The following is a 276,948-nucleotide window of genomic DNA, read 5'->3' as shown; positions in this document are numbered from 1 at the left end:
TTCTAGGCTGTGTTCACAGTCTGCTCATCTCATGAGTGACAGTCCACTGCAGGGAAGCAAAGGCTATCTGGGTTGTGAGAAAGACCCAGAGAAACCCAGGCAGAAAACCTGGGAGTTCATGAAACCTGTGATGGCAAGGTCTAGGATGTGATTAAAAGACCAAGGCTTGGGCTTCCCTGGTGTTGCAGTGGTTGGGAGTCCGCCTGCCGAAGCAGGGGATGCGGGTTCGTGCCCCGGTCCAGGAAGATCCCACCGGCCCGTGGGCCATGGCCGCTGGACCTGCGCGTCCGGAGCGTGTGCTCCGCAACGGGGGAGGCCACAGCAGTGAGAGGCCCGCGTACCGCAAAAAAAGACCAAGGCTTAATAGGGCAGTGAAGTTTCAAGGAGTACGTTTATTCCCCGTAAATCTTTGCTAATTTTGAGGTTCAGATATGGAAGGAGTGGGCTCCAAGAACCTGGGGTGGGAAATTGGGAATGTGTTAGATGCCCTTAAATCCCACAGTGACTCAAATTTCTGGGCCAGCAGCAGTTGCTTTGGTGCCTCTTATTAGAAGAAAGACTTATCCAGAGGCATCACCTGAGGTATGTGGTTGATCAGATAATATCTGCTCTCCAAGTCTGCTGGAAGAATGAGCTGGCAAACTGCTGGTAAGCCAAATCCAGCCTGCCATATGGTTTAGTATATAGTATAACTCGTGAGCTAAGAATGGTTTCCAGTTGAGTCAATTTGGTGGCAGGAAACCCCGATTAATTAGAATCTCTCCCAAAAGAATACCATTCTTATTAGCAGACCTGTAGTACAAAATACTGCTCTTAGTGTTTTAGTTTTATCCAAAAAAAAATTTGTGAAAACTTCAAATTTCCCTTGGCCTGCAGAATTTTTACTATTTCTAGCCCCTTAAAGGAAATGACTGACTCCTGTTTCAGAAAACTAGTCTCAGGACTGAGTGTGGCACAGAAGGAAACTGCAGGGCCTGATTAGTATGTATGAACAGGAGCCGTAGCACACAAGGGGATCTTGAGGATGCTGGGCCAGAGGGTTGAGTATAAAACGATTGATGTGGGGCATCTCTTGTGACTCAGGATATAAATTCTAAGCATTCTTGGAGCCCATCCTAATCTAGAGTTGACCCTTGAAGCTTGGAGACGATGGCCTATAGGAGGAAGAGATGCTGGGTGTTGAGAAAGGGGGTTGGGGGACTCAGGTGGGCATGCTAGAGAAGATTAGTATTTAAGGCCAGAAAAAACACCAGCTAAAAGATGTTCTGGAAGGATCCAAGGACATTCCACTAAATTCGATAACGTGCTGGTGAGGTGCACCAGCATTTTGAGACATTAATGGAAGCTCTTGGCCAGGATTGGCAGTAGGAGAAAATAGGGGTAAAAGGATTCCAGAAGAGCGGAGATCAGGTGGTGGCAATCATCAGATGGTGAGGTAAGCATAATTGTCATGATGGGCACCAAAACCCAAAAGGCAGGAGGAGCCTTTACCCGGCCAGATCTGTGGTGAAGGCTGTCAGACCTCTGTGTGTCCAGGGGTCATACAGGCACAGCTCTGAGGTCTGTTATATTTATTTCCAGAACAGAGCCAGGTCTCAGTCCCAGAGACCATCAACTGGAGTGGAGGAAGGGCCTGACAGCATTGCAACAACTATGTAATAAAGATTCTATACATCTTCCTCTCTGCGGCCAGGGGTAGGAAATGACCCGAGTCTCTTATATATGCTGTTGGATAGGGGGTCTGAGTTGATACTGATACCAGGGGATCCAAAGTGCGATCATGGTCCTTCTGTTAAGATTGGGAGCATAGGAAGTCCAGGTGACATGTTCATTTCATTGTGGGTTAAACAGGTTTGCAGACCCCTTAGGTTATCTCCCTGAGTGAGTGGGAAGGGGTACCCTAGGCAGTTGACAGATACCTCACACTGGGTCCCTGGCTTGTGAAGAGTCATCATGGTAGGAAAGGCCAAGAGGAACCTCTCAGAAGGCATTCCCCATCCAAGACAGTGAACAAAGATTCTGTGATGTGTGTGCAATGTCTGGGGTTAGGGCCATGCTGAAACATAGCCCTTTTTATTTGCCTGCCTGTTCCCCAGAAAGAGCAGATGGATTCCAGCAGATAGCGAAAGACCAGGAACTTAACCGTGTAGTTGCCCCAGTCACAGCTCAGTGCTTAATGTGGCGTGTTTGCCCGGATAGATCAACAAGCCTCTGGAGCTTGGGAAGCCCCTGACCTAGCGAATATGTTCTTTTCAAACAGAGAGTCAAGCAAAAGATTTTTTTTAAATGACCTTATAACATGGACATCAGAACACATTCCCTGTCTTTTTCCAAGTGTGTATAACTCCTGTTCTCTGTTACAATACAGTCTGGAGAGACATTGATCACCTTGCCATGATCCACTATATTGATGACATGCTCATTGGTCTTGGTGAGGAGGAAGCAGTGAGTACTTGGGATGCCTTAGGAAGACACCTACCTGTGTGCTCGAGGGTGGAAGAATTCAGGGCTCTGCCATGTCAGGGACATTTTCAGGGTCTAATGGTCTTGGGCAGGGATTGGCTAACTAGGGTCCATGGGCCAAATCTGGCCTGCTGCCTGTTTTTATAATTAATGTTTTATTGGTACACAGCCATGTGCATTCATTTATTTTGTCTAGCCTGCTCTTGAGCTACACCGGCAGATAGATGAGTAGTTTCATCAGAGACCATGTGGCCCACAAAGCCTAGCAGACACTTACTCTCTGAGCCTTTATAGGAAATGTTTGCTGACCTCTGGACCTGGGCAGAACTGGAACATTTCCTCCAATGGAAAGGTCAAGATACTGCATCACCAAGAAAGAGGCATAACTGTTGGTAGGACCTTTTGGATTTGGAGAAACCTTATTTTACACTTGAAAATAGTGCTCATACCCAATTACCAGGTGACTAGAAGGCTGCCTGGATTCTGCAAGCTGCTCTGCCATCTGCTGTGAAGGACAGAGTAGGCTCCATCATCCAGGTATCTGTTCTAAATGGTTTTGTGTGGTGTCTCTGATGTCTCACTACACAGTGGCAGCTCAGCCCCTGAGTGGTAGGAATCAACACGACGTTCTCTGCAGCAGGGAGCCGTTTACTATTCAAAGCAGCTCCTGGAGGTACTGTGTTCACCCTGCACTGAGTGTTAGCAGTTGCATCAAGTCCTGAAGCTCTTCTACGGTATCTGAGTTTTGATTTTAGTTTTTGTGTAAAAATTCTTGGACATTTTGTTAGACTTGTTTCTAGGTATTTTATTATATTTTAAATGGTGTCTTTTAAATTTCTCTTGCTGAGAGTTTGTTCCTGGGACTAGAAATACAAGGATTAAAAAAAACAAAACAAAACTGGATTTTTATATTGGCCTTTGTGGTCTTGCTAAAGTCTTTTGCCTATGCTGATTTAAATGTAGATTCTTTGGATTTTCTACAAAGTCATGCCATTTGCAAATAATGACATTTTGATTAATTTCTTTCTAATCCTTATGCACTTTTTTCTTTGCCTTGTTGCAAAGAAAGGTAAGTTTATTTTTTATCATTAGGAAATGTGATGCTGAACATTTGGGGTCAGAGGGCATCTTATTGAAAGCTTTCAATAATATTCCTCCATTAAAATACTGGTTTTTGGTTGCATACCCTTTATTTAGGAGATTTCCATTTACTTAAGGTTTAGTATAAATTTATTTTTTAATCGCTAGTAAATGTTGGATTTTATTTAATACTTTTTCCTTCTTGTGTGTCTTTATTCCTTTTATCTATCTTCCAATCACCCATTCTCTTCAGCTAAGTCTAATTGGTTGTTAAACATCTGTTATGTTTAAGAACTGATGAACTTTTAGTTGTAAAATTTTCTTAATTTTTTTACATAATGTAGAAAAATTAATTTTTTCACAATTCTGGTGGCAAGAAGCCAAAATTAAGGTGCACGCAAGGCCATTCTCCCTCTGAAGTCCCTGAGGAAGAATCCTTGCCTCTTCTAGCCTCGGTGCCTGCCGGCAGTCTTGGTGTTCTTTAGCTTGCAGCTGCATTCTTCCCTCTCTGCCTGGGGTGGCACACGGCCTTCTCCCTGTGTCCAAATTGTCCTCCTTTTAGGGGGACACCAGTCATTGGATTAGGGTCCATCCTAATCCAGTATGACCTCTTTTTAAAATGATTATATCTGCAAAGATTCTATTTCCAAATAAGGTCACAGTCTCAAGTACTGGGGATTAGGAATTGAACATACCTTTTTGGAGGACACAATTTAACCAAAAACACAGGTTTAATTTTCTTCTGAAAATCTCCATATAGCTCATTCCTTGAACACATTACTGACAGTTTTTAAAGTCTGATCGTTCCAACATCTGCATTTCTGTGTTTATGTTGTCTGTCTGGCTTAAGTTTGTCTTTTATGCATGGATATTTTTGGTAGGGTACCGGATATTGTGTACTTAAGTTGTAGGCATAGGATGACTATAAGACCTATGTGTTGTTATTATCTGTGAGGGGATTGGTGGAAGGAATTCAACCAGATTTCTTAAAATTACCCTGAGAACATGAGAAGCCTAAAATGACCAATATGCATTCGGTGGGAATCATAAAACAACAATCTGAAAACAAGTAAACCTGTGAGCCCAAACTCAGAAAATTCTTCAGGTGCCAATTTGAATTTACATTATTGTAGGGGTAGGAGACCATATCAAATAAATCAGTAAAATATAAGTAGTATGTGAATTAGGGCCGAGTACAAAGAGAAGAAGCAGTGAACAGTGATGAGAGCTCACATGTTGGTGGTACAGCTATAGAGTGGCCCGGCAAAGGGCAGGGCCTAAAGGAGGAAGGGAATTGGTGATGCAGGGATGCTGGGGAATTGGGACAATGTCCAGCAGAGGGAGGGAAGCACAGTGCCCTGAGGTAAGGCTGCAACCCAAGCTGTGTTCATTAATACAACACTGCCTGGGACTACTACTCAGCAAAACAAAGTAATAAACTATTGGTTCATGTAACAATCTGGAGCTCCAGAGAATTACAGAATACTCTGATTGTATAACAGACTTTTATCCTTGATTATTTCTGAGTGCTGGGTTAGAATTTGGTTTATCTTCTAAGTGAGCTATCTCTGTAATGTTCCAGTTTTCTGTAATAAGCATGAAAGATGCTTGCATTCGGAAAAAAATAAGATAGTTTAAATAAAAAGTGGGGAGGGATACATAGTCCCCAAGAAGGTACAGTCCTTGGGGTCTCTCTCAGATAGTGATAAATACCAGAAAAGGCAGTGTAGCCTAGTCGTTCAGAAGTGGCTCAGGAGTAAGATGACCTGTGAGAACCTAGGTCTCTTATGCACGGTGGGCATAATATGAATCCACATCACATAGGCTGCTGGGAAAATCAACACGTGTGAAGTGTTTGTAACAGTGCCCATAAAGTACTAAGTGTTCAATTACCCTTTGCTTTCTCTGGTTCTTTCCTGGTCAGCCCCTCATCTAGGAGATGACAAGAGGTGGGAATTGAGACAAAGCCAGCCTCCCTACACTCCCAACCCCCTGTTCCCCAGGGAAAACAGGCCCAAGGAAGGGGTCTCTGAGGCACAGCAAGTAATTCCACACGGTGAAGCCTGGGCAGAGGCTCCTCCCGTCCTATGACTGACTACCTTTCCCACTCCCTACTCCTGGGAGGGAAGAGAGGAGAGCTTATTTCCCTTGGGAATCAGCAGCCCAACTCCAGGGCCCATGTGCCAGACTCACAGGCTAACACTGACTCCATCCTGCATGGCTCTCTCCTGCCACCTTCCCATCACAGTCCGTGACTTTTCCCAACCATGATTAACCCAGGCTCCCAGATGCCCTCCATGAGCCCCTTGCCCCAGCCTTGGTTGGACAGGTAGAATCAGCCTAAACCAACAGGCAGGAGCCTGTACTGTAGAAAGCCAGGCTCACTGACTTGACAATGACGGAGCTGCACACGTTGGGGGTATGGGGGTCGTAGGGCCCTTCGGTTGCTTATGGGACGTGAGGAAACTGGCGTTTGTTCAGGCGAAATTGGACAGGCTGTTTGGCAGGCTGAAAGTAGATCATGACTGTGTGTAGCTGGTCTCCACCGCAAAGCGGAGCTGGGAAACCAAACCGTTAAGATGGATGTGGAATATTGCGCCAGAAACCCCTCTTCCGGGGCTGGTCGCCCGGGTAGGAACTGAAGCTGAATCTCGCGTCAACGTGATTTAGGTTACCCTGGCAGCATGGGGTTTTCTTCTTACTGATTGGATTTCAAACAGCAGAGCATCTCACCGTTTGTGATGGTAGGAACCCGAGTTTCTAAAAGAAAGCAGTTGTCGGTCACTCAGAAGGGGGCGTTCTGCCAATATCGCTTCCGCGTCTGCCACTCTAGCCCCACGTAAGGCCACAGACTTTGCTTTCTTAGGCGGAGCTCATTTTTACATTCTCCAATGCAACCCATTCACACCAGCATCCTCCTGTGTCCAAGGAGGAGAGGGACATGCACCCCACTCCCCAGGACGAAAAGGCGGGGTCGGAGGCTGCCTTTGGGCGGATGACACTGCGGCGCGTCCGGGCTACGCCATTCCTTGGGATCTGCGCGCCTGCGCTCCTGCCTTCTTCCTGCCGCCGCATGCGCAGATCCGGGTCCCCCGATTGATTCCCAGCTCAGGATGGGGCAAAATTCTCCCTGCAGTGGCCGCACCGGCTTCCTCGTTGATCTCATCACTTACGTGCCAGTCACACCGACGTTCCTCTGGTCCTCAAAAGGCAAGAAACCATTGTTCCCTCTACCAGGAAAGAAGTTTGCGCAGCTGGCCCCTCCCACCATTCACCTTAGAGGATTCAGCTCAGATGTCACTTCTTGACCTGACCACATCACCCACTGCTGCCCATGCACCCAGCCGCTGCAGCACGCTTGTTTTACTTTCTTCATAGCATGTATCTGGTTCAGAATGCTGGGATCTTAAAGGCCTAAGAGGCCCCCCATAGCTCCCTGCCACACTTCCCTCACCTACCTTGGACCGTGAGTGGATGCAATTTCAGCCAGGTATCCTGAGTCCCACTCAGGTTCTTGGAGTTCCTGCTGTAGCTCTGGGCCAGCCTTGGAACTGTCCCCTCATCCTGCTTATGTGACCTATTCAAGGGCCCTAAACAGGTCTGTGATCCTCATTTTTATTTATTTAGGCCACACTGGGTCTTAGTTGCAGCACACGAGATCTTTGTTGCGGCATGCGTGTGGGATATAGTTCCCCGACCAGGGATTGAACCCGGGCCCCCTGCATTGGGAGTGCGCAGTCTTACCCACTGGACCACCAGGGAAGTTCCTGTGACCCTCGTTTTTAGATCTCAGGGCCTGGGAGGGCTGCAGACCAGGAAGTGGGGTCCTCAGCATCTAGAATCCCTTGTGCTGGCCTCCTGATTACAGCCAACAAGTCTTGGATCCACTATACTTTCCAGAGGATCTAGTACCACGCTGGGAAATGGATGGAAGGTTTGGAGCAGGGCACCATTAGAGAGCTGGCTTGAAGCAACACCAAGACAGGTGGCTGCCCCATCAGCCCAGTCCCAGACTGTGAGCCACTGCCTGGCAGGGACAGGGCAGACGTCTGCTGCCCCAGCCTGTCTCCACCCCAGGGTCTCTGCCAGTATGCCTCAGCTCCTCCCACCTTAGGATATGGAGGTTGGCAAGCGGGGTGAGGCTGCAGGATGAACAGGCTGCCCAGGTGGGAGAGCCGTTTCCCCAGCCTCACCCCGTGCATGCTGGGGCCTTTCAAGTGAGGTATTCCAGAAATGGACTTTGGACATACTGAGACCCAGATTGGCATGGATGGGTTTTGTTTCTAAAATGCACTATGCAGGGCTTGCTGGGATGTTGCTTATAGTGGGGGTCTCACGGGACATTACCTAGAGTGGGGGAAGGGTTCATGGGTTGGTCTGAGAATTTCATAGGGTTTTACTGGGGTGAGTTAGTGAAGAAATTGCTCCATTTCCTGGGCTGTGTGAGCACTCACTGAGTGAGGTGGGGTCTTAGCAGAGGGCAAACGACTGGGGATCATTCTAGGTTACAGGATGTCATGGGTATCTGGGTCATCGGGACTTACAAGGTCTCCAGGCAAGGTGTGGAAATTGTAAGGTTCTTTGATAGAACATTGAGATGTCTTGCATCATGCATGGGTGAGGCAGGAGATCAATTATCAGGAGGTCCTCAAAGTGGGGGGCATGCTGGGAATGGCTTCAGGACAGATATGTGGCCACAGGATGCATCAGCAATCTATGGGACACCCCCCCCCCCCCTGAGGGGCCTGGACTTTCCTGAGCAAGATTTCCTTGTCCCTTTCCAGCCTGCCTGTCCCTAACCAGACACACAGAAGGTCATAAGACCACAGGAGGGAGGAGAAAAGTTTAATTTAGAAATAAGCTCTGGACAGCCTCCTGAGCATAAGGGAGCCTAAGGGCCCACCCTCAGAGAGAAAGGCCATCATGAAGGGTAAAGTCCCCCAAGGGGGAGGGGACAGTATGGGAGCTGGTGCAGGAAGTGCCGTGAAGCCGGTCCTGTGCTCAGCAGGTACTGGCAGAGCCTGTGGAGAGAATGGAGGTCAGGTCTTCACAAACTGGGTCACTCCACGGACACCCCACTCAGCCTCAGGTGACCCCAAGGCAGGCTGGCTCAGGCAGTCTCAAATTATATGGCTATCCTGCCTGAGTGCCTGGAAGCCTCTCGAAGCCTGTCTCACCTGGAGTGATGAGTGGAACAGCTTTCTCGGGTAAGGAGCTGAGAAAGGAACATGTCAGATTAGCATCCTCAAGCCTCTGTCCTTTTCCCCCGCCAAGATTCCTGGTGCCACTTTACACAATACGAAGGGTCAGAGCTTTCCCTGATTTGGGGCCCTTCAGGGTTGATGATCTGTGAATGACAAATCCCACTGCAAGCCCAAGGACAGCCCGGGGGCTGTCCTCTTTCTCCAAATTGTAGGGCTTTACCGCCAAATAGCTCTGCTCTGCTCAAGGTGCACACAACAGGGCCCTGTCTCACCTGTGCTTATGATCTTGCTTGCATTTGCATTTGCCACCTGTGAAGGAAGAGACAGCCAGTTCAAAGAGCCTGGGGAGCCTGAGCCACCCCCTTCCCACCCGCTCCCCACCCCCACCCCGGCCCCGCCAGTCCCACTGCTCACTCAGGGCGAACAAGATTCCAGCGATGCACAGGAGCGCCGCACAGATCACCCCGCCCAGCTGCAGGCCTTCCCAGTCTAGAGGAGCATAGAGAGTGAGCTGGCACCAGCCTGGCTCCAGCCCAGTCGTTCAACAGATAGTTATGACCACCTGCTTGTACAGATGCACTTACATTCCAGGCAACAAGAAAGACAAGCCAGTAAGTACATCATCTAATATGTGATAGGAACAAGTGATAGGAAGAAAAAACAAGCAGAAGAGCACAGAAAAAGAATGGGCTTTGAAGAATGATCCAGGAAGGCTTTTCTGAAAGGTGGCATTTGAGCTGAGACCTGGAGCACATGAGGACTGTGTTGGGGGACAGTGCCAGGCAGAGGGAGCGGAAACCTGCTTGGGGCGTTGTCAGGCAGCAAGGAGCTGGTCCTGGGGAAGGCAAGAGAGAGTGAGTTGAAGAAAGGAGATTAGCCAGGTGCCTCTAGCCCCTTTCCCCGGAAGTCTTCCTAAACATCCTGTGGGCACCTTACCTCCTTGCTGGAATGAAGTTCTCCCAAAGACCATGTTATGAGTCGGCCTGTCACTCTTCTGGTCGATGACGACGATGACGACGACTCTGGTTCTTTAATCCCCAGTCTCAGCCCCATCCTGCCCCTCCTTCCCTGTTCCCTCAAGCCCCTTTCTGTCTACACTGGGCTCCACATCACCCCTCACCAACCCCTAGCAAAGAGGTCCAGGATAGGCAAGGGTAGGGGTGGGGGGCAAGGGATATCAGCTCTTACCATAGTAGAAGGGACTGCCTTTATCTGCAGGAAAGAAAACATGAAAAAAATAAATAAGGACCAGAGCCAGGAGGCAGGATGTGGGGTCTTAGGGCCAGCTAAGGCAGGGCCAGCAGGGCAGTTTGGGGCCTTACTCACCAACCAGGTCATTGGCTTCCAGGACGGGCAGGCCTGGGTGAGAGAAGCAGAGGGACTGGCTGTTAATTCATGGCACTGGTCTCAAAATGAATCAGCAGCCAGGACCCCAGCCTAGAGGCGCAAGGACAGCCAGCTTCGTTGGGACTCTGGGGAGGTGGGATGAAGGGGCCCTGAGGTCACCGGTTCCTTTCCTCACACCTTCCCCACCCCCAAACAGACCTGGGATTTTGTCTCCTACTTCCTGGTCTTTGTGCCTGCCCCCACCCCCACCCCCGCCCTCCGTCCCCACCCCCCAGCCCTTCCAGCAATTTCTCAGGCTTCCTGCTATTCTTTCTTACACTCAAAATGGGATGGTGTGTTGGTATCTTTTTACCCTCTCCTGAAAAGCTTTCTACACAGGGCCTGGCTAATGCTCTGCCTCCTAAAGAAGTAGGGAATGCTGTTCTCTTCACACCAACAGATGGTTAGCTCCCAACGTTCCATTAACCTGGGTAACTTTTGCAATAGCTACTTCCTACCTGTACCGTTACTTCCTTTGTGTTTCTCTTTAAGTTGACAGTTGAAATGAAAACACATTCATTCAACATCAGGCCCCCTTTGTGAGATGCTGTCCTGGTTTTCACAGCCTTGGTGGGTGGGTGGGTGAGTGACAGCAGGGTCACCTCTGGGAGGACTCACCTGCCAGCAGGAGGAGAAGGCCCCGGACCACTCCCTCCATGACACAGCGGCAGGACTAGGCTGCAGGGGAAGGGGGCAGGCTGGGGTCAGACAGCCCCGACCGGCCCCAGGCTCACGGCACTTGGTGGCACAAATCTCAAGGCTGCCCTTGCTTATGGGGTCGACTTGGAAAAGTTACTAATTTGTTTCCTTGTCTAGAGATGATAATAGTAATGCCTTGTGGAGTTAAGTGCTTAGAGCAGTGCCTGTGCATAGTAAGTGCCATATGAGGTTTTGTTAAAATCTGGTAATCAGATGCCTGACACACCATCAGGAGAGCAGGGCTGCTGTTCTAACTCAGGCTTTGGTGCCTGCCTTCCTGACCCCTGGCTTAAAGGGCTAAGGTTGTCAGGCCTCGGGCTATCCAAAGGTCTGGGCCTGGGGCACTACCAGGCTGAATTCCAAGATAGCCTCCACCTAGGGCATGCCCAGGACTCCTCTGAGTGAACAGCTGGGCAGGGGAAGCGGAGGCATTAGGGGCAGGTGCCAGGGACAGGTGCCAGAGACAGGCAAGAGCCTCCCACCTCAGCCCTGGCCAAGCCCTGCTCCAGGTAGCCCCAAATTCCACTCTCAGAGTACAGACTGCTGTTGGCAGGAAACTGCCTGTTGGGTGGGACATGGCTCCTTCTTTCTCCTTAGGGTGGGAACTATCCATATCTTCATTTACTAGTCCCTAGGGTGGCTGTGTCCCTGAGATAAGACCGCTACCAGCTTTCTGCCTATTGTTAGCCTCAGGCAGGCATAGGGGTCGTCAGTGTTCCAGACTGCAACCCCAGTTATTACGTGCCAGAGAATTCCTCTCTCAGCCACTTAACAGCTGTGTGACTCAGCTGGGTTACTTAACCTCTCTGTGCTTCAGTGCCCTGTAAAAATGAGGATAATTATAATAGCAACCTCATAAGGTTATAACTGAATTACATGAGTTACTACATGTTAAGCCTAAGAATAGCGCGTAGCACATAGTTAAGTACTGAAACGTGTTACAATAAGTAGATGTACAAGTACACGGGTCCTTTTGCCATAGGAAGGAGGAACTATTAACACGCTCCTTGGGAACATGGGGGTCTGCTGGCTCTGAGCAATTTCCAAACCTGGCCCTCCTTTGGCCAATCTGTCTCTCCCTGCCCCTTCCACCACCCTGGAATTCCTGGATCGTGAGGGTCACAACTCCACTTTACATATTCTTTGGCCAAAGACTGGCTCCTGTTTCCTCTAGCCTCCACCCCACCTTCTGTGGGCACAGACAGGCAGCCTCCAGTCCTTCAGTCCCCCAAACACACGCGCGTTACTGAGAATACTCAGGCAGCTACCACCCCTTCCTCAGACTGATACCCCCTCTGCCCCCACCCCTTTTCCTAGGAGCCCTGAAGTCCTGGTGGAAACTTGCTCACCTGAGAGCTGAGTGCAGAGAGCTGGTCTGAGGAGGCTCCTGGAGCTGCGTCCAGCCCAGGTGGGTTCCAGCTTTTTAAGCCCACAGCCCCGCCCAGGGCAACAATACTCTTGGGCCTAAGGAACTGGTCGGATTCCTTAAGATTCCTGCGGCTCCCTCTCCCCAGTGCACTCTTAAAGGAGACGGCTCACCTGCCACACCCGCCGAGCAGAGGGAGGGCCTCAGGCCTTCTCAGAGGCTAAGCAGAGGGAGGGGAGGGATGGGCCTCAGACCCGTCCTGTGAGAAGGGGGCTTTCAGTTTCTTTAGCTCACCTAGATCCTAAACGAGGGGCCCAGAAATGTGTGGAAGGGGACAAGATATTTCTGGGTACTTGGGCCAGAAGTGCGGGTTCCAGGACTTCTGGGGGGCGGGCGTTCCGGGAACATCGTGTCAGCGAGGCGGTGGGGCTGGCCTTGAGGCTCCATTCGCTTGGCCGTCGCATCGCTTTTCCTTGGACTGGGTTTCATTGGGGGGAGATCTGGGGCTGATGGGCACCCCACAGGATCGCCCACCCTCTGACCACATCCTGACAACCACTTAGCCCCTGGGGACCGGAAGCTGTAGTTAGAAGCCCCCCGCCCTGTCCTCGCTTCCTGCCTGCTGTGGGGGAGGGGGGGCGAGGGGAGGACCACTGGCCTGGGATGAAGAGTGGGCCGCCTCCCTCGGCAGACCCCCGCGCCTGCCTTGTGCACCGCTGGCCAAGCTCTTCCTGTCCCTCACCCCACCATGTGCCTTCGACCTGTGCCCTTGACGCTGGACAACCACGGGCCCCTCTATTCTGCTGTCCCGCCTCCCTGATTCCTCTCTTTTCACCCTCTTCTCCCACTGCGCAGTGACCAACTGAAGCAAGACTGTTGCCGCCCTTATTCCCAATACTGATAAATAGATTTTGATTGAATTGTTGAGTCACTGAGGATAGGAAGCCACCAGCAGCTCCCAGTGCTGGGGGTCAGAGGGCAGGACAGAGCCCTGAAAGACAGGGTGGGAAGGATTCAGGTGAGTAGGAAGCCGGAGGGCCTTCCTAGTGCAAACATGTTGCACCTCCTCACGAAAACCTTCCATGGTGCTTCCTATTTTCAAGATTCGGTTCTTGCACAGAGCTTAAGACCAGGGCTCCCGGACCAGAAAGAGCTGGGTGTGAAGCCCAGCTTGCCACTTGCTCACTGGGAGATCTCTGGCAGCTCCTTCATTATGAGCCTCAGTTCTCTCTCCTCTAAGATGGAGTAACGGGACTTCCCTGGTGGCGCAGTGGTTAAGAATCCGCCTGCCAAAGCAGGGGACACAGGTTCGAGCCCTGGTCCAGGAAGATCCCACATGCTGCGGAGCAAGCCAATGCGCCACAACTACTGAGCCTGTGCTCTAGAGCCCGTGAGCCACAACTACTGAGCCTCCGTGCCACAGCTAGTGAGCCTGCACGCCTAGAGCCCGTGCTCTGCAGCAAGAGTAGCCACCGCCATGAGAAGCCCGCGCACCGCAAAGAAGAGTAGCCCCCGCTCGCCGCAACTAGAGAAAGCCCGCGTGCAGCAACGAAGACCCAATGCAGCCAAAAATAAATAAATAAATTTATTTATTTTAAAAAATAATAAAATGGAATAACAACAGGACATACCTTTGAGGTTTGGGGTGGAGGGGCTGCAGTGGCACGGGGCCAACCCATGACCAGCCCTCAATTTGTATGTGTGGAATGAATGCTTTCCAGGCCCTGTGTGAGGAGAATTTGTGAACCTCGAGAGTCAGAAGAACCAATAATAGCACATACTTTGGAGACAAATCCAGGCTCTGTTATTTACTTGCTATGTGCACTTGAGCAACTGACTTACCCTATTCCTGCCTATTTGCTCATCCATGAAGTGGGAACGATGACTGAGCCGACTTTGAATGTTTGTTGTGATGATGACATCTGATTATGCTGCTCAGTTCACAGGGGCTGTTCTTGTAGCTGCGAATGGCCCTGATATACACACAGTAAGATCTGCAGCATGAGAGAAAGGGGGTCATCATTAGAGAGACCCCCATGGGGTAACGGTGCTCCAGAGAAGATAATGGTCTTGCTTAAGGTCACACTGTGCCATGGTAGCAGAATGGAGACTCAGCTCAAGTTTCCAGACTCCTCCGGTGGGGAATAAGCAGCAAGAAAGCAGGCATTTGAGGAAGCGGACCCTTTAAGTCCCAGGTGCTTTGGAAGGTCTCCAGGAAGTATGAAAAGGACCTCAGATACACTTCTCCAGAAGGTTCTAGCACTTTTGCCCCATCCTGAAGCTTCTGCCCTCTTTAGGGATCCTCCACTCCCACCCCTATCACCATGAGGTATTTCACCTTTAACAGGTAGAAAGAAAACTTCACCTGAGCCAGGTGGTATTGACACTGGCTCAAGATAGAGGACAGGTTGAGCCTAGGGCAGAACCAGGGAGAGAGAGCCCAGCTACCTGTGTGTGGCTTCTGCAAGCACACAACAGTAAGTCACCACCTCATCTCCCCGTTTTGCCAAAGTTCAGTATAGGTGCATCAGGGCTGAGTATTGCATCTGTCCCCTCTAAGAGGCCCCAAAGGCCAGACACACACTCAGCAGTGGGCAACAATGCCTTCCACACTGGAAGTGGCACAAGTCAGGTCCCAAGCTAATGAATTTAGCTTCTTAGATGTTAAACCCAGCACTTATAAATAGTCATGAAACTGGGTGTAGAAAATTTTAAAAGCTTTGTGTATTAAGAAGTGTCTCATTTGTTAGGAGTATTTAGGATGAACAACTGTGTTCTCAAGGTGTGATTCCTGAGGGGCTAGACTGGCAGTGAAGGCTGTTTTCAGGAAGTCACTTTCGAGGAGGGCTGGCCACTTGCCCTGCTTCTTGGGCATGCATTCCTTATCAGAATTTCTGGAGCCATCCCTTTGGGTCTGATTTCTTTTCTTTTTTGGGGGGGCTCGCCAGACAGCCTGCAGGATCTTAGTTCCCCCACCCGGGGGAAATGCCCTCGGCATTGGGAGCACGGAGTCTTAACCCCTAGATGGCCAGGGAAGCCCCTGGGTCTGATTTCTTACCTACTAGTTGGGAAAGTTGGGTGAGAGGCACTGAGACCTACAGGGAAATCAAAACTCCAATGATGAAAGGCTGGGAGGAGTGGGTGATGGAGAGCCAGCCTGAGTTGGGTGGGTGCAGATGAGAACCTAGAGGTATCAAAAAGAGAGAAAGCTGCAAGATCCAGCTCTGAACTCTCTCTTCCCCTTCTGGACTCAGTGCTGCAAATGATACAAAAGACCTTGTGTGGAAGGAGGGAAGTCTGTTGCCAGGAGTGGCCGCCTGAAAATCGGCACTCACACCCAGGACTCTCTTCTGCTCACGTCAATCACTGCCGCAGCCCCTCACACTCCCAAACGGTGCTTTTCCCCTTCTCTAAGCACTACCGATTGCTCTGCGAAGAACATAGATGCATCCTCAAAGTCATTAATTTCCCTGAGGAAAGGTAATAAAACAGGAATTATCTAAGATTGACCAGAGATAAAGGGAAGTGGATAGCATCAAGCCTGGCACATAATAGGAACATGACGTGTTTTCTTCCTAACTTACAAGATGAACTGAATGTCACAGGCATCAGTAGGAAGCTGAGATTGTCTATTTTGAAGGGTCTGGTAGAATAGGGAAAAGACCCCATTCATGAGAGAACAAGAATAGAGGGAATCTCTGCCCTCTGAGGCTTCTGCCAGTTTCTGAGACATACTGAACTCCCACCTGGACCACTTCCTGTGCTGTCTCCCTCAGGAGCCCCCTGTTCTTCTTTCCCCTCTCTCTAACATGTCCTGCAGGTCCCCCGCTGTGTGCTCAGGGTGCTGGGCTCCTTGCCCACAGGTCTGGGTCTCACTCCGTTTGAGGACCGTGGGGAAGGAGGCAGCCTAACTCTGCTCACCTGCCTACCAGTGTTAGAGCAGGAGGTGAGTGGGTGTAAGACAGGGTGCAAGGAGGGCCATCTGAAGGGTAGCGACAGTTTGAGGGATGACGGACTTTTGCCGGATCTCGGCCTTGGCTGACTCCGGCGCCCTGGGGAGGCGGCGGAAGGGGCCCTTCACGCTGCAAAGATCTAAGAGGCCTTCTAGACGAGGGGATACAGAAACGGTGTGGGGGAGTGTCTCAAGAACGGAGATATGGAGGTCTCTGCGGCAGCCACGCCCCCTCGGAGTCTGGAGTGAAGGTCTGGATCACTTTGGCCGACTCCGGCCAGAAAAGACCTCATAGGCTTCTAGGAGGCCCCTTCCAAGAAGCCATCCGTACCCACTCGCTCTCGTGCAGGCAGTGTGGGCAGGGCTTTCCTGTCGCGAAGCGGTCCCGCCCCTCTTCGTGCGGATTGGCTGCTCCAGTTCACCCGAGTACCTGTCAAGCAGCCGCCCTATTACGCCTGCGCAGCTCTTCTTCCCCCCCCCCCCCCCAACGCTGTATCCTCTTGTAATGGTTGGGGCTCTGGTTGAGTCACTTCTGGAGCCTTTGTCCACCCATTTATCCATTCGCGCTCCGTGATGGCCGCGATCTTCCGGAGGTCGTGGGCTTCAGGACCTGGGACTTTAGAGGCTGTGAGGGATAGCTGAGGTGAAGGGACAGAGCATCGGGTGAGCTCAGGAGGCCAGGGAGGAGGGGGACGAGCGGAGGAGGCGGGCCGCGTGGAGTAAGGCCAGAAAGTCGGCAGTGGACCTTGGAGGGAGGGCTTCAAGCCGGGGAGAGACATTGTTAGATTTGTATTTGAGAAAGTCCTTCGAAGAGTGAGGGTGGGAACCTGTGCATAGAGGAGAGAAGCGCAAGGGTTCACAAAACTGAGATGCCAGGCGACGTCATTTCTCTTCGACCTTTCATTCCGCTTCTGTTAGAGCTCAGAGATGCTTTCCTCCTGCCCCAAGAGTGTCTTAGCTCCCTTGTCCAACTACTGCTCATGTCTCTCAACCAGACTACTCAGCCCTCCATCTTATAATTGAAGTACCTCTTGGGCACACCTCCCAGTCAACAACTTCTGAAATAAAGCTTCCCATTGTGTCACCTCCCCTATACCCACCCTTCTCTATTTCAGTGTTCTCTATCTCAGGTCACTCCCGTATCCACTTGGTCACACAGGCCACCACCGAGCACATCATATGGGGATTATCACTGACGTGTGTCACTCCCTCAGACTATGACCCCCTTAGGGGACTAGCACCCCGAACTCTGGGTGCATCCACAATGGCAGCCTTGGTGAGAGCTTGCTACCTGGCAGGCTGCTTTCCAGCGCTGACTTTCCATGTGTTAACTCATGTCATCCTCACAACAACCTTTCCAGGGAGGACTCTCACCCCATTTCAGGATGAGGAAATGAGGCAAAGAGAGATTAAGAGAAGCACCCGGCCTCATAGCTGGAAGTGGTGGCCCCAGAACCAGCTCTTAATCACCACTCTCCACGTTAAATTGTGCATGTGATTTATTTTGAATGTGATTTAAAAACAGCTTTGTTGAGGTATGAATTCACGTACCAACCAATTCTCCCACTTAAATTGTACAATTTCAATGTTTTTTAGGATGTTTACAGGGTATATATATATACATATAATATATATATTATATTATATATATATATTTCTCTTTGGTGTGCATGCATGTGTGTGAATTTTAAGCTGATGGCTATTTAGACATTTTGTGTCAATAAATGTACATTTTATTTTCACTAAGGTGCCAATTGTGGAAAAGTTTGTATCACTATGCATGGACTATGTGTACCATGCTTTTTTCTTTTTCTTTTTGGCCTGTGCCACGTGACCTGTGGGATCTGAGTTCCCCGACCAGGGATCAAACCCGTGCCCCCTGCAGTGGAAGCTCGAAGTCTTAACTACTGGATGGAGAGGGAAGTCTCCTGTACCGTGCTTTTTAAATTTAATACATTATAATTTGATTTTACAACTTTCAAAGTATTTTCATTTTAGTATAATTACTTGATATTTATTTACTGATTCAACATATATTTTGAATTTTACTACTGTTCTGGCACTTCTCCAGGAACTGAAGGTTCCAACCGGGTAATGCAAAGTTCCTGCCTTGAATGGCTGATATTATGATGGGGACAAGTAAGAAAGAGAAATAGATGGTATAATATTTCAAGTATTGATTGACAAATGTAGTGAAGACACATAAAGTGGCTGAGATGTAGAATGATGGGGTAGAGAGACTGCTTTCTTAGATTGGGAGGTTAGAGTTGGTCAGTGTTAGAAACATAGGTTTAAAATATTTGCATGACATAGTGATAAATTTCCCTTTGCCCTTTTTCCCTCGTTAAACTGAGCCAATGAAGTCAAATACATCCCCAGGTTTCAGATTAGAGCATAATTTATGAAGAGTGTCTCTTATCTAGAACCAGTTGCTCTCGTTCCAAGAAATGTGTCTCCTCTACATCTTTGTATAAGTTAGTTATAGTAAGATTAAGTGTCTGATTAGGAGAATTACTTATCCGGCAATAATAGGATAAAAGAATGTTTTTACTGCCACTGAATGTTAGGGTTGAAAAACTGAAAACAGTGGCTGAACAGACGAAAGGCACTATGATTGGAAAGGGTCTTAATTCTGTGTTTGTTAGCATTGAACATAACTGTGAATGTCAGTAGTTTCTAGAACCTAAATAATGCATTGAATTTGTGGCCACCTGAAATCTGGATTCAACTGCAATCAAAGCTTAACAAAGTCTTTGTTGTCTCCACTGCAGTAGCTCTTCTAAAAGCCCTGCAACGTTCTGCAGTTATTTGTTATGCAGTTTTACCAATAAACAAAGGGAGCTAGTGTTCTGCTCTACTCCAATCAGACTACAAAAGAGAATAACAAGTACCTCCAAGCAATGTTTACCAAATTAAAATGAACCACTGAAGTTGAAGTTTAGTAAACAATGGGAAATAAACAAATCATATTTTAAAAATTGAGTAGCAGTTTTAACTTTTTTCCTGTCATGTAGAACGTCTTGTAGTTTCATGGATAAAGTCTTGAGAGCGATTACTTGCCTTCAAGTTCTTAATAAACTAGTAAAATATTAATATATTAACTTCTAATGATCAACATGGGAATTTTCCGCAGTGAGGGTCTGAAGCCATCCCCCTTCCACCACAGCGCGCTTGGAGAACCAGTTTTGCCGCTAGAGCTGGGTGGAGTTTGCTGTATTCTATTTTTTCATCCATGGTGACTAAGACCTTCTAGGCTCCTAGGCTTGGGCAGAGTGGGATGCACCGCATCTCACTTCCATATCTAAATTGGCGCACCTGCCTTGGGAAAGAGGCACTGCTTCTAAAAACTGAAATAGTGCAAACATGGTGCCCAGCAGCGATGTAATGACCCAGGTGTGGCGCTCAGAGCACATACACACCTGTCCCAGAAGAGGGGCGAGGGCAGATCCCGGAAGCAGGAGCTGAAGCCGGCCCAGAGCCGGAAGAAAAGAACACAAAGTTATGAACATAATATGTTTGTGTGAAAGTTTATATTTCTTTAGAATGACAAAGCAAAATAATTGCAAAATTTTAAAAGCTGACAACAAAATTTCAAGGATAACAAATATAAAATTAATTGCCTTTTAAAATATCAATCTTAGTGGTAACATTAACTGCATAATCATAGCCACTGCTTCCTATGATAGTGATTTAGAATATTTTATTTTATTTTATTTCTTTTGGCCGCACCTCCTCAGCTTGTAAGATCTTAGCTCCCCGACCAGGAACTGAACCCGTGCCCTTGGTAGTGAAAGCACAGAGTCTTAACCACTGGACCACCAGGGAATTCCCTGGAATATTTAAAATCAGAATATGTAAAATTAGAATCATTTCTATGAGAAAGAATGTTAGATAACTGAGTCTTCTAGCATGACTGACCCACTCTTTACAAATTTTTTTTTACTAATAGTTTAGAAAACTCGCTTTCAGCTTCACAATGTATTACCGCTAATGTCCTGTAAAATTCTGGGGTGTTGTCAAATTCGGGAAAACGTCTATTGAGGGTTTTTCACGTAGGAGCAGCAAGATTTCAGAGTGTTTCACGTTTTGCTTCACGGCGCCCAAATACTCTTTGAATCGACGATGCTCTTTGACCACATTGCTGCCACCAAGCCTCCAGAGGCCTTGGATGGGGCCCTGGGACCAGGTGTGGGGAGGGGGGAGGTGTGGAGCCTGGATAGAGCATGTGTGTAGCTCTGGCCGTGGCAGGCGCGGGCGGGGGGCCCTGAGGAAGGGACCCGGGTGTGACGGAACAGATGTCGGGGAGGCCCCCAAGTGTGGGGAGGGGCCGGACCTTGAGGCGGGGGGCTGGGACGTGTGGGTGGGCCGCCAGGGCTTGGGCGGGGCAGGGGTGTGGACTGCGGAGATCGGGATAATGCAGAGGCACTGAAGAGGGTCTCAGGTGTGGGTGGAGGCCCAGGTGTGGGCGGGCTGGGCTCGTGAGGGAGCTCGGGCGGTGAGGTGGGAGCTGGCCTTGGGCGGAGGGCCGGGTCGTGGGGCCGGAAGCCCCTCAGAGCGTGGGGAGTGGCTAGAGTAGGGAGGGGGGACTTTGAGGCGTTGTGACGGTGGGAGATGGCAGGAAATGAGGGAGTCTGGGCGCAGATGGGGAACTCAGCTTGGGGGGCTGGCGGGGAAGGGGCATCTGGCAGTGGATGGAGGCCTGGGCAGGTGAGGCTGGAGCGTGGGACCCTAAGCTTCAGCTTCAGCAGCTTCTGTAGTGCAGAAATGTTCCCACCGGGACTGTTTTTAATAGAAAAACACTAGAAACAACGTTAATCTCCACTGACCACTGACGGGAGATAGAAAGTACACATTTTTGTGGGTTAGAACTTTATTCCACAGTGAAGCGGGTGAACTAGTACGTATATGTACATGGGTTAAGGTGAATACCAGCGAATCAAATGAAACAAAGTTGTAGAGGAAAAACATTTATATATAGCCCAAGTCTGTACTGCCTAGTAAAACTATAAATGAAACTACTAGAATAGATAACAATTTAAAAAGTAAGCGCTCGGGCTTCCCTGGCGGCGCAGTGGTTAAGAATCCGCCTGCAAATGCAGGGGACACGGGTTCGTGCCCCGGTCTGGGAAGACTCCACATGCCGCGGAGCGGCTAGGCCCATGAGCCACAACTACTGAACCTGCACTCTGGAGCCTGTGCTCCGCAACGGGAGAGGCCGCAACAGTGAGAGGCCTGCGCACCGCGATGAAGAGTGGCCCCCGCTCGCCGCCTGCCGATGCAGGGGACACGGGTTCGTGCCCCGGTCCGGGAAGATCCCACATGCCGCGGAGCGGCTGGGCCCGTGAGCCATGGCCGCTGAGCCTGCGCGTCCGGAGCCTGTGCTCCGCAATGGGAGAGGCCACAACAGTGAGAGGCCCGCGTACCGCAAAAAAAAAAAAAAAAGTAAGCGCTCAATTCAGCCTGGAAGACTTTCTTACCTACCTCTGGAGGCAAGAAAGGGAGGCTCCACCTATCCCAGTAACAATGGGTCTGTTAAAATGGGTGCCGCCTGTTCACTGTTCACTTTTTCTTCCTTTATATTGTGCAAGAAAAACAGCCTAAGCTCTGTTGTCATAGTTAAGACTCTTCTGGAATGCTGGGTAGGAGGAAGCTCTGAGGGAGCAAAGGGACTTTGAATTTGAGGAAAGTGTTTTATGGGAAAGGTAGCTCTGGTTTCTGAAATGGGAATAGAGGCATAGTTCTGAGGAGCTGCAGCCACAGGCTAGGCGGGCTGGGGTTTATGGGGAGGGGTGAAGAGGAAGAGGTAGGGACTAAGTGGTGGAGGGGTAAAGAAGCACAGCTGCAGGGACAGGACATTTGAAAGCCACAGTGGCCCCGTCTCACATCTCAGGCCCTTCAGGGGCCTCTCACAACATTTAATTAGATACTCCCAACCTTGTGAATTTAAGTCACTGTGTCCATTTTACAGAGGAGAAACGGAAATTTGGAGGGATTAAGTGAATTCCCCAAGGCCAGTCTGACTCCAAAATCCTTGATTTTAACTCGGTTCAGTGCCACACTTTGCAATATTAACTCATTGCATCCTCGCAACAGCACTATGAAGTTGACCCTATCAATATTCTATTTTATACTTGGGGAAGTGGAGGCAAGGAGAGCCAGATGGTAAGTGGTGAGATCAGAATTAGAATCCAGAAGGTCAGGGTCCATAATCTAGGCCTTTGGGCCGTAGACATTGGCAGTGTTTGTGGGAGAAACCTGAATGTGGCCTCAGCGTGAGGCTGGGTGGCGGTAAGAGGAGAATGCAGGAGAACGGTGGATTGAATTTGGGAGTTGAAGTTTCCTACCTTCCCAAGTCCCTCTGCTGTTAACTGACCCCACATTCTCCAGGAGCTTGCTAAGTGCCAGCAGGGAGGTGGTCCCGGAATACAGGAGTGAATTTAGCAGATTGCATGGGGCAGATGAGGCCACGAGCTGGCCACAGTGTGTTAGAACAGGTCCCGTTGTTCATCAGCCACGCAGGGGTCTTCAGCAAGCCAGGAAAGGTCATTGGGCCCTCCAAATTCACAGCTCTTTATTAGCCTACTCAGGACAGAGCCAGATGGGAGGAAACCCACAGTCAGTTTTGTTTTCTCCAGGCAAGTGCTATAGAAGTTCTTATGCATAGGAAGATATGCCTAATGTATATGAAGGAGGACTGGGAAATACACACACCAGGAGAAAGAGAAGGACAAAGAGAGAATGGCAGCTTGGTTTTAGAAGCTGTAAAGCTGGACCTACCACAGCAGAAGTAGCAACCCAGCCTGTCCTGGAGAAAACTCTGAAATAAAGCTAATCTGTACCGGTGAATCCCAGAAAGGACTAAGAATTAGAGTGCCCAGGACCTCCTGAAGAGGATGTTCGGATGGGGCTGGAGGACTGCCTGGACATCCATGGGAACAGCAGGGGTAAGGGCTCTTCCTGTTGGAGATCCCCCACCCACCACCCACCCCCACCCCTGCCCTCAGCCTTCTGTGTCTGTGTCTCTGAATCCTTTGGTATTGCTTTCTGGGTCTGTCTGGGACTCTCTCTCTTTCTGTTTCTTTCTCTCATCCCTCCGGGTCTCTGCGTTGTTGGCATCTTTATTTCTGTATCTTTGCTATACCCACATGTCTCTCAATGCCTCCCTGCCTTTGCTTCTCTGTGACATTACTGTAGCTCCAGGTGTCTCTGTATCTCCCTCCAAGCCAGGCCCAGAAACTACCCCCCTCAGCCCACAGCCCCACCAGGCGTGAAGCCAGTGGTTAGCTCATCATTTTACCCACCCCAGGGTCTTTTTGGTGGCCTCACCTCTGAGTCAGACAAGAAAGGGTGTGGGATCCCAAGGCGGTTTTCATTTGTGGGAGACAGGCTGGAGTCCACCCCCAGTAGCCACTAGGTGGCAGTCAAGGACTGTTTCAGCCTTGGTCCTTCACCTCTGCAGCTCTCACTGAGCCGACACCCACGTTAGCGGGGAGTAGATTTTGGGTGCAGCAAATTTATTCTAACCTGAAACTTCCTTTAAAAATAAAGAGTAGGGACTTCCCTGGTGGTCCAGTGGGTAAGACTCCGCGCTCCCAGTGCAGGGAACCTGGGTTCGATCCCTGGTCGGGGAAACTAGATCCCGCATGCATGCCCAAACTAAGAGTCTGCATGCTGCAACTAAAAATCCCGTATGCTGCAACTAAGACCCGGCACAGCCTAAATTAATTAATTTTTAAAAATCAGGAGTAAAGAATTCCCTGGCTGTCCAGTGGTTAGGGCTCCTTTCACTGCTGAGGCACTGGTTCAATCCCTGGTTGGGGAACTAAGATTCTGCAACCCGCACGGTGCAGCAAAAAAAAAAAAAAAAAAAAAACTTAAGTATCCCATTAGTTCTCATGACAATTAAAAGGTTTATAAAGTTACCAGTGTGCCACATGTTCCTTTGTTGGGCCTCAGTTTCCTCTACTCTAACTTGGGGTTAATGGAATAATCCACCTGGGGTGGTAATTTGAGATCATCTGGTCCATACTTAGTGCCCAGTGCCTATGGAATACCATTACCATTACATTCTCATATTTCTCATCAATTCTCACCACTGGCTGGTGCTACCCCCTTGGATCAATGTTCCCACTGGTACCCTCAGCACAGGACTGGACAGGACCGTCCTTGGCTTGACCTGGCTGGAGATTTTGGTGGGAAAAACTTGTCTTCACAACGTACAGGTGCCTTAATAAATACACTTAACTAACCATTAAGTATCTGATTATATATTTATCGAATCACTGTATGTATATTATCTATTGAGAAATGTAAAAAAAGTTATTTTCCTATGTATATAGTGTCCATTTAAACATTATATTTATCTAACCACTATATATGCAAATGGCTATCTTTACCAATCTACAGAGATAAATGGGTACATATTTGCATATATATACCATTTCTCCACTTAGAATTAATTTAAGCACTATTCTACACTTTTTATTCATTTTTTCAATATTTATATAACCACATAGTTTTTATTAAACCAGTAGACATTTTATATTTGTCTAACCACATAATTTTTATTAAACCCATCTACATTTCTGTCTCTAGGGAGGTAAGACGTGTAATACATTTCTTGCATAGCTGGCAGTCAGAATCCTTCTGTTTTCATAAAATGTTTTATACTGCGTGCTTCACATCGCTGACGTGTGCACCTTTCCAATGCTCTTCGTGAGGACCTATTCCACACAGGCTGCTGCTTTTGGCCATTATGAGCAGTTGTCTTCTGCAGGACCTGGTGGCCACTATGATCCAAACAGTTTGTGGTCAGAGGGTCCCAGCCTAGGGAAGTATGGGGAACCATGGTTTTCTCATCTGTGAAATGAACATGAGAGTTAGGATTCTGATCATCATTTGACACATAGGGGTTAGTATCTATAGATGTCTATGTCACTCCAAATTCATCTGTTGAAACCTAATTCTCAGTGTGATGGTATTTGGAGGTGGGCCTTTGGAAGGTGACTAGTTCATGACGATGAACCCCTCATGATTGTCATTAGAGCCTTTATAAAAGAGACCCCAGAGAGCTCCCTCACCCCTTCCACCATGTGAGGACCAGTGAACAGACAGCTGTCTGTGAACCAGGAAGCAGGCTCTCACCAGACAATGAACCTGCCAGCCCCTTAGTCTTGGCCTTGCCAGCCTACAAAACTGTGAGAAATAAATTTGGCAGTCCCTAGGGTAAAAATCCTTCTGTTAATGAATTTGTGACTTTAAAAATGATTACTTAAATGAAATTTCTAATTGAAGTATAATATACCCATAGAAAAGTGCACCTAAGTGTCCAGCTTGATGAATCTTTATAAAGTGAGCACGCCTAGGTATCCAGCACCCAGCTTAAGAACCAAAATTACCGGTACCCAAAGGCCCCTCCTGTCCCCTTTGATTCAGCCCCAGTAACCACTCTCTCAACTTCTATCCAATAGTTCCGTTTTGCTGGCTTTTGAACTTCATATAAATGGGATCACACAGGATGTAGTGTTTTAGGCATTTGTGAGCTTTTCCCATGCAATCGAGGCCTTTTTATTCTCCTTACTGTTTGGAATTGTATTGGTGTATATACTTCAATTTATCTGTTTTCCTGTTGATGAACATTTAGGCAGTTCCCAGATTTGGGCTCTTGAGAATAGTGCTGTTAAGTGAACCTCTGCCCACCTTTCCCTTGGGTATGTTCCTGCCAGTGAAATGTCAGTCATAGGACCACAGGATTTGCATGGATTCTGCCAAACAGGTTCCAAGTTGTTCCAATTCACACTCCCCTGGAGAGTTCTGGCTGCTCCCCACCACGGGCGTGGCATTTTCCAACATTTTCTAAGCTCTTTGGTAGGCATTGCTTGTGCTTTTAATCTGCATTTCCCTCATGACTAATGCAGTGGAGCTGCTTCTTTGTCATTTGCCTCTCCTCTTAGGAACAGTCTGAGTCTTCTGCCCCTTCTCCTAGATGGTCTGTCTTTCCCTTTGATTTGTAGCAATTCTGTAGGTATATTCCAGATACAGGTCCTATGGGTTGCCTTCTCACTCTCTTAATGGTATGTTTTTTTAATAAATTTATTTATTTTATTTATATATTTTTGGCTGCGTTGGGTCTTCGTATCTGTGCGTGGGCTTTCTCTAGTTGCTGCGAGCAGGGGCTACTCTCATTGTGGTGCGCAGGCTTCTCATTGTGGTGGCTTCTCTTGTTGCGGAGCTTGGGCTCTAGGCACGTGGGCTTCAGTAGTTGTGGCTCGCAGGCTCTAGAACGCAGGCTCAGTAGTTGTGGCGCACCGACTTAGTTGCTCTGCGGCATGTGGAATCTTCCCAGACCAGGGCTCTAACGCGTGTCCCCTGCATTGGCAGGCGGATTCTTAACCACTGCGCCACCAGGGAAGCCCCTAATGGTATTTTTTGAGGAAGAGAAATTCCTAAGTTGAAAATATTCAGTTTGTCAATTTTTTCTTTTATGATCAGTATTTATTTATCACCTGCCATTTAAGAAATCTTTGCTTGGACTTCACTGGTGGCACAGTGGTTAAGAATCCGCCTGCCAGTGCAGGGAACACTGGTTCGATCCCTGGTCTGGGAAGATTCCCACATGCCGCGGAGCAACTAAGCCCGCGTGCCACAACTACTGAGCCTGTGCTCCGCTCTAGAGCCCGTGAGCCACAACTACTGAGCCCGTGAGCCACAACTACTGAAGCCCGCGAGCCTAGAGCCCGAGCTCCGCAACAAGAGAAGCCACCGCAATGAGAATCCTGCGCCCCACAATGAAGAGTAGCCCCCACTCCCTGCCACTAGAGAAAGCCCGTGTGCAGCAGCGAAGACCCAACGCAGCCAAAAAATAAATTAAAAAAAAAAAGAAATGTGTTTATTTTAAGGTCCTGAAGATGTTCTCCTCTGTTTTTCTCTTAAAGGTTTTTTCTTTCTTTCTTTTTTTTTTTTAAACCTTCACGTTTAGGCCTGTTCTCCATCTGGAATCTATTTTGCATGGTGTCAGGAGTCAAGGTACATTTTTTTCCCATATGGAAATCCAGTTGGCTCACTATTGTTCATTGAAAGGTAAATCTACACATATTTTCCCCTTTAACAGATTTACGATGCTCCCTTCTTTTTCTGTTAAGCTAAGTGTTTTATGTATCGTAAGTGGATATTTTAATTTTGTAAAATACTTTTTCCTGCCTCTGTCTGTTATTGTGGTGAATTGCATTTATTGATAGTCAAATGAATCCATTTTTGTACACCTGTAATAAACCCCACTTTTTATTTTTTAAAATTTTTTATTGTTTACATTTTTAAAATTGAAGTATAGTTGATTTACAATGTGTTAGTTTCAGGTGTCCAGCAAAGCGATTCAGTTATACATATGTATATATCTATTTTTTTCAGATCCTTTTCCTTTATAGGTTATTACAAAATATTGAATATAGTTCCCTGTGCTATACAGTAGGGTCTTGTTGGTTATCTATTTTATATATAGTGTAAACCCCACTTTTAAATTTCATTTATTTATTTATTTTTTTGGCCACCACTGGGCGGCTTGCAGAATCTTAGTTCCCTGGCCAGGGATTGAACCTGTGCCCTCTGCAGTGGAAGCGCAGAGTCCTAACCACTGGACTGCCAGGGAATTCCCAGGTTGTTTGTTTATTTGATGTTGAGTTGTATGAGCTGTTCATATATGTTGGATATTAACCCCTTATTGGTCATATCATTTGCAAATATTTTCTCCCATTCTGTAGGTTGTCTTTTCATATTGTCCATGATTTCCTGTACTGTTCAAAAGCTTTTAAGTTTAATTAGATCTCACTTTTTTGCTTTTATTTCCTTTGCTTTAGGAGACATATCCAAACAAATATTGCTACGATTTATGTCAAAGAGTGTTCTGTCTATGTTTCCCTCTAGGAGTTTTATGGTTTCCGGTCTTACATGCAGGGGCTGCTCTTGGAAGAGCAGGGGCTGCTCTTCGTGGCGGTGCACGGGCTTCTCATTGTGGTGGCTTCTCTTGTTGTGGAGCATGGGCTCTAGGGCGCGCGGGCTTCAGCAGTTGTGGCACGTGGGCTCAGTAGTTATGGCTCGCGGGCTCTAGAGTTCAGGCTCAGTAGTTGTGGCACACGGGCTTAGTTGCTCTGCGGCACGTGGTATCTTCCCGGACCAGTGCTCAAACCTGTGTCCCCTGCATTGGCAGGCAGATTCTTAACCACTGTGCCACCAGGGAAGCCCCCCTCCCCCGCCTTTCTTTGTGACTCTCCTCGATGCACACACAGCCCTTTGCGAAGCTCATTGCCCCCTCCCCCACTCCCCCCACCTCCACTGGCCTCTTCATTGTGGCCTCTCTCCCAGCTCCTGTAACAGACTCTATTAGACACTGCCAGGCTCTCAAGCTGCCACGGGGAATCTTCTTCCCTTTCTGGAAATGTCCTTCTAGGAGTGTCTATTTCCACCACACCACTCTCTTTCTGCCCTCCCCCAGCCCCAGCATTGCTGGGGGCCACTTTGTCAAGGCTGTTCCTTGGCTCTCTTTGTTCGTTTTTTTTTTCTGGCTGCACCACACGGCATGCAGAATTAGTTCCCTGACCAGGGATTGAACCTGGGCCCTCTGCAGTGGAAGCGCGGAGTCCTAACCACTGGACTGCCTGGGAAGTCCCGGCACTCTTTGTTCTTGACCTCCTGCAGCCTCACCATGGGCAGCGGGGCCTGGCGTTTAGGGATATGTTTTCTGGCGCCAGCTTGGGTTCAGGTCCTGACCAGCCACTTCTTGGCTGCGTTGTTTTGGGCCCATCACTTCCTTTGGGAGGAGGCTCCTTTCCTGACAGTGGGAGATGAGTGCACACCTCCCCGCAGGATGGCCCCGAGGATGAGTTGAGGCGGAGGTGCCCGGCTGCTGGCACTCAACACATGGGTGTTTTACCGGGAGGACTTTGTCTCCTGCCTGACACGCTCGCTGCTGGCTCTCTGATGGACTGACTTTGGGCTAGTCCCAGCCTCTCTGACTGCCCCTTCCCTCAGAGAACACTCAGACAGCAGGACCTATTTTTATACCGTTGTACTGATCAGTGGAGGCACCGAGAGACCTGGACCACAGCCAGGGCCACACAGCTGATAGCGGTAGATCCTACATCAAAAACTGGCCCCTTGGTTCCAGGGCACCTCTTCTCTCCTGTGCTCCAGGCTCACCCCAGGTGCACGGCCCTCTCTTCAGGCCTCACTCCACCATTTAGTAAGGCCTCTGTGTAGACATAGCCAAGGCTCCACCCCAGCCCTTGGATCTGGGCCTCCTGGATACACTCATCCAAAGCCCTGTGGGTGCCCTCCACGGGCCCTGCCTCAGCCTCCCCAGCTGCTGCTCTGGCCTCTCACATTCCTTTCTACCTCTTGCATTCCTGCTTCCTCATCCTGAAGCTCCTGCAGGTCCTGAAACCTGTGCTCTGGGCCGCTTGCACAGCCCCAGGAAATGCATGCTTGTACCCACTCTGATCTGCCTCTTGCTGTTGCTCTTCTGGTCTTTCTGGCTGAACTGGGTTCAAAGCTGAACTGCCTCAAGCCCACCCTGCAGCCAGTTTCTCTGCCAGCTGCCGCTAGCTGTCTCTCAGATCCCTCTTTCCCCTTATTTCCCGGGGGACTCACCCTCCTCCCACACCTTATCCCTTCACATGTGGACAGTTGCAAAAACTTCCTTGGCCACTCCTCCCCTCCAGGTCAGATGGAGTTTTCTCAAGCATTGCTCTAACCATGTCTGGTCCCTGCTGGAAACCTCCCGTGGCTTCCCCCTTCCTCCCCAGTCACGGGCAGTTCCTCAGCTCAGCTCCCTGCCCATTGACCACACCCTGCCTATTCCACCCCATCTCCAGCTTCTCCCCAACACCCAGCATCAGCTCCAGGCAGCCAGATGCCCGTACAACAGTTCAAACTCACCATGTGCTCCGTCCGACTGTCTGTTCCCTTCTCTTCTCCACATCACAAGTGCTGCGAGTCAGCCTTGGCCCTCATGGCATTTGGAATTGGAGGTGTGTCCACAGCATTGTGCAGTCCAGGATGGAATGCGCTGGACGAGATATCCAGGGGCAACTGGGGTGCTGGACACTGGGGGATTACAGGGCAGGACTGAGGCAGGAGATAGATGGGCTCCAGGCTAGGCATTAACAACTGGCCTCCTGTTCACATTTCTTGGGGCAGGAAAACGATGGGCTCCAGGCTGCACATTTACAACCAGACTCCTGGTTACATTTCCTGGGGCAGGAGGCAGGTGGGCTCCAGGAGAGATATTTCTGACCAGCCTCCTCTCTCCACTTTGAGATAGAAATGACAGGAGCAGGGTAAATAGCTGGACTTTGTTTCCTGTGGACACTTTAAGATAACAGTTATGTCAGGGACAGAGAGGGGCTGAACCCTATTTGAGTAAAAGATCAAGAAGTCATATATTTCCCATCCTTGGGGCAAGGGAGACATTACACATGCTCAGAAAGGCTCCTCACGGGTCAAAAGGCAGGGGGAGCCAGACCATAATAAGTCATGTCACACACACCCCCCCCACCCCGGCCCTTCCGCTAAAATCCATCTTGCTGAGGGGTGCATGCACACACAGCGGAGGGTCGAGAGGCAAATCAGCCACGCGGTCAAAGCAAGCTAATTGGCCAGAGGGAAAACAAAGACCCGGAAGACTGCCCCCTCATGAAGGATTGAAACTTCCCAGAGGCATGACTCTCTTGCTGAGCTTGGCCACGCACCTGTCCACATGTACTCTGCTTTTCTGATAAAGGCTTTACTTTCCTCTCTGCCTTCCATCTCCTTGTCAGAATTTTTTCTTTTCAAGGCAGACAAGGACCCAGGACCCACATTCTAGCCACTGGTCCCTGTGGTCCAGTGGTTAGGATTTGGCGCTCTCACCACCGCAACCAGGGTTTGATCCCCTGTCAGGGAACTAAGGTCTCGCTTCAAGTTGCTGCTCACTGTAAGCTACCACTCACTGTCGTGTGTGTCCGAAATCAGGACTGGCAGTAGGGGCTGGGATGCACGGTTAGATCCCCTCAGACAGAGGCACTCATGGCCTCAGCTACTGGGAATAGTGACTGCTGCTGACTCTCAGCTGAGTCCCCCTCCGGGAACTGCCTTTGGCCAAAGCCACGTCCCCTCCCTTGGGGCAGCCCACCTCCAGTGACTTGGCAATGCGGGAGAGTAAAGGCTCCCTTGCCTTAAGGCAGGACATCCCTGACCAGCCAGCCCAGCTCCAGAGTTCTGTGGGCTTGAACAAGGCCACTGGTGCAAAGGCGTCCTGGGCCACACCTCCTCTGCCCATCCTGCTTTCATCCCTGTCCCACAGGTACTGTTCCCAAGAACACTTGCCAATAAACTTCCTGCATGCACGTGGACAGTTCAGTCTTTTCCCCAGGGATCCTGACCTAAGGCAGTTGGCTCCAGGGTGGGTCAAGGAAGCTGACACTACATGGAATTCTGGAGCTTCATTGCCAACTGGCCGCCTGGTGACCACCTCCCCACCACCAATCACTGGTGCTGGGGGTGTATTGATGCCCCTGGCATGCTGGGAAGAGGTGAACTTGTTAACACTTTCACAGGGGGTGAATTGGAATGGGAAAAAAATGCACTGGGGACACAATATCTCAGGCTTCTGAGAGGTTCTGGGGAAGGACTAATTATAAGGTCTGAAACCGGGTGACTGCTGTTGAGACCATTGACTGGGAAAAGACAATGAAAAGCTAAGCATGACTCATCACCAACGAACGGATAGTGAAGTGTCAAAGTCAGAGGGCCTTCCAGGCTGTGTTGAAAGAGACTCTATTTCCTGCTGCTAGAGGGCTGAAAATGCTGAGAATCGGGCCCAGGGCTTAATTAGAGCTGGAGCAGACACAGAACTCTCAGCCTTGGCAAGTTTCCCTCCCTGTGTTGGGACAGAAGTTCCCTGAGGCTTAGCATGGGGACATCTGAGCAGACAGTTGTATTCAGATTTCCACGAACCCTCTGCACCTGCAGAAGTGCCTCCCCTCCCCTCAGGCTCCATCCCTCCCCCCTCCTGGCAACAACACCAAGAACTTGAATTGAGACTCAACTAAACTTGGCTGAAGAAGAGTTGGGCTTGGTAAGAAAGGAAAAGGACCAAGCTCTGGAGAGCTTACAGGACTTGGCCAAGGTGACTGGGAGAGTATGTGGTGGAGTCCGGAGGGTGCTGGGTCCAGATGGGGAGGGGGCAGAACCTAAAGTTGTATCAGGCAGAGTTTGTTAATGTGAGAGCACTCTTCCATGATAGAGGATGTAATATCCCGGGAGGACCCAGGAGATGGTGCCAACACGCTCCTTGGAGCTCCTGGAAGCTTGGAGGAAGCAGTGGAGATGCCAGAGTGCTGTGGAAGACAGTGGAAGAAGTGAAGTGGCCGTGCTAGAGTGGTTCTTTCTACTCACCAGCAGGAGGGCTCGAAGCCATAGAAACCAGGGGGCTGTGCTCAAACTTCAGAGGAAAGGTGGGCTCAATTATGAGAATCAGTGTGGCAGCCGGGGAGACCCGAACTGCAGAGAGTGATGCAGGTGATTGACCAGCAAGTTATCCCCAGGGCCAACACAGATGGGCAGCCAGTGAAGTTACTGCTTAATCTACACAATCAACAGAAATCAGAGATGAATAAGCATGAGGCTGAGGGGAGCCAACTCAATAAGTCTCCTTCCTGGACCCCAGTGCCCAAAGGAGAGGCTGGGTCTCCAGTAGGAAGGACCCTGTGACCCCACAGCGGGGTGTGTAGTAATGATTCCCCTGTTCTTCCCCAAAACACCTATGGTTGTTTACTTGAGTTACCATCCACTGCGTGAAAGGGAATCTAAACATTTCAAGGACTGTTGGACACAGAGTCCAAGTTAACATTGATACCTGGGGACCCAAAACATCACTGTGCCCCCTGTTTTTGTTGGGGGCATTTGAGAGCTAGGTGATAAATAGGGTCCTGGCCCAAGTCTGGCTTCCAGTAGGTCCACTGTGTCCAAGGACCCGCCAGAGATCATTCTCCCAGGTGCCGAATGCATGATTGGAATAGACATATCTGATACTCGGAGAACAATCACATTGGTCCCTTGGCCCACTGTGGGTTATGTGCTATCATAGTTGGGGGGAGTCCAAGTGAAAATCTCTGAAATCTGCTTCCCCCAACCCCAAACCTGACCAGAAGACCAAAAAGATGGAGGTTGGTGCTTCCCATCTAATTCCCATTTAATGACCGCTACAAAAACCAGCTAGATCTTGGAGGATGACAGTGGACCACCACTACTCAACCAGGTAGTGGCCCAATTGTAGCTTTTGTGCCAGATGTATTATATTTGCTGGAGCAGATTACTGTTTTCTTAGTCACACAGTTCACAGCACTTTTGGCAAAATCCACTCCTTACCATCCGTATCTGGAAGGAAGGCCAGGAACAGTAGACAGTCGCTAGTAGTGGACGGTACCATACATGTAAAGTGTTGCCCCAGAGATATGTTAATTCTCCCTCTATCAAGCTATAGAGCCAAAGGACCTGGAATATCTGGGCACTCCATAGCCCACCGCATTCATCCACTGTTTGACAGCATCAGTGTCATCAGTTGACTGGCCTAGAAGACCAAGAAGTGTGGAAGGATGTTGGAAGCCTTGTATTCCAGAAGGGTGGAGATGAATTCTACAAAGATTCAGGGGGTCTCACATCAGTGAAGTCTTTTATTCTTATAACTTCATTCAGGTATAGTTGACAGACAATAAACTACCCAAATTTAAAGTGTAAAATTTGAAGAGTTTTGTCATGTGTATATATCCATGAAATCAAGATAATGAACATATCCATCACCTCAAAAGTTTCCTTGGTCTCTCTTATAATCCATCCCTCCCTTTTCACCTACCTCTCAATGCTAGTCCCCAGGCAACCTCTGGTGTGCTTTCTGCCACTATAGATTAGTTTGCATTTTCTAGAATTTTATTTAGATGGAATCATATAATATATACTCTTTTGTTCGGCTTCTTTCCATCAGCATAATTACTTTGAGATTCATCCATGTTACTGTATCAATAGTTCACTCTTTATTGCTGAATAAGATTCCATTGCATGGATAGGCCATACTTTATTTATCCGTTCTTCCATTGATGGACATTTGAGTTGTTTCTAGGTTTTGGCTATTACAAATAAAGCTGCTATCAATATTAGTGTATAAATCTAGTGTGGATGTATGTTTTCATTAAAGTTGAGTAAATATTAAGGGGTGGAATGACTGAGGCATATAGTATGTGTATGATTTGTTTTAATACAGCAGGTTCTTATTAATCATCCATTTTATACACATCAGTGTATACATGTCAATCCCAGCCTCCCAATTCATCACACCACCACACCACCCCCTGCCACTTTCCCCGCTTGGTGTCCATACGTTTGTTCTCTACATCTGTGTCTCAATTTCTGCCCTGCAAACTGGTTCATCTGTACCATTTTCCTAGGCTCCACATATATGCATTAATATGCGATATTTATTTTTCTCTTTCTGACTTACTTTACTCTGTATGACAGTCTCTAGATTCATCTGTGTTTCTACAAATGACCCAATTTCGTTCCATTTTATGGCTGAGTAATATTCCATTGTATAGATGTACCACATCTTCTTTATCCATTCGTCTGTTGATGGGCATTTAGGTTGCTTCCATGACCTGGCTATTGTAAATAGTGCTGCAATGAACATTGGGGTGCATGTGTCTTTTCGAATTATGGTTTTGTCTGGGTATATGCCCAGTAGTGGGATTGCTGGGTCATTTGGTAATTCTATTTTTAGTTTTTTAAGGAACCTCCATACTGTTCTCCATAGTGGCTGTATCAATTTACATTCCCACCAACAGTGCAACAGGGTTCCCTTTTCTCCACACCCTCCCCAGCAATCGTTGTTTGTAGATTTTCTGATGATGCCCATTCTAACTGGTGTGAGGTGATACCTCATTGTAGTTTTGATTTGCATTTCTCTAATAATTAGTGATGTTGAGCAGTTTTCATGTGCTTCTCGGCCATCCACATGTCCTCTTTGGAGAAATGTCTATTTAGGTCTTCTGCCCAATTTTTTTTTTTTTTTTTTTTTTTTTTTTTTTTTCGGTATGCGGACCTCTCACTGTTGTGGCCTCTCCCGTTGTGGAGCACAGGCTCCGGACGCGCAGGCTCAGCGGCCATGGCTCACGGGCCCAGCCGCTCCATGGCATGTGGGATCTTCCTGGACCGGGGCACAAACCCATGTCCCCTGCATCGGCAGGCGGACTCTCAACCACTGCACCACCGGGAAGCCCCGGGTTGTTTGTTTTTTTAATATTGAGCTGCATGAGCTGTTTATATATTTTGGAAATTAACCCTTTGTCCGTTGATTCGTTTGCAAATATTTTTTTCCCATTCTGAGGGTTGTCTTTTCATCTTGTTTGTAGTTTCCTTTGCTTTGCAAAAGCTTTTAAGTTTCATTAGGTCCCATTTGTTTATTTTTGTTTTTATTACCATTATTCTAGGAGGTGGATCAAAAAAGATCTTGCTATGATTTATGTCAAAGAGTGTTCTTCCTATGTTTTCCTCTAAGAGTTTTATAGTGTCCAGTCTTACATTTAGGTCTCTAATCCATTTTGAGTTTATTTTTGTGTATGGTATTAGGGAGTGTTCTAATTTCATTCTTTCATGTGTAGCTGTCCAGTTTTCCCAGCACCACTTATTGAAGAGACTGCCTTTTCTCCATTGTATATCCTTGCCTCCTTTGTCATAGATTAGTTGACCATAGGTGCATGGGTTTATCTCTGGGCTTTCTATCCTGTTCCATTGTTCTATATTTCTGTTTTGTGCCAGTACCATATTGTCTTGATTACTGTAGCTTTGTAGTATAGTCTGAAGTCAGGGAGTCTGAGTTCTCCAGCTCCACTTTTTTCCCTCAAGACTGCTTTGGCTATTTGGGGTCTTTTGTGTCTCCATATAAATTTTAAGATTTTTTGTTCTAGTTCTGTAAAAAATGCCATTGGTAATTTAATAGGGATTGCATTGAATCTATAGATTGCTTAGGGTAGCATAGTCATTTTCACAATATTGATTCTTCCAATCCAAGAACATGGTATTTCTTTCCCTCTGTTGGTATCATCTTTAATTTCTTTCCTCAGTGTCTTATAGTTTTCTGCATACAGGTCTTTTGTCTCCCTAGGTAGGTTTATTCCTAGGTATTTTATTCTTTTTGTTGCAATGGTAAATGGGAGTGTTTCCTTAGTTTCTCTTTCAGATTTTTCATCATTAGTGTATAGGAATGCAAGAGATTTCTGTGCATTAATTTTGTGTCCTACTACTCTACCAAATTCATTGATTAGCTCTAGTAGTTTTCTGGTGGCATTTTTAGGATTCTCTATGTATAGTATCATGTCATCTGCAAACAGTGACAGTTTTACTTCTTCTTTTCCAATCTGTATTCCTTTTATTTCTTTTTCTTCTCTGACCGCCATGGCTAAGACTTCCAAAACTATGTTGAATAATAGTGGAAGTTTTTGACTGTAATCTCTTCAAATATTTTCTCAGGTCCTTTCTCTCTCTCTTCTCCTTCTGGGACCCCTATAATGCGAATGTTGTTGAGTTTAATGTTGTCCCAGCGGTCTCTTAGGATGTCTTCATTTCTTTTCATTCTTTTTTCTTTATTCTGTTCTGCAGCAGTGAATTCCACCGTTCTGTCTTCCAGGTCACTTATCCATTCTTCTGCCTCAGTTATTCTGGTGTTGATTCCTTCTACTGTATTTTTCACTTCAGTTAGTGTGTTGTTCATCTCTGTTTGTTTGTTCTTTAATTCTTCTGGATCTTCTCGATCTTTGCCTCCATTCTTTTTCCGAGGTCCTGGATCATCTTCACTATCATTATTCTGAATTCTTTTTCTGGAAAGTTTCCTATCTCCACTTCATTTAGTTGTTTTCCTGGGGTTTTATCTTGTTCCTTCATCTGGTACATAGCCCTCTGCCTTTTCATCTTGTCTTTCTGTGAATGTGGTTTTTGTTCCTCAGGCTGCAGGATTGTAGTTCTTCTTGCTTCTGCTGTCTGGCCTCTGAGTATGTGTATGATTAACTTCATAAAAACCCACCAAGTTGTTTTCTAAAGTGGTTGCATCATTTTACCTTCCACCAGTAGCATATAACATTCCAATTTCTCCACATCCTTGCCAAGACTGGCATGGTCAGTCTTTTGACTTTTTTTTTTTGGCCACGCTGTGTGGCATGAGGGATCTTAGTTCCCTGACTAGGGATCGAACCCTCACCCTCTGCAGTGGAAGCGTGGAGTCTTTTTTTTTTTTTAAGATGTACTTATTTTTATATTTACTTTTGTCTGCGTTGGGTCTTTGTTGCTGTGCGTGGGCTTTCTCTAGTTGTGGTGAGTGGAGGCTACTCTTTGTTGCGGTGCACGGGCTTCTCATTGTGGTGGTGTCTCTTGTTGCAGAGTATGGGCTCTAGGAACGCAGGCTTCAGTAGTCGTGGCACGCAGGCTTCAGTAGTTGTGGCTCGCGGGCTCTAGAGCGCAGGCTCAGTAGTTGTGGCACACAAGCTTAGTTGCTCCATGGCATGTGGGATCTTCCTGGACCAGGGCTCGAACCCATGTCCCCTGCATTAGCAAGTGACTCTTAAGCACTGTGCCACCAGGGAAGTCCAATTTCTGTTCTTTTAAGTCAGTAAGTTTGTGGTAATTTTTTCTGGCATCTCTAGGAAAGTGACAGACAAGATGAGGCAAAGTGAAGACCTGCTGCAGCCGGTGTGTGAAGGTCCGAGTGTCACATTCCCATGGAGGAAGCTTTAGGAGCCATGTAGACAGCAGGCTCATGCACCGGCATCAGCCAGCACTGGCACAATGTGCATGTGAGCAAGGCAGCCATGGTGGCAGGGGTGAGGTGTACATGGACCCAACAGCACAGGCTCCCAGTCACCAAGGCTGGCCTGGATGCCACCATGGCCCACTGTCCAGCCTGCCAGCAACAGAGGATAACACTGAGCCTGCAATATTGCCCTGGTCCTCGAGGAGATGAACCAGCTACTTGGTGGCAGGTTGATTACTCTGGATCCCTTCACTCTGGAGGACAGTGACCATATTGACTGGAGCTGACACATATTGAGTGTGAGTTTGCCTTCTCCACTCTCCAAGGACATAGAGAGTATTTAAACCGTCAAGTTATGTGGGATTCTGCATAACTAAGGAATTGGACTAAGGAACCTACTTTACAGCAAAAAGGGTGTGGCAGTGAGCAAGTCCCCATGTACTGGTTCCATCATCTACCATACCCAGCAAGTGCCAGCCCAACGGTAGGCTGGAACCTTTTCATAGGGTGGTTAAGGCATCAGCTAAGAGACTAATCCTGCAAGGGTGGTGTGCCATCCTCCTTAGTCACTCCCATTATATGAGGCTGTGTCACCTCCCAATGTGTAGAGGACCAAGGGGTAAAAGGAGGTGTGGCCCTTGCTCTCAGTGACACACTTAGGGGATTTAGAGTTTCTGTCTCAGTTTTAGTCCCCAAAAGCCTAGAGATCCTGGCTCCAGAGAAAGATGACTTCATCAGCAAATGTGAAGCCATGACTGTCCCTTATTGACTTTTTAAAAAAAATTTATTTTTGGCTGCATTGGGTCTTCGTTGTTGGGTCTTCGTTGCTGCACGTGGGCTTTCTCTAGTTGTGGTGAGTGGGGTCTACTCTTCGTTGCAGTGTGCGGGCTTCTCATTGTGGTGGCTTCTCTTGTCGTGGAGCACGGGCTCTAGGTGCACGGGCTTCAGTAGTTGTGGCACACGGGCTCAGTAGTTGTGGCTCATGGGCTCTAGAGCGCAGGCTCAGTAGTTGTGGCACATGGGCTTTGTTGCTCTGCGGCATGTGAGATCTTCCCGGACCAGGGATCGAACCCGTGTCCCCTGCATTAGCAGGTGGACTCTCAACCACTGTGCCACCAGGGAAGTCCCCCCTATTGACTTTGGATTCTTTATGCCAAGAGGCCAACAGGCAGAGAGAGGGGTCACCATCTGAGGAGCCTGAGTGCCCAGAGGGGCTGGGGCCAACCTGAGCCCAAGGAATGCCAGCTCACTATGCTTGCTGTCCCTGAGTCAGGGCCTTTTCTCTCTTCCTGCATCCCTCTGCTAGCCACATAGCCCTTCCTTCCTCCTGGGCCTCCGTACTCTGTTCAGTCTGATCACAAATTGGTTGTCCTTCCTCTGTCTCTTCCTATTCTATGCTAACCCTTCCCTTGCTAGATTCTCCCACTTTCTCCAGCCAGCCTTTCCATCTGTTTATGAGCATCTTTTCTCTCCATTCTGTGTCAACCCACCTGATTCCTTCCCATCCCGCCCAGTCCCTTCCTTTTCAGGCCTCATCCCCAGCTAAAGCTGGTGAAGCCTGAAGGGTGAGAGGGGGCACTCTGGAGACAGATTGTCTGTTGGGTTTGAATTCTGGTTCAATCAATACCTGTGTCCTTGCATAAATTAATGTTTCTGGGCCTCGTTTTCCCCATCTGCTCACAATGCTACTCACATCACAGTGTTTGGAGGAAGGTTTAAAGAACTTGTGATGGGTGGGAGGTGGTAATCAGTGTCAGCTATTTTTATGTGAGCTCTTTGAGGGGACAAACCTTCTCTTTCATCTGTGTTTCCAGCCATGAACGAGGACAAAGGAAGACTCTGTTCCTATCGCAGGCCCTCTGCCCATGAGCTGAGTTCTCTCTCTGCCAGCCCAGCACCATGGAAAATGCAGCCCCATCTCCAACTCTGCTGCCAGTGGTGAACATAGAATCTGTTTGTTTTGGTTACCCATAGTGGCATCTTTGATTATCAGGTGGCCACTTCTCTCTCTCTCTCTCTCTCTCTCTTTTTTTGGCCATGACGTACAGCTTGCGGAATCTTACTTCCCTGACCAGGATCAGACCTGGGCTTCGTGAGTGAAAGGGCCAAGTCCTAACCACTGGAGCGCCAGGGAAGTCCCAGCGTGGCCACTTCTCTTGCTCCGTGAGGGTGCATTGGGGTTACTCAGTTTTCAGCTCGTGGCTGGGGTGGTCTGGAGGGCCCATGATGGCTTCATTCACATGCCTGGTGCTTTGGTGGAGAAGGCCAGAAGCTGGTCTCAGTGAGTTCCCTCTCTATGAGGTTTCAGGGCCTCTCAACATGGTCTCTCCAGAAGGGTAGTAAGAATTCTTACCTGGCAGCTGAGAATCCCAAGGCTGAGTGTTCTGAGAGACATAAAGTGGAAGCTTATAAAACCCTGAGACCCAAGGTGGCCTAGCATCACTTCCTCTGTATTCTATTAGTCAAAACAGTTAAAGAGCCTGTCCAGATCTAAGGGCAGGGCACACAGACCCCACTTCAGTATGGGAGAAGTTCCGAAGAATTCATGGCCATCTTTCAACTGCCACAGTGGAACAGCTAGAACCCTCTTTGGAAAGGAGAGTCCATATCCAGATGAAGTGTCTATTCCAGTAAAATCAAAGTGCTATTCCTTCCATGATGGAAGCTGTCCAACATAATCAACTTGGGGAATGGTGTCATACTGGGGAATCAGTATTGGTCTCTGCTGCTGGCAAGTTGGGTGCTCACCAGTGGCCGTAGCCAGGTTGGCCTTGGTGAGTGGACGTCTACGATGCTCAGCCCATACATAACCTCCATCCCTACCACTGTGGCCACTTTGCTTATGAGCCTATTGGGTGATGACAGGGGTGGCTGAGGAAAGAGGCTGAATGGTAACCACAGAATGGATCATCCTATCCCCTTGATTATTAAAATTCTCCTCTGCTGAGGTCACCCTTTGGTGAGCATTCACACAGGACACAAATGTGGGTTTTTTTGCCTGTTCAGAAAAGTCTATCCACATACCTCCTCCCCAAACTTCACTGTCACCAATATTCCAATTGTGTTCCTTCTAAATCCTTGAGCATTCAGTCAAACATTGGCCATGGCCCATGAATCAGCAGACTCGTACCTCTGGCCTTTTCTCCCTCCAGGAAAAAATGAACAACCAAGTTCACTATCATTCTCCAGGGTCCACCTGTCTTTTGCATAGGCCAAATGAGTGAGTTGAATGGGTCTGTAGGTGGGAATCATCACTCCAGCATCCTTCAAGTCCGTCCTTCCAGGAACACAGTATTTTTGGTTTACTGTTTTCCTAGGTAGAGGCAGTTCTAGTAGCTTCCACTTGGCCTTTCCTACCATAACAGTCCTCACTCCACAGATCAGAGAACCAATGTGAGGATTCTGTCAGTTGCTGCGTATGTCTACTCCAATTCTGAAACTGGGCAAATAACCATAGGGTGGCATCAGGGACCCTCTGTGAGTGGACCTGAGCTAAATCTTCATGGATCACCTGTGCTCCATTAGCCCCTACTCTCTGAATGGTGAGTCTTCAGAAATTAGTTCAGAGCCAGTGTCCAGTAATCCCTGAAAAGTATGATTATCTCTCTCTAATGCACAGTACTGACGCTGGCAAACAGCTGTTGGTCCTTTTGGGGAAGGCTGAGAGAAAGATGAACAATATCCGTGGTTGTCTTTGGCTCTCTGCTTCTCGCTGTTTCATGGGTTCTATAGAAAAAGCTTCTTTGCGGAGTGTGGGCGGATCGGGAGTGGGCAGCAGGAGGGTATTTTTGTTCAGTCCTTGTGCAGCCCCCATAAAGTGGCAAGAAGGGACATACATCTTCCTCTATCTTTTTTTTTTTTTTGGCTGCGTTGGGTCTTCTTTGGTGCACGCGGGCTTTCTCTAGTTGCGGAGAGCGGGGGCTACGCTTCGTTGTGGTGCGCGGGCTTCTCATAGCGGTGGCTTCTCTTGTTGCGGAGCACGGGCTCCAGGCACGGGGGCTTAGAGGCCTGTAGGGTCTTCCCGGACCAGGGCTTGAACCACTGTGCCACCAGGGAAGTCTCATCTTCCTCTATCTTTGCTAGGCCCCAGCAATGAGGTTTTTACCTGAGCCTTAGATCCACAGGTCTCTTCCCGGCCACCGCCCACCTGGCACCTCCAGGCCTCTCAGCCCCACCCCTCCCAGCTGGCCCCGCCCCCCGCCATACCAGCCAATCGGAGGCTCCGATACTGGAGCGTCACAATAACCGCTTCTCAGCCCCGCCCACGGTGTTCCCATGATGACATTAAGCAGCCTGGGTGGAGAGAGCCGGACTTTCCTGGCCACCTCACGCGGGGAGACCGGCACAGGTACACTAGGAACAGGTGAGGGGCTGAGATTGCGGGAAGACAGATTCTTCAAAGCGCCCCGTCCCTCCCCCGCACCCCTCCTTGTTGGTTTGTGAAAATTTGGGCTCCGCCTCATGTGTCTTCTGGTTCAGTCAGCTTCTCATAGGTACCCTGGCCTCTCCTTGTTCCCCAAAACAAAGCTGTAATAACATTGGTTGGGCTCTCTGAGCAAAGTGCACGGAGAACGGAGCCTCCTGAGGGCCTTTCCCTTTGTCAGGGACAGAGGCAGCCTGGCCCAGTTCTGACCATAGGACCAGAGATTTGGGACTGGGGTGTGTGTGGTCTGGGAGAGTTTTGTCCTCGTTAAATGATGTGAGGCGCTGTGGCGCCATCCATGACCATGCGGGGAAGGAAGAGCCTCTTGGAGAAGCGGACTCGGAGCCTTGCTTACAGCCGTTAAGAGGCTAAACTAGCCAAGCCCAGCACCAGAAATCCCCGTTTCAGCCCTCTCCCTCTCACGACATCTCCAAGCTTTCCAGTTTACCTCACCTTCCCTCTTCCTTGAAGCCCTTGTCGACTAAAAAATTATTCACCACCTAAAAGTTGAGAGTTATGTTTTATTCAGCGGGAAGTTTTAGGACTTCAAGCCGGGGAGGCAGCATCTCAAGTAACCCTGGGAGAACTGCTCCGAGGAGGCGGGGGCAGGTTATATATGAGTTTTGCAAGAAAGGCAGGTAGTCTGCACGTCAGAAGAGGACTGTTAATTAAAGAAACCCAGATATGTCAAGTTGAGGAATTTCGTGCTTTTCTAGGTATGGGAAGATGCGAGAGTCTGGGCTCACTGCTGTCATATCTTTGATATGCACCTCAGCTATCTGGGGCCAGGATCCTGTGTTTTCATATCCTGAGTTTCCTCAGGGCTCAGTCTAGGGAGTGGCTGCAGTCTGATGGCTGCCAGGTGGTAGATATTCTTTCCTTCCCGAGTTTCCTCAGGGCTCACAAGCTCACGCTGGAGGGCTGCAATCGCTGATGACTGTGACATCCTTTGTTTACTGATGTGGCAGGCAATATTCCATTTATCACCCTTTCCTCACTTGTATTGAGGTGGCATTCCTTGGTCCTTTTTTTTTGGTACGCGGGCCTCTCACTGTTGTGGCCTCTCCCGTTGCGGAGCACAGGCTCTGGACGCGCAGGCTCAGTGGCCATGGCTCACGGGCCCAGCCGCTCCGCGGCATGTGGGATCTTCCCGGACCGGGGCACGAACCCGCGTCCCCCGCATCGGCAGGCGGACTGTCAACCACTGCACCACCAGGGAAGCCCTCCTTGGTCCTTTCTCAAGAGGCCCCACTCCCGAATCTCACTGCCACCTGGGGTGATGGCAGTGCCATTGGCTCAGCCCTTGGACTCTTCCTCTTTTTCTCTTTATCCCTGTAAGTGAAGTTATGGCTTTAAATTCTGTGTGCTGACTCTCCAAACCACTGTCTCCAGTCCGTTTTTCTGGACACAAGGCTAAGCAGCCGACTACCTCATAAACATCCACGCTTGGATGTCTAATAACTATCTCAAATTGAGCACATTCAAAATAGAACTACTGATCACCACGCCTCAAAAAACATTATCATTCATCAGTATTCCCCATTTCAGCAAAGGAGGTACCCTGCCCTGGAGGCCCAGGCCTGACGCCCATTTCTTTCTACCTAGTCTACATTTAAATCCCATCACTACCCTCCGCCTCCACTGCTCCTGCTCTGAACTACTGCAAGAGCCTAAGAAGGGATCCCCCTGTTGCTGCTCTGGATCCCAATCAACTCTCCCCACATTTTGGCGCAAGTCTCTATGAACTGCCCACACCCTACCCGACCCCACGCTTCCTTGTTCCTGCTCACACTGGCCTCTTGAAGTTCTCCTAGCTTTACAAGCTCATTTTTGCTGCATGACTTACCTTCCCTGATGATTATATCTAAACCTGACCCCTGGTCCAAGGCACTCCCAAATAGGTAATACTCTGAAGGAAGCAATACCACAAATAAGCATGTAAGGTAGTGTTCAGCTTCACAGCTGTGGTGGAATTACTGGTCTGGATGCTTCACTTTACTGCAGTAGTGGCCTCCAGCCAAGATGACATCATGGTGAGTAGCATGGACTTTCTGTCCCTTGACATTGGGCTTGGTAGGTGACTTGTTTTGAAACTCCTGTGGCTGTGATGTGAGCAGAAGCTTGTTCTCATGTGTTTCTGCCATCGCCAGCAGTAGAATGTACGCAGATTGCCCATTGGTCCCAGGATAATTGAGACCCAGGGAGCAGACCTGAGCACACCCTATTGGCTGAGGTCCGGCCACCCCAGGGTGCATGAATGTGGAACAAAGTCTTATATGCCGTGGAGACTTTGTGGCTGTTTGTTACACAGCATTCTGGCAATAGCCAACCAATTTACAACATTGTGTTAGTTTCAAGTGTACAGCAAAGTGTATCAGTTATACATGTACATATATCCACTCTTTTTTTAGATTCTTTTCCCATATAGGCCATTACAGAGTATTGAGTAGGGTTCACTGTGCTATACAGTAGGTCTTTATCAGTTATCTGTTTTATATATAGTAATGTGTATATGTCAAACCTAATCTCTCAATTTATCCTTCCCTCCTCTTACCCCCGAGTAATCATTACTTTGTTTTCTACATCTGTGACTCTATTTCTGTTTGTTTATTTATTTATTTATTTATTTATTGGCTGTGTTGGTTCTTCCATGCTGCGTGTGGGCTTTTCTCTAGTTGCAGTGAGCAGGGGCTACTCTCTGTTGCGGTGCGCGGACTTCTCACTGTGGTAGCCTCTCTTGTTGCAGAGCATGGACTCTAGGTGCACAGGCTTCAGCAGTTGCGGCACGTGGGCTCAGTAGTTGTGGCTCACGGGCTTTGTTGCTCCGTGGCATGTGGGATCTTCCCGGACCAGGGCTCGAACCCGTGTCCCCTGTATTGGCAGGCGGATTCCCAACCACTGCGCCACCAAGGAAGCCCCTCTATTTCTGTTTTGTAGATAAGTTCATTTGTACCCTTTTTTTAGATTCCACACAGAAGTGATATCATATAATATTTGTCTTTCTCTGTCTGACTTATTTCACTCAGTATGACAATCTCTAGGTCCATCCATGTTGCTGCAAATGGCATTATTTTGTTCTTTTTTATGGCTGAGTAATAGTCCATTGTATATATGTATCAATCTTTTTCCATTCCTCTGTTGATGGACATTTAGGTTACTTCCATGTCCTGGCTATTGTAGATAGTGCTGCAGTGAACATTGGGGTGCATGATCTTTTCAAATTATGTTTTTCTCCAGATATATTTCCAGGAGTGGGATTGCTGGATCATTAAAAGTAGAGCTACTGGACTTCCCTGGTGGCACAGTGGTTAAGAATCCGCCTGCCAATTTAGGGGACATGGGTTCGAGCCCTGGTCCGGGAAGATCCCACATACCGCTGAGCAACTAAGCCCGTGTGCCACAACTACTGAGCCTGTGCTCTAGAGCCTGCGAGCCACAACTACTGAGCCCGCGGGCCTAGAGCCCATGCTCCGCAACAAGAGAAGCCACTGCAATCAGAAGCCCACGCACCACAATGAAGAGTAGCCCCCACTTGCCGCAACTAGAGAAAGCCTGCGCACAGCAACGAAGACCCAACGCAGCCAAAAATAATAAATAAATAAATAAATTTTAAAAAGAAAAAAGATAGAGCTACCGTATTTTTATAGGAACTTTTATACTTCACAGAGATAATTTTTCATCTATGAAACTGGCAATGATATATAGAGAGATAGAGACTATGAAATATGCGTTTGGTAAGGGCTCAGGAAACAGGGATGTTAATTTGCTGCTGGTAAGAGGGTAAATTGGTAGCAACCTGTTTGGAAGTCTTATTTGGCTATAAGTATTAAAATTATTACATTAGCTCAATACTTCTATTACTAAAAATTTATTCTAAGAAACAAAGACATGCACAGAGAATTATTGACAAGGATATTCACTAAAATGTTATTTCACAGTGTAGTAAAATGTAAATGTTAGTAGAGGACATTGTTGTTTTATAATTCCCAAATGATAGACACTAGAGCACTTCTAATACAGGCATCAGTTATGAGGAATGCTTAGCAATGTGCCAGGCAAATAGCTCTCTGAGCAAGGACTGGGACCCACTTCCATCCCATTGCCCAGACTTTACCCTCAGGGCTAACAACATGGAGTGAAACTCACCCACGGCTGTCTGCTCGCCCCCCCTGCTCCTAGGGGAGCAGAAATTCTGCCCTGAAGAACTGGAGGCAAAAACTGAGACAGGAACATCAGGTCCTGCAGCAGGGAGGGGCCCAAGGAGGCTCTGGCAGGAGCGAAGCGCTGCGGGGGAAGGGAACGCCATTGTTCTAGGGAAGCTACAGAAACGTACCATAATGACTTCACGAGCCTACTCCGGTATGGTCAAGTGGCCCTTGACGAAGCTCTTACCTATGATCTCATTTGATCTTCAGGTCAGGGCTGAGATGGACAGCGGTCACCAAAGCTCAAAGGAACGAGCTTCCCCGAGGTCTCCGAGTGAAAATGAGAGCTAACACCATGGGCACTCACGAAGCTGTGCTCTTCTAAGTTCTTTGAACATATAAATTCATTTAAGGTTCATAACAAGCCAAGGGAGGAGGCTCTCTCATCATTATTCTATAGATAGGAAGCAGAGAAACGCAGCGAGGCCACAGCCAGCTTGTAGCAGAGCAGGGGCATGAACTCAGGGGTCCTCACTCAGGGTCCACACACTCGGCCTGGATCCCAGCAGGCTCCTAGGTCCACCTCACTGGTTTTTTGGCTCTCAAACGTCTTCTCTGCCTCACTGTCTGGCCCTGGGAAAAGGGCAGGCTGAGGGCCAGGAGTAAGTGAATTGTCCTGGCTGGCCACAGTAGGGACTGCTTCAAAACGTACGGTTTCTTCTTCTTCTTTTTTTTTAATTTTATAAATTTATTTTTATTTTTGGCTGCGTTGAGTCTTCACTGCTGTACATGGGCTTTCTCTAGTTGCGGGAGCAGGGGCTACTCTTTGTTGTGGTGCGCGGGCTTCTCATTGTGGTGGCTTCTCTTGTTGCAGAGCATGGGCTCTAGGTGCACGGACTTCAGTAGTTGTGGCTCGCGAGCTCTAGAGCGCAGGCTCAGTAGTTGTGGCGCACGGGCTTAGTTGCTCCGCGGCATGTGGGCTCTTCCTGGACCAGGGCTCGAACCCGTGTCCCCTGCATTGGCAGGTGGATTCTTAACCACTGTGCCACCAGGGAAGCCCGTACGGTTTCTTCTTGATGAGAAGACCCCCTTTTAGGCAGGACAGAAGCACAGGAACGGGAGCGGCAGACCTCTCCCAGGCACGAGCCCGGCATCCGTTGTCTCACCGTGTGGGTGGGAGCTGGGAGGCAGGCACTCTAGGCTCTCACTCTCTTTGTTTCCTTCCCTCCAGAGCACAGACACGCCGCTGTGTACTGATGGAGTTCATCAGTCAGTGTGAGGGCGCGTTGCCGGAAGATGTGACTCTGTTCCCCCTCACCCTGAGGACAAGGCAGGGCCACCGCACGATACAACAACATGCCGATCTCCATGGATTCCCGAAACACAGGTCAGTGCCCCAGACACACAGTCGTGGTGATTTGCTTGCTTCTGTTCTGAACTCAGAGTCCTAGAAGCCCTCACTCGGTTCCCTGGGACAGTCTTACAGGTGATGTTAGCTGATGCTAAGAATCCTGTACCCATGAGTCTTTTTTGTAGTGTCATTTGCTGAGTATGCAATCCAGTCCTTCCCACCCTGGCTTTGAGACGGTCCTTTGTTGGACATGCAACTTCTGGCTTTTAACTTAAAATGGTTCTTCAGGCAAGCGTGGCAGGAAAGCAGAAGCCATCTGCTGAAGACAAGACTGAATGGCCTGGTTAAATTATTATAGTAACCAACAATATCAGGATAAAGAGAAGAAATAACTTTTCATGAGGTTTGATACAGAACTACTTCTCAGGGTTACCCCAGGGGCATGAGCACCGTGACATAGCCAACCTTCCGACTCACCCTGTAAAGCACACAGACTCTAAATGTTTTTTTAATGTAACATTTTTTCATACTCTGCATGTTCTGCATATACAAAATTAACCTCCTAAAGGTTGAACTTCACTTTTAGATTTTAGAGCTTTGCCTGCCCTGTGGGCTGGATAAGTAGGTCAGCCGGTCAGCTCTTCAATGTTGCATTAATAAAAAATGTGGAGCTAATTAAATGTAAAGGATAGCACTGTGCCTCTTATTCCTAGGGTCTCTTGCACGCGACTGCTGTGTCAGGTGACAGGTGAAGGAGCAAAAACCTCTGGGGCATTTGTTTCTTCAGGAAGCATCAAGATGGTGTGGGTGTAAAACCCCGTTGACAGCCTTGGTTTTTTCTGAGTTTAGTGTTTGCTCATAAGAAAGACAATACCAGATAGGCTTGTCTGAAGAGACTGGCCCCTGGCTGAGGCTGAATCCTAATTTCCTGGGAGTAAGACACAGGCACAAGGCTGTGGACAGAGAGTGGACAGGGCATGTGAAGCCAGGCCTTTTAGGATGTGGCACGAAGGGAGTAAGACTAGGAAGAAAAGCAAGAAAATCATTAAAACTGAGGATCAAAGTGAACACCCGGGTGGGTCAGGGGGATATGGCCACATCCGGGGCCAATGGTTTGCCCCCTTGAGTTACAGACTTAGGCTTAGGCACACACAGAAGATGTCTGAACATGATGGTGTGTCTACTTCATCCACTGAGACATAGTAGTACACTGGCCCTACTTCCTAGTGCTGTTTATGCCCTGCCTTTATAACCTCTCATACACATAATGATATTTATTCTTTTTTTTTTTTGCTGTACGTGGGCCTCTCACTGTTGTGGCCTCTCCCATTGTGGAGCACAGGCTCTGGACGCGCAGGCTCAGCGGCCATGGCTCATGGGCGCAGCCGCTCCGCGGCATGTAGGATCTTCCTGGACCAGGGCACGAACCCGTGTCCCCTGCATTGGCAGGCGGACTCTCGACCACTGTGCCACCAGGAAAGCCCAACATTTATTCTTTTAAGGTGCAAAACATGTTTACATACAAAAACTTGAATCCCCACAAAATCTATGCAAGCCTAAGACACAGCCCTGACACTCACAGCCCTGATTCTCCCTGACACAAATGTCCTATGCAAATCTGGTCTAGGAAAAACTCACCTTTAAGATGAGATGAGGAAAAGAATCTAGCGAAGGATCACTTTGGAGATCACTACATGAGAAAAGTCAAGGCAACACAAACGGTTGAGGAAGGACTGTTGCCACGAGGCCCATGAAAAGCACGACCAAACATCTTGTGTCAAGTGACACCAGATGATAGAGTCTCCTCTGCAAACAGGGGATACATGTGGAGACACAGAGATGAGGGGAAGAGGGCAGGACCTCAGAGATGAACCGTGACCTGGCAGAGCTCAGGGATGGAAAAGCCCTGCTCGGAAGTGATTTCCTCTGGGAGCAGGCAGTGGGGAAAAGAGGAGGGAGTCGCTACAAAGAGCCTCTTTCTCACCCTACTCAGTGTCTGAGCCCTCTGGACTGATTCCCTTGCAGGAGTGCTCAGGAGTTTGCGCATACATCTCCAGTGGCTGGGAGGCCTGTTCTAGGACTGCTCTATGATGAAGAAGGCCTTCCTTAGGACAGGCTGTTCTCTCTCCAACCTTGACTCCCCACTAGCTCGTCCTAGATCTCTTCTTTTTAGGGCTTCATGAACCTCTGGGCTCCCTCTCATGGGTCTCCCACCCATGTTCCCAAGTCTAAGCTCCTTAAATCCCAAATCCTTGATCTCTCAGTTGCTACAGCCTTGATCCATAGGCTCATGGTCCCTGAGCTCAGAGCCCTCTGCCTCCTGTCAAAAGTACCCTGGCCACCCCTTCTCCAGGACCCTTGAAACCCCACTTCTTTGTGTTCTGCCTCATTGCATCTGGACACCTGAGCATTGAATTAGGGATGGGGTGTGGGGACCTGGAAGTGATGCAGAAACAAGAGTTTAATGTTGTATGTCATCACCATGGAAACACCTGGTCCTGTGATCTGGGTGCAGCTTCAGGGATGTGGGACCAGAGTCAGACCAGCAGGGGCGCCAGTCTTCACTCCACAAGTGTTTCTGAGTGGCTGTTCTGCTAGGCCTCTTCTCTCCCCTGATCTCCTCGGAGCATTGGGTCCTTGGGAAGCATCGGGTTCCTGGGGCTCATTGAGGAACTGGGGAGCTCCAGGATTGAGGGGCTGCTCCACTGCAGGCTCAATGTGTGGCGGACACAGAACAAGTATCAGATAACGAGCTCATCACAGGGCACCCACAACTGACAAGGGCAGAATAAATGCCAGCTAAAGGAGACCATCAGGGGACCCTCAGAATTAAAGACAGGAGTAACTGAGTTGAGGCCGTTCACTACTCATCAGAGAGGACCAGAGAGTGGAGAAGCAAGTCTTGGAATAGAAATGCAAGAGGACTGGGCGTACCGGAAGACCCACATGGCCTGAGAACTCAGCACCTCTGACTCTGGCTTAGAAGAGGCCTAAGGCTTCAGAGCTGTGGCGAGGGCGGGGCTTTTAATGAAATAACATCTGTTAAGAAGGACTGGGTGACTTAAAGGCTGTACTGCCTGAGGAGCCATGGCCTGGGCCAGTTTCTTGATGTGCGCAGGCAGCCAGTGCTTACTACCATTTTTTTTTTTTTTTCGGTACACGGGCCTCTCACTGTTGTGGCCTCTCCTGTTGCGGAGCACAGGCTCCGGACGCGCAGGCTCAGTAGCCATGGCTCACGGGCCCAGCCGCTCCACGGCATGTGGGATCTTCCCGGACCGGGGCACGAACCCGTGTCCCCTGCATCGGCAGGCTGACTCTCAACCACTGCGCCACCAGGGAAGCCCCATACTACCATTTTATTCTTGGAGCTCCACTCTCCTTAAGACATTGAGTGAATCAACAATGAACTGAGCCAAAGTTTAAAAATATACGTACAGAAATGCAACAAGTGCTGGGACTTCCCTGGTGGTCCAGTGGCTAAGGCTCTGTGCTCCCAATGCAGGGGGCCCAGTTTCGATCCCTGGTCAGGGAAGTAGATCCCACATGCCGCAAATAGAAGATCCCTCCTGCTGCAACTAAGACCCAGCACAGCCAAATAAATAAATAAATATTAAAAAGAAAAGAAATGCAACAGGTGTTTTGAAAATGGCCAGATTGTGAAGAGAGGGCCAGAGCAACAGAGTTACCTTTTTTTAAACAAAATAAATTTATTTATTTTTGGCTGCATTGGGTCTTCGTTGCTGCGCACAGGCTTTCTCTAGTTGCGGCGAGCGGGGGCTACTCTTTGTCGCGGTGTGTGGGCTTCTCATTGTGGTGGCTTCTCTTTGTTACAGAGCACGGGTTCTAGGCATGTGGGCTTCAGTAGTTGTGGCTCACGGGCTCTAGAGCTTAGGCTCAGTAGTTGTGGCGCACAGGCTTAGTTGCTCCGAAGCATGTGGGATCTTCCCGGACCAGGGCTCAAACCCATGTCCCCTGCATTGGCAGGCGGATTCATAACCGCTGTGCCACCAGGGAAGCCCCAGAGTTGCCTTTTTAAAAACCCACATGGCTGGCATCCAAAAGCCAACTCCTGGAAGGTATTCATAAAAATCTTTCCAGAAAAATCACATCTGAGTCAAGGAGGCTCTTTTGGCCCGCCTCCTGGAATTGGAGAAGTCCTTCACAACCTATCAGTGGTGTACCAAACTGGTTCTCTAGTTTCTGAATATGCCGAGAATGGGCCTTTGCCTCAGCTAGGGAATCACCCACGAGGCCTCAAATAAAGTCAAGCCACGTGCAGAAGGCACAAGGCTGCACTCGCTGGGCCTGCAGAGGCGCACGGGGTAGGGGCAGCGGGAAGCACAGTGCTGGGATGTGCAGCAGCCAAGGCCTGAGATATGCAGAAAGGAAGAGGGAAATGAAAGGCACAAGAAAGTGCAGAGATAGAAAGGAACAAGCAAGAAACATCTGAGCAAGTAAAAACATGCAAGGAGAGCAGTCAAGAACTGCAGGAAAAATGACAGAAAGCCATGGACCCGCCTGGAACACACGTAGGCGTCCTTGGTACCCAAGAGCCCCCGAACGCCTCACCCCCGCCCCCTAGTGGCTGCAGGGTAAGCTCTGGTCAAGGACAAGACATAAGTGCCAACTCCAGGTGACTTTGCACAGAAGCACATCTTAAACTGAAGAGTTTCAAAGATCAAGCAGTTTAAAATCATTTCCAGGAAGACCAGGGAAGTGGGGTCTCAAGGCAACACCTCCTCTTTGTTTCATGGAATAGAATTTGGGCTTGAAGAGGGGCTTCCCGCAGGCCTCCACTTAGGGATTGAGAACTTTAGTGTAAATGTAATTATTTTCAAGCATTTTTTTTCTAGAATTTATTGTGAAGTGAAAGTTTTATGAATCTCTGCCAGATATATCTTATGTTTAAAGTTCTTCCTATTTGTGTATCTGTGGCTTCGTGTGAAAGAAAATTTTCAAAATTAAGGTTCATTAAAAAGTAAGAATAGGGCTTCCCTGGTGGCGCAGTGGTTGAGAGTCCGCCTGCCGATGCAGGGGACGCGAGTTCGTGCCCCGGTCCAGGAAGATCCCACATGCCGCGGAGCAGCTGGGCCCGTGAGCCATGGCCGCTGAGCCTGCGCGTCCAGAGCCTGTGCTCCGCAACGGGAGAGGCCACAACAGTGAGAGGCCCGCGTACCGCAAAAAAAAAAAAAAAAAAAAGTTAGAATAGGGAATTCCCTGGAGGTCTAGTGGTCAGAACTCTGTGCTTCCACTGCAGGAGGCACGGGTTCAATCCCTGGTTGGGGAACTAAGATCCTGAAAGCTGCGTGGCAGGGCTAAATAAATAAATGGCTGTTGTTTTTTTTAAAAAAAGAATACTTTTGTTTCTTATTTATTTTTTAATTAAAGTATAGTTGATTTACAATGTTGTGTTAGTTTCTGGTGTACAGCAGAATGATTCAGTTTTATATGTATGTATTACTTCAATTAGTATGTATATATATATATGTATTCTTTTTCATGTTCTTTTTCATTATGGTTTATTACAGGGTATTGAATATAGTTCCCTGTGCTATACAGTAGGACTTTGTTGTTTATCTATTTTATACATAGTAGTTTGTATCTGCTAATCCCAAACTCCTAATTTATCCCTCCCCAACCCCTTTCCCCTTTGGTAACCTTAATGAGTTTGTTTTCTATGTTTGTGAGCCCGTTTCTGTTTTGTAAATAAGTTCATCTGTATCATACTTTATTTTATTTGGCCGCACCTGGCAGCTGTGGGATCTTATTTCCCCAACCAGGGATCAAACTCTTGCCCTCTGCAGTGGAAGGCTCGGAGTCTCAACCACTGGACCGCCAGGGAAGTCCCTCAGTAAACACTTTTAGTCAACACGCTGCCATAAACTTGTGGTGTCCTGTAGTAGAATTCAGTTAGCAATGTTCTCAGAGTGTGTGGGAAGAAAGGTGAGTGGAAGCTGCTTCCATCAGGCTGAGTGGAGAAGCATGGGGCGGGGGTGGAGGGCTTGAGACCTGATCGCCCTCCCCAGGCAGCGGCCGGGGGTCACTTCCCCAGCCCCTCCCTCTGGCGCATGACCAGAAGCCTGTGGCGGCTGCCTAGACTCAGCCACCCAAGCCAGGTCCCATGTGCCACGGTGGTGCCCGATATCACCACCAGAGGGTGAGTGGGATTCAGCATTGTTTGGCCTTGCTCTCTGGACAACAGAATAAACAACCTGGCTTCTGTTTCAGGACACCAATCTGTTTAGCTGAGCTGATTGCCGTGCGGGTGAACCCCCATTTACTAGAGTTAGGTTTTCAAGAAAATTCCCTCTGCTCTTCAGGGTTATAATAAGGGGGTATTTCGTCCTGGTGTGACTTTGCAGTGTGTGTTTGTGAGGAGGGCATGTGCCCTCTCCCTGTACACCCCCCCCTCACCCCAGCTTCCCGACCCTGAGCCTCTCTGGCACTCCTGATAGTGTAAGTGCAAGACCTGCACACTGACAACCACGACGCTGCCAAGGGAAACCAGCAAGGACCTGAGCAAATGGAGAGAGAGTTCGTGTTCATGGGCTGGAAGATGCAATATGATTAAGACAGCAATTCTCTCCGAAGTATCTATAGAGTCACTGCAGTCTTTTAAAAAAATCCCAGAAGCTTTTTACAGAAATTGGCAAGCTTATCCCCTAGGGCAAAAACAGCCAAAAGAATTTTGAAAAAGAACAAAGTTGGAGGATTTATGTTTCCCGACTTCAAAACTTACTATAAAGCTTCAGTAAAAAAGAAACAAACAAAAAACAGTATGGTGCTGGCATATGGATAGGCATAGATATCAGTGGCACAGACTAGAGAGTCTGTTGCAGCAAAAATAGAAATGAAGTTTTCCCTCTCCTGAGAACAAGGAAAATAAAGGGAACAGGGAACAGGCTAGAGAAGAGACATAACCTGGCCTGAAAGAATTAATCACCCCTAGTTTTTTTTTTTTTTAACTGTTACTAATCTGTAGTGTCTGTAAATAGATTTTACTCCACAAAACTAACCTATTACTCTTTAACACTATGTGAATTACATCCTGCACTCCCTTGTAACATTTGCATTTCAGAAAAAAGTTGCAGGCTGATAACCAGAGACAAACGGACCCAGTAACAGGGCTGCCTGACGCCAGCACTGACTGTTTTGAAATAATGCAGGAAGAAGAAGAATGCAGGACCTTCACTACTTTGATCCTTATCATATACCCTGGACTGCTAGCCCCACATATAAAATCTTCTCCCATTCCCGAAGGGGGTGTGGGCACAGTTCTTGAGGCGCTAGACTTCTGTCTTCCCTTCTGCCTGGCAGAAAAATAAAGCCATCTCTCTCTTCCTCCAAAATCTCTGTCTCCGTATTTCTGTATTTCTGTCCGGCATTGGTGCACAGGGAAGCCAATATTTCGGCAACAAGTCTAGAAATAAACCCTTACATTTATGGTTCATTGACTTTCAACAAAAATGTCAATGCAATTCAATGGAGTGAAAGGATAGTCATTTCAGCAAATGGTGCTGGGACAAAGGAATTAATGGTTGCCTGGGGTTGGGGTAGGAATGGGGAAGGACTGCCCACGGGGTGATAGAAATGCCCTAAAACTGAATTGTGGTGATAGTTGCTCAACAGTACAAATTAACTAAAGATCATTGAATTTACACCTGAAATGGGTATATTCTATGGGGGAGGGAGAGGTAGACACCTCAGCCTGGAAGCAGGTCAGGCACTGGTGTGCTGAGGTGGGAGGGTCTGTAGTGGACAGGCTGGGTCTCTACCTTCTTCCCCACACCCTTGCTGAGCCTTTCGGAGCCTCTGCCCCTTCATTTTCGTAAACTAGGATAATGACACTTGTAGGCGGTTGGGGAGGGTGGAAGGAAGGCACCATAGGGCCAGCTGTGCCCTCCCTGTTGGGGTCCCACTCAGCTCCCAGAGCTGGGGGCAGCAATCCCTGACCGGGAGCCTCCCACTCTGGCTTCAGAGCACCCAGGGGCCGAGAGGGTCTGGCCAGCACCGTCCTGAAGGAGTAGCATGCTGCCCCCATGTACACTTTTCTAGTGGCTGCATTTAAAAAGTAAAAAGAAACAGGTGCAATTCATTTAAATAGTACATCTTATTTAACCTAATTCACTCTACATATTATCACTGACATGTGATCATTTTATTAATTATCAATAATACATTTTACATTCTGTTTTTCTTACAAAGTCTTCCAAATGTGATGTGTATTTTTCACTCATAGCGCGTTTCAGTTTGGACCAGCCATATTTCAAATGTCCAGATAGCCTCCGCTCATTTTTTGATTGGATTGGTTTTTTTGTGGTTGTTATTGAGTTGTATGAGCTGTTTGTATATTATGGAAATTAAGCCCTTGTCGGTTGCATCATTTGCAAATATTTTCTCCCAAACAATTAGCACAGGTGCTAAGACCACTGGATACCCACATGCAAAAGAATGAAGTTGGATTCTTACCTCACTCCATATACAAAATTAACTCAAAATGGATCAAAGACCTACATATAAGAACCAAAATTATATAACTTGTATTGATAGAGGAAAACATGAGAGTAAACCTTCATGACCTTGGATTCAATGATTTCTTAGATCTGATACCAAAAGCACAAGCAAGAAAAGCCAAAAGAGATGAATTGGACTTCTTACAACGAAAAAGTGTTGTGCATAAAGGAGAAAGGGAAAAGATAATCCACCCTCCAAAATGGTACAAGGTGTTTGGCAATCACGTATCTGATAAAGATCTGTAGCCCACCAGCCAAGACTGAGAGAGATGTACCCAACTCTGCAGGACACTTCATTGGGCTTAGAGGGTGACTAGGAAAGAAATCAGTCTGGCAGGTGCCCAAGGCCAGTGCGGACCCCAGGGCTGGGGAGGGAGAGGAGGAAGGGCTGAGAGTTGGCGTTAGAACGGATGGCCACTAGAGGACGCCAGAGCACCAGCGGGTGTTGGCGGAACTCCACGGATGTAACCAGAGAGGAGGTGCTGGTTATCGGGCGGCTCTGACTCTCCCACCCAAACTGCCTCGTCTCACAGAGGGGCACAGAGGTCTGCCTTCAGCATTTGATGGGGGCACTTCTAGCCTGGTCGGGTGGCCTAGTGGTTGGGACAGCCTAACAGGCTGTCTGCGGACTGACTGCCCTTTGTTTCTCCAGAGGCAGGACTCTGGAACCCAGAAATACCTGGCTTGACTCATGGGATTGCAGCTGTCAAGCTGCAGGCCTGCGTGGGTGTTGGCATCTAGAAAACAAGGCTGTTAATCCTGAAAGTGGAGCCTGTAAAAGCCCTGGTATTTTGGTGGGTGGACTGTGCTCATCCCTGTTTGCTTTCTTCCTTTGCAGAGTTCTCCCCTAACTTCCTTCTTCCCTTTTCATCTGAGCCTCTTCTGTCCCCACACCCCTGCCGGGTGGACCTTAGCAAATCTCAAGTATAATATCCCGTATAATTAACTGTTTCAGCAGGCTGTATTTAGATCCCCAGAGCTTATTCATCCTGCATAACGTAATTTTTGTAATCGTGTCACCGACATCTCCTGTCTTCCCACGCAAGTTCCCGACAATCAAGATTCTGCTGTGTTTTGTGAGTTGGACTTTAGTAGATACCAGATGTAATTGAGATAAAAGTGTTTTCTTTTTGTGGTTGCTTTTTCCACTTAGCATAATGTCTTTCAGGTTCATTCATGTTTTCCCAAATGTAAGAGGTCATTTTTTTTAAGGCTGAACAATATTCATTCTTATATATCACATTTTCTTTATCTATTTCTGCTAGAGACCAGGGAAACAATAATAGGATGGCACCTCTAATTTCTAGATGCCTAAATTAAATAGATAAATAAAATAAAAATTGATAACATCAAATTTTAGTGAGAACTGAGAGGAGTAAAAATTACCCTGTATAGAGCTCATGGGCACATAAAAAATACATCCAGGGATTCCCTGGTGGCTCAGTGGTTGAGAGTCCGCCTGCCGATGCAGGGGACACGGGTTCGTGCCCCGGTCCGGGAAGATCCCACATGCCGCGGAGCGGCTAGGCCCGTGAGCCATGGCCGCTGAGCCTGCGCGTCCAGAGCCTGTGCTCCGTAACGGGAGAGGCCACAGCAGTGAGAGGCCCGCGTACCGAAAAAAAAAAAAATCCAGTTGGGAAAACTGATTGGTTTTTACTTATAAACTTAAAACTTTATTGGGAGCTCCCTGGCGGTCCAGCACTTAGGACTCCGTGATTTCACTGCCAAGGGCACGGGTTCAGTCCCCCATCGGGGAACTAAGATCCTGCAAACCAGGTAGCGTCGCCAAAAAACAAACAAAAACCTTTATCTATGCTATTAGAAAAAAGAGTAAAAGTAAATACAAAACAATGAAAACTCTCTGAAGTTCTTTTTTTTAAAGTTTTAAAAAATATATTATTTGTTTAATATTTATTTATTTGGCTGAGCCGGGTTTTAGTTATGGCATGTAGGATCTTTAGTTGCGGCCTGCAAACTCTTGGTTGCGGCATGTGGGATCTAGTTCCCTGACCATGGATCAAACCCGGGCCCCCTACATTGGGAGCACAGAGTCTTAGCTACTGGACCACCAGGGAAGTCTCTCTCTGAAGTTCTAAGACACCCTTACTTTCTGTATTCCTCCAGCCATCTATAATCAGCTTCTATTTTGTGCAAACGTTTACAAAAAAATCAAGAGTAGGGAAACAGAAACAAAGTTGAGTCCCAGTATCTACATCCTCATGGTTGTTATGGGACTCCTAATGCCAAAATCCCAGGGTATTATGAAGATTAACTCCAATAATATCCATGAGGTTTCCAAAACAGTGCATTGTAACCTACTTGTAAACACATAACAGATGTGTTGTGTTCAGTAACACATGTTCAGTGATTGTTGCACTAATGACTATATATATGTTGTTTTCCAAATAGAGACATACTCAGATGTTACAGCCTTTATTAGCCTTCTGTAAACTTTGATGTGCCAGCCAAACATGTGATCCTTCAAAATTGTGATGGTGGCCTTTAATGGTCTTTAATAGTTGTTTTGAGATAAAGTGGTTGATGTAAGGGGCTGAGTTGTGATGTGCCTACTTTCTCTAGTGCTACTAATAACGGGTCTGGGGGAGCAGCATCGGCACAAGGAAGAAAGTTGTTAAAGATGCCAGTTCATGCCGTTCCAAACCTGCAGAATCGCAATTTCTTCCATGGGTGCTGGAATGCTTTGTATGCATATTAAAGTTTGAGAGGCAAGATTTACATAAGTGCTTACAATAAAGATGATATGGCTAGTTTTTTTGTGTGTGTGTGTGTGTTACGCGGGCCTCTCACTGTTGTGGCCTTTCCCGTCGCGGAGCACAGGCTCCGGACGCGCAGGCTCAGCGGCCATGGCTCACGGGCCCAGCTGCTCCGCGGCATGTGGGATCTTCCCGGACCGGGGCACGAACCTGTGTCCCCTGCATCAGCAGGCGGACTCTCAACCACTGCACCACCAGGGAAGCCCTACATGGCTCGTTTTAATAACTACTATCAACTATGACCTCCTTCGCAGATTCTGCCTGAGAGCACTTTTTTTTTTTTTTTTTTTTTGGCTGTACTGCACAGCATGTGGGATCTTCATTCACTGACCAGGGGCCGAACCTGCGCCTCACGTATTGAAGGCTGATTCTTAACCACTGGACCACCAGGGAAGTCCCACATTTTAATAAATATGAAATGTAGTTAACTTCAATATTATATTTGATTCAAGTGTACAACATAGTTTCAAGTGAGCAACATAATTTATATAGATGACAAATAAATTTGCTTTAATTACGTTCTCCAGGCAATTCCAGGGAGAAACCAGGGTTATGCAACAGGTCTCGCAGGTATTTTTGTGGTGTGAGAGTTGAGTCCAGCCTTTGGTTCAAGGAAATGTAATAATAGAGTCTGTGTGAGTGGGTCAGGTCAGTGCACCCCACATTCCCCATTCCTGTAGCACCAGTAGTAGCTGAGTGTGAGACAGAAGGGCCTATGGAAACAGGGAAGGAGAATATCACGTTTTGGTCTCCGTGTAGGAGCTCATTTTCTTCTGAATCTGTCATGTGTCAAAGGATAGGGGAGCGTGGCCTTTCTGCATATGAAGGGCCTTCTGCCTCTGAGTGTGCAGGTAGCAGGTGAAAGTGCTGTGCCGATGTCTTCAAGGGTGTACAGGTGTGATTTCTCTACACAATATCGCCTGCGAAAGAAACCTGGAAATGGAAGAGGAAGAGGAAGAAATGGTAGGTTCTCAGGTAAAATTTGTGATCCAGATCAGCAGCCGTGTCACCTTTTCTTGCTGAAACCCCATGTATTTAGAACTTGCAAACATTTACTTCGGTACCTCTGGTAGTCCTGCCTAAAAAATTTGTTTTCAATACTTTTCCTTTTTTCCTAATGATAGCCAAGGTTAGATCTCTAGGCTATTCCTCTCTTATATCCCATTGCCTTTTCTCCATTTTCTCCATCCAGGTTCCCTTTACAGCATAAAGAATTTCTACCATGAATTACTGATGTGCAAATATTGAAAATGTTCCCTTTTTGTCATATCAACTTGAGGATGTGTTGATATACAGGATTCTCACTGAATATGAGGTTGGGTCCTGGGATATCAGTGAAGACAGAGAATATGTAATATTTAGGTCCTGTCTGGATGCAGGATCAGTCTAGGAAGACAAGGATAATGAAAATGTACCAATTAAGCTGATTGCTGTAGGGCCTAGAATAACCCAGAGTTCTGAAAAATAGAGCTCTCAATTGCCTCAAGGAAAGACTTCCTATTTAAAATACACAAGAGTACAGGACATGAGAGTTATATGTGGTTTTAAATGTGCTTAACACTGTTCTCATGATTAGATAAATGTTTTTTGGTTTGCTTTTTTCTTTGCTTTCTTGCAAAACTGTTCCAGCAATGATGAGGCCTGTGTGCATGGGTCAGATGATATCAATTTGTCCCATTACAGCTGACGTTAATTTTGTTCACTTGATTCAGGGGCTATCTGCCAGATTCCTCAACTGAAAAGCTAATAATTTTCCAATTATTGTTAATAGGGTCTTGGAGGGATTTACTAAGAGATGTTCATAAACCATCACATTTCATGTGAATACTACTGTCGTCTTCATTTCCCTTTACTTGTAGATTGCTTTGGAAAATGAAGGCTTTCACCTTTGTTCAGGTTTTGTTAGTAAGAGTTCTGTAAATGGTCTTTTAAATTCCATTGTCATTTCAGTTATTTTCTTGTTTATTACTTTTTGTATCTCCAGGAAAAGAAAACAAGAGTCCTATAGTATATGTTCAAGTATCTTAAAATGCTATAATATAATCAGCACAAATGAGAAATGAAATAATTTCATGGAAATAGGGATTTGTTGATGCAAAGAAAATCTTCATGATATTTCATCTTGTCCTACTCATTTCTTGAGTTGATCTGCATCTTTCACTCTAGATCAGTGACAATTCTAGATACTTATAAAATTAAATAAGATATTGTTGTTCACATCTTAAAATCAGATATCCATCCTTATTTTTTTTTTTTGGCCACACAGCACGGCTTGTGGAATCTTAGTTGCCCCACCAGGGATCGAACCTGTGCCCTTGGCAATGAAAGCACGGAGTCTTAACTAGGGAATTTCCTCCATTCCTTTTTTTTTTTTTTTTTCCAGTACACGGGCCTCTCACTGTTGTGGCCTCTCCCGTTGCGGAGCACAGGCTCCGGACGCGCAGACTCAGCGGCCATGGCTCACGGGCCCAGCCGCTCCACAGCGTGTGGGATCTTCCCGGACCAGGGCACGAACCCGTGTCCCCTGCATCAGCAGGTGGACTCTCAACCACTGTGCCACCAGGGAAGCCCCCATTCCTTATTTTTGATTGAGTAGTACTTGGAAGTAGAGTTATGGATCTGCAAATTAGAAATACTTCCTAAGTGTTTTAAAGGGTCTGTCAGGAAGTACTATTTGGTAAAGTAATTTTCTATAACTTACAGAATCCTCTCTACTCTACTGAACATAGTACTGGATTGGAAATTATAGAATCCCCAGGATGAGTCATCTTCCTTTTTTTAAATAAACAGGTCTTTTCTGTCTCTAAGCTGAACCTGTCACCTTTTTTGAGCAAAGGAAGGAACCCTGGGATGTGAAGAAAAGGAGACAACAGTCATACACCCAGATAGGTGGGAATGAATAAAGCAGATAGCACAGGTGTGATGTCCAAAGGTGAAGGAGGAAGCTAGGCTTTAAAATGTTGTTTGGGAAGCTCTGCTTTGATGGAAATTATGTTGAGAAGCCTAGGTTTGTCTCTTGCTCTCACAGAGACACATCTGCTCCACTCATATCATGCTCCTAAATTCTCTAAGGATTTTCCTTTTGCTCCAGTGATCTTCCCTGGCAATCAGAGTGAGAGCCAAAGTCTTCCCAATGGCCAGTGAGGGTCTGTATGTTCTGACTCTTCTTCCATTCTTTATGGGGGCCTGGGAAAATCTGTGCACATACAGAGTTCTTTCATGGAGTTTATGTGAGTTTCTCCTCCCTTATCTTTGGGGGCACTTGTTTCCTAGAGACACCTACACATTCCACTTCAACACTGGGAATGTGAGATAGACTGACTGTCCCCCATTCCAGTCTACATAGAGCATGCTTCCCCATGAACCAGGCCCTGTACTAGGTCCTCAGAAATGAACCTGGGAGCCTCACAGTGTTTACTCTGGCCTCACGATAGAATAACCTGGGCCACTTCATTAAGATATCATTGATCCTGGGCCCTGCCAAAGACTAACTGACAGAATCTATCGAGGTGGGACACAGGGGATGGTAGTTCTGAAAAACACACAAATGATCCCAATGGGGAGTCAAGGCTGAAAATGACTTTGGTGAATGTTGCTCATCAGAATTTCATGGCTATACAAATCACTTATGGATCCCATTAAAAACAGATACTGGGGCCCCATGCTCTGATGTTATGACTCTCCAAGTCTGGGATGAAGGTCATTAATCTGCACTTTGAGCAACCACTGCTTCCCCCAGACCTCATTTCCAGCAGCGTTGATCTAGAGAAATCGAGAACGGCGCCTGAGTGCCTTACATACAACCACCCTATCTGAACACAAATACTGCTTATTCCCAGGGAAGACCACTAACAACTTCTGAAAAGATGACATTCTCTGCTCACCACTTTCAAATTGAGTGGGGACGAGAGAAAGCAGTGGGGTCTGAGCAAGACTCTTATGGAGAAACAACATTTATTCATTCAGGAAAGGAATGTTTCATGAGGACCTACTGTATGCTCACAGGTATGTGAGGATGCACTATGTTCAAGACACTGTGCTAAGATCCTCACATTATGAGAGTTAATTATCGTCATCTGCTGGGAACTGGGTATTCTATGTTCATCTTTCCCAAGAGGATTTAGATGTTAGGCTTACCTTCCTGGGAGTAGAGATTATCTTTGTCTCTTCTCTTTCATTATCACTGATGATAGAAATAAAACCCATCCACCAAACTTCAAGTCCTTTGCTCTCCTTTATCTGAGTCTGAGCATCAAAAATTGTGAATGCCAGGTCCATTCACAAAGGTGACAGAGTTTCCAGAAACTCTGGTCTTTGAGCTGCTCTGAAAAGGGTGACCAAGGAATGGGGGCAGAGCCATGGCAGGACATTTTTTTTGGTTGTTTAAGTGGTCATTTTAAATGGAATCTGAACTGATGTTCACTTTTAGGCTCTGCAAGTCTGATTTTGGAAGAGGGGCTATATTCTGGGTGGAAATTCTGGAGCAGCAGAGCTGTGCCCGCAATGTTAAGCCTGAAGTATGAAACAGGAATCTGATGGGCTGCCCTAGAGGTGGGACTGATGGGTGCCTTATGTGTTTATATTACTCAGGGTGATTCTGGGTGGCCAGTCCCTGATTCTGATCTTGGGGAGAGAGCAGTGAGTGGTGACTTGAAGTGGGATCTTAGTTCCCCGCCCAGTAATTGAACCTGAGTAGCCTGGGTGCAAAAACCAGGAATCCTAACGGCTAGAGGCTAGAGGCAAAGTTGCCCTGGCTCTTGCCCTGTTTGATAAATGAATTTCTCAAGGAGGCAAAAACTGCAAAAACAGGTATTAAGTTTATTATCAGAGACACAGCACAACATGTGGGAGAGCACACAGAGAAACAGTTTAAGACAGAAGCAAATATTTATAAATAAATAAATAAATAAATAAATATTTTTTAAAAGGTGGTTAGGAGCACTTTAGCTGCAGGAAATAGGGGAGAGGTTTTTCTAGAGAAGACACCAAATCAAAGCAAGGATAATATTTGATTGTATCTTAGCCAGTCACTATTTTGGAAAGCCTAGTTGGCTGTGTATGATTGGTTATTTTTTTTAAAATTTTTTTATAGTTAACTTTTATAAATTTATTTATTTATTTTTGGCTGCGTTGGGTCTTTGTTGCTGCGCGCGGACTTTTCTCTAGTTGTGGCAAGTGGGGGCGACTCTTCGTTGCAGTGCGCGGGCTTCTCATTGCGGTGGCTTCTCTTGTTGCGAAGCACGGGCTCTAGGTGCGTGGGCTTCAGTAGTTGTGGCTCGTGAGCTCTAGAGTGCAGGCTCAGTAGTTGTGGCACATGGGCTTAGTTGCTCCATGGCACGTGGGATCTTCCTTAACCAGGGCCTGAACCCATGTCCCCTCCATTGGCAGGTGGATTCTCAACCACTGCGCCACCATGGAAGCCCCTGATTGGTTGTTCTTAATTTATTTTCTTAGATTAAGGTGCCTTGACTCTGTATTAAATTTTGTTTGCTTAAATAGGCTACCAAAGCATTAGACTCACCTCAGCCTAATGGTCTCCTTGTTTAATTGCTTTAACACTAGATATGCAGTAGGTGAGAAATTATACTTTTCATCCATTTGCATGGTAATTTAGCAATTGTCTACCTAATGTAGGAATGCACAGTCATGTTGGTGCAACAATTTCATGTCCCAGAACCACCCAGATAAGCCACATATGTAGAAATCGAAGATCCACATTCTGTGATAACAGGAGAAAAACACATGCAGCTATGTAAATGCGTAATTAGGGGAGTATTTTAGTAAAGTCATTCTATTCATAATTACCATGGAATATGATGTTGTGTCTCTGGGAATGCAGGAAATCCATTTCTACTGGTGTGAAAATATCACCTTCATATATGATTGGTTAAGGAAAGCAATTTGATTGACAGAAAGTTTGATTTGACAATATCTATGTAAATATTGAACTATGTACATAATATTTTAGCATTTGTCTATGTGTGGATATTTTTGTTACACATGGAAATTGTATATTAAGGAGGATATACTTGGAACTGATGATATTACCTCTGGAGATAAAACTTTTATTGCTTCTGGGGGTGCTTAATTATTGGGCATTTTTACTTATTTTATTGTTTGAATATTTTATAATTTTATATTTTATAATGTTTATTATTTTATAATTAAATTTGTCCCTGTGCGAAGTAGTTTTCTATCACTGCAATAACATATGACCACACATTTAGCAGTTTAAAAAACATTCTATAGGGACTTCCCTGGTGGTCCAGTGGTTAAGACTCTGTGCTCCTAATGCAGGGGGCCCAGTTTCCATCCCTGGTCAGGTAACTAGATCCCACATGCTGCAACTAAGACCCGGTGCAGCCAAATAAATAAATATTTTTTAAAAATAAAAAAAATAGAAAACATCCTACAGTGCATAAGTTAGAAATCCAGTAGTCTTAGCTGGGATTTCTGTTTAGGTTCTTACAAGGTCAGAAATCAGGGTTTCATGAGGCATTCGTTCTTATCTGCAGCTTCCAGGGGAGAATCCACTTTTAGGACCATTCAGGTGCCAGGCGGAATCCATTTCATTCTGGTAGTTTCCATGGTCACACCTTGCATCCGGTGTCCCTAAAGGAGAGAAGAAATAATGTGTCATTGTTTACTTATTTTTTTCTCTAATCCTTTACTGTGTATTCAGTTGAAGGAATCATCACAAATATTTTATGTAAGTAAGGTTATTATCTCGAGATCCCAAATTAGAAACTATTCACGATTAGGTTATGATTTGAATGCAAATCATGGAATTAGTGAATAGGAGAAAAAATTAGTGACCCTCAATCCACCCGCTGCAGCTACCATCACCCCACCTCCATCCCTCTACTCCATCATTCTCTATTCCTCACTGTGACCTCAATCTCTCCATCTCTGTGACCTTTAGATATCTCTAGAACTAATTATTTGCCTTCTAGGCTTCTTTATTTCTCTCCCATGTCCATCCTGTGCATTTTAGACCTCCATCCCCATGAAACCTCTATTCCCCAGATTCCAGAGCTCTCAGCCCAACCCTCCTCCCCTTCTGTTGTTCCCAAGCCTTTTATCCTTTGTATCCTCCTTCTCCCTTGCCCTTTATCCTCCCCTCATTCCAATGACTTCAGCCCATTTCTCATGTCCTGTATGTCTAATGCCTCAAATGTTCCAGTCATCAGTTATCAAATGTCCTTAATGTCCTCATGACCCTGCACCCATTTCCCCCAACCCTGTAATTCCTGACTCTGCAATTTCCTCTGCAATTTTTTTGGAATAGTTTGAGAAGAATAGGTGTTAACTCTTCTCTGAAGTTTGGTAGAATTCACTTGTGAAGCCATTTGCTCCTGGACTTTCAGTGGCTGGAAGTTTTTGTTTTTGTTTTATAACATTCAATTTCATTACTGGTAATTTGTCTGATTATAGTTTCTATTTCTTCCTCATTCAGTCTTGAGAGATTGTACATTTCTAAGAATTTGTCCATTTCTTCTAGGTTGTCCATTTTATTAGCATATAATTGTTCATAGTAGTCTCAGGCTCTTTGGTATTTCTGTGGTGTCAGTTGTACCTTCCCCTTTTTCATATCTGATTTTATTGATTTGGGCCTTCCCTCTCTTTTTTTTTCTTGATGAGTCTGGCTAAATTTTGTTTTATCTTTTCAAAGAACCAGCTGTTAGTTTCATTGATCTTTTCTATTGATTTTTATTCTCTATTTCTTCTCTAATCTTTATGATTTTTTTTTTTTATTTTACTAACTTTGAGCTTTGTTCTTTTTCTAGCTCCTTTGGGTGTAAGGTTAGGTTGTTCATTTGAGATTTTTCTTGTTTCCTATGGTAAGCTTGTATCACTGTAAACTTCCCTTTTAGAACTGCTTTTGCTGTGTCCAATAGATTTGGATCGTTGTGTTTTCATTTTCATTTGTCTCTAGCTGTTTTTAAATTTCCTCTTTGATTTCTTCAGTGATCCATTCGTTGTTTAGCAGCATATTGTTTAGCCTCCACGTGTTTGTGTTTTTTGCAGTTATTTTCTTGTAGTTGATTTGTAGTCTCCTAGCATTGTGTTTAGATACTTGATATGATTTCAATTTACTTAAATTTACTGAGGGTTGTTTTGAGGCCTAGCATGTGATCTATCCTGGAGAAATTTCCATGTGCACTTGAAAAGGAAGTGTATAAGTGTATTCTGTTGCTTTTGGATGGAATGTGCCATATATATATCGTCTCCATCTGGTCTAATGTGTTACTTAAGGCCAGTCTGGACGACCTGTCCATTGTTATAAGTGGGGTTTTAAAATTCCCTGCTTTTATTGTGTTACTGTCAATTTCTCCCTTTATGTCAGTTAATATTTGCTTTATGTATTTAGGTGCTCCTATGTTAAGTGCATAAATACTTACAATTGTTATAACTTCTTCTTGGATTGATCCCTTGATCATTATGTAGTGTCTTTCTTTGTTTGTTTTAACAATCTTTATTTTAAAGGATAATTTGTCTGATATAAGTATTGCTACTGTGGCTTTCTTTTTTTTTTTTTCCCTGTGGTACGTGGGCCTCTCGCCGCTGCAGCCCCTCCCATTGCGGAGCACAGGCTCCAGGTGCGCAGGCTCAGCAGCCATGGTTCACGGGCCCAGCCGCTCCATGGCACGTGGGATCCTCCCAGACCGGGGCACGAACCTGTGTCCCCTGCATCGGCAGGCGGACTCTTAACCACTGCACCACCAGGGAAGCCCTGTGGCTTTCTTTTGATTTCCATTTGTATGGAATACCTTTTCCATCCCTCCACTTTCAGTCAGTGTTATGTCTTTAGATCTGAAGTGTGTCTCTTGCAGCCAGCATACATACAGGTATTATTTTTGTATCCATTCAGCCACTCTGTGTCTTTTGATTGGAACATTTAGTCCATCAATGGACTATGTATGTTCTTATTGCCATTTTGTTAATTGTTTGGGGATTGTTTTCTAGGTCTTTTTTGTTCCTTCTTTTTGTTCTCTTCTCCTGTGATTTAATGGCTATCTTTAGTGTTATGTTTGGATTCCTTTTACTTTTGTGTGTGTGTGTCTATTATAGATTTTTGGTTTGTGGTTATCATAAGGCTTATATATAGCAATCTATATATCTGTATCTATGATTATTTTACATTGCTGATCTCGTAATTTCAAATGCATTTTCACAAGCCTGCCTTTGTTCTAGCCTCTCATGATTACTGTCTTGATACCACATTTTACATCTAATTGTTCTGTGTATCCCTTAACTGTTTATTGTCAATATAGATGATTTCACTACATTTGAAAATGTAACTTTCCTACTAGATTTGTGCATGGATGATTTTCTACCTTTACTATATGTTTTCCTTTAACAATGAGCTTTTTTCTTCTCATAATTTTCATGTTTCTAGTTGTGGCCTTTTCGTTTTTGCTTAGATAATTTCCTTTAGCATTTCTTATAAAGGAGGTTTGGTGGTTCTGAACTCTTTGAGTTTCTACTTGTCTGTGAAGCTTTTGATCTATCAATCTGATCAAGAACCTTGCTGGTTAAAGTATACTTGGTTGTAGGTTTTTTTTTCCCTTTCATCACTTTGAATATGTTGTGCCACTCCCTTCTTTTTTTTTTTTTCCTTTTCTATTTATTTATTTTTGGCTGGGCTGGGTCTTCATTGCTGCATGAGGGCTTTCTCTAGTTGTGACAAGCAGGGGCCACTACTCTTTGTTGCAGTGCATGGGCTTCTCATTGCCATGGCTTCTCTTGTTGCAGAGCACAGGCTCTAGGCACATCTTCAGTAGTTGTGGCACATGGGCTTCAGTAGTTGTGGCTCGTGGGCTCTAGAGCACAGGCTCAGTAGTTGTGGTGCATGGACTTAGTTGCTCCTCAGCATGTGGGATCTTCCTGGACCAGGGCTTGAACCTGTGACCCCTGCACTGGCAGGTGGATTCTTAACCACTGTGCCACCAGGGAAGCCCATGCCTCTCCCTTCTGACCTGCAGAGTTTATGCTGAAAAGTCAGCTGAGAGCCTTAATGGGAGTTCCCTTGTAAGTACTGTGTTACTTTTCCCTTGCTACTTTTAACATTCTCTCTTTAATTTTTGCCATTTTTATATACAATGTGGGGACTTCGCTGGTGGTCCAGTGGTTAAGAATCCATCTTCCAATGCAAGGGACGTGGGTTTGATCCCTGGTCGGGGAACTAAGATCCCACATGCCACAGGGCAACTAAGCCTGTGCACCACAACTACTGAGCCTGTGCACTCTGGAGCCTGTGTGCCACAACTAGAGAGAAGCCCACACACTGCAATGAAGACCCTGTGGGCCGCAACTAAGACCTGATGCAGCCAAATAAATAAATATTAAAAAAAATAATATACAATGTGTCTTCATGTCTTCCTCTGTGGGTAATCCTGTATGGGACATTCTGCACTTCCTGAACTTGGATGTCTGTTTCCTATCCCAGGTTAGGGAAGTCTTCATGTATTATGTCTTCAGTTATGTTCTCAGCCTCCTTTTCTCTCTCTTCTTCTTCTGCATCCCCTATAATGCAAATATTAGTGTGCTTGATGTTCTTACAGAGGTCTCTTAAACTGTTCTCATTTCTTTTCCTTCCTTTTTTCTTTTCAGTATGAGTGGTTTCAATTACTCTGTCTTTCAGCTCACTGATACATTCCTTTGTATCATTTAGTCTACAGTTGATTCCTTCTAGGGTGTTTTTCATTTCAGTTATCTTATTGTTCACCTCTGATTGTTCTTTATATTTTCTAAATTTTTGTTAAAAATGTCTGACTCATCTGTGCATCCATTCCTCCCCCGAGTTCTTTGGTCATCTTTATCATCACTACCCTGAACTCTTTCTTGGGTAGATTACTTATTTCCACTTTACTTAGTTCTCCTTTTGGGGTTTTATTTTGTTCCTTTGTTTGGAGCAGCTTCCTCTGTCGCCTCATTTTGCCTCATTTGCTGTTTATATTTTTATGTATCTTATAGATTGGTTATGTTTGTTTCCTAACATTGGAGAAGTGGCCTTTTGCAGGAGACATCCTGTGTGTCCCAGTAGTGCACTCCCCTCTCATCACCAGAGCTTTATGCTCTAGAGGATTCCCCTGTGAGGGCTGCGTGGGTCTTCCTGTCATGGTAGGCTCATCATATGGGTGGTCTGGTAGGCTTGCTTTGCCCCTGGACTTGTTGGTTGCTGAGTCCTGCCTTGTGCAGAGGCTTCTGGCTAGCTATGGGTTGTTAACTGTGTCAGGCGGTGGCTTACTGCAGAAACCCGGGGTGGGGGGACTAGTGCTGCCTTACTGGTGGGTGGAGTCAGCGTCCAGGAAATCTCAGGGCTGTTGCCCAACCACTGTGGGTGAAGCCAGGTCCTGGAGTCTGGTTGCAGGTCCCAGGGGTCCCAGAACTTGTGTTTTATCATTGGTGGGTGAGGCTGCTTTCTCACACAGTTGGCTGCAGGGCCCAGGGTGTCTCGATCCTTCTGTTGGACTGCTAATGGTTGGGGCCAGGGCCCAGCTGGTCTCCAGGGAAGGATCTGGCCTGCTAGTGGGCAGGCTGCGTCTGTAGGCCGTGGGGCTATAGTTTTCTTGCAGCTGGTGTCTGCCCACTGGTGGGTGAAGCTGGGCCTGAGGCTAGAGCAGGCTTGCTGGTGGCTGGCGCTGGGGCCCAGCCAGTCCCAGGGCATGATCTGGCCTCCTGGTGGGTGGGCCAGATCCATAGACGGCAGGGCTGTGGTTTTCTTATGGCTGGTGTCCATCCACTAGGGAAGCTGGTCCTGAGGCTAGAGCAGGTTCCCTAGAGTGTGTGGCTCAAGCCCGTGGATTCTGGGGATGGTGCCTGCCCACTGTTGGTTGGAGCTGGGTCCCAGGTTCTCTGGCTAGAGGGCCCCGAGGGTCTCGAGTTGGATTTAGTGCCTGTGCACTGGAGTATGGGGCCGGGTCCTGGGCCCTCTGTTGGACAGGATCATGTCCAGGGATGGTTGTGGACTCCCAGGGTCATAAGGCAGTCTTCCTGCCAGTGTGTGAGGCTGTGTCCATGCCGTGTTAGTTGCCTGTCCTGAGGCGTCCCAGCACTGGCACCTATATGCTGTTTGGTCTGGGCAGGGCTGGGTATTGGGGCTATAAGCTAGAAGGAGGATTCCAAAGTGGCATTTGTCAGCACCAGTGTCCATGTGGTAGAACAAGCTCCCTAAAATTGCTGTAGTCAGTGTCTGTGTCCCCAGGGTGAGCTGTAGTTGCCTCCTGCCTCTCTGGGAGACTCTCCAAGATCAGCAAGTAGGTCTGACCCATGTTCCTATCATATTACTGCTTCTTCCCTCCATCCCAGAGCCTGTGAGATTTTTGTGTGTGCCCATTGAGAGGGAAGTCTGTTTCCCCCAACCCTCTGGGACTCCTGAAATTAAGCCTCACTGGCCTTCAAAGCCAAATTCTCTGGGAGCTCTTTTTCTGGGTCGTCACCCCTTTTTCCACAAGACTGTGAAATGGACATTGACAGTGGGGAATTGTAACAGGAAAGAGCCAAATCTGACTACATGTTGGATCTGTTTCTTTTACTTTAACCTTTGCTTTGCGCTGCTTTTGTTCAGTAAAAGGATACTGTGTACACATAATGGCCTGCCTCGGGGAACCCTGCCCCTCTGCCTGAATGTTAAACCAAAGTACCTTTGTTCAGGGAAACATCCGGACCCTGTTCCACCTGCGGATGGCTGCAAGGAACGAGAAATTAACACATCAAGAAATTAACACATCACCTCCCCCAGGCTGGCCATTCCAGGTGATATTTACAAATCTTATGGCCTTTTTACTTTACTTCCTCATTGCCTCCCCCTCTCTGTGCTATAAAAGAAACTGACATCCAAACCCGGAGAAGATGGTAATTTTGAAACTTTAGTCTGTCATCTACAAGGCCTGCTGGCTTTCCAAATAAAGTATTCCCTACCTCAACACCTACTCTTTGATTTATTGGCCTGTCATGTGGCGAGCAGGGGAGCTTGGACTCGGTAACAGTTACAAAATGATGACACTCTAACTTATCATTTACCTTCATTTATGAGCTGAAATATTTCCATAAAGGGAGTATTTAGTTATATTACAGTTCATATAGGTAATGTAGACTAAATGCTGAATTTTTGCCTTCATTTACTGGTATTCAAAATAATGTGTTAGTTGCCTAGCATCTTACGAAGTTAAACATTTCTTTTATTTTCAGTGAACTCATAGAATTAAATATCCTTGATGTATTTTTTTTTTCTTTCGGTACGCAGGCCTCTCACTGTTGTGGCCTCTCCCGTTGCGGAGCACAGGCTCCGGACACACAGGCTCAGTGGCCATGGCTCATGGGCCCAGCCGCTCTGTGGCATGTGGGTCTTCCCGGACCGGGGCACGAACCCGGGTCCCCTGCATTGGCAGGCGGACTCTTAACCACTGCGCCACCAGGGAAGCCCTCCTTGATGTATTTTAATTCATTACAGGAAATTCTGATTGATGTTAATTAAAATCATCCTTCTTTGGCCCTGGGGGTTTTGGAACAGCCTTCTGTCTCCAGTAGTTTATTTGTTTCTGATGTGACAATATGTTTCAGGCTCCTCTTATCCCTTTCCAGCCCTGGAATCAACCATTTCTCCAGGAACCTAGTTTTCTCTTAAAGGGAAATGGTATGGAGTGATAACAATCTGGTGCCAGAGGTTGGTCCTTGTTTGGGGACTTTTTCAGTGGACAGAGCTAGGACCTATATCTGTATTTTTATTTTTATTTTATTTTATTTTTGCGGTATGCGGGCCTGTCACTATTGTGGCCTCTCCCATTGCAGAGCACAGGTTCCGGACACGCAGGCTCAGTGGCCATGGCTCACAGGCCCAGCCGCTCTGCGGCATGTGGGATCTTTCCGGATTGGGGCACGAACCCGTGTCCCCTGCATCGGCAGGCGGACTCTCAACCACTGCACCACCAGGGAAGCCCTATATCTGTATTTTTAAAAGATAACATCATCAAGCGTTTACAGTGATACTTCTAATTCAAATGCAGAACTATGTAGGATTTTAATTCGACCTCATCAGTCTTATATCTGCTTCTTTTCACACATTGAAATTTTCAGGGTCCAAAACACCAAGATAATTATCTGCATCATCCCACATGTGTAGAACATTTCAATAACAGAGCATGCAGTGTCTAATTTTATCTGAAAGGTCAGGGTGAAAAGAACAGTTGTTGACAAGGTGAGGATGCATATTCCGGTTAGAGCAAAGAGCATGTACAAAGATCCAGAGGCTGGAGAGCACATAGTTCATTTAGGAAGGAGCAGGTCCTGTTCTACGGGAGGGGTGAGGGGTTCCAGCGTCGGAAGGCATTGCAACACAATGGGCCTCACATTCAATGCTGTGGATGTTAGAGCATCCGCCAGATCTTGTGTTTGTTTTTAATAAACAATATGACTTTTCTACTTTGTCTATATAAACAGAACTTCGGTGTGAGAAAACGGTAGGGGTTACTTGAAGAGTTACTGTCCTTAACTATTCTACAGCAGTTCAGGGAAAACACCAGTGAAAGTGTAGCTCACTTATTTTCTGACATTTGAAGATGCAGTTGCATACTAATGACCCATCGTCGCGGCATTTTTCTCCCCACAGAGGACAAAGTATGGACCATCGTGTCTTACGATTTGCAGACACAGACGGTGGTGGTGTGCTACAACCCAGAAAGATACTCAGCTCATTTTCAGCACCTCCATGTGGGCAGGATGTCACCTGTTTCTGCAAGATGTCGAGGTTGTGGAACCCCCCAGGTAGGCTGAGCACGGCAGGGTTACTGTTCATTGCTATCTCAGCTGGTGGTTGGAATGATGGAAACAATCCAGCAGGTGTGACTTATTCTCTTAATAGGCCAGTCTTCAAAGTGCTGGTAGCTGTGAAAGTGAAGTACAACCCCTTGGTCTGTTTTCTGGGGAAGGAAGCTAAGAACTTACCATTGGAAAAAAAATTTCCATTGTTTTTATAGATTTTTTTCAATTTTCTATGCATATATGTGTGTGTGTGTGCTTCTAGTGTTTAATTATCAGTAGTAGCTTTGGGCAAAAGTTTATCAGAGCTCCTTGTGAGCTTTCAAGTAGTTCCCTTTGAGTTCTTCAGTTGTCTTCAATGTAAAGATGAAAGAATTCCAAAGTCTGTCCGCTGGTAAATAGCATATAGAATAGCGACGGAATTGAGAGCTCTTTGTTGTCTGTAGTCATTTAACAGTATCTGTTGGTCAAGAAGTCCTCCCCCAATTTTTTTTTCATGATGGCTTACTTTTAGCAGTGCTTCAGGATGTGTGTTTGTGTGTGTGTATGCTACGAATGTAGAAAATAGAGAGTTTACAAAGGGTATCCTGGAATTATCTTTAATACAAGACCTATACCTCTGGGGTTCTTGGCAGTAAATTCAATGCGATGACAGAAAACTAAATCTCTCTGTCTCTAGTATAACACAGTGGAAATAATGCATATGCTCTGAGTCAGAGAAACATAGGTTCACATTTTTCAGCCTTGCTGCTCCTTGGGTATGTGACTTTGGGGGAGTTGCTTGAACTCTCTGCCTCAGTTTCCAGTGTCTTTTTCAGTCAGATAAGGATCATAATGCCTATTTCAGGGTGATTGTGAGAATTGAATGAGGTACTGTACTAAGTGCTTATTATAGGGCTTGATGCACTTAAGGACTTAATAAATAGCAAATAATATATTGATTACTTTTTAATAGTAAGCAACTTCGGAAGTAGCATTATGTCAGAGACCAATGGGCTGTTTGATGCCCCAAATCAGTGTTGTATTGGAGCCAGTGTTGTAGGGAGTCGCTTACAGAGAAGAGTTATAAGCGGGACAGTCTATAATATTTTGAAGATTTAAGTACTTTTTTTTTGCGGTACGCGGGCCTCTCACTGTTGTGGTCTCTCCCGTTGCGGAGCACAGGCTCTGGACGCGCAGGCTCAGCGGCCATGGCTCACGGGCCCAGCCGCTCCGCGGCATGTGGGATCTTCCTGGACCGGGGCACGAACCCACGTCCCCTGCATCAGCAGGCGGACTCTCAACCACTGCGCCACCAGGGAAGCCCTTAAGTACTTTTTATGTGCAAAGCCTTGTGCTAAAATTACAAACAAGTGTAACCTATGAACTCTAAGAAAGTAAAATCTGTAAAATAGGAAAATGATTGGTTCAGACAAGTGGTGCTTATGCTATCTGGAGAAAGAAGACATGACTGTGGCCGGGATGTTAAAGAGGTGCTTCGTTAAAGAGGTCGAAAGACAATTCAAGGTCATGGAAAGAGGAAACAAGAGTCTGAAAGGCAGAATACGAATGATCCTTCAGGCCACAGTGAGAAGGAGTTTAGCAGAAGCAGAGTTCATGTCAAAGAGCAGTAAGAAATAAGGTTGAAAAGTAAAAATGAGAGAAACTCTGGAGGAAACGAAATGAGATGCTGGAATTTTCCCAGAAGGCCCATGCTTCTCAGGCTTTAGTGTGCATGCGAATAACTTGGAGAGATTAATAAGACACAAACTGCAGGGCTCCATTTCCTGAATTTCAGATTCAGTAGGTCTGAGGCAGGGCTCCAGAGTTTTCATGTGTTACACATGCTATGGACTGAATTCTGGCCCCACAATTCATATGTTCTCCTCCCCAGTGTGACCCTATTTGAAATAGGGCTTTTAGGAGATAATGAAGGTTAAATGAGGTCATAAGGCTGGGTTCCTAATCTGATTGGATGGGTGGCTTATAAAAAGAGGAAGAGCCAGGAAGAGAGCTCTCACCAGAAACCAAACAGGCCAGCACCTGGATCTTGGACTTCCAGCCTCCAGCTCTGTTAAGGAAACAAACATGTTATTTTATCCACCCAACCAGTGGTCTTTTGTAATAGTAGCCAGAGCAGACTAGTACAATGAGTCCCCAGGTAGTGATGAAATAGCTGGTCTAGAGACCACTCTGAGAACCATGGCTATGTACAATGAAAATCCGTTGAGGTCCCTGCAACCATTTTTCTGTCCGCCTTCACTTATCACAATCTTTTTTTTTTTTAAATTGGATCCTGTTTTCACTGCCAGGAAAAATCAACCAAGGTTTATAGAAAATCTAGGCACAGTTAATGAATCCCAGCAGCTTGCCTGCACTCAGTTTCATGAGTGAGTACTTCCTGTCCAAGCTCACTCTAAAGATTTCAGTCAATCAGTCTCCACTCCTGGAGGGGATGGGGTGAGGTAAAATTGCTGACCAGAAAAATAACTTGGCACCATCAGCTTTATTTTCTTCCATTCTCCTATTAAACTTCAAAGTCATCTTTTACTGTTTGAATTTTGCTCTGGTGGTTAAAAAAATACAATGTAGCTTCCAAATATTGATAAGTTTAACTCACAGTTCAGGCACCAGGAGAATTTGGTTGGAGGTAAGAGAAACCGTTTGCCTTTAGTGCCTCTGGTCTTGTAGTTCATTTTTTCCCTTCCCTCATTGGTACCTTCTGTACCTTCCCCCAGCCACCAAGAAACCTCACACACTTATTAGCCTCCTCTTGAAAACACAGGATGTCCAAACCATGAGAAAACATAGGGTAAATTTGATTTTAACCAATACTTCTGTTACATTTTCTAATAAGCTAAACACACTTCAACCTCCAGACACCTTTTCAGAGGATGAACTACTAGACTGAAATCAAGAGTGAACTGTTAGGGTTCCTTAAAAAACTACAAATAGAACTACCGTATGACCCAGCAATCCCACTACTGGGCATATACCCTGAGAAAACCGTAATTCAAAATGAGTCATATACCAAAATGTTTATTGCAGCTCTATTTACAATAGCTAGGAAATGGAAGCAACCTAAGTGTCCATCAACAGATGAATGGATAAAGAAGATGTGGCACATATATACCATGGAATATTACTCAGCCATAAAAAGGAACGAAATTGAGCTATTTGTAATGAGGTGGATGGACCTAGAGTCTGTCATACAGAGTGAAGTAAGTCAGAAAGAGAAAGACAAATACCATATGCTAACACATATATATGGAATTTAAGAAAAAAAATGTCATGAAGAACCTAGGGGTAAGACAGGAATAAAGACACAGACCTACTAGAGAATGGACTCGAGGATATGGGGAGGCAGAAGGGTAAGCTGTGACAAAGTGAGAGAGTGGCATGGACATATATACACTACCAAACGTAAAATAGATAGCTAGTGGGGAGCAGCTGCATAGCACAGGGAGATCAGCTCAGAGCTTTGTGACCACCTAGAGGGGTGGGATAGGGAGAGTGGGAGGGAGGGAGACGCAAGAGGGAAGAGATATGGGAACATATGTATATGTATAACTGATTCACTTTGTTATAAAGCAGAAACTAACACATCACTGTAAAGCAATTATACTCCAATAAAGCTGTAAAAAAATAAAGAGTGAACTGTTAGGGCTTCCCTGGTGGCACAATCGTTAAGAATCCTCCTGCCAATGCAGGGGACACTGGTTCGAGCCCTGGTCCAGGAAGATCCCACATGCCACAGAGCAACAAAGCCCACGCGCCACAACTACTGAGCCTGCACTCTAGAGCCCACAAGCCACGACTACTAAGCCCGCGAACCACAACTACTGAGCCCGTGTGCCACAACTACTGAAGCCCGTGCACCTAGAGCCCGTGCTCCACAACAAGAGAAGCCACTGCAATGAGAAGCCCATTCACTGCAACGAAGAGTAGCTCCCGCTTGCCGCAACTAGAGAAAGACGGCGCGCAGCAACCAAGACCCCACACAGCCAAAAATAAATAAATAAAATAAATCAAAAAAAGAAAAGAGTGAACTGTTAATCTGCACAATAAGCACACTTTTTTGTGTTTCCAGACATTTGCAGATTATCATTGTACTTAATAAACTGTACCTTGAAAATAAGTTTATCATATGCTTCTTGCCTTTTGGGACACCCTCCATGTATCAAATTTTCACTCACATAGGATCCGTACTTAATAAATGTTTGCTGACTGGAATGAAATGAAAAATATATAGCTTTAAATATTACCTCATCCAAACTTCAGACAGTTGTTTTTTTTAATTTATTTATTTGGCTGCACTGGGTCTTAGTTGCAGCACACAAGATCTTTGTTGTGGCATGCGGGATCTAGTTCCCTGACCAAGATGGAACCCAGGCCCCCTGCATTGGGAGTGTGGAGTCTTAACCACTGGATTACCAAGCAAGTCCCAGGCAGTTGTTTTTAAACAAGTGTATATGTCAGAATTTTCAGGTTGCTCGTCGCAATGCTGATTCCCGTGATTTTGACTTGGTAGAACTTGGTTGAGGCACGGAAATGTTTGCTTTTTTTTTTTTTTTGGCGATGCTGCGTGGCTTGTGGGATCTTATTTCTCCAACCAGGGATTGAACCCGGGCCCTCGGCAGTGAGAGCGCAGAGTCCTAACCACTGGACCTCCAGGGAATTCCCAGGAATATTTGCTTTTAACAAACATCCAGGCGTCATTCTGTGACCCATACATTGAAAAATACCATCTTGAATTTATGGCATGAGGTCTCTCATGTTGGATTTTCAGGTGTCAGTCCTCCATGTGGGAGAGGATTAAAGGGAACATTAGAACTTGTCTGACCAATTGCCGTAAAATGGCATATATAACTACCTGTTCCTTCAGCTAAAATATATTGGCGTGGTGGTATTTTAAAAATCCTTTTCATAGACTAAATATTGTAAAGTGAATTTCAGCCTCCCCTTCTGAGTCATTTTTCGCATCCCAATTTCTATTTTGCAGGCTAATTAATCAGTAGCACAGCTGAGGCAAGGAAAAGGAGTGGTTGATATAGCAAGTTTTCCTGTATTATTGTATTCTGTACATGTCTAAGTGAGAAAACATGATTTAATATAAATCTTTAATTTGCTGTTTCAAGGAGCTGATGTTTGCTCTAATTAGTTTTTTCCCTCCTTCCTGGTAAAATGGAAATTTTTTCTTTTTTTAAATTTTTGGTCGTGTTGGGTCTTTCTTGCTGCACGTGGGCTTTTCTCTGGTTGCGGCGAATGGGGGTCATTCCTCGCAGCGGCACCCAGGCTTCTCATTGCAGTGGCCTCTCCCATTGCGGAGCATGGGCTCCAGGCACATGGGCTTCAGTAGTTGTGGTTCGTGGGCTCCAGAGCACAGGCCCAGCAGTTGTGGTGCATGGGCCTAGCTGCTCTGCAGCATGTGGGATTCCCCCAGACCGGGGATCAAACCCGTGTCCCCTGCATTGGCACATGGACTCCCAACCACTGCGCCACCAGGGAAGCCCTGCAATTTTAATACTCGTTCTTAACTAAGGCTGAATTATATTGGAACTGCTGTAGTAGAACTTGAGACATCAGTTTGAATACAGAGTATATTCATTAGCGTCATGGCAATTAAAATGAGTATCAAATGGGTTTGTAATAGCTAGGCACTTAAAATGTTGTTTAAAGAGCCTTACTACCCTCAAGAGTTCATGTGGGGCTCTATAGTTTCTAGTGATACTTATGATAAAGAGTTGACTTTGTATGTATATGGACCTCATTTTTATTTTGATAAGTGGTTGTACCATACCATTAGCTAATAAATGTAGAATTACTCATTCATGGTTTCTCACAACTTTTACAAGGATAGTAATATATGACCTGCAACGTTATCTCTTCTTTTTTATCACTACAAAATTCTTAAAAAGAATCAATTTAATTTTATAATTATTTTAATAAATTTATTTATTTATTTTTGGCCGCACCGTGTCTTTGTTGCTGCGCGCGGGATTTCTCTAGTTGCAGCGATCAGGGGCTACTCTTTGTTGCGGCACGTGGGCTTCTCATTGCGGTGGCTTCTCTTGTCATGGAGCACAGGCTCTAGGCACGCGGGCTTCAGTAGTTGTGGCATGTGGACTCAGTAGTTGTGGCTCATGGGCTCTAGAACGCAGGCTCAGTAGTTGTGGCGCATGGGCTTAGTTGCTCCGCGGCATGTGGGATCTTCCTGGAACAGGGCTTGAACCCATGTCCCCAGTGTTGGCAGGTGGATTCTTAACCCCTGCGCCACCAGTGAAGTCCAAAAGAATCAATTTTAAAGTAATGCTTTTGCCATTCTTTATGGTCATATATATTCTTGCAATTTAACTATTAGTTTAATTGTCCTTAATCAACTTTATAAAAGACATAGAAACAAGACAAAGTTATTTGATTTCATGCCAAGTTGAAAATAAACAAATTAATTCTAACCAAACAGAAAAAACATTAATAGCTATCCAAAACCACAGGGATGTCAATATGTTTTATATTTATATCCCTGAGACTGCAAGTAGACTGATATCTGAAGTTAATGAAGGGCAGAAATCTTTAAAGTAGGATGAAATCTACTTCTGAAATAAATACCTTAAGAACTTGAATTTGATAAATTAGACACCAGGAGAAAGTTTCACTTAGATCCCACTTGAGTGAAGTCTTAGGCAACAATCCTAATGCTTTTAGATGTCAAAAATATTTCTCTATATTTGGACAAGACTTACTAGCCTGATTTAAAATGTTTATTTGTGTATCTAAGATGAACCATCATCATGTATTTATTTTACAAAACATTGTGCTTTCTAATTAAGAATTTTCTGCTGAAGTGTTTTTTCCCTACTATATAAATATTTATTTAATTACAGAGGTATAAATTTGATATGTTTTCTATTTTTCTGACTATATTTAGTGTTGTTTTCATTGGTTCCCAGTGTTTCATTTATTTTAATTTCTCAATGTAGTCTTGTTCTCATAAGTCATAGTTTTATTGTTTCTTTTGTTGAAAGAAGCAATATAAATTATCCATCCTTTTGGGTAGTTTGCTATTAGATTTTGTATCCATTGAAAAGGAGCTAAGTTCACAATTTTTGCCTGTAAAGTAAGTTGCGTAAAATTCAATATACTTTTTTTTTTAAAACATCTTTATTGGTGTATAATTGCTTTACAATGGTGTGTTAGATTCTGCTGTATAACAAAGTGAAACAGCTATACATAAACCTATATCCCCATATCTCCTCCCTCTTGCATCTCCTCCCACCCTCCCTATCCCACCCCTCTAGGTGGTCACAAAGCACCGAGCTGATCTCCCTGTGCTATGCGGCTGCTTCTCACTAGCTATCTATTTTACATTTGGTAGTGTATATATGTCCATGCCACTCTCTCACTTCGTCCCACAGTTTAATGACACTAAACTGTGATTTGGTCGCATCCAGAAGACAAGAAAACATCACTCTGATGTTGTAACTTATAACCTATTTTTAGCAAAAAAACCTAAACTTTGGTGAAGCTATCAAGAAAGTGAATTTTCCAAGTTTGTGATATGCATTATAAGAAACTATGATGTTTAACTATTGAAACAATATCTTGATAAAACACTCCTCAACTGCAACTGAAGATTGGCATTTTCAGTAAATGAGATCTATGGTGATTAGTCAGTATATTAATCAAAAGCTTAATGATTTATCTAATTATTGTGTTAAATAATGTGCTGAAATCAGAGGATACAATTAAATGGGACAAGCAAGAAAGAGAGTAATAACTAAACGGTAAAATTAGAAAATCAAATCTAGTAATGTTCCACACCCAGGCAACTAGCATCTTCATAGAGGACGCTGTAGTTAAAAGGTACAGAGTGGTACAGAGGAGAGTAGAGGCTATTTCAGCAATGTGGATAGGAGCTGATGAAAGTCTTAGCTGGAATAATGGATGAGAGAATCAATCCATAAATATTTTTGTTTTTTGTATGATGTCTAGACTGAGATGTGAAGGATTCATGCAATTCAACTAAGAAAAAAATGTCAGGGGCACTTCTGGGTCTGAGATGTCAGAATGGGTAGTATTCTGAGATGAAGGTCAAGGAACACAGAACTTTGAAGGAAATGAGAGAGGTTAGAGTGGCTGCAGCAGAGAACTTGAGTGTGGGAGAGAGGAAAGCAGACTGAGGGGATCAGTCCAGAGCCTCTGCGTGATGTTAAGGATTTCACTCGAAGGGCAAAAGGAATTGTTGTAAGTACGGGAATTCTGGCTGTGAAGTGGAGAATAGAATCCAGGAAGGGCACAGTTTGTATAAAGAGACCATCTGGCACAGTGTCACAGGAGTATAGATGAGACAGGATGACTGGTAGGTTCACTGGGAATTCAAAGGAAAAAAATTTTTTTTTAGTTTAGATAGTAGAATATATAGGATGTGTGATTGCTTCTATGTGGAATAACTTTAGGGGCAGTGAAAATGCAATCTTCCCATGTACCCACGGGTAAGGATAAAATGAATGACTACGAACAGTTGTAAAACCTTCATAAGATGACTCAAAAAGGTCACAGGAGGAGCAAGAAAAGAACAGGGCTTCCCTGGTGGAGCAGTGGTTGAGAGTCCGCCTGCCGATGCAGGGCACACGGGTTCGTGCCCTGGTCCGGGAGGATCCCACATGCAGCGGAGCGGCTGGGCCCGTGAGCCATGGCCGCTGAGCCTGCGCGTCCGGAGCCTGTGCTCCGCAATGGGAGAGGCCACAACAGTGAGAGGCCCGCGTACCGCAAAAAAAAAAAAAAAGAAAGAAAGAAAAGAACAGAAGGAAGAAGGGACTTCTGTGGTTGTCTAGTGGCTAAGACTCTGTGCTCTCAATGCAGGGGGCCCAGGTTCTATCCCTGGTCAGGGAACTAGGTCCCACATGCTGCAACTAAGAATTCCCATGCCGCAGCTAAAAAAAAAAAAAAAAAGATCCCGCGTGCTGCAACGAAGATCCCGTGTGCTGCAACTGAGACCCGGCGCCGCCAAATAAATAAATATTAAAAAAAAAAGAGAATATAAGTAAGAAAACACTAGTTTGAAAAAAATGATTTAAGGAGAGGATACTTTTAATTAAAGGGACTCCAAAGTAATGATCAGGGCTTCCCTGGTGGCCTAGTGGTTAAGACTCCGCTTGCCAATGCAGGGGACACGGGTTTGAGCCCTGGTCCAGGAAGATCCCGCATGCCGCGTAGCAACTAAGCCTGTGTGCAACAACTACTGAGCCCACGCGCCTAGAGCCTGTGCTCCACAATAAGAGAAGCCACTGCAATGAGAAGCCCACGCACTGCAACGAAGAGTAGCCCCTGTTCGCCGCAACTAGAGAAAAGCCCACGCACAGCAACGAAGACCCAAGGCAGCCAAAAATAAATAAATAAATTTATTAAAAACAAAAAAGGGGGCTTCCCTGGTGGCGCAGTGGTTGAGAGTCCGCCTGCCGATTCAGGGGACACGGGTTTATGCCCCGGTCTGGGAAGATCCCACATGCCGCGGAGAGGCTGGGCCCGTGAGCCCTGGCCACTGAGCCTGTGCGTCCGGAGCCTGTGCTCCACAGCGGGAGAGGCCACAGCAGTTAGAGGCCCGCGTACCGTAAAAACAAAAAAAGAATGATTAAAGCAGTAGGAGAATCAAATTAGATTTGATGCCTTGCAGTGGGGAAGCTAAGGAAAATGAGTGTTTAACAATCAACAACTAAAAAGTAAACAAAATCAGGAAAACTGAGAAGTAGTCAGTCTCGAGAATTCAAAGAAGGAAGCCAGCTCCTGGCTTTGGGTGTTCGGAGGCCACTGGAGTTTCTTGTCTGGGGGGTCTGGTGGGTAGAGTCACTGAAGAATGAATGGGAAAAGGAAACAACAAGTAAAGTTTTTGAAAACGTTCCATGTAAAAGGGATGGTTAATACAGAACTGCAGCTTAATCAGAAGGGACAGCCAAAGAAAGGGTTTCAGATTTTTCAAATAACTAACAAAAATTAAAAATAATTAACAAAAATTTAAAATAATAATAAAAATTTAAAATAATGATATTTAAATAACAAATTAAATATTAATCATTAAATATTAATTATCTGTTAAATATTAAATTAAATATTAAATACATAAATATTTACATTTATTGAAATTGAAATATTAAAACTTCAATTCATTAAATATTAATCAATTAGCTAATATTATTTATAAAATATAAAGTTAAATATTAAATTAAAATAAATATTTAATATTAAATATTTCAAAATAATATTTCAAAATAATAATAAAATTTAAAAAATATTTAAGGATGAGAGAATTATGAGTATGTTTATAAATGTAGAACATAGTGCAAGTGATGAGGATAAAGATATTTCTACAGCTTTTAAGCTGTGGGCCTCTGTGGGTGTTGGCATCTGGAAAACGTGGTAGGTCTTCCTGAACCTGGAGCCTGTAAAAGCCTGAATATAGGCTGGGCGGGCTTTGCTCATCCCTGTGCCCTCTCTTTCTCTGGAAAGTTATCCGAAAACGTTTGTCTTCCCTTTCTATCTGATCCTCTTCCTTCTGTTTACACAACCCTGCGTGGGAAAAACTGACCTAAAGCCAGGTCAGCTGAATTAAAAGGGAGGTGATTGAGTTCAAGGCCAGTACATCAGTGACTTCAGGGGGCTATTTATTTATTTATTCTTTTTTGGCCACGACGTGTGGCAGGTAGGATCTTAGTTCCATGACGAGGGATGAAACCCGTGCCACCTGCAGTGGAAGCGGGGAGTCTTAGCCACTTGACCTCCTGGGAGGTCCCGGGCTATTTAATTTAAAGCAGTGGGGTGCGGTAGGGTGGGATAGTACCCTGGGAAACTTGGAGAGAGAAAATATCCCCATCGGTAGGGCACTTCATTGTGCTAAGAGAGAGAAAGGGAAGGAAATCAGGCTGCCAGGTGCCCAAGGCCAGTGCAGCCCCCGGGGCTCCGCAGGGAAGAAGGGCTGAGAGTTGCCATTAGAGCCGACGTCCACAAGAGGGCGCCGGAGCACAAGCGGTACCCTCGTGTGCATCCCTGGCCAAGCCTCCAGGTTCAGACATGGGGTTTGCGGAAACTCAAGGACGTGCCCAGAGGAAAGGGGTTATTGATGGACACCTCTGATTCACTTGCTGAAATTGCCTCCTCTCACAGAGCGGGCTGAATTCTGCCTTCAGCTTGTCATGGAGGCGTTTTCAGCCGGGTCGGGTGGCCCAGTGACCCGACAGCCAGAGAGGCTGTCTGCAGACTGACTGCCCTTTGTTTCTCCAGAGTCAGGACTCTGGACCCAGAAACACCTGGCTTGACTTGGGCTTCCAGCTTTTAAGCTGCTGGCCTCTGTGGGTGTTGGCATCTGGAAAACGTGGCTGGTTTTCCTGCACCTGGAGCCTGTAAAAGCCTGGATATTTGCTGGGCGGGCTTTGCTCATCCCTGTGCCCTCTCTTTCTCTGGAGAGTTCTCCGCAAACGTTTGTCTTCCCTTTCTATCTGATCTTCTTCCTTCTGTTTCCACAACCCTGCGTGGGGAAAAGTGACCTAAAGCCAGGTCAGCTGAAATAAAAGGGAGGTGATTGAGTTTAGGCCCGGTACCTCAGTGACTACAGGGGACTATTTATTTATTTATTTATTTTTGGCCACGCCGTGTGGCATGTAGGATCTTAATCTTAGTTCGATGACGAGGGATGAAACCCGTGCCACCTGCAGTGGAAGTTTGGAGTCTTAACTGCTCGACCTCCTGGGAAGTCCCAGGCTATTTAAGTTAAATCAGCGGGGTGGTGTCGGGAAGGGTGAGTACTTTGGGAGTGTTGGAGAGATAAAATGTCCCCATTCTTAGCGCACTTCATTTTGCTTAGAGGGAGAGGGGAAAGGAAATTAGGGGGGCACTTGCCGTTGGCCTTTGCAGCCCTTGTAGCTGGCGAGGGAGGCAGGAGGAAGGTCTATGAGTTGCTATTAGAGACGACGGCCACAAGAGGACGCCAAAGCACCAACATAGCCCAAGTGTGGCGGCTCCCTGGCGAAACCAACAGGCTCTGAGATGTAGTTGGAGTTGGGGTGGGCAGAATCTCAAGGACATGCCCAGAGCAAAGGGGTTGGTTACCGGGTCCCTCTGATTCAATCAGTCAAATGCCTCACCTCACAGAGGGGGACTGAGTTTGCCTTCAGTTTGCGATGGGGGCATCCAGCCTGGTCTTGTGGCCCAGTGGCTGGACGGCCAAACAGGCTGTCTGCAGAGTACTGTCCTTTGTTTCTCCAGCGGCAGGAACCTGGACCCGGAAATACCTGCCTTGAGTCGGGCTTGCAGCTTTTAAGCTGCAGGCCTCTGTGGGTGTTGGCACCTGGGAAACGCGGCTAGTTGTCCTGAACCTGGAGCCTGTAAAAGCCCTGGTATTGCTGGGTGAGCTGTCCTCATCCCTGTGCCCTTTGTTTCTCTTGAGCTCTCCCCAAACTTCCTTCTTCCCTTTCCACCTGATCCACTTCCTCCTTTCCCCCCACCGTTGCCTGGATGTCCTGACTTAAATGCAGGTGAAGTCAGTTATGGATGTTGTTTGATTTAAAGCCAGCTGACCTGATGTAGATGGCCGGGCCGCTGGCTGATTTAAAGTAGTGGGCTAGGGTTGGGAGGTGAGAGTGTCCTGGGAGAGTTTGAGAGAGAAATACCCTCCTCTGTAGAGCACTCATGGCGCTTAGGGGGAGAGAAGGAAGGCAATCATGGTGGCACGTTTCCAAGCCAGTGCAGCCTCTGGGGCTGCGGGGGCGGGGCGGGCGGGGTGGGGTGGGGGAAGCAGCAGGAAGTGTCGAGAGTTGGCATTACAGCAGACGGCCTCTAGAGGGCTTCGGAGCACTGTGCAGCCCACCTGAGGCTCCCCAGCTGGACCTCTAGGTTTGGAATTGGGGTTGGTTATGGCGTTGATGGAACCCCAAGGATGTGCCAGTTTGTTTTTCACAGCAGCTGTACCATTTTACATTCCTGTCAATAGTTCATAACGATTTCGATTTCTCCACATTCTCACCAACACTTATTTTCCATTTTTAAAAATTATAGCCCTTGTAGTAGGTGTGATGTGGTATCTCATTTTGGTTTTGATTTGCATTTCTCATGATTAATGATGTTGAGCATCTTTTATGTGCTTCTTGACCATTTGTGATTTTCTTTGGAGAAATGTCTTTTCAATTTCTTTGCCCATTTTTTTTCTTTTTTTTTTTTGTGGTACGTGGGCCTCTCACTGTTGTGGCCTCTCCCGTTGTGGAGCACAGGCTCCGGACGCCTAGGCTCAGTGGCCATGGTTCACGGGCCCAGCCGCTCCGCGGCACATGGGATCCTCCCGGACCGGGGCACGAACCCATGTCCCCTGCATCGGCAGGCGGACTCCCAACCACTGTGCCACCAGGAAAGCCCCCAGCTGACCTTTTAGTAGGGTCATTCTAGTGCTTTTTGAAGCATAGATGGTAGGACTACAGAAGGCAGACCAGAGACACCCTGTAGGAGTTTGCTCTAATAATCCTTTGATAGATGCTGGGGGTTTGGACCAGGGTGGTGGCCATGGAGGAGATGCAGAGTATAGCTGCACAGTCAAGCCAAAAGGATTTGCTGATGCATTGGGAGTTGGGTTTGAGAAAAATAGAATAGTCCAGTTTAACTCCATAATTTTTGGCCAGAGGATCCAGAAGAATGGATGGCCTTTAACTGAGCAGCTGGGGAGGAGCACTTCGGGGGGAGAACATGAGAAATTTGGACGTGGGCGTGTCAAGGTTGAGATGTCTCTCAGACTTCCTATAAAGGGATCAGGCAGGCGTTAGCCATAGGAGGCTGGGATTCTGATTCCAGATGGCAATGCCCAGGCTGGACAGGGAGATTCAAGACCTGTCAGCATCCACGTGGTGTTTGTAATGCTAGAAAAGAGAGGAGAGATTGGAGCCCAGGCACTGAGCCACGGGTTCACCAGTACAGAAGTTGGAGGGATGAGAGGGGACCAGAAAAGGGGGCTGAGGAGAAGAGGAAACCAGGGGGTGTGTCCTGGGACAGGCGAAGCAGGCGGGTCCAGATGGAGGGCGACAGCCCATGCAAACGCCAATGACAGCTAAGTCCTCTGGGAACCAAGGCTTAGTCCTTGGATCTGGCCACTGGGGGACAGGTTCAGTCACTGAGTCCTTACAAGACCAGTTTTGCTGGATGAAACGAATTGGAACCGGTTCAAGAGTGATAGGCTGGGAGTGAATACAGAATGTGAACATAGACGCACTTCTGAGAATGTTTTGCTAAAAATGGGAGCAAAAAAGAGACACGAGAAACAATAGAGTCAAGAGAGTATTTTTTTAAGGGTAAGGTTAATAAAAATGTGTTTGAGATTGATATTAATGATCCATTTGAGATGGAAAGTGATGCTGTAGGGGTGAGAAGGCATCCTTGCTGAAGCACTGGCCACAGGGCAGTGGGCTTACCCATTGTTTCAGAGGGGCAGAGTAGCACAGTATCATTGCAGACAGGTAGGGGGGTGCCGTGCTAAATCCAGTGGCCCAGGGGTCCCACTGAGGCTGGGACTTTTCAGACAGCAGCACTAGTGGGCAGAGCATAGCAGGACATGAAGAACTACACCGTCCACACCCCCTTTACCTGCTTCCAGGCCACCACTTCCACCGAGAGCATGAGAACCCGCAGCGATGTTTATATGGCTCACAAAGCTGCAATTTGGGCAGGTTTGGTGGCGACTTCTCGTCTCTCTCCACTCTGCATCAGCCGGGGTAGCTTAAAGGCCAAGGCTGGACTCACCTGCTGGTTTCGTCCCTCCCTCACATCTATGTCTGGCAGTTGATGGCGGGGAGAGGCAGACAGCCGGGGGTTGGGACACTGGGCGTTCTCGGGCATCTCTGTCTCCTGATGGCCTCTCCATGTGGCCTCCCCAGCATGCGGGGGCCAGACTTCTCACCTGTCAGCTCAGATATCCAAGGCTCACGTCCCAAGAGAGGTCCAGGACAAGGCTGTGTTGATGTGTGTGACTGAGCTTGGAAATCACATGCTTTTGGTTGAGGCAGTTACTGAGGTCTGCCCAGGTTCAGGGGGAGGGGACTCGAGCCCCACCTTTTGATAGAGGCAAGTCCATGTAACACTGTAAAAAGAGCATATGTGGCCACCTTTGGAAAATACTGCTGCAAGAGTTCCCACATTAATGTGCAACCTAGATAACAATCCATTAAAATATGTAGTCCATCCTGTTGATAAGTTCCTCCTGTATCTTTCTAAAATGGCTTTTCTCTAACACCACTCCTGTGTCTATCTTGACCATTGAGAAGAGGCTGAATGGTCCATACCCACCGAAGGCAGATTGAAACCTTTTGGGTCCCAGAGATCTGAGTTCCGGTTCTGCCACCTACGAGCCATGTGGGTTTGGGCAAGTCTCTTAATCTCCTCAGCCTCCGTTATGTTATTTTTATTTATTTATTTATGGCTGTGTTGGGTCTTCATTGCTGTGCACGGTCTTTCTCTAGTTGCGGTGAGCGGGGGCTACTCTTCATTGTGGTGTGGGGGCTTCTCATTGCAGTGGCTTCTCTTGTTGTGGAGCATGGGCTCTAGGCACGTGGGCTTCAGTAGTTGTGGCGCATGGGCTCAGTAGTTGTGGCTTGCAGGCTCAGTAGTTGTGGCACACGGGCTTAGTTGCTCCGCGGCATGTGGGATCTTCCCAGACCAGGGATCGAACCTGTGTCCCCTGCACTGGCAGGCAGATTCTTAACCACTGCACCACCAGGGAAGTCCCCATTATATTATTTATTTTATTTTTTTTTTTGCGGTGCGCGGGCCTCTCACTGTTGTGGCCTCTCCCGCTGCGGAGCACAGGCTCCGGACGCGCAGGCTCAGTGGCCATGGCTCACGGGCCTAGCCGCTCCGCTGCATGTGAGATCTTCCCGGACAGGGGCACGAACCCATGTCCCCTGCATCGGCAGGCGGACTCTCAACCACAGCGCCACCAGGGAAGCCCTCCATTGTGTTATTTTTAAGATGTGGATGATCATGATATCCCTTTTTAAAAAAACAAATATTTATTGAGCTCCTATTATGTGCCAGACCTCCTTAAGATGATTGGATGCAGTGATAAAATAAGCCCCATGGGGCTCATACTCCAGTGGCCGTGCTGCCTCGTGAGCTGTTGAGAAAATTCAAAGAAACGATGCATGGGACACAGGTATGCAGCCCAGCCTGGCCATAAGAACTGCTTGGGAATGAGGGTCTGCATCGTCTTCATCCTCCCCCTCTCTTCAGTGTTCTTCCTCCTACGACAGGCAAAATAAATATGTTCCCACAAACAACGGTGCCCAGGAAACCTTAAGACAACGAAGTTGCACTTCAAATCGAGAGTCTGAATCTTTTGGGACAAAGAAAGAGAACTGGCTGGGAAAAAAAAGTAAAAGCATTTCAAGCCCATCATCACCAGCGCTATAATCGCTTAAGAACAGTTAAGTCAACCATGAAATTAACAAGGAGCAGAAATCTGTGCTCCTTCCACTGAGATCTCTGTGGCTGGGCTTCATATTTCCGAGATGAACGTCTCCCACGGTCACCCCGCGCCTCCAAGGAGAGCGACCCTTCTAGGAGATAGTATTCTCATTAGTGCTAGACAAGCAGAAGCAGGCTTTGACAGCAGTCTCAGTCCTGACAGTCTCTGACCATGCGACAGTCTCCGCCCTGTGGAGAACCCTGGGCTGCGGACAAGGACAGAGGTCGTCTACATATGGCTCTGCCCTATATCCAGGCGACCCCACGCACTCCAACCAGTGCACCTGCGCTTTGCCTCCAGTCTCTGATCTCCTGGGTCTGTGCCATCCCGCCTATGCTACCTGGCCCGGGGACCTGTCTTAAGCCTTCGGCCTGTGCTAACACCCTGGGACACCTGGCTTGGCTTCTACCCAAACATCTAAAATGGATATGTGACACCCTATCCCAAATAAGGCACTCACGAAATTTCATTATTACTGAAAGACTTGGAAGATAAGTAATAATACTATTTTTTGCATTGAAACACAGCGAAGGTTGCAACATCACCTGGTCCCTCTAGGTCTTCAACCCATAACATACAAGGGCCTCCACCTGTCCACCTCCTTCCCCTACTCCATCACTCCTAGCCAGGCCACTCCCAGCCACTGTCCTTGCCCCCCTGCTATGCCTCTGAAACTTGGAGCATTTTTCTTCCTAATTCATTATACTAAGCATGATGGATGCCTCATCCTTAAAGGGGAGATGGTAAGGAACCAACATATACCACTGGTCCTCCGTGCTTGTATCAGTCAGCGTGGGCTAAGAGGTGTTGCTGAAACAAATGATCCCAAATCTCAGTGCTGTATGACAGCAAATGATTATTTCTTACCCACCTCTATAGTCCAATGTAAGCTGGCCTCGGCTCTGCTCAGTTAGGGCCTCAGGATTCAGAAGCAGTCGGTACCTGGGACCTACTAGTCTCCCAGATGAGAGAGAAGAGCAATGGGAGAACAACACGATGGCCCCTGGATGTTCCGCTTGGAAAAGGCACACGGTACTTCCGCTCAGATTTCTTGGGCCAAAACATGTCAGTTACCAAGCCTGCTGTCACTGGATGGGAAGCATGATCCTAACAGGGAGGGGCTGTACGAGGGCCATCAGACATTTAGAACAAATCGTGCCCAACACAACGGACCCACTCACTGGGCTGATGCTTCTCTGATGATAACGCCTTTAGTTCCTTCCATGGAACCCTGTGAATAAGGTAGAAGTGACTTGTTTTACAGATAGAAATGGAGGCTCTGGGGCCAGGTAAGCAGCGACTCAGGGGAGGTCTGGAATTCTCTGTGAGCCCTGGGGTGCTGTGTTCCAGTACCAGTTTGGAGGCAGAGTGACCTGGGGAATTCCATAGGGAATCCCAACTCTAACCCAGGTGGGTGGAGGGACACACGGTATTTAGGGAGAGGCAGGTGGAGTTCTCCTAGAGTCCAGTCAGACTGGTCGGGAGGGGGCAGGGTTGCCCTTAGGAGGTGGGCAGGACTGCCTCTAGGTGGGAATGGGTGGGGACTGGGGTGATTCACAGGTAGATCAGCCTTGCCCGCTGGGAGCAACCCCTCTGCTCAGCAGAATTCCATCCGAATTTCCCTTCTGCGACTCTCTCCAGAATCAAGGGAGGACTTGCCGGTCCTGGTTGACAAGGACCCTGCTTTCCCCATTCCTAGTTTTTCCCTCCATGATCCTGGGCTCTCAGAAGTTTGGCTTAGCAATCCACGGCCAAAGGCTTTTGCTCACAGGTATTCCCTGGACCCAGAGGACTGTGGAACCTCTTTCCCTGATAGGCAGAGTCCAGTTCAGTAAACTTCGGCAACGCAGTCTTTCACTGCCCACCAAGTCTGAGTCCTCGGGCAGGACGAGGCCCAGAGTTCTTGGTCCAGACACTACCGCTAGGCTCCTTGAGCCTATCTGCAAAGAAAAGAGGCTTCACAGTCTCACACAGTTTTCTTTCTGGAGATCATCCAGTTGTAGAGCTCCAGAGCTGGAGGGCTTTTGGAGATCCTAGAGTCCAACATGCTCTTTCCAGAACTCTTGCCCAAGGAGAGGAAGGTCAAGAGCAAGGTCACCAGCTGTTCAGTGCTGAAACAGAAACCAAGCATATCACGGCCAACCCCCTCCTGGCACCAGCAGTGTCTGATCCTGTGAACAACGAGAGCCATGCTGGACTTCCTCAGGTGTTCACAGGGGCCAGAACATGCCGCATGGTCAAGGACCAGCCCAAGCCAAGCCCCCTCCTCCAGAAGGCTCCCGTGGACATGTAGCAGAATAGAGTAAGCAGTGGATTCAGAGCCACAGGCAATGAGTTCAAGTCCTGACTGCCATTTATTGACTATGTGACCCCGAAGAATTGACTTAAACTCTCTGAGCATCTGTGAACTTGGACTGGAGCTCCATTGACCTTGTTGGACGGGTGTCGGACGACAAGAAGACTGACCTGCCCTTTCCCACCTCCCCTAGATTTCCTACCGACTAATGACTTCACTGGGTGTATGGAGTTGATGGGAGAGAAATAGTGCATTTAATCAGTTCAGAAATGTATACTTGTACACCTCAACTTTTCAGAAATCAGGTCGTATCTCTCCATCAAGAGTTTTAACTTTATGTTAGCTAGGTGGCAGCCCTGAGGTTAATATCACTTCCTGCACATGTCCGTCCTGGTAGCTTGACTGGATGACCTCACCCCCTCAATGTTTCTGTCAACAAATCATTGAAGCACCCTTGGGTGGAAGGAACGAGAGTCCTGGATGGTGTCTGAAATGTTCTGCTGACGCCTTCTGGTAAGATCTAGAAAGCGCCAGCAGCAAACCTTGTAGAATAGTGATCAGTGGCATATCCAGAAAAAGCTAATGGGGTGTTGTGTTCAGAAATGCACATCACGCAGGCTCCTGCTGGCACAGAGGACAGCATCGTGTGGAAAAACCTGGACATTGATGTCGCAGAGTCAGAACGCTACCATCAACAGCTCTCTCTCACACACACGCTCACTCATCCTCTACCTCGGGGACAAGGTATCTCCCACGACTGGGCAGAGACTTGAGTTCTTTTCTCTTCATTCTGCCCCCGGGAGGTTTTGTGACTGGGAAAGCAGCCCAGGAGTCCATGTTATGCCTCACCAAGACTTGGCAGGTGCTTTCACATGTTCTTTGCCTCCAACCCAAACAAATCTTTTATGTTTATATTTAATTATATTCTAATTGCACAAATAATACAAGTGCATGTTCTGTTATTTAGAAAAGTGAAACTTACAGATGCATCAGAAATCCTCCCACATGGCCACCTGCTCCCTGCCACCATGCCCAAGGCCCTCCCCAAAGATGACATCATAACTGGTGTAGGGACTTCCCTGCCTGTCCAGTGGTTAAGACTCTGCGCTTCCACTGCAGGGGGCATGGGTTAGATCCCTGGTCGGGGAACTAGGATCATGCATGCTGCGTGGCACGGCCAAGAAAAAAAAAGAAAAATTAATTTGCTTAATTTGCTTTTGCATAATTTGGGTTTCATCAGTGAGTTAACACAAATAGTTAACATAAACAATATTCCATGTATTCATGCTTTTGCAGTTTGCTGTCTCCACTTAACAAGAAATCTTGTGAGAACTTCCCATATTAAATGAATATAGGATGACCTCATCTATAAACTGCTGAATAGTGATAATTTATTTACCCTTTTCCATGTCGATAGACATTTGGTTGTTTATTTTATATATTTGTGTAGCTACTATAAACAAGGCTAAATAAACATCCTTGTTTAGCCAACTTATGCATATGTGTAGGAAGTGAAATTGTTTTGGTCTAAGGGATTGCACCCTTTAATTTTAGTAGATATGGTTAAATTGTCCTCAAAAATGCTGTTCCTATTTACACTCCCATCAGTTCTAAATAGTATCTGGTTTTCCAAACTGTTGAGTGAAAAATGTATCTCGTATCTTGAGGTTGCACAGTATACTATTATTAATGTAAATTTATTTTATAGATATTGTCATTTGTGTCTTAAGAATGACTTTCCTAATTCCACATATATTCTTTCATATTTTTTTCACTTATAAATATATTTTAAAATATTTTCTTCAAATGATTTTTATAATTTTGTAGGGATAAATCATCTGTATTTGTTTTAGTATTGTGAGGTACCTGTGTACCTTCATTATATTACAAATGTATAGTTAGTCAATTCAGCACCATTTTTTGAATAATCTCTTATTCAAAATCTATATTTTACACTCTTTTAGTTTATATAGTAAATTCCTCAATGTGTAGGCCAGTTTCAGGAAACTATCCTCTTTCAAAGTGAGTATCTGATATTCTATATGTTTATTCTTACATATTCCTTCAATTATAATGGTTTATTATATATTTTCATGTGTCACAGAGAATTTCTACTTCACCACTTTCCTTTTTCCTAACAGTCTTGACTATTCTTACACATTTTCTTCAGTTTATCTCTTTATTCATGCAAATTTTAATTTAAAAATTATAGACATGACACTTTATCATTTTCTCATATGGGTCCTGCACGGTTTTTTTGGTTTACCCCTGGCTGTGTTGTAACAGTGTTGCTATTATGAACGACATTTTTCTTTATATTTCTTTATATATAACTTGCCAACACCTTTGTCTTAGACTTCTAGCCTCCAGAACTGTGAGACAAAAAAATTTCCATTTAAGCCACCTATTTTGTGGCATGTTGTTATGACAGCTCTAGCAAACTAACACAAAATTGTTTTGTTTTTTTTTAAAATAAATTTATTTATTTTATTATTTATTTTTGTCCGTATTGGGTCCTCGTTGCTGCACATGGGCTTTCTCTAGTTGCACCGTGTGGGGGCTATTCTACGTTGTGGTACTCAGGCTTCTCACTGCGGTGGCTTCTCTTGTTGCGGAGCACGGGCTCTAGGCTTGTGGGCTTCAGTAGTTGTGGCACATGGGCTCAGTAGTTGTGGCTCACAGGCTTAGTCGCTCCACGGCGTGTGGGATCTTCCCGGACCAGGGGTCAAACCCGTGTCCTCTGCATTGGCAGGCAGATTCTTAACCACTGCACCACCAGGGAAGCCCCCAGAATTGTTTTCTTAATTCTATTTTCAGATTGTTTAATGCTGATATATAAAGATACGACTGATTATTTATTGATCTTGTATACCCTGCAACCTTGCTGAACTCATTTATTAGCTCTAACAGCTGTGTGCATGTGTGTTCGTGTGTGTATGTGTAAGTGTGTATTCCTTCAAAGTTTTCTACGTCCTAGAGTGTGTTATCTGCAAATAGAGATAGTTTTACTTCTTCCTTTCCAATCTGGATGCCTTCAAATTTGTCACTGAATATTTTTCTGGCTTCCTATTCAGTCATATCTGTCTGTGGATATTAATTATACTTTTTCTAAAGTCTTCTCTCTTTACTCAATTAACTCTAAGTCCTTGAATGTTGATTTCCACAGGATGCATTGGTTTCCTCTTTTTTTTTAATTTAAAAATTAAAACAGTTTTTTTGGTTTCTTTGGGTCTTTGTTGCTGTGTGTGGGCTTTCTCTAGTTGTGGAGGACGGGGGCTGCTCTTCATTGTGGTGTTTGGGCTTCTCAATGCATTAGCTTCTCTTGCTGCAGAGCACAGGCTCTAGGTGCACGGGCTTCAGTAGTTGTTGCACTCAGGCTCAGTAGTTGTGGCTTGCGGGCTCTAGAGTGCAGGCTCAGTAGTTGTGGCACATGGGCTTAGTTGCTCTGCGGCACGTGGGATCTTCCCGGGCGGCATGTGGGATCTTCCCAGGCCAGGGATTGAACCCGTGTCCCCTGCATTGGCAGGTGGATTCTTAACCACTGCGCCACCAGGGAAGTCCCTGGTTTCCTCTTTTGTGGTGTTTGTTTTCCTTTGGTGTGTGTTAAATCACAGGAACATATGACTGTGCATCCTTGCCTTGCCATTTCCTTTTTACCCCGTATGAATGTTCTAGTTCTTCCTACAGCCTGCCCAAGGAACATGAGTGGAAGGGACAAGCCTTGTGGTCAGTCATGAGTCCCAGTGATGGAGGTTTCTAGACTGGGGCTACTTGACTTCCTGGGAGTTGCCCCAGGCTCTGTCTGTCCTCTGAAGCCCAAGTGCCCACACCTACTGCCCCTGTCCTGGAGCAAGTGAAGGAGGACACCTCACCCCCTACTTACTGCCCCCAGTGTCCCAAATCGTCACCCCTCAGGAGCCCAGGCTCCCTCTGCTCTGTGTCTCTTTCCTCTCAGAACCTCCAACACAACCCGCCTTTCACAGTGGTCCTCTCCTGATGTGTTTTTTTAAAAATTTTTATTGGGGTATAGTTAATTTACAGTGTTGTGTTAGTTTCAGGTGTACAGCAAAGTGAATCAGTTATACATGTACATATATCCACTCTTTTTTAGATTCTTTCCCCATATAGGCCATTACAGAGTATTGAGTAGAGTTCCCTGTGCTATACAGTAGGTCCTTATTAGTTATCTATTTTATATATAGTAGTGTGTATATGTCAATCCCAATCTTCTAATTTATCCCCCCCTTACCACCCCCCATAACCATAGGTTTATTTTCTACCTCTGTAACTCTGTTTCTGTTTTGTAGATAAGTTCATTTGTAGCCTTTTTTTAGATTCCACATATAAGTGATATCGTATGATATTTCTCTGTCTGACTTACTTCATTCGGTATGACGGTCTCTAGGTCCATCCACTGATGTGGTTTTTTAACAGAGATATTTTTTTATTCCATAAATTTGTGGCCACAAGGGACTAAAAGACTGACCTCATAGGTTTCATCCTCTCATCTGTAAAATTGGTATACTATTCCTTTCTCAAAATGTCAACATGGAAATGAACATGGGGCAAATTACAGACAGCACCTGTGCATTAAAGTGCATTTAAATGTCCAAGACTGTCCTCATTGCCTCACTGCAAGCAAGTTTGGAATGTGCCTGCACCACACTGGCTTGTCTGTAGCCCCCAGACCCTGACAGGTGGGTGGCTGGAGTCTGTGGGAACTCAGGGGAGCAGGAAAGGCCAAGCACCATCCCACCCTGGCTCCAACCCCTCAAAATTTCTAGAGATTTCAACAAGCTTCACTTCCTTACTGGCAGTGCCCACGTGACGGATGCCCAAGCCCATGATGGCGGCCATTGGACTGATGCTCCCACGCAGTGGCAAGGCTTAGGGCTGCATCTGTGAAAGTGCACTATTCCCACACATGCCCCCTACACCTGGCTCGTGTGTGTGCGCCAGCAGACATGCACACACACCACACGTGCACGCACACATGCTCACACACATGGGCACACGCTGTCCTCTTCAGGAGTCAGTTTTATTCTTTCTTTCCCCATGTTTATAACTGTTTATTCTTTTTTTTTTTTCAGCCGCACTGTGAGGCATGCGGGATCTTAGTTCCCCAACCAGGGATCGAACCTGTGCCCCCTGCAATGGAAGGGCAGGGTCCCAACCACTGGACCGCCAGGGAAGTCCCCTATCTCTGTTTATTCTTTATCTTTTCCTGTCCCTTTCCCTCTCTTTCTCAAGGAATCACCTCTTCCTCCATCTGTCTGTCTCCCTTTCTGTTTTCTCTGCCTCAGTTTTGGTTTTCTGTGTTTTGTTTTGTTTTTACCAGCCATCAGCTGTGCTGCATGCAGAGCTGGGGTGGTCAATTCAACGCCAGTCACAACGGCCCCCGAGCATAGGAGGCAAGGCTGAAGCTGCCCCACTGCTCTGACTGAGGAGGGCTGGTCGCGGTGTGAAAATCAGGACCAGGGACCCGCTGCAGTGAGTCCATGGAGCGCAGACCCTGCTGCCCTGGAATGAGGCCCAGGGCATCTCCCAGAATACCTCATCTCTCAGCCCTCATCTGCTGGGCAGGGGTTCGTGGGCCACCCCTACAGGGACAGCTGTGGGTCCAGTCCTGAGGTCACCAGAGGAGGCCCCACTGGTCCAACCTGGAAGAATGGCTGGGGTCTGGCTGTGAGCAACTCAAGCCCAGGTAAGCGGCTGTGTGAGGGGCAGGGGTGGGCCTGTTGCTGGGGGGTCTGGGCTGTGCCCAGTCCCTCCCATTTTCTCGGAGCAAGTCCCCCAGCCCCTCAGCTCAGTCTCATCCTCTGTAAGACAGCTGCCTGTTTTCCCTGTGGGATGTGAGCATTAGGGGACCTGAGTGGTCATCTTACCCAGCTAAGAAAACACAAGTTCTTTCCTGAATTTCCCACTTCTGCGCCTGTTTTCTCCATCCATTCATTCACTCATTCATTCATTCAGCCTGCCATGTGATGGACATGCTCAGTGCTTTGGGGGTGCAGAAACATGATCAAGCCCTGGCGCTTTGAAAACCCTGTTTCCTCTTTCACGCATCCCCCCTCTGCTTCTCTCCTTTAGCTTATGGGCCCCCCAACCCGGAGCCCATTGTCTGCTTCCTTGAAGCTGGCATGTAAAAGCAGATAAATCAGAAGAGTGGAGAAAATTTTCTAACCGGTTATGATCTGTTTAGATTAAAGACAAATATTGTTCACAGAAACACCCATGTAGGAACTTTTTATCTAAATTAGAGCTTTTTATCCAAATGAGAAATGAGTCATTTAATCTGTGAGGAGGGGCAGAAGCTGGATTTTGACAAACACATCAACCTTGAAAGACAAGAGTACTCAACTCTCTCTCCCTCAATTAGCAGAACACGACACTTCCGTGTGTGGCTCTCTGTTTTCTAGTGGAGAGCGGAGTGGGGAAGGGGGAAGGGGGAAGAGGAAGGGGCATCCACAGACCACCAGTGTCCTGACTGGTGCCAGGTCAGGAGGCTGTGAGGTGAGGGAAGTAGAGGTGCGGCCCACAGGCTCCATGTCTTTCCTCTTCAGGGACCAGCCACACACTCTCCCAGGGGGCACCCAACACACCATTGGGGCAGGGCACCAACTACACTTCCTGAGAAATACTGATGGCCTGCAGGCATTTATCACTCTCAAAATGTTTTCATTATTCAAAACCCAGTCTTGGAGAGCTTGCTCTGATGGACTAGTTAAGCAGGCTTTGGGAGGTGTGTGTGTGTGTGTGTGTGTGTGTGTGCGCGTGCGCGCGCGCACTGTCAACCTCTGTTGATCAGTGCCACTCTGGCGAACTGTTCTGGTGTCTTCCACATGTTACCTCTTCTTTTATCTGGAGAGGGAGCTTCAGTTTACTCACTTGACTGATGTAGAAACTGCTGCTTGCGGGTACCAAGTCCAAACAGCCAGTACGTGGCAGAGCTGGAACAGAAATCAGCCGTGACCACCCTCAAGCCCTCTGGGGCCACAGCTTTCTCCATGTCTAGTGCAGGTGCACCTAGTGGCTTCCCTCACCTGTCAGTTTGGGACACAGCCCCTCCCTCCAAACTCCCATGCTTTGTGGGTTCAAGCAATCTCCTTTCTGAGAAGCACCTTGGGCTTCCAAAGAAGAGAATCATGTGGCCAGGGAGGGCCCCATGCTGACCTTCAGCAGCATAAGAGTGAAGGAAAGGAAAGTGACCAGGAAGTGGTCTGGGGGAAGATCCCAGCCCCCACCCCCAGGACAGCAGATCCACCACGATGCAGGGACTGGTCAACCTTCACGACCCCTGGCAGGAGACCTGCTGCCGGTGACTCAGAGGAAGAGGCTCAGTTCACAGGTCCCCCACATGCAGCTCAGAAGGAAGCCATGTCTACTGAACCTGTACCCTGGACCAGACACCTTTTAGTCCAATTTCTTCCTGGGCAGTGTGTGAGAGAGACGTGATTGTCATGTCTCTCATCGAACAGGCAAATAGGGGAGGCTGGGAGGTTAACACTGTATGACTATTTGTGCATTAAGGCTGGCCTTCCTGTTGGACTCTTGACTTCAGAAGCAGAGACCTTGTAAGCCCAGCACAGAGCAATGCCATGTGTTGTCTGACCCCCAAATCTAAATGGCCTCTGACCTAGAGAAGGAAGGTTATGGGGCTTGGCTGTGGTGTGTCCTTTACCCCAGCATCCTTGCCCCAGGAGTCCTCTGCCCTTGGAGTCATACACTACAGGGACACCGGTTGGAGGCAGATCTGAGTGACAGTCCTGGCTACAGTTACTGGCCATGATTTAGCCTCTCTGAGTCTCAGTTTCTTGTCTGCAGAATGGGAGAAGCAGCAATACCCACCCACAGCGTTGCTGTGATGATCAGAGGAGAGGACATAGGTAAAGAGATTAGTGTTTGCAGGACATAGGAAGTGGTCAGTAGAAGGTAGCTCCTCGGAAGGCAAAGAAGGAACAGTGTCGTACCACTCAGTGATCTGGGAATGGAGCTCTGCCCCGACCCAGAAGCCACGTTGGAACCTGCATCAGGAACATGGGGCAGCCTCATCCCATTGAGGCCTCCAGCTTGCGGTGGAGCTCAGCATCGCAGGTCAACAGCATGAGCACACGAACTAGAGAGAAAGTGTGCTCTGAGCCAGGAGGGAGCCACGAGGCCAGTCTGTTGGTCAGGCAGAGCTTGCCCTTTTGGGGGACGCATCGCGTATCTCTCTCCAGGGAAGCTGTCCAGCCCCCAGTCTTCTCGTGGCATCCACTTGTGCCAAATGTGTGGCCTCCCAGCTCCTAAGTGAGTCAGTGCCCCCTACTTTAGAAGGTGTAACTAGATGCCTCTGGCTGTGATGGCAAGAAGGGGGATGTCAATTGCTTGTGGCATTTGCAGGGCACCTGAGCACACCCCTACCCTCAGTCTGACCCTTCCCGGTATCTGTAAGGAGGCCCTTCTTTCCCAGACTTGACATCCAGTAATTCTATTAAGCGCCGATTCAGGCGCTGTCCTTTGTGCTGATCAACAGCACACCTCCTTATGGCCAGATGCCAAGGATCTCTACCACAGCGAGTGGGCTTTTAATTTTTTTTTAAATAAATAAATAAATATATTTGTTTATTTATTTTTGGCTGTGTTGGGTCTTCGTTGTTGCGCGTGGGCTTTCTCTAGTTGTGGCGAGTGGGGGCTACTCTTCGTAGCGGCGCGCAGGCTTGTGCTTGCGGTGGCTTCTCTTGTTGCGGAGCACGGGCTCTAGGCATGCAGGTTCAGTAGTTGTGGCTCACGGGCCTAGTTGCTCCGCAGTATGTGGGATCTTCCCGGACCAGGGCTCGAACCGTGTCCCCTGCGTTGGCAGGCAGATTCTTAACCACTGCACCACCAGGGAAGTCCGGGCTTTTAAATATTTGTATAAAGCTGCATTTGGCTTCAGAGTTGCAAGTTTCCAAGGCTTCATGCTACCTGAAGCCTAACACCTCCTGGCTTCTCAGACTCAAAAGGTGCTGAGGCTCCGTTTAGCCTCAGGAGTAGCACGGCACGCACAGCCTGCTGCTTGTAGAGCAGGGACCAACAGGTCACAGTGTCTAGAGCAGAAGCAGCTGCAGTGGACGTACTTCCCCATCAGAGGCAGAAGCTCTCCAGGGCAGAGAGATACCAGTCTTGGCCATCGTCCTAAATATGTGTTTATTTGATGTTGTAGGCTTTCCCTTTTCACGTAGTTACAAAAAGTCCCCATTCTTTTGTGAAATGAGAGAAATTGGACATCTTTAAGGGGACAAATTGAATCCCAGCCTTGGGTACAGATGGGACTGGACTCCCCACCATTGCCGGGGGCAGGGTCCTTCTGGTTCTGCCACAGGACTTCCTGGCTCAGGATGAGGACTGAACCTCAGAAGCCCCCATGCCCTCTCACAAAGATACACCTGGCTCAGTCTACTTACATCATCCATAAATGTCTGACAAGGACTCAGACCAAGTTTCTAGCATAGATACATGCAGAGCTGCTTGAATGAAGTGGGAATAGGGGGTTCTGGGGTCTCATACTCAGCTTCTTTCCCACTCACCAGGGACCCACAGAATTCATACTGAAAACCATGACTCTAAATAGAGCCTTGTAAACAGTGGCCTTTGAATGGGTCCAGGTGGGGTGAACAGAAAATTTCAGCATAGGGTCATCTGAAGGACCCACCCTCCCTCTACCTTCCAGCTTCTCCTGGCCCTGCTCATTTGTATGTACTGTGGAATATCTTAAGGTATGAGCTCTTAGCCCAGATGAGAGAGAGAAAGAATGTCTCAGTTCAGAGAACTTGCCCATAATCATGCTCTAGAGGCAAGAAAAATGTTTAGCTTTTGTACTTGATAGAATAGACTTCCAGATAGGATGGCTACATTTGTATGCAACTCTAACTTCTTTCCAAATTTCCATTGAAATGACCATCAACAGACTATAGAAATAGGAAAAGCATGTGTAAATGCTAAAAGGTGGAGAAGTGTGGCATTGCCAAATCATAAATTCAGATGTTCAAGATATTCCAGGAAAAAATGGGACAAGACCAGATAGAAATAAGGACCAAAGCAACCCCTGGTAGAGAACCAGGAACATCACCCATGGATATCCAGGGATTAGAGGCAAGGGCAGCTGAGGACACATATAGATTTCATCCTCCCCCTGAGCCGGGACTAGAACCTTGGATCATAGCAAAGGTGTAGCATAAGGTTGCACTTGATTTGTGTCCAATAAAAAGAATGACTGCACTAAGCAAAGAATGGGGATATTGCCCCAGCTGTAGTTGCCATTACAAATATGGTTAAAGCAATCTCTCTGATCAGAGTCAGAGATATCTGGATTTTCATCAATAGCTGAGTGACCTTGGGAAAGTGACTTCGTTATCTCTGCTTCATTTTCTTCCACCAATGAGGGTTATCTTAGGATCAACTTCATAGAGCTGTGAGAATTAAATACAATAATCTATATTATAGACTCAGCAAAGGGATGGTACTTAGTAGGTAAATATTACTTCCTGAATTGGTTCCAGTGTTAGATGAGCAAGATGATTCATTTATATCTATTTATTTAAAACAGAGAAGTCCAGCTTTACTAATAGCTAATATGCAGGCTGACTCTGGCGCCTGCCTTGACCAAATGTCAGGTGGATTTTGGTCATGTCTGGTAAAGGCCACATGCTAGGGCAGAGCAGGAACTCCCACTGCAGAGGATGGACAGTAGTTCCCCCACATGTTTCCTACTTTCAGAATTTTGCACCTGTTGTAGCTTCCATGCACCCAGCTACAAATACATGTAGACTATATTTTCTTAAGTAGTTGAATCTTTGCTTGTACTGTCTTTGTCTGGTCCTGCTTTTAGGGTAATACTAGTCTTATAGAATGATTTAGGAAGCCATTCCTCTACTTCTGTCTTCTGGAAGACATTGTAGAAAATTGGTATACTTTCTTAAGTGTTTGGTAGAACTCATCAGTGAACCCATATGGGCCTGGTGTTTTCTGTTTTGTTAGGTTATAAATTATTGTTTCAATTTCTTTAATAGATGTGGGCCTATTCAGATTGTCTATTTCTTCTCAAGTGACTTTTGGCAGATTGTCTTTCAAGGAATTGGTCCATTTCATCTAGGTTATCAAATTTGTGGGTATAGAGTTGTTCATAATCTTCATTTTCTATAAATTTATTTTTATTTATTATTTTTGGCTGCATTGGGTCTTCATTGCTGCACACAGGCTTTCTCTAGTTGCAGTGAGCGGGGGCTACTGTTTGTTGCAGTGTGCAGGCTTCTCATTGCGGTGGCTTCTCTTGTTGTGGATCCTGGGCTCTAGGCGTGCGGGCTTCAGTAGTTGTGGCACGCAGGCTCAGTAGTTGTGGCTTGTGGGCTCTAGAGCGCAGGCTCAGTAGTTGTGGCGCACGGGCTTAGTTGCTCCGTGGCATGTGGGATCTTCTCGGACCAGGGATTGAACCCGTGTCCCCTGCATTGGCAGGCAGATTCTTTTTTTTTTTTTTTTTCTTGCAGTACGCGGGCCTCTAACTGTTGTGGCCTCTCCCGTTGCGGAGCACAGGCTCCGGACGCGCAGACTCAGCGGCCATGGCTCACGGGCCCAGCCGCTCCACGGCACGTGGGATCTTCCCGGACCTGGGCACGAACCCGTGTCCCCTGCATCGGCAGGCGGACTCTCAACCACTGCGCCTCCAGGGACGCCCCTGTTCTAATGTTTAAATTACTTTTCTTCTGCTTACTTTGGATTTAACTTGTGCTTCTTTTTCTAGTTTCCCAAGGGGGAAGCTTAGATGGTTAGTTTTAGGTCTTTCTTCTTTTCAAATATAGGTATTCAATGCTATAACATTCCTTTCAAGCATTGCTTTTGTTGCATTCCACAAATTTTGATAAGTTGTATTTTCATTTCATTTACTTAAAAATACTTCTTAATTTATTTTGAGATTTCTTCTTTGAACCATATCTCACTTAGAAGTGTGTTGTTTAATCTCCAAGTATTTTGGGATTTCCTAGCTATTTTTCTATTATTTATTTCTAGTTTAATTCCATTGTGATCTGAGAGCAGATATTGTATTTTATATTTTTAAAAATTTGTTAATATGTGTTTTATGGCCCAGAATGTGGTCTATCTTGGTAAATGTGCCACGTGAGTTTAAGAATGTATATTTTGCTGTTGAATGAAGTAGTTGATAGATGTCAATTATACCCAGTTGATCTATGGTGCTGTTGAGTTTGCTATATCCTTACTGATTTTCTGTCTGCTGTGTTTGTCCATTTCTGACAGAGGAGAGTTTATGTCTCCAACTATAATAGTGGATTCATCTATTTCTCCTTACAGTTTTATCAATTTTTGTGTCATGTACTTTGATGCTCTGTTGTTAGGTCCATACATGTTCATGTTTATTATGTGTTCCTGGAGAACTGACCCCTTTATCATCATGTAATCCTCCTCTTTATCACTGATAATTTTCCTTGCTCTGAAGTTGGTTCTGTCTGAAATTAATACAGCTACCCTACTTTCTTTTGACAAGTGTTTAGCACAGAATATCTTTCTTCATCCTATTCCTTTTAATCTATATAGGTCTCTATTTAAAGTGGGTTTATGTAGACAACATATAGTTGGGGTCTTGTTTTTTGATCCACACTGACAATCTCTATTTTTAAATTGGTATATTTAGATAATTGACATTTAAAGTGATTATTGATATAATTGGATTAATATCTACCATATTGTTACTCTTTTCTATTTGTTGCTCTTGTTTTCTGTTTCTATTTTTGTCTTTTTACACTTTCTTCTGCCTTTTGTAGTTTTTTTAAAGGTTTTAAATTTTTTATTTTTATACACTTTTAAAAGGTTACATTCTATTTACAGTTATTGCAAATATTGGCTATATTCCCCATGTTGTACAATACATCCTTAAGACTATCTTATACCCAATAGTTTATACCTCCCACTCCCCCATCCCTATATTGCCCCTCCCCCCTCCCCTCTCCCCACTGGTAACCACTAGTTCGTTCTCTATATCTGTGAGTCTGTTTCTTTTTTGTTATCTTCACTAGTTTGATGTATTTTTTAGATTCCACAGATAAGTGATATCCTACAGTATTTGTCTTCCTCTGTGTGACTTATTTCACTTAGCATAAAGGCCTCAAAGTCCATACATGTTGCTGCAAATGGCAAAATTTCATCCTTTTTTATGCCTCAGTAATATTCAATTGTGTGTATGTATGTATGTTTGTATATGTATATATATATACACCACAACTTCATTTATCTGTTGATGGACACTTAGGTTGTTTCCATGGCTTGACAATTGTAAATAATGCTGCTGTGAACATTGAGGTGCATGTATCTTTTTTTTTAAAACATCTTTATTGGAGTATAATTGCTTTACAGTGTTGTGTTACTTTCTGCTGTATAACAAACTGAATCAGCTATATGCATACATATATCCCCATATCCCCATATTCGCTCCCTCTTGCATCTCCCTCCCACCCCGCCCATCCCACCCCTCTAGTTGGTCGCAAAGCACTGAGCTGATCTCCCTGTGCCATGCAGCTGCTTCCCACTAGCTATCTATGTTACATTTGGTAGTGTATATATGTCAATGCTACTCTCTCACTTCGTCCCAGCTTACCCTTCCCCTCCCATGTCCTCAAGTCCATTCTCTACGTCTGCATCTTTATTCCTGTCCTGCCCCTAGGTTCATGAGAATGATTTTTTTTTTTAGGTTCCATATATATGTGTTAGCATATAGTATTTGTTTTTCTCTTTTGGACTTACTTCACTCTGTATGACAGACTCTAGATCCATTCACCTCACTACAAATAACTCAATTTCGTTTCTTTTTATGGTTGAGTAATATTCCATTGTATATATGTGCCACATCTTTTTTTTTTTTTTTTTTTTTTTTGGCGGCACGCAGGCCTCTCACTGCTGTGTCCTCTCCCATTACGGAGCACAGGTTCCGGACATGCAGGCTCAGCAGCCATGGCTCACGGGCCCAGCCGCTCCACAGCATGTGGGATCTTCCCGGACCAGGGCACGAACCCGTGTGCCCTGCATCGGCAGGCGGACTCTCAACCACTGCGCCACCAGGGAAGCCCCTATGTGCCACATCTTTATCCATTCATCTGTTGAGGGACACTTAGGTTGCTTCCATGTCCTGGCTATTGTAAATAGAGCTGCAATGAACATTGTGGTACGTGACTCTTTTTTTTTTTGCGGTACGCAGGCCTCTCACTGTTGTGGCCTCTTCCGTTGCGGAGCACAGTCTCCAGACGCGCAGGCTCAGCGACCATGGCTCACGGGCCTAGCCGCTCCACGGCATGTGGTATCTTCCCGGACCGGGGCACGAACCCGTGTTCCCTGCATCGGCAGGCGGACTCTCAACCACCGCGCCAACAGGGAAGCCCCCATGACTCTTTTTGAATTATGGTTTTCTCAGTGTATATGCTCAGTAGTGGGATTGCTGGGTTGTATGCTGGTTCTATTTTTAGTTTTTTAAGGAACCTCCCCTCATTGTAGTTTTGATTTGCATTTCTCTAATGATTAGTGATGTTGAGCATCTTTTCATGTGTTTGTTGGCAATCTGTATATCTTCTTTGGAGAAATGTCTCTTTTTGCCCATTTTTGGATTGGGTTTTTTTTTTGATATTGAACTGCATGAGCTGCTTGTATATTTTGGAGATTAATCCTTTTTCAGTTGTTTCGTTTGCAAATATTTTCTCCCATTCTGAGGGTTGTCTTTTCGTCTTTTTATGGTTTCCTTTGCTGTGCAAAAGCTTTTAAGTTTAATTAGGTCCCATTTGTTTATTTTTGTTTTTATTTCCATATCTCTAGGAGGTGGGTCAAAAAGGATCTTGCTGTGATTTAGGTCATAAAGTGTTCTGCCTATGTTTTCCTCTGAGAGTTTTATAGTTTTATCTGGCCTTACATTTAGGTCTTTAATCCATTTTGAGTTTATTTTTGTGTATGGTGTTAGGAAGTGTTCTAATTTCATTCTTTTACATGTAGCTGTCCACTTTTCCCAACACCACTTATTGAAGAGGCTGTCTTTTCTTCATTGTATATTGTAGTTTTTTTTTTCTAACATCTTTATTGGGGTATAATTGCTTTACAATGGTGTGTTAGTTTCTGCCCCATAACAAAGTGAATCAGTTATACATATACATATGTTCCCATATCTCTTCCCTCTTGCGTCTCCCACCCTCCTACCCTCCCTATCCCACCCCTCCAGGTGGTCACAAAGCACCGAGCCGATATCCCTGTGCCATGCGGCTGCTTCCCACTAGCTATCTACCTTACGTTTGTTAGTGTGTATATGTCCATGACTCTCTCTCGCTCTGTCACAGCTCACCCTTCCCCCTCCCCATATCCTCAAGTCCGTTCTCCAGTAAGTCTGTGTCTTTATTCCTGTCTTACCCCTAGGTTCTTCATGACATTTTTTTTCTTCTTAAATTCCATATATATGTGTTAGCATACGGTATTTGTCTTTTTCTTTCTGACTTACTTCACTCTGTATGACAGACTCTAGGTCTATCCACCTCATTACAAATAGCTCAATTTCGTTTCTTTTTATGGCTGAGTAATATTCCATTGTATATATGTGCCACATCTTCTTTATCCATTCATCCGATGATGGGCACTTAGGTTGTTTCCATCTCCGGGCTATTGTAAATAGAGCTGCAATGAACATTTTGGTACATGACTCTTTTTGAATTTTGGTTTTCTCAGGGTATATGCCCAGTAGTGGGATTGCTGGGTCATATGGTAGTTCTATTTGTAGTTTTTAAGGAACCTCCATACTGTTCTCCATAGTGGCTGTACCAATTCACATTCCCACCAGCAGTGCAAGAGTGTTCCCTTTTCTCCACACCCTCTCCAGCATTTATTGTTTCTAGATTTTTTGATGATGGCCATTCTGACTGGTGTGAGATATCTCATTGTCGTTTTGATTTGCATTTCTCTAATGATTAATGATGTTGAGCATTCTTTCATGTGTTTGTTGGCAGTCTGTATATCTTCTTTGGAGAAATGTCTATTTAGGTCTTCTGCCCATTTTTGGATTGGGTTGTTTGTTTTTTTTGTTATTGAGCTGCATGAGCTGCTTGTAAATTTTAGAGATTAATCCTTTGTCAGTTGTTTCATTTGCAAATATTTTCTCCCATTCTGAGGGTTGTCTTTTGGTCTTGTTTATGGTTTCCTTTGCTGTGCAAAAGCTTTTAAGTTTAATTAGGTCCCATTTGTTTATTTTTGTTTTTATTTCCATTTCTCTAGGAGGTGGGTCAAAAAGGATCTTGCTGTGATTTAGGTCATAAAGTGTTCTGCCTATGTTTTCCTCTGAGAGTTTTATAGTTTTATCTGGCCTTACATTTAGGTCTTTAATCCATTTTGAGTTTATTTTTGTGTATGGTGTTAGGAAGTGTTCTAATTTCATTCTTTTACATGTAGCTGTCCACTTTTCGCAGCACCACTTATTGAAGAGGCTGTCTTTTCTTCATTGTATATTGTAGTTTTAATTGAGCATTTTATGATTCCATTTTCTCTCCTTGTTTAGCATATTTGTTGTACTATTTTTTAACTTTTTTTTTGTACTAGAATTTTTACTATACATTTACAACTAATCCAAAAGCACTTTCACGTAACACTATGGGGCTTCCCTGGTGGTGCAGTGGTTAAGAGCCTGCCTGCCAATGCAAGGGACACGGGTTCGAGCCCTGGTCCGGGAAGATCCCACATACCGTGGAGCAACTAAGACTGTGAGCCACAGCTACTGAGCCTGCGCTCTAGAGCCCACGAGCCACAACTACTGAGCCCATGTGCCACAACTACTGAAGCCTGAGCGCCTAGAGCCTGTGCTGTACAACAAGAGAAGCTACCACAGTGAGAAGCCCCCACTTGCCACAGCTAGAGAAAGCCCGTGCACAGCAACAAAGACCCCAAAATAAAAATATATATAAATAAAATTAATAAATTAAAAAACAAGTAACACCATGGATTCATGAGTAGTGAAAGTACCTTATAATAATAAAATATTTCTAATTCCTCCCTCCCACCCATTGTATCATTACTGTCATTAATTTCACTTATATATAAGTATATATATGCTTATATTTGTAATTATTTTGAACAGTTATCTGTTAGATCAATTAAGAATAAGAAACTAAAAGTTTTTATTTTACCTTCACTTATTCATTTTCCAGTGATTTTCCTTTCTTTATAGATCAGACTTTCTGACCTATATCATTTTCCTTCTCTCTGAAGAATTTCTTTTAACATTTCTTGCAAGCCCAGTCTACTGGAAAAAAATTCTCTCAATTTTTGTTTGAGAAATTCTTTTTCCTCCTTCTCTTTTGAAGGAGATTTTCACAGGGTACAGAGTCTAGGTTAGTTCTAGACACTTTAAATATTTCCCTCCATTCTCATCTTGCTTGCATGGTTTCTGAGGAGAAGTCAAATGTTGGTCTTAAGTTTGCTACTCTATAGGTAAGTTTTTTTTTTTCCTTCTGGCTTCTCTCAAGATTTTTTCTTCGGGCTTCCCTGGTGGCACAGTGGTTGAGAGTCCGCCTGCCGATGCAGGGGACACGGGTTTGTGCCCCGGTCCGGGAAGATCCCACATGCTGCGGAGCAGCGGGGCCCGTGAGCCATGGCTGCTGAGCCTGTGCGTCCGGAGCCTGTGCTCTGCAATGGAAGAGGCCACAGCAGTGAGAGGCCCGTGTACAGCAAAAAATAAAAAAAAAAAAAAGAAAAGAGAAAAAGATTTTTTCTTCATCTTTAATTTTCTGAAGTTTGAACACAATATGCCTAATTATAGGTTGTTATTATTATTGTTTTGGTGTTTATCTTCCTTGGTGTTCTCTGAGCTTCCCAGATCTGTGGTTTAGTGTCTGACATTAATTTGGGGGAAATTATCAGTCATTATTCCTTCAAATATTGCTTCTGGTTTTTTTTTCTCTCTTTCTTCTTCTGATAATCTCATTATACATATGTTACACTTTTTGTAGTTGTCCCAGTTTTTGGATGTTCTGTTCTGTGTTTTTTTTTTTTTCTCTTTGATTTTCAGTTTTGGAAGTTTCTATTGTCATATCGTCAAGCTCAGAGATTTTTTTCCTCAGCCATGTTCTGTCGACTAATGAGCCCATAAAAGGCACTCTTCATTTTTGTTATAGTGTTTGTGATCCTGTGATCTCTAGCATTTCTTTTTGATTCTTTCTTAGAATTTCTATCTATCTGCTTCTATTAATGATGTGTTCTTGCATGTTGTCTACTTTTTCCATTAGAGCACGCACTTAGCACATTAATTATACTTGTTTTAAATTTCCAGTCTGATAATTCCAACATCCCTGCCATATCTGACTCTTATTCTCATACTTGTTCAGTCTCTTCAAACCATGTCTTTTGCCTTTTAGTATGCCTTGTAATTTTTTGTTGAAATCTGCAGATGATGTACTGAGTGAAAGGAACTCTGGTAAATAGGCCTTTAGTAACGTGGTGTGGTAAGGTGTGGGGGAAGGGGAAGCATTCTATAGTCCTATGATTAGATCTCAGCCTTTGATGAACCTGTACCTTGGTCCTTGGTCTGTGAACTTCACCAGTACTTCTCAGTTGTTTTCCCCCCTTAGGTGGGACAGGATGGCTAGAAGGGACTGGAGTTGAGTATTTCCCTTTCCTTGGGTAGGTTAGGCTCTGATAAAATCCCAGTAGGTTTTGGTAAAACAGTTTTTCATGAGGGCAGCCATTGTCAAGAAGAACAGAATGCGCTGGTATAGTTCAAAATGGCTCCTTTCCCCCTTTCTCTGCCAGAAGCTTGAGGGGATTTTTCTGTGATATTCACTGTGAGGACTTGGTAGAGCTCTTAGAGGTAAAACCCAAAAGGTGTGGGGTCCCCCCCTGATGACTAGGTCCCCCTGGAGTTTTTAACTCTCAGACTTGTCCATATTGGGCCTCCAGAAATTAATCAGTTACAGTTTACGTTGCCTGGCACTGGTTCCTGTGGAGGTTTCTGCTCCATTGACTTGTGATTCTCCACATCTGCCTATCTCTCTGATTTGGGGAATAGCATTTTGTTCTGTGATTTCACTTCTCTGAAGAATCTAAGAAGTGGTGGTGATTTTTCAGCTTGTTCAGTTTTTTACTTGTTAGGACAGAGTGGCAACTTCTAAACTCCTTACATGTTGGACTAGAATACCAAATAGTTGAATCTTAATGTGCTCTATGAGGAGACAGAGAACAACCATGAAAGTCCTCTGTTTCATAGAGAGGTGTGCTCGTTACCACATGCACATCACTAAAAGGAGTTACTAGAATTCATGATGTTACACATTTTCCTTAGACAAAAAGACAAGTGTTCTAAATTGTTAACATTAATGACTCTGTCCTAAATGTGATGGAAAATGAGTGTTACCTCTCAAGGAAGGGAGAGACCTGGTCAGATTTGAGTGTTTGAAAGATCACTCTGGCTGCATCAGGCAAAAGAGGTCTCAGGCAACTTCAGCAAGAATTTTTTTTTTTTTTTTTTTTGGCGGTACACAGGCCTCTCACTGTTGTGGCCTCTCCCATTGCGGAGCACAGGGTCCGGACGCACAGGCTCAGCAGCCATGGCTCATGGGCCCAGCCGCTCCGCGGCATGTGGGATCTTCCCGGACCGGGGCACGAACCCGTGTCCCCTGCATCAGCAGGCGGACTCTCAACCACTGAGCCACCAGGGAAGCCCCCAAGAATGTTTTTTTTAAAAAAGACTCAGTCCCATAAGACTGCCCTCACTTCAGACACTGGTCACAAATGTCAGGTCCCCAGGTTACCCACGCTACTGTCTAACTTGGATTCCCATGACCCTCCCAAGTTTCAGTTCACAGAAGTCAGGAAAACAGTTTACTTACACTTACTGGTTTATTATAGAGGCTATAGCTCAGGAACACCCAAATGGAAGAGACATGTAGGGCATGAAAGGAGGGCATGACTTCTCCAGGCTCACCACCCTCCCAGTACCTCAATGTGTTCACCAACCTGGAAAACTCTCTGAATTACATTGTGTAGGGGTTTTTATGGAGGTTTAATCATGTCAGCAAGATCGATTATTAAATCAATCTTCAGTCCCTCCACCTTCTGGAGCTTGGGGAATGGGGCTGAAAGTTCCAGGATTCGAATCAAGGTTTGGTCTTTCTGGTGACTAGCCCCCATCCTGAAGCTAGGGCATTTGCCAAGAGTCATCTTATTAGAAGAAAAGACACTCCTCTCGCACAGGAAATTCCAAGACATTTAGGAGCTCCATGTCAGGAACTGGGAACAAAGACCAAATAGGTATTTCTTATGCCACAGAGGTTCAGGCAGATTGGAGGGAGACCATTAATTCTTTTAAGAAGCATGTCTCTGAATGGGAAAAGAAGGCAGGATGGAATCTACAAGGCATGGGTGTTCCAGGGATTTTTTGAAAATGAGAAAGGTTAGATGTTTAAATGGAAGACATTAAAGAGAGAGAAGAGAGGGTATATTTAAATGCACAATATTGAAGAGGAGGTATGTGGAATGGCATCCAGGGCAGAGGAGGAGAGAATGACCTGTGAGAGAAAACGGATGGTGTCCTCCATTATGACAGGAGGGAAGGATGCAGACAAATGTGTAAATTTGGGGGTAAGAGTTGAGACAGTTCCTGATGATGGTTTTGAATTTCCCTATGAGGTAAAAGAGGGAGGGTCACCATCTGACAGGGGGAGAAAGAGAGGGCAGTCTGGGGTTTGGTAAATGCCCAGAGGATTTGAAATTCTTGGGAATGTTTGGGGAATTTAGAGAGGAGTACAGTGAAAAACTCAAACCATGAAAAAAGAAAGCCATACAAGGATATACAATGGAGAAAAGACAGTCTCTTCAATAAGTGGTGCTGGGAAAACTGGACAGCTACATGTAAAAGAATGAAATTAGAACACTCCCTAACACCATACACAAAAATAAACTCAAAATGGGTTAGAGACCTAAATGTAAGACCAGACACTGTAAAACTCTTAGAGGAAAACATTGGAAGAACACTCTGACATAAATCACAGCAAGATCTTTTTTGATCCACCTCCTAGAGTAATGGAAATAAAAACAAAAATAAACAAATGGGACCTAATTAAACTTAAAAGCTTTTGCAAAGCAAAGGAAACTACAAACAAGACAAAAAGACAACCCTCAGAATGGGAGAAAATATTTGCAAACGAATCAACAGACAAAAGATTAATCTCCAAAATATATAAACAGCTCATGCAGCTCAATATTAAAAAAAAAACAACCCAGTCCAAAAATGGGCAGAAGACCTAAATAGACATTTCTCCAAAGAAGACATACAGATGACCAAGAAGCACAAGAAAATATGCTCAACATCACTAATTATTAGAGAAATGCAAATCAAAACTACAATGAGGTATCACCTCACACCAGTTAGAATGGGCATCATCAGAAAATCTAGAAACAACAAATGCTGGAGAGGGTGTGAAGAAAAGGGAACCCTCTTGCACTGTTGGTGGGAATGTAAATTGACACAGCCACTATGGAGAACAGTATGGAGGTTCCTTAAAAATCTAAAAATAGAATTATCATATGATCCAGCAATCCCACTACTGGGCATATAGCCAGAGAAAACCATAATTCAAAGAGACACATGCACCCCAATGTTCATTGCAGCACTATTTACGATAGCCAGCATACGGAAGCAACCTAAATGCCCATCGACAGACGAATGGATAAAGAAGTTATGGTACATATATACAATGGAATATTACTCAGCCATAAAAAGGAATGAAATTGAGTCATTTGTAGAGATGTGGATGGATCTAGAGACTGTCATACAGACTGAAGTAAGTCAGAAAGAGAAAAACAAATATTGTATATTAACGCATGTATGTGGAACCTAGAAAAATGGTACAGTTAAACCGGTTTGCAGGGCAGAAATTGAGACACAGATGTAGAGAACAAATATATGGACACCAAGGGGGGAAAGTGGCAGGGGTGGTGGTGGTGGTGGGATGAATTGGGAGATTGGGATGGACATATATACACTAATATGTACAAAATAGATAACTAATAAGAACCTGCTGTATAAAAAAATAAAGTATAATTAAAAAGAAAAAAGAAAGCCATAAATGAAACTCTATTATACAGATTAAGACATTGTCTCCATCAAAAGATAACACAGGGACTTCCCTGATGGCACAGCGGTTAAGAATCCACCTGCCAATGCAGGGGACACGGGTTCAAGCCCTTGCCCAGGAAGATCCCACATGCCCTGGAGAACTAAGCCTCACAACTACTGAGCCTGAGCTCCACAACTACTGAAGCCCTCGTGCCTAGAGCGCGTGCTCCGCAACAAGAGAAGCCGCCGCAATGAGAAACCCATGCACCACAACGAAGAGTAGCCCCCGCTCGCTGCAACTAGACAAAGCCCACGTGCAGCAACAAAGACCCAATGCAGCCAAAAATAAATAATAAATAAATTTATATTAAAAAGAAACACAAAGGGGGTGATAATACAAGCTACGACAATCTTGGGAGAAGATTGTCCAAACAATTGGACATTTACCAATTTGTAACACATTTAACTCTCATTGCACTAATTTCTAGAGTATACAGAAAGCTTCTATATCAATAAGAAAAAAGAATAATCAGTAGAAAACTGAGCAAAAATGTTGAACAGGCATTTTACTAAAGAGTAAACTCAAATGACTCATAGACAGATGAAAAGATGTTTGATATTATTCGTCATCAGGAAAATAACAATTAAATCTACAATGAGACAATACTGTACAACAAACAGATTGGCAAAAATTGAGAAATCAACACTTAGAAAGTATTGGCAAGGATTACATATTAGTTTCCGAATGCTGCTGGAATAAACTACCACAATCTCAGTGGCTTAAAACAACACAGTTTCTGGAGGTCAGTCTCATTGGGATAAATTCAAGATGTTGGCAGGACTAGTTCCTTCTGGAGGCTGTAGGAGAGAATCTGTTTTCCCGACTTTTACAGCTTCTACAGGCTATCTATCAATACTTTCCTTGGCTTGTAGTCCTGAAACTGTACACCTCAGGTTGGGACTTGAACCCACAACCTGGGACACGAACCCAGCCAAAACCCAGATTGGAACTTGAACTCATGGTCTTTTAATCAGAATCATTCACCTGGTGCCAGGACTTAGTGAGGCTCAGGTTCTTTGTGTCTCAGCATAGAAGGAATTCAGCGAGAAGCAAAGCAATAGGCAAGAAGTAGATTTATTAATATATGTGTGAGGGATACAAGTGGGCAGGCAAGGGAGCTCTGCCCTGAGAATTAAGTGGGCTACATTTTTTTTGTATACAGCAGGTTCTTATTAGTCATCCATTATATACATTGTTAGTGTATATATGTCAATCCCAATCTCCCAATTCATCCCACCACCATCACCCCTCACCTGCTTTTGATTTTTATAATCAAAAGAAAGTGGGGAGGAGGAAAAGACCACCTTCTTCCTCATTCTTTGAGTAGACGTCAGGCTTACATCACTAGCTGCTCCTTCACATTGGGCAGGAGAATGTTTGACCCTATAAGGTCAAACTAGGACTGTCGTGGTGCTTATTCAAATCAGCAGAAGGGGGGTAACATATACTAGAAAAAAAAATTTTTTTAGAGTGGCTTTCTATTTATTTATTTTTTGGCCACTCTGTATGGCTTGCCGGATCTTAGTTCCCTGATCAGGGACTGAACCCGCACCCTCGGCAGTGAAAGTGCTGAATCCTAACCCCTGGACCGCCAGGGAATTCCTTATACTAAAATATTTTAAATCATCTCAGGTTTCAGTATAATGAGGGTCTCCTGCTTTGGAATGTCACCTTTCCCTTATATTCCTGTCCTTGGTTCTAAGGATGATTATCTTGCTGGACTTGACCAGCAGGCTGAAGGTCTCATTTTTTCACTTAATGGCCTGGGGCATATCTCATGCTTTTATTGATGGCTTTATAGTTAAGCAAGCCTGCTTTGTTCCATGATGTTCCGATAGCTTTCTCGAGTGATCATTAACTTACAGTGGTCTCCCAAAATTCCCTATGTTTCCCTCTCTATCTATAATCCCCTAGTGGGATTTCTAAAACTACTTGTGTAACTATCCTACTGTGTCCCTATCAGTCCCTTCTTCCATCTTCAAAGCCAGCAGTGTAGCATCTTCAAATCTCTCTCACTCCTTCTGACCTCTGCTTTTCTCATCATGAAACAGGAGGGAAGGGGGCAGGGCACAACCTTTAGAAGAATGACATAGGACATGACAAAAACTGGTTAGAACCGACTAGGTCCAAGATGACAGAATATTTGACTTCCAGTGGACCTTGAGCCCAATCATATGCCCATTGTAATACATTAGCATAAGCTAAGTGACATGCCTGCCAGCGCCATGACAGTTCTGAGGCCAACCATAAAAGGCCAAAGAGTGGGTGGTGGCCCAAGTCCTGGAAATCTCCGCCCCTTCCCCGAAATAATTGGAATAATCCTCCCACTCCTTAGCCTATGAAATTACCCAGCCCATAAAAACTAACCACGCCATATTTCGGGGCTTCTAGCCTTCTGAGATGGCCCATGCTCTGTCTTTGGAGTGTGTTTCTCTCTAAATAAATCCACTTCTTATCTATCACTTTGTCTCTCACTGGATTCTTTTGTGATGAGGCAAGAACTTTAAATTCATCAGGAACAATCACATCTCCTTCTGTGACTCTGAACCTTAGCGTCCCTCTTGTATGTCCTTGTGAGTACAGTGCCCACCCTCCCAATCTCCTCAAGTTGAGATCCTTAACTAATCACATCTGCAAAGTTTTTTTATAATGTAAGGAAAGGAAACATATTAACAGCTTCTGGGGATTAGGAGATGGACTTCTTGGGGGCCATTACTCTGCCTACCACAGATTGAAACAATGGGAACACCATACTCTGCTGGTAAGCATGTATATTGGTATAACTATTTTAGAAAACAATTGGATATTTCCCAACAGAGTTGAACACATCCACTTCCTGTGACCCAGAAGTTGCACTTCCAGTCTACACTTGAGAAAACCCTTCCACCCAGGCACCAGGAAACAGGCACTAGAATAACCAAAGGGATCTAGTCCTAGTATCTCTCTGATCTCATCTCCTTTTTCTTTTTTAAAATTTATTTATTTATTTTTGGCTGTGTTGAGTCTTTGTTGCTGCGCGTGGGCTTTCTCTAGTTGTGGCGAGGGAGGGTACTCTTCGTTGCAGTGTGAGGACTTCTCATTGTGGTGGCTTCTTTTGTTGTGGAGCACAGGCTCTAGCCATGTGGGCTTCAGTAGTTGTGGCTCGCAGGCTCAGTAGTTGTGGCTCGTGGGCTCTAGAGCACAGGCTCAGTAGTTGTGGCGTATGGGCTTAGTTGCTCCGCGGCATATGGGATCTTCCCGGACCAGGGATTGAAGCCGCATCCCCTGCATTGGCAGGCGGATTCTTAACCACTGCACCACCAGGGAAGTCCCTCATCTCCTTTTATTTTTGGCCATGCTTACTCTTCTCCAGACACATGGGATGTTGTATGATGAAATTGGCTGGAGTTTGTCCCCTGCTTCCTGGGAGGGAGCTCCTAATCCTTGGAATTTCCTGAGTGTTAGAAGCGTCTTTGTTGTTCCTGGTGGGCCCTCAGACCACACCTGAGTTTATGCTAATGAGATGACTCAGGATGGGGGTTGGTCATGCCTGAAAGACCATGTGATAAGAGGGGTGGGGCTTTGAGTCATGTGACATCAGCCCATCTTCTGGGGGAAGGGGAAGGGGCTGGAGATTGAACTGCATGGGCAATGGATGATTTAATCATGCCTACATAATGAAACCCTAGACACAGAAATAAAACTCTGGACACAAAAGCTCAGGGTAACTTCCTTGGTTAACAATACTGTATGCCAGGAGGGTGACACATCCTGACTGTGGGGAAGAGACATGGAAGCTTTGTGTTCGGGATCCTCCCAAATCTTGCCCTATGAGACTCTTTTTCCTGATTTGAATCCTTTTTGTTATGGTAAGATTGTAAGCCTAAGTACAGTGCTTACCTGAGTTCTGTGAGTTCTTTTAGTGAATTCCGGAACTTGAGGGAGTAGGGGAAACCTCCATACGTGTAACCAGTTGGTCAGAAGCATGGGTGGCCTGGGGACCCCTGAGCTTGGTGTGGGTGTCTGAAGTGAGGGCAGTCTTGTGGGGCATATGCCCTTAACTTGTGAAGTTTGGCCTAACTCAAGGCAGTTAGTGACAGAGTGGCATTGCACAGACCCTTCTGTATCGTCCTGTCTTGAGAATGCTGCGCTGCTTCTCCCTCTGCTGGAACACCTCACCTTAGATGGCCACACGTCAGGCTTAGATGTCAACTCAGTGGCGAATACCGTAGAAGCTCCATTGCAGCCTCCCACCCTGGTACTTTCCATCTCTTTCCCTGCTTTTGGTCCTAATTAGGACTTCTCCTCTTTTAACATACAACATAACTTACCTATTTTTTTCTATTTATTGTAGTTTTCCACACCTAGAATACCCACGGGGGAAGGGATTTTATCAGTTTTGATCACTGTTCTATCCCAAGGCCTAAAGTAGTACCTGGCACGCAGTAGGTGCTCAAGAAATATTTGTCCAGTGAACGAGTGAATAATAGCAAAAATGTCAGCTCCCCAAATGTCTACTAATAGTAGACCACATAAATGTAACAGAATGCCAAACAACAGTAAACATGAATAAACTATACTCATCAACATGGGTGAATCTCCCAAACATCATATTGATGATGCAAGCAAGTAACAGTAGAAAATATACAGTATGATTCCATTCACAAAAGTTCAAAGACAGGCATACATATCTAGGAGTGAAAGTTTAAATAAAAGCATGGGAATAAATATCAGGATAACAGTTACCTCTGGGAGGGAGGTGGTAGGGAGAGGGGATGAGGGAAAACTGGGGAGGACACAAAGGCGACGGCTTCTCATGTACTGGCAATGTCCTATTTCTTAGCCTAAGTCCTGATCCCATGGGTATTCTTTTCTTTTTCTTTTTTTTTAAAGAAGGACCTGCAACAGATTAAGAGAAGCAGTCAGAAAAGTAGGCAGAACAGCAGTCAGGTGTGGTGTCTTAGAAGCTCAGAAGTGTTTGAAAGAAGATATAGTGATTGATTGCCAAATGCTGATAGATCAAGTGGTTCACGGACTGAAAAATGACTATAGGAATGTGATGGTCACTTGTGACCTTGTGTCTTAGTGGAATTATGAGGGTTAATCGGAATGGGTTTAAGAGAGAATGAGAGAAATGAGAGATAGCACATATACACAATTCTTCTTTTATTTTTCTATTTATTTATTTTTGTACTTTTGTATTTTGGCTGCACTGCATGGCATGCAGGATGGTTCCCCAACCAGGGATTGAACCGGGGCCTCTGCAGTGAAAATGCCGAATCCTAACCACTAGGCCACCAGGGAACTCTACCCTGTGGGTTTTCTCATTGTGATTATTCTTGAAACTATACATGTACATTTCATACACTCTTCTGTATGTCTGACATATTTCACAGTTAAGAAGAGGAGAAAAAGAACCATAGGAGAATGACTGAGTAGTCTTGAGTCCTCAGTTCCACTGATGAATTTATTGTGAATTTAGAGTGATAGCAGGGCTGTATGATTGCGTCTGGCAGCACTTAGATACCTGAGGGTACATCTGGAGAAGGCAGATTTGGATTCATCTCTCAATGGAGTTTGGCCAGGTGGGAGACATGAAGGTAAAACGAGCAAGGAAATCTATCATTTTGGCAAGGGAACAATTGAAAACCTGTTCTATGGAAACAAGGCTGAAACGGGAGGCAAGTGAAGTCAGGAGGGAGAAAGCGGAAATCCTGGGAAAATCTGGTCTGGGTGGGGAATGACAGATCCAGAGCACCCCATGTAGTCAATGAACTGGACTCCATGGAAGTAAAATGTTGTAAGCCAGTGCAGTCATGGTGATGAGAGGTATTAAAGGGGCATGTTTGAGGCAAGACAATGTCTGGGTGCAACAGTGGCTGAATTGTCATAGACATATATCTTTTAGTTCCCACAACCTGCAGAAATCCCTCTATCCCAAAGCCAGCCCAAATAAAGCAACATTCAAAGCACTGCCAGTGTCCCGCTATGCAGAGGCACCTCAGGACATGCTCCCCAGCATGGGCAAGGGGCGCAGCAGGAGTGACTGGGGCAAAAGGATTTCTGGCTCCTCCCTTTTCTCCGACCCAGGCACTTTTGTCTCCATCTGCAGTACATGTCCAGTTGCAAACGCTTAGCACTTTTAGCACTATTAGCTCCATTAGACTCTCCTGGTCTGTCACCATCATCCATCATCTAAATATTGCAACAGCCTTTTAACCTTTCCCTTGACTTCTCCTGTGCATCCTGCAGACTTCATCTTTGTGGCAACAGTGGCAAGGCTATGTTCATTGGCAGTAATGGATCATCCTGATTTCCCCCATAATAATGGATATAGCAAAAAGGAAGGGAAAATCAGAAACTTGTGGACAACATCGCAACAAAAAGAGATGACAGGGTAGTCACAGAAGCCTGTAATTATATTGGAGATTGAAAACTATTTTTAAATTTACATATAGTAAAATTCACTCTTTTTGGTGTGCAGTTACTTTAAGTCTTGACAAATGCATAGAGTCATGTGATCACTGCCACAAATCAAGATACACGTACACTTCATGGCTCCTAAAATTTTCCCCATGCTGTAGTCAACCCTCCCCTCCCCTCCACCCCACCAACCCCTGGGGACCACTGATCTGTTCTCCATCTCTGCAGTTTTGCCTTTTCTAGAATGTCATATAAATGTCATATACATGGAATCATGCAGTTTGAATCTCTTTGAGCATGTTGTTGCTGAGTAGTATCCCACTAAGTGGACGTATCACAGTTTATCTGTTCACTCATTGAAGAACTTTTGGGTTATTTCCAGTTTGCCTCAGGAACTGACAGAATACAAGATACAATTCATTAGCAATATAGATTTGGACTTGACTAACCAACCTGACCTAACTAATACATACAGAATTTTCATTCTTTTCAAGGGCATATGGGACACTTACCAAAACAGAACATATTGTGGGTCATAAAGAATGTATAGCAGATTTTATATAATTGAAATAATTCAGAGTATATCCTTTTGTATAATTAAATTGGAACTCAGTAAGAAGATAACTAGAACATCCCCTAATATTTGGAAACTAAGTAACACCCTTCTACATAACTTACGGGCCAAAAGAGAAATCAAAATGGAAATTTAAATATCGTGAGCTAAATGATAATTAAAAAAACACGTAAAACTTGTGGGAGACGGTAAAGCAGTGCTTAAAAGGAAATTTATAGCTTTAAATGAATATAGTCAAAAATCAAGAAGCCTAGCTTCCAACTTAAGAAACAAACAAAAAGGACAATAAATATCTCTCCAAAAGTAGAAATATAGACACAATAAAACTAAGAGCAGAGATCAATGAAATACAGGGCACAATAGAGAAAACTCAACAAAGCTGAAAGTTGCTCTTTGGAAAAAAATTATAAAATTGACAAAACACCAGCAAGACTGGTCAAGGAAAGAAAGAGAAAACACAAAGAGCCCCAATATCAGAATGAAAAGTGGGACAGCACTACAGATTTTACGGACATCTGAGGGATAATATGAGGATGTTATGAATAACATGTCAATAAATCTGAAAATTTAGACAAAATGGAAAAATATTTCAAAAATGCAATTTACCAAAGTGACATAGGAAGAAGTGGATAATCTGCATGGTCCTCTATCTATTAAAGAAAATGATTCTGTAATTTAAAACCTTCCCACAATAAAAATCAAGGTACAGATGGTTATTAGTATTCTCATTGAAAATCTATCAAGCACTAATTTATGATTTGTGTACTATCATCTATGTATAAATATATTTATGTGTTATATAAAAAGCTGTCAGTGTTCACTTAAATTATATAGGGAGTGGTGGGTGAGGGTACAGGTGCAATACAGGTACAGTATTGATAATTGTTGGAGCCCAACATTGGGTTTATTATACCTTAGGGCCTACTTTTGTAAATGTTTGCAATTTTCCATAATGAAATGTTTTTGTAAAAAAAAAAGTCAGACCATAACATTACTGTGCAAAAGCCTCCACAAGCTTTTGTTGCTCCCTCTGAGTCAAAGTCACAATGGGCCGATGGCCAACCCGGCTCTTCCTGATCTGGTCACCCTGGCACCCCCTGGAATCTCACTCTCCACCACACTCTCACTCATTTTCATACCACTCTGACCTCCTCCTTATTGCTTGCCCATGACCAAGGTATACTCCCATTTCAGGGCCTTTGCACTTCCTGTTCCCTTTGCATCAAATGTTCATCTATCAGATTCAGCATGGCTTGCGTCGGTTAGGTCTTTGCGCAAATGTCACCCTTTCAGGGAAGACTTCCCTGACCAAAGTCAAAATAAAATAACTCCATAAGTTGCACTTCTGTGCCCTCTCCCTGCCATGCTTTTCTCCAGAGCATCTGCATCATCTGACATATGAAATATTTACTTGTGTTTTTATTTACTGCCTGCTTCCCTCAAAATGCAAACTTCAGGGGACTTTCCTAGGGGTCCCGTGGTTAAGACTCTGTGCTCCCAATGTAGGGGGCCTGGGTTCGATCCCTGGTCAGGGAACTAGATCCTGCATGCATGCCACAACTAAGAGCCTGCATGCCGCAACGAAGATCCCCTGTGCCCCAACTAAGACCCGGAAAAGCCAAAATAAATAAATAAATAAATATTAAAAAAAACAACCCGCCAACCCCCACCCCCATGTTTTGACTGCATGAACATGTACCCCTCCCCCTCAAAAAAGTGCAAATTTCAACCAGACACGGACATTCACACCTGTACCCCAGTGCCCAGAATGGCACAGTAGGTGCTCAATAAACATGTACTGAATGAATGAATACAAAAGGTCCTCAGCTTCTCCAAGCCGTGTTAAGGGGCACCTTCCCGTTCCTTCACCCAGACCCCTCCACCCCTTCCTGGCCCCAGACCTCTTCCATATTCACCTGAGTCTGAGTCCCTCCTGACCCCCCTCCTCCCCCACACCCTGGTTGTTGCCAGAGAACAGGGATATCCCTTCAGAGAGACAGGAGGCTTCTCTGGGAGCCAGAAAACCTGGATCATCATCCTCTCAGTGGTTTTGGAAAAATGGGGACTATGGAATCTCTCAAGATGGTTTTGGACTCTCGCTCTGCCACTTACCAGCTCTGAGATTCTGCAGGGTCACTTCGCTTCCCTGACCATGTATATGTTTACTCATCTGACCAGTGGCGACAAAACCAACACCAACCATATAGCGTGGTTGTGACCGTTGAAGGGAATAGCCGAAGAGACCAGGTTTGCCCACGGAAGCGCTTTCACTGTCAGATGCGGATGATAAAAATTTGGGCAGCTCTCTGAGAATCCTCAAACGGTCTTTCACAAGAGGAGGCCACGTCACCTTTGGGGGTGTTTGTTGCCTTATCCTTTTTAAAATGAAAGGCTGGCCCCGTCTCTCCCCGCGCCCTCCCTCTTCGCCCCCAACCCCTGCCCCCGCCCGGCGCCCTGCGCCCTGGACACGCGTTCTACCTGTTCTTGCACCTTGGTCCTGCACTTTCTCTCTCCACGCGCCCGCCCTGCGCCCTTCCTCACCCCGCGCCCTCCCTCTCCCGGCGCCCGCCCCGCACCCTCGCCCCGCGCCCGCCCGCTCCACGCGCTCTCGCGCCCGCCCGCTTCGTGCCCGATCCGTGCCCGTTCCGTGCTCGCTCCGCGTTCGCTCGCTCCGCGTTCGCTCGCTCGCGCTCCCCGGCGCCGGCTGCGGAGGGAGCCGCTCTGCCCGCAGCTGGCGCAGCGCGGCGGCGGCCGCGGGTGGGCGGGTGCCGCGGGCCCGGGTGCAGAGCATGAGCCGCCGCCGGCGCCGGCCGCGCGCTGCTGTGGGCCAGACTGCGGCGCAAGGGCTGCGCGGGAGCTACGCTGGCCCGGACCGAGGTAGGCAGCGGCCGCCGGTCCTCAGTCCCTCTGTCCGTCCCTCCCTCCCTCCCTCTTGCGGGCCGTCCCCTCCGCTCGCCTGCGCGGGCAGGGCGGGGCGTACGCGGGCCTAGGGTCCCGCCTGGCGCGGCCGTCGTGGGGCCGGGGCGCGGGCTCCCGGCGCGGGTCGCGGGGCGCGCGTGTAAGAGGGCGTGCGGGAGCCCAGTGCGGAGTTGCCCAGAACTCCGCCTCGGGCTGGACAGTGTCAGGACCTCCCAGTCCCCAGGCCCTGCGGGGCAGCGGGTGGTCTCAGCCTGGGCGTGGCGGGAGCGCACTCGGCGGGCTGGCGTGGACACCCGCCGGCGGGTCCCCTGCCCCGGGTCTGGTGTGGAGGAGGGAGGCTGGGAAATCTGAGGAGCTAGGGCTGCGCAGTTGGAAGTTTCCGTTTGCTTGTCTGCATTCTGGGCCCCGCGGTGGCATCTCACGCCCTTGCTGTGTGGCGAGGAATTGGGGCGTGAGCTCAGCATTTGAGGGGAGCCGGCCAGGGCCAGGGCGAGATGCCCCTGTCTGCACCGTGGGCAAGGGTCATTTGAAGGACCGTGCTCTCTCTGCCCCGGGCCCTCCCTGCTGGAAACAGAGCCTGGGGCAGGTGCAGCTAGTTCTGGTCTGCGCATGTGAGGGGGGAGACAGACGAGCAGCAGGCCACTTGTGCCCTGCATCTCTAGCTGCTTCTGAGCGCTGGAGCTGGTGGATGTTTACAGGGAGGCCACCTGCCTCTTAGATGTGGTAGTGGATGGAGCACCCTTCTCCCCTGCTTGGAAACGGGAGCCCTGTCAGGTTCACCCTCCCCACTGCTGTCATGCTTCTCCCACCCTCCTGAGCAATGGAAGGGCCCAGATGGCCACCTGACCTGGGAGCCCAGGATGTGCAGAGTCCGGCTGGCATATGCAGGGGTAATTCGCAGAGGCAGTGGTCGGGCCTGCCCCTCAGGGGTCTCCCACCTCCCTCTGGACAGTCTGGCCCAGCCCAGCCTCGCCTGGGTCCAGGCCCTTCCCTGCCCAGATAGGAGGGCAGAGAGCAAAGCAGCAGCTCCTGTTGTGAGCAGAAAACTAGGGAGTAGGGAGGCCACAGGTCTTGACTTTTGAGCTGTGGGCAGGCTGCAGCCTCCTCTGAGACTCGGTTTCCCTGTAGAGTGACACCATGGTTTCAGTGACTTGTGAGGGCATTTCCGCTGACATCCAGGGACACCTTGCAATGGAACCTCAGGACCCCAACCCAGAATAGGAGGAGGGGATTCAGAGTGGGGGGAGGTGGAGGGCTTCGCTTGGGGCACAGGGGTAGGTTTTCTGCCCCTCCAGCCTTTCTTTGTTCTTAAGGACATGTGTCAGAGTGACCAGCAGCCCTCTGGGGTCATGGGCCTGGGTGGGGTTAGCAGCAGAATCTGCAAGCCCTACCCCTGAGAAGAGCGAGCAGTGTGGGCCCACATGCTGACACCCTCCCAGGGAGGCTGTGTGCTCCAGCACACAGGAGCACAGCAGGTGTCCCTGTCCCCAGGTATGCCGTGGGGGCCAGAGAGCCAGCCAACAAGTTTGTTTTTCTCTGGGAGGCATCCTTGAACTGCCAGCCTGATGGCTTCCTTCCACCTGGCAAATCGTGGAAATGGAACAGTTCACACAGAGCAGAGGGGTTTTTTGGTGTAACTTAGCAACCGCAGGGGGAGGGGGAGGGGGAGGGGGAGGAGGGAGAAATACCGGCACCACCAGCGTTTGTGCTGGGTCGACCCGAGTGAGGCCAGGGGCTGGTGGGCCCAGGCTGAGGGGGAAGGGCATCCCCAGCACAAGTGGCCCCCCTGCAGCTGGCCAGACGAGGGACAGAGCCATTAGTCCGTCTCCTGGGTCCTCCAGAGGAGAGCAGTTAGAGGCTGGGATGCTCAGGTGTAGCCTGAGGGCCCCTGAGCCCACCTGTTTCCTCATCTGTGAATAATGGGCCAAACTGGCAGGACGGGAATAGCTTTGGTTGATATTTGGTTTTTAACCACAGAACCCTGTTCTCAAGCCACATGTTTCAAAGCCAGATTTGTCAAATAGGCCAAGTGAAGGTGCAGGGCTAGGAGCGCGGCTGTGAGGTCCACACGCTGCCTTCAGGAGCTGGGGTTGGGGCTGGGGCGGGTGGGTGTAGGCTACACTTCGCTGCATGGCCCTACCCCAGAAGAGGGCCCCCCCGGGCGTCCCTACAGGACCTGCTGGGGGTGGGTGCCAGGGCCACAGAGATGCCCGGCAGGGCCTGTCCAGGTGGTCTTGACTTAGTGCCAGCCGGCCCTCCTACTGCCCCCTGCTGGGACGTCTCCTCCCTCCCTGTTCCCTCCCGAGGCCCATCTGCTTCAGCCCTGGTCCGCTCTGGCTGTTTTTACTCTCAGAGCTTCCAAATGCTGAGCAGAGATCTGCTTCCTGTAGCTCCCACCCACTGCAGGCTGCCTCTCATCCCTTTGCCCTCGCCTGCCCACCTTCCTCCTGAGATGAGTGTTTACTTAGCAACACGTCTTCCAGGCGTAATCTGAGGAGGGAAGCAGGGAGGACGGGAGGGAGGCCCGGCATCACAGGGTGGCATCGGTGGGGAAGCTGCCAGGCCCTTGGCCATGGGAGACGAGGCGGACCTCTGACACCCACTGGCCACATGTCAGGGCGCCCTGATCTGTTGGGGTCTGGGGAGGACACTCTGCCCTCTTTTAAGACTGTGTGCCTTTCTCACCTCTTTCTGGGCACAGAGCCTGGGGCTGTGTTTGTGTGAGAGGGAGAGTGAACACAAGGGTGCCCTGGGCTGGCACAGAGTGAGCTGGCTGTTACTGGTCCATTCAGAATGTCCCTGCGGTGGGGACACCGGGAAGTCCTGGTCTCACAACTCCAGCGTGGGGTTTGGGAAGGTCAGCAGACATCAGCATGGCTGTGGCGTGGCGGGAACCGTGGAAGGGAAAGTCGAAAGCCTCGCCATGTCCAGGCCTGTGCCAAGTATGGGAGGGACAGAGGCCAGGTGCTGGAGGCAGGGAGGGCCTTGGGGATTCGCCTTTTGGGACGGGTCTCAGGCCCTGGAAGGAGGCTGGTGAGAGGTGTCTGGTCAAGAGTATGAAATCATCAGGGTCCACACCGATGCCTGCCAGGGCCGGGGAGGGGCAGGGGTGTGAGTGCTGCCTGTCGCTGACCCTGCCTCAGGGTGGATAGTCAGGTGGCTTCAGGTGTCTGAACGCTCTTGTCTGCAAAAGCATGTCCTTAGAGCCCCACAGGTGCCTTGAGTAGGATTCAGGGCAACACCCAGTGGTCCTGCCCTGGAAGCTTCTCCCATCTCACTTATGTAAGAGGGAAGCTCTTCAGGGTCAGTGCACTGGTGCCGGGATGTGGACGTAGCATGGGAGAAAAGAGCCTCTTGTCCCCCTGGCCGCCGCGAGTCCCTGCACTGGGCGGGGATGGTTGGGGGCAGGCTGCGGCCTGTGCCGCCCGGGGTAGTGGCAGGAGCTCGGGCTGTGCTGTGGTCCTTCTGAGCGGGCTCTGGGGTCCTCCGCGGAGGGGGGTGAGTTTGGGAAGCGATGGGCGAGCACCAGCTTAGGAAGGAGGGGCCTGGGCCTTGGTGAGGGTCCCAGCTCTTCAGAGGAGAGCACCCCATTTCTCCTGGGGGACACACGCGCTGATCCCCCAGGCAGGGAGCCTGCGCCGTAGGTGCGGCGTCGAGAACTCAGGCCGTCGTTCCCACTCCTCCAACTCCTCCCAGGTGCGGTGCTGTCGCCCTAGTTGACAGCTGATGGCCTCAGAGGTGAAGCCACTTGCCGACAGCTTCTCCCAGCTCGAGCACGACGACAAACCTTCCTCAGCCGTCTCCCCCTCCAGCTCTTTTGCACCCTGCTCTCCTCCCCTGCGCGGGCCGACTGTAAAGGGTGTTCTCTGCTTGCCCACTGCACACCAGCACTTCCCACTCAGCCCAGCCCACTCCCATCTGTACGCCCCTCTCTCCAGGCAAACAGGCTTCAGAGGCCCTTGGGTGTCTCTGGCACTGCTCCCTGGCCGTGGTCCCCCGGGCTCTGCGGGCCCCCCCGCGCTTCCGTGTCCTCCGGCCCCCCTGCAGACCTTCCTGCGGGCACCCCCTCCTCTCCCGGGGCACTCAGTGTTCCCCTTCCTTTCCTTAAGACCTGGGCCTCCATCCTCTCCTCCCCAGACGTGGCTGCCGTTCCCTCCTTGGTGTTGATCCCACCCCAGCTTGTCCCAGCAGCATTTGAGCCCAGGCCTGCTGGCTGCCTCCCAGATGACCACGGGCAGCCTGTCCACTGTCATCGAACCCCTGAGACTCCCCTGCCCAGCCCCCGCTCTGAGCAGGTGGGACAGCCAGGGCCTCCCTCTTACTCTGCCAGGTCAGCCCTTGACTGAGCCTTCAGCTCCTCTGACCCCACCCCTCCCCCTCCCCCTCCCCCTGCCCGCTGCCACCTCTGCGGCCGGGCTGCCCTCCCCTGGCCTGGACCATGGCAGCGGCCTGCTTCCCCGCAGTGCCTGCCCCACAGCACAGCCCAGTGACCTTTAACCTTCTCTTTGTAAAAATGCTTGGAGCCTCCTGCTCCCAAGCAGGACGGCGTCTCCCCACCTGGTTGGCTCCTAGCCTTCCTTAGGGCGCAGGTGTGCTCTGCGGGGTGCCCTGGGCATACTGTGTAATTGTCTGTTTGTGATCCCTCGGGCTCAGGTCTATACCTGGCCTGTCGGCCCCAGATGGACTGCCAGCTCTGCGATGCTGGCTGTGCTGGGGGACTCAGCAATGTTTGTGGGATGTGTGTGAAAGTCTGTGCGCGGCGGGCGGAGAGCGCAGGTCTGTGTCTGGGAACCTGCATGTCGGTGGGTGGGAGCCTCCTGGCCTCAGCCACGTTGCCGTCCCCTTTTGGGGAGAGGAGAGGGGAGCAGACCCACAAGCTCTGGGACAGGCAAGGGGGGGTGGGGCCGGGAGGACAGGCCCTTGCCTGTTGTCACCACCACTTCCGTTTCTCCAAGTGTCACCCTCAGACTCTACCTTGAAGAGAGAGTTCTCCCTGGATCTGGTTGTCATGGCAACACTGTTAACAAAGAGTAGCTTCCGTGGAGGAGGCTGGCTCACCCAGAAACCGAGGGGGCTGGGCGAGGGTGTGCGTTCTGATGGGTTTATGAGCAGAGCCTGTTTCCACACCCGCACCGAGGCTGCCCAGGTTGTGTGGACCCCTCTGCCCCCGGGGCTCTCTGGGCCTCTGGTACCCAGACCCCTGCCATGTGAGTGTCACAGAACCTCGATTCCATCTGCGTGTGGCCTGGATCCCAGCCGCAGCTGGCTCATGGGGGTGTGTCCAGCCCTGGCACCAGGCCCTTTCCAGGGTGAGGAGCCCCGTTTTGTCACTGCAGAAACCCAGGCTCAGAGGCCCAGGCTTCTCTTGCCTATGACTTCCCCGGAGACTGGTTTGGTGCCCAAGCCCGTTTCGGTTGTGGACTCTGAACAAGCCCTGTCTGGGTTCCGTTCCTCCTCTGAGGTTAGGGCTTCGGTTGAATGCGGTAATGACACGCAGCCCGGGCCGTGCCGACTGGGGACGGGCGGTTGGCCCTGGGATCCAGGTCTCTGCCCTCAGAGCTGGGGGAGGGTGAAGGAGGGCGAGAGCTGGCCATGTGCACCAGCTCGGGGATGAGGCTGGAGGGATTAGGGTCGGATGGGGTTAGAGGCTCATAGAGAAGGAGCTCGTGGACTTCTGAGGGGAGCCTCCGCAGCTTTCCTGAGTCGATCCCTTGGAGCAGGCGGAGGCTGCGTCAGTTATTGGTTTTATTGCGGTTATTAGCGGTGGGTGGCCCCTGCTGGGCGGATGAGGCCAGGAACAGGAGAGCATCAGGGCTGCCCCTGGAAGAGCCCACGTCCTGTCCACACTGCCCATGGCAGGCCAGGTGCTCAGCCCTACCGTGGGAAGAGTCCTCCATGCCCTGAGGCCCTCCGTCCTCGGGCCTGGGAGGGTAGCCCACCCCCACCAGCGTGAGCAGTCTGCCAGTCTCTGGGGTGACCTGTGAGCACCTGGGCCCTGGTCCCTCGCTGCTGGGTCAGGGGGCTCTCCAGGACTACGGAGGGAGGCTTGACGGTGAGCAGGGCTGACAAGGGTCAGAGCTATTCCTCTGGGAAAGGCCAGAATCGCTTCCAAGAGTGGGTGTCTCGCGTGGGGCAGAGCCTCCCGCAGTACCTGGTCCGCCCCAGGATGGAGGGCTCGTGAGCTCCAGGGTGCTTGCAGGACCATGCCGTTAATGATGGGAACATTCATGAAAATTGCCTGCAAACTGACCGTCAAAACGCCTCAAGGAATATCAAAGGCACCGTGTGATTCAGACTGTGTTTTCTGCCTACAACGCAGTTCTGATAGAAATAATAACAAAACATAACTCTAGTATTTGGAAAATTTAAAACACGTTTATAAATACTTAGTGAATCCAAGAAGAAATCATAATGGAAATGAGATGATACTGAAATGAAATGATAGAAACATACTGAGGGACACTTGTGGGACACAGCCTTCGTGTGCACAGCACCGCAGATGTGTCACCAGCTGACCTTGTCTGGGTATTCCACATTCTTTGAGGCGTCCGTGTCCAGGTACCTCCTCCTCGGCCCCAGCTGGTGGGAAAGGGGCCGGGCAGTGGGTGCCTTGGAAGGGGGTTAGAGGCAGGGAGCGGTGGCCAGGCCTCCCGTGACTGCAGGGGTGCCTGGGGGAGATGCAGGATCCCCTGGCTTTTCCTTGCAGTCAGGCCAGGCTGGGTCTGGGGGAGCTGCCCTGCCCCCAGTGCAGAGACCAGGACTTTTTTTTTTTAATTTTGTATGAATTTTATTTATTTAGTTAGTTTTGGCTGCGTTGGGTCTTCGTTGCCGTGCAACTCTAGTTGCAGTGGGTCTTTGTTGCTGTGCGTGGGCTTTTCTCTAGTTGCGGCGAGCGGGGGGTTCTCTTCGTTGCGGTGCGCAGGCTTCTCATTGCGGTGGCTTCTCTTGCTGCAGAGCACAGGCTCTAGGCGAGCAGGCTCCAGTAGTTGTGGCTCGCGGGCTCTAGAGTGCAGGCTCAGTAGTTGTGGCTCGTGGGCTGTAGAGCGCAGGCTCAGTAGTTGTGGCGCACGGGCTTAGTTGCTCCGCGGCATGTGGGGTCTTCCGGGATCAGGGCCCGAACCCGTGTCCCCTGCATTGGCAGGCGGATTCTTAACCACTGCGCCGCCAGGGAAGCCCTGAGACCAGGACTTTTAAAGCACACTCTCTGGTCACAGCCACCATTCACAGGTGATAGCCATTCCCAGCCCTGGAGGGGAGGACACCAGGCGTGTCTGAGTTTGGGCTGAGACTCTGAAGAGCTGTTGTTCTATGAGGTTATTGGGGTGCTGTTAGGGGAAAAAAAGGAAGGGCCAGTGCAGGGAAAGGCCCAAGGTTGCAGAGCGGAGAGAGGATGGAACAGCAGGCAGCGTGGCGGAGGCCAGAGCCCTGGACCACCCTGTCCATGCTCAGGATCTTGACACGCTGCGTGTGCGTGTGGACTCCGTATGTGTGTGTGTATGTGTGTGCGTGTGTACGTGCACATTCACATGCAGGGAGGGGGCCCTGACCAGCCCTCTGTCCCAAGGACTCTGCCGTGCATTTCACTAACACCTGACTTAATTTAACGCTGTAAACTTTTGTTGTTTTTGGATGCTGGCTTCATTATACCCATTTTGCTCACGAGCCTCTTGGGTCTGGAGAGAGAGGCAAAGGCAGAACTTGAACCCAGGTCTTTCCTCCGTGCCAAGGAGCACTTTGGAGAGAAGGTGACGTGCTTCTTTTGTGCCTCCCTTCATCTTCCTGTGCCCTTCCTGCTGCCCTCGCCCTGTGTGCAGGCCCTGAGCTGGCTCTCGCTCCCTTTCCTGACTTTGACTGTGACCTCCCCTCATCCCCTGGGCTTCCCTGATCTCACACTCACACCTCAGGTCTCAGCTTGGACAGGGCTCCCAGCAGGAGCTTCTCCACCTCCTGGGCGGTTGAGATGCCTCTTCCTCTGGGCTGTAGAACTCCAGGGACTTGTAGTGGGCGTAACTAGCTCCCTGTGTGCCAGCCGCTCTTCTAAGTACTTTGCCCAAGTCCACTCATCTCACACACACTTAAAAAAAAAAATTTATTTATTTAGGCTGCGCCGGGTCTTAGTTGCGGCACGTGGGGTCTAGTTCCCCAACCAGGGATCGAACCCAGGCCCCCTGCATTGGGAGCACGGAGTCTTACCCACTGGACCACGAGGAAAGTCCCTCACACACACTTTTTTTTTGTTAATAGATCTTTACTGGAGTATAATTGCTTCGCAATACCGTGTTAGTTTCTGTTGCACAGCAAAGCGAATCAGCCATATGCGTACACGTGTCCCCACATGCCCTCCCTCTTGAGCCTCCCTCCCACCCTCCCTATCCCACCCCTCTAGGTCATCGCACACATGCTTTTGAAAGACGTGGCTTAGGTCGGGTTCCCCAAACGCAGAGCCTGAAATGGGGATTCTGATGCATGGGGTGTCGAGGGTGTGCCCTCAGGAGTGTAAGCAGGTGAGCAAGCAGGTAGGAAAGGGGAGAGGCAGTTTCACCAGAGTGCGGTTTCTTTCTTTTTTATTTTAATTTTTAAAAATTATTATTTTTTGTATTTTAATTTTATTGGAGTACAGTTGATTTACAATGTTGTGTTAGTCTCAGGTGTACAGCAAAGTGATTCAGTTATACATGTACATATATTCATTCTTTTTTAGATTCTTTTCTCATGTAGGTTATTAGAGAGTATTGAGTAGAGTTCCCTGTGCTATACAGTAGGTCCTTGTTGGTTATCTATCTTATATATAGTGGTGTGTATATGTTTATCCCAAGCTCCTGATTTATCCCTCCCTGCCACGTTTCCCCTTTGGTAACCACAAGTTTGTTTTCGATATCTGTAAGTCTGTTTCTGTTTTGTAAATAAGTTCATTTGTATTTTTAAAAAATTAGATTCCACATATGTGTGATATCATAGGATATTTGTCTTTGACTTACTTAGTATGGTAATCTCTAGGTCCATCCATGTTTCTGCAAATGGCAGTATTTTTTTTATGGCTGAGTAATATTCTATTGTATATATGTGCCACATCTTCTTTATCCATTCATCTGTCGATGGACACTTAGGTTGCTTCCATGTCTTGCCTCTTGTAAATAGTGCTGCAGTGAACAGTGGGGTGCATGTATCTTTTCGAATTATGATTTTCTCCACATATATGCTGGATCACATGGTAGTTTTATTTTCAGTTTTTTTAAGGAAACTCCGTACTCTTCTCCATAGTGGCTGTACCAGTTTACACTTCCACCAACAGTGTAAGAAGGTTCCCTTTTCTCCACACCCTCTCCAGCATTTATTGTTTGTAGATTTTTTGATGATGGCCGTTCTGACCCGTACGACAGAAGTGTAATTTCAAGCAGTCTCATCTCAGCCTAACCACATGGGGGACTCTGGAGTGTAGACTGCATCACAGGCTTGTCTCACTGGGAGGCAGGGAGTGGGCTCTGCCCTTGACTCCTCCAGTGCCCTGGAGAAGGTTGCAGGTGCGAACGGCCCAGTGCTGGCCGCCCTAGGGGAAGGTGCCCCAGGCTGGTAGGAGGTCCTAGCAGTCTGGGTGGGCCCAGCAGCAGCCCCCTCCTCGGTGTCACTGTTGCTGCCCACAGGCAGGAAGCCGCCTGCTTCTCCCAGCCTCTCCCAGTAGTCCTTGGGAGGCTTGGGATGCAGCCTCAGGTCCAGCCTGCTTCTGCCCATGCGTCCTGTGGCCTGGCTCATGGATCACTGGCCTCCTTGCCGTGGTACCTCATCTTCCTGGGGTGCATCTGCCTGCATCCGAGTCTCCTGCCCTGTGCTGCGGGGCCCAGGACTGAGGGCTGTGCTGGCACGTGGAGGGTCTCTGTCAGCTTGTCCAGAGAAGAACTGAATCATGGTCGTCAGCCTGGGCTCAATGGCAGGATGCTGGGCAGGCCAGGGGTGGGAGAACCCTAGACCGAGGGCTGTCCAGAGCCCACTAGCCTCGAGAGAGGGTCCTGGTGCCAGGCCAGTGGGGGCAGTGCGGGGTGAAGAGCCCTGGCCTGGGGTCTGGGGCCTGCACCCCAGCCCCATCCATTGTCTCATCACCCACCCGCAACTGTCCGCCCCGGGCTGGTTGGCTCCCTGGGGTCTGCCCTCGGGTATGGCCTGCAGCAGGAGGGCCCATGAGCTCCTCTTGGCTTCCTGTAGCCCAGCTCAGGGGTGGCAGCACACGGGACTGACCTGAGGAGGTGAGAGATGCTGAGCCGAGCGGGCAGACGTGAGGGTCGAGTGGGGGCGTGGCTGGCACACAGGTGGACTGTGGGCCTGGCCTCTGCCTGGTAGCCCGCCCACCCCTGCTGGGCCCCTCCGGGGCTCCCTGCCGTCTGCCCCGCTGGCCTGCCCAGCCGTGCCGTTCTCCTCTTCCCTGAACTTCTCTGAACTTTTCATCCCGTGTGCTCCGAATGGCGCTCCTTGCTCTCAGGAATGGTCCAGGGAGGGCCCTAAACCCCCTCAGGGGCTGCCTGCCTCGGTTTGCTTGGCTGCGGTAAAACATGCCTCTAAGAGTGCCCCAGCACCAGGCTGGGAGCAGCCTCGGGGAAGGCCCTCCTGGCAGCACCCAGCCACCTGGCCTGGGAGGGTGGGACGCCTGAGCACAGCCTGACGGTGCGTGGACCTGGGTGCGCTAACTAGGCTCCAGAGCACTCCCCGTGCTCCCCGTGATGCCAGGAAGGGCCACTCCAGTTTTCACAGACTGGCAGCGTCAGCAGCATTTTGCACAGAAGGGTGCAGGGCGTGTGATGCCACGTCAGTCTCCAAGGTTCTAGATGGTGGAGGGGCCAGGACCCCCTCTGAGGGCAGGGGGCAGGGCCGGGAGGACAGAGATGGATCCACTGGGGGTGACAGACAGGGTCACTTCTTTTTTATTCAAGGTCACTGGCTAAGAGGTTGCAGACGGAGACATGGAGCCCAGGCCTGTCTGAAGCCAGGCCCAGGGCTCTGCCTCTCAGCACAGCACATAATTAGATCGAGGGCGGGGGCTCCGAGCCCCTTCCCACCGAAGCATCTGTGGCCCCATGAGGTGGAGGCAGAGCGGGGTTGCAGGGATGCGGTGGCGGTGGCCCGCGTGCCCAAAGTGGCCCGTGCTCACTCCCCCCGGCCGCCTTCTCCAGCCTGGACTCAGCCCAGGCCTCCCTCTGCAGCCTGCCTCTGGCACCGGGTGTGGCCAGAGCCTCGCCCCAGGACATGCACACGCACCTGTGGCATCAGACATGGTGTGGCAGGTGGCTTCCTGGGTGGGCTGTCCCCCCGTGGAGCTGAGGGTAACGGGCACCAGGCTGGCCAGGAGTATGAGGGCAGGGCAAGGGCAGGGAGAGCCCCGACTGAGCCTGACCTCAGCCCTCAGGCTGCCCCAGCAGGAGGGTGTCCCTTTTTTAAAATTAATTTTTACTGGAGTAGAGCTGATTTACCATGTTGTGTTAATTTCTGCTGTACAGCAAAGTGAATCACTTACACATATACATATATCCACTCTTTTCTAGATTCCTTTTCCATATAGGTCATTACAGAGTATTGAGTAGAGCTCCCTGTGCCGTACAGTAGGTCCTTATTAGTATCTGTTTTATATATAATAGTGTGTATATGTCAATCCCAGTCTCCCAATTTATCCCTCCCCCCCATGTCCCCCTTGGTAACCGTAAGTTTCTTCTCTACATCTGTGACTCGATTTCTGTTTTGTAAATAGGTTCACTTGTACCATTTTTTTTAGATTCCACATACAAGCGATATCATATGATATTTGTCTCTGTCTGACTTACTTCGCTCAGTATGACAGTCTCTGGGTCCATCCATGTTGCTGCAGATGGCATGATTTCGTTCTTTTTAGGAGGGTGTCTCTACCTGCCCCTGCCCTTCACCTCGGGCCTCCTGACAGGGCAGGCTCGTTTGGCAGTGCCAGCAGTGGGCATCTCCCCCCATGAGTCCTCCCGCTCAGGGCATCCCCCATCTGAGTAGACACCACCACCTACTCAGATGATCCTGAGTTGAATTGAGCTAAACTGCTGCTCTGTTTCCCCATCTTTCAGTAACAGGTTGACTGGAGCAGGGTGTCCAGACTCAGGTCCCTAGGTGGCTCAGGGGCGGACAGGCCTCTGTGCGCCAGGCCTGGCCCAGGTTTGGGGAGTGAAGAAAAATCTGAAAATAGGAAGAGAAAGGCAGAACAGGGAATTAGAGGTCGATTGGGGGAGGCGGAAGAAGCGCCGGGGTCTTCCATTCAGAGTAGAGTGACTAGGGCAGCCTAACTGGGAAGGCCTCGAAGGGAGGAGGGAGAAGGAAGCCGCGTGGACGTCTGGAGGCCGGGGGCTCCCTGCAGAGGGAACAGCTAGTCCCAGACCCTGAGATGGACATGCACCGGCATGCCCAGGAATGCCAAGAAAGCGGGGCGGGGCTGGTCGGGGGGGCACAGTCCAGGGCGGACAGTGACTGTGGGCCACTGATGACGTGTCACCCTGGGGTGAGCCAGGGGACTTGTGGCTTTGACTGGGGCCTCATGCCACCTCACGTGTCCACATGTGGATGGCTCAGGCAGAGGGGCAGCTGACCCGCCACACCAGCCGTGTCCCAGCCGCAGCGTGACAGCCCTGCGCCACCTCCAGGAGAGAGCCTGGCTTGGGGGCTTGCTCGGGGTGCCTGCCTGGGGGAAGGAGCTGAGATCGGTGGAGTCCTGTTGAGTGTGGAGCTCTGGGAAGCCAAGAGAGGCATGGCCTATGCGTGGCCATGTGGGTGGGGACTCTCTCGGCTCTTCTTTCCCTAGGATTCCCTTCTCCCTCCTCAATTTACAAATGCTGGTATTGTAATAGCATTCAAAAAGTAAAACGGTTGGGGGAGGAGTTGGGGTGGGTGTGTAGGTGTGTAGGGGGGACTTCCTGGCGGCCCAGTGGTTAGGACTCCACGCTTCCCCTGCAGGGGTCGCGGGTTCGATCCCTGCTCAGGGAACTAAGATCCCGCATGTCTCACGACAAAAAAAAAAAAAAAAAAAAAAAAAGGAAAAAGGGTCCACGTGGAGCGTGTCTTCTCCCAACCCTGGCCAGCTCTGGCTGCTCCCAGCTGAGGCCCTGTTGTTATCTGTTTCCTCAGGATCCGCCCACATTTCTGGTCCCTGTACACCAGCAGTGCATTAGTTCTTGTCATGCACTTGGCGGCCACGGGCCTGCGCCTAGCTTGGCTTCTCTTCCCGGTGCATCTTGGAGCTCCTGTCTCAGTGTGTGTAGAGTGGCCTTGCTGCTTTTAACGCCTGTGCGGTCTTCCCCCAATGGATGTGTGTATGATAACTCATTCATCCAGGTGCTGCAAGGTGGCTGTTCAGACTGTGTCCACTCTCCTTTTCTACCCAGTGCTGCTGTGAGGACCCTTGCACACATATCCTTTTGCTCAAGTGTGAGCATATTTGTAAGATAAATCCCTAGAAATAAAATAGGGTGAAATGAAGGTGCATTTACAATTTTGATAGATTTTGCCAAACTGTCCTCCACAGCCATACCTATTTATACTTCTGTTGGCGATGTATGTGAGCACCTGTCTTTTCACCCCCTTAACTTTGCCGATCTGATAGGTGAGAAATGGCATCTCGTTGCAATTTTAGTTAGCATTTCTCTTACTGTGAATGAGATTGAGCATATTTTCGTATATATAAAGCCACCTGTATTCTCTTTTTTGGCGAATTGGTGTTTGAATTATTAACATAGTATATCTGTTGGGTTGATGACATTTTTCTTACTGATTCATAGAAGTTATATATTGAGAAAACGGATACTTTGGAGTATGAGTTGCAAATCTTTTCCCCAATTTATTGTGTTTTCATTTTGTTTGTTACGATTTTGCCATGCAAAATTTTAAAAATGTATGCAGCCAGAACCATCATTTTAAAAATGTGTTTGGGGTTTTGTAACATACATGAAATTATGTGAAATTACTATTTCTGTCGGCAAAAATGGTTGCCTACTGGTACTTTCATGGGATTCAAAGTAACAGAAAGGCCTTCTCTTCTGTGAAAGTATAAAGAAATTCTCATATGTTCTCATAGGCTTACGGTTTCATTTTTTTTCAAATGTGAATATTTGATCCATCTGCTGGACTCCAGCTTAATTTTTTTCCAGATGGCCACCCATTTGTCCAAAGCCACTTAAAATTACCTTTTTTTCACTGATTTGAAATATCACCTTTATCATATACTGAGCTGCCATATGTGTTTGGGGTTATTTCTAGACTTTCTTGTTGGCTTCATTGCTCTGATTGTATATTCATGTGGTGATACCGTGTTTTAAATTTAACTGTTATTATGCAAATTTTCAAACGCACTGGAAGGTAAAGAGAATAGAATCATGAATCTCATATTCTCATTACCCAGATTCAGCAGTTAAGATTTTACCAGCTTGCTTCACTACTCATTTTTCTTTCTTCCTCCCTCCCTCTTTCTTTTCTTTTCTTTTTTTCCCCTGTTATTCTTTTTCCTTTTGACTGAAGTATTTACATCAAATCCTGACCTCAGTAATTTGCTCCTATATACTCCACTGTGGATCTCTAAAACAAACAAGGCCATTTTCAAACAAAACCATATGGTTATTAGCACACTTAACAAGATAACAGCAATTCCTTGCTATCACTTAACACCCAGTACACAGGTCGTTTTCCTTAATTGTCTTGAAAATGCCTTTTTGCAGTTGGTTTGTAAAATTGGTAACCAAATTAAATCCACATGTGGCATTTAGTGTGTATCCTTCTTAAAGCCTCTTTAATCTAAAGCAGAGCCTCTTTCCCCCCACCTTTTTAAAAAGCCATTGGCTTGTTGCAGAATCTTGGTGAGCTGTTTGTAGAATGCCTTATTTTCAAGACTTGCCTGTTTGCTTCCTCTTGGTGTCATTTAACTGGTTCCTCAACTCCTAGTATTTCCTCTAAACTGGAATTTAGCTCAGACAACTTCATGGGAGTTCATGTTATCTGGGCAAGAATGCTATGTGGTGTTGCCCTTTGCATGGCATTGTGGCAGGAGTCTTATCATGTCGTCTCGTTGCAGTGGGCATCAACGTGGGGGAGATAGACCCTCATGCCCTGGCATCCGTTTGTCCATCCTTCTGACCATTTGAACCATTGATGACCACCGTCTGAGTCAAGTATGACATCCAGAGTTGTAACATGGTACCTTTCTAATTGTTCCTTCTGAATGCACTTGTGGAATTCTTCTATAAAAAACGTTCCCTCACCAACCAGGGCTATTTGGGTACCCTGAAATCATTTCAGTAAAAAAAAAAGGCAGATAAGTACTAAATTCTTTCCTTGCCAACACGTGGTTCCTCTGATCTTTGCAGTTTGCTCTTGTTTCCAAAACTCAGCAGCTTCACCTGACCACATTCCTTTTCAAGCTGCCTTTACTTTTTTTTTTTTTTTTTTGCAGGTATAGCCCTGTGTTTACTGCAGTATTCCTTTATCTGGTAGGACTTAGCCTTGTTAACTGTGCTGATATTTACTCTGGTTGTCAGTGTGACTGACTGTTTCCTGGTGTGACATCAGACCCACGGGGTGTTTGGCCCAACCTGGTTCTCCCATCAGTCCTGATATGTTGAGGGGCAGTCTTACAGCAGGTGAGGTTGGTTTGTTTGTTTTTTTCTCCCTGAATGCTAGATCTCGTTGGAGCAGAAATGCTTGCACATTTGGGAGGCTGGTGAAGAGGATGCGTGGCGGGAGACCTGCCTGGGACGTGGGGAGAAATGCATCCCAGCTGTCTTGTCTTCTCTCGGTCTGTGGATGTGAGCCATCTGTACGTTAGGAAAGAGGGTGGGAGGGCAAGCTGAAGGCCCCAGTGGGCCCAGCATCTCTGGAAACCAAAGAGCCTCCTTTGCATGGTAGAGAACACTAGGGAACATCAGACGGTGGCAGCCTCATGACACGGCAGGGTTCCCAGCTGGGAAAACCTAGAGCGCTGGGGGAGGTGGGGCACACAGGTGGTACCTGCAGAAACTCGGCTTTCCAGTGAAGGGTTTAAGGAGGTGGGGACCTGTGATGAGGAAGGGCCCCTGGAGGCACAGACCGGGGTCTTATGGGAAGGCAGGGTCTGCGGGGGCAGGGCCTGTGGGAGGGGCCCGCACAGTGGTCCCTGGGTTCCAGACCCCAGCTCAACGCCCTGCTCCATCCATGCTGACTTGTGCGGATCTGAGCTCTGCCCCTGTCCTGCTATGCCTGAGCTCTGCTGAGGCCCCATATGGATGGGTTGGTGCTGGTGTGGATCACGGGCAGTGAGCAGAGGGTCTCTGACATCATTGGTCAGAAGAACCCACCAGGAGCAGAACCCACACCCAGGAGCCCGCTTCTTTCTTTCTTGCCAGGATGCCTTTCACAGCCTGGCCTTGCGCCAGCACCTGCCTGGCTCGGAGTGGGGACTCCGACAGTGAGGGTTCATGGTGCCTGAACAAAGGGTCTCGAGGGTTTAGGCGGCCTCCTCTCCCCTTCCCGCCCCCCCCCCCGGGCACCCAGCCCCCGATGTCTGTTGAACGAGTGAACAGGCAGAAGCTGCCTCCCCGCCAACGCAGTGCTGGGGCCACAAGGGCAGCCACACCTGTGGGCCACCTGGCCTGCTATACATTGGATTCTACACTGTGGTGGGGCATCCAGAGGTGTGTGACCAATCACAGGGCTCTGCTTGGTTGGGGGTCAAGAGCCTCTCCCGAGGTGAAGTGTTGAGGGGGATTGGTGGGCAATGGACAAGGGCCCAGAGGCAGGAACAAGCACAATGGGAGGAAGCAGGTTTCTTGAAGCTCCCAGGACCACCTGTCCAGTGAGGGGGGTGGGTCGTGCTGGGCAAGGGTGCTGAAGCCCGGGGCTTCTTTCCTCGCAGGCTGGGGTGTTCTTCCCACCCGGCGTGGCCTTCATCTCGAGCCACCTGCATCCTAGCCCTGCCCAGCCTGGCCTGGGCCCCTGCTGACCCAAGGCTGCCTCTGGCCGGGCTCTGAGCACAGTGCCTCCTTCCTTCCACTTCCCAGGCCCTCTCCCAACTATGATTTTAGATCAGCAGCTCTCAAAGAGGGATCCCAGCGACCTCAGCCTCCCCTGGGACCATGTTAGAACTGCAGAGTCTCAGGCCCGACCCCAGACCTCCTGAATCATACTCTGGGGGAGAGGGCTGCCCTCCAGGGGATTCTGACACCTTCTAAAGTCTGAGAACCACTTCTCAAGGGCAAACAGACCAGCCCAGGGGTTCAGGCCTGGACAAGAGTAAGGCTCTTCCTCTTGGTTCTGGAATCTTCCCAGACCACAGTCTGCAGTTCTGAGCCCACCGGACCCTACTGAGTGCCAAGCCTGCTCCCAGATGCTGACCCACCAGGGTCAGCCCAGAATGTCAAGTTGAGTTGGGACCTGGACGCTTACCACACTGGGGGGCCTAAAGGCCTCAGGGCAGGGAACTTTGAGTACACAGAAAACGGGGAACTTTCCTTTTCATTGTATTTGCTTTGGTCTCTGGCGAGCTGCCCAGTGGCATTCGGCCAACTCTTGGCATCAGTCACAGAATCATGGGGCAGATCAGGTTGACTGCACCCTTGGGAGGGCCCTCAGGGGCTGTGGTCCATGCCTGTACCTAAAACCTCTGGGAGAGGTTAGTGGCTGCCCTGGACCAGGACGCGGGGTCACTCACTTCCCAGGCCACCCCTGCCTGTCACCCCCCAACACACTCAGCTCAGACAATAATAACTCGGGTGTCAGTGGACCCAGCTACTCAGAGCACAGATGAATCAGACTTCCCGTAATTGGCATTCAGAAGCTTGGAAGGGTTTCCGGGACACTCAGGGGCCTGATGTCTCTTGTTGGCATCTCTCTCCCTGCCTGGGGCAAAACAACATCTGGGTCAAGGAGCCGCTGCATTACTGGGAGATTGTACCTGGCAGAGACCTTCTCTAAGTCGACCATTTGACAAAGGATCCCTGACTTTGGGTAAGGGAGGGGGTGGGATGAGAGGAAAGGGGGCTCTTGGGCTCTTTCAGTTGAGATCTTTTCATTCTCACAGATCCCCTAGGATAGCGGCCTTTTCCAGTCCTACAGAAGCACAAAGTAGGCTCAGAGAGGCTGGGAAACCCAGTAAAAGTCACTCAGCACTATGGGTCAGAACCGGGACTCAGACCCTGTCTGGCTGCCCCCAGAGACCCAGACCCTCTCATCAGGCAAAAGACACGCCTCAGCCTCTAGGAGCAAGTGCATAACCTGGGGGTTTCTCCCCTCCCCCAGAAATATAGGGAGGACTATTTAGTCGTTAAATGACAAGTTAAATTGATGTCTTTATCATGGGATTTGCTGGGGCCATAGTGTGTTCATTTGGTTTCTGAAGCTTTGGGAGGGGAACAGAGTGAACAGAATCTCCACAGGCTCTGGGGAGGAGGGACTGGGGGCCCCAGACCCTGTGTGAGGGGCCCGTGAGCTGGGAGGCTGCACAGGCGGCTGTGGCCCGAGGCCCTGTCAGCGCCCTGTCAGCGAGGCTGCAGCCCCTGGTCTGGTAAGCAGGGCCTCCTGGTCTGACTGCCGCCCGGGCAGCCCAGGGCACGTGGTGCTGGACGTGCCTCGGTGAGAAAGGCAGGTCCCATGGTGTGGCCACGCAGACCGCAGCCTGGCTGCCCGCCTACCGCCAGGCGGCAGGCCAAGGCTGGGTCAGACCTGGCGGGTGGGCAGGTCTTTGTCAGGAGTAGGCAGGGAAACTGCACATCCGGAGCCTCTGTCCACCCACGGGGCCCAGGCTGCAGCCCCTGCCCTTCCAGCTTCAGGCCTGGGGAGAGCAGGGGGCCCTTCATTAAGTACAAGGGGTAAGTGAGTGGAAGAAATGTCCCCAGGACAGGCGTTCCCTGAGAGCTCAGAGGTGGATCTCACCCGCCTGGTGGGTCTTCCAAGCTCTCATCCTCCCCAGGTCCTGGGCAGATGTGGGCAGAGACTCAGCCCAGGGAGAGTGGGGGACAGGAGCCCCTGACCCTTCATAGCCCAGGGGAAGCCCCAGGTCGGGGAGGTACACCTGATGCTGTGAGACCGCACTTCATTCACTCACCCCCTGTGGCCGTGCTCACTGTCTAGGGAGCCCCCAGCCGCCTGCCCACCAAGACTTTACTCTTCACCCCTCCCTCCTGTCACCCATGGTGCCCCCTCCAGGGGTTTCTACTTCACCAAGGATGCTGTCCCCCCTCCCTGCCCCGCCCCCAGCGAGACCATCGCCCTCTCCCGGCCCTCTGTTCCGCTCCTCAGGCCTGATCCCTGGGAGCCTGTGGACCGCTTGAGGTCCCACAGGAGCTGAAGCCTGGAGCTGAAGTCCTGGTCAGGCCCCATGGCCCTGGGCGGAGGCCTGCCTGGATCTTTTTTTTTTTTAATTAATTTTTTTAACATCTTTTTAAAATTAATTTTTATTGGAGTATAGTAGCTTTACAATGTTGCGTGAGTTTCTGCTGTACAGCAAAGTGAATCAGTTATACGTATACATATATCCCCTCCTTTTTGGATTTCCTTCCCATTTAGTCACCACAGAGCACTGAGTAGAGTTCGCAGTGCTCTGCAGTAGGCTCTCATTAGTTATCTGTTTTATACATAGTAGTGTATATGTGCCAATCCCAGTCTCCCAGTTCATCCCACCCCTGCCTGCCTCTTTTTTTTTTTGGCGGTACGCGGGCCTCTCACTGTTGTGGCCTCTCCCATTGCGGAGCACAGGCTCTGGACGCACAGGCTCAGCGGCCATGGCTCACGGGCCCAGCCACTCTGCGGCATGTGGGATCTTCCCGGACTGGGGCATGAACCCGTGTCCCCTGCATCGGCAGGCAGACTCTCAACCACTGCACCACCAGGGAAGCCCCCTGCCTGCCTCTTAATGAGCCCTGGCTCAGGCTGTGTCCTAAGACCAGTCCCTGTCCCCACACTGCCTGCTGCCCACCACCAGTCCCCACGTCCCGCCAGTTACCACATCCTGGACTGCACCCCTCCTGACTTCCACCTTCCTCCCCGCAGCCAAGCTCCCTGCCCCTCCCCTGCCCCTACTGCGGGGGAACCGGATGCCACAGAGCTGAAGTCTGAGGAAGCCCGACCCCAGACCAATGACCACTGGAGCCTTTTCCGTGGAAAAGAAGTGTCTGTCCACAGGGCCCCTGCAGCCGTCCTCCTTCCCTCAGCCCTGTCTGTGGTGCGGGGACCTCAGGGACAAGCCTGCCTCCCCACTCCAGAGGTGCAGACCTGGGCTGTGGGCACGGGGGCCTCAGTGCCAGAGCACCGGTATGCTCCGTGGGGTCCTGGTGTGGGCGTGTGGGCAGAGGACGTTACAGTGATGATGCCTGTGTTGACATGGGGTGCTTTGTGAACATCTCACACGTGGTAACTCATCGAGTCCTGAGACACAGGGCCGTTCCCACCCCCATCTTATAGGTGAGGGAACTAAGAGGTTAAGGACTGGCCAGGAGGTGCAGGCTGGTTCCAGGCTGCGCTGTTGACCATAGAGGAGAAAGGGATGCTGCAGGGGTACCGCTGGCAAAGGCCTGGGCTCTGTGGGCACCCTGCTGGGGCTCAGAGGCCCCACAACTACGCACCTGGAAGGTCTGGCTTCTGATTTCACCCGCAGCACCCTGATAGAGCTGGCCCGTGAAGCGGTACCCCAGGCGGTTTCTCTGGCTGCCTTTGCTGGGCGGGGTAAGGTGGCCAGACTCGCCTTCCCCCTTGTTGCTCCCCAAAAAAATGCAGTGGGAGCCATGCTCTGGGCCACCAGGGTCAGCCCAGAACCAAGGCCCATCACCTGGCCGGGCCCAGGATAAGCAGTGTGGCACCCTAGCCTCAGTTTCCCCATGTGTGAGGCAGACAGCCGGGCCGAGGCTGCCCCAGTGCTCCCCAGGGTCAGCGCACACTGGCCTGTTGACCCCGTCCCCCAGTCCCCCAGGCGGGTTGATGGGCCGACTCTCCTTGCTGTGCTTCTCACGTGAGGCCAGGAGGCATCCATCACCCCCTTGCGAGGCCTGAGTCCCTGTCGCCTCTTGCTGACAAGGGGCCCTCTGCAGGGCAGGAGTGGTGGGAAGTGCCAGGGATGCCAGATGGAGGCACTGGTCAGAGATGCCCCAAAGTGTCACGGCCCGGGGCTGCCAGACTGCAGCTCTGGTCCGTGCTTCACGTCTCCCCCAGAGGCCTGCACCCCTAGACCCTGACTCCCCGGCACTGAGCACTTGCTCAGGCCTGGGCCTCTTCCCTCTCCCTTATGTCCGAAGCGGGCGGGGGGAGCACGTTCCCACATGACCCCCTCCAGCAGAGAGCCTAGAAGGCACACGGCTGCCAGGGTGCAGCCCTGCGTAGGAAGGTGGCTCTGCTCCCTCCTGCGTGGCACAAGTGGCTGCCCCCTCTGGGTTTCAGACGCCTCTTCTGTAGAAGGAGGTGATCTGTGAACTGTGCTCCAGGGCGATGTGGCTGCGCATCCCGGGGGCCCTGGGCTGTCTCTGCCCTGCCCCCTCCCCAGCTCTCCCACCTGGCACAGGGCTCCCAGCGTTCCCGGCGCCAGGCCCACGTGGGCTCCACCCAGCTCGGTCTCTCAGGGCCCAGGTCCCGACCCTGGTGGGTGAGCCCTGGCCCACCCGGCCGAGTGCTGGAGAGACTGCACAGCAGGCGCAGCTCGGCGTGGCCTGGGTGTCAGCGGGTGCGGGCTCCCTGCGGTCAGGTCGGGGGGCCTGTTCCCCCAGAGCCTTCCCCCAGGCAGGGGACACAGTGCACAGCCTCTCCTGTAAGCAGTCTGACTGAGGTGGCAGGGGGTGAGGAAGGGGAGGGGTGGGGAAGGCTAGGAGCGCCTTCCGAATTCACAGGCATTCCGGAGCTTTTAGTGTTGCTTGGCAACCAGAGGAGCAAGGAGGGTGTCAGAGAGGAGTACTGATGCCTCAACCCCGTGCCGGGTAAGCATCCTTGGGGAGGGGGGTGTCAGTGGGCAGACAGCTAGGAACCAGTTCCCTGGTGGCCTCAGGCTCTCTCTCCAGAGCTGTCTTCCCAGAGGAGCCAAGGGTGATGGGGCTCCCAGGAATGGCCACACACCTACCACGTGGTGGTCCTGAGGCTGAGCGCCCCCCTCTGCCCTCCAGCACCGGCATCCAGGGTGCCCCTGATACGGAGTCTGGACTTTGGTTTAGACTTTGAACCTGACCAGTGCCCTGTGTCCTTGGATGGACGGCTTCACATCTCTGACCTCAGTTTGCACTCCTGTAAAGTGGGCCAGTAGCACTCCTCAGAGGAGTTACTGTGAGGCGTAAATGACAAAGCTGTGATGGTTCGATCCTGGGGCCAGTCCGTCCTCAAGGGCACGCTGAGCACCTACAAGTGAGGCTGCGGGACACAGGAGGCTTCATGAGGAGTGGCCCCTGCCCTCAGGAGTTGACAGTCTAAGAGAAGATGAGGGTGACAGCCTATCCAGGGCCTTTGCACAGACTGGTCGAAGGCCCAGCCCTGAGGCTGGATCAGGACTGGGGCCAGCTCTGTACACCCCCACCCGCATGACTGTCCGGGTCATCCCTGGAGGGGTCCAGACCCAGAGTGATGAGTGAGGCGAGGGTGGTGGCAGTGGGTGGAGCCGGAAGGAGTGGCACTGAGCAGGTGACCAGAGAGGGAGTGAGGACGGCACCGTCAGCCAAAGCCGGGGGTGGAGAGGGTGCCTGGGTGTTGGCTCCTGGGAGGGCCTGTCGCAGGACAGTGACATTGGGAGGGTTTTCCTGTGTCCCCATGTGGCATTTCCGCCTCAGCCAACCAGAGGGCCTGGACTCTGCCGGGCAGTGACCAGGTGGTGGCTGAGGGGGCTTCCCAGGAGGGTGCTGGAAACCCCAGTGCTGCCCGGTTTCCTCTCCAGATTCCTGGGAATGCCATGGCCTCTGTCCAGGAGGAAAGTCCCCAACTTTCCCTGCTGTGCACTGTGGCCAGGGCTGCGGTCCAGGAGCCTCCAGTGGGTGTGGCTACCAGCCATACCAGGGGCACCTGTGTGGTCAGACCCGCCATGGGGACATACAGACCAAGTGTCACTCCTGTCATTGCTCACATGCCATGCAGAGGTGCCTCCTTTGATTTTTTATTTGGGGGGGCCGCACCTCGAGTCATGTGAGATCTTAGTTCTGTGACCAGGGGGCAAACCCGCACCCCCTGCACTGGAACATCAGAAGCGCGGAGTCTTAACCACCAGACCACCAGGGAAGTTCTGAGGCTGCCCCCTCTGCTCCCTCCCTTTAGCCGCAGTTTCGGGGACTCCAGGGAGAACCCCTGCTTGAAGCTCATCCCGCAGTGCCCTTGAGCTAGAGCCACGGTTCCAGTCTTGGTCTAGCAGTAGACACTCTGCTCAGGAAGCACAGCCTTAAGGAGGGCAGCACCAGAGTGACCGCCGGGCGGCGTGCCCTACCATCCCCTCAGCCCTTCCTGCAGCACAGGGCCCGGGAGGCCTGGTGTCGCAGGGCTGTGACCTGGGTGTGACGGTGTCAGTTCCAGGCCCTCCAAGAAGCAGACACGGGTGGGATTAGACTAGAAGTATGAGAGAGGGCGAGAGCTGGAGGGGGCGGCCAGCAGTGCCTCTGTGAGGCCCAAATGGAGAGATTAGGGTAGGAAAGACCAGGCAGGAAGAGCTGCAGACCACAAAGCACAGCCTGGTCTGGGTCAGGCCGAGGGAGCCTGCAGGAAACGCGCCTGTCAGCGGAGGCCTGCCCTGAGCAGAAGTGGTTTGCGGGTAGGGACAGCCCCAGTGCCCCGTGGTGGCAGCAGCCCGGGGAAGTGTGGCTTCAGCGGGCACCACGACAGATGCGAAGAGGCTGCACTGGGGCTGTCAGCGTGCGGGGGTGGCGGTCGATGGCCCCTCATGGCTATCTCTGTGCCACTGTCGCAGTGCAGGTGCCTGAGGGGGCCCTGAGGGCCACCCGCCTGCCCTCGTTGCATCCCCTCTGACTCCTGGGCTTCCCACCTTCGGTATTTTTGTCCAGCTCACTTCTTCCTTGGACAGCTGGGCTCATGGGACGCATTTCTGGAGGCACCAGCTCCGGGTGCCGATGCCGACACGTGTTCGGGCCTGGCACGCGGGTCCTGCTCAGCGCTCACGGCAGCCTTGCGGGGTGCGGAGGCTGGTCGCAGACCCAGGCCCCGCTCCTGCGCAGAGCAGGGACAGGCAAGCGGACTGTCAGCTCTGGGTGTGTGGCCACGCTGTGGCTGCTGGTCGTGGGCGGCCTCCGGAGCCCACGTCCACATGGCCTTGTGCCATGGAGCCCAGGAGGGATGTGAGGCCCCTTTCCTGGTTCCCACGAGGCCACACCCTGGTGCCTCGAAGCAGAGCTTGTTGCTGTGGCCCCGGGGATGTGCACGGGGTGGCTGCCCTAACTGCCACAAAATGATCAATAACACACTTAATCACTTTATGGTGCTGGGTCTCAGGGCCCAGCGAAGTCTCAGTGGGCTAAGGCCAAGGTGTCGGCTGGCCCTCCTCTCTGCAGGTTCTGGGGTAGAGCCTTTTCCCGCTCATCCAGGTGTCCATTCCATGTGCTGTGGGGCTGAGATCCCCATTCTCTGCTGCTGTCGCCTGGGACCCCTCACCCCCCCAGGCCTCTCGCATGACTCCCTACACCTCAGAGCCTGCAGCGGGGGCTCAGATCCATCTCTCTGACCCTACCCTGTCATCACATCTCTTTCTCTGGTCACAGACAGGAAGGCTCCCCAATTTTAGGAACTCATGTGATTAGATTAGGCCCGCCCGGATGATCCAGGATAATAATCTCATCTCAAGAGCCTTAATTTAATCACATCTGCGAAGTCCTTTTTGCAGTGTAGTCTTTTTGTCAAAAGTCTGTTTTCTGACATTCACAGTCATTGGATCAGGATTTGGGCATCTCTGGGGCCCATACCTGCTGCTGAGAGCCTAGTCCCTTCTCTGGGGCATCAGAGGGGCCTCTGTCAGAGGGCCTTGGGCAATCACAGCCTGGGGCAGGCTGGGTTGGGGCTCCCCTACAGCCCAGCCTCCCTGGTGTGCGGGGGGCCTCACACCGCAGCATCCCCGCTGTGCCACACCATCCCCTGTGGGGGTCTTGGGAGCAGCCAGGCCCCACCGTGGGCCTTTCCAGGGCTGGGTGTGCAGCCCCCCTGTTTGGAGGATGGACACCAGAGGGGACACGGTGGTCTCCCCATGACGTGGCTCCCTGTGAACTTGGCTGGCCCTGCAGGGAGGGGGCAAGCATGTGCTCTGAGAGGAGAGTTTGGGGAAAGGGAGGGGCATTTGTGGCACGTTGTGGAGTTCTGGTGGGGTTGGGGCACAGGGGGAGCATCTGCGCGGAGCAGGGAGCCTGTGATGGGGGCGTGGAGGGTCCCCAGGGCTGCTCTCAGGATGCTGGCAGCCAGAGAACCCCAACCCTGCCCCACCCGCCGCGGGGCAGGAAGGGCGGAGTTCCTGCCTCCGCTGTCGTGGCCAGCCCTTCCTGCAGGAGGTTTTCCTTCCGTGCAGCAAACACGCTGCATAGTTGCTCGCTCAGCTATCTGCCCCAGTCAGGCAGTGCTTGTAGCCCAGGCCCAGAATGCACCTCCTCTAGCGCTGCCGAAAGGCCTGAAGTTTGGGGCCGGAGAGGGGAGTACGGAGGGCTGTGGACGCTTAGTGTGTGCCGTGTGGGATCTGCGTTCAGCACCGTACCCAGGTCAAGCCACTGTATCTGACACAGGATTTGAAACCCTGCCAGGGGGTCTGACCACGGCCTCCCTTCCTCCCTTAATCCGTCTGTCCATCTGTCCCTCCATCCTTGTGCACACATGGATGTTCTGTTGAGCCCAGCCTCCCCGCCTGGCAGCCCTCTAGCCACAGCTCACGTACCTCTCTCTCCCTCCCCTCCTAGAAACGGCTTCCGGATGTTGAGCCTTGGCCCGTCTTGAGACCACCCACTCTCCACTCCACTCCACCCCACCCCATGCCACTGTCAGAGCCCTCAGCTCATGGCTCATGGATCAGATCCCTCTGCCTTTGCCAGGCCGGGCCTGGGGAGTGTTGCGTCTGCTCTGCCTGCTGACAGCTTTTGACCCGGAGGCGTGTCCCCTGACGTGCAGAGTGTGTGTATTTGGTTGGGACACCAAACACGCATGGGAGGGATGTCCTGTTCGGCCCACCAGGGCCTCCAAGCCCCGTCTGCTTCTGGGGACCTGACCTGGGCAAGTCTCCATCCTGGGTCCCTCCAGCATCACTGGGGACAGGTAACCCCCATGTCCTCGTCCAGAATCTGACACCACGTGTCAGGGCCAGGGCCGGGCAGGAGCTTGGTGACACCCCCATGTGTCCTCGTGGCTGCTGCCACCATCCAGCCAGGGACTCCTGCCCCTGCCGCCTGTTCCCACGTTGTCAGCGATCAGGCTGTCGTGGGGACTCGGGAGGTACCTTCACCCATTTTCCTCTGAACCCAAGGACAAGAGGAAACTGATACTCCTGGGGGTTGGGGGGCCAGTGCAGGCCACCCGCAGGCCACCCCACTGGAGGCAGAGCTGGGCTGGAGCACGGCTTCTGTCCTTGTCAGGCAGCACCCATCCCCCCTCGGGGTCCAGGCCTGGAGGAACAGGCTGTGGTCAGGGGCAGAAGCACAGGTGCCTGTCAGCGGAGCCGGGAGTGTAGAGGCAACGACCCAGATTTCTGACAGTCCTGATGGGCCTGAGGCTCTGCAGCCACCGCATTGAGGGTATTTCACAGTCGGCTGCGGGTTCGCACAGTGAACGGGACTGTGCCACACGTCCCCGGCCGCATCTGGAGGTGAGGGGACGCGGCTGGGGGCTTGGGGCTGACATCTCAATTTTCACAGCTGCCTGCATCCATCACACACCCGGGCGCCTCCTGCCCCGCTGCACATGAGGAACAGCAAATCAATCTGTGTGGCTTTCCCTTTTCTTTCCAGTACGTGTGTGGGTGCGTTCCTGCTCCTGGGTTTGTGCCTCCCGGGGAGCGCCGGATAAAGCCGCAAATCACAGGATGGCGAGGGGGCGGCCCACCCCGGGCAGACAGGGGGACCTGCTGCCGAGCCCACAGGGCCACTGCGCTCCAGGGCTCCAGGTGGCTGCCACCGGCTCATCAGCACCGCATGCCAGGACTGGGGCGGGAGGGGAAACTGAGTCTCGGAAGTGGGGTCACAGTGCAACTGGAGCCAGGCCCCAACCTCAGAGCTGCCTCTTCCCACAGCCTTTCCTGTTGGATTTCTGGTGCCTCCCCAGGTTTCCCTCATGCCCTGGCTCCATCAGAGGGACGACCGGTGCCTCTGTGCCCTGCAGCTATGGGGGTGCCCCCAGAATGCCTGGGTTTGCAGTGCAGTTTGCACTGCCCTGTGTGATGCCCGGGCCCCACTGACTCTTAGTTTGCTCCTTGGGGCAGAGGCCCCTGCTGACATCCATCCTTCTAGAGGTTCAGCGGGCTGCAGGAGCCTCTGCCTGGCCCGGGGTGGGTCCTCCCTGCAGGGCCCCCTGCATTGGTCGAGCCTTGTCTCTTGAGGGCTGCCCAGCCCAGCCTCTGGCCCCCTTTCTCCCTTGCCCTATGGGAAGCTGTCCTTGGCCAGGTGGCAGGTGGGGAGACAGCTGAGCCATGATGCCCCTTGGGTACCTTTGACGACTTTTAGCCTGACCTTGGGGCTGGGTAAGGGGCTCCACCTGGGGTACCTCGTCCACCTTCCCCTGCTGCGTGCATACCCCACACCCAGGGGCTATCAGGCCTGACTGCGCGTTAGAAGTCCCCTCAAGCTGGTGGGAAGTGTAAATTCCCAAGCCACATCTCCGGAGACTCCGGTTTAAATGGTCTGGTGGGGTGGAGCCCAGAAATCTATTTTTAGCACCTTGTTGGGTCGGGGGAGCAGTTTCTGAGAGTGAATTATGCCAGACAGCAGGCAGAAACTGGACTGTCCTCCATCCACCGGGACGGCTGTCTCCCTATGGGTGGTGGCAGGTGCTCGCCGAACTGGGAGCTCGTCTCGGCATCACCCCAGCTGGGGATCGTCAGAGCTGCCCAGCGCATCCTGCGGTGGGGACGCCCTCCCACCTTCCCTCCCTCCAGGGTTGCTCTCCTAGACCTGAGGCCTCAGGAGGTGAGGAGGTGAGCTGCCTCACCCTTCTGGGTGTACGTGACACACTGTGTTTTCTAGAAGAGGAAACTGAGGTTCAGAGAGGTCAAAGGCTTGTGCCAACTCCCTCGGGGGACGCAGAGGTGGCGACCTCGCCGGGCTGCCGGGCACTGCTGCGAGCACAGTGCTGCCTCACTCAGGGGGCCTTACCTAAAGAGGGCGTGGAACAATCCTGTTTTAAAAAAAAACGGTAAACACCTGAATTGAAACACCTGCAGGAGTATTTTCTCTGAATAAGGAACTGTCAGAGCCTGGAGCCAGATGCCTCAGTTAGCACCACCTGCCTCAAACAAGGCCCCCCGCCATCTCGGGACGTGGTCTCCGGCCCCAAAAACCTCCACCCCAAGTCCCTCGGCCTCAGACCCTTGGGGCAGAGGTGCTCGCTGAGCCCTGATTCCTGAGAGTGAGTTGTTAATGCGCCTTCTCATTCTAAAGAAGGGTCCTCCCAGAGTTCTGGGAGTGTCTGAAGGAAGGCTGAGTCCGTCCTGAGAGCCTGATGGCAGAGAAGGTAGAGCTCCACCCACCTCTATGACCTATGCTCAGGTCCCGGGTCTCCTCCCCCATCCCCCTGCTCAGCAAGACAGCAAGACACCAAGAATGGGACTCAGGCCAGACTGCAAGGGGCACGGCACGCAAGCCCCGTACTCCGAGTGTCTCTTCCAAATCGGAGGCGACATGGTGTGTGGCAGCCGTTCTCAAACTTTCTGTAGCAGTGAAGGGAAAGAAACCCCAGGGCAACACGAAATTCATGAAAGAGAATCAGCTCGGCTTGAAAGGAGGGGCAGAAGGTGGCTGAGAGTCTGGTAGGGGAGACAGTCACAGGATGACCCCGGGAATAACGCGGCTGCGACGCGGGAAGCGCTGGAGAGAAGGCTCCTGGTCCCTGGCAGGGAGGGGAGGCCAGGGGAGGCCGGGCAGGAAGAGTGTTCTGAGCAGAGGGAACAGCCCGTGCAGGGCCCGGTGTGGGTACAGGAGCAGAGCCACCTGACAGCAATGGGTATGGGGTCAAGGTGAGTCTGGGCCTAGCCAGCCAAGCCAACAGATTTTGTCCTCTTTGGGGCTGGGGGAGGGGCAGGTGCTGCTGAAGTGTTTTAAGTTGGGGCACGCAGAAGCCACACGCATGATCCCATCTGTAGAGGGAATAGCAGGTGGGGACGGGCTGGGATGGGACGGTAGTGAAGCAGCCGCTGGGAGGTCAGTGCCATTCCGGGGGGGAGGGGGATGGCTGTCTGGACTAGGGTGTGCCAGCGGCGTGGACAGACACATGCGGTCAGATGTGAGAGATACAGAGCAGGCAAACTGCCGGCATCGGGCGATGTGTTGGCCACGGGGCAGGGGCCAGGGAGAGATCTGAGCCGTTCTTGGGCCTCGCTGTTGCGTCCTACTCACTATAGGGACGCAGCTTCTCAAGTCTTTCTCTCTTTTACAATTGTTTCTTCTTTTAAGATTTCTTTTGTTGCTTAAAGTATCTGTTTTCTCTGGGTTCGGTTCTTCCCTTGGCCATTTGGCCTTTTGCTTTCATGCCGTCCATTCTTCTCTCCTACCTCCTGAACTTGGGGGCCATCTGTCCATTTTGAGGAGGGGTTCTGTGGGTCGGCTGAGCGCTCCCCCTCTGTTGTATTGGGGTCTGCCTACCCCACAGCATCTTTCCCCTGCGTGGAGTTCCCAGGCAGACACGGTGAGGTGAGGTGGGACGTGCCAGCTCTCAGGGGGCTTCCCACTGGGCTCCTGGCTCCACATTGGAAGCCCACTTAGGTGACAGCTCTCCACGTGGGGTCTGCCCCTGCCTGCCAGCTCGGTAATGACCTGTCTGTGTCCTGTGTCTGGAGGGTGGGAGTGACACTCCCCCGCCCCTGGGCAGCCCTCTGCCTGGTCTTTGTCTGTGTGCCCACCTGGAAGGTGGGGTTTCCTGCTTGGGCCCCTCTGTGTCTCCTTCCTTCCACCCGCCCCTTCTGCCTTCCGTTTTCCAGAAGCATGAGTCACTCTTGTCCACCAGCGACCCACCCTCTTCCACCACTGTTCCCCTGTTCTCTTTTATTTCATGGAGGTTGGGAAGGCTGTAAAGCAAACGCATGTGCTCGGTTCTCCATCTTGAACCAGAAGTCGGAAGTGCTACATAAAATGCTCTTACAAATCCATAGATTCTGTCTCCTCTTCTCAGGCTTAAAGCTACAGTGGCAGCCTTGATTTCTCTTTCTCTCAAAACCTACATCTGATCAGTGAGCAAATCCTATGTCTCTGCAATAAAGTCGAGAACCTGCCATTTCTCACTCCCTGCGCACCCTCCTGAGAACGTAGATTTTTGCAGGAGCTTCTCACTGGTCTCCTGCTTCGACTTTGCCTCCTGTGGTTTGGGCTCCATAACTGAGCCGGAGTGGTTTAAATTTGACTATGTCAAACTCCACTCAAACCCTCCAGTGGGAAGTGAAAAGAGTGTGTGGAGGCGTGAAAGAGGCAGCGAACACCACACACAGACATAGACTCCGAGGGTCTGAAGAGGAGCCCTGTACTGGGGTGAGTGGTGTCTCCCCAAATTTATGTCCACTTAGAAACAGTGATGTGACCTTATTTGGAAATAGGGTCTTTGTAATCAAGTGAAAACGAGGCCCTACTGGATTGAGGTGGTCCTTAAATCCAATGACTGGTGTCCTTATTAGGAGAGGGAATGTAGAGGCCCGGAGGGAGGAAGACCACGTGACCACGAAGGCAGACATTGAAGCAACGCACGTACAAGCTGAGGAGTGCTGAGCATTGCTCGCAGCCCCCAGAAGCTGGCAAGAGGCAAGGAAGGACTCTTCCCTAGGACCTCAGAGGGAACATGGCCCCGCGGACACCTTGATTCCGGACTTCTAACTCCCCAAACTGTGAGAGAATACATTTCTGTTGTTTCAGGACACCTGTTTTGTGGTAATTTGTAGAGCAACCCTAGGAAACAAGCCCTTATCCGGGTGTACAAGGCCTAGCAGGGTCTGTTCTCACCTCTTTCCACCCTCACTTTGCCTCAGCACTACTGGCCTTGAGCAGGCCTGTTCTTTGGACAGGCCACGTATGCTCCTGCCCCAGGACCTTTGCACTTGCTTTTCCCTCAGATCCACATGGATTACTTTATTCAGGGCTTGCTAAGTCACCTCATCAGAAGGGCCTTCCCTGACTGCCTGATTTAAATGACAAAGCCCCCACCTCCCCTATCAATTCCTGGTCCACGCTGCCTCCTTTGGTACTCTGCACAGCACTTCCTGACAGCTGGGGTCCATTCACTCGTGTAGTATTTGTGTCTTCCCTCTAGCACGTGAGCCTCATGGGGCCCTGGACTTTGTTGATTGTATTTATGGTTGTATCGCTAGTGCCTAGAACAGTGCAAGTCACATGCTCAGTATGTGATTACTGAATGAATGAATAAGAAAAATCCACAAGCCAGTTGAATAAAGGGGGAAAACCCCAAAGCAGGCAATTCCAGGAAAAAAAATGCCTTTTTTACCTCAGTCTCACTCATAATTAAAGAAATACAAATTAAGTCTGCGATGAGACCATTGTCACCTATTAGATTGTAGTGAATGTGAGGGGAATTGGGTCCTGTCCTGGGAGTATAAATTGGGCTATCTCTTTTTTAAAAAAAAATTGGAATATATAATTCATATAATATAAAATCCACCTTTTTAAAGTGACTAATTCAGTTGTTTTTAGTATATTCTTGGGGTTGTAGAAGCATCATCACTGTCTAATTCCAGTACACTTTCATTACCCCCAAAAGAAACCCCCATACCCATTAATACCCACTTCCCCTCCCCCCGCTCACCAGCCCTGGCAACCACGATCTATTTTGTGACTCTAGGGATTTGCCTATTCTGGACATTTTATGTAAGGGAGTCATACAATATGCAGCCTTTTGTGTCTGGTGTCTTTCACTTGGCATGATATTCTCAAGGTTCATCCATGTTGTAGTATGTACTTCATTCCTTTTTATTGCCATGTCATATTCCATTGTATGGATATCCCACATTTTGTTTATTTATCAGTTGATAAATATTGGGGTATTTCCACTTTGTGGCTAAAATGAATAATGCTGCTATGAACATTTGTGTACAATTTTTATGTGGGTATAAGCTCCCAAATATCTTGACTATGTTCCTAGGACTGTAAATGTTGGTAACTCTATGTTTAAAATCTTAAGAAACTGACAGACTGTTTTCTAAAGTGACTGCACAATCTCTCTCTCTATTTTTTTTTTTTTTTTTTGGCAATGACTTCTTTTTTTATTGAAGTATAGTTGATTTACAGTGTTGTGTTAGTTTCTGGTGCATAGCAAAGTGAATCAGTTATATATATATGTGTGTGTGTGTGTGTGTGTGTGTGTGTGTGTATATATATATATTCTTTTTCATATTCTTCTCCATTATGGTTTATTACAGGATATTGAATATAGTTCCCTGTGCTATACAGTAGGACCCTGTTGTTTATCTATTTTATTTATAGTGTTTTTTATTTGCTAATCCCAAACTGCTAATTTATCCCTCCCCTACCCGCTTTCCCCTTTGGCAACCATAAGTTTGTTTTCTGTTTGTGAGTCTGTTTCTGTTTTGTAAATAAGTTCATTTGTGTAATATTTTAGATTCCACATATAAGTGATATCATATGGTATTTGTCTTTCTGACTTATTTCACTTATTTCCTGGCTATTGTAAATAGTGCTGCAGTGAACATTGCAGTGCATGTATCTTTTCGAGTTACGTTTTTTTCTGGGTATATGCCCAGGAGTGGGATTGCTGGATCATATGGTAGTTCTATTTTTAGCTTTTTAAGGAACCTCCATACTGTTCTCCATAGTGGCTGTATCAATTTACAGTCCCACAAATAGTGTAGGAGGGTTCCCTTTTCTCCACACCCTTTCCAGCATTTATTGTTCGTAGATTTTTTTGTTTTTGTTTTTCAGCTGCCTGACTGACTATTCGTGAAAGGGAACCTTACTTCAGGAATAAGGACTGAGCTTTCATTTTTCTCTTAAGCTGCATTTTCCAGGATCCAATTCCATTGTCAGTGACCAAATGACCTATTATGTCTAGAGCCGGAGTCATCCAAGGTGTGACATTTATAGAAAAGTCATACTATTTCCTCAAATTTTAGGGTCTGCCTGGCTTCCCATCCCAGTCTCACCTAATGTACTGAGGCATGGGTACTCACACCTACCTGTGCTTTCTGTCCTTATTTTATTTTATTTTTAACATCTTTATTGGAGTATTTACAATGGTGTGTATTTACAAGCTTTTATTTACAAATATTTACAAGCTTTATTGGAGCTTTACAATGGTGTGTTAGTTTCTGCTTTATAACAAAGTGAATCAGTTATACATATGTCCCCATATCCCGTCCCTCTTGCATCTCCCTCCCTCCCTCCCACCCTCCCTATCCCACTGCTCTACGTGGTCACAAAGCACAGAGCTCTTCCATTCATCTATATTTCTGTTTTTGTGCCAGTACCATACTGTCTTGATTACTGTAGCTTTGTAGTATAGTCTGAAATCAGGGAGCCTGATTCCTCCAGCTCCGTTTTTCTTTCTCAAGATTGCTTTGCCTATTCGGGGTCTTTTGTGTTTCCATACAAATTGTGAAATTTTTTGTTCTAGTTCTGTGAAAAATGCCAATGGTAGTTTGATAGGGATTGCATTGAATCTGTAGATTGCTTTGGGTAGTGGAGTCATTTTCACAATGTTGATTCTTCCAATCCAAGAACGTGGTATACCTCTCCATCTATTTGTATCATCTTTAATTTCTTTCATCAGTGTCTTATAATTTTCTGCATACAGGTCTTTTGTCTCCTTAGGTAGGTTTATTCCTAGATATTTTATTCTTTTTGTTGCAATGGTAAATGGGAGTGTTTTCTTAATTTCACTTTCAGATTTTTCATCATTAGTGTATAGGAATGCAAGAGATTTCTGTGCATTAATTTTGTGTCCTGCTACTTTACCAGATTCATTGATTAGCTCTAGTAGTTTTCTGGTAGCATGTTTAGGATTCTCTATGTATAGTATCATGTCATCTGCAAACAGTGACAGCTTTACTTCTTCTTTTCCGATTTGGATGCTTTTTATTTCTTTTTCTTCTCTGATTGCTGTGGCTAAAACTTCCAAAACTATGTTGAATAATAGTGGTGAGAGTGGGCAACCTTATCTTGTTCCTGATCTTAGTGGAAATGGTTTCAGTTCTTCACCATTGAGGACGATGTTGGCAGTGGTTTTGTCATATATGGTCTAGTCCCCTCTATGCCTACTTTCTGGAGGGTTTTCATCATAAATGGGTGTTGAATTTTGTTGAAAGCTTTCTCTGCATCTATTGAGATGATCATATGGTTTTTATCCTTCAGTTTGTTAATATGGTGTATCACGTTGATTGATTTGCCTATATTGAAGAATCCTTGCATTCCTGGGATAAACCCCACTTGATCATAGTGTATGATCCGTTTAATGTGCTGTTGGATTCTGTTTGCTAGTATTTTGTTGAGGATTTCTGCATCTATGTTCATCAGTGATATTGGCCTGTAGTTTTCTTTCTTTGTGACATCTTTATCGGGTTTTGGTATCAGAGTGATGGTGGCCTCATAGAATGAATTTGGGAGTGTTCCTCCCTCTGCTATATTTTGGAAGAGTTTGAGAAGGATAGGCGTTAGCTCTTCTGTAAATGTTTGATAGAATTCGCCTGTGAAGCCATCTGGTCCTGGGCTTTTGTTTGTTGGAAGATTTTTAATCACAGTTTCAATTTCAGTGCTTGTGATTGGTCTGTTCATATTTTCTATTTCTTCCTGGTTCAGTCTTGGAAGATGGTGCATTTCTAAGAATTTGTCCATCTCTTCCAGATTGTCCATTTTATTGGCATAGAGTTGCTTGTAGTAATCTCTCATGATCCTTTGTATTTCTGCAGTGTCAGTTGTTACTTCTCCTTTTTTGTTTCTAATTCTATTGATTTGATTCTTCTCCCTTTTTTTCTTGATAAGTCTGGTTAATGGTTTATCAATTTTGCTTATCTTCTCAAAGAAGCAGCTTTTAGTTTTATTGATCTTTGCTATCGTTTCCTTCATTTCTTTTTCATTTATTTCTGATCTGATCTTTATGCTTTCTTTCCTTCTGCTAACTTTGGGGTTTTTTTGTTCTTCTTTTTCTAATTGCTTTAGGTGCAAGGTTAGGTTGTTTATTCGAGATGTTTCCTGTTTCTTAAGGTAGGATTGTATTGCTATAAACTTCCCTCTTAGAACTCCTTTTGCTGCATCCCATAGGTTTTGGGTCGTTGTGTTTTCATTGTCATTTGTTTCTAGGTATTTTTTGATTTCCTCTTTGATTTCTTCAGTGATCTCTTGGTTATTAAGTAGTGTGTTGTTTATCCTCCATGTGTTTGTATTTCTTACAGATTTTTTCCTGTAATTGATATCTAGCCTCATCGTGTTGTGGTCGGAAAATATACTTGATATGATTTCAATTTTCTTAAATTTACCAGGGCTTGATTTGTGACCCAAGATATGATCTATCCTGGAGAATGTGCCATGAGCACTTGAGAAGAATGTGTATTCTGTTGTTTTTGGATGGAATGTCCTATAAATATCAGTTAAGTCCATCTTGTTTAATGTATCATTTAAAGCTTGTGTTTCCTTATTTATTTTCATTTTGGATGATCTGTCCATTGGTGAAAGTGGGGTGTTAAAGTCCCCTACTATGATTGTGTTACTGTCGATTTCCCCTTTTATGGCTGTTAGTATTTGCCTTATGTATTGAGGTGCTGCTATGTTGGGTGCATAAATATTTACAATTGTTATATCTTCTTCTTGGATTGATCCCTTGATCATTGTGTAGTGTCCTTCTTTGTCTTTTGTAATAGTCTTTGTTTTAAAGTCTATTTTGTCTGATATGAGAATTGCTACTCCAGCTTTCTTTTGATTTCCATTTGCATGGAATATCTTTATCCATCCCCTCACTTTCAGTCTGTATGTGTCCCTAGGTCTGAAGTGGGTCTCTTGTAGACAGCATATATACAGGTCTTGTTTTTGTATCCATTCAGCCAGTCTATGTCTTTTGGTTGGAGCATTTAATCCATTTACATTTAAGGTAATTATCGATATGTATGTTCCTATTCCCATTTTCTTAATTGTTCTGGGTTTATTATTGTAGGTCTTTTCCTTCTCTTGTGTTTCCTGCCTAGAGAAGTTCCTTTAGCATTTGTTTTAAAGCTGGATTGGTGGTGCTGAATTCTCTTAGCTTTTGCTTGTCTGTAAACCTTTTAATTTCTCCATCAAATCTGAATGAGATCCTTGCTGCGTAGAGTAATCTTGGTTGTAGGTTTTTCTCCTTCATCACTTTAAATATGTCCTGCCACTCCCTTCTGGCTTGCAGAGTTTCTGCTGAAAGATCAGCTGTTAACCTTATGGGGATTCCTGTATGTGTTATTTGTTGTTTTTTTGCCTTGCTGCTTTTAATATGTGTTCTTTGTATTTAATTTTTGATAGTTTGATTAATATGCGTCTTGGCATGTTTCTCCTTGGATTTATCCTGTATGGGACTCTCTGTGCTTCCTGGAGTTGATTAACTATTTCCTTTCCCATATTAGGGAAGTTTTCAACTATAATCTCTTCAAATATTTTCTCAGTCCCTTTCTTTTTCTCTTCTTCTGGGACCCCTATAATTCGAATGTTGGTGTGTTTAATGTTGTCCCAGAGGTCTCTGACACTGTCCTCAATTCTTTTCAATCTTTTTTCTTTATTCTGCTCTGCAGTAGTTCATAGATTTTTTTTGATGATGGCCATTCTAACTGGTGTGAGGTGATACCTCATTGTAGTTTTTTTTTTTTTAAATGTATTTATTTATTTAGGGCCATGTTGGGTCTTCGTTTCTGTGCAAAGGCTTTCTCTAGTTGTGGCAAGTGGGGGTCACTCTTCATCGCGGTGCACAGGCCTCTCACTGTTGCGGCCTCTGTTGTTGCGGAGCACAGGCTCCAGATGCGCAGGCTCAGTAATTGTGGCTCATGGGCCCAGTTGCTCCGCGGCATGTGGGATCTTCCCAGACCAGGGCTCGAACCCGTGTCCCCTGCATTGGCAGGCAGATTCTCAACCACTGCGCCACCAGGGAAGCCCCTCATTGTAGATTTGATTTGCATTTCTCTAATAATTAGTGATGCTGAGCATCTTTTCATGTGCTTTTTGGCCATCTGTATGTCTTCTTTGGAGAAATATCTCTTTAGATCTTCTGCCCATTTTTTGATTGGGTTGTTTGTCTTTTTGTTATTGAGCTGCATGAGCTCTTTCTATATTTATTTATTAGTTCTAATTGTGTGTGGTTGTGTGTGTATGTGTGTGTGTGTATGTGTACTTTTTAGGATTTTCCATATACAAGATCATGTAACTTGCCCTAGATTGTTTTACTTCTTCTTTCCAGTATGGATGTCTTTTATGGCTTATATCTTTCCTAATTGCCCTGGTTAGGACCTCTAGTACAATATTGAATAGAAGTTGAGATCTTTGTTCTTTTTAAATACATGAGTTTACATCTATAAATTTCATTCTAAGCACTGTTTTAGCTGCATTGCATAAGTTTTGGTATTTTGTATTTTTATTTCCATTTATCTGAAGTCATTTTAAAATTTCCCTTGTAATTTCTTCTTTTCTCTGTGGTTATTTAGGAGTGGGTTGTGTAATTTCCACATATTTGTGAATTTCCCCGATTTCTTTCTGTTGTTGATTTCTGCTATTCCTTGTGGCCACAGAACACACTTTGTATGATGCTAGTTCTTTTAAATTTATTAAAATGTGTTTTATGGCCTAACTCATGTATCTTGGAGAATGTTACATGTGCACTAGAGGAGAATATGTATTCTGTTATTGTTAAGTGTTCTATACATGTCTGTTAGGTCTAGTTGGTTTATTGTATTGTTCAAGTCTTCTATTTCCTTACTGATCTACTCTCTAGTTGTTTTATCCATTATTGAGAGTAGGGTATTGAAGTCTCAAACTATTTCTGTTGAATTGTCTATTTCACCCCTCAGTTCCAACAGTTCTTGCTCTTAAACTTGGGGGCACTGTTGTTAGGTGCCTATGTTCATAATTGTTATATCCTCTTGGTGGATTGACTCTTTTATCATTGTAAAATGACCTTCTTTGTCTCTAGTAATGTTTTTTTCTTAGAGTCCTTTTTGTCTGATAAAGTCTATGTCGTCTGATATTAAAGTCTGTTTTGACTGATCTAGCCATTCTAGCTCTTTTTAGGTTACTGTTTACATGCGATATATTTTCCATCCTTTCACTGTTAACCTATTTGTCTTTGAATCTAAAGTGTGTCTCTTGTAGAAAGCATATAGTTGGATCATGTTTTTTCTTTTCTTAAAATTTATTTTTGGCTGTGTTGTTGCTGCGTGCGGGCTTTCTCTAGTTGCGGTGAGTGGGGGCTACTCTTCATCGCAGTGCACAGGCTTCTCATTGCAGTGGCTTCTCTTGTTGTGGAGCACAGGCTCTAGGCGTGCAAGCTTCAGTAGTTGTGGCATGCGGACTCAGTAGTTGTGGCTCGCAGGCTTAGTGGTTGTGGCGCACAGGCTTAGTTGCTCCATGGCATGTGGGCCGGACCAGGGCTCGAACCCGTATCCCCTGCATTGGCAGGTGGATTCTTAACCACTGTGCCACCAGGGAAGCCCTGGATCATGTTTTTAAATTCATTTTGCCAATCTCTGACTTTTAATTGGAGTGTTTAATTTATTTACATTTAATGCAATTACTGGTAAGATAGGGTTTGCTATTTGTTTTTCAATTGTTATGTCATTTTTGTTCTTCTATTCCTCCATTATTGCCTTCTTTTGTGTTGAATAGATATTTGGTAGTACCATTTTAATTTCCTTGTAATTTCTTTTACTATATAATTTTGAGTTATTTCCTTAGTTTTTGCTTGTCAGATTAACGTTAACGTCTTAACTTATAACAATATAGTTCAGATTAATACCAACTTAATTTCAGTAGTGTACAAAAACTTTGCTCCTTTGTCGTTCTGTTACCTTCCCTCTCCTTTGTGCTTTTATTGTCATAAAATATTCATTTTTATACATTGTGTACTCATCAACACACACTTATAATTATTGCTTTATGCAGTTGTCTTTTAATTCAGATAGGAGAAAAAAGAGTTACAAGCATAAAATACATTTGTATTGTCTCTTGTAGTTACCTATATAGTTACTTTTACTGATAATTTTTATTTTTTCATCTGGATTTGAGGTCCTGGCTTATGTCCTTTTTATTTATTTATTTGTTTGTTTGTTTGTTTTTTTGGCCTTGCCATGCAGCTTGCGGGATTTCAGTTCCCTGAGCAGAGATTGAACCTGGGCCACAGCAGTGAAAGCCCGGAATCCATACCACTAGACCACCAGGGAACTCCCTGGCTAATGTCCTTTAATTTCAGCCTGAAGGACTCTATTTAGTAGTTATTGTAGGGTAAACCTCCTAATGATGAGTTCTGTTTTTATTTGCTGGGAAATTTCTCCTTCATTTTTGAAGGACAGTTTTGCTGCATAAAGAATTGTTTGTTGACATCTTTTTTCTTTCAGTACTTTGTATATGTTATCCCACTGCTTTCTGCCCTGCCCTTCTCTAGTTTCTGATGGGGAATCTACTTGGAGTTTGTTGATCTTTTTGGGTGTGTAGATTAATGTTTTTCATCAGATTTGGGACATTTCAGCCATTACTGCTTCCAATATTCTTGTTGCTCCGTCCTCTCTTTTCTTTCTGGGACTTCCGTTATATATATGTTGGTATGCATGGGAGTACCTGAGGCTCTGTTTATTTTCCTTCATTCTTTTTAGTTTCTATTCCTCAGACTGGATGACAGTTATTGACTTCTCTTCAAGTTTACTGATTCTCTTTTCTGCCTGTACAAATCTGCTGTTGAGTCCCTCCAGTTAAATATTCATTGCAGTTATTGTAGTTTTCAACACTGGAATTTCCATTTTTTCAAATAATTTATACTCCTTTATGGATACTCTTTATTTGGTGAAACATTGTTTCCATGCTTTAATTGTTCTGACGTAGTTTCCTTAATTTCTTTTTCTTTAATTCCTTTTTTCCAGTTTTATTGATATATAATTCACATATAACATTGTGTAAGTTTAAGGTATAAAACATAATGATTTGATATACGTATATTTTGCAAAATGATTAGCACGATAAGTTTAGTTAACATCCATCAACCCACATAGTTACAAATTTAGTTTCTTTATGATGATAACTGAAGATTTACTCTCTTAGCCACTCTTAAACATACTGTATGTATTGTTAACTATAGTTATCATGCTGTACATTACATTCTCAGAACTTATTTATCTTTCTGTGAGTTTTTACCTTTTGACCACTTTCACCTTATTCCCTCACGTCCACCTCCTACCTCTGGCAACCCATCTTATCTCTGTTTCTATGAGTTTGGTTTTTTGAGATTCCACATATAAGTGAGATCATATAGTATTTGTCTTTCTTTGCCTGACTTATTTCACTTAGCATAACACCCTCAGGATCCATCCATGTTGTCACAAGTGGTAGGATTTCCTTCTTCTTCATGGCTGAATAGTATTCTATTTGTGTGTGTGTGTGTGTGTGTGTGTGTGTGTGTGTGTGTGTGAGACATTGTCTGCATTCATTCATCCAATGATGGATATTTATTTTTGGCTGTGTTGTTGCTGCGTGCGGGCTTCCAGAGCTGTCACATGAAATGTGAGACATTGTCTGCATTCATTCATCCAATGATGGATATTTAAGTTGTTTCCATGTCTTGGCTATTGTAAATAATGCTGCAGTGAACATGGGAGTGCAGATATCTCTTTGGGATAGTGATTTTGTATTTTTTTGGAATACATATCCAGAACTGGGATTGATGGATCATACAGTAGTTCTATTTTTAATTTCTTGAGGAGCCTCCATACTGTTTTCCATAGTGGCTGCACCAGTTTACATTCCCACCTTTTTTCCACATCCTTGCCAGTGTTTGTTATCTGTTGTCTTTTTGATGACAGCAATTAGAACAGGTGTGAGGTAATGTCTCATTGTGGATTTGATTTGCATTTCCCTGATGATTAGTGATGTTGAGTTAGTTTTCATATACCTGTTGGCCATTTGAATATCTTCTTTGGAAAAATGTCTATTCAGGTCCTTTGCTCATTAAAAAATTGGATTGTTTGGGGTTTTATTTTTGCTCTTGAGTTGTGTGAGTTCCTTATATATTTTGGATATTAACCCCTTATCAGATGTGTGCTTTGCAAATATTTTCACCCAACCTGTAAGTTACCTTACTTATTTTCTTTTAATATATTTAAAATAACGGATTTAAAATTTTTGTTTAAAACAAAGTCAAACATCTGGACTTCCTCAGGGACAGCTGGTGATTGCTTTTTTGCTTGTGGAACATATCTTTTTTCCCCCTGCATATCTTGTAATTTTTTTGTTGAAAACTGGACATTTTAAATAATTTCATGTGACAGCTCTGGAAGTCAGATGCTCACTCCTCTTCAGGGTTTGTTGCTGTTTCTGTTTGTTGAAGTCACTGTGATTTGTTTGTTTAGTGACTTTTCTGAATTAAATCTGCAGTCTATTCTTTTGTCGTGTATGGCCACTGTACTTTCTGTTTGGTTATCTTAGTTGCCATTTAATGATTGGACAGAGGTTTCCTTAAATGCCTGGAACCAGTCTCCCAGTCTCGGCCCAGGGGCTCTGTGTGCATGTTGGGGTGCATCTTCAACTCTCAGCCAGGCAGTTAACAACTCTGCCTTAGCCTTCACTTCCTGTTTGCACAGAGCTTCAAAGTCAGCCAGAGTGAGAGCTGAGGGCCTTCCCAAGGCTTACCTAAACATGTGCACATGCCTGGGCATGCATGTGGCCTTCTAGATTCCCAGGAATACACTGCAACTTTTAAAAGCCCCTATGGACATCTCATTGCTGAGCTTTGTCTTTTAAGCTTTTTGGTTCGTCAGATGTTTGCTCCAAATGTTATCCACTGCCTCAGGCAGCTGTGAAGTTAAATGCCTGTAATTATCTCTGACAATCAACCCTCAGGAATAGGCTTTTTGTACAGGGTGAGCTCTGAGTCAGAGAGACATCCTTGCAAATGAGTCTTCCGGGAAGCCACCAGACAGGCTGAACAATGACAATTTTCTGGAAATGAGGCCTTGAAAGAGTTTCAGCCCTGTTCGGCTTCCCCCCAGTGGCTCCCAGGCTACTGGTTTCCATGGCAAGGGTCTTATTTTTCAAGGCACTGGGGATGAGACTGAGGCAAGTTAGCACACCACAAAGCTTACAGTTCTCTGTGGTACTCAGCTGCTTTTTGTGAATAAATGCTCCCTGCTTTGCTCCACATCTCTGATTAATTTTCGAAGTTCTAAAAAAGTTGATTCTAATCATTTTGCCAGTTTTCTTGTTGCTTTTATGGGGAAAGGCTTTTCAGAGGTCCTTACTATACCATTTTGCTGACATCTGTCCATCCTCTTTTGAGAGTGGGTCTGTGATGTCTCTTTAAACTTATAATGCATATAATCTTTGATCTAACACATCTAATTTTAGAAGTTTATTCTTCATATATGGTCACACATTTGAGTAAAGACACTTGGTCAAGATGGTCATTGAGGTATGTTTGTGGTCACCACGTCATGCCACACCTGAGTGCCTTGTGCTAGGGGACAGCCCAGCCACCCAGCAGAATGCCCTGCAGCTGGTACAGAACATGAGGGGTTGCCCAGAGAAAAGAGCAAGTTGAAAATAATGTGTGAAGTGTGAGCCCTTTAGTTCAGAAAAAGAACCCCGCATGCACATGTAAATCATCTCATGAACACAGAAAGTTCTGGGTGGTTGCACACAAGATTAATTAATTGTGGGTGTCTTTGTGGAGGGGCTGGGGCCTGGGGCAGCAGGGCATTGACTTTTTGTATAATCTTTTGTACTGTTGAGTGTTTTCTCATGAGCATATATTGCATTTTCAATTTTAAAATGGGTAAAATAAACAAGCAGACTAGGCAAACAAACATGTGACTGCACGGGAAGGCCCTGCCCAGGTAAGCTCTGGTCTCCTCCCCTCCCCCGGGGCCCTCGTTCTGGCTGGGAGGCTGGGAGAATGAAGAACACTTCTCTGCAGGCTGTGCCTACAGCTCTCCCTCCTACAGGGTCCAGGACAGGGCTGGGACCCTGAAGGGGAAGGGCACATGCTCTGCTCTCAGCTCTGTGCCTTTACTGGGTGTCCTCAGGACAGCCGCAGCTCTCTGGGGTGAGAGGAGAGGGTACGGTGGTGGCATCCCTCAAGAGCCCGTGATTCTGGGACTGACTGTGAAAGACCCCTCCTGGGAACATTTGTGTCTGCTCTAGGGACAGGCATGTGCACAGAAGCACACACAGGTCACCTCGTGTCCGTTTGGCATCAGGTCCCTTCCTGCCAGCCTGGAGCAGCGTTCTCTTTGGCTCAAGACAGGCTGGGGCTGAGCGGATTCTCATGGGCAGGCAGCTGCAGTCCATCTCCAGGAAGGAGGGCAGAACTCCCAGGGGGCCACCACCTGCTCGCTTGCCAGTCAGCCCCACCAGCCTCCCCTCTGGATGCTCGTCACAGTCCCCCAGTGCCCCTCCCCTGCTCAGATGCCTCTCTGTCCACCACAGACGGCCTCTTCCTGCCACAGGAGAGAGGGCGGGGGGAGAACCCAGGGGCCCTCGCAATGGCCCTGGTGCCTTGTCCGGGTTGCAGGATCTCGGCAGGACTATATGTGGGTATAAGAATGGGACAGTGATCAAGGAAATCGGAGGAGGAACCCAAACTCTCCTTCAAAATATAAGTAAACTGTCAAAAAGTGTAATGTGACTCTACAAAATATTGAAGTCAGCCAAGTAAATAGAGAAGCTCGAGCGTAGGAGACCATATGTTCTGCTCCGGTTAAAACCTTTTCCCGAAGGTGGAATTCAAACATACCTGTGTCAGGCCTGGCATATCTCCGCCTGCACAGCCGCCGCCGCTCCCCCGCCGGGGTCAGGGCCTCACGGGGCCTAGGTCGCTGCCCAAGGTGTGCAAGGGGTGGGTCCCCTGCTGCCTGTGCCCGAGAGATCGCAGGACAAGCTTCTGCTCTCGACCACGAAGAGGGAGGCTTGTGGTGGTCCCAGGACATGTGTCTTGGTGGCTGTGGGCCTGGCTGTGTGTGTGAGCGGGTCCCTGGGGACTCCTGCCGGCCGGTGGGGCTGGGCGCCGCGGAGGAGCAGCTCAGAAGGAGGGAAGCCCAGGCCAGCCCAGAATCCTGCATGGAGCCCCTGTGGACCTCCCTGGCATCGGGCACCTGGGCTTGGCCCCAGGCTGAGGCTCGGCTGTGAGCAGTTATGTCTTGTTGAAATCCAGGGCCTGGGTCAGCCAGGTGCCCCAGGATTGGTCAGGCAGCCACAGGGAGGGAAGAGGCGGGAAGACTGTTCCAGAGGCCGAGGAAGGTGAGGGGGCCTGTGCTGGGGAGTGTGCGTGGAACCAGGAGAAATAAAAGTGGCAGATGCCGTCTGCTTTTGCTAGAAATGTGGATGAAAGAAGAAATTGGAAGGCAGCTAAAAGGGGTGGGAGGTCAGGGAGACTGTGTTTGTGGGTCTGGAGAAGTGCAGAGCTGAGATGAAGGGGAGGCAGAGAGAGAGGCTGAAGGGGAGAAGGAGGTGGGAGGGAGGAGAGGCCCCTGGGGGGCTCCAAGGACTGGCCCACCTGCTGGCTGGGGCTCCATCCCAAGGGGAGGATGAAGTGGGAGAGCAGACAGGGAGCCCCCAGGGACAGGGCAGGGGGAGGGGCAGAAGAAGCTCCAGAAGCATGAGGGGGGTTGGGAGGGAGTTTGGGAGCTGGGCACAGATAAGGGGAACCCAGTGAGACAGAAGAAGTCCCTCGCCTCACTTTCTGGAAGCTCCAAATTCCAACCCCCTTGCCCCACCAAGCCAGGCTGGTACTGACTCTCTGCCCCCATTCCCTACCCACAGCAGCAGGCCCAAAGCATCCAGCCCCACCTCCCAACACACACACGCTCAACAGGGGACCTCAGGTGTGAGTCCTCTGGCAGAGTGTCCTCTGAGAACTGAAGCCAGATGACCCTGTGGGTGGTGGTCACTGACCCAGCCCCACCACGCCTTCCCTGAGCATCCCTAGGAGCTCGCTGCTAGGTCAGCCCCCAAGGGCTTAGCGCTGGCGCCCAGCTGCACTGCTGGGACTGGGACTGCTCAGGGCCTCGAGAGGGGTGTCAAACCCTGCACCTTCTGTTTCACACCTTCTGTTGGGGAAAGCCTCCCAGATAGCTTGGGTCTCCCTTCCTCCCTGCCCCCTCCCAACTTGGCCACTCAGTTGAGCTTCTGGAGAATTCCCAGGACAGCCATAGTGTCCAGGTGTCTCTCACTGCAGGTCCCCACATTGGTCTTTCTGTGCCTTGAATGCACCAAGCTCCTTCCATTCTTGGGCGCCTTTGCACTCGCTGTGCCCTCTGCCTGGCACACCTTTCCTGGTACCTTTACCAGGACACTCCCACCTAGCAGCCCAGCCTCCGCTCCAGGCTCACCTCCCCAGGGAGGCGCCCTCTGACCCACAGACTCTGTGCCATCGCCCTTCTCATCACCAGCTGTATTGTGTTTACCATTCTCCCCTCCCACAGCCCTGAGAGTAAACCCTGAGAGCAGGGACTGTGTCTCTGAGAACTTAGCATGTAGTAAATGTTCAATTAACTTTTAAAAAACGAATAAGTGAATAGTCTAGTTAGGAATGCAAAATGCCACCCAGTGGTTGAGGAGCCCACCAATGAGGAGCTGGAGGAGGGATGCAGATCCAGGGCCCTGGTACCCTATTCCTCCACAGCCTCACCTGAGGCAGACATCACTAATACAACACAGCACATTGGATTTATGGAGCCCAGACAGGAGCTCCGATCCTCGGGGAGGCCTCTAGGGAGCCACTAGCTCTCCTTAAGAGGTGGTGGGAAGAAGACTAGGGTATAAGGTGCACCTCGTGAATGGGCTGGTAGTCCAAGGGCAAGGCCCTCAAGCATGTTCTAAGAGTCAGGAAGGCTTCCTGGAGGAGGGGACAGGGTGGGCCTGAAAAGTATTGGGATAGAGGGGGAAGGAGAAGGACAGTGTGGAGTGTGGGTGATAACGTAAGTCTTGGAGGTAAGAATCAATTGGACACATCCCCAAGACGGTGAAAACCAGCCCATGTGGAGAGGAGGGCACCTGTCAGGCTGACTCCCACAGCTTTCCCTGCCCAGTACCAAGCAGAGCCTTCTCGCCTGCCAGCTGGAGGGAGAAGCTAGCGGGACGTAAGGAGAGAAGCGATGAGCGCTGCTGAGCACACGCAGCAGATCACGCTCTTGGTGGGTGAGACGGAACGGGGCCCTGTCCCTTGTCTGGAGGGTGCTGCTCCCATGCAGCCGTGCTGCCTGATGCAGCCTTTCCTGACACCCAACCAGTGGGGTCCTCAGGCTCCGCTGACTCTCCATGCCACCTGTCTGCCCTGGGCACCCTTCCTCCCTTGGTTATACCCCGGCTGGCAGGAACGGGTCTCCCTTCTCTAGGAGCCGGTGAGGGTGCTCAAGGGCAGGCCCCCCCCGTGGGCTCCCCCCGTGGCCTCCCGCCAGGCATCCTCCAGAGGAGTACTGTAGCCTCACGTCCTGGTTTTAGCGAAAGAACATGCACTGCGTTATGCCAGTGACAGAGCCCTTCACGTTCATTGGAGAAAACCTGGAAAGCATTCAACGAGGACAAATGGAGAGAAGAGAGCAAAAGAGGCCATTGGAGAGATGGCCAACGGCAGGCAGGCACCCCGATTAACCTTCCAGAGGGTGTATGCCAGTCTGTGTTATAGGCACATACACACATGTGCACATGGAGAGCACAGGCACGTGCATGCACACACACACGTGCTAGCACCATACACATGCACATTCACACACAAAGCACACACGTGCAAACACATGCATACTCACATATACATGCACAAGGTCACGTGTGTGTGCATGGACCAGTTATGCTTTCAGCCAGGCCTGCTGCCAAGGAGGGGCTGTTCTCCCGTGAGGTGCCTTGAGGGAACCCATCTCTGCCACCCGTTTCTCCCCTTTTTCCCACCAGTGACCCTGACACTTGCACAAACACCCTGTGTTACGTTTAAAGTTAGTTTTGCAGAGTGCACGGGTGAAAATTGATGACTCGGGCTTTTGGTTGCCATGAAGCAGTTTGCTCCTTGTGGACGGGCCTTTCCTGCTTCTTCATTTGCATGCTGTCTGGCTCTGAGGTTGAGGCTCTGCAGGGTTCCACAGGACATTCACGCCTTGTCCGTGTTCCCCAGGCAGTCCTCCGCTCGGGTGGGAGCTTTGTGTGGGGAAGGGTCTCTCTCTGTCTTCCCCTTTACACCCCCTGCCTCCGCTGCCCCTGCAGATACTCTCATCAGGCTCTTTATGGGCGCCTGGCTTACATCGTGACCTGCTTCATCTCAGGTAGTGAGTCCTGGTTTTGGGTGGGGGACTGAGGCTCACAGAGGCTGTGACCTGGTCCAGGACTGTCTGCTAATGACATCACAGTTCAGGGGGCAGCTTGCTGAGAGTCCCTTGTGCTTCCTGGTTCACCGCCACCCAGAGAACAACCACTGTCCTGGACAGAGTGGCCTGCGGGGCTCCAAGGCCACAGGGCTGCCCAGCCTGAGGTCACGGGCCTTCCGAAGGACCCAGCCTCAGGATCTTCGTCCTCCCAGCTTTGGGACCCTGCAAGACCCAGAAGTCTCACCTCGGCCCTGACCTCCATGTGACCCCTCCAGGGTCAGCTTCCCTGCGGCAGGGCCTCCAAATGGGGAGGTCATGTTCTCTTGGCAAGAGGAATGTTCTCTGACGATGACCAGCACTGGAAAGGACCAGGCCCTTCAATGTCAGGGTTGTCTATTGGCCAAATGTTGGAGTCAGAGGAATGGAAACTTTTGGGGTGCAGTGGCAGGCGGGGCCTTGCCACTCCAGTCCAGGGGGAATCTGCCCAGGTGAGCAGGCAGCTTCCTCTGCAGCTCCCACCTCTGGCACCGGCCAGGGAGGCAGGTCTGGGCTTCCTTGGGGGAAGGAGTGGATCCTCTTCCCACCTTTCCCCGGGAGAGCATTCTCTCCCCTCCTCTGCTCTCAGAAGATAAATGCTGGTGGCTGGTCCCACACACAGACTAGAAAACAGCCTCACTCCAGAAGCTGGACTGGCTAGGAGTGTTGCCTGAAAGGAAACCTTGCTTAGGAGAAATTAATTTATTTCTTTGAGAGCAGGAACCTGAGTGTGGCCTCTCTGAGGCCTCGGGGTGGGCTGTGGAAAGGGCTGGAGTGTGGCCTTGGGCAGCCCTCCTGGTGCTGGCGCGTCCCCACCCCCCATCCTGGCCCACTCCCCATATAGGCACCAGGGCACCAGCCCAGGGGCTCCTGCAGGCCGCCCTGGGCAGGTCGCTCCACCTCTACCTGGTGATCTTCGTGCAGTGGGCTCGGGTCCGTGCTCTGCCCACCACTGCCAGCCGGGATCGGTGGGCACTCAGTGTGAAGGGGCAGCAGGACTCAGGTGGGTGTGGTCAGGGAGGGGCGTTGCTAGGAACTGTCCCCTTCACTGGGCGGACAGGACCTAGACGTGCTCGTGCCCAGGCTCCCCACTTCCCTCCCTCCCTCCACTGAGGGGCCTCACCTGCATGAGGGAAGACCCTCCTCCCACCTGTGTTTCCTCCTTCTCTGGAAGCGGAGGTGGCACCTAGCAGGAAGGGATTACTCTCCTGATGCGACCAATCCCCCTTCCACAGGGCTGCTTCTCTAACGTCCGGCACCTCCTGGCGCCCTCTGTGGGAGCACGGCCCTCCCCTGCCCCGCGCACCAAATCTCTGCATCCTCCCAGCCCTGTTCGCCAGGGCCACCCAGGTCCTTCCCTAGCCCCCAGGACCCTCTGGGTCTGGCCAGGCCCCTGGGGAACCGTCCCCACCCAGCCCACCTGGCTCTGTGGTACCCCTACCACACCCACTGGTCCCTGCGCCTGGTGGGGGAGGCGTGAGAGCTGGGACAGTGGAGAGGGCCGTGTTGCAGGGACCACACAGCCCTGTGGCCAGATGAAGTCCCATCTCCACCTGCTCCTTTCCCAGCTTGTTGACGGGAGAGTGATGACAGGGCCCGGGTGCAGCAAGTGGCCGCTGTCCCAAGCAGTCCGTGCTGTTAGTCACGGTTAGTTACGCGCCCGGTTACACACATGCAGCAAGTGACACACCCGGGGTGAGCGGGCAGTTCTACCTACAGTGGGGGACAAGCAGAGGCTATGGAGTGAAGCTCGTGGAGGACCCTGCCCTGCTGGGGGCTGTTTCTTAAGGCAGAGTAGTAACCTCTGTGATATGAGGGGGGCATCAGAACGGTCAGCTGTCCCCCCATTTGCCCTCCTCCATACCTTGTGCTTCAGTGTCACCTAAAACCGTTAACGATTTGTTTGCTTCCAACATTATTCTCCAAAGGGGAGTATTAATCAGACAGGGTTAGGGAAATGCAGAGACCCGTGTGTGTTCCTCAGTGGACATCGTTGTGCACAACTGCTCCAGGTCGCCCGGGGACAGGGTCAGCAGCTGAGTAGAATTGGCATTTCGCCCTTCCCCGGGGTGTCGGCCATGCGTGTGCCCTGAAGCTCACAGGTTTGCATGGGTGTGATTGCCGCAGGGTGAGCCTGACCACCCAGAGTGCTGACTGGCCCTCAGGCCACGCCATGTCCCAGCCGGGTCCTGTTGAGCCCTCTTGCGGGGGCGTGGAGGCAACAGGAGAGGGCCTCTCAGTGGACAGTTGCTGAGCGCAGGCGGCCCAGCCTGTTTCCCAGGGCAGGCGTAGAGCCTCTGGACAGTTCAAGCCCTCGGAACTAGAAACTGAGAAGTCTCTAGGGCTCACCAAGTGCTTGATTCACTTGGCTTCATGTTTTGCCAGCCATCCTGAGTTGGGTGTCATGAACCCTGCTTTATACCCAGGAAATGATAACTCAGAGAGGCACCCACCTCATCCATCGCACTCAGAGTTGGAGCCGAAGCTCTGCCTGCACGGCTGCCCTGGGTGATGAGTGGCTGGTGGGGATGGAGGAGGGTGGCCCCAGCTGGGCAGCGTGGGGAGGGGAGTCCGTGCAGGAAGGAGAGGCTGCACGTAACCTGCTCCCTCGCCCTTGGTGCTCACCCCTGCATGGTCCCGCAGATACCATCAGACTTTCACCTGCGTCTTCTGGCAGCCTGCCCCCACCCCCCTGCCCTGGAACCCTAGCTTCTGAGGTTTTAGCCTCTGCAGGGGCTTTGTCGTGATGCTGGCGTGGGCACCACCTGTGTGGGCACTTGGGTTCCTGCTTTCTCTGCTCTTCAAAGTTGGTCTTCCAAAACTAAAACCTTGCAGGCTGTACCTTTTTAAAGGAAGGAGCAGGCTTTTTTTTTGTTTGTTTGTGTGTTTTTTTTTTTTTTTTTTTTACCAGAGGTGCCTTTGGTCTTGAGGGGAATGAGGAGAGGGAGGCAGAGACCATCAGTGTCCTTAAAATGCTCCTTTCCCCAGTTCGGCTTCTCTGAGTTGTGGCTCACAGCAGACTTGGAAGGGCCTTGGGGCTCAGACAGCTTTGCCTGCTCTGCTTGGGAAGTTATTTCTTTTTTTAAAACATAAACTGTTTTGAAGTGTAATGTACATACAGCCAAGTGCATGAGTCATAAATATTGCAGCTCAGTGACTTTTCACAGGGTGAGCACGTGGGTGACCAGCACCCAGCCGCAGCCCCAGCAGCCCCGTAGGATGCTGATTAGATGTTCTTTCGTGCCTGATCTCTTTTGCTCCCCGTGATGGTGGTTGAGACTGCTCCTTGTGTGTGTCTGTCTTCGTTCATTCTCATTGCTGTGGGGTGCTCCCTGAGTGACTACACCTCCTGGCTGTGGAGGGCGGCTGGGTGGTTCCCAGTTTAGAACCATTGTGAAGAGTGCTGCTGTAAACACTCATGGATGGGTCTTTGGGTGTGAGTATGTAGGCATTTCTGGTGGGTCTCCACCCAGGGAGGAGTTTCTGGCCCTGTATATGCTCGACTTTTGTAGGCACTATGGGTTCATCTTCTCACGTGGCTTTACCAGTTCAGCTCCCACCACCAGCGGCTGGGAGTTTCCGTTGTGCCACATCCTTGTCAGCACTTGGATATTTCTGCCTTTTCATTTTAGCCATCCTGGTGGGTGTACAGCAGTATCACACTGTGGTGTTAATTTTCCTTCCGCTGATGACTAATGAATGCTTTTTCTTATGTGTATCACCCTTTGGGATATCCTTTCTGGTAAAGTACCTCTTCAAGTCTTTTGCCTATTTTTAAAAAGTTGGGTCTTCTGACTTTTTGGATTTTTATGAGTTCTTTATATATTCTGGATATGAGGCCTATACTAGATACATACACCTATATCTATATCTGCCCGGTTATACACAGACATACATACACACATATTCATTCAACAGACAGGTGTCAAGTGCCGCCACATGCAAAATGTCACAGTCACTGGGGCACAGCAGTGAACAAAACAGACAAAGGCCCTGCACTCATGGAGCTCGAATTCTCCCTAGAGGAGACTAACAAATAAGGAAGTAGAAAGAATATGTCAACTGAAGTAGCCATGAGAAGGAAAGTTCAGTGGGAGAGGAAGTGTGGGAGTGGAGGTTAACACTGTAAATATGTCACCGAGAAGGTGACACGTCAGTAAAGACCCAAGTGGGAAAGCCATGCAGACATGCAGGGCCGGCGGGGGCAGAGGTGAGTGGAAGGTGGGAGGTTTCAAATGGGGGCAGGCCAATGGGGCCTGCAGGGCCACCAGGACCCTGGCTTTCATTTCACTGAGGGTCTGGGCAGAGGAGGGGCAGGACCTGACTTAGGTTTTAACAGGGCCAATCCAGCTGCTGTGTTGAGGCAGGACAGGTGGAAGCAAGGACACTGATTAGGAGCTTGTAGCAGTGAGTCCAGCCTCCTGTCCCAGTTTCCCGTCTGTCCCAGGTGTCCGTACTTGGGAGGATGTCCAGGGTCACTGTCATTCTGGAACCAGGCTTCCTTGCTCTTTGCTCAGAGCATCCTCTCATGGTCACGGGATGGATGCACTGTTCCTGGCCTCATGGCCAGCCCACATCATCTGGGGTGCCTCATCTTTCCAGAAGCCCCCAGCACATGTCTGCTGGCTGCACCACAGCTGGTTCCTTCTCCACTTTCTAAAGCCAGCTCTGGCAAGGTCATTGTGTTCCTGTGCCGGTCCCCACAAGTCCTCCCTGCAGCACCTTGCTCTCTACGCCCAGCCCCACCCACAGGTTCAAGCAGGGGAGCGCCCTGGCAGGGGACAGCCCTGGCACGCCCATCTCCCTGCTGCCTTGGGATGCGGATGTAGTCCATGTACACACATGAATGCTGAGGTCACACCTGTGAGCAAAGGCGAGAGAGCACCACCTGTGTCTGTGAGGACATTCCCATTGCAGAGACTACTGGCAGAGGGTGCTCCTTCATCCTGGGGAAACATCTACTTTACCAAGGTTCTTAGGGATGCTTGTGAAATTTGTGAGTGAGCATGTACAGAAAGGTGCAGTGGTGCTGCATATCGGCCTAGCCAACTCCTCTGGGCCATAACATCTAGAGAAGCAGAGGGGAAGGCTTGCTCGGGGTGCAGAGGGTGTTAACTGCCCACATGGACTTCCTGAGGAAATACTGTGGCTGCCTGAGGGCCCAGATGTCCTGCAGGGCTGTGGGGTAGGGCCAAGGACAGCAGGGGTAGGTGCCTGGCAAGCTCCCTCAGGGCAAAACCGCTCACCCCTCTTGGCACTGTGGAGCTGTCTGAAGGGGAAGAGTGGCCAGGCGGGCTCAGGACCAAGGGCCCAGGCTGGTCCCGGTTCCACAAGTCCCCTGCAGAGGCCAGTGTTAGCTTTGCATCCTCTGACTGGCCTGAAATGAGATGCAGAAGCAGCAGGGGGAGACGGACAGTGTGGAAGCTTGGGGGGCTGATGTGCCAGCAGTCTGCAGCCCTGGCCATTTCTGCTAATGTTGCCCCCCTCTTCCCGACTGCCCGCCCACAGGAGCAGGTGCTGGAGCAGTGAGACCTGGGTTCCAGTCTTAGTAGAGAAAGTGGGGGGGGGCAGACCTCCAAGAGAAGGACGGCTGTCTCCAAACTCCTGCATTCTCTTGGAGGAGGCTGGTGAATGGACTCAGCACAGCCCCTAGTTCCTCAAGACGGAAATAGCTGTCCAGCAGGACTCAGCCTCAGGGCCAATCTTGCTACTGGTGAGAGAACAGGCAAAGGAGAACGGGTAGCTGGGAAGAGAGATGGCTGTCTCACGGGCTGCTGGGGGCCGGCGTCCTGGGACTTGCCTGGACACTGACAGCATCACCTCTCCCCATCCCAGCCCCAGAGCTTGTTCCTGAGCTCTTCCAGATCCCACCCCCTCCCTCTCCCCACTCAGCCTCTGGGCCCTCCGGTTCTAGATCTCCCAGAGAGGGCGCTCTTCCCTCAGTCCACCTTTTCCTTTCAGATTCTCAGAGCCCGCGTTGGGGGCAACGCAGGAACGCGGGGGAGGGGAAGATCCGTCACCGGACAGGATTCTTTCTGAGCGCCGGGGCTTCTGGGGGCGAGAGGACGCCTCGCTGTGCCATGTGCCAGGTCCGACCCACGCTGTGTCTTAGAGTAGTCCTCCCACAAAAGCAGCTGCCGTGTCCCCTGTGTTCACTCAAGGAAACGGAAGGACAGAGAGTTCCGTGGGACGCTCGAGGCCAGAGCTGTGTGGAGTGAGAGCCCCGTGAGGGGAGGCATTCAAGCCAGACGCTGGCCAAGCACCTGCCGTAGCTCTGTAGTGGACCTCTACGATGAGGTGAGGTCGGGGAGGGGGAAGAGAGGCTCGAGGGAGGATATGGGGGCGCACGGGGCTCTCCGTTAGCTGGATCTCACCAGGACGACCGCTCCTACCGCGCGCTAAGCACCGACCCACACGGCCCCCCTTCGCAAGCCCACCCGGCGCACCCAGCACCGACACTCTGCCATGGCCTCCGTCCTGACGCCACGGCCCGCTCCGCCTGCACTCCCAGCGCCCCCAAATCCAGCGCCAGGCCTGTGTGCCCTGCCCACGCCGCGCCCCTCCCGGCGCCCCAACCCCTGCACCTTCGCCACCGCTCTCCAAGCAGCGCCCCGCCCCTCCGGTCCTTTCCCCGCCCCCTGCGCCACGCCCCCCTCGAACTCCACTATGCCCCAGACCGCCCCTGGCCCTGCCTCGAGGTCCCTCGGCCCCACCCTGTCGCTCGCTACCCCTTGACCCCTCACCTCCGCCCCATCCAGAATCCTAGCGTTCCCGGCCCTGGTCGGGCCCCGCCTCCCGGGAGGAGGCGGGCGTGGGGTAGTCCGCGGGCGGGGCGGAGGGTTGGAGCTGCAGTGGCGCGCGGGGAGAGAAGCGGCCGCACGCGGGACGCCCGGGGCGCCGGGAGACAGCGCTGGGAGCAGGCAGCCAGGATGTTTCTGGAGCCCCAGGTAGGGCTGCGGCGCGTGGCAGGTGCGGGGCGGCGGGTCGCGGAGGCGGTGACGTGGACGAGCTCTCAGGGCAACCCCTTGGTTGCAGTCGGACTGCGGGGTCAGGGGTTCCTGCGCCGCCGAGCTCGGGAAGCAGTCCTGACCTCCGGACAAGGAGTGTGGCCATCCTGAGAACATCTTTGGCCAGGCCCGGAGGAAGCCTGCCCTTGGGAACCACTCTCTCTGTGGGTCCCCACTGGGACACCAGCTGTCAGGTGGGCTGCGCCCAGGGCTTAGAACGGATGGGCAGCCCAGGCTGCTACCTGGCACGGCCTGCGGACGCCGGTGATAATCTGTGGCCGCGTGGCACCTGCACACCTGGTAGGGACCCATGTGGGGTGGACAGGGCCGGAGAGGCAGGAGACAGCAGCCCCAGTGACAGGGTCGGCAGGAGGGTGGCTGCCCTGGGACTGGCACAGGCAGGCTTATAAGCGCCAAGACGACAGTGGATCCTTTTCTGGACTTGAACACAGAACCACCTGTTTGCCCTGGAGGAGGTGCCGGGAGAGGAGGTCTGTGATGAGGTGGGCACGTGGGAGGTGTGTATGTGTGATGTGTGGGCGAGAGTGAGAGTATGTGAAGATGTGGGCATGTTTATATATGGAGTGTGTGTGAGAGAGAGGGAGAGGCAGGGCAGGCAGGACTGTGCCTGTGTGGGCCCACAGACACCTGTGTATTTCAGGAAAGTGAGGCCCAGCCTGGGGCTTCCAGGGGTGTGGACCCCAAGGTGAGGGCCAGCTTCCTTTCTACAGGAAGGGAGGCTGAGAACCTGTCCTGGAATTAATCCAGAGCATGAGGCAGTGTTGCATTTCCATGGCTCAAACCCTTCCTTTGAGGCAATCAGGCAATGTGATTCAGGTGCCGCCGTTCTAAGCCCTCAGCCTGGAGCTGACCGGCGTAGACCTCAGGCTCAGTGCAGGTGGGGCACAGAAGGGGGCCACAGCTGGGCTGACTGGGCCTGGCTGTGCCCAAGAAGCAGGATTCATTTAGTCCTTCATTCTTTCACTTATTCAGTGCACATTTATTGAGCACCTGCTGTGTGCAGGCACCATGGATTCAGCAGGGAACCAGAGACACCACAGTCCCTGTCCTCATGGCTCACCTTTTAGCAAGAGAGACAGGGAAGAAGAAAAGCACAATCAAGAAATGGAATATGGAATGTTACATGGTGCTAAGTGCTAAAGGAAAAAGTAAAGCAGGAAAGAGGAATAGAACATATCAAGGGTGCATATCAAGGGCAGGGTAGTTTAGGTTATCAGCGGTAACCAAACAACCCCCAAAGCCAGGAGCTTATAACAACACCTTGTAATTTTCACTTATCAGCGAGTTTTTCATGGTTTCACTTATCAGCGAGTTTTTCAAGGCCTGCTCCAAGCCTTCCTCACTCAAGGACCTGGGCTGACAGGTCCCATGGCAGAGGGGGAGAGAGGCCCTTGCACTAACCTTTCATCGCCCCAGTTCAGAGTGCCACACGTCACTTCTACTCACTGCTCTTGAGCCAGATGAGTCACAGGGCCCCACTCAGTCTCGCTAGGACCAGTAATGACAATTCTGCTCAGCCTGGCGAGCAGGGGTCCAACACGTTTGGTGCCCAGTGCACTGACCACCAGTGTGGGGCAGCTGTTGTGTCTTGGGTGGGGCAGTCAGGGGAGGCCTCAGCCTGAGGACCTGCTGGAGGAGAGGGAAGGAGATACGTGGCAGTGGGAGCAGAGGAGCACAGCAGGAAGAGGTCAGGCAAGGCTTTGAAGAGGACCAGACTGGAGGCCGGTGTCAGGAGCAGAGCTGGCAAGCGTAAGCGCAGGGGCCCAGGGGCTCAGACCAGGGAGGTGGCAGCGGAGGAGGAGAGAAGGGCCGATTTACTCTGAAGGTAAAGCAGGTGGCCTTGCTGACAGTGGAGCTGTGGTGTAGAGATGGAGAGGAGACAGCCGACTCCAGGAAGGAGAGGCGGGAAAGAATGCAGGTGGAGCGGGGGGCGGGGGGTCGAGGAGGAGGTGGGACTGGTTGACACCTCGGGGCGATGTCTCCTGGCACTGGCTGGGTGTATGGAGTTAGGGGAGGGTCTGGCCTGGGATGCTAATATGGAGCCCCAGCTTGCTCCATCCTGCAAGCCCTTGCTGCCTCCTGGCCACGCCGCCTACACCTGTACCTGCTGGCTCAGGACAGCCTGGTCCAGGCACCACGCCCTCATCTTGCTGGGCCTGCCTGCTGCTGGGGTTGGAGGAGGCAAGGTGAGGTGGGGGGCCACAGCATCTTGTGTCGACCTGGCTGCTGTCCCCGTCGAGGTTCAGGAGCACTGGGGGCAGTACCACCTGTAGGTCACGTACCCACCAAGCACAGGGACCACAGTGGTGCAGGGGCTGTGCGAGCTAGGCCATCTGGGAGAGCTGCTTGGGGATGGGGAGTCACACACTGGCTTTGGGATGGGTAGGGTTTGACTTGAGAGACGGAGCTGAGGTACCTGTGGAAGCTGCCTGCACCCTCCACAGCGCTGGGCTCCTTGGCCCTCACCCTCTGGGGAGCTGCTGTTGAGTGACCAGAAGAGGGCTGGTCTGTCAGGACTGTGGTGTCACAGTCCTGACAAACAATCCTGATAAAAACAGGTCAGCCAGGAGACCTGTTTTATCTCCCTGCTCTTCCTTCTCCTAACCCACTGGAAACCCCCTGCTCATCCTTGGAAGCCCACCTCCAAATCACCTCCTCCAGGATGCCCTCCTTGACTTCTCCCTACAGAGATAGTCCCTCCACCCTTGTGCCCCCTCAACACCCAGCCAGCACAGACCTCTAATCCCGAGTCTCTCATACTGCACTGCGGTGTTACTTCTACCCCTAGTGGCACACACTGAGCTCCATGGGTTCTTCCATTTCTAAGTGTGCAGCACAGATCAGTAGGACCTCAGGGATGTTTGTTGACTGAATAAGTGAGGGAAGGGAGAAACAGACACGAGGGCTGGAATGGCCCACGGAGACTGCCTAGTTCTGCTTCCATGTGTTACATGTGGGGAAGCTGAGGCCCACTGGTGCTGTGGCTTGCCTAAGTTCAGCCAGGGTGTCAGGGGTCACAGCTGGCCCCCTGCCCAGGATGTCCACTATGCCAGGTTCTTTGCTGGCTGGAGTCCTGTGGGTTCCAGGACAAGGGGAGCCCAGAGCCCAGACAGATTGGAGGGCCCTGGGTGATCGGTCATGTGGACAGTGGCCCCGGGGTCTCCAGAGGAAAGCAGCCAGGGACCTCCACTGTGGTTCTTTGCTTCTCACCCCCTGGAGCCCTGCAGCCCCCAAGCGTTCTGGCCCTGTGGCCTCATGGTCGCCGGCCAGCCGGTGGGGTTTCTCTGGCAAACCCACTGCCCTGTGTCTCAGCCTCCAGTGGAAGAACCCCACCCTCACTGTCCCGCTCACACCGGCCTGCCTGGCTGGGGCCAAGCCCACGGCATTTCCCAAAGGTCAGTGTCGCTGCCGCACGAGCCGCCCCCTGTGGCGATTGTGAGTCAGAGGACTTGGAGCCAGCTCTCGCGTCTCCTTTAACCCTCACGAGGTGGCTGTTCCAGTGACACAAGAGGAAGCTGAGGCTCTGAGGCGTAAGGCAGCGCCATGAGCAGAGCAGGAAGAGGCGACATTCATTCTGGGGCTGGCCGACCCCAGAGCCTGGCCACCCTGCGCGCACCAGGGCCCCGTGCAACCTCCTTAGAAGAGGGGTGGCAGGCCCCTAGAGGGGCCCAGCCTGGAGGGCAGAATGCTGCGGTGTCAGGGGTGTGTGGCCAGTAAGGGGGCTGTGGGCTGGGTGGCTGACCTGGGTGGCAGGGCAGGCCCACTGGGAGCAACACGTCCCTGCCCAGAGGCTGGGAGACCTGCAGAGCTGGGAGGTCCCAGGGCACGCACGCACGCACGCACGCATGCACGCAGGCACTGGCTCACACACACCCTCCTCCCTTCTGCCTCTGGGGTGAAAGCACGCACTCCACACGGACTGAGTCAGGATGTCTTTGGGGATGGGAATACCTGTCTCCAGGCGAGGTTGATAGGTAAGACAGCGATCTTTAAAAAATGTATGTTAGGTAATTGGTAATTAAACTCTCAGTATTTTGAACAGATTTTTCAGTTGGGCTCCCTGGAAAACCCAGGAATGAGTTTAATTCATTTCTAATGTATCTTGTTAACATTTTCTTATCTTAGTGTGTTTTCTGAAAGGTACAAAGCAACTTTATTTTTTTATTTATTTTTTAACATCTTTATTGGAGTATAATTGCTTTACAATGGTGTGTTAGTTTCTGCTTTACAACAAATTGAATCAGCTACACATATACATACGTCCCCACACCTCTAGCAGTTGTCCTTGGCTTGATCTTCATGTTAATGAGGAGGCCTCTAATGTTTTACTGTTAAGTCTGAAATTGGCTCTAAATTTCAAATACATAATCTTCATCATGAAGTACATTTCATTCCTACATTAATTGCCGAGAGTGTACACCAAGAATGGATATCATATGAGGCTTTCCTGTATATAGCAGAATCATCAAATTCCTTTCCTCCTTGGACCTATTAATGTGTTGACTTATTAGCTTTTCTGAGCTAAATCATCCTGTTTCTGGAATAAATCCCACTGGGTCAGGCTCGATTGTGCTTGGAAATGCTGCTGGGTTCATTCTGCCGATATGTTGCTTGGGGTATTTTTCCTCTATCTTCATAGGTAAGAATTTATACCTACTTTTCTATTAGGGGAGATATTTGTCACGTTTATAAATCAGGGTTATGTTAGCTTCATAAAATGAATAGGAAAGGTTTTCAGTATGAATTGTGTAGTTGAAATAGTTTAACTATCATATAAAATTATCTTACTCTTCAAGGGTTGAAGTCATTCATTTTGGAGACGGGCTCAGCCGGGGCTTTTACTTTCTCTGAGGTTTAGCTGGCTGTCAGCTTACTTAATTTGTACTCTGGTTATTGGTCTTCTTTGCGTTCTAAGCATTTCTAGTCTATCTCGGTTATTCATATTTTCTAGGTAATATCCTAGTTCAAAATGCTTTCAGACCTTTTAGCACAGATTTACATCATCTATTCGTTTAAAGTTTCTTCTCCACATCTGTGGTTAGAGTCTCTTTCTCATTCCTCTGTTTTTGCATTTCTCCCTCTCTTCATTCCTTTCCTCCCTCCCAGTCTCGATCCTTCCCTCCCTCTTTCCCTGTCTGCCAGCTTCCTTCCTTTCTTCCATCCTTTTGTTGATTAGAATTGCCAGACGTTTATCTTTTTAATTTGTGTTTCCCAAAGAAAATCAGCTCTTGAATGTAATCAGCCAGTTCTACTGTCTTTCCTTCCTTCAATCCACTAATTTATCTTTTAGTAATTCCTTCCTCTAGTTTGCTTTGCTGTATGTCTGTTTTGTTGAGAAGCTCTTTTTAGCTTTTTAAATCAAGTGCTTAGTTTGTTTTCATTTCCTCCTGTTTATTTAAAATATATTGAAGTCCATGAATTTTTCTCTGAGTACAGCTTTGGCCATGTCGAATTTCATGAGGAGATTTCTTACAAGGGTTATTTTTCTGATGTGTCTGTAATTGGAGTTTTGATTGCTACTTGAACACAAACATGATTTAGGGAAGTTTTTTAATCAAGTGGGTGAATTTTTTGGGTTCATCATTTGTTTATTAATATCCAGCTGTGTTTATTAATATCTAGACACATCATTCTGTCCCCTGTACATTTCTGTTTGGGTACTCCATCAGGGTTTCATTGGTGATATGATGTATGAACAATGTGGATGAGTACTCTCGGATAGAAGAATGTGCCGTGCTGTCTTTAGGCCATGGGATTTCACGCATTTTTCTCTTTATGTTTCCATTCCCACGTCTTGAGAGAATGCCCTGCAGTATTTTCATTCCTTTCTACCACTCGTCTCTTTGGGTCTGAACCACGTGTCAGGAATTGTAGAAAGTTCTAGTTGTCATCCTGCCTGTCTCTGGTCCACAAAGAGGAGCTCCCTGCTCTGTGCTTGGGCACCGGCCCCATTTCCTGGGCACAGCGGGGCAGGCGTGTTCTTGGCAGTTTGCCTTGCTCTTTCAACTCTTGGCAGAAAGAACCAGCCTGCAGGCAGGAGCCGTGGGCTGTTCCTGGCTCTGCCCTGCCAGACAGTGTGGCCTCAGGCTGTCCTTCGCCTCCTGGGCTGCACCTCATCTGGACAATGGTCAATAATGCCTCGGAGGGCCCTGTGGGGATGTGTAGGCAGCCCAGTAGGTGGAAACCCCCTGAGTGTCACTCATTGGCAGTGAGGCTGCTGAGCTGTTTCAGGGAGGGTTTGGATCGGGCTGTCCAGCAAGGGGCCCCGTGCGGGCACGTACACAGCTGGCCCTTGGACCCTGCCCTGCTCCCCACGATGCTGCGCTCACTGGCCTCACCTTGCACAGTGCCAGCAGGTGGCTCCTTCTGGGCCAGGCCTTGCCCATCTCGTGGGGGCCCTGGCCGGCTCCACCTGCCTTCGCCTCGCACCTGCCCTTCCTTCTCCTGAGCCTGCGCTGATGGTCCTGGGTTTCCTATCAGATCGTGGTGGTTACATACCAGGGTTCAAATCCCAGCTCCCCTACTTTGGAGCTGTAAGGCCTAAGGCTGATGACTTAAACCCTTGGGGCTTTGTTCCTTGTCTGGAAAATGGGGTGACAGCTGCCTTGCCAGCAGTGTGTGCAGGGCGGTGTGCGGGGAAGTGCACTGCCCTGGGGAGGGATGCAGGCAGCTGTGCAGCTGGTATTCCTGGGGGCTGGGCTAGACACCTGGTTACCAGCCGCCAGGGCCAGGGGACATAGGGCATGTGGCAGGAAAGCTGCTTGTGTACAGAGAACGTGCGCAGGGAGCGGGAGATGTTTCTGCTGGAGGGTCAAGACGCACGTCCTGGTCCTGTTTCTATCCAGGCCCAGCAGGGAGCTGGGTGCCTGCTGCCCTCCACCAGCAGGTTAGCGTACAGAAGTCTCCAGCTCCTGCAGTGCAGCGGGATCCCAGGGCTGCCACTCCGGGTGTCTGCCAGGAGGATGACAATTCAAGCGAAGGAAATTTATTTTTATTTGTTTTTAAACACAAAGGAAAATCGTTGCTCAGCCTAATTAGATGTCATTTAAAAATAAAAGGACTATACGTTCTTTTTTCTGTACCCTGGCACCCCCCCGACGCAGCCTGGCGGGTGGAGTAGAGGCTGCTACTCACTCCTGGAAAGGCTTGAGCGTGGCTCGGACCCCGCCCCCCTCCCTCCCTAGGGGCCCAGCCTCCCTGCCTCCGAAGGACCCTGAGCTCTGACGCAGTCCCCCGTTATCCTGCTCGTTCACAGCCACGCCCTGCCGCTCCTTGGGGTCCTGACTGGCTCCTGTGGCCGGAGCAGCGGGAGCCTGGGTCAGATGCTGCCGCCTGGAACCTGGGGTTCTGCTCGGGGGGGAGCTCTGGCTGCCCCAGATTCTGCTTAGCACACTTACGAGCAGCAGCCTTAAGTGGATGCCCCATACAGGAAGGGGATCCCAGAGGTGCAGTTCCAGTTGAGGTGGGGGTCTGCGCTCTGCCTTGCAGCCCGCCCTCCTCCGTGGCACCTTGCTGGAACCCCCAGAAATGACAGGAGTGCCTCCCCAGGTTATGTCAGTTTCCACACGGAGTCTGAGCGTCACCTGGCCGTGTGCAGGAGCGCAGGGCGACCCCTGTGGAATCTGAGGCCGGGGTGGGGGTGGGGTGGGTGGGCGGAAGGGGAGGCCCCGGGCACCCTTGCCCTGCCCTGAGGGCCCTGAGTGGGAGGCCGGCTTGCCAGCAGCCCACCCTGTGGGGAGAAGGCAGGGATTCTCTGAAATCCTACCTGCTCCTCCTCGGGCCTCTCAAGGCTCAATAATGGGATGGTTATTGGTGGACAATGCCATTTTGTCCCTTGAGCAGCCACCAGAAGAAGCTGACTGGACAGAAAGGCAGAACAGAAGGAGGAGAAAACCCCAACGCGGCAGAATCTGTATTTAGGAGTGTGAGGAGGAGATGGCAAGATTCGTGTAGTCGATTCAAATAGGATTTGGTAATAGGAAGGAATTCAGAAGGAAAAAAAAAATGAATCATGCATCTGTAACAAAGCTTTAATTGTTCAGCGTCTCTTGGAGGCCGGGCCTTTGTGGAGAAGGCGCCGAAGTGCTGCGTGGCTCTGGCTCCCATGCCAGCCACCTCCTGGCTGGAGCCCGGCCTGCAGCCCTCCACCGGGGCCGGGCCTGCCCTGGTGGCCCCAAGGGTGCACGAAGGTAAATGTGGCTCTTCCTCCCGGCACTTGCGAGTACGGTTTCTTGAAGCTTGGTTTATGTGAAAAACGTCACCCCTCGCCCTCCTGCCCCCGAGGCCCATCAGGCTGGGAGGATGGGAGCTGCAGGGTGCTCCCGCGGCCCCGCCTGCAAGGATGGGGCCGGCCGTGCCCTCAGGAGGACTTCTTCCCTGCTGGCAAGGCCACAGGAGTACAGGGGTGAGGACTAAGGAGGGCATGTCACCCCTACCACTCCCCACCCCAGGCAGAGCAGCCACCTCTAAGGCAGAGCCAGTTCTTCTATTTAAAAAAATTTTTTAGAAAACTTTTGGCCGCGCTGCAAGGCTTGCGGGATCTTAGTTCCCCAGCCAGGGATCGAACCTGCGCCCTCGGCAGTGAAAGTAGAGTCCTAACCACTGGGATGCCAGGGAAGTCCCCAGAGCCAGTTCTGAGCGCCACCTGCCGGGACAGGGCAGTGCAGCCGGGCCAGTGGATCTGTGTGCCTGGACAGAGGAGTCAGCTTCTCCCCACTTTCTTCCTGGCCGCAGCAGGGCCCCGTGGCTGCCCAGGCTGCGGAGAGGGCCTCAGAGGCGGGATCAGGAGAGGGGCAGTACCAGCTGCCATAACTGTGTCTAGGAAGGCGGTGGGTAACCTGGAGGACAGGTATCCCAAGTGCCTGTCAGTGTCCTGCAGTTCTGACTCCACCGAAACCAGCAGGTACTAAGCATGTCTGGAGCATGGTGGCCTCCGGCCGTGCTCACTGCTGCCTGTGAAGTTGCTGCCGTAGCCATTTTCAGAGAGGGCTCTGGGTCCCAGCTCATGGGGTGGCCGGGCCTCCGCCCAGCCGTGTGCAGCCAGATCTTCAGCATGTGGTCCCAGCAGATAGGACCAGGGCTTCTGGAGCTTAGGAGACACACATTTCAGCTCAAAGTTAGGAAGCTCTGAAAGCTGGGGTTTGGGGAGGAGAAGAAGGGCCCCCAGGAGGGAGCTTTCTGACTTAGGAGTGTCTGGGTTCGGGCTGGCAGCTGCTCTCCCGACCCTCTTCTCCTCTTCCAGAGCACTGCTCTCCTTCTAATCCCTAATATCACATTCTCATCCGTGTGGTCATCACGCCTGACAGCCACAGCCTGCGCCGGGGGTCTCAGTGGGGACAGAGACCCTGTTTCCTTTACTGGCAGATCTCCAGTGTGTAGGCAGGTCCTTGGTGCCATTTGTGAATGAATGAATGAATGAATGATTGGTTAGTCTGTCGGTCGAAGAGTAAGGGCTCTGTGGAACACCCCACCTCCTACCCCACCCCAGTGCAAATGACATCAGAGAACCAGACAGTTAGCCCTAGAAGGGTGATTGGGTCCATTGTGCAGACGGGGCAGGAGGCCTGGCCTCAGCTGCCCGAGGTCCCCAGCCGAGCTGAGTTCCAGTGTTACTGGCCCTGGTTCAAGCAGCCAGCATGGGTCTCTCCCTAACTGTGGCCTCTGAGAGCTGATGGGGCTCCTGCCTGGCTCCCATCAGCTCTGGATTTTTCTGGTACTGCGATGAAACCAGAGACAGCCCCCTGAATGCACTCATTCTGAAATCTCGGCCAAAGGCTGCCCTCCTGGTTAAGTGGCCCACCAGGGTGTGGGCCAGGGCTGGCACCCAGCTCCCCCCAGGAGCACTTTCTCTCTCTCTCCTCCAGCCAACAGAGGGGAGACTGGCAAGATGTGTAATTTTCAGTTGCTAATTGTGATGCCCTGCAGCTTGCTGAGCTAAAAATAGTCTCCATTTTGTTGAGTGGGTTAAAAAATAGAAGTCCATGTGCTGCCTCCCAAAGAAGCACCACTTGCAAAGCCTGGCAGAGGCAGGGGGCTGACTCGTGCCCCTCCTCCACCTCCCAGCAGATCCCTGGGGGCTCATGCAAGATGGGCCCTCAGGGCCATTTTTGTCCCAGTTTTCCAGGAAGCTGGGATGCTTAACTTGGCGTCCATGGATGAGCTTCTGGGAGCCCGTCAATCCCTGAAATCATATGCAGAGTGCCGTGGGAATGGGCACTTATCCATGTGCCCAGGGCGAGGGCCTCAGCCTTCATTTGATGCTCGGAAGGTTATACCCCGGCCAAGCACAATGATGAGGAGAAATGACAGTCCCCAGAAGGAGCAGGGCAGTGGGGCAGGCAGGCCTGGACAGACCTACTCACCACTGCCTGCCTAAGCAGCCTAGTGCAAGTCGTGGGCACTTGGCATCCTCATCTAAGAAATGGGCATCTCCACACCGCCCCCTGTGGGTTGGAGGGATTGCGTTGAGATGAGATATGTAAAGCCCAGCACATGGCTGGGCTCCCAACTCCTGATGATAAACGTTGAAAGTACCAAAGGTTAGGCAAAGAAAGCTTCTCCCTGCTTCTCCATTTCTTAGAAATTTCCAGAATTGCAGTCCAAGATTGGAAGGGATCCTGAATTCTGACTGTGCCCTGGGAACCTGCCCCAGACAGCTCCTCCCTTTCAGAGTTGAGTGGGGGGCCTGACACTGCTCCCGTCCAGCTGTGTAGCAGGCTGTCCCCTCCCTGGGCTGCTGTCCCCATTCTCAGCTGGGGCCGAGCTGGCTGTGTCTGAGGCTGCCCTGGGGGGGGCGCAGTGAATGCTCGTTGAGCACTGCCACCCCTTTCACAGGATGTGCCCCGAGGGCAGAGGTGGTGTTGGGAGCAGGTAGCTGGGCATCAGAGGCCAGGAGGCCTGCGGAGCCCGGAGAGCCCACGGGTGGGGTCCCTCCCAAGTGGCTCATGAAGGATGAGGTCCCTGCCCCACCTGTAGCCCCAAGTCCCTTCCTGCCGTCCCCTCCCAGCCCGCCTTCCTGCCCAGAGCTGGGGCATTGAACCGGAGGCCCCCGGGCCCTGCTTCTGGGCAGGGACCTTCCCCCTCAAGGGCCAGGAGGCAAGAGATGAGGCAGGAGCAGCCCCCGGGCATGGGAACACCTCCAGGAAGCTGTGCAGCGCTGCCCCGGACAGTTGTGAGCACGGACAAACCTGCACACAGATGCTGCAGTAATTGGATGTTTTTCTCGAGTCAGTGTCACGTGCATTCCTTACCCAAGTATGTTTAAGTAAATTGTTTGTGACAGCCTCCGCTGTGGGAACCTTTTACGAGACCATTGGGCAGTGTCAGGCCTCCCCAGGGCTTGTTGACCCTCTCAGTACAGGAAGCAGGAAAAGCACTTGGGAAAGGCCTGTACCCAGGCCTGGACGAGTGTGTGAGTGGAGGACATGAAGATACATGACGGTGTAGCCATGGATGCATCCGGGTGCACACGGTGGGCTCTGGCTGTCGTAGTGAGTCCAGCAGCCCTGGCTCAGCACCATCTGGGCCACTGTCACAGCTGCGGCTCCCAGGGGTCCAGGGGGCTCCTGTGTGATGAGAGTGGAGTGCAGGGTCTCTGAAGGCCGTCTTGGGCACAGCTGGAGTTTGTGAGTGGAAGGACTGTGCCCCAGGTCACAAAAGCCGTACACACATGCCTGTGTGTGTGGCCGCCCCTCCTGGCGGGTGTCCGGCTTTTGCACGCGTGTAGCCAGGAACAGATACTCTCCTCCCGATTTTGCTGCCTGCAGGCTCCCCTTCGCTAGGGCCGCGTTAGAAAGCACTGCAGCAGTGAGCGGCACCCAGATCTCTAGCCAAAGTCTCTTGAAGAGGGACTTCCCTGGCGGTCCAGTGGTTAAGACTCCGCGCTTCCACTTCCGGGGGTGCGGGTTCGATTCCTGATGGGGAACTAAGATCCCACAAGCTGTGTGGTGTGGCCGAGTCTCTTGAAGAGGCTGCAGAAGGGAATTTCATTCATAATCTTCTGTGGCAAGTTCCTAAAAACCCTCTTTTCCCATCTTTGCCGGCATCTCTCACAGCAGTGGGGCTGCCTAAGATCTCCTCTTACTTCCCCACTGTGCTTCCCTCTCCTCCTGGGCCCTCAGTCCAGCAGCTTCCATGTCCTTGATGCTTTGGAGCGGTGTGTTCCTTAGAAGGTGTGCGCATGTGTCTGTGTGTCTGTGTGCGCTGTGGGCGCTCTGTGTGCAGGGCAGCTGCACGTACTCAGAAGCTAAAGGTTTTCACCGAGTGCCTCAACGGGGCCTCCACCCTGAGTTGTGTGGACGCAGAGCTCCGGGCTGTACCCGCAGGAAGGAATCCCATGTTCATGCAGGCCTTGGCCGGGCTGAGCGGAACCCAGAGGACGCTGGTTACTTTCGGAACTACGACACGCCGGGTGTGTGAGCACTTGTTCTGTGCTGAAGCCACCCTCCTTGCCTTCTCCCCGCCTATATCCCCACACCCAGGCCGGGAAGTCTGGGGACCAGTGTCTTGTTTGACAAACAGCTGGGGCTCATAGCGATGGAGTAACTTGCCCCAAACCAACAGCTGGAGAAGGCCTGGGCCGGGGACTGGGTGTGTGGGCGCCTAAGCTCAGGCCCTCGGGGCACTTGGGAGCCTTCAGCTGCGCCTCATCTCGACATGGGCGGGGCTGTGGCAGCGAGAAGAATGGCTGCCCTTCTCTGAGCCCAGCCTCCCTAGAGATGGAGGCAAAGCTAACGTGCCACCACTTTACGGGGGAGCTGGTCCCAGGGAAGCAGGAGGGAGGGAGGGAGAGCAAGTAGATAGTGGGGATGGGAAGCTTTTTTGCCTCATTAATCCGAGTTTGCCCCAGGGTGTTACCCGACCTCCCCCACCCCCACCCCCGGACGCCTGGGTTGTACGCACGCGCAGGCACGCACGCACGCACGGGCTGGGGTGGAGCCACAGGGTCTCGCACCTGAGCAGAGCCCACAGCCCGCGCGGGAGGCCAGTGGCCAGCGGATGGCTGTGAGGCCCTAGGTCAGAGGCCGTGGGTCGGAAGCGGCGGCAGCCCGTGCTGGGCCACTAGGGTTCCATCGAGGCAAGGCACAGAGGCAGGAGGCACAGAACAGCACTGCTCTTGCTCCCAGGGGCATGTTTTCTCATCGAACCCTCATCGCAACCCTGCGAGGGAGGAGGGGCAAGAACCTCTACGCCCACTTTACAGCGGAGCAAATGGAGGCTCAGAGCAGCTCAGAGGCTTCCCCATCGTCGTCGAGACGGTGTCTCCTGACTCCAGCCTGGACTCTGTCGCCAGGTCCGAGACGCAGGCCTGAAACCACAGGAAAGGACTCGGCAGGTGTGCACGTGAGGGTCACGGGTGAGGGTGCAGACAGGGAGCGCTGAAGGAATGGAGTTTCAGGAGGCGGGGGGCTGGGCTGGACCGTGGTGTAGGGGTAGCTGCAGCTGTATCACGCTCTGGGCGGCAGCAGGAGTTAGTCGGATGGAGTGCCTCGGCCGAGCCTAGGGGTGCCGGGACAGCCTGTGTCAGGCAGAGTGGTGGCGGGAGCCCTGGGAGGGGCGGCAAGAGGGAGAGGGCAACAGTGCAGACACAAGAAACTCGTACGCCTCCTTGCTTCGCCCACCTGGCCCGCCTGACCCACGGCCAGTCCGCTGGACACCCCTGGTGGCGGCTCATCCAGACAGGCAGCAAAGGGTCCCTCAGGCTCAGCCTTTGCCCGGCCAGTCTTCCCTGCCCACCCCCGACCGCCACCGTGCCACTCTGCCTGTGCAGGGGCAGTGGCTGTAGCCTTCTCGCCTGGGACCCCGGCACCCTTTGAGGCTTGGCCATGGGGACCCTGGGCCCACATGCAGGGAGGACCCTCTTCCTCCATGGTGCCCCCAGAGAGCCAAGTAAACCCAGGGAAGAGACGGGCAAGCGCTGACACTGAATTCAGAGCCAGCTCTCTCCCGAGCTGGCAGGAGCGCTCCTTTCCCCCCTGCGCCTGGGATGCCCTCACGCCCACCGGGGCCTGCGCGTGAGGTGGGAAAGGTGGAAAACTGGCAGGGCCTGGCTTCTAGGAGCCGGTGAATCGCTTTCACCCGCCCGGCTGTGAGTCGACTGCATCTATAATTAGAAGGTGTTGGCCTTCCTCCTGTGGGAACAGAGGCACAGCTGTAAGGAATCAGAGGAGGCAGGCTGGGTGCAAGTCCGTCCCCCACTGCCCCGTAAAGGGCTTCTGCCTTGTCCAGACCAGCGCCAGCTGACTCGGGGCAGAGGTGCGGGTCCTTGGGGGCTCCATCCTCGGGCTCACCCCAGCCCCATCTTCCCCCTCCCTCGGGCTGGCTTCTGGAGGCTTCCAGAGCTGTCCACCGATGTCTGAGTCTGCAGCCTCAAAGTGGGTCTGGTTGCAGCCAGGAGCAGCCGAGGCAGGAGAGAGGCTCCCTGTGCTTCCTGCTCCCATTTTCACCTGGAAAGCCGTGGAAAACGCCAGTGCCCAAGCTGTACCCCCAGCCAGTTAGAATTGTGGCGGTGGGAGCTGGGCACAGTGGATTTTTAAACTCCCCAGGTGATTCTGTTGTGCAGCCACAGCCAGAGGCACTGACCTAGGTGAGGCTGTTCTCATCACCTGGAGGATGAAACTCTCCAAGGGATAAGCACGTCCAGGGAAGGTGAGGACGTGACCCAGCAGGCCTGGGCTCGGACTCGAGGTCCTGCATTTCAGTGATCGACCAGGTGATGGCACTGCTGGTTGGGCCCCAGGAGGAGCAGCGAAGCTTTATATAGGAGAGGATCTGAAACTCCAGATTAGGCTGAGTTCTGACTCGGGGGAAGGTGCGCTGGCGCTGCCGACAAGTTCCTGGTGTTGCTGATGCACTGCATTTGCTTTAGGGCGTCCCCGCAGGCTCTGGCTCCCTAGGAACCTTGGGGCCTGTGTGTCTGGAATGGCCTGTGCGGGGCTCTGAGCAGGCACACCTGTGGGAGTCAGCACCTCAGTGGGGAGGTGCTACCATGTCTAGTGTGCAGTGCTTTACCCAAGTGAGCGCATTCATTCCTCCCAGCAAACCTCTGAAGTAGTGCTCCCTGTGCCCATTTTACAGATGAGGAAATTATGGCTCCAAGAGGTTGAGGATCCTGATAAAGCCACAAGTAGCTGAGCCAGGGTCAAACTCAGGCCTGCCTGACCGCCTTTGCTTCCATCCTGGCCCTGCTGCCATCTCCGCGATCTTGAACTTTCTTCTGTGTCTTCTTCCAACGTCTCCAAGCCTTCATCATCGTCACCTACTGAAGGTTTATCGTAAAACTTGTCAGTGGAAGCTCTGAAGCCCTCATTGCATCCCCTTCCTCTGATTATCTGCTTTGTGACCTGGGGCAGTTGCTTGGCCTCTCTGTGCCTTGTCATCTGCAGCGTGCAGAGAGTAACGGTGTCTCTCGTGGGGTTATTGTGAGGATTAATGAGATGATTCAGCTCTAGCATTACTGTCACTGCTGGCACGTGAAGTACTTAAGAGTCTTAGCTCCTGTATTTCATTTTTTAAAACAATTTTTATTGGAGTATAGTTGATTTACCATGTTGTGTTAGTTTCAGGTATACAGCAAAGTGAATCAGTTATACATATATCTACTCTTTTTTAGATTCTTTCCCTATATAGGTCATTACAGAGTAGTGAGTAGAGTTCCCTGTGCCATACAGTGGGTCCTTATTAGTTATCTTTTTTTTTTTTTTTGCGGTACGCGGGCCTCTCACTGTTGTGGCCTCTCCCATTGCGGAGCACAGGCTCCGGACGCGCAGGCTCAGCGGCCATGGCTCACGGGCCCAGCCGCTCCGTGGCATGTGGGATCTTCCTGGACCGGGGCACGAACCCGTGTCCCCTGCATCGGCAGGCAGACTCTCAACCACTGCGCCACCAGGGAAGCCCAGTTATCTATTTTATATATAGCAGTCTGTATGCGTCAATCCGTCTCCCAGTTTATCCCTCCCCCATCCCCCACCAATAACCATAAGTTTGTTTTCTACATCTGTGACTCGATTTCTGTTTTGTAAGTAAGTTCATTTGTACCATTTTTTAAGATTCCACATGTTAGCAATATATTTGTCTTTCTCTGGCTGACTTCACTCAGTATGCCAATCTCTAGGTCCATCCATGTTGCTGCAAATGGCATTATTTTGTTCTTTTTTATGGCTGAGTAATATTCCATTGTGTATATGTACCATATCTTCTTTATCCACTCCTCTGTTGATGGACATTTAGGTTGCTTCCATGTCTTGGCTCTTGTAAGTAGTGCTGCAATGAACATTGGGGTACATGTATCTTTCTGAATTATGGTTTTCTCCAGATATATGCCGAGGAGTGAGATTGCTAGATCATATGGTAATTCTACATTTAGTTTTTTAAGGAATCTCCATACTGTTCTCCATAGGGCTGTACCAATTTACATTCGCACCAACAGTGCAGGAGGGTTCCCTTTTCTTCACACCCTATCAAGCATTTATTGTTTGTAGATTTTTTGATGATGGCTATTCTGACCAGTGAGAAGTGATACTTCATTTTTGTTTTGATCTCTATTTCTCTAATAATTACTGATATTGAGCATCTTTTCATGTGCTTTTTGGCCATCTGTATGTCTTCTTTGGAGAAATGTCTATTTAGATCTTCCACCCATTTTTTGATTGGGTTGTTCGATATTGAGCTGCATGAGCTGTTTGTATACTTTGGAGATTAATCCCTTGTTGGTTGCTTTGTTTGCAGATATTTTCTCCCGTTCTGTGGTTTGTCTTTTCATTTTGTCTATGGTTTCCTTTGCTGTGCAAAGGCTTTTAAGTTTAATTAGGTCCCATTTATTTATTTTTGTTTTTATTTTCATTACTCTAGGAGGTGGATCCAAAAAGATCTTGCTGCGATTTATGTCAGAGAGTCTTACATTTAGGTGTTTAATCCATTTTGAGATTGTTTTTGTGTTTTGTGTTAGAGAATGTTATAATTTCATTTGTTTACATGTACTATCCAGTTCTCCCAGCACCACTTACTGAAGAGACTGTCTTTTCTCCATTGTATATTTTTGCCTCCTTTGTCATAGATTAGTTGACCATAGGTGTGTGGGTTTATCTCTGGACTTTCTATCCTGTTCCATTGATCTTTATTTCTGTTTTGATTACTGTAGCTTTGTACTATAGTTGGAAGTCAGGGAGCCTAATTCGTCCAGCTCCGTTTTTCTTTCTCAGGATTGCTTTGGCTATTCAGGGTCTTTTGTGTTTCCATACAAATTGTGAAATTTTTTGTTCTAATTCTGTGAAAAATGCCATTGGTAATTTGATAGGGATTGTATTGCATCTGTAAATTGTTTTGGGTAGTATAGTCATTTTCACAATATTGATTCTTCCAATCCAAGAACGTGGTATATATCTCTCCATCTGTTTGTCATCTTTGATTTCTTTCATGAGCGTCTTATAGTTTTCTGAGTACAGGTCTTTTGCCTCCTTAGGTAGGTTTATTCCTAGATATTTTATTCTTTTTGATGTCATGGTAAATAGGATTGTTTCCTTAATACCTCTTTCTGATCTTTCATTGTTAGTGTATAGGAATGCAAGAGATTTCTGTGTATCAATTTTGCCTCCTGCAACTTTACCAAATTCATTGATGAGCTCTAGTAGTTTTCTGGTAGCGTCTTTAGGATTTTCTATGTATAGTATCATGTCATCTGCAAACAGTGACAGTTTTACTTCTTTTCCAATTTGGATTCCTTTTATTTCTTTTTCTTCTCTGATTGCCATGGCTAGAACTTCCAAAACTATGTTGAATAAAAGTGGTGGGAGTGGACATCCTTGTTTTTTTTCCTGATCTTAGAGGAGATGCTTTCAGTTTTTCACTGTTGAGAATGATGTTAGCTGTGGGTTTGTCATATATGGCCTTTATTATGTTGAGGTAGGTTCCCTCTATATACACTTTCTGGAGAGCTTTTATGATAAATGGGGGTTGAGTTTTGTCAAAAGCTTTCTCTGCATCTATTGAGATGATCAGATGGTTTTTATCCTTCAATTTGTTAATATGGTGTATCACATTGATTGATTTGCATATATTGAAGAATTCTTGCATCCCTGGGATAAATCCCACTTGATCATAGTGTATGATCCTTTTAATGTGTTGTTGGATTCTGTTTGCTAGTATTTTGTTGAAGATTTTTGCTTCTATGTTCATCAGTGACATTGGCCTGTAATTTTCTTTTCTTGTGCTATCTTTGTCTGGTTTTGGTATCAGGGTGATAGTAGCCTCGTAGAAGGAGCATGGGAGTGTTCCTTCCTCTGCAGTTTTTTGGAAGAGTTTCAGAAGGATAGGTATTAACTCTTCTGTAAATGTTTGATAGAATTCACCTGTGAAGCCATCTGGTCCTGGACTTTGTTTGATGTAAGTTTTTAAATCACTTTTTCAATTTTAGTACTTGTGATTGGTCTGTTCATATTTTCTATTTCTTCCTGGTTCGGTCTTGGAAGGTTGTACCTTTCTAAAAATTTGTCCATATTTTCTAGGTTGTCCATTTTATTGGCATAGAGTTGCTCATAGTAGTCTCTTTTGATCCTTTGTATTTCTGTTGTGTCCGTTGTAACTTCTCTTTTTCATTTCTAATTTTATTGATTTGAGCCCTCTCCCTTCTTTTCTTGATGAGTCTGGCTAAAGGTTTATCCATTTGTTTATCTTTTCACAGAACCAGCTTTTAGTTTCATTGATATTTTCCGTTGTTTTCTTCATCTCTATTCATTTATTTCTGCTCTGATCTTTATGATTTCTTTCCTTCTACTAACTTTGGGTTTTGCTTGTTCTTCTTTCTCTAGTTGCTTTAGGTGTAAGGTTAGGTTGTTTATTTGAGAATTTTCTTGTTTCCTGAGGTAAGATTGTATTGCTATAAACTTCCCTGTTAGAACTGCTTTTGGCGTGTCCCATAGCTTTTGGATCATTGTGTTTTTGTTGTCATTTGTCTCTAGGTATTATTTGATTTCCTCTTTGATTTCTTCAGTGATCCATTGGTTGTTCAGTAACATATTGTTTAGCCTCCATGTGTTTGTTTTTTCCCTGTAATTTATTTCTAATCTCATAGTGTTGTGGTCATATCATACTTGATGTGATTTCAGTTTTCTTAGATTTACCAAGGCTTGATTTGTGGCCCAAGATGTAATCTATCCTGGAGGATGTTCCATGTGCACTTGAGAAGAAAGTTTATTCTGCTGCTTTTGGATGGAATGCCCTGTAAATATCGATTCAATCCGTCTGGTCTAATATGTCATTTAAGGCTTATATTTCCTTATTATTTTCTGTTTGGATGATCTGTCCATTGGTGTAAGTGGGGTGTGAACGTCCCCCACTATTACTGTGTTACTGTTGATCTCCCCTTTTATGGCTGTTAGCATTTGCCTTATGTATTGAGGTGCTCCTATGTTGGGTGCATATATATTTACAACTTATATCTTCTTCTTGGATTGATCCTTTGATCATTGTGTAGTGTCCTTCCTTGTCTCTTGTAACAGTCTTTATTTTAAAGTCTATTTTGTCTGATAATTGTATTTATACTCCAGTTTTCTTTTGATTTCCAGTTGCATGGAATATCTTTATCCATCCCCTCACCTTCGGTCTGTATGTGTCCCTAGGTCTGAAGTGGGTCTCTTGTAGACAGCATATATATGGGTCTTGTTTTTGTATCTATTCACCTAGTGTTTTTTGATTGGAGCGTTTAATCCATTTACATTTAAGGTGATTATCGATATGTATGTTCCTATTGCCATTTTCTTGTTTTGGATTTGTTTTTGTAGGTCTTTTTTCTTCCCTTCCTCTTTTTTTCTTCTCTCTTGTGATTTGATGACTATCTTTAGTGCTGTGTTTGGTTGCTTTTTCTTTTTTGTGTGTGTATCTATTGTAGTTTTTTGGTTTGCATTTCCTGCCTAGAGAACTTCCTTTAGCATTTGTTGTAAAGCTGTTTGGTGGCACCGAATTCTCTTAAATTTTGCTTGTCTGTAAAGCTTTCTATTTTTCTGTCGCATCTGAATGAGAGCCCTCCTGGATAGAGTATTCTTGGTTGTAGGTTTTTCCCCTTTCATCACTTTAAATATATCATGCCATTCCCTTCTGTCCTGCAGAGTTTCTGCTGAAAAATCAACTGATAACCTTATGGGGATTCCCTTGTATGTTGTTTGTTGCTTTTCCCTTGTTGCTTTTAATATTTTTTCTTTGTATTTAGTTTTTGTCAGTTTGATTAATATGTGTTTCGGCCTCCTCTTTGGTTGTATCCTGGATGGGACTCTCTGCACCCCCTGGGCTTGGGTGACTTCTTTCCTTTCCCGTGTTAGGGAAGTTTTAGGGTATAATCTCTTCAAATAGAAGAGATTTCTATTTGAAATCTGTTTGCAATCTCCTCGGGCCCTTTCTCTTTCTCTTCTTCTGGGATCCATCTAATGCAAATGTTGGTGTGTTTGATGTTGTCCCAGAGGTCTCTGAGACTGTTCTCATTTCTTTTTTCTTTTTCTAACGTTCATTTATTTATTTGGCTGCACCAGGTCTTAGTTGTGGCATGTAGGATCTTCAATGCTGCATGTAGGATCTTTAGTTGCAGCATGTGGGATCTTTAGTTGTGGCATGTGGGATTTTTTAGTTGTGGCATGTGGGATCTTTAGTTGTGGGATGTGGGATCTTTTTTTAAAAAATTAATTATTTATTTGGCTGTGTTGGGTCTTCGTTGCTGCACGCGGGCTTTCTCTAGTTCCAGCAAGCAGGGGCTACTCTTCGTTGTGGTACATGGGCTTCTCATTGTGGTGGCCTCTCTAGTTGTGGAGCACGGGCTCTAGGCGCATGGGCTTCAGTAGTTGTGGCACACAGGCTCAGTATTTGTGGCTCATGGGCTCTAGAGCACAGGCTCAGTAGTTGTGGCACACGGGCTTAGTTGCTCCGTGGCATGTGGGATCTTCCTGGACCAGGGCTCGAACCCATGTCCCCTGCATTGGCAGGTGGATTCTTAACCACTGCGCCACCAGGGAAGTCCTGCATGTGGGATCTTCAGTTGCAGCATTTGGGATCTTTAGTTGCAGCATGCGGTATCTTTTTTAGTTGCAGCATGTGAGATCTTTAGTTGCAGCATGCGGGCTCTTAGTTGCGGCATGCACGTGGGATGTAGTTCCCCGACCAGGGATTGGACCCAGGCCCCTGCATTGGGAGCGTGGAGTCTTAACCACTGGACCATGAGGGAAGTCCCTGACTGTCCTGATTTCTTTTCATTCTTTTTTCTTTTCCATGGCAGTGATTTCCACCACTCTGTCTTCCAACTCACTTATCCGTTCTTCTGCCTCCGTTATTCTGGTATTGATTCCTTCTTGTGTATTTTTCACTTCAGTTATTGTGGTGTTTATCTCTTTTTGTTTATTGTTGTTCTTTAAATCTTCTCTTTGTTAAACATTTCTTGTATCTTCTCGGTCTGTGCCTCCATTCCTTTTCCAAGGTTTTGGATCATTTTTACTATCGTTATTTTGAATTATTTTTCAGGTAGATTGCCTGTCTCCTCTTCATTTAGTTGTCCTTGTGGGTTTTCTATCTTGTTCCTTCATCTGCATCATATTTCTCTGTTGTCTCATTTTGTCTAACTTTCTGTGTTTGCGGTCTCCTTTCCACAGGCTGCAGGATCACAGTTCCTCTTGCTTCTGGTGTCTGCCCCCTGGTGGGTGAGGTTGGTCCAGGGGCTTATGCAGGCTTCCTGGTGGGAGGGACTGGTGACTGCCCTCTGGTGGGTGGAGCTGGGTCTTGTCCCTCTGGTGGGCAGGGCTGTGCCAAGGGGTGTGTTTTGAGGTGGCTGTGAGCTCAGTAGGACTTTAGGCAGCCTGTCTGCTGATGGGTGGGGCTGTGTTCCTATGTGCTGGTTGTTTGGCCTGAGGCATCCCAGCACTGGATCCTGCAGGCTGTTGGGTGGGGCCAGGTCTTGCTGCCAACAGAGGGACCTCCGGGAGAGCTCACGCTGATCAGTATTCCTTGGGGAATATTGATCCTTCCCCCCACAAGTGTCCTTGTCCCCCACAGTGATCTACAGCCAACCCCTGCCTCCCCAGGAGACCCTCCAAGATCCCTAGGTAGGTCTAGCCCAGGTTCCTAGGGAGGTACTGCTTTGTGCTGGGTCCCAGTGCACTCTTGTATGCACCCTCCCAGAGTGTTTCCCCCAGCCCTGTGGAGCTCCTGCTCTCAAGCCCCGCTGACCTTCAGGGCTGAGTGCTCTGGGGGTTCTTCCTCCCAATGCCAGACCCTCAGACTGTCTCGAAGGGCTATTTTTACGTCCCTATATAGCCTGTGTGATTTTAATATTTTTTAGTGCAAGGGCTGTTTTTCGTGTGGGTGTCTGCCACCTCTTTCCTCAGTGTATGTTGGCCGTTATCCCCTTTATAGGAGGTTTGACTGGTGGTGTGACCAGAGCCTGCACTGGGTATTGAGCAGGGCCTCCCCTTTGGTCTGTGGTTGTCACCGCCCTGTCAGGGGCGGAGTCTGCTTCCTGGTTGTTGTTGTAGAGGCCCCCAGATCTGTTTTGTTTCTGATCTGCGGTGCAAGGTAGGCAGGATTGGAGCAGTCCCACTGGGAGAGAAGCCCCTGAGTATTCCTCCTCTGGAGATGTTCACCTGTGAGCTGCTCTGTTGTGTCACCTTTCACCTGTTGTGCGGGCTCACAGATTACACTGTTGCTGGTACTGCTTTCAGCTCCACCTTAACCGTGGGTATGTTGGCAGTTGGCCCTGGTGTCTCTCAGGTATTGTTTTCCCCAGGCCACCAGCATAGATCCACTGAAGTCATGTCCCAGGACTGCAGTAATCATGCATCTGACCCCTCTGTGGGCGCTATGGGGGCAGGTCAGACTCTGGCCTGGCCCAACCCCTGTGTGTATGTGCCCACAAAGTCCACCGCTGCTCAAACTAGACCCATCTCAGTGGTGGGAGCACTCATTGTCTGTTTGGATGTTCTGCAGCTCTGAGTTTACAAAACCGGTCACAGGGGTGTAAATCTGCTTCACACAGCCGCGAGGAGAGATTTCAGCTCTTCTTCCTTTGTTGCATGGCCCCGGGGCTCAGCTGTGACTTCAGCCCCACCTCTGCATGTGGGTCACCCACCAGTGTCTGCTCCTGAGGCTGCCCCGGAGCACAGGTGCCCTCCCAGGCGGGAGGGGGCAGAGGCTGCGAGTGACTGGGACACACGGGCCTACTCTAGCGGGAGCCCCTCCTAATAGCTACTGTATTTCTGACTATGCTTGCTCTTGCTGTGTGTTCCCTCCCAAGACAGGAGCCCAAATTTCCTGTGTGCTCTGCTCTGAGTGGCCCTTCCTTGAGAAAGGGTCCAGTTGGGGGTGATGGACACATAGGTGTGTGGCCAGAAGCCTCAGTCCCTGCTCTGGGACAGGAGAGGAGGACCCCACGTGCAAGAGCAGAAGGGACCACAGAGTGGGGTGGGGTGGCCAGTAGAGATGCCAAGCAGAGGTCTTAACGGGTAGTCCTGCCATCATCCCCATTTGACAGCTGAGGAAATCGAGGTTGGTTAGACTTGTCTAGGAACAAGGAGCTGGCTCATTGCAGGGCTGGGATTTGAACCCAAGGGGGCTCTAAATTCCTGTCCAGGAAGACCCACTTGGGGAACCTGTCTCCTCCCACTTGGCACTGAGCCTGGAGACCCTCCCCAAGGTGCTCATGGCCTGGCGGGGGTGGGCTCTGCTAGGGACTGGGTGGGAAAGGAAGGGCCTCTGTGTGTGGGGGGGTCCCCAGGATCCACAGGGCTCAGTGCACAGAGGAGCAGGGAGAGACGTGGTCAGAGAGACCTGGCCCCAGGCAGAGTCCCAGGGTAGGGAAGAGGCTGGGTGGTCCTGCACAACCCCTGGGGGCTCTGCCCATTCTCCGAGGGGGTTTTGGGCCTCCACCTCAATGCCCATCCTCACATTATGACCCGCTAGATGGTGGCCATGCTTCTGTCTGCAGACCCAGCCCTGGGGCTGCAGCCTCTTTATTATGCCTTTATAAAAAGAGCTGATTTCAAAACTCAGCTTCTTTGCACTAAAAAACAAAGTTATTTAGAAGATGACAAAATAGATGCGCCATTTAGAAAAGTTACCAAATAGATGACAAATGTGTAGAACGGAAAGCGAAAGTCTCCTCCCTCTTCTGCTCCCTTGCAGTAAAGTCTGTAATGAGTGTGGCCACCGGTGGCCAGATGTTTTCTGTGCCTTTATTTACATGTCATGTACACGCCTGTTTATGTCATTTAAAAGTGACTGGTGCGGGATCTTGTGCAGCTGGGGAGTCCAGAGGTGGCGTCCTTGGCCCAGCTGCTGTTAGAGGGGTCACTGCCCCAGGCTGAAGGGATGGGCCTCACGTGGCTGCCCCTTCCTTCCCGTGGCCTCCTGGGCAGTGCACGGGCATGGTGTAGGCGGGACGCAGTCTCTGGAGGACCGAGACCCCCCACGGGTGGGGAGCCCTGGGGGAGGAGCAGCGTGATGAGGGACATGCCGCCCAGTGGCTGTGCAGGACACATGGGCTGGGGCCTCACCCCCGGGGTAGGTGACTGTACCCTGAGCGCATGCCCGTCCCCTGTCGAGGGGGACAATGAGTGCCATCTGAGGCTCCCTAGGGAGCTGTGGGCTGGTGCCCAGTGTAGAGCTAGGCCCCCTGGCTTCCTGCTAGGCTCACCTGTCCCCCCACGGGGGGCTGCAGAGTTGGGGGGCTGAGTCCCCAGGCTGGCTCCCCACTGGCTAGCCCTGGGGCAGGTGTCCCTGCAGGCGGCCTTGCCCTGTGGAGGATCTGGTAGGGGCTCTGTGAGTTAGTGGGGTGTCAGTGTGCTCCCCCCATAGCACCTTCTGACCAGAGCAGCCTGCTCTCTCCACGGTGGGAGAGGCCAGAGGCTCCGAAAATGCCATTTCTGATGACCAAGAAGCTTGGGGTCAGGATATCCAACTGGCCAAGGTTACACTCTCAGGTCAACTTTTGAACCTGGAACTGTGTAATCTCAGGAAAGTCGCCCTGCAGCGTATGGCCCTCAGCTGAAGTGCTGGGGGTCGTGTCCCCTTGGGTCCCAGTGACGGCACAGTAGAGCAGCTGCCAGTGCTGAGGCACCCAGGGAGCCCACCTTCCTTATTTCCTCCCACAGAAGGCTACTGAGCACGGCCATGGGACGGGTTCCAGCTAGACAGGAAGACGTGAAGGCAGGTGGCCAGCCACTTCTGGCCTCGTGGGTCAGCAGTCTAGCGATTAACCCAGGGGGGCTTCCTAGGGGTAGTGACACCCGGGCTGGACTTGGAAATCCTGATTTCCTCGGTTGAGTTCCTTCTTGCTGAATCTGTTTCACTATGTGAAAAGTAAAGGGTTTGCTCAAGTCAGTGGTTCTTTAACTTGAGCGGCAAAGAGGACCCACCCCAGGGTTCTGACACAGTGGGGCCTGAGACTGTGCATTCTAACGTGGGCTGAGGGGAGTGTTCTGTGAGTCTGAACCCAACCTGACACGAGGGCAGCACGGAGCCTGGGGGCCACAGACGTTGCAATCCAGGCCTGTCCCCGGGGACTTCCCTTGAGCGCTTGCCCTCCTTGCAAAGGATTTTCTGAGAATCCAAAGGCGACCTCCAGGTGTTTGGCAGAGAAGCCAGCGTCGTTTGGGCCAGGCCCCTTTTGCCCTGGTGTGAGGGCCAGCTGATGTGCTGGGTGGGAGTTGGCTCTCCTTGTAAAGCCCTTGGAGGGGCCCCTCATGGCTGCTGTTTGCTCCGCCCAGTGGGGAGACTTGTGGCCAGAAGGGCTCAGAGACCAACCCTGGTCTGGGCAAGAGAGCAGGCCAGGGCTGGTTGGAGGCGTCATCAACGGCAAGCTCAGCTCTGGGGGCTCTTTCTGCCCCCTGAGGTGTGGGGAGCAGCCCCGGCTCGGAGAGGGAGGCCAGCGCGGCGGCCTGGGGAGCTAGGGGTGGGGCAGCGGCGCCTGCCTGCCAGTGACCAGAGAGGGTGACACCTGGCCACGGTCCCCGCCAAGGCAGGAAGGGCCAACTCCCCGGACTTCAGCCTCCCTGCCCTCCAAGGGTGGGACTAGCCCAGCAGGCGGGGCAGGCCACCCCTGGCCAGCAGGAGGGGGAGTGCACCCACGGCACTAGCTTCTGAGGCCTCGGGCCGGCAGGTGTGCGTCACGCTGATGCCTCAGAGCCCCCTTCAGACGCGGCCAGCTGCCCCGGGCAGTGAGGAAACTGAGGCCCAGAGGGCTGCAGACTCTCCCGGCCTCATGAGAGCCTGCAGCAAAGCCCGGCTGCAGTGCGAGGTGGGGACCCTCAGCCTCCATCACACTGAGCCCCCAGACTGCTGCCCAGCATCTGTGTCTAACAGGCATTTCAAATCCACGTGTCCAAAAGCAAGTTCCAGGTCTGTCCCCAAACCCCACCCTCCGAGCCCTTCCCCATGCTGGTCAGTCTCTCAGGCGGAAGACCGTTCTCCACAGCGTCCAGAGTTGACCCTCCTCCCCTCCTCCTCTGCCATCACTTGACCTGAGCAATGTCTCCCAGGGTTTTGTCATGGCAAAACCCACTGATTGGTTTTTAGATCTCTCCCTTGCTGGGTCTCCACACGGCGGCCACGGTGACCTTCACCCTGAGTCAGGTCACTCTTTTGTCCGGAGTCCCGACGCCTCCTGTCTCACATGCTGCACCCTGGGCCCCCAGGTGTGTATTGTCTGGCCAGACCACTCCCCTGCTGATCACCTTCCCCTACACTGGCCTCAGGACCTTGGCACCTGCTGTCCTTTTTGCCTCGAACCTCCCTCCTTTATCCCAGGAAGCTGCACAGCTAACACCATCAGTCTGTCTCAGGGCCCCTCCCCGAGGCCGCCTTGATCACCCCCCGCACACTCAGTGTTCTCCTCCTGGTGCTGTTTTTCTCCATAGTTTCTCTTCTCCCACTGGGATGGAACCCCAGGAGGCAGGGCCTTCTGTGTCCAGATGCCTGGAATGAGGCCTGGTATGCACAGAACAGGTGCTGAAGAAACATTTATCAGACACATTGATCAGCGGCTTCGGGGCCACTGAGGAGCCTGCCCGCCCGCCTGTGCTGACATCTAATGACCCCACTCCCAGCCCTGCCGGGGCTCAGGCTCTGCACCTGCACGCAGGCTGCAGGCAGCCTGGGAGGAGGGCCTGGCGGAGGTGCCTTTGATGCCTCACGGCCTCATTCTTTTCTCCCAGGAAACTATGCCCCAGACGTCCGTGGTCTTCTCCAGCATCCTCGGGCCCAGCTGTAGTGGACAGGTGCAGCCCGGCATGGGGGAGCGAGGAGGTGGGGTCGGCAGCTCCGGGGACCTCGTCTTCCAAGACGGACGTCTCATCTCCGGGTCCCTGGAGGCCCTGATGGAGCACTTGGTCCCCACAGTGGACTATTACCCCGATGTGAGTGCCCCGTGACTGGTGGGATCGACCTGGGCTCCCGGGGAGGCTGCTGCTGGGATGGAGAGGGAGGTCCCCCATCAGTCAGAGCTGGACGGAGAGGCAGGGGAGGCGCAGGGCAGCAGGGAGCCCCGGCCCTACCTCCTGTGCTTTCCTGCTCCCTGCCACCCTGGCCCGCAGCCTAGGAGAGGGGAGCCGGCAGCGACTTCCCTGCTGTCCCCAGGCAGGTAGGAGGTGGCCCTGGAGGAGCAGGAGGGGTCTAAGGGGCAAGGCCAGTGCTTCAGGGTCCTGGTGAGGGTCCACCCATCAGTGTCCTGTCTCTGAGCTGGAAAGTTTGTTTTGTGCATGAACCGCAGTGGCTCAGAATGAAAAGGGTCGGCCCCTCCGTGCCCACCTGGGCACATGCGTGTGCGGGCAGGACGGGCCTTTGCCAACCCGTATCCTCCCTCTTCATCTCAAGGTGACATTGGCGCGTTCTCGGAAGAGCGAGAAAGAGTTCCCTTGTCACGTGTGGCTTCCCTTCTGCCTCCAGTAGATGACGTCTCATAGTGGCAGTGGGGCTGTTACCTGCTCCCCTATGGGTGCCCCCTCCCTCCTGAGGGCAGGGCCCTGCGCATGGCCTCCGGGCGACAGATGGGGCTGCGAGGGAGGGTGGGGAGGAATTGCCCCCTCTGCCCTCCAGCTGGGTTTCCGGGGCTCCTGGCTGCCCCCCCCCCCCCCCCCCCCACCGCCAGACATATCAGGCCTCCTCCCTCCCTCCTGGGGCTCTGTCCACTCCTCTGTCTGTCCTTCCATCCACCCCGGAAATCCTCTCAGGGCCTGGCTGGGGCTGGTGGTGCCGATGTGGCAGCTGAGGGCCAGGCGGCAGAGCTGGGGACAGGGGACCCCAGGCCCTGAAGACATCTGGAACAGGGCCGCGGTCCCCCAGGGGCTGGGACCTCCAACCCCAGTGCTGGTCTGTGTGACAGTGGCCTTGTGTGGCGGGGGGAGGGGCCTCCCCTCCTTCAGGCCTGTCCCTGGGGAGCCTCAGCCAGCTTACCCAGTGTTGTCCCCAGAGTACTGTGCCCTGGGGTCCCAGCCTGCTTCCCAGGAGAGAGCCAAGGGGCGGTGGAGGTCGAACGGGGGTCCAGCTAGGCATCAGCCCGGCTGCCGAGCACCTGGGCTCCCCGCCTTTCCCTCACGGCCCGTGCCCTGCAGACGTGGGGAGCTGGGGACACGGCGCTCCATCTGTCTCCCTGCTCCTCCCCAGAGCCACGCAGCTCCTGCCTTGGGCTCTCCTCTGCCCCTGGCTGAGAGCTCCAAGGTGTAACAGGTGAAGCCTTCCTTCACGCTCTGAGCCTTCTGCTCAGGAGGGGCCCCTGAAGGTCCCACCACTGACGGGCCGGGCCCCTGGAGCACCCGTGCTGCACAGCCCAGGGACACCCTGCTGCTCCAGGGAGAGCCTCCCCAGCGGCCTCTGAGGGCTGCATCGGGGCAGGGAGGGCCTGAGGGCCGAGTCCCGATCTGGGAGCCTGCGTTAGGCTGGAGCACAGAAGACCTGCTCCTTTGGGCCTGGAGTGGAGGCCGAGAGTCCTGGGCCCCCCGCCTGCAGCAGCCATGTGGCAGTAGATCACTGTCTGAGTCGAGTCCCCGGGAGACCCCAGGCATCCTCCCCGCCCCCAAGTCCGCCCTGTCTGCAGGCAGGGGCCTGGTAAATCCCACGTCAGCCAAAAGCTTCCAAGAGCCCTGGGCTCTGCTCCCTGCCGCCTTTCAGCCGGGACCAGGTGCACCCCTCAGCCTGCACCGCTACCAGGTGACGAGGACGTGCGGCCTTGGGACTGCGGGGCCCTGGTGTGGCAGGTGGGGACGGGGCCCACAGCTGGCTAGTGACCACACAGCGGCTTGCAGCAGCTTCCGATGTGGGGTCCTGGGGCCAAGGAGGCCCCCACCGCCCCCCAGCCAGGCCCTGCCCCACTGAGCAGTGAGGATCTGTCACAGAGCAGGCTGGGCGCCTGGCCCGGGGAGCACCGTGGGCCAGGCCACAGGTCCACACAGGCCCGGAGACACCGCCAACATCCAGGTCCGGGTTTAGCTCCCGGCGTGGGGTAGGGGAGCATCCCAGCTGAGTAAAACCACTGGGACCGAGCTTGCCAGGGATACCTCTGAGAGCTGCTGCAAAGTGGGGTTTGATCTGTGCCTTGCACGGTGGGCAGGATTTGGGAGCAGTGAGGAAGGGCATTCGAGGTGAGGCAACCACGCAGAAGGTGACGCTGGGCCCGGGAGGCGGGGACCAGGCAGAGGAGCAGGCCGCGGCTATACCTGGGGGCCATGCCGGGCCCGACTCACTCTTCACCCTCTGTCTCTTTCCTTCAGAGGACGTACATCTTCACGTTTCTCTTGAGCTCCCGGGTCTTCATCCCCCCTCATGACCTGCTGGCCCGCGTGGGGCAGATCTGCCTGGAGCAGAGGCAGCAGCTGGAGGCCGGATCTGATAAGGTAAAGGCGAGCCCCCGGGCTGCTGCCCGTCTCCGTGCCCCTGGCTTCCCCGCTCGCTCACGCTTGGGAGAGAATGCTGCTCAGGACGGGGCCTGGCTGAGCCCGACCCGGGCCCCTCCCTGCTGGGGGCAGGTCTGCTTGTCTGGCCTCCTGACATCCCTGGAGCAGGCCTCCCGGGGGTCTGCAGGGGCACCCACCTCCCAGGGCGCTGGATGGAACTGTGGCCAGAGGAGGAGGGGGGCGGCTGCTGGACTGGCCCCCTGGGCCCGCCCGGGTCTCCCAGGATGCCCCCACCCGGCCCTCCAGGGCTCCCCGGCAGCATGCAACACCCTGCATGCTGTGAGCCAGCGGGTGCTCACACCCCCTCCCGGGGAAGGGCCACAGCAGACAGTCCTGCCGGCTCTCCTGCTCAGTGCCAGACACCCCGGAAGGGAGGGTCCGGCTCCAGCTGGTGGAGAAGCAGCCTGGGTCACTGCTCCCTCCAAAGGGGGTGGCGGGCAGCACCCTCAGGCTAGAGTTTTCAGAGACTCAAATAGGGCTGTTTTTCACTGTCATGTCTTCTGATTGAGTCGGGCTTTGGGCAGTCAAGATGGGTAAGAAACCACAGCTCATCCCTGAGGCCCTGGGGCAGGCCCAGGGTCTGGTGTGGAAGCAGGGCTGGTGGGCGTACTGTCAAGGCGCTGGCAGGGCCTGTTCCGGATGACCTTCCCCTCTACCAGGCTGGATCTCCTGCCTCTGGAGGTTTGCAGCAAAGGCCTGTGACATCTGCGCCCTCTTCAGTCTCCTCTCCAGAGGGGCGCGTCCCCGGGTGTGCTGGGCAGGGACAGAGACAGGCACCCATTGCAGCCCGGGGATCAGGAAAGGCTCCTGAAGGCGTGGGTGGGGAGAAGCCAGAACAGGGTGAGTGGGAGATGAAATTCTAGGCTGAGGGTCAGCAGGGGGACAGTAGAAGCCTGAGAGGAGCTTGGGGTGAGCCCTCCCGCCTTCGTCTGTGATGACAGGCAGGGCGGGGCCTCTGAGAAGGGAATGCAGGGCTGTAGTTCCTGCTGAGTGCGGGGTGCAGCGGGCACCTGGGGGGAGTGTCAGCTGGGTGGAGGCAGCGGAGCAGAGGTGGGTGGAGGGGGGCAGGTAGGTGTAGGTGTGGGGAGTTGGGTCATGAAGGAGCTGGGCCCCGAGGGTAGTCAGGGCTGGAACGGTCCAGGGTGGCCAGGCAGGCACGGGGATCTGGTCAGGGCCAGGCAGGAGCCAAAGCGGGCATAGGAATGGTTTAGCGTACGTGAGCCAGCGCGGGGCTGGGCCTGGAGGACTGGCCGGGAGAGCACGGCCGGGCATCCCGCACCCCCTCCTTGGACTGTATGTGTGTGTGGACCTGGGCCAGTGGGAACTGGGGAGAGGATGCCTGGTGTGTCTGTGGCCCTTCCCAGCACTTGCCAACCTGCTTTTTACCGAGAGAAGGTGGCTGGGGTCTCTTGCTTAACGTTAATGATTTTGCTTGGTTTTCATCGTGTCCTTTTTTATGGGTAACTTCTAATTACAGCAAATGAAACTAATTTTCTGTGTCACGGTAGCAATAGGACAGGTTCTTTGAAAATGAATTTAAGTGAAAAAGAGAGCTGGCTTATGGGGAATGTGAAGCAACGCAGGAATGACAAAACCGCAGGTGGACAGGGTGAAGGATGTCCCTACCCAGCAGCCCTCACCCCAGCGTCGGGGCAGAGAACACAGGTCCTGTGGGGGAATGGGTCAGAGGTGCTGCAGAACTGGGGGTACTTGTACCGCTTGTCATCTTGTTGCCCACTCTGGAGGGTCAGGCCTTGCTTTATCCCCCGAACCCCCCACCCTCCCCAGGCCAGGCTGAAGTCCTTCTCAGCCAAGATCGTGCAGCTACTGAAGGAGTGGACAGAGGCCTTCCCCTACGACTTCCAGGACGAGAAGGCCATGGCCGAACTGAAAGCCATCACCCACCGGGTCACACAGTGTGACGAGGTGAGGTCCTCCTCGGAGCCTGGCAGAGTTCCTTGTCTGAGGGAGGGGTGGGTCTTCAGGGACAGCTCTGTATGTGGTCCCCTTTGCTGTCACTCTCCCAAGAGGACTGCTGGGTGGCTCCATTTGCCCCTCAGCCCCATGAGGGCCGCTCAGCTGGCCAGCAACCGGCCAGTTGCCCTTGGCATCCTGCACACGCGGGAGACCCTGTGGCCCGAGTGGGGTGATCCCAGGCCCCACCTTCTCCCGCTCTTTGGGTGGGTGGAGTGGGGGCCTAGCGAGAGGCCTTGTCCGTCTTTCCTGGCTCCCAGCTCCCGCTTGGTCTGCAGCGTTGAGACGGGCCCTCCAGAGAGGCTGGTCCTGCCGCCGGCCCCCATCGCGGGAGCCTGGGCTCTGTGTGCTCAGCACTTTCTGCCTTCCTGAGGGCTCAAAGCCCAGGGAGAGTGGGGCAGAGCCAGGGCTGCTCCCACCCAGGGAAGGAAGGCTCCTAGCCCTGGAGGAAGCCCTTCCGGAGTCCCTCGTCCCTACCGTGGGCCCCCCCTACGGTGGAAAGGCCACGAGAAGTAGCTCAGCTGGCCGCCACCCAGAAAGCCATGCTTTTCATACCCAGAAGCCTAGCCCTGGCTTTCAGCTCCCTTCTCCTCAGGACGGCTGTGGAGTCACCCTCCCTTGCAGCCCTCGGCGGAGCCCACACTGTGCCCCACTCTGCCGTCAGAGGCCCAAGTGCTCATGGCAGGTCTGGGTAGGGGACGTGGGCTCAAAGTTAGACGCGTCCCTGGAGATGAGATGGGTTCCTCCGGCGCGGTGCAGGTCTTGCTGCCAGCCCAGGCCAGCACCTTCTCCACCCCCGCCCCTCCCAGGAGAATGGCACGGTGAAGAAGGCCATCGCCCAAATGACGCAGAGCCTGCTGCTGTCCCTGGCTGCCCGGAGCCAGCTTCAGGAGCTGCGTGAGAAGCTCCGCTCACCGGCCATGGACAAAGGGCCCATCCTCAAGGCCAAGCCGCCAGCCGCGCAGAAGGACATCCTGGGCGTGTGCTGTGACCCCCTGGTGTTGGCCCAGCAGCTGACTCACATCGAGCTGGTTAGTGCTGCAGTGCGCCCTTCCCAGAATGGGCTGGGGCGTGTTCACTGATGCTCACGCTGGCACCTTCCCAACATGACACCACAGGGCCTTCCCCTGCCGGCCGGACCGGGGTGTCGGGAAGCCTGCTTGGCAGCCCCAAGTGCTGCCTCTGGCGGCTGTGTGTCCACCTGAGCAGAGGGTTTCTTGGTACCTGGGTCCTCAGGATCACGGCAGCCCCATGTTAACGGGAGGGGCTGGGGCGATGGGGACTGCAGTGGCCTCAGGATGGAAGAGCGGCTTGGGAAGAGGTGAAGGGTTTCAAGGGGGACGGCTCTCCCCGCCCCGTCCCCTCATCCTGCTTGTGCCCGGGCTGGGCAGGGGCCCTGCACATAGCAGCCGCTGCTGAGGCTCTCGCCTCCCAGGGGAGGGCCTTCCAGACCCTGGGGTACACCTGGGGGGCCTGCCCACTGTCTGGGTGCTCTGAACGAGGAGGGGCCGTGGCTGAGGGGCACGCCTGCAGGGAGGTCGTGACTGCTGCTCTGACACGCCCTCCATGCTGCGTGTGGGGCCTGCCTGAGGGTGGCAGGCTTGTCACTCCTCCTGGGCTGTCTCCCCGTTCCATCCAGGAGAGGGTCAGCAGCATCCACCCTGAGGACCTGATGCAGATCGTCAGCCACATGGACTCTCGGGACAAGCATAGGGTGAGGGGCTGCGGCGTGCTCCAGGGTGGCCGGGGAAGGGTGCGGGGGCCTCGCCCAGACGCCTGAGCGCCTCTGGAGTGTCGGGCCTCACAACCTGACGATGCACGTAGGTCTGGCCTTGCAGCACCTGCCCCACAGCTCAGTGGACAGCCACGCAGGGTGCTGCATGCTGCCGGGGAGCCCTGGAGGGCCGGGCGGGGGCATCCTGGGAGACCCGGGCGGGCCCAGGGGGCCAGTCCAAAAGCCCACCCCCTCCTCCTCTGGCCACAGCTCCTTCTGAGGGCTCTGAGGGTGGGGCTGGGGCGGCAGCTACGGGCAGGGTCCTCGGGCTCCCTGTGACCTGCTGTGTCCCCACAGTGCCGAGGAGACCTGATTAAGACCTACAGCCTGGAGGCCTACGACAACTGGTTCAACTGCCTCAGCATGCTGGTGGCCACCGAGGTGTGCCGGGTAAGTGCCGTGCGGCACACACAGCAGCAGGGCCAGCCTCATCTCCTCCTGACCCCACCGTGCCGCCTGGGGCTCTGACCCCTGTACCCCACAGGGGACGGAACTTTGCAAGTGGAGATAGGAAGTTTTTATTGCCAGGGCCTTGGGAGCGCCAAACCCCAACAGTAATGCCTTAAATTACAACAGAGACCCATCCGGGGAGGCAGCCTGTGCCCAGCATGGCCTGTCAGCTCATCTGGGTCTCCCTTGGTCCTCTCAGACTACCCTCCCGTCTCTCTGCCCAGCATCGAAAATGCCACGGCTGCATTTCCTGCCTCTGCAGCCTGTGAGAATCCCTCCACCCCCGGCCTGACAGCTCTGAGGGCCCAGGGCAGCTCCCTGCTGGGGAGGCCCCTCCGTAGGCCCAGGGCACTGCACTTTGGGGGCTGGTGTGGTAGGGGATGACCCCTGGTGGGGACCGCGCTGAGCAGTCTGGCTGCCCTCCAGGTGGTGAAGAAGAAGCATCGGACTCGCATGCTGGAGTTCTTCATCGATGTGGCCCGAGAGTGCTTCAACATCGGGAACTTCAACTCCATGATGGCCATCATCTGTGAGTGTGCGGGCCCCAGGGGCTCCCCCTCCAGCACGGTGTGGCCCATCTCCTCCCGCCCTGACCCTAGCTGTCGTCCCCCCTGCAGCTGGCATGAACCTCAGTCCTGTGGCAAGGCTGAAGAAAACCTGGTCCAAAGTCAAGACGGCCAAGTTCGACGTCTTAGAGGTAGGCACCCTGTCTTGTCCCGAGTCAGCCTGAGGAGGGCTGGGCGTCCCATCACGCTCTGGCCCCTTGCTGAGGGCCTGCTGCCCCGAGTGCCGTCTGATGTTGGGTGTGTCCGCTGACCTGGCCGCGGCGCCCCCAGAAGGCAGGTAGCCCATGCTCTCCTCGGCCCTTGGGCCTTGAGTCAGAACTGGCATCGCCTAAAGCAAAGCTTGGGGGAAAGATCAGCAAGGAGTTTGTCGGCAAAAGCAGGCCGACAGCCCCAGGTTGGGCAGTGCCGACCAAGCAGAGACTGGCCTTTTTCTTGTTCGACTTCCATGGTCTTGGACCGTCTGGGGGGCCCAGGGGCTGAGAGGCGAGTCTACAGCCTTGACCAGATGTATTTGATCAGAGAATCCAGTTTTTGCAAGTGTGTGTCTTGTGGAGCTGGTCAGGTTTGGGAGGTGTCTGTGAAAGCACAAGGGCAAAGGAAGGTTTTGAAAGGAAGGAGGGGAGACCCAGACTTAGCAGGGCAGGGAGGAGGTGTGTGTGAGCTTCAAGATTTCTCTACAGCTTGCCCCGTGACGCCTGGACCCAAAGCCAGAAAGCCCCAGCCCAGTGTTCAGACACGTGCCTCTGGGCTTCCTTCCCCTGTGCTCACTCCTGGAGAGGCGGCCTCTTCTGGTGACGGTACAGGGCCACCCTGAGCTGTTTCCTGTAAAGGGGCCTCCTGAGCAGCTCTGAGGGGAGCAGTGCCCACCATATCCTCCCGTCTGCCCACAGCACCACATGGACCCATCCAGCAACTTCTGCAACTACCGCACAGCCCTGCAGGGGGCCACACAGAGATCCCAGATGGCCAATAGCAGCCGGGAGAAGATCGTCATCCCTGTGTTCAACCTCTTCGTTAAGGACATCTACTTCCTGCACAAAATCCACACCAACCACCTGCCCAATGGACACATTAACTTCAAGGTCAGCTCAGCCCCCTTGTGGTCTGAGGGGAGGGGGCCAGGCTGTCCCAGCACAGGGTAGGGCAGACTTCCTGGCCTTGCTTTAGGACAGGCAGGCCGAGGCCCTGTGGCAGAAGGGCCTTTTAGGACTGAAGGCTCCAGGGTGGGTCATGGGTGCCGTGACCTCAAGGTATGAGGGTGGCCCCAGTTCTGGGTGGATGATCTGGTTACAGTGCTAGGAGCCCGAGGGCCCCAGAGTGAGATCCTGGGGTGTTCTGGTTGGTGGGGCTGTGCTGGGTGTGGCTGGGACGCCTGCCTCAGCCTGGAGTGACAGATGAGGGGCTTCTTGGGGGTCATGCACAGCAGAAGCACAGACCTGGCTGCAGCCTGGTGGCTCAGGCGGAGGGCAGGACTGAATGGCCTTGGAGACACCGGCTGGCCCTGTTGTACAGAGTACTTCCACGGCTACGGAGTCAGCTTTGTAGGGCCACCGTCCAGTCTTTCTGGGACCAGGGAAATGATCAGCTGACCAAAGCCAGAGCCTACGTCCCCTGCCCTAACCAGGGTTTTCAAGCTTAAGGTGACAAATGAACATCCAGTTGGTCTTCTGCCCCTTCAGAAATTTTGGGACATCTCCAGACAGATCCATGAGTTCATGACATGGACACAGGTAGAGTGTCCCTTCGAGAAGGACAAGAAGATTCAGAGTTACCTGCTGACGGCTCCCATCTACAGCGAGGAAGGTGAGGTCCACCTCTGCACACTGTAGAGGTCACCCTGACTCGGGCAGGGTGCCCTTCCAGGGTTGTTATTCCCATGCTACGCTGGAGAAGCTCAGCTCACGGGTGAGTGCATGAGGGTGGGCCATGGATAAGGACAAGAAAAGATCAGGCTCCCGAGGCCACTTGAGAGAGCCAGTACGTGGTTGGGCCAGTGCTGCAGAACCAGGAAACGTCTGAGTCCCCAGGCAGGTTGCCAGGAACCCCATGCAGCAGAGGCCTGTGGACCAGCCGAGGCCCGAAGTTGCTGCCCCCTTGGTTTAGGAGTTCGTTCCCGGGCCTCGCTCCACCCTGGGAGGGAGAGTTTGAGAAGGGATAACCGGGGTGGGAGGCAGACTGACCGGGTGTGGACATGGCTTCTGCGGGGCTTCTCGTCTCTCAGCTCTCTTCATCGCCTCCTTCGAAAGTGAAGGTCCCGAGAACCACATGGAAAAGGACAGCTGGAAGACCCTCAGGTAGGAGAACTCCAGCAGCAGTCCGGTGAGCCCCCAAGACCAGCCCCATACCAGAGTCTACAAGGAAGGGAAAGGATGGGGTGGGGGTAGGCATGATGGGTCTGCCCTTTAGAAAGGCGGCCGAGGGCACCTCTCCGCAGACCGGGGAGAGGAAGGCATCCCCGGTACAGGCTGAGGACTTGGGGTTTGAACGTCCCTGACCCCTCCCTCAATGGGCGGTTCTAGGCAGCCGGGCCTTCCCCTAGTAGCACAAGCCTGCCCTCTGCTTGCTCAGGGGAAGGGCCTGCCCGCCTGACCACTTCCTCGTTCCCTGCTCACCTTTAGGACCACTCTCCTTAACAGAGCCTGAAGGCACGGATGCAGCCTGCACACGCTGGGATTAAGCACACCTACGTACTGAGTTTTAATCTCGAGTGATAATGGGCTGAGATGAGGCCTCACTGGTTGGGGTCCATTTTGTACATAACTTTTATGAAAAAAAAGAAGTAATTATTTCATGCATCAACCTTTGGCACTTAAAGCTTTTTGTTTATGACAGGGCAGGGCCCTGCTTTGGGGAGGGGTGGGGAAAGAGTATCATGGGAGATGGCATCCATGATAACATCTTATTCTAATGAAATGTAGATTTTTATTTTCTACTTTTGATTATTAACAAACATCTTACAAAAAAATACTTAAAAAAACCCAACCAAAACCAACGTGAGCCCTGCCTCCTTTCCAGCCAGTGTCTCTGATGTCGGGGTGAGTGCCTTAGAGGGTTCTGGCAGGCCCGCTCTCGCCTGCAGCCAGTGCCGCTGGAGGCACCGGGGAAGCTCTGCCCTCAAAGCGCAGGCCCACAAGGTTCTGGCAAGAAGGGCTCGGGTGGCCCGGAGGTCTCATTTGCGTACTTCCAGAAGTGAACCTTGAATACGGGCTTTCCAAAGTTTACATTTTCATTTTCCTTTATCAGGGATTTATGGGGGTTGGGGGGAGGGCAGGGGGACACCTGGCAGCATATTTTCTGTTGGAAGATGTCTGGCAAATTGTTCTTCACCTACATTTTAGGAAAAGAGAAAATCTAAAATAACGTAAGGAGGGAGTCATGGAATTGTCCGTTTTCCAGGCTGTAACTTTGACACACTTACTTAGCTGTAATGAAGCGAATACAAAGTACAATTAAGGATGGGGACGTATAAAGCCATCTTGAAACTCAAGTACAAAGTCAAAAGAAGCAACTTACAAATCAGTATCCTCCTTCCCTCTGGGTGGGGGATTGGGCTCCCCTAACGGAATGTGAAACATGGAAGGTTAGCCAGGCCAGTACCTGCTGGAGCCCACTCACGTAAAGCTGCCCAACATTTGGAGGTATTTTCCACACCCGAACTCGAGGAGTACTCTCCATTTTCTGACTTCCCGGCCATGAGACAGTGACAGCCCTGCTCCCTCCAAGGCCAGAAATGGGCAATCCATGCTAACTGTATCTCCCTCATGGCGGGGCTGTCATTCCATCCAAGCAGATTTGGAACTACTCACCCTGTTTCTCTCCACATGGCTGGCTTCCGCCGGAGCCTCCAGCTGGCAGGCCTGGGTAAGGACAGTTAGTTGCTAATTCCCAAAACTCCTAGGAGAGCCTGGAGATGTGAAGGCGAGGCCTCAGGGGGAGGTGGCTCCATGATCCGCTGCTGATGTCGCCCTCAGCCCAGGGTGGAGCAAGGATATTTACACTGTATTGTCACAGTGTTTTTGCACTTTCCAGACGTTCTAGATAGTACATATTGTATATTGACAGTACATATTGCTTTGTTTATGTATTTGAGATAAAGAAAGGTTTAAAACTTGAGAATATATATTTGGAATACAATGTTAGAACCTTTTCTGTCCATGTGTTAAGGAGCTTTCACATCAGTGTGCGCTTCACTTGGTCATCAGTTCTAGTACCGACCTGACACAGTGCTACATTTGCTACTTTATTTTCCCAATTTGACACATACCCTATGATGTTTTGATATTTCGAGATGAACTCTGCGTATAAAGCTGTACTTTATAATAATAAAGGATGTCAACTGTTGGTGTGACTGGACGTACTTGCATCAATAAAAGAACATGTTGCTCCCCTCGTGTGCCTGTTCTCTGTGCGTGGTTCTGTGTTGGCAGGAGGCGTGGGGATGCCCAGGCCAGGGGGGGAGGATGAGACTGCCAGGGCCACCACGGGCCTTTCAGAGATGGAGCAAGCAGCTCTCACCTCCACATTCTGACAAAGGGCTTTGCAAATAAACATTGCAAAACAAAACAAAGCTGTATAAGAGGCATGGTCTCTGCTGCTTTCCTCAAAGAAAGATCCAGAAGGATATCACTAGCAGCTGGAATTACATGGTCATGTCAGTTCAGGAAGCCTACCTTAAACGACTCTCAAGGTTCCTTTACTGTAGGGACTAACAAGAACCTTCAGTGTCCACGGGTGCTGTGGGTCTCTCCGGGGGCTGGGGACGTTGGGGAGTGCCTGCCGACGTCTTTCTGCTGCGCGGTTCTCCTTCCGTTTCAATGGGTCACGCTCAGGAGCACTAAATAAAAGGGATTTGTGGAGGGGCACACGAGAGCTTGTGGCACTGAAGGAAAAGAACTGAGACACTGCTCTTCTCTGGCCTGTCTCCCACTGCCACCCTGTCACCAGTGCCCAGGCTGGATGAGGTCTGCCCACGACAGTTCGCCAGACCTGGCTCTGCTCCTCCAGGGCCAACTCAGCCCGTTCGAGCAGCAGCGCCCAGCGGAACACCTTCTGTGCTGAAGGGGTATTCTGTACTGCATCACCCAGTACAGTGCTGCTAGATACACAGAGGGACTGACCCCTGAACCGTGGCCAGTGTGACTGAAGAACAGAACTTCTAACCTTACGTACGTTTAAATAGCTAGTAGACAGAAGGTGAGGCCTGCGGGGCCTCATCACCTGCTGCTGCTCCACGTGCCTTGCGGAGTAACAGCACACAGTAGGTGCTCAGGTGTTTGTGGAGCAAACTAGGACCCCTGTGAGGATGCCTAAGTGACTTCTGGGTAAGTGACAACACTTTTTAGGTCCTTCCATGTAAGGGCCTCCTTACTTTCTTGGTAAAGTTACTTTTGCAAGTTTCTACCTACCTCAGCTAAAGAAGGAGCAGCACATCATCTGGTCTGCATCTTGGATGCGGAGCTGGGAGCAGGACGCGAGCTGGCTTGGCTTGGCACGGCCCTGTCCTTCACCCATGGGTGGTCCCTCCAGGCAGTGCTTCTCAAGGTGTGGGTCCCAGCCTGGCAGCAGCAGCAACACTGGGAACTTGTCTGAGATGTTCTCAGGGCCCCTGCGCAGACCTGCTGAATGGGAAACATGGGAGCGGGGAGCCCAGGCAAGTTGGAGAAGCTCTCCTAGTGGGTAGGGTTCTGCAGGACATGGCTCCTGCCCACCTCTCCCAGGGGCACGCTGCTGCTCGGGCACTAGACTCACATGCTGTGCACGTGCACCTTCTCCAGTACACTTGCCACCCCGTTCTCCCACACACGTTCTCTGAGCCTCCTTACATCTTCCTGGTGAGTGGCGCTCGTGCTCCTCCGGCCTTGCCCCACCATCCACACCACATACTGCCGGCATCCGTCTCACGCACTAGGGCCTCAGCTCTTTCTGTGTAGAAGCCTCTTGGCGTGTAGCTGTGTGGCCAGCGACCAGCGCAGTGTGCAGCTCCTAACGCCATGGGATGACTGAGGGTTACCACCTTTCACTTTACACACAGTTTCAGGGGCAAACCTGTTAAAAGCATCAGATGTGACAGGAAGATAAGCTAAGAATCTCTACTAAGGCCACAGAGACTTCTGTGACAAAACTAAGATTTTTATACACCTATTATACCTACACATTTGTAAAACGTGTCACGTTCCTCGGGGAGGCAAGACAGGGTAAGTGGAAGAGCAAGGAATCGAGAGCTAAACTCTTTGGATTTGAGTCCTAGTTTCCAGTTCCCAGCTGGGTACCCTTGGACAAGTTGTCTGCCTTTTTAAGCCTCCATTTTTCCCATGATTAAAATGGAATTACAATACTCTTGATCTCATGGGTTGTTGTAATGTTATATGGCAGAAAGCGCAATGCCTCCTGCATTAGAAGTGGTGTTAGCTGTGTACCAGCAGTGGCACGCCTGATGAAACTGAATGCCACTTCTCCCACAGAGAGAGGAATCTTCTGGGAAAAGTGAAGCAAAGGATTATTAAGTGCCCTGCTCAAAGGAACAACTCAAGTCCTGGTCAATACAAATATATTCTAACATTACCAAAGAATCATTTAAGTGTCAAATATAACCAACATATAAACATATATGAGAAGAGGGCTTCCCCTGGTGGCACAGTGATTGAGAATCTCCCTGTCAATGCAGGGGACATGGGTTCAAGGCCTGGTCTGGGAAGATCCCACATGCCGCAGAGCAACTAAGCCTGTACGCCACAGCTACTGAAGCCTGCGTGCCCAGAGCCTGTGCTCCACAAGAGAAGCCACCGCAATGAGAAGCCCGTGCACCGCAACGAAGAGTAGCCCCCGCTCGCCGCAACTAGAGAGAAAGCCCGTGCATAGCAATGAAGATCCAACGCAGCCAAAAATAAAAATAAATTAAAAAAAAACAAACATAAAATCTTAAAAAAAAATAGAAGAAATTCACACGAAGTTGGGATTCAAAACTACTTTCTAAATGAAAAACTTACTATCCACCTATAGGCTGGTAACCTTAGATCATGCCAATATAATTTCTATCTTTATTCTCAAAAAGGCATTCATGATACTAGGAGGAAGGTGGAGGGCTGCTGCTCAAACCCCACACGCTTCTATCTCAGCATACCCAGGACTCTCAGGTATGGATCTTCAGCAACAATGTTAAGGGGACAATGTTGTCAAGAATATAAGAAAGTTTAAGTTAAGCACCTGTTCATTTCTGGCAGCATGAAAGACTAAGTGCTTGCCTACTGAAATTGACTAATAAACTTATGCAAAACTTTAACATCCAAGTGAGAAACCCAGAGCTTCACTTTCCAATCCACAAGGGAGATAGAGAAGGAAGTCCAGAACTTGCTCAAGAAGAAGGGTCAAATAGGAGACCCAAGCCCATAAAGCTGACATCCCAAAAAGCCACCCCTCAGTGTAACAGTGAACTTGAAATAAAGCACTCCTACTCCAACCCCACCGAGGGGGTTAAGGAAGATTGCCTGATTTGAACCTCGGCACTGAATGGAGATGGGGAAAATTTGCCCCTGATAATTTATAACCACAAGTCAGTGAGTTTTACAAAGTTTTGCAGCACAAATCACACTGGTCAAAAAAACTTTAAGCTGAGAATTTAGTTTAACATGGCCCTGAACTGGTACTGTCCTTAAGTTACTCAGCAGAAGCAAACATTCTAACCTATACTCTAGTTTTCAAAGTCTCTCCTTAGCTGTGTCTAATATTCTGTTAAACCCACCTATTGGATTTTAAAAATTCATTTTCATTTCTAGACGCTCTATTTGGTTCTTTTCCAAATCCATTTGGACAAAATTCTGTATAAATTACCAGAATGTAACACAGAGAGACAAAGATTGGAAAATATGAAACAGGTTTAACGTATGTTATCAGAGTTACAGAAGGAAAGAGAGAGAGAACAAGGCAGAGACAATGAAAATGAAATAGCTGAGAATCTTCCAGAATTGACAAAAGACAATCCAAGAAGCCCAAAGATTCTGAAGCAGGATAAAAAACAAAAAACAAAAACAAAATCTGCACACAGACATATCACAGTGATACAAAACAGAGATAAAGAAGAGGTTTTAAAGACAGCTGGAGAAAAAGAAGGTTGATTACCTTCAAAGGCATTATCAACTGTTAAGCTGATAGCTTACTTCACAACAGAAATAACTGAAGGCAGAAGACAGTGGAATAATAACATCAATGTGCTGTGGAATTAAAGAAACCTGAGCTAGAGTCAGAGTTGGGACAGGCCTGGAGGGGGAGTTCTCATACCTAGCTACACATCACCAATTACAGAGAGAGCAAACATCTCCATCACAGAAAGGTGTTGCCCGCTTTACCACCAACCAGGAAGAAGAAAACTTCTCTCCCCTGAGCACAGGCCAGCCAGTCAGAGACTACAGAAGCCCACCAATGAGAAGCCTCCATACTTTGAACTCCCAGCTTCCTCCAATGGACCCTTGGGTTAATACAGTCCCTCCCAATTCCCCCTTTTACCTTAGAGAAGCAAGTTTCCTTTCCTTGCTCTCTGATTTGCCTACGGTCCACCGTAGTTCACATACCCAGAATTGCAATTCCTCTGGCTATTCCCGAATAAACTCGCTTTTCCTGGTAAAATAACTGATTGTAGTATTAAAGTTGACAGTGCTAAAAGATTTCTCAACCTAGAATTCTCAAAACTTCAAAAAATATTTCTTAAATGAGATAAAGATATTTATACACTAAAATGGAATTTGCTATCAGACCTTCACTAAAAGAAATGCTAAAGGATGAATCTTGACTCCTACTGCATATACTATATAAAAATTATTTCTATATGAATCATAGATCTAAATATGAAAGGCAATACAATAAAGCATTTAAAAGAAAACATGAATGTTTCTTCTTTACTTTGGAGTAGGAAAGGTTTTTAAAACTGGACACCAAAACCACTAGCCATAAAAGAAAGAAAACCGATCAACTGGACTTTATTAAAACTAAGAACTTTTGCTTATTAACAGATAACATTAAGAGAATGAAGAACAGTCCCCTGCCTGGGAGAAGATATTTGCAATATATAAATCTGACAAAAGACTCATATCCAGAATATATAAGTAACTCCTACACATCAATTTTAAAAAAAGCCAATTAAAGAAAAAGGGCAAAAAAATGGAATAGGCATTTCACAAACAAGATATCCAAATGGCCAATAAGCACATGAAAAGATACTCAACATCATTTCCCTGATGATAAACTACACTAAACTCAAAAGGAGATAATTGTACACACCCAACAGAAATTAAAGAGTCTGAATTAAAAACACTGAAAATACTGTGCTGGGGAGAATGTGAAGCAACTGGGTCTCTCATATGTGGCTGGCAGGGGGTCAGTTATTTGGAAGGACTGAGAAAAATTTGCCAACACCTGGCAAGACTATTCAAGAAAAAAGAAAAGCACAAATAAACAGTATCAGGAATGAGAAAGAAGCTATCACTATAGATCACATACATATTACACAGATAACAAGAGGAAATGGCAAACAACTTTGTACATTTCATCTAAAATTTCAAATTTATCAGGATAAATTCCTAGAAAACAGCACCTTACCTAAAAGAACTCAATCGAAACTGACTAGAAGAAACAGAAAATCTGAACAGTTCCACAATCATTAAATAAATTGAACCAGTGATCAGCGATCTTAGTATATAGAAAAGTTCAGGCCCAGGTGGCTTTCAGGAAGTTTTGTCAAATATTCAAGGAAGAAATAATTACAGTCTTACAAAACTTTTCTAGAAACAGAGTACAAAGGAACACCTGTAACTTATTTTATAAGCTAGTAAAACCTTAATAGAAAAGCCCAAGGGTGAGAAAGGAAGTATATACACAGGCAATCTTACTCATGAACACAGATGAAAAACACCTGAAAAAAGTACATATATAATATACACCCACACACACAAATATGTAAATAAATATGTTTGTGTATGCATGCAAACCAAAGCCAGCAATGTATAAGGATAATATAACATATCATGACAGATTGGCACTGACCCCAAGAATGCAAGGGTACTTCAGACAATTAACCTAATTCATCAATTTAACATATTAAAGATGGGAAAATATCATATAATTATCTCAAAAGATATAGTAAAAACATTTGATAAATGCTCTCAAGCATGATAAAAACTTGCCAAGTAATAATAGAAGGTAACTTTATTAACTTAATAAAGGGTATTTATAAAAACACCTATAGCAAATACCATACTTACTGATGAAACACTGAGAATGTCTCCCTTGAAATAAGAAATATGGGCAGGAAGTCCTCTACTATCACTCCAGTCAACACTGCACAACAAATCCTAACAAGCACAGTAAGACAAGAAAAATAAAGATATAAAAATTGATAAGAAACAAAACTTCTACTACTCATAGATAACAGAAAAATGCGAAAGAAACTAGAAATACATTACAATTGTGCTCAGCAAGGCAACTGAACACAAAAATTAACACACAAAAATCAGTCTGATTTCTAAATACCAGCAATAGACAATAAAAATAAATAAAAGATAGTTACAATGGCATAAAAAATACAAACTACCTAGAAAAAAATCTAAAAAAATAATACACGAGAATCCACTGTGTGAAAAAGTATAAAACTTAATTGAAAGACAATAAAGACCAAAATAGATAATGTCATGTTCAAGGATCAGATAAAGATGTACATTTTCCCCAAAGTGACCTTATAGATTCAATGAGATTCTAATAAAAATTCACAAGTTTTCATTAAAGTTAACAAGCTTATTCTAAAACTTATATGAAAGTACAAAGGCTGCAAACAGCCATGACAATCTTCAAGAACAAGGTGAGCGGATTAATTCTCAGAAATTATCAACTCCTATAATGTTACAGTAATATTAGACTGTGATGTGATAACGTGGTGAGAGACAGCCTAATCTGCTGAACAGATGAGAGCTCAGGAGCAGACCTGTGTGTGTATGACATCTGATGGATGAGAGTGGTTTTGCAGATCTGTGGGCAAAATATGGACTTCATAGTAAGGCGACGCTGGAAAAAAGTGAAATGCAATCCTTACGTCACATAATACATAAAACCTCTTCCACTTTTATGACTGGGAAAAAGCAAAGCTACGTATGAGGTATTTAGAAGATAATACAGAACAATAGCTTTAGGATACCCTTCTCTATTATGAGGTCATAAATCAGTAATAAAAAGAAAACATAAAGGAAAAAGATTAATTGAACACATTAAAGTTAATTTTTATTCATCAAAAAGTACCATCAACAATGGGAAAAGACAAGCCACATCCTGGGAGAAGTTACTTGTAAACATTTAACCAACAAGAATTGGTACCCAGAATATGTGAAGAATTCCTATGAACTTATAATAATGGGCAAAAAGACTGGAAATGAAAATTATAATTACAATTCATGCCTAAAGCCCACTAGATTAGCAAGAATTAATAAGCCTGACAAAATTAAGTATTGCCAAGGATGCAAAGTGAATCTCTTACAGTGCTGGAGGTGGTCCACTTCGGAAAGTAAGTTGAACGTACACACAACCGATGACTTAGCATCATTACTCCTAGAGAAATTCTCACACACTCCTAAGAGACACGCACAGCAGTATTCATGACAACATTGCTTGTGATAGCAAAAGCAAATAAGCAAACAAAAAAAAAAATGATGAATGATCCAAATATCTATCAACAGTAGAATAATACTACAGTATTTTCATTCAGTGGAATACTAGTCAGTAATGAAAATGAATTAATTTTGAGATTAACATGAGTGAACCTCAAAAACAAAATACTGAAAGTTAGAGTATAATGAAATAATATGCATACAAATTCAAAACAGGCAAAATAGTCATTGGGTAGAGATACATACATAGTTGGGAAAACTGTGAAGAAAAATGAGTGAAAAACTATCACAAAAATCAGGATAGTGACTATTATGCAGAGAGTGAGGTGAGGGTATGTGATCGAGAAAGGGCACACAGAGACTTTTCACTGGTAATGTTCTATATCCTAATCTGAATAGCTGGTGCACTAGCGTTGGCTTTATTATTCTTTAAAGTACACATTTACATGTCATACACTTCTGTATTTATGATATTTTACAACAGAAAGAAACTAACTTATCACATTTTCATTTAACTTTCGGTAATAAAATACTTTATTGGTACCTTTTACTGTCAAAAACAGAGTAATGTTTCCATTGCTTAGCTTCCATCTTTAAATGAAAAGCTTTTTTTTTTTTTAAAAAAGGAAAAAAATCATTTGATTCTGTCAAAAAAACAGCTACAACTCACTTTTGTAAATAATTAGGTTCTCTCACTTTAAATACCTTAATTCACTGGTCTTCACAATAAATAACTGTATATAAAAGGAGAAAATGGCCTGAACAATTTTGCAGAGAACATTTTACACATCTTAAAAAACTAAGCCTAAATGCTACCCCAACTAAAAACTTGTAAGAATATTTAGTAAGAGTTATTATAAAATTGAATTCATGTAGCACCAAGAAATTTGGGATTTATAATATTTCAGATGATATGATTTACTGAGAAAGAAGAGTAATGATTTGTCTTCTATGAATTTTCAGGGGTTTCTATACAAATAGAAAGAATTCAATATAGGTCCCTTTTAAAAGCCAAAGGTTCAAAAATCTATGCATGCCTTTCACCATATCTCCAATTTGTGGATCTAGCAATTGACCATATGGTAAAAGATCCATGTGTGATAAATAACACAGTACAGTCATATCTGAATATAATTTCTTACTCATCTTGTCTCCTTAATATAATTTACACCTCAATTAAAACATCATTCTATCTGCAAGTTATATATTTCTCTAAAATATTCTGTAATTCAGATTTCCATTTAGACAAACTTCCCCTCCTCCCCTTTTCTCAAATCAGTATGATCTTATGGTATACCTTATTAAATTGTTTGGTTTTTCTTCCTTCAGTGAAACTCCTCCTCAACTCAAAGTATTATAATAACACAGATGTAGCTTAATTAACATATTAGAAAAAAAGGATAATACATACATATGGATCCATGCTAAATAAGACAATACAAAGCCAAAAACACACGACACCATGCTATGTTCATCTATTCTGAACCACCACAAGAAGGCCCTGATAGGGCCCTGGCTCATGTAAACTGATGTCCCAGACACCCCTAGTGTCCTACACTCCAGCATAATTAACTGTTCTGTTAAAGACGTTTCCATGTTCATTTCTGTTTGTTCAAAACAGTCTACAGCAACTTTGACTCCTAATCCTGAACATGATGCTAAATTTGTAACACATTATATTTTTAATCAAGCCACAGATTATAACCTTAGTATTTTCTACAATTACCCATTTGTTTAAAAACAGACATTGAGGGGGCTAGGCAACAACACAAAGTTGAGGGATTTTTGTCTCTGCCTTCTCTTGATTAGTTGGGGATTTTAGATGTGTCATTTAATTATTCTCTGCTTCAGTGAAAAAGGATCCTTTAAGCAACTGCCCAAAGATCTTAATTTAAAACCAAGTAGGTTGACTCAGTGGTCGGTAGGTGAAGAGCCCTTACCCACACACTCCATCCATAACACTCCGTCCTCTCTTTGGGAACAGGATGCTCCCGACCCACCTTCAGCACAACACATTCCATCCCTCAGCCCAGACGCAACCAGGATACACATCAGAACATGAAGCCGGGTAAAATTAACTCAAAGCTACTCTTAGAACAAATACCAGATTTTGATTTGTCAATGATTCCATAGTGAAGTATACTCACAAAACAGAGACTTTGCATTGCAAAACTTGCTTTTTCTTCTCACACTAAGTTAAATTGCTAAAGTAATGTCAGCAAGAACACAAAAGATAAGCATGTCTTCTCTGAAAGAGGCACTGCATCTGGAATTGGAATTAAGGCTAAATAGTGCTGGTTTGTGGTTCAGACTAATGTGTCACTGATGACATTAACCAACAGATTCGCTATTTGTCCTGTATGCCTGTTTGTGAAGATGCGTCTCTATTTCCTCCCTGAAGACCAGCATTCCCAGGTGCGAGTGAGAGGCCTCGTTCATGGCTTTGGACTGGATGCACATGCGGTACTGCTCGGGTGTCAACTCATCAGCACAGCGTTTCTCGTGCCAGAGGTGGAAAAGACCAGGAACCGGAGTCCGAATCACAATCAAGTCACCATGTAAGTATTTTCGATAAAGATGAACATCTTCTCCACCCCAACCTTTTACTTCCATATCAAATCCACCTGCAGGATCAAAACTCACACTGTTAAATAACTGCCTGGCAGCCAGAGCACAGTCAAACCTGATAAACATTTAAACATTCTGCTTCAAATGAGATGGCACGGTATAATCCAAAGACACCCGAAGTAGAGGACTGACATCCTGGTTTAGAAATCCAGTTACCAGCTGACGTCTAGAAGCTCACAATCTGTTGTTGCGAGTATCAAAATGAGATCAAACATTTGAGAATACTTTGTAAACTTCAGAGTTCTATAGAAAACCTCTAGAAAGTCAAATAAAGGAGAAGGAAACATAAATCGCCCACAATATCACCACCATTAATGTTTTATTATGTTTTCTTTCTATCCTTTGAGATCCAAGTTCTTCTGGGTCACAGAAAACTTTCCAGAGGGGAAAACAGAAGAAATGGCCAAGGTGGACACATAAAGTTGAGAATGGGCACACAGATGATTTAAAGCCATGGAAGTGGGTGAAATTACTAGAGTTTACAGGGAAAACAGGGCCCAGGTCTAAATGCTAAGAAATGTCAATATCTAGAGGGTAAACAGGCAGAGAAAGACAAGTCAGCAAAAGAGACTGAGAGGCGGCCCCAGAAGAAGGAGAAAATTCTGGAGAATGTGCTATCACAGTAGTGAAGTGAGGAAAGCATCCTGAGAAAGAAATGGTCAAGTGTGTGCTGCTCAATTAAGAACTTAAAGAGAATCAAGTAGACCTGGCAATGTAAATGTCACTTAGAGCCTTACTTAGAGCAAGGGAGATAGAGTTCACACTATTTTCAAATTGGTTTAAGCTGAACTAACTTTAAAGAAGCATGGAGAATACAAACTATTTTGAGTTTTTTGAAAAGCTAGAAAAGATTCTTAAAATTGGAGAAAAAAATTAATTCTTTAATTAAAAGCTAGGTTTCCAAATTATGTCTCTTGTCAAATAATTCTATGTCACTTAATTTCACTCTCATAGGATGACAATAATCCTGAGATCTCTGAAAAATATTACTTTAAATAGTCACAGCTTTACTAAATGCTATGTCTGATTATATCTTGGCTTTTCTTCCTTGTAGATACGAATAAGCTCCTCAAATATTGGAGATGGTATAAAAATAAACAGAGGACTTCCGGTTTCTGGTCCAGCATGTACAGACCTTAGAAGTCATCACTCCATCCTGACAACAAGTAAAAAGTTGAACAAACTGAAAACTCAACAACTCCTTTCAGATCCCTTGGAGAAATAAAGTCACAGGGCAAACTGTGAAGACACAGATAGGTGGGTAAGACAGAATCACAGCTATTAGGGAAGAAATGGACTAGTAGAAATCTCCAGGGGAACCAGTACTGGGGTAGGAAAATCTGAACTGTAATTGATGAATTGCTAGAGGCTCAGTGGAAAAGTCTAAGAGTTGAAAATTCCAGAGAGGCCTGCACACTTTTCTGAGTTTTACCTCTAGGTCTACCAGGTTCTCACAGTGAAGACTGGAGAAAAATCCCCTAGCGCTTTCAGAAGGAGGGGGAAAGTAACCATTCTGAAATATGCCAGGGCATTTTGTTCTTCTTAATAAGGCCTGTGTTTAGGAAAAACTATTTTACCAGAGTCTAACCTATCTGGGGGAAGGGATATACCCAACTCCAGCCCACTCTAGCCATCCTGTCCCACTTAAGATTGGGGGCTGTGTCTGTGAAACGATTGTGAAGTTCATGGTCCAGGCTCACTAAAGATGGACTGAGACCTTATCATAGGACTACAGAATTCTTCCTCTTCTCCCACACCTTACCATCACTAAAGGCCTAGTTACTGCAGCTTCCTTTACCCAGTACATCATGTTCAGCTATGAGGAAAAAAATTAGGCAAACTAAAAATCAAAAAACAGTTTGAAGTGAGACAGGCTGGGACCCGGGACCCTTTGCTGCAGTGCTGCAGTGCTTACACCTGGACACACCTCTTCTCGAAGCAACAAAATACAAAGAAACCGTATGGGACGAAAAATAACTGCATGAATGCGCAGTTGGGGCAAATTATGGATAGAAAGATACAAAAGATCGAAAAACCCAACTGCCACTTCTAAAGAGCCTGGAGCAAAAACTGGGTGTCAGGAGCAAAAGCAGGGAACTGCGCACGCCCCCTGCACTCAACCCCACCAAGGGGTGGGCAGACCATCTAAGCCACCCCTCTGCTCCGACCCCTGGACACATGCCTACCCCCACCCCGTATAAGGAACAAGCTCGCCCTGCCTCAGCGAGTGAGCAAGCAAGGGAACCTGTCGTTTGTTCTCACTCCCCGGCTGCTGCAGCAGGGGCCCCAATAAAGCCTTGCATGAATTTCTTGTCCGGCCTCTAGTCAACTTCTATTGATTGGGGAAGGCTAAGAACCCTGGTCAGTATCAGAGAGAAAGAGCAAACATCAGAACCAGACTCAGATATGGCAGGGATGCTGGAACTAAAGGACTGTGAATTTAAAATGACTATAATTAATATGCTAAGTGCTCTAATGGAAAAAGCAGACAACATGCAAGAACAGGTGGTTAATGTAAGCAGAGAGATAGAGATCCTAAGAAAGAATCACAAAGAAATGCTAAAGATAAAAAGCAATGTAACAGAAATGAAGAATACCTTTGAGGGGCTCACTAGTAGACTGGACTTGGCTGAGGAAAGAATCTCTGAACTTGAGAACAGGTGAATAGAGACTTCTAAGACTGAAAAGCAAAGAGAAACAAGACTGGGGGCGGGGGGTGGGGAAGGGAAGAAAAGAAAACACAGAACAGAATATCCAAGAACTATGGGACAACTACAAAAGGTGTAACATATGCATAATGGGAATACCAGAAGGACAGGAAAGAGGGACAAGAACAGAAGCTCCAAATGAAAGAGGCTAAACTGCAAACAAGTGCTGCTGAGAGGGCAGGGGCTCCCTTTCTCACCCAGCCCACATTCATAGGGTAGAGGCTCTCCAAGAGGGAGTAGTCCCTTCTGCTGCCACCTAATGTCCTGCTCATAAAGCAGGGGTGTCCCTCTGAGAGAAGTGTGCCACTATCTCCACCCCCAGGTCTGGAGCAGAGGCTCAGGGGAAGCAGCAGTCCATAAGAACAAATGCTCCAGAGCTTTTCCCAAAGGAACTGACTTTATTTAAAAGAGAATGTGCAGAAGTTCAGGCCTAAGGGGGCTCTTGAAAATACTGGAGATTTGGTGGTAAACAATTAAGAGGAGGCTGGTAGCCCCATTAGAACAAGCTAAAATGTAGGCCAGCCAGTTTACCAGAACGAGGCAGGCAAAGAGACAGCTAAGGCAGGGAGACATCAGGCCATGTGCACAGCCCTCCTTGGGTCCAAGCAAACCTCAAAAACTTGCCCCAAAAACTACCCTGCAAAAGGGTTCGATTTAATTGGTTCAGACTACGGAGCAATTTATGTCCCAGAGCACTGTCAAATCAGAGCAAATTAGTGCAGCCTAATAGGTAGGAGTGGCATCAACAGGCATGGAAAGAGACAGTCAAAGAGAGCCCCGCTAAATCCAACGTCATCCCAGGATGGCTGTGCATCATGCCCTGATGAGAGACATGAGAAGCTTCATATTGTTGGGAGGCAGAGGGTAGGGAGACAGAATTCACTAAAATAGTAAAGCCAAGTCAATTAATAAATGAATAAGCAAAGTCAAAACAAAATACAAGCCCTGGAGGCAGGGGGAGTCAATATCTAGAATCAACACAAAATATTATCTAAAACGTCCAGTTTTCAAAAAAGTATTGAAAGAATACTGAAAAGTGTGACCCGTATACCAAAAGAAAAGCCCGCAACAGAAACTGCCTGTGAGAGCGCCCGGATGTCAGTTTTAGCAGATTTCAAAACAACCATTATAAATATGTTCGAAGAATTAAAAGAAATCATGCTTAAAGAAGTAACAAAGTAAGATGACAACGTCTCATCAAGAAGAGAATATTAATAAAGAGATAGAAATGAGATTCTAGAGTTAAAAAGCACAATAACTCAAATGAAAAATTCACTAGAGCAGCTCAACAGTAGATCTGAACTAACAAAAGAAGAATCAGTGAACCTGAAGATAGATCAATTGAGATTATGCAATACAAAGAGGAAAAGAATGAAGAAAAATGAACAGTCTCAGAGAAATGTGGGACACCATTAAGTGCTCCAACATGTATCTAATAGAAATACAAGGAAAAAACAATGAGAAAGGAGCAGTGAGAAATAACAGAGGTCAGAAGGCAGTGATGTATCCTTACTATTTTATTAAGCAAGAAATCAGGGAAAAAGGTATTAGTCTCACGTAATAGTCTTTTTTATTACTATTTGCTGATTTTCCATCATTTGTTACAGAGATAAAAAGACAAGGTGGAGGACTTCCCTGCTGGCACAGTGGTTAAGAATCCACCTGCCAATGCAGGGGACATGGGTTCAAGCCCTGATCAAGATCCCACATGCCGTGGAGCAACTAAGCCCGTGTGCCTCAACTACTGAGCCCGTGTGCTGCAACTACTGAAGCCTGCACGTCTAGAGCCCGTGCTCTGCAACAAGAGAATCCACCACAATGAGAAGCCTGTGCACCGCAACGAAGAGTAGCCCCTCCTCGCTGCAACTAGAGAAAGCCCACGCACAGCAACGAGGACCCAACATGGCCAAAAAAAAAAAAAAAAAAGACAAGGTATAGGAATTTCCAAAACAAATGGCTGATTATAAAAATGAAGGTACGATGGACCTAAAAAATACACAAAATATATTCTATTAAAAAATATATATACCATGTATTCTAACACGCTGTGGAAAGGTAGTCCCTGAATGAATCAGGAGACATGGAATGAATGAATCAGGTTTCAGCCTGCTTCCTTAAACTAAGCTCTGATACTTTAATTTTTGCTGGGTGAGACTAAAGGTACAGTGGGGCAGGTAGCTTAGATGAGATCCTTCATGGTTAGCTTTGGTTTAGGAGAGTGGATAACTAAGCCAGTGATTCCAAGTTCCCCACTCCAACTTCAACGAGAGCTAGAAAGATTCGGTGTTTTCCCATTTGTTTTAAATACTAGGATTTTGCATTATGTTCAAGAAATCCGTGGTTTCCTCTCCAAGTAAAAAATATGAAAGCTCTTGGACTAGATAACCCAACATTATTTCTAGCTGTAACAATTCATGAGTACACCACCAAAGCCAGGTACAGATCTTTTGTAAGGGTACTCGAAACAACTGCAAATATGGGTATTTTATTTTATCATTATGACCTCATTTTTCTATTCAAAGACACTAATTATAAGCTCACTTTGCCTTTCATATTTCCAGACTCTTCAGCTAATCTCAGACATTCAAAATTTAATAGGAAAACATTTACATCTGAGACCTTTTAGAAAAATGCCATATTACAGTATATACCTAAAGTCCTATCCTTAAATGTAAGGTATACTTACCAATGGTCAGGAAATCTGATCGATACTGACAAGTCATTCCAAAGCCAAAATCTCGCCAAAAGCCAGAATCCTTTTTGTGAACCTTAAGTTTAAAAAACAAAATTCAATTTAATCCCTCAAAAACTAGAAGTAGTTTCAATCAACAATGAAACAAATTAAAATATTTTCCAAATAATACTTTTTCCTGGCATTTATGTGACTGATAATGGATCAGATGCCTTTATATTACTAAATCCTTACAAAACCAACAAAAATACAGTAATCCCCATGAGCATAGGATTCTTGCTACTTCTTTTTTGTTGTTTTGTTTTGTTTTATGAATTTTGTTTTACTTTTTTTATACAGCAGGTTCTTATTAGTTATCTATTTCATACAAATTAGTATGTGTATGTCAATCCTAATCTCCCAATTTATCCCACCACCACCGCCCCACCCCCTACCCTGCTGTCCCCACTTGGTGCCCATACTTTTGTTCTCTACTTTCAATTTAATTTGTTCAAACCTTGTAGAAGGTGCAAGCTGAGGTTACTAACAATCAAAGAATTTGATGCCTGACCTCAGGGGGCTTACATTCTGTTTAAGGAGGACACCAGTTGCACAAGCACATACCGTAATACACTGATCACTTCTACACAGTAGACCTTATTTGGTGCCTGGCCAGCATCCATTCCCCTACCGCTTTCCTAACTGTGTACAGTTTTGCTCTGGTACTTACCTGGCCCCATGCAGCCCGTGAGTTTCAGGGACGCTCCTTCCACTGGCAGCGTCAGACTAGGCCGTGAGCATGCTACACCAGTGAGACGGTCTCACCCTACTCACTTAGGAACTGATTAGGCATTAGACAAAGTTCAGGTCAACATGCTAAAACAGGAGGGCTACTGGGAACTTTGGAAAACAAAGCTCCCTCATTCTTCTGAGAGCTACTAGAAAAGACACTTGCTCTCTTTGGATGGTGTAGGGCAGGAGTAAGCAACTACCACCTGGCTTTGCAAATAACTGTATTGGAACAAAGTCACACTCATTTGTTTACAAATTGTCTATGGGTATTTTTGTGGTACAATGGCAGAGTTATTAAATAGTTGGAACAGGGACTGTATGGTCTGCAAAACCTAAAATATTTTCTATGTGGCTCTTTACAGAATAAGTGTGTCAACCCCTGGTGTAGGGTATAGATGAGAAGTTTGGAACTGCTGCAGTCCTTTCCCACCATGAGGGAAACCAGTTTTAAAATGGAGCAGTCACCACTGAAGTCCAAGCAGAGAAAGAAAAAGAAAATCAGAGCTTTGATGACACTGTACCTGCAGAATGAAGTAAAAGTTGAAGCTTGATAAACCTCCTTTTAAAATTCATACATTCAACAAGTGTTTAATCTGTTGGACTTGGTTTTGGGAGCTGGGACCCAGCAGGGAACAGAGGTGACAAAATCCCTGCTACCACAGAGCCTCCGTTTTGATGGGAAAATAACCAATAAATAAATATAGGTCTCAGGTGGTGACACATGCTGGAAAGAAAGATGCCGTAGGCTAAAAAGAGAGCAAGACAGAAAGCCTATTTTAGATATAATGGCCACAAAAGGCCTCTTTGAGGAGGTAACGTTTGAGCAGGGACCCTACTGAAATCAGGGAGTGGGCTATGCAAATATGTGGAGATCATTCCAGAAGCATGTACAATGGCTCTGAGGGAGGAGCTCACTTGGAGTGTTTGAGAAACAGTAAAGAAACAACTGTGGCAATAGCTCAGAAAACAAGGGCAAGAAGAATGAGGCCCCAGGTCAAGAAACAGCTATTACATTTTCCAAACATAAGTGGCAATGATCTAGAAGAGGCAAAATGTTAGGACAGGAGAGAGTGAAGAATGGCTGAGGGGCGCCCTTGTTTAGGCATGAGGGATGAGCTCCATGTAGTTCACTACAAAAGGACGAGCTGGCCTTAGGAAGGAATGTGGCAGTTCCCCCACTGGGACTGGAGAGGCTGAGAATGGGATACAGAGCCAGTGAGGCCGATGGATCTCATGACAGGAGAATAAGGAAGTGAACATCCGACTGCTTCTCTTTTCTAAATGAAACACATACGTGGAGAGTGAGGAGTGGTGAGGGCTGCTGGGAGGCGTGAGAAGGATAGTGTGGCGGGCTTGGAGGACAAAGAGTGGGTGGACTAGGGTAAGGCACAGGATTTCAGGGCAGTCTGGGACTCCTGAGGCCTGTGGTCACCTTTAAAGCTATGCTGTGTAGTGGGACTGTGTGTCTCTCACTCTCCACATTCTGCTGCTCTGGGGCCAGGTTGACAGAGTTGTCCTTAACCAGGTTAGGGTTCTAAGAGAAAACACTGGAAGGAGTGAGGGATGAAGGAGGTGAGTGTATGGCAAAAAAGAGGCTGTGGATAACAGCTGACCATGGAATCTGAGTTGGGTAAGGAGGGAAATGAGGATATGGATGTGAGGAGGGTGACAGAGAGGAGAGAGACAGGCACCTCACCCAACCTGCAGCATTCTGAGACAGCTTCCTCCAAGAAATGAAGTTAGAGCTGGGATCTGAGAGATAAGTAGGAGTTAGTTAAGTGAAAGATGTGCTGGGAGAAAGTTCCAGGCAAAGGAACAGTTTACGCAAAGGCCTGTGATGGAAGAGAGCACTGTGGGTGAAAGATGGTGGGACTAAACACTGGGGTCAGAAGTAGAGGTGCCCATAAATGTGGAGCAGGGCTCAGGAAACTTTTATAGAGAACTGGACAGTAAATATTTTAGGCTCTGCAGAACATAGAATCTCCGTCTCAACTACTCAACTCTGTCACTGTAGTGTGAAAGCAGTCATTAACAAGTAAATAATCAAATGAACATGTTGTGTTCCAAAAAACTTTAAGGCCACTGAAATTTGAATTTCATATAATTTTCATGTGCCATGAAATATTATCCTTTTAAAAATACTTTTCAACCATTCTTAACTCATGGGCCATTCAAAACTAGGCAGCAGGCCAGATCTGGCCTGCAGGCCACAGACTGCTGACCCCTGGCCTAGAGGGATCAGCAGGGCCACATCAGAGAGAACTACGTGTGCCTGGTCACATGGTTTGGGCTTTATCCTAATGGTAATGGGGGTTCTCTGAAGAGTAGGAGCAAAAGGAGTAATGTGATCAGATGATGTTTTTGGAAGATCATTCTGGATGATAAGGGAGAAGAGATAAGGAGAGAGAAGAGGTAAGAAGGCAAGAATGGAGTCAGTGAGGCTGGTTAAGAGGCAACAGTTATAATCTGGGGATAAGAGGTTGGTGGTATAGACTGTCATGGTATGTCCAGAAAGAAAAAAAATTTGATGGATGTAGAAAAGATTTAGGACACAGAATTGACAGAAGTCAGCAAGTGACTCAATGGGCAGGAGCAGGGGATGAGACGGAAGGATCATCCAAGGATGACAGCAGACTGTTGTCCTGACAATGGGTATGTGACGGTACATCCCCCACAAGAGCAGGAGCACGGGGCTGGGGGCGGGGGAGGACCAGCCCAGAGATGGATGATGTGGAGCTAGGTTCTGCACACAATGAATTTCAGTGATCTGTAGGGCAACCACAGACTGGAAATTCTTGCAGATAGCAGGAATATAGGAATATACAGGTCTGTAGAGGAGGCAGCTTTTGAGAAGAGTGGGACAGTCTGAAAAAGCTGCTGTGCAGAATGGGAGAACCACTCTGGAAAACAGAATGAACCAGGCAGTACTGAGGACTTGGCTCAAGTAGGAGCTAATAAATGAAATACAAATTTTCCTTTAACATTTGGTGGGGGGCGGAAGGCTTCTTCCTGAGGGCAGGACTTTTTGTTAATTTTGCTCGCTATTAATTTTGCTCACTGCTATATCCCTAGTACCTAGAACAATGCAAGGCACAGGATAGGCTTTCAATAAATACTTGTTAAATGAATAAATAAATTTATAGAGGCATAAGTTTTGTGGCAAAACCAAGAGTGGGCTCTAATATTCTTATCTCCTTTGTCAAAAATATATAATATATATAATCCTGGTGCAAAGTATTAAAACATCCACTCTGACATTTCTACCCCAGGCCAATTCTGATTTTATAAATATTATGACTTCATTTATAACTTTAGTTTCTTTAAAAATTCTTCAAATATTATCAGACTTGGGGAAAAGAGTCATTGGTTTTGTTTGATTTTTAAATCAGCACATTTTCACTGAGGAAAAGTAGAAGGAAACTCATATTGTCTACAATCCCTGATTGTTAATATTTTATTGCATTTTACTCTTTCTCCTAAGCATGTGGGAGATGCAGCGATCCACACATAACCTACATCTCCAGCCCTCAGCTGCTCACAGACGGCAGGTCCACGAATCCCCCTGGCAACTTGGCATTTTCCCTTGGATGTCTGATAACCAACACACACCTACCATGCTCAAATTGAAGTCCTGATCTCTCCTCTTGCCACTCCTGTCTTTCCCTCACTCTCCACATCTAATCTACCAGCAAGCTCTGTCAGTTCTGTTTCTAAATCATAGCCAAACCTTTCTCCACAATCACCATCCTCACCCAAGCCACAGCACCGCCCCTGGTCTACTGCAAAAGCCTAACTGGCTACTTGCAGCTAGAGCCACACACAATCCATTCTCCAAAGAACCAAAACTCCCAAGGTTTTCTATCACACTTACATAAAATTCAAACCCCTTACAGGGGTATAGCAAGCTCTACATGACCTGGCCCAGCTCTGTGCCCGCTCGCCCCCTGTGCTCCAGCCACCTTAGGAAATCTACTAGCTGTCTTTCTGCCTGGCACTGCCTTCCCCAGTCACTGTGTAGCAGGTTCCTTCCTTTCATTCGGAAGCCCCTCCAACAGCCCCATCTCAGAGAGGCCTTTCTGACCCAACGCAACACAGATACCACCTAATCACTCTTCACAACGCAGCCTGTTTTAATGATCTGCATGGTATGTGTTAATTGATTTTATTTTCTGTCTTTTCCTACCAGACTAAAGATTCTTGTGAACAACAATCACGTCTGTATGGTTCTACGTGCTGGGGTTACAGTGGTGAATAATGGCTGGCACAGAATGGACGTTCACTATTTGATGAATTAATATAACAGAGTGGAGACTATGTGGAGACTATGGAGCCACACTGCCCGGGCTCCTGGCCCCATCCTGGCCAGCTGTGCATTAGGGGAGGGGCACTCATCCATGCACAGCTGTCTCCTCATCTGTAAAACAGGGGTAATAATAGCACCCACCTCAAAGGTTGTTACAGGATTAAATGAGTTAACGTGTATAAAAAACAGCACAGTACCTTGCACAAACAAAAGGGTACATAAAAACACTAGCTATTATAGCATTAAAATATCTAAAATATATATACACCATTTACCATTTTTTAACTTCACATTTACCTCTACATTTACACTGTTGTATTTATTTCCATTTCATGAACACTTTCCTCTTGACACACAACATTCACCACAGTATATACTATAATTCAATTTATCATTTTATTATTAGAGTTTTGCTTGCTTTCAATCTTGTCAATATTATGCATATTGCTACTCTACACCTCTGATTATTTCCTCAGGAGAGACTCCTGGGAGTGGAAATTATTGGATCAGAGGGATGAACCTGTTTGAAAACTCCTGACCCAGAAAGCTCACCTGCATTCCCACACCACTGGCAGGGACGGAGGAGCCCCTACCCCACCAGACTCACTCACATGGCTGTTTTTCAAAACAGCGATTTCACAGCAGAAGAAAAGTATCGCACTGCTGTTTTAATGCATCCTTAGTAAGAATGACTATTTAAATATGTTTACTGTGAATTATTATCAAATGCCTTTTAACTATTTTTTTCCTATTTGGTGTATTTCCTATTTACTTCTAATACAACTTTAAACATTATGGAGAGCAAACTTTTGTCTTATGCTTTTTAAGTGAGAACAATGAAGCTTAGAAAGGTTAAATAAATTGCAATGGCTACAAACTGGTGAAACTACAACTTGAAATGGAAGTACTTAAACTTATTTTTCTATACAACATCTTAGAATGAATCCACTTTCAAATCATTCTTCACCCACATCCTCCCAAACCAGACAAGAAAATTCGCTCTTCACCCTCATAGGCTGAGTCCATTTTGCACTTCTGGTTTGTTTTTCCAAGTAAAATTTTTTATAAATAAACTTTTTATTTTGAAATAATTTCAAATTTACAGAAAAGTTGCCACATAGTAAAGAGTTCCCATATACTTCTCTTGTAGCTTTAGCTTCCCCTAAGTGTTCTTATCTTACACCGTTGTGGTACATTTGTCCAAACTAAGAAACCAACAATGGTACATTACTATTAACTAACTGCAGACTTTATTTGGATTCCACCAGTTTTTCCTTTAATGTCCTTTTTTCTGTTCTAGGATCCAGTCCAGGCGACCACATTGCATTTGGTGTTATGTCTCCTTAGTCTCCTGAGAAATTGTGACATTTTCTCAGTCTTGTTTTTGATGATCTTGACAGTTTTGAGGAGTAATGGTCAGGTATTTTATAGGATGTCCCTCAATTTGGGTTTGTCTGAAGTTTTTCTCATAATTAGGCTGGGGTTACAGGTTTTTGGAAGAAAGACCACAGGGGTGAAGTGCCTTTCTTGTTACATCATATGAGGGGGTACATGACAACACTAGTAATGTTAACCTTCATTACTTGGTTTAAGGTGGTGTCTGCCAGGTTTCTCTGTTGAAACCTACTAGTTTTTCTTTTTTCATACTTGTTTCTTTGGAAGTGAGTCACCTAGCTCCACCTTCTGGAAAAGGGAGTATCTACAAGTTATTTAGAATTTGGTAGGGAAGATCTGTCTCTTTTCCCCCTAATCTAATCAACCTATCAATCTATCCAGTTCATTCATTATTATTACTTATTTACTCACTCACAAATTTATTTATATCAGTATGGACTCATGGATATTTATTTTATTCTAGTGTTATAATCCAGTACTAGGTTATTTATTTTGTTGATCAAATTGTTCCAGCTTTGCCACTGGGAGCCCTTTCAGGCTCTTGTGTCCCTCTGACATACCCTCATCCTTTTGTTGTTTGAATATCTCCTTACTTTCTAGAGCTACAAGATGCTCCAGGCTCCTCTATTTCCTGTCCCAGCACTAAGATCTGGGAGCTGGGTATGCCTTTTACTCTAAAGATGTCACTGCTTCTGGGTCTCTTGGGACAGAGTCAGGTCATACATGTATGTATACCATGTATATACCCTTTGACTTTTTAATCCTAAATTGCTGTTAACTTCTTTTTTATTATGTGTTTCATCAACAACTATTTAAAGAAACTAAAGTTTTACTAGGTTCTTGCTGTTGTTGACCACTTTTTAAAAATAATTTATTTTAAATAAAAATTTTTTGGTTGCATTTAAATAAAATTTTTTGGCTGCATTGGGTCTTTGTGGCTGCTCAGAGGCTTTTCTCTAGTTGTGGCAAGCAGGGGCTACCCTTTGTTGTGGTGCGCAGGCTTCTCCACTGCGGTGGCTTCTCTTGTTGGGGAGCACGGGCTCTAGGTGCATGGGCTTCAGTAGTTGTGGCACTCAGGCTCAGTAGTTGTGGCTCACGGGCTCTAGAGCACAGGCTCAGTAGTTGTGGTGCACGGGCTTGGCTCTGCAGCATGTGGGATCTTCCTGGACCAGGGCTCGAACCTGTATCCTCTGCATTGGCAGGTGGATTCTTAACCACTGCGCCAGCAGGGAAGCCCCTGACCACTGTTTTATTCTCAGGTCTTCCTCTTTCAATGTGCTCATTCTCATTCTGCTGAATTAGAAAAGGTCTGTGAGAAATAACCTCTGAGCTCTTCAGTGTTCAAAAATGTCTATTTTGCCCTCAAATAAGTCAAATATGGATTCTATAATCGAAGTTATTTTTCTTCAGAATTTTCAAGGTATCATTTTATTATCTTCTAATACCAATATTATCATGAAGGCCGCGAGTGCCAACCTATTATTCCTTGGTAGACAAGCTAGGTTTTGCTATTTTTGGCGTCTCTGGAAACTATTAGGATTGTCCCTTGACTTCTGTTCTCAAATGCCAGAAGACTTATCTTTTCTTAGTTCTTTGAAGTTTTCTTCTATTTTCTCCCCTCTCTATTCTCTTTTCTTTCTCTTCTGGAACTCCTATTAAACAATCTGGGAGCTTCTGAATTGATTTCCCACATTTCAATTTTTCTCTCACATTGTCTCTTGGCCTGTCTGCCAGTTTATAAACTATTTCAACTGTGACCATCTGCTATTCAGCCCATTTACTGAGTTTTATATTTTCACAATTTCCAAGTTCTGACTCTATTTTTAGCAACAGTTTTACAAAATCAACATTTTCTCTAATTTCCTTAAACATATATTTAAAGTTGTTTTCTACCTGTATTCATATTCTCATATGTTAATTTTTCTATTTATTAAAATTTGGTGCCTCTTTCATTGTGTTAGCTTCCCTCAAATGTTTGGCTAGCTGTGGTTAGCTGCCACTCATTTTTGTTTCAAAAATCATTGTTCAAACACCCCTGGTTCTTAGCTATGATTACAGGGGTCTATCTCCAGCAATAGTGAAGGAGGGGCTAAATGTGGTCTTGGGCAAAATGTGCCAATGACGGCTCACCTCTGGAGTCTGGGGCTCCCTATCCACCCTACAACTCAGTATTCCTAGGACCCTACCCTGCCTTTCTAGCTCCAGGGACCACACACACTGCCTCAGCCTGTAGGTCAGTGCCTGTGATGCCTGCTGTTCAGCACAACTTCCAGAGAAGCACAGATACTCTACCACTCCCTGTCTTCTATGAGCTCAGAGGATGCAAGGCAGCCCCATCTTCAGTGTTGTCCTGAATATGTTCCAGACTGTTCTCTCCTCCATTAATCAACCCTATGACAACTATTGTCATCTTACAGAAATTTCTCAAAATTTAGATCTAATGGCACTTCTCTCATTCTCCAATACGAATATGCCTTTTTATTTTTAATAATTCACTTCTACAAAGGATTTACGGTGTCAGATAGGGCAGATGTAGATGCTCAGTTTGCCACTTTGACCCCATTTGTATCTATATTCCTAAGTAATACTGGCCTACAGATAAGGTAGAAGTGTGTGTGTGTGTGTGTGTGTGTGTGTGTGTTTATGTACACATGCTTTGCTAGGGGTTGATATGAAGATAATGCTGGCCTCTTAAAATGTATTAAGTAGATCATATGGCACTAATATTATCTGTTCTTTGAAAGTTTGGAAAAACTCACCAGTGAAACATATCTACGTATCTGCAGGTTAAATGTTTGATAACTGTTCTAATATTTTAAATTGCTCTTCATCTCTTCAGAGCTTCCATCTCTTTTATTTATAAAATACTAACATGAGCTTTTATAAAATATTAACATGAGGGACTTCCCTGGTGGCCCAGTGGTTAAGACTCCATGCTTCCAATGGAGGGGGTGTGGGTTTGATCCCTGGTCAGGGAACTAAGATCCCGCATGCTGTGCAGTGCAGCCAAAAATAAAATAAAAGTACAAAAAAAAAAAAATTTACATGAATTTAGTTCATTCTAATATTTTATAAACTCTCAAATCTTTCCTTTTATTTAGAATTTTAAAAACTTACTATATGAAATAGATTTCTCTTAATGTTTTCTTATTCTAATTTTGTACGTTGTTGTTTTCTATTTTACCCTGAATCTGCCCACTTTATGATTACATTTTTTCTGCACATAAAGAATAAGCTCCTATATTTGTCAATCTATTATTTTTGGTTCATTAATTTCCACCTTTATCTTTATTTCTTTCCTGGAGTTACTTTTCACTTTTTAAACATGTTAAATTGTCTTCTTAGTTCATTTGTTTCCTTTTTGTTCTTAATGTTAACAATAAAAGATTAGGCTAAATGCAATATAGTATCCTGGACTGGATCCTGAAACAGAAAGAGGAGGTGTAGTAGAAAAACTGGTGAAATCCTAATAAAATCTATAGTGTAGTTAGCAGTAACTTACCAATGTTAATTTCTTAATTTTGACAAATGAACCATGGCTATGTAAGATGTAAACAATAGGGGAAACTGGGTGAAGTACAGGAACTCTCTATACTATCTTTCCAACTTTTCTGTAAATCTAAATTATTCCACGTTTATTTAAATTTTTTTCAAAACTTTTGTAACTTTGTCAATAACTGTAAGTTCTGATATATGGCATTCCCATTCCAAGACTAAGTAATTTCCCATAGTATATTATTCCTTCTTATTTATTTAGTAGTTTTAATTTCCAGTTAGTAAGGTTTCTAAAATTAAAATTTATTTTTAGTATTACTAAAAATAAGTTGGTAGAAATGACCGTACAGTTTTCACAATCTAGAACCTGAATTTTTCTCTGTAGCCTAAACTTTTCTGCCCACCCCCCAACCCCCTGCCAGAATCACACTTTATGGAGGGGGTACACTATGAAAGTGTGGTCATAGTAACTACAGTTTTTAATTGAAACTATGTTTTCTGTTTGTGAAACAAACATAAAGGAACCAGGCAAGGATCTCTGAGACTTTTCATAACCGATAGTAAGAGTCTTACCAGCTGCTGTTCCACAGGTGGGGGCACATCCAGATTTGCATAAACAATGGCAGGGTTGTAAAGACTAAACACCACAGGGTAAAACACCTTCTTACCTATAAATTAAAATATGTTTACATCACAAAAAGAAGTAATAAAATAAAGCATTGATCTTTATTGCAGTAAAGTCTTTACTACGACTTCGTTAAAGTGTTTCTTTGTTACATATGATGATCTTATTTTATTAATACTGTATTTTATCAATGTTCAGGTTACTGAAACCTCATGTTGATGAACATGATGATGATTTTATAACATATCAGTAAGTTTGGCTATGAAACTATAACCTTGCAAAAGAACAGAGAAAAAAAGACTAAAGGGTGCTTTATTCCCTTTTGACATGTTTATTCCCTTTGACTCTGGGGCGATGCACAAAAGCATTCTCTCACCTGTTCTGAGGTGAACCATTTATTAATCATTACGTCATCGAATTAGCAGTAACAGATGTAGGTTAACCTCTGACAATCACCAAGAAACTTAGAAACTTCTGTTAAACTCACCCTTCAAAATGAATCATAAAAACAGTGAATCCAAAGGATATTGTATAATGGATACATAAATAATAATTAGAATATAGAATTGCAGACAGATCTAAACAAGATTTGGAAAACTTGGGAAGATTGAGTTAAAAATACATGATGTGGGGTTCCCTGGTGGCGCAGTGGTTGCGAGTCCGCCTGCCGATGCAGGGGACACGGGTTCGTGCCCCGGTCCGGGAAGATCCCACATGCCGCGGAGCGGCTGGGCCTGTGAGCCATGGCCGCTGAGCCTGCGCGTCCGGAGCCTGTGCTCCACAATGGGAGAGGCCACAACAGTGAGAGGCCCGCATACCGGAAAAAAAAAAAAAAAAAAACCCACAAAAAATACATGATGTAATAGCCCCCTCAAAAGGCCTTGTCATTAGCATTCAGATTGTTAGCACTGAAGGGACCCTTTAAGGCTAACTAACTAGCCCATCTCCTCTCAACAGAGATCCCCTTGCTGAGACTGGCCTCAATCAGACGTGATAATATGTAGCACTCAGAAATTGTCAAGGACCCTGTAAGTAATGTGGCAGTCTTTTTATTACAAGATCCCCAGCAGATGTTCATCTCATCTTCATTAAAACCCACTTAGGGAAGGGGAGCTCAATTTCCCAGAGGCAAATCTATTTCTTTTACATTAAGGAAATAATGTAAAATATATATAAAATATATATTTTTGCCTGGTAAAAAAAAAAGGTAAATCTAACCCTCATTTATCCACTTGACTCTCAGGGAGTTCCTGACAACCATCCCTAACCAAATTGATTAATAAGAAGATAATAATTTGTACGATATGAGTAGTTCTATATAAAAAAACATTTACTATGAGATTTTTTTAATATAGAAAACTTCCTTTTCACATTTAAAATAATATTTGATATATAAAAATGTCATTTGCTCTTAACATTTTCAAAAAATATGTACAACATAAAACAAAGTATAGTAATCATCCCAAAATGCACAGTCCGAAGACCAAGCACCATCTTTATCTAGACCTCTGCATGAGTGCATGCCTGCATTTGTGTTGGCACCACCTGCCTGAGGTAGAGTGCTTCTGAATCTCACACATCACACTATCACTTTGCTCTTTTTTGATGGGTGCTACTTCCTCCTTGTCAATTTCAAGATTTATTTCTTTGCATTTGTTTATTTGAATCCAAATGTATACAGTGGAATCTGGCCATAACAGAACAAGGGGTATGAACTTCTTCAGAGGGGCAAATTTTCACTTTTCTACTTAATATTCCAGCTAAATTACACCAAATATAACCTTTAAAAAACATAATTAACTTGATTCAAAATATGGGATGTGCTGACATTGTTCTAAATTCTACACTCAACCCACCTACTAACATTTTACCCACCTGGCTCAGCATTTAACCGGCAGCTGTTAAGGAATTCAGCTGAGAAATATATATCAACATCGCAGAAAAACATCAAGACCTCTCCCTTGTCCCAAGCTCGGGCACCCACATTTAGTCCTCGTCCACGATTAAATTCTTCATTCAATGAGACCAAGGTGTAATTGTGAAAATTAGACTCACTATGAGGAAAGCACATACAACAAATGGTAAGCCCCACTTAAAGCTGACTCTCTTAACGCAACTTACAAAATATATTTTACCTTCAGGTATTTATTATGTTGGGTCTACATTCATATAAGGAAAGACAATGATCAGTTTCATGTGTATGATCATCATCAGGGACAGACAGTCAACTAAATGCCCACATTTGAGGCAACATGCTAGTGATGTGAAGTTAATAAGTGTTGAGGGGCCACTACTCTTCAGGATCTTAAAAACCTATTAGGGAGGTAAGAAATATACACGTGGAAAAACAGCATAATATTTGGTAATAAATAATGCAATCCACATGAATGATACATACAAAGAGTGCTCTTCTCTCTAGTTCTTCAGATCTTTGCTCAAATGTCCCCTTATCAGAGGGATCCCCTCATGCTACATGTGAAGTAGCCCTGATCTCCCTTTTCTTTAATCTCTATTCCCTTGCCCAGCTTTGTTTTCCTCAGTACCACCAGACATGTTTGTTTGTCTCCCACTAGAATGTAAGCTCCATGAGAGCAGGGATTTTGTTTTGTTCATTACAACGCCCCTCAAAGGGTAGGAGTTCAATAAATACTTTCTGAATGAATGAATGAACAGCAGTTCTGAGGAAAAAAGATTGCTTTTGTCTGAAGTAGTTAGAGAAGACGTTAGAAACAGAATTTAAGTTATGCCTTAGTTAAAATCCTGAATTCAGTGGTGAGTGTAAAGGTCATTCCAATTAATTATTCTCAAAGGCAAGGAGGTAAGAAAGTAGAAAGCTTTTTAAAGAACAGGAATCAGACAAGTCAAACTGGAACACAGGGATTCTAAAATGGAACAATGAGAGAAGACCAGAAAAGGGTCAGACTAAGGAGTACCTTCCATGAGAAGTTGAAGAACTTGGTCAGTGTTCTAAAGTCAAGGAGGAGTCAGGGTCTTTCCACCAGGGCAGTGGTTTATCACAGCCAAGTCCATGCACCCACAGCATCAGAATTCCCCGGGAACAGGTCAGAAATACATATTCTCAGGCCCCACCCCAGGCCCCTGAATCAGATACTAGGGGAGGAGCTGAGCATCTGCGTCTCTCCCGGGACAAGTCACTCCAGGTTACTGATGTTAAAGTTGGAGAACTGCTGCACTAGGGAACTGCTGGATCAAAAAAGGAACATTTTTAAAAGATTACTCTTAAAATAGTATAGAATGGGAAATGGAGAGACTGAAGCAAAGACTCAAACAGTGCATGGAGTGGACTCCAAGTACTCTGAGTGCCCATGCCTCCCCCGCCCCCTTTATAGGTTGTAAATCTCTCCCTTCTTTTGGGGAAGCTGCTGATCACCACCTCACACTCCCAGCACCAAGTGGAGGAACTAATCACAGAATACCCCAACCGCAGTAATTTCCTAGGGGCAAGGACCAGACTCAAGCTGGGCTAATCAAAATACCCCCACCCCACCTGGCCATAGTGACTGGCTCAAGAGTGGGCAAAAGTCCTTCCCTGGGATTCTCTCAACTGGATCTGGGAGAAAGCTCTTTCCTCTCTGATGGCAAAGCTGAGAAGATGTGAGCCCAGAGCCGCCAACAGCCATATACCTCACATGTGGAAGAAGCCAATCTGCAACAGGAGAATGAAGTCAACATGCAGAGTAAAACAGACAAGAAGACAAGAGAATTCTGATGGTATTCAAGTCTCTGGTCCCAGTCCCTAAGATACCAAAGCTGTTTTGGTTTTCTTCTCATTAATTTGGTTATAATAATCCCTTTAATTCTGGGAGTTATCCAAAATTCTTCATAAAAGCTCCCATTTTCCTCAACCAAATTCAAGATAAGTTTCCGTCATTTGCCACAGAGGAGTCTTGATTAATGCAGGGACAACTTCAGTAATACCAACGTGAGTCACTGGTACTTAGTAGGTGATCTGAAAATGGTAAGGAGAGAAGAGACAAAGGGAAGAAATGGAGGGAGGGGAGCGTGGGTTAGAGCGGTGGCAGCAGCAAGGAAAGGACAGAACAGAGGTCCTGTGCGGTGAGCAGAAACCGATTAATCAGAGGTAGAGAATGAGTGAAAGACGCTGGCCCTCAGACATCAAGCCCAGGGAATCATGAGAACCTTCGTCTGAACTGAAAGAGGGCCATCAGGAGGAGGAGCCAGTGAAGGCGGAGGAGGAGACAGTGTTTGTTTTTCCTACTCCAATGCTGTGAGAGTCCCTTTGGGGTAGGGACTGCAACTCCCTCCTCTGTGCCAAGTCCTATCCCAACCACCCCAGTTAGACTCCCGAGCAGTGTACCTGGAACATAGTCGGTGGGACTCAATGAATGTTAGTTGAACGATTCGAGAAGAATGGCCGGCCAAAGCTGGACTCTTAGGGAATGGCCACAACTAGCAGAAAGGTAAAGAAGCAAGTAAAGGATACAGAGTTGATGTGGTCAGAAAAGTCAATCAACCTATATCTTACATTATAACATATCTACATTTACAAAATATTTACATTTTACAAACATCAGAGGAGAGGTTCAAGAAGGAAGTACTGGTTAGGTATCAAATGTAAGAAAGCAAAGAGGATGACAGAGAAAAGGCTGAATTTGGCAGTTAGGTCATAACTCTAGGCCCATAACTTAGAGATGAAAAGGCTGAGAAGCTACAGAATTAATAATGGAGTATTAAGGAATTACTAATTCATTCATTCAAACCTCTGAGCACCTACTGTGTGCCAGGTACTATATGAGTTGCTTGGTTAGATAGCTACTGTTTTGTGAGGTTCAGATGTGAAAGGACAGAAACCTAATAGCAGTTACTGGGTACTCTAGAGTCAGGCGGGGGTCTCTTAAGGATAGGGGAGACCTAAGCATCATTTGCAGGGTGAGAAGGAACTTAGGAAAATGGAAGGAAAGAAAAGTGGCAAGCAAGAGAGACAAGCTCAGGAGATGATATCCAAGTGAAGGGATTAGATTTAGAAAAAGGGAAAGAGTTCAAAAAGAAGGAAATGGAAGAATAAATGGAGGCAAATATATACAAGGTGAGTGGGCCGCAGAGTGAGAGCACCCTAATCATGCCACACTGTCTAAGAGGTTAAGGGAAGATGAGTCATTTAGAGTGAACTTAGGGGTGAAATGAGGAACTTACTAGCACCACCACTCACATGCTCAGCCAACTTTTAATGGCAGCTATTCAAAATTATTCATTAAGTATCTGAAATTCTCATTCTTCTATTATTATATATAAAGGACTTCAATGTGGACATGGCTCACCAACCTTGTGACAGATTCTAGGATAGACTTGACTTTAGATAGTCCTTCTTTACCAAAATACACCACTGTGAGATGAATTCTCTTGTCCTGATGAATACATACATCCCTAACAGAATTGAAAAATAAAGTTCATTCAGGAAAATATATGAGGCACTACTCATTCAGAAAGCAATCACATGAAGCTTTAACAAGAAAACAAATGAAGCATTACTCATTTAGAATGAAATCACACAAAGCTTTAAGTAAATATAAAACTGGCAATATTGCTGAATTTTGCCATATTTCAAAACATTTTTGGAACTTTTGCTTTGGTATTGCCTTCAGACGCAAATTATAAGCTACTCAAGGAAATAAGTTCAATCAGTTCAAAACCAAATAAATAAATAACTCAAGTTTGGGGTCAAGAGTTACTTTGTCTTCAGATTGGCTAATTAGAGAAATTATACTTATCATCAAGGAGTAAATATTTGTCATGATTGAGATTAGTAACTGTAAAGAATAATGTAGCATCTGAAGGTAATTCCAAAAAAGGCAATTAAAAAATGCTTTAGGAAATCAGATCTCAAGCGAGCAATTTCAAAAACGTAAAACTCATTTGGAAGCATGACTTCTAGGTATTCTGCAACAGAACTGTGTTAACTTTTACATCCAACAACTTCAATGAGAACAAAGATTGGGACTACAAAGAATTAAAACTATCATATTAAAGTATTAAAAACATGACAATTGTTCAATTAAAACAAAAAAGTAAAACTTTCCTCAAATCGTTACCCTAATATGTAGCTGTTAACTTTTTAACACTTCAGCATTTAAAAATATCCAAATTTAATGATTAAGAAAAAGAAAAAAATTCTTTTAAAAACTGCTACAGTCTCTGCTTCCCAAGACGGAATAACATTCTCCCACGTTTACTTGAATATTTGTATTTCTAAAATTTCTTTCAATTTTGAAATTCAAATTGTTCTCAGGGAATTTTCTGGGGAGATAGTAATGCTCTATATCTTAACTGGAGAGGCAGTTACATGGGTGTATACATTTGTCAAAAGTCATGAAACCTCTATCCTTGGAATATGTCGATTTTATTGTATGTAAGTTACACATCAATAACTTTATTTTTAAAAATTCAACTTGTCCTAAAATGAATTCAAACACAATTATAAAGGTGATCAAATTTAGTTTCTAATAGTTGTCACCCTCAATTTACTTCACAGTTCAAGTTGTCAGTAACACAATATACTATACATGCCTTAAGAAAAAAGGGAATATCAAAACATAAAGTTCCCTAAAGCCAAAAAAATTGTTCTGTGATTCTAAGTAATCATACTCAGTGAAGGTAAATTAAATAAAATGGCATGAAATGTGCTTTTTTTTTTTTAGGAGTGCTCAGTCAAATCACTAAGCCCCGGGAGTTACCTGAAGTTCTGCATAAACTGTGCAAATGCTTCAGTTCTTTCAGCAAGCGGCACAATGATATTAATAATTGATCTAGTAATGTCAATCATCTCGTTCTTCACTTTCATGAGAGGTCCAAAAGGGCGGAAGAGAGTCACGTGTCTATATTCCGTAAGGTCTGCTTTCTTAAAAAAGAGTTCATACAGTGTGCCCTTATCTCTCTCAGTGCGATAATAACCTAAAGGAAAGAGTTAGGAACAAAGATGTCTCCATGTCAAAGTTTACAAGTTCAATATGACTATTGATTTTACTCAAAGATCAAAAGTGTGATACCAAACTTGTAGGGTTTTTATATATTTGTGAAAATGTTATCCCCACAGTATAGTCAACAACAACTGTTTCTTTAAAAGGAGAGGTTAAAAAAATGTTCACCACTCTGCTATATTATTCAACCCATAAAATATGCTCCAAATGACAATGATTCCTTTTCATATATGACTTTAATAGCAGAGCCTATCAACACAGAAACCAAATGATGAAAATAAAGAAATTACTTCTAGCAATATTAAATTCTAGATCTGACAGTCAAATCATCTATTACTTGGTTCAGCTTAACAAAAATGAATTGAGTGCATTTGTGTCAGGCACTGATGGTATAAAGAAGGCTACATGGTCCCAGTTTTTTGGAAGGGTCAGTCTAGTGAGGAAGACAGAAAAATAAAGAAATAACAATATAGTGATATACACATGCAAACACACAAGACTCTGGATAGAATGAAGTCAGACAAAGAAAAATCAGTATAAATTTAAACATGGTGATATGAGACACCTTTGGGAATAAAGTATGGAAGTCTATTGGGCAATCTGGTTTTTAAGTGTGACACTCAGGGGAGAGGTTAGACCTATAGATGTGTGAGTCAGTCAATATCTGGAAATAAAATGGTAAACCAGATTGACTGGTCCCACTCCTCCTGAGGCTTACAGTGTATCAGGAACTACAAATCAGGAAGTGGGAAATGCCATATACTATGACAAGTGCTGTGAGATGGGACACAGGGTAGAAGAAGTACTGCTGTCTTAAACTTGCAGGTTGGAGATCACCTCGAAGAAGTAGTGACATCGAAGCTGAAGTCTGGTAGAGAAACAGGAGTTACTAAATCATTGTCAGTAATTATTTTTTTGATGAGGGAAGCAGCACAGTGGAGGAAAAGCAAGGGACAAAATGTGTTCCATGCAGAGAAAAATCCTGTAAGTGACAGAATCCGAGGAGAGTTATAAGAAAGGCAGAAGCTGCGGAATATAAAACTGGCATAGGTTCCTTCCTTTTTAGGCAGACATGAAGACATTTTACATATCTTAGTTATATTATTTCCTCTGCAGCTTTCAATTCTGCCATAAGCTACAAACATACACAGTGAAAAGACAAAAAGCTGAGCTTTCAGAAAAATTACAAGCGTTTTGAAAGAAACAACCCATCAAAAATTGCAGGAAGTGACAGGGGAAAAGAGGTGGCTATAGGGAGAAGACAGCTAAAATGCCACAGAAAAGCACAAGGCCCTCCCTGATGGCCTCCAAAGGCTCAAGGTATTATATTATATTACAGCAAGTGATACCCATGATGACTTAGGGTCAAAAAAAAAAAAAAAAACTACACGTGGTATACTGTTTACAGAATCGAGCAAAGAGAACTTTCAAGACATATTTGTATCCAAAATGGTTTTAAGTCTACAATTAAATATCTAGCAGGGGGTATTAAGATGGAGATGGGTTGGGATTTATAATTATTCCTGTTTATATTAATCAACAAATTTCTTAAATTTATACAAGTGTTCCTCAACTTTTGAGTCACGTCCCATTTTGACATATAAAAATCCTATGCCCTTTCTGTAGCCTGTATTAGGAAAATAGGTTTATTTCTTTACTTTTCCAAATGCCAAATATGCTTTTCAAAACTATGTATGCCTCTTGATGTTCTGACATGTGTTTCTCCTCCACTCAAAATATAGAACAATCACTAATCTAAATCAGGTTCTTTTTCTTTCCTTTAGGAAATGGTTTTCAAATCTTGAGCCTTAGTTCATATATTTTAAAAAATATAAAAAATGAACGTCAAGACCAGTTAAGACATGAATGCAAATACATATACGTGCAAATACATATACAATCCTAAGAGCCCTTCAACTTGGGGAGTATTTTGCTATATAAACTTAGATTTATTCTATTTCCCTGCTCCTTATTTTCTATTTTATCATGATCACATTATAACTTTTTCTAAAAAGCCACTTCAAATTCTTGGTGGAATTTAGTGGGTAAAAATTTAAATGTTTTAATACTGTGGATAATGACTGACATATTACCAACATACAATAACAGAATTTTGTCATACTAACGTAACTATGGACCAACACTGTTTTCACATTACCTTCTATGAAGTCATTTTCATTAAATACCAGTTTTTCTCCAAGGGGACCATCTTCATCTTCCTGTTCATCGTCTTCATCAGGATTATTAATGACCTCCAAGCCAGCTTCAATAACTTCTACCAATTCATCTCGCTTATCTTTTCTAACTGGTTTTTCCTCAGGATGGCGAGTGAGACCCATTTCCAACTGGAATACTTTCATTAAGGTAAAACTTTCAAAGGGAATGACTCCATACTCACTAGGTAGTTTGGCTCCTATGCTAACTTCAGCTTTGTCAATTTGTGAATGAAGAAACTCTAAAAGATCACTAGGTGCTTGCTCTTTGTTGCCTTGATAGCCTATGCCATTAGCCCCTACATTCTTTCTCTCCTGCAGTGATCTCATCTTCTCACTCATTTCTTGCAATTCTTGTTTTAATTGGGCAATCTGGCGTTTCAGACTGGTTGCTCTGGTTTGATAATGTTCTTCCTGCTCCTGTAGGAGGGCTTGATAATACTCTTTACCATAATTTTCCCCAACGATACCGGGAAGAGATGCATTTCCATCAGTCTGGGGGGCACATTCCAGAAGGTACAAAAATAATATTAAACTGCAGAGTAAAGCGAGACCCAACAGTAGCCAGTGGGTCCGGGTCTGAAGAATCAATCCTCTTCTAGGCATTCTTATTAATGTGGACTTGCCTAATGAGATGTGCTCTTTGCTTGTTCATACCTTTTGCGAAAGGTTATAAAAAAGTAAAAACAAAATCAGGATTTCCATAAAAGGTACCAAAATGAATTTGGCTGTAGCTTAAAAAATTTCTTCCTTCAGCAGTGAATTCTACTTGCAGAAATAATGCATATTTCCTATATTGTTACCATGATATCCAGAATAAGGAAATCTGATCTACACAATCAGATAAAATCCATGACACGGGTGGTGATTTTTCTGAAAGAAACAGATCAGAATCAATCAGAATTTTGTTTCTTTAAGTATATCACACTGTTGACAGCTTCAGTAAACTTAGCTATGTGACTACCATAGGCAGAGCACCAGGAGAGGCACTAATACAATATAGAATATTCAGTAAATGCTGGGAGAAAGTACTAAGAAAAATACCTTATGAAACACTAAAATATCACAGGTAATACTTTCAACCATAATGTCTACACATCCATAACCTGAATGAATCAAAGAAACATTAAACTTACGTTTAGCATAGTTTGTGTTACAATAGATAGATTCTATTGGTCCCTAACTATTTGAAAATTACATCATGTATAACTCTTTATTGACATAATATTTCAATTAACTCGCCATTTCCCACCTATAACATATCACCATTTGGGAGCTGAGTTTCTATAAAATGTTTTTGTTATGTTGATAATGGCTTTCTAGAGAGAGATTTTCTTCCAGTTTATTCAATTCAAGCATTCTACTTCATTAATTTCTATAGCTCAACTCAGTCAATCTAAGAGCCTTAAAATTAAGTTGGGAGGAAAAGCAATTTCAAAAGGTCACAGACATCTGGAAAACACATTAAGAAACAGTTTTACATCCAAAGTCCTCCAGTAGATTATTTGAGCATTAGATCACATAATTCTTTCCAGTGTATTACACAGCAACAGATTTCCTACAGCTCTGGAAAGTTTGGAGTCTATATAAAGAAAAACAGGAACATATTTATCTATAGGGAAACAAAATCCAAGAACCGTTTATAAATTTACAAAATTACATGCTATCCCTCATACCACAACCAGCTATGTGAGCTCTTCCATGTTTCTTTCTAAACTAAGGATTCTTAATTCTAGAAATAGAGAAGGTTAAACCTAGGAGACAGGAAGCAGGGAAGGCCTCCACTGCAGAGAGAACTTCTATTCTAATGAAGGGTTTGTCAAGAAGAATATGTGATACTAAGCCTGCTTTTACCAGAATTGGTTTCTACCAGTGCAGCAGAACCTATGGAAGAAGGTCACTAGAGAACATCAGCCCTCGTCAGTTTCTTGGTGATTAGGAAAGCCTGGATGCCTTCTGTGAAAAATGCTGCAACGTGTGTTCTTTGTGGCACATATTTATACAAAATGTAGGATAGATTCAAACTTCTTTTGGCTAGTGGATCACAAACAATGGACTTAACTACCCTTAGCCATTTATTATTTTAATTAACCAAAAGATAACCAAGTATCCTTAAAATTTTAATTCACAAGTTTTACTATGATGGCATCTGTTTTACTGCTTATAAATCTTATTTATTTTAAGTGATATAGGAAAAAATAGGAAAAAAATATTGGTACCGTATCAAGAAAACTAAGTAAAATACAAAGCCAATATTAGTTCTAGGACTTTAACATGTCTCAGAACTGTAATTCTTAGCATAAGAAACCACTTAAACTTCATTGTTTAAAAGTTAAAACTCAGAGGTATCTCTTAACTATAAGTTATTACTAGCCCGTTTATAGGGAAAAGAAAGATTAAAACTAAAAATGTGAGAACATAATCTTGAATAAGTTAATAAAGTTATATATATATTTAACTATACTATATTTGAACTTGATAACAGAACTAACAGCATATAAGCTAAGTATGTCAACCTTATATTAATATGGTACCTCATGTTTTTTTTCTTTATATAGACAATGTATTTTAAACTGTGAGATATCACCCATTAATGGGTCACTACCAAAGGTTTACTTTTCAGTGAATTAGAACAGGAAATACTGGTGCATATCACATATAGTAGTAAATTCTGTGTTGCGAATACACACACACACATATGCATGAGCTAGCCACATAAAATGTATTTATAAGTGGGTTGTGATCCAAAAATCTTGAAAAATACTGATTTATAAGGTATTTTTATACATTTCCCATGTCATCCTTTCAGAATAGTGTTGCTAGTATCTTCTTTTGTATAGGAAAAATAGGTTCAGAAATGAAAAGATTTAAATAAGGTTATATAACTATTAAGTGGCAACATTAAAGCCAAGGTCTTCTTTCTCCCTCCTTTAAGCAAAATACAGGTCTGAGATATCGTACATGCTTATTTTACAGCTGAGTATCTTACGGTTAAATATTATCCACTGAAATGAAAGAAAAGTCGCTGTAATTACTTTAAAGATTTTTTTGATGTGGACCATTTTTAAACTCTTTATTGAATTTGTTACAATATTGCTTCTGTTTTATGTTTTTTGGCCATGAGGCATGTGGGATCTTAGCTTCCCGACCAGGGATCAAACCCGCACCCCCTGCACTGGAAGGTGAAGTTTTAACCACTGGACCTCCAGGGAAGTCCCTGTAATTATTTTAGAATATAAATGTTAGTTGCACAGCTCTGTGGTTGTTAAACATAAAAGATTCCAATTAAAGTCATATTTGCCTTTATGTTCCCTGAAGGGAACTCTTCAACAACATCCTAAAAAACTAGATTATGACAACTCTAAATATGTTAAGAATAGTATTAGAGAACACACCCATTTTCTGCCTGTTACACCTTGACTGCCATCATTCTATGTAGTCTGTCTGTATGATAAACCAGGTTCATTCACAACCCAGAGTTAATACCAAGCAACCTTCCAAGCACCAACAGCAGATAGTTAAGTGTTCTGAGGAGAGAATGCGATACTGTGGAAATGGGAAACTGAGCTGTCAAAGATATGTAAAACAAAATCAAAGAGCTCAGAGTAGAAAGAAACGTTAGGAGCCACCAATTCTTACACTCTAAAACAGACTAAAGAGACTTCCTCTTATAGCCAAGATCAAGTAACATGGACCAGATTTACTCTCACACTGGAAACAACTAAAAACAAACAAAATCAATTTAAAAAAACCCCAATATATGAAACAATGATTTTCAAGATACTGAACATTAGGTAATAAAGCACACTGATCCTTGGAGGAACAAAAAACAAGTGATTGCACAGCTTTCTGCCGTAGTTTCCAAGCCATAGCACAGGGAGTCCCCTCCTAAGTAGAGCCCAGGTAACTCCCTGAGTTGATGAGGTGGAGCTGACAGTCTGAGGAGACCAAGGCAGCTAGGTTCGAAGGATATAGTACCAGAGGAAAGAGCTGGACAGGGAGAGAACTCCAGAGATCTCAAGAGGACACCCTTTGGGTGTGCAGCAGAGCACTAATAAGGGCAGGCATATGAAGAAACTAACTGAGGCTAAGGACAGAAGCACACAAAAAATTAGAAGACACAGAACTCAGCATTCAAACAGGGCCAAGAATAGTGACTGTTCCCACCAGACAAACTGGAAAACCTCAAAATTCATGGGGCATTGGGTAGAGTACTCAAAAAGGTCTTGCCTCAGTGGTGGGAAATAATTAGCTCTAGACTAAATACGGGCCTGATCCTGCCAACAAACCTTAAAAGCAAGGCCTGAAAGGATCAAATTGTTTCCATATAACTGTACAACAAGCCTCACAAATATTTATAGGAATATAAAAATATCCAGCATCCAGTAAAATAAAATTCAAAATGTTTGCCCTCCAAACAAAAATGATCAGGCATACAAAGAAAAAGAAAAACACAACCCATAATGAAAAAATTAATGATTGAAACTGACCTAGAAATGACAGAGATGCTGGAATTCACAGAAAAGGACATTAAAAGTTATTATAACTATATTTAAAAAGATAATCAGGTTCAAAAAAATAGGGAGACACACAGACGACATTAAAAAAAAGATCCAAATTGAACTAAGGAGATGAAAACATCAATTTCTGAGATGAAAAATATACTGAATGGGATTAACAGCAGGTATTTCAGAACAAAATATTAATGAATTGAACACATAGCAACAGAAATTATTCAAAATGTAGAAGGAAAAAATAATGAAAAACATGAATAGAGCACCTGGTAAGCTGTGTGACAACTTCAAGCAGCCTAACATATATGTAATTAGAGTCTCCAAACAAGGGGGAGGGGGCTAGGGGAAATATTTAAAGAAATAAGGCTGAAAATTTTCCAAATTTGATGAACTATCAACACATAGATCCAAGAAGCTCAACGAATACCAAATACAAAAGCCACAAAGAAAACCAAAGCAAAGCTCATGATAATCAAACTGCACAAATCCTACGATAAACAGAAAATCTTAAAAGTGGCCAAAGGAAAAAAACACATCATACAAAAACAAAAAACAAAGAGAATGGAGCAATGTCTTTAAAGAACTGAAAGGAAAAATACGTCTACCTAGAATTCTACATTCAGAAAAAGTATTCAAGAACAAAGACAAAAAACTTTTTTTTAGACATTAAAAAGCTAAAAGAATTCATCACCATTAGACCTTCACTACAAGTCCTTTAGGCAGAAGGAAAATGTTAGCAGATGGAAATATGGATCTACACAAAGCAATGAAGAAACCAGAAATGTTAACTACATGGATAATTACAAGATGTCCTTCTTTTTATTTGGCGACACTGCGCAGCTTGTGGGATGTTAGTTCCCAGACCAGGATTGAACCCGGGCCACAGCAGTTAAAGTGCTGAGTCCTAACCACTGGACTGCCAGGGAATTCCCCAAGATTTCTGTTATTATTTAAATTGCTTTCAAATATAACTGAATGAAATGGACAAATTCCTAGAAAGACACAAACTACTGTAACTGACTCAAGGAGAAATAGTAAATATGAATAGACTTATAATGAGACTCAATTAGTAATCAAAAACTACCCACAAAGAAAAGTCCAGAATCAAATGGTTTTACCAGTGAATTCAACCAAGAATTAATAAGAATACCAATGCTTCACAAACTCGTCCAAAAAACAGAGGGAATACCTCCCAACTCATTCTATAAGGCCAGTATTGCTGTGCTACTAAAACCAGATAAAGATATCAAAACTACAGACCAATATTCCTTATGAATATAGACACAAAAATCCTCAACAAAACGTTAGCACACTAAATCTATCAACACAAAACACCATGACCAAGTGTGATTTATCCCAAAAATGCAAGGTGAATTTACCATCTGAAAATCAATTAATGCAATACACCACATCAACAGAATAAAGGACAAAACCCATATGATTTTATCAACAGACACAGAAAAAACATTTCACAAAATCCAGCACCACTTCCTGATAAAACCACCCAACAAACGAGGAATAGAAGGCAACTTCCTCAACCTGATAAAGGGCATATATAAAAAACCCACAGCTAATTTCATATTTAATGGTGAAAGACTGCATGCTTTCCCCCTAAGATCAGGAATAAGAAAAGGATGTCTGCTCTCATCACTTCTATTAAACATTGTATTGAAAGATGTTCTAATCAGGGCAATTAGGCAAGAAAACAAAATAAAAGACATCTGAATTGAAAAAAAAGAGGACTATCTCTATTTGCAGATGATGTGATCCTGCATAAAGAAAATCCTAAGAAATTAGGAACTCAGGATACAAGATCAATACACAAAAATCAACTGCATTTCTATATACCAGCAATGAATAATCTGAAAATAAAATTATGAGAACAATTTATTTACACCAAAAAGAATAAAAGTGCTTAGGAATAATTTAAAAAAAAGCAGTACAAAGATCGGGACTTCCCTGGTGGCGCAGTGGTTGAGAGTCCACCTGCCGATGCAGGTGACACGGGTTCGTGCCCCGGTCCGTGAAGATCCCACATGCCGTGGAGCGGCTGGGCCCGTGAGCCATGGCCACTGAGCCTGCGTGTCCAAGCCTGTGCTCCGCAACGGGAGAGGCCACAATAGTGAGAGGCCCGTGTACCGCAAAAAAAATAAGTAAAATAAAAATAAAAAGGAGGTAATGAAAATACTGAAGAAATTAAGAAAGGGTATCAACAGAAATGAAGATTACTGTAAAAAGGAACTAGAAACTATAAGGAAGAGCCAAGAAAAATTGGAAAATTCATTTGCTGAGATGAAAGTTGAGCTAAAGGCAACAAATAGCAGAATGAATAATGCAGAAGAAAGAATATGTGATCTGGAAGATAGAATAATGGAAATAACCCAATCAAAACAACAGACAGAAAGCCAAATGAAAAAAAAACCATGAAAGTAATATAAGAGACCTGTGGAATAATATAAAGTGTGCCAATCTACACATAGTAGGGATTCCAGAAGGAAAACAAAGAAAAAAGGGAATTGAAAATGTATTTGAAGAAATTATGGCTGAAAACTTCCCAAACCTAAAGAAGGAAACAGATATGCAGATACAGGAAGCACAGAGGGTCCCAAACAAGGTGAACCCGAACAGACCTACACCAAGACATATTATAATAAAAATGGCAAAAGTTAAAGATAAAAAGAGGATTCTAAAGGCAGCAAGAGAAAAACAGAGTTAATTACAAAGAAACCCCCATAAGGCTATCAGCTAATTTCTCTAAAGAAACGGTGCAGCCAGAAGGGAGTGGCAAAATACATTCAAAGTCTTGAAAGAGAAAAATCTGCAACCTAGAATACTCTACCCAGCAAGGTCATCATTTAGAATAAAGTAGAAATAAAGAATTTCTCAAATAAGCAAAAACTAAAAGAATACAGCAATACTAAACCTATCCTAAAAGAAATATTGAAAGGTCTTCTCTAAACAGAAAAGAAGTAGGAAGATATAGGAAGGGGGAAGTCATAACTGGAAAGTAAATCACTTAAATTAGCCAGTATACAGAGCAAAAAGAAAAAAAAAGAAAAAGAAAAAACCGATTTGTGAAAGCGATGATAAACACAAGGAACAGCAAAAGGATAAATGTGAAGATGTAAAAGAGGACATCAAAATCATAAAATGTGGGGAAGGAGAGTAAGAAAATGTAGATTCTTTTTTTTAGAATGTGTTAGAACCTATATGACTATCAATCTAAAGCAAGAGAACCTATATGACTATCAATCTAAAGCAAGCAGATATAGGAAGGGGTTAACATACTTGAAAAACAGGGAAACCACAAATCAAAAACATACAACAGATTCACAAAAACCAAAAAGAACACAAGCATAAAAGGAAATCATCAAACCACAAAATGAAAAAGGAACAAAGAAAAAACATAGAATCAACTGGAAAACAAGGTTTAAAATGGCAATAAATATATATGTATCAATAATTACCTTAAATGTCAATGGACTGAATGCTCCAATCAAAAGACAGAGTGGCAAACTGGGTAAAAAAACAAGAGCCTACAATATGCTGCTGCCTACAAGAGACCCACCTTAGGGAAAAGGACACACAGACTGAAAGTGAGAGGATGGAAAAAGATATTTCATGCAAACAGAAATGACAAGAAAGCGACAGTTGCAATACTCATATCAGACAAAATACTTCAAAACAAAGGCCATAAAGAAAGATAAAGAAAGAAACTATATAATGATAAAAGGATCAATACAAGAAGATGATTTTACGCTGGTCAACATATATGCACCTAATATAAGAGCATCCAAATACATAAAACAAACACTAAGAGACATAAAGGGAGAAACTGATGGGAATACAATAATATTAGGAGACTTTAACACCCCACTCACATCAATGGACAGATCTTCTAAACAGAAAATCAGTAAGGCAACACAGATCCTAAATGATACAACAGAACAATTAGACTTAATTGATATTTTCAGGACATTATATCTGAAAAAAAAAAACAGGACACATTTTTTCCAAGTGCACATGGAACATTCTCTAGGACTGACCACATACTAGGGCACAAAACTAACCTCAACGAATTTAAGAGTACAGAAATTATTTCAAGCATCCTCTCTGACCACAACAGCATGAAACTAGAAATCAACCACAGGAAAAGAAATGAGAAAAAAATGATTACATGGAGACTAAGCAACATGCTACTAAAAAACCAATGGGTCAACAAGGAAATCAGAAAGGAAATTAAAAAATACCTTGAGAATACCATAAAAAATACCATACAAACTCTATGGGATGCAGGAAAAGCAGTTCTTAGAGGGAAGTTGACAGTGACACAGGCCTTCCTCAAAAAACAAGAAAAATCTCAAGTAAACAACCTAACCTACCACCTAAAAGAATTAGAAAAAGAAGAACAAATGAAAGCTGAAGTCAGCAGAAGGAAGGAAATAATAAAGATCAGGGAGGAAATAAATAAAATAGAGATTTAAAAAAAAAAGAAAATATCACTAAAACAAAGAGCTGGTTCTTTGAAAGGATAAACAAAATTGACAAACCTCTGGCCAGGACCACCAAGAAGAAAAGAGGGAGAACCCAAATAAACAAAATAAGAAACGAAAAAGGAGAAATCTCAACCAACACCACAGAAATATAAAAAGCCATAAGAAAATACTATGAACAAGTATATGCCAACAAATTTGACAGCCTACAAGAAACAGACAACTTTCTAGAAACATACAGCCCACCAAAACTGAATCAAGAAGAAATAGATAATTTGAACAGTCCAATCACTAGCAGTGAAATAGAATCTGTAATAGTAATTAAAAAAACTCCCTACGAACAAAACTCTAGGAACAGATGGCTTCACAGGTGAATTCTACCAAACATACAAAGAACATATATCAATCCTTCTCAAACTCTTCCACAAGACTGAAGAGGAGGGAACACTCCCAAAGACATTCTATGAAGTCACCATCACCCTGATATCAAAACCAGACAAAGATACCACCAAAAAAGAAAGTTACAAGCCAATATCTTTGATAAATATAGATGTAAAAATTCTCAACAAAATATTAGCAAACTGAATCCAACAACACATAAAAAAGATCATACACCACCACCAAGTGGGATTCATCCCAAGTTCACAAGAATGGGTCAACACACGCAAATCAATCAATGTAATACACCACATTACAAAAAAAAGTCAAAAACCACACAATCATCTCAACAGATGCAGAAAAAGCATTTGACAAAATTCAACATCAATTCACAATAAATCTCTTACCAAAGCGGGTACAGAGGGAACATATCTCCACATAATAAAAGCCGTTTATGACAAACACACAATCAATATAATACTCAATGTTGAAATGCCGAAAGTCTTCCCACTAAAATCTGGAACAAGACAAGGATGCCCACTCTCACCACTTCTATTCAACATAGTATTGGAAGGCCTAGCCACAGCAATCAGACAAGAAAAGGAAATACAGTAAGTCCACTACATACGAATGAGTTCCATTACAAGAGCATGCTCGTAAGTCCAACTTGTTCATAAGTCCAACAAAGTTAGCCTAGGTATCCAACTAACACAATCATCTATATAGTACTGTACTGTAATAGATTTATAATACTTTTCACACAAATAATACATAACAAACAAACACAAAAAATAAAACATTTTTAATCTTACAGTACAGTACCTGGAAAAGTACAGTAGTACAACAGTGGGCATATAGGGGTTGGTATCGAGTGAACAGGCAAGAAGAGTTACTGACTGGAGGAGGGAGAGGAGGTGGGAGATGGTAGAGTTGAAGGATCATCAGCAATAGGAGATGGAGGGCAAGCTGCAATTTCACTCATGCCTGACGTTGGTGGCACAGGTTCTAGTTCCTTGCTGGATTCAATTCTATCTAACCTCTTGGAAATATGATCCAGTGATATCTGGGCAGTAGCTCTTTTTTTCTTGTCATAGAAGACACGGTAGCACTGGATTGTATTCTGAATGGCTGCTGCAACCTTTGTGTACTGTTCTACGTCCAGGTCCTCTGCCTCTAAAACTAAGTTAGTTCTCCTCAAACAGAACTAACTTACGTGATTAGACATGTGAACGCACATTTGAATCTTTGGAAGCTCGCAACTTGAAGGTTCGTATGTAGGGGACTTACTGTAAAAGGTATCCAAATTGGAAGGGAAGAGGTAAAATTGTCACTATATGCAGATAACATGATACTATATATAGAAAGCCCTAAGGACTCCACACAAAAAACTACTATATCTAATAAATGAATTCAGCAAAGTACCAGGATACAAGATTAACATTCAGAAATCGGTTGCATTTCTTTACACTAACAATGAGATACCAGAAAGGGAATGTAAAAAAAAAAAACAACAAAAAACTTTTAAAATCACACCAAAAAAAATAAAATACCTAGGAATAAACCTGACCAAGGAGGTGAAAGACTTAAACTCTGAGAAGTATAAAACATTAATAAAAGAAATTAAAGATGATTCAAAGAAATGGAAAAACTTCCCATGCTCAAAAATTTATATGGAACCATAAAAGAAAATTTCCCATGCTCAAAAATTTATATGGAACCATAAAAGACCCAGAATTGCCAAAGCAATCCTGAGGAAAAAAACAAAGCAGGAGGCATAACTCTCCCAGACTTCAGACAATACTACAAAGCTACAAATAATCAAAACAGTGTGGTATTCGTACAAAAACACAACATATGGAGCAATGGAACAGAAAAGAGAGTCCAGAAATAAACCCACACACCTACAGTCAATTAATCTTCAACAAAGGTGGCAAGAACATAAAATGGGAAAAAGTCTCTTCAGCAAGTGGTACTAGGAAAGTTGGACAGCTGCATGTAAACCAATGAAGTTAAAACACACCCTCATACCACGCACAAAAATAAACTCAAAATGGCTTAAAGACTTAAACATAAGACATGACACCATAAAACTCCTGAAGAGAGCATGGGCAAAACATTCTGACATAAATCGTACCAATGTTTTCTTAAGTCAGTCTCCCAAGGCAATAGAAATAAAAACAAAAACAAAGAAACAGGACCTAATTAAATTTACAAGTTTTTGCACAGCAAAGGAAACCATAAAACAAACAAAACAAAACAGACAACCTACAGAGGACTGGGAGAAAATATTTGCAAATGATGCGACTGACAAGGGCTTAACCTCCAAAATATACAAACAGCTCATACAACTCAACAACAAAAAAACAAACAACCCAATTGAAAAATGGGCAGAAGACCTTAGCAGACATTTCTCCAAAGGAGATATACAGATGGCCAGCAGGCACATGAAAAGATGCTCAACATCGCTAATTATTAGAGAAACGCAAATCAAAACTACAATGAGGTACCACCTCACACCAGTCAGAATGGCCATCGTTAAAAAGTCTACAAATAACAAATGTTGGAGAGGGTGTGGAGAAAAGGGAACTCTCCTACACTGTTGGTGCGAATGTAAGTTGGTGCAGCCACTGTGGAAAACAGTATGGAGGTTCCTCAGAAAACTAAAAACAGAATTACCATATGACCCAGCAATTGCACTCCTGAGCATACAGCCAGATAAAACTACAATTCAAAAAGATACATGCACCCCTATGTTCATAGCAGCACTACTCACAATAGCCAAGACATGGAAACAACCTCAATGTCCATCGACAGATGAATGGATAAAGTAGATGTGGTACATATATACAATGGAATACTACTACTCAGCCATAAAATAGAATGAAATAATGTCACTTGCAGCAACATGAATGCAACTAGAGATTATCATACTAAGTGAAGTCAGAAAGAGACAAATACCATATGATATCACTTATATGTGGAATCTAAAACACGGCACAACTGAACCTATCTACAAAACAGAAAGAGACTCACAGACATAGAGAACAGACTTGTGGTTGCCACGGAGAGGGGGGAGGGAGAGGGATGAACTGAGAGTTTGAGGTTAGTAGATGCAAACTATTACATGTAGAATGGATAAACAACAAGGTCCTATTGAATAGCACAGGGAACTATATCCAATCTCCTGGGATAAACCATAATGGAAAAGAATATAAAAAAAGAATGTATATGTTTGTATAACTGAGTCACTTTGCTGTACAGCAGAAATTAGCACAACACTGTAAATCCACTATACTTCAACTAAAAAAAAAAAAAAGAAGTACAAGACTTGTATTCTGAAAACTACAATACACTGTTAAAAGAAATTAAAGATTTAAATAAGTGGAAAGGTACCGATGCTCACTGACTGGAAGACTTGATATTATTAAGATGGCAATACTCTCAAAACTGATTTACAGATTCAACACAATCCTCTTCAGATTCCCAGCTTTACAGAAATTGACAAGCTTATCCTAAACTCATGGAAATTCAAGGAACCCAGAACAGCCAAAACAGTACTGAGAAAGAAGAACAAAATTGGAGGACTCAACTTTCCCATTTCAAAACTTACTTCAAAGCTACAGTAATCAAGATAGCATGGAGCTAGCATAAGACTAGACATATGGATCAATGGGATAGAATTTAGGATCCAGAAATAAACCTTCACATTAAGTCAAGTGATTTTCAACAAGGGTGGCAAGGTAACTTAATGGGAAAAGAACAGTCTTTTCAATAAACGGTGCTAGGATACCTGGATACTCACAAGCAAAAGAATGAAACTGAATCTCTACCTCACCCTATAGTCAAAAGTTAACTCAAAATGGGTCAAAGATCTAAATGTAAGAGTTAAAACTATAAAGCTATACACTTATAAACAAAACATAAATGTAAATCTTCGTGACCCTGGATTAGGCAATGGTTTCTTAGATCTATGACACCAAAATACCGAAGACCAAATATATAAATTAGATTTCATTAAAATTAAAAACTTTTGTGCTGTAAAGGGTATCATCAAGAAAGTGAAAAGGATGGGAGAAAATATTTGTAAACCATATATCTACTAGGAAATATAATAGAAATATATAAATATATATATCTAGAATATATAAGATGCATCTAGAATATATAAGATGCATCTAGAACATATAAAGAACTCTTACAACTCAATATTAAAAAAATAAATAACCCAATGAACAAAAAGTATGAATAGACATTTTTCTAAAGATTAAGCTGATAAGCATGTGAAAATATGGTCAACATCATAAACCAATAGGGAAATGCAAATGAAAACTACAATGAGATACCGCTTCATATGCACTACGATATAATTTTAAATGAATTATAGGGGAGAAGGGCATAATAGGGGAAGGGGGTTAAGAGGTACGAACTACTAGGTTTAAAGTAAATAAGATACAAGGATGTAATGCACAGCACAGGGAACATAGTTAATATTTTATAACGTTAAATGTAGTATAACCTATAAAAATATTGAATCATTATGTCGTACACCTGAAACTAATACTTTAAGTCAACTGTACTTCAATTAAAAAAATCACAAAATGAATCATAGATCTAAATGAAAACCTTAAAATATAAAACTAGAAGCATAAGAGAAAATCTCTGTGACCTTGAATTAGGCAAAGATTTCTTTGATATGACACTAACAGCATAACTGATAAACTGGACTTCATCAAAATTTGTGCTCTTTGAAGTACACTATAAAGGGAATGGAAAAACAAGTGACAGGCCAGGAGAAAATATGGGCAAAGCATATATATGATAAAAGACTTGTATTCAGAATCTATTTTTAAAAGTATCAAAATGCAATAACAAAACAAACACAATCAAAAATTGGCAAAAGATTTGAAGAAACACTTCAAATAAGCACATGAAAAAAAATACTCAACACTGTTAGCCATCAGGGAAATGCAAATTCAAACCAAAATGAGACACCACAATGGCTAATCTTAGACGGACTAAAATTAAAAAGATTGATATGTTGGTGACAACGTGGAGGAACTAGAACTTTAATACACTGCTGGTGGTAATGTGAGATGGTTTCACAGTTTCTTAACAAGTTAAATATAAGCCTATCGCTTGACTGAGCCATTCCATTCCTAGATATTTAACCAAGAGAAATGAAAGCATACGTCCATACAAAGACTTGTACACAAATGTTCATAACAGCTTTATATGAAACAGCCAAAAACTAGAAATAACTCAAATGTCCATTAACAAGTGAATGGATAAACAAACTAATACAGCCATACAATGGAACACAGCTCACCAATAAAAAGGAATAAACTACTGATACATGTTTCAATATGGGTGAATCTCAATAATAGAAGCCCAACAAGAAAGGAGTACAATGAAAGAGTATGATTCCATTTATATAAATTCTAGAAAACATAAGGTAATTTGTAGTGACAGAAAGCAGAGGAGTCAGTGGTTGCCTGGGATGGGGCGAGGGTAGAGAAGGTCTTACCAGGAAGGAATTATAAAAGGGCACAAAGAAACTTTTGGGAGTGATGGATTTGTCCATCATTTTGATTGTGGTGATGATTTCAGGTATATACGGTATGTTCAAATTACCAAATTTTATACTTTAAACATGTGTAGTTTATTGTAAGTCAATTATACCTCAGTGAAGCTGTTTAGTAGTGCCAAAGAGGCATTTGTAAGTAAACACCATTTTGTTCATTAAGACAAATATGAAGATTTGTTGACTAAAAATCTGGATTTAAAAAAACAAAACAAAGCATACACCAGGCCCCGGCCCCCACAAAAGTAGTACTCAGATTACTCTGAAAGTCTTGTTACATCTTTTCTATTTGCCTTGTGCTTCTGAGAAAACAAGAGAGTATTAAAGATAGTTCATTCTACAGTAATGATCCCTAAATAATATGACCTTCAACCAGTTTCTACTCAAACATTTGATTCTATAATTTTATGAAACTACCAAGAAACATTTCATAATCACTTCCAGGATGCTTACACTGCAATGTGCCAAACTAACTTCTGCAATAAGAGTAGCCTACTGCTTTCTGCAAAATACAAGCAACCTATTTGAATCTGAATTTATTTATTTTCAACGTTCTAGTCTGTATAATCTTCCTAAATTTTCTGAACGATTTCTAAAGTTTTCAAATACTAAATGTATAATTTTGAGTTCATTTTTTAAACAAAAAGTCACAAAAATTATTAGGAAAACAAAACCTCTGTCAGCAGACTAAACTAAAACATTATGAAGTACAAACACATGTAAGGGAGGGAATTAGAACTTTTTACTTCTTGAGCAACTGATGAGTATTACAATGATACATGGATTCTTTAAGGTATTGAATAAATACTTTGTAAATATTTAGAAATACTGATCACCAAAAGGCAGCGTGCATTCAACAAATATTTGAGTACCTACTGTATGTCACGCACTGCAATGAATGGAATATTCCCCCACCCTCACCGGCAAATTCATATGTTGAAATCCTAACACCCAATATGGCAGTATTAGGAGTAGGGCCTTTGGGAGATAATCAGTTCATGACGGTGGAGCCCTTCTGAATGGGATTAGTGTCCTTATGAGAGAGACCCCAGAGAGTTAAGTAGCCCTCTTTCTGCCTTGTGAAGATACAAGAAGTTGGAAGTCTACAACCTGGAAGAGGATCCTCCCCAGAACCCAACTATGCTGGCACCCTGATCTCAGACTTGAGAAATATATTTGTTGTTTATAAGCCACTCAGTCTATGGTACTTTGTTATAACTGCCCAAACTGACTAAGACAGCCACTGTGTTGGGTGCCAAGAACAAGTAACATCAGATGGATCGTTTTGACAAGTGTTTCCAGGGAAAATTAAATTTATGGTACGTGGATTTCAGCAAAACAAATGAGAGTAATACCCATATCTTTATAAATAAAGCAGAAAATTGTGCCAAAGGCAGCCTGTGGCACAGTAAAAACAGAGTCAAGTGTCATAGCTACTTAACAGCTATGCAATCTTGAGCATAATACCTAACCTTTCTGAGCTTCGTCTGTAAAAAGAAATCACTTGCTTGGATGGCCAAGGTTCTTTCCAAGATGTTACAATTCCTTTGATGAATGATAAACTAAAAATACACACGCACACACACATACACACACACATTCTTATTTTTTGGAGGACAAATTTGATTTAAATGCACATGCCCTTTAGTGCAACAATTTGCAATTCCACTTTTAAGATTCTAAACTACAGAAATATTCATACTAGTATATAAAGTCACATGCATAAGATGTTTACTAGTGTTATATGTAACAGCTAAATAAAAATAAAAGCAACTTTATCCATCAGTAGGGGAAAGGTTCAGTAAACTGCAGACATTTATACAATAGAATGCCTATCTAAAAGGAATGAGGTAGATCCAGATGTGCTGACATAGATAATATCTATACAATGGTGTTAACAAATTACAAATAATTCTTTCAGTTTTTGTCTGTATAATAGTCTTGGGAGCCAGATAGCCTAAGTGCACATATCTGCTCGACCACTTTCTAACTCATCAACACAGACAAGTTCCTTAATCTCTATAAGTTTCAGTTTTCTCACCCGTTAAGTGGGTACAGTTATAGCACCTACCTTGGAGTATTATTGTAACAATTAATTAAGTAAAACATGACAAGCATTAAGTGTTCAATAAGTTTTAGGTATTATTTCCCATTACTCAAAGTTTTGTTTTGTTGTTGTTAATGGTTAAACCTATCAAGCTTTTCCTGTATTACTTCTCAATTTTGGCTTGAGAAGCTTCTCCTGTATTCTCAATTTTGGCTTGAGAATTTTGGCTATATATTCCTCCTGGAATTCCTACTATAAAATGTATTTCCTCAAATAGATAGTCAATTCTTACCACTTATTAAACAATCCATGCTCTTGACACTAATCTGAAATGCCACTTTAATCATATGCAAAATTCCTATATATATGGAAGTCTATTTCTGGCCTCTAAATCGGGGGTTAGCAAACATTTTAGGTAAAGGGTCAAGTAGCAAATATCACAACCAATTAACTCTGCCTTGTAGCACAAAATGCGTAAATGAATGGCACAGGTGTGTTCCAATGGACACTGAAATCTGAACTTCATATAATTTTCATGTTACAAACTATTATTCTTTTTTTCCCAAGCACTTAAAAATATAAAAGCCACTCTTAGGTCACAGATCATACTAAAACAAGTGGTCAGCCAGATTTGGCAATCCATGCTCTAAACCCTTACAATTTTTACACTCCTAAAAATTTTTTATATTTATAAAATTCCACAAAATAAATACACGTGATAAAAAGGTTAAACACGATATAAGGGCATAGAGTGACACCTCTCCCTTCTATCCCAGAGGCCCAGTTCCCCTCTCCAGTTTTTCTGTATCCTTTTATTTATTTATTTTATTATTATTATTATTTTTTGGCTGTGTTGGATCTTCGTTGCTGTGGCGGGCTTTCTCTAGTTGTGGTGAGTGGGGGCTACTCTTTGTTGCGGTGCACAGGCTTCTCATCGCGGTGGCTTCTCTTGTTGCGGAGCACAGGCTCTAGACACACGGGCTTCAGTAGTTTTGGCATGTGGGCTCATTAGTTGTGGCTCCCGGGCTCTAGAGCGCAGGCTCAGTAGTTGTGGTGCATGGGCTTAGTTGCTCCACGGCATGTGGGATCTTCCTGGACCAGGGATTGAAGTCACATCTCCTGCATTGGCAGGCGGATTCTTAACCACTGCGCCACCAGGGAAGTCCCTTGTGTATCCTTTTAAATCTACTGACACTATTAACATCTCAGCAGACATAGTCTTATATGTATATACATGACTTTCCACATGTTAATTCATCTATAGAATAAATCCCTGTAAATGGAACTGCTGGGACAAATTTCCTTAAAGCATTCATTCCAATATGTAACTGGTCAGTATCTATAGCATAGATACTCAGGATAAGCCTTCCAACATGCCTTTACCTATTACCCACCTTCCCAATCAACTTTAAAATCACGTTAAATATTTCTTCCAGATTACAGACTTGAAAACTATACCTACTCTGGTTTATGAATCCTTCCTTTGCATTGCATTACATTTCTTAGCTATAGTTATCAATGCCTTGGAATAAAGAAATAAGTTTTACTGTTTTCTTTGATCACTGTTTCTTGAATTCCACATCCACATCTATTTTTCTTGGATTAATTTTTCATTTGATATAGTACATCCTGAGGTATTCCTAGTGGTTCTGGGTGAAAATGACTTAATTTTGCCCCCACTTTGAATGACAGTTCGGTTAGGGATAAGATTTTTGAATTCGAAATATGTCCAATGGAAAAAAAATGTCCAGCGAGCACTTTTAAAACTCTGCTCCACTGTCATCCAGCATTCCATGTCTCAGATTAGAAGTCTAATCAGGCTGCCCAAGATTCTGCCTGGATACTCCTACCTTCACGATCTGTTATCTCTGTGGTTATTTCTCCTCTTCTAATTTCTATTCCCTCCTGGAATTCCTATTAGATGTACACTGGCCCTCTCCTGGATCCATTTTCCACGTTAACTGTTTTTCCCTACTTTCTATGTTTTAATATTCAAGAACTGATTGCGTGTTTTCAGGGCAGCCTGTATATGTTCAGTAGGCATGATACCCTCCGAAATCTAAGCATATTAACATTTATCTTAAAGTTTTTTTCTTTTTCTTACATGAACTACATTGCTTCAGGTCCAGTCCTTGTATCTGTTCAGTCTGGGCCATCTCTTACATGCTACTGATTTCCCACAAATGTTTAGTGATTTTTGTTGTCTGTTCCCATTATAAATGTATCAGTATCTCAGTACAGGTGGAAATCACTGTACTCCTATAGTAAATTCACATTTGTAACTAACCTTATAATTCAATTTTACATTTATCCTAGGACTTTGGGCAGTATGACAACAACAATGTAAGTTTTTTGACTTGCAATCCTATGATTCTTCAATCCGTTTTTAGGCACATCCTTTTGGTGTTTCATTTCCCCTAGCAACTACTAACTTGAGTAACACAGTTCTTATCTAAGTGTTATACAGCAAGCTTCAGGGACACAACATCACCAGCTCTAACTAACAGACTTGCCTAACAGACAGTTTAAACAAATAATGACAGTCTGGTAGAAGACTGTCATAGATGTGCAATCCAAGGAGTAAATAATAATAATATGGTAATGAATCACTTAAGTCTTGAAATCATAATAGTTATGCTTTTTACTAATCTTTAATGTTATATAAGTTAAAATAACAAATTGTATTTTTTAAAAAGGAAGACTCCATGATGGTTAAAACGTAATTTTCCACCTACCTTATGATTTAGCCATTCCACAGCTGACAGAAATGCACAGATGTTCACCAAGACATTTGTAAGAATGTTCATAGCATTCTTCAAAATACATAATATACAAAAACTGGAAACATAAATATCCACCAACAGAGGAGTGCCATATAATGATACAATGGATTACCACACAGCAATAAAAAAGAACTACTGATACATGAAACATTATGGAAGAATCTCATAATCAATATGCTGAGTATACTGTAGGATTCCATTAATATCAAGCCCCAAATAGAGAAAACTAATAGATGATGACAGAAATCAAAATACTGATGGGGGCTGGGCAGGGGTATAACTGACTTGGAAGAAGCAGGGGGAAACTCCTGGAATGATGGAAATGCTCTACAGGTATAATATGAAAGCTGGTGGTTGCACAATAAAAACAAAAATTCACTGAGGTGTACAACTAAGATTTATGCGCTTGATGACTTCATAGATATTTTATATCTCAATCAAAAAGTTAAAGAAAAAAATGTAATTTCCAAACTAAGAGAACTAAAACTGTTTACTTATGTCAAAATTCTCTAAGCCATAAATAGTGGATATCCACATCCTTTTTACATTAAGTAATAAGACAACTTTAGACAAATGGTATCAGAATAATAATGCAAAATGAACGTTAACGTCCTCAGTCATAAAATACTACTTGGATTCCTACTTCCACGTTCGAAGTCCTGTTTTAATACAACATTAACTCCAGCAAAAATCAAGGCCCAGCTCCTGAGAACCTTCAATGATAGTTAAATGTCCAGACAGCGCATATAAATCTCAAAAGTAGTCTGACGGATAAAAGCTTCAGGTTTATAATCAAATTTTCATTCTCCCAATAACATCATAAATAAAAGCTTCACTATGGCGTTTACAAATTATTCCTCGGCAAGTTGCTCAGGAATAGTGTAATTTTCAAGAAGTCTAAAAATGCAAGAGGCTTCCCGTCCCGTGGTCTCCTCGGCGCCACTAATTCCTACACAAATATGCATCTTTTAAAGGTGCCTAGCGTCTGGCAGGCATAGAAAGGCTGCCGCCAGAGAATACTAATTTAACGCAATAAAGCGGTAACAGCTGACCACAAAGTTTACCCACTGAGGGGAGCAGAGATGGCGGTGAGTTGGTTTAAAAAAAAAAAAAAAGTGATAAAAATAAAACACACGCAAACCAACGGTCTCCGGCAGCACAGTTCTGAAAAGCCAAGTCAAAGGGCTCCGAAAAACCGCGGCTTTTCCTGACACCGGAGCAGACTCCGGAGGGCTTGCGGCGAACCCACGGGGACACGGCCCCCAGGAGAGCTCGTCCGTGAGGTGACCCAACAGCGACGGGAACCCACAGTCCGGGGCCCGCGCCCCAGAGCCCGCACGGGAGGGGCCCTAGCCCTGGGAACCGCGGGCAGGCGAGGCCGGATGGCCCGGGTACTCACCGACTTCACCCGCCTGCGCACGGCGGCCGCCGCCCCGCCGCCACCTCCCCAGCCTCGGGCACACCTGGGCGGCGCCCGACTCGCTGGAGCCGCCACCAACTCCCCGCCCACCCTCCGGGCGCGCCGCCGCGCCGACAACCTCCACTTCCGGCGCGCGTGAGGAAATGAGGCCGCCGCCGCGGCGCGCGCCCGCCCCGGCCCCGCCCACGCCCGCCCCGGCCCCGCCCACGTCCCCGCCCGCCCGGGCCCCGCCCACGCCCGCCCCACGCCCAGTACTTGGCATAAAAAAGCTCAGTAATTGGCGTCCGGTACTGATTGACCCTGTATCTGTTACAAATGTGTCTGTGTGTGTACGCGCGCGCGTGTAGCCCAAAAAACGATTTGTGGAGGCTAGAAGAGTGCGGGAGGGAGGAAACCGCTCTTGCCTGAGCGAGCGTCTGCAGGGATGGGAGTACCAGCTCCGGCCGGACGGCTGGCTTTGCAGGAGGGAGGGACTCAGCGGGGGATGGCAGCGCTTTTCTGCCCGGGAGCCTTTGCCCTGGGAGCTGGAGGGGTCGATGAGTGCCTGCGTGGGCACTGAGCTAAGGACTGACAGGTCGCCAGAAGTGTCCGAGCATCCTCAGGAGGGCTGGGCTGCGCGTGAGGCCCCAGCGAGGAGCCCTGGGCTGCCAGTCAGATTCTTTGGATCTGAATTTCCGTATATGTGAAAGGAGGGGGTTGAGGTAGACTTTCTGGAAAATGGCTTCGAGGTTTCACATTGTATGACTTTAGTGGGTGGCCCTGACATCCCCTACACTCAGATGCTTATTTCAGGGACATCCCCAAGGCACTCTGTCCGGCCCTGAGCTAAGCAGGTGAGGGGATACCGGGCAGCACCAGCCCCTGCCTGCGTCTGGGCAGGACATGGCTGTGCTAAGAGGGGATCTGCCTCCCATCTGAGCTCTGCTCTCCTTAGCGGGTTACCTTGGCAGGCTATGTGGGCTTAGCCTCTCTAAGCCTCAGTTTCCTCAGCTGTGTTATGGGGACAATAATAGTACGTGCTTCCTAAGATTGTTGTGAGGATTAAACGCAATTTTGCATTTGAAGTGGTTGGCACTGTGCTTGGCAGGTAGGTGGCAGGCAGTCAGAGCTCATTGTTATCATTAAGTGCATTAGTTAGAACAGAAGTCTGGGGTGACTGTGGTGGTACATCCTTTAGGAGTGGCAGCATTCCAGGGGCATCTGTTCCTAATCACAGCTGTCTTCATTGGATGATGGTTGTTGGGATGTCTTTAACTCGGATGGTCTCCTTGGATATGTCCTGTGGGGAATTCCATGGGTAGGAGAGTCTGGACAGCCTATTGCTAAGTCAGGCTTGCTGAGTGTCCAGTCTCTACCCAACTTCAGGATCTCACTCCTCTCTCATGTCACTTCTGAGCAAATGAAAACATTTATGGTTCTAACACCCCTTCCTCCTCAACCTGGCCCAAGAGTAAAGAATTCATCTAGTCATAGACTCCATGGGTCTGTAAGCTCCTGAAAGTAAGGACCATGTCTTTTTCATCTCCCAGTACTTTGCACATATTAAGTGTTCAACAAATATGAATTGAATTGGTTAAAATAAGAGCATGCAACAATCCCTCTCTTGTTCAGAATCTCTACCACTTGACCAGCTCCTCGAGCAGACGGCATGCCTGATTACATTTTCTGCCTGCTGTAATTAAGGTTTTGGTCTGGTTGGCTGGTCATGTTCTAGTGTGAGTTTCCTGACATCCCTGTGGAGTAGGTTATGGTCCTTAGTTTACAACGGAGAAAACGGAAACTCAGAGAGGAAACTGCATAAGCTCTCCCAGGACAGGACCTGGCATGAACTCATAGCATAGGGTCATTTCTTTAAAACTGTTCTTTGAATCCTCCATTAGAATTGTTTTTAAAATAACTGAGGTTCTGCCATCAATGGATTTAAATTGTAAGCTTATTATTAACTGCCAAATCAAATACTAAATGTATGTAATTTGAATTTGGAGAGAAGATAATGCTTAATTCCAATTCTATGGCAGATAATGGATAATATACTGGGGCTTATAAAATAAGTAGCTCACTTGGGAAAAATACTAAAGCACAACTGTGGTATGATTAGTATCAGAAGAATGTAGTTTTAAAAAAAAGATTTCCCATCAATCTCTAATCTGAGGCTTTTTTTTTTTTTTAAACTATGAGGCTTTCCCATGCCCCTAGCCTGCCTTTGAGTC

At 47.3% G+C, this 276,948-nt stretch overlaps 3 protein-coding genes and 2 long non-coding RNA genes across 24 annotated transcripts; 3 read left to right on the top strand and 2 right to left on the bottom strand.

Moving 5' to 3' along the window:
• Positions 1-6,759: 6,759 nt before the first annotated feature.
• On the top strand, positions 6,760-57,035 carry LOC113612179 (uncharacterized). Of its 5 annotated transcripts, none has more exons than XR_003429762.1 (4): positions 6,760-7,141; positions 12,150-12,240; positions 47,773-47,928; positions 54,971-57,035. It is a non-coding gene; the product is annotated as an uncharacterized LOC113612179 (long non-coding RNA). The 5 variants fall into 5 exon arrangements; XR_003429759.1 differs by lacking the exon at positions 6,760-7,141 and adding an exon at positions 9,247-9,358; XR_003429761.1 differs by lacking the exons at positions 6,760-7,141; positions 12,150-12,240 and adding an exon at positions 42,241-42,321.
• FXYD4 (FXYD domain containing ion transport regulator 4) lies at positions 8,372-12,319 on the bottom strand. 4 transcript variants are annotated; one of them, XR_003429756.1, is made up of 8 exons: positions 12,182-12,319; positions 10,752-10,811; positions 10,074-10,106; positions 9,936-9,959; positions 9,162-9,236; positions 9,020-9,056; positions 8,721-8,890; positions 8,372-8,564 (listed from the first exon to the last, which is right to left on the bottom strand). XR_003429756.1 is itself a non-coding variant. In XM_027091842.1 (8 exons), exons 2-8 carry the CDS (start codon positions 10,789-10,791, stop codon positions 8,545-8,547), a joined length of 267 nt encoding a protein of 88 aa, XP_026947643.1. In that variant the 5' UTR covers positions 10,792-10,811; positions 12,182-12,319; the 3' UTR covers positions 8,372-8,544. The 4 variants fall into 4 exon arrangements, 1 of the variants encoding a protein (XP_026947643.1); XM_027091842.1 differs by having other exon boundaries at positions 8,721-8,758; XR_003429758.1 differs by lacking the exons at positions 10,752-10,811; positions 12,182-12,319 and having other exon boundaries at positions 8,721-9,056; positions 9,332-9,959; positions 10,074-10,725.
• A 12,548-nt stretch (positions 57,036-69,583) lies between the features above and the next one.
• On the top strand, positions 69,584-75,122 carry LOC113612180 (uncharacterized). Its single transcript, XR_003429764.1, has 3 exons — positions 69,584-69,629; positions 71,837-71,938; positions 73,791-75,122. It is a non-coding gene; the product is annotated as an uncharacterized LOC113612180 (long non-coding RNA).
• A 22,820-nt stretch (positions 75,123-97,942) lies between these two features.
• RASGEF1A (RasGEF domain family member 1A) lies at positions 97,943-218,435 on the top strand. 3 transcript variants are annotated; one of them, XM_027091856.1, is made up of 13 exons: positions 97,943-98,407; positions 206,598-206,798; positions 209,148-209,270; positions 211,119-211,256; positions 212,114-212,335; positions 212,944-213,018; positions 213,376-213,468; positions 213,955-214,057; positions 214,146-214,225; positions 214,985-215,176; positions 215,774-215,897; positions 216,316-216,388; positions 216,713-216,870. In XM_027091856.1, exons 2-13 carry the CDS (start codon positions 206,604-206,606, stop codon positions 216,735-216,737), a joined length of 1,443 nt encoding a protein of 480 aa, XP_026947657.1. In that variant the 5' UTR covers positions 97,943-98,407; positions 206,598-206,603; the 3' UTR covers positions 216,738-216,870. The 3 variants fall into 3 exon arrangements, with proteins under 3 accessions (XP_026947657.1, XP_026947656.1, XP_026947658.1); XM_027091855.1 differs by lacking the exon at positions 97,943-98,407 and adding an exon at positions 179,112-179,340; XM_027091857.1 differs by lacking the exons at positions 97,943-98,407; positions 206,598-206,798 and adding an exon at positions 179,113-179,340 and having other exon boundaries at positions 216,713-218,435.
• On the bottom strand, positions 213,581-274,837 carry CSGALNACT2 (chondroitin sulfate N-acetylgalactosaminyltransferase 2). 11 transcript variants are annotated; one of them, XR_003429767.1, is made up of 14 exons: positions 273,271-274,657; positions 253,468-254,395; positions 251,067-251,283; positions 249,658-249,759; positions 246,229-246,407; positions 244,302-244,396; positions 233,759-233,840; positions 225,061-228,360; positions 224,345-224,434; positions 219,917-220,139; positions 219,500-219,712; positions 216,707-218,928; positions 216,275-216,445; positions 213,581-214,669 (listed from the first exon to the last, which is right to left on the bottom strand). XR_003429767.1 is itself a non-coding variant. In XM_027091846.1 (8 exons), the coding sequence occupies exons 2-8, from the start codon at positions 254,126-254,128 to the stop codon at positions 228,068-228,070; spliced, it is 1,629 nt and encodes a 542-aa protein (XP_026947647.1). In that variant the 5' UTR covers positions 254,129-254,395; positions 274,718-274,837; the 3' UTR covers positions 225,332-228,067. The 11 variants fall into 11 exon arrangements, 8 of the variants coding, with proteins under 8 accessions (XP_026947647.1, XP_026947648.1, XP_026947649.1 ...); XR_003429768.1 differs by having other exon boundaries at positions 219,917-220,076; XM_027091846.1 differs by lacking the exons at positions 213,581-214,669; positions 216,275-216,445; positions 216,707-218,928; ... (2 more) ...; positions 224,345-224,434; positions 273,271-274,657 and adding an exon at positions 274,718-274,837 and having other exon boundaries at positions 225,332-228,360.
• Between the last annotated feature and the right edge of the window lie 2,111 nt (positions 274,838-276,948).

Source organism: Aethalodelphis obliquidens, unplaced genomic scaffold (assembly GCF_003676395.1).
Source record: "Aethalodelphis obliquidens isolate GAN/ISIS:26980383/991018 unplaced genomic scaffold, ASM367639v1 scaffold73, whole genome shotgun sequence".
In the NCBI taxonomy this organism is placed as follows: Eukaryota; Metazoa; Chordata; class Mammalia; order Artiodactyla; family Delphinidae; genus Aethalodelphis; species Aethalodelphis obliquidens.
Note: the sequence above shows the minus strand (reverse complement) of the source record. Positions and strands in the feature narration are given on the sequence as shown.

Excerpts from the sequence above, each read along its gene's own strand:
- FXYD4 (XM_027091842.1), bottom strand. The coding sequence starts at position 10,791 with ATGGAGGGAGTGGTCCGGGGCCTTCTCCTCCTGCTGGCAG. Across the intron at positions 9,960-10,073 it reads GGAAGCCAATGACCTGGTTG|ATAAAGGCAGTCCCTTCTAC; the intron begins GTGAGTAAGGCC and ends TCTTTCCTGCAG. Across the intron at positions 9,057-9,161 it reads TGGAATCTTGTTCGCCCTGA|GTGGCAAATGCAAATGCAAG; the intron begins GTGAGCAGTGGG and ends CTTCCTTCACAG.
- RASGEF1A (XM_027091855.1), top strand. Across the intron at positions 212,336-212,943 it reads AGCTGACTCACATCGAGCTG|GAGAGGGTCAGCAGCATCCA; the intron begins GTTAGTGCTGCA and ends CGTTCCATCCAG. Across the intron at positions 214,226-214,984 it reads CCAAGTTCGACGTCTTAGAG|CACCACATGGACCCATCCAG; the intron begins GTAGGCACCCTG and ends GTCTGCCCACAG.
- CSGALNACT2 (XM_027091846.1), bottom strand. The coding sequence starts at position 254,128 with ATGCCTAGAAGAGGATTGATTCTTCAGACCCGGACCCACTGGCTACTG. Across the intron at positions 233,841-244,301 it reads CACCTGTGGAACAGCAGCTG|GTTCACAAAAAGGATTCTGG; the intron begins GTAAGACTCTTA and ends TTTAAACTTAAG. Across the intron at positions 228,361-233,758 it reads ATCAGATTTCCTGACCATTG|GTGGATTTGATATGGAAGTA; the intron begins GTAAGTATACCT and ends TTGATCCTGCAG.